Genomic DNA, 288,358 nt, shown 5'->3' with positions numbered 1-288,358 from the left:
TCTCTAGTTTTAAGTGTAGTGTTGGAGGACTGTTGCCTTTTTTGGCAATGGTTTTGGTTTGTCTTTATCGGCTTATTAGTTTTAACAGCATTTTCTTCCCTTTACAATCATATCGTAAGTTTGTTGATTCGAACATGACTGGCTATTGTTTGTTAATACTTGTAACACTTAAAATAAAAAATACTATTTATAAAACCCACGTTGATTGAACTTCTATTTGGCTATGTGAAATGTATGAATACGTATCCGTTTCAAGTTGATTCGTACCCGAAAGACAAATGTATTGTAAACATATCAACATAAAAACAATACTTATGTTGAAATATATCAAGTAAAAAGGTAGCATCAACTGTAGAATCGACACTGTCATCGATTTATAAACAGAGTGTATACAACAAACATTAATGCAAAATTGTAATGAAGACCTTTATGTGAAGATTTTTTATCATCTTTCATTAAGCATTCACAATAAACGTTGCATCTCTGTAACTTTAAACACTTTGGATTTCAGTAATATAATCTGGCATTAATATTCACCTCTACCAGAAAGTGTGTCGTGTACAAGATAGAAACCCTTTCACTGAAATTCATGGTCAACAATTTAGTTTAATTTAGTCATTTCTTTGGATTTATATAAAAATCGTTTCGACTCTCACACTTTCAAATCCTTGGAGGCAAACAAACTTAACAAGATTACAAACCGCTATTTATAATAGAAGATTTAAAGCCTTCAAGGAAAAAAAAACCTATGTGCATAGGTACCAATATTGATTCAGCGGTTTGACTTTAATATCCCTTGTAGTTTGGGTTGAATGGATGGTGTATCTGCCTTCTTATGTATAAAATTTGTTTAAACCGAAAAAACAATCGATTTTTCTTGTTTATTATAGCTTGGACCGCTGTCAATATTAAAAAAAATAAACTAAAGTTTTCCCATTTATCTCTAAAGGTAGTACCAAAATGTCGGTTCTTGCTATTCTTTTGATGACTATTTCTGTCAATTTCTGGGGGCATATAAACTGTTTTGTAGCAATATTTTCGGTTAACGTTGTGAATTTTTTCTACGCCAGAATGCCGTCCTACCTAGGCCAAATTACACTTTATAAAACCTGCGACTAGTATGTTTTATAGTAGTCTCAGATAAAACACATAAAAAACGGTTAAATTTTTCGTTTTACCTGTGACCATCTTTTCTTGTGCCTTATTTTGTCCTTGTCTTTAAGATGAACAACAAGCTTATTTTCTCCAGGCAGAGTATAATTCAGTCTTCCACCATAGGGGGTAACAACTTTGTCCGGAGGTAACATATTTATCGGAATTTTATATACATCACTGAAATACATAAAAGCATATTGCCAATTTTTAACCATTGATCCCTGGTCGCTTATATTCAGCATACAATTGAAACATAAAGATAAGTAGAAACGGTATGGTGCTAAAGAAGCCAATTATAATATTAGGTCACCATACGACATTAAACAATGAATATATGGTAAGCTATACAACTTGTCACACTTCAACGACCTATTGTATGCTGGCAAGTGAATCGAAAAATTATACATCTTAGTGTGTTTGTGTGTATAAGTGCAATTGTTTGGTTGGTTTTTTTTTACATTTTGGTATTGTCTTAGTTACGTTTATATTGTATTTTGTAGTAATTTCAGTTTACCCAGTTTTAAATGTATAATATTGGTAAATTTTGGTCGTGATTATCTAGATTGAAAATGTTTCTATTATAAATCGAGATAACTTCCAACATAAAAAACTTTCTTACCGAAAAAGTAGAAACACAAACCAAACAGTAAACGTAAACTTTAAAGAAAAAAAGAGAACAACATTAACACAGAATAAGTCATACATGATTTAAAAAAATAAATAAATAATTTACGTTCCAGCTTCAGTGACGATTTCCATTAGCTGTTTCACAAATTCATTTGGCTCACGTTTTCCTTCTATAGTTTCCATAGCATCATCAAACAATATATGAGCTGTTAAAAGATAAAGCAATCATTATTTTTATAGCATAAAATTTACTATTCTAGTATAAGGAACAATAAAGTGGTAGACAATTATTGTCTCCTTTGGCTTTCAGGCAACCACAGTAAGCTTTGCAATGTGTTTTTTTCACTGCTTTTATTTATATTCAGCCAATTTTGTTTGTCGTCCGTATTTTTGCCTTTTAATTTTACCATTTTTTAATTTCTACATGACTATTTTTTTGTTTACATCACAGTCATAAAATGTAAAGTCACGGTTATTTGAACCGGCGAACAGGCAACTATCGCCAAGTTTTTCAGCTGCTGCTTGGTGAGTATAAAATGAGATATTATATTTTTCGATAATGTTAGTATATTTTTTTTTCCTGCGTGTGCATTCTTTAAGTCCATATCCATTTTTAATTATCCTTCGTCCTAATAAAACCACAGATGATGCAAACAACAAAAAATATTGAGATCAGTTGAAAGATTTTCCCACTTTATTATATATAAATATACCAAGCTCTAAAACTTAACTAACGGTTACCTTCAAATTTATAGTAGTCTCTGTTGATAGCATCTTTGTCCAGTTTAGAACCGAACAGACTACGATTAGTTGGCACTTTAACTTCATATTTGGCAATTTCTCGGGCTGCTTGGTCCATATCCAACCTGAAAAAAAAATGAAATAGGATAACAGATTGAGATTAGATGTAAATAAAAGTGCTGGTTAAAACGATATAGCTATATGAAATCTATCTTTAAAATGGGTATCAACATAAGAAATTAGTTAACTGAAAGAAAATAGAAACACAAAATTGCATGACATCAACACGAAATCAATGACGCGTATTCGTCACTGAAAGTTGATACTATACAGATATGAAATGCATTATAGATTATGAAATACAACTTATCTAGATATAGGTTGTCAAAAAATCCAAAAAAAAAAATGTAATGGAACTCGTCAAAGAATCCAAACTTTTCAATTTGGTACGTTAAAAGTGCGTTTCGTTTACAAAAGACTAAACAGGTCAACACTCCAATTAAAAACGTTTTATAAAAAGGTCAAATAAGGTACCCTAGTTAAGGAGCATTAAGGACTCGAAATTCCGTAAATTGTAATGTCCGTCGAATGCATGTGCACAGGAGCACCTGGTATCTTGTGATCCCTTTTTAGACTAAAAGCAATGAGATTATCAACGATTGAATAAATAACTAAATTTAACAACTGCAAAGGAGGGAAATGGGAAGAATGATTATTCGAACAATTATTGATAAAGCGATTGTATATATGCAATCAACATCTAAATAAAAGTTCTTTTTGGATAAATAAGTGTTCATTCAATATAGACAAAACTCTATTCTGGACAAATAGTGAATTATTGCAGCCAACCAAACAGAAAAATAACAGAGCCTTGAAAAGAGTTGAAACCCATTCTCTCATTGCAATATTCAGCCTCACATCAATATTTGTTGTTGATCAAACATTTATTGAAAAATATCCACCAGAGCTTGTTCATTTTAATGGTTTCGTCGGTGTGATACGGAAAACCAAAATACACTATCGCTTGCTATGATCTGAATTAAATCGGATCTTTCATTTTACTCTGTAAGATTTGTTTTACGTTGCTAACACGCCTCACCACGATTAACACATTTAATGGAGCTTATACATAGTACAACATTTGTGCTCGATACATCAAATCCAAATGTCTGGATTTGTTGATTTCTTAAAACTTATCACGATAATCATCTATACTACTTAAGGAAGAGACCGGTATCATTGGGCCGCAATTACTCTGAAACCATACAAAGTGGAGTATTTGTGACCTGATGTATAAGTGTAGTGTTTTGTTCTCCCTAAGTTTGTCTTTAAATCAATCTTTTTTCCACAGAAAACGCCATTTTTTAGAAAATGAACAAATTCAAAGATCGTAATCGCATGCCCTGTCGCCGTACTACCCGCCTGCGAAATTCAACTGAAACAGTTTGTTTCAATACTTGCCCAATTATACCGTGTATTGAATTTAAGGTATTAAAAAAACCAAGTGGTAATGGATTGCACGAGAAAGGGATAGTTGTAAATAAAACGGATAGTGATAGCCTCCTCTCCTCTATATAGGATTAATAAATCTATATAATTTGTTCACAATCTATAATGTTTTGAATTTCAACCAAACAAAAGGGGTTCAAATTCAAGGTGTTGTCCAAAAAAATGGTAAAGAATTAAATGAGAAAGGGATAGTACATGAAACGGATTATGAACCCTTCATCTCGCTCACAAGAAGAATGTAATGGGAGGTACGGTTATGAAAGTAAAGAAATAGTCACCGTCCTATATTTCTCGGGAAAATGGTGGAAAAAAAATTACGGTACAAAATGGCAAACGATCCTTCGAGGTTCCAAAGGTAAAAGTCCAAAATGGTCGAATCGAAATATCGGACAAAACATTCAACTATACATGATGAACATAATCCTAAGCCTACTACGTATGAAAGTTTCCTATCATACGGTCGCAGAAGAGTTGCTGCCACATGGGAGATGGGAGGAAAGACAATCTGATTACTTTATCCCTACCGGCAATTGATCGACAGGACCCTATTAAATGTAAAGAGAAATTTACATACCTGAACAAAGTTTTCATAATTTGCTTCATTTCGGTTCTATTTTCATGCCACATCGTTGCACAAATATAGACCTTCGTCGGTATAGATTCTTCATATTTCTTGGACTCGGTTGTACCAGAAACAATCCTTCTGCTGTGTAATAAAGATATATCGGCTATCGGACTGCAGTAATGGGGTAAGACAAATAATCTGTAATAAGAACAATACATAAAGGTTGAAACACTTAAAAAAAATGTACGTAATAAAACAATAAAACAATTGGCAATTTTTAAAGTGACGGCTTCTGTGTGCATTTTCTTATTCTCATCTCAACATATTTATTACAGATGTAGAGCTGCGAATCTTGTCAAAAAAAATTTACTATAGCTGTCGATCTAGTAGGTTTTACAACCGCAATATATTATTCATGCTTATAATGTGTGACCAATAATATACTGACCGACTTTAGAAACGCAACACTGATTAGTTTTTTGAAATTTTTGAATGAATGTGTCAGCGTCAATAGCGATGACTGCCTGTGACAAACGCCAAAATGATTGTCAGAAAGGTCAACCAATTCTGTTCGACATGTTTTAAGTTCTGTTTTACATTCTCATTTTGCCTTTGTTCAACCCATTAAAAATGGTTTTGGCAATGATGCGGTTGAAACTTAAGAACTTCAAATGTTTTTTCTCAGCTGGTTCTTTGACAGTTTAGTTTATGGGAAACATTTATGGCATAAATCTGTGCGCAATGGCATTCTACAATTTAATAAACAGTTTACGTTGAGGCCGTAAACATGTCTCGCAAATGACGTTGCGTAATCGAATTCTAGTGACACTGCATTGTCACTACATGTTCATCTAGTCATGGATGGTCAGCAACAAATCCCGTCTACCTGTATCATTGTCGGAAGGACAGTAAGACGAGTTTCTGAAGTCAAACTGTATTTTTGCAGCACGTTCACGTTTTTCTGCTGGCAGTATTCTTATAGGCAGATTAGTTTTTGTTCATCAGTCTTGACAATATGGAGATGCAACATTGTTCAACTGATTTTAGTGAGCCCAAGGATTAAAAGAACTGTTTCATGAAGCAAAAAGAACTGAAAAAATATTTTATAGGTTCCAAATTTCGCTTTAAAAAATTCGTGCGGCTTCAAAAATTCGTAGTGTTCAATAAACACAGGTAAGTCAGATGTTGAATTTTTCTCAAGAGAAAGAAGTATGATAAGCATGAATACTAGTTGTATAAAAATCAAAAATGATTTGGCAAAAATATCAACAAAATGAGTGTTACGTTTTTAAAGTCGGTCAGTATATGACCAGGAACCCATCGTTAGAAAGACAACTCAATAGAGAATCCGACAAAAAAGAAATGCTATTGACGCATTATGTCGTTCGTTTATTTTGAATCTACCTCATTTGGTTAACCGGGCCATTTCGAAATTGACCATAATGTACGAATCTTATCTTTATTGCCTCAAGTCAAACACATTTGTGAATAATTTCAACAGACAATAGACCTGCCTTCGACACAAAATTCACCAAATAACAAAATTTTCAGACAAAACGAAAAGCAGTCAGGAACTTACGATGATCCTATCTTATGACATGCGCCTACACTTATTGTTGGGGTGAAAACAATATTATAGTTATTATTATAAAAATTAATCTCTTCATTTTCGCGCTACCTGATCTTTAATCATGTCATATTCTTATAATTGCTACTTCATTAAAATTTACATCGATAAAAATGAACTCACTTGTACTCAAATGTTAGTCTGTTGTGTGGGCTGTACCAAATATGACGGCAAATCCACAACTGCGATAACCATGCTATGACGAAAATGGCGACCATGACGTATAAGTCCATATTATCAACATCTTTAATGAAAGTATTAGATATCCAGTTGTCGGTTACTCGTGATATTACAATTATCCCAACATATACTGGAGCACCTAAAGCTAGTGCCACACAAAAACAAATCCGATCCATGCAAACTTTAGTGGCTAATACTGCCGCATAATACAGCCCCATACACACGAAGAAATGAACAAGGAACGGCGTCATCAGCGAAGGATCAGCATAATGTGTGCACCTAGTACTGTTCAACTGAGATATTGAACATTCAATGTGAAGCTCTGGTTTCATTTCGAAAGCAATTTCTGGTCGATGGATATTTTGCGCAAAATAAGTGGGGAACAGAACGATAATAAGAAGAAGGCGACAGAAGCTAGTAACTAGTGTTGACGCACAGTGTGTCTCAATTCTGTTCTCATAAGCAAATAATGTTTTAAACACTCTTGATGTACTAGAATATTTGAAATAAGTCTCAAACCATCGAACACTCACAAGAACAGAAGAGAATATCATCCAGAATGTTTCTTCCGTTGTTATCTGGTCCTTGAAAGATTTATAAAGTGGGACTGCACATACGGCTGCTGCTTGCAGTAAAATTGAAAGAATATTTAAGATTTGTTTACAAAATCTCTTGGTACATTTCCTTCGGTATGAAATTGTATGAAGAATGGAAGGAACCAATGGCATTCCAGCCAAGAAAGCGCACACTTCAATAGAGTTAAGTTTTGGCATAACCAAGAAAACGATTATTCCTAGACAAAACATGTGTAGGCATTCTTTAACAACCATCTGGAATAAATCATAGACAACACACGTAAACAGCTAGTTGAAAACCTTTTAAACAGGTTATAAAATATGAACGACTGGAAACATTACGTTATACATTTGTTTCAATATATATAAGTCAACAACATCATCATCATCATCTATACGGTTATGGCAGAAGACTATAGAAGTAGGATTTACTTGTGTCTCGTCCCTTTTGTATATTTAAGCAAATGAAATATATTTATTAAACTCATCTATACTGTATTTGTTTTATATACATTTGATGTCAGCTGCTTAATTATTCAGAAAATAACTCATTCATTGTTGTTAGTTGAAATACTCATTCATTATTGATAGTTGAAATCTCACTCATTCATTACTGTTAGTTGAAATACTCACTCATTCATTATTGTTAGTTGAAATACTCACTCATTCATTGTTGTTAGTTGAAATACTAAGAAAATATATAAGTCATTCATTTGTGTTTGTTAAAGTATTAAGAAACTAACTCTTTTATTGGTGTTTGTTTAAATAATTTGAATAGTTTAATCATTTTTTACTCACAACAACCATCTGTGCAATAGTTGGTAACGCACGTTTTCCAAACACAAATCTGAAGAATGATAGCAGTAGCTTAACAGCGTCAGGAATCGTCAAAATAAACAGGAGATAATAAGCGATGGCATCTTTTGCTAAATTTGTCTAAAATGAAAATGTAAAAACGAAATGAGGCAAACATCGTTTTTTTCTTGTAGCCAGTTTTTCAGGACTATTTTGTTTTATTGAATTAATTTACCTTTAATACACTATTTTATTGAGGCCAAACTTTTCTAGATTCAGTGCTATTTAGAACTGGGCATATTGTATGTACGATTGTTTAATGTTGAAGACCTCTAGACTTCATTGATCTTCATTTGTTTTATCTATTTTTAGGTCGCCGTATTAAAGAATACCATCGTCTTTTAACCAAATCGATGACATCGTTTTTTTTCCTCCGTGATCGAGTTTTAAGCCTCATGTTAGTGAAGTTAATCGGTTGTGTCTCTTATTTCGTATTTGTAGAATAGATAATAACCATTCATATACATACAAGTATGACACAAATCTAAATAGAATAAAATCTAACTCACTGAAAATCTTGATTTATTTTCTTTGTTGAATTCATTTGTGAGGATTTGAAGTGAAGCTTTGGTGACGATGGATCCCCCAAATACAAGAAAGAAAAACACTAAGTAGGCTACTACTTTCAAGACCCTTAGTAAAGTATCTGTTGCTCCAGACGCTTTTTCTTTTTCGTTTTCGGAAACATCCTTTCGGAAGATATCCCAGTAATTCATCTTTCCATTTGATAATCCGCTGGAATATAAAATAAATTAAGAAGTATATCATAAGCAGCATGATACGATTGCAATATGTTGGTGGAGAGAAGTTTATTAGATTGTTCAAGCATACTGACGTTGCGGCCGTAAACATGTCTCTAAAAAGGACGTTGTATGCTCAACTTATATAGACATGGCGCAAAAAAACTTTTAAAAAATCATTTAAAAGATTCAAATTTCGCTTTAAGACATTAGTACGACTTCAAAAATCCGGTATGTTCAATAACCTCAGGTAAGTCAGGCACTTACTTTGTTTTCTAAGATAAAGATATGTATGGATAGTAGTTCTATGAGAATCAATCATGTGTTGGTAAAAACATTACAAAAATGTAAGTTGATTTTCTAAAGTCTGTCAGTATAATTTTTATATACATTACGTCTAATGACTATATTCTAAATTCTTACTTAATTCTTTTCCTCCCTTGGTCCTCACTTTCCATTTCGTTTGTGTTGTCGACGAGTAAACAAATATTGTCCCTTTTCTTTACAAGTATTATGAAACCCTTAAATCCTCTGAAATATAGAAAATAATATATTACCGACAGTCATTACAAAAGACAACGTATTCAATTAAATTAATTAAAATGATTACTAGTAACCGACATTTGACATGCTATACTATAATCAACAACGGGGTAGTCTAAGAAATAATGAAAGGCAATACGGGTACTTGTAGACAGCTTTGCATATGTAGCAATAGTCAGTATAATATGATCTAAATATCAGAGTCCTTGATGCCATAAAGCAACGACAAGCTGCAGAAACTCATTATTTAAACGATGAGCAACGATAGGAATCTTATCAAAAGATGACGGTTCACTAAAATCCGATATGAAAACTAATCAATTGTAGAACTGTTGTTTCAAGTTTTACTTTACCCACGTAATAAACAAATATATATTTCGATTAAAATCTTGATTTGTAATGTCTCTCTGGTAGCCATGTCCATTTGTTTTCTCGATAACAATTAAGCAATTGATTACCGTGCTTATGAATTGGGAAACTGAATAATACCAATATATATATAATTCATTAAGTTTCAAAGTTGATTGAATCGCTGAGATTTAATGAATATTAGAGATAAAGGATACTACAGATACAGTTAAGTCGGCCTCATATCTTGACTTATATCTAGAAATTGACAATGAGGGTCAGTTGAAAACGAAACTTTACGACAAAGAGATGATTTCAGCTTTCCAATTGTTAACTTTTCATTTCTAAGTACAACATTCCAGCAGCACCTGCATACGGGGTATATATCTCCCAATTGATACGATATTCCCGTGCTTGCATTTCCTATCATGATTTTCTTGATAGAGGGTTGCTGCTCACAAGGAAGCTATTAAACCAAGAGTTCCAAATGGTAAAGTTGAAATCATCCCTTCGTAAATTTTACGGGACGCCATCACGAGTTGGTTGACCGTTATGGAATTACCGTTTCACAAATGATATCGGATAACTACAATCCCCTTCCCTTTCATGAATGTGACCTACCGAATTAGACTCTTTACCGGATTTTTTATCACATAAGCAACACGACGGGTGCCACATGAGGAGCAGGATCTGCTTATCCTTATGAGCACCTGAGATCACCCCTAGTTTCTGGTGGGGTTCGTGGGGTTTATTCTTTAGTTTTATATGTTGTGTTATTGTACTATTGTTTGTCTGTTTGTCTTTTTCATTTTTAGCCATGGCGTTGTCAGTTTATTTTAGATTTATTAGTTTGACTGTCCCTTTGGTATCTTTCGTCCCTCTTTTAAATGTTAAATGAATTTTATCGGATCCGGTTAATAAATCTAATTTAGTTATTCACAAAACTCATTCATAAAAATTTCATGCATTTTAGTGAAGCTTTAAACAACTTTGTGGAAATAAACATTCCCATTAACACAGTTTCAATCATAACATACAATTTAAATTCGTTATAGATATGAAAATAGAATGAAAATGGGTTTGCGTGCTGAAAATAAATATTAATACACGAGATGTTCTAATGTACTGACCAAACATACTTTTTATACGTTACACAGATAATTATTTTATGATTTATTTACATAAATGTATGCATAGTAACAAACAGTTCTAACAAGAGTTTCAATTTTTTTTTAAAAGATAACTAAAAATGAATTTTCAAAACATTCAGATTTAAAAATCAAATTTCTCCCAATAGTTCGGATAAAAAAGACAAACAAGGGAAATAAAAAAAAAAACATAAGGGAACAGCATCCACCTTTATGCAATTCACAATGAAAAATGATAAAAGTATCATACACATTTTGCCAAACTATTCCTGATGCATTATTTGTTTTAATTTGCTAAACCTAATAACATGAGAAAACTATTGTCAAAAACTCATATAATAGATAACTTACCAATTGCATTTTTCTTTTGGAATATGCAGGAATGAATCCGGAAGTTTATTTCCTTTTAAACGACGCACAATGTACGGACGATCTCAAACTTTTGTAAAAGGAGTAATTCAATTTCATACAAAAGAACACTTGAGAGGTGATCTTTAAGGGATTTTATATATCATAAACATTCTTGACTGATTTTTGCAAGTTATAATAATCATAATTATATTCTTTATATAGTACATAATTATTCTCTGCATAATTAGTCTTAAACAGTTGTCATTATTTGTTCAAACTGACAACACGGGTAGCTTTAAAGATTTAAATAATTCAACCCTCAACAATTTGTTTGGTTATTGACACCTTTTCTTTGCTAAATATTATTTTGTCGCCTGCTTTCTTCACATAATGAAGCTGATGTGCAGTTCCGTGTAGGTGACAGGGAAACAATTAACATCAGTTGAATTGTTACACAATAAACATATAATGTGTCCTTTAGTCGCTTTTTCCATGGAAAATATGTATTGTTTTCTTTAAATAATACAACTTCGCAGTTTATACAGGCTATAGGGAAGTATTGCACTTATAAATAAATTATTGGGCACATATTTGTATAAATGACGAAGGAGTTACTATAAAAATTCACTATATATTGAAAATGATGTTAGGTTATATCTAACATATCTTGACTTACATCTAGAAATTGACAATGAGGGTCGGTTGAAAACAAAACTTTACGACAAAAGAGATGATTTCAGCTTTCCAATTGTGAACTTTCCATTTCTAAGTAGCAACATTCCAGCAGCACCTGCATACGGGTATATATCTCCCAATTGATACGATATTCCCGTGCTTGCATTTCCTATCATGATTTTCTTGATAGAGGTTTGCTGCTCACAAGGAAGCTATTAAACCAAGAGTTCCAAATGGTGAAGTTGAAATCATCCCTTCGTAAATTTTACGGACGCCATCACGAGTTGGTTGACCGTTATGGAATAACCGTTTCACAAATGATATCGGATATGTTCCTTACGTCGTAACTACAATCCCCTTCCCTTTCATGAATATGACCTACCGAATTAGACTATTTACCGGATTTGTAATCACATAAGCAATACGACGGGTGCCACATGTGGAGCAGGATCTGCTTACCCTTCCGGAGCACCTGAGATCACCCCTAGTTTTTGGTGGGGTTCGTGTTGTTTATTCTTTAGTTTTCTATGTTCTGTCGTGTGTACTATTGTTTTTCTGTTTGTCTTTTTCATTTTTAGCCATGGCGTTGTCAGTTTGTTTGGATTTATGAGATTGACTGTCCCTTTGGTATCTTTCGTCCCTCTTTTATATCCCAACGGGAAAGAGAATGCAACCCAAAGACACATATACAAAAAAATATCATATTCGAGTCTTCAACAATGTACAATCTATACAATATGGTAAGCTATAAAAAATCTGTTTAAGCAAAGACACATATACAAAAAAATATCATATTCGAGTCTTCAACAATGTACAATCTATACAATATGGTAAGCTATAAAAAATCTGTTTAAGCAAACAAAATGAAACAATTACAGATCTACCGTTATGGAATATCTATTTTAATTGGCGTTAAAACAACCCTGTCCTCCTTGAATGTGACCTTTCGAATTTGACTTATCGCCGGGTTTGTACTTATATTATCAACACGGCGGAAGTTACATATGGAGCGGTATCTTTCTACCCTTTCGGAGCTCCCAAGATCTGCTCCGGTTATTTTCATCGGTTTCGTGTTGCTCTGTCTTTAGTTTTGTATGATGTGTTTTCGTATACTGATATTTGTCTTTCGGTCGTTTTTCTGGGTGTTTTTTTTTTGCCATGGCATGGTCAATATAAAAAAGAAAATATGATATGATTGCCAATGAGACAACTCTCCACAACTTCAAGAGACCAAAAAGACACAGAAATTAACAACTATAGGTAACTGTACGGTCTTTTACAATGAGCAAAACCCATACCGCTTATCAAGTCAGCTATACGAGGCTTCGAAATGACATATGTAAGACAATTCAGTTTGTTTTCGATAGATAAGTGTGAATTTCCCTATGGAACCCATCGAATTTCTATTACAATCAATTATCATCACCAAATTCTCCAAATAAAAATAAAAAATATTAGGACATGACATAAGGCAACCTCCTACGAGTTTATTAACCTCTGACAGGCACTGGAACATGTGGCAGAGTTGCAATATTTTTTTTTATTTTTTTTTATCTTAAACCTTCCCTTTATTATCACCAGTGGACTGACTATTTCTACGTAAAGGAGCAGGAAGTTTTTGAATCTTAAGTTGTTGATTAGCGAAGCAATCAATTGATCGAACTATGTCTTTTTTCTGCTTTTCATCGACACAACATATTTATGAAAAAGATTTTATGTCAAATAAAACCTCATTACCTATTAATAGGTAAATTCAATCGAAATCTATCAAACGACTGAAATCTCGTAATGAATGTACAAAAAGTATATATAGCCATAAGTTTTTAAACTATCCCAACAAAAAATGTTAATTTTTTCATAATTTGTTGTTTGTGTGACATGCTTTAACGAATATAAAAGAACGCAACTTATAACGAAAATTCAGACCTCTGACACACACTACAACATCATGGTGACAGAGTACCTTAAACCTCCCCCCTTTTTATTATCGCCAGTGGACTGACTATTTCTACGTAATGGAGCAGATAGTTGTAAAATTATAAGTTGTTAATTAGCGAAGCAGACAATTGATGTCTTTCTCTGCTTTTCAGCGACACAACCAAATACTTCATAATTATTTATAAAAATGTTTTAAATTCAAAGCGACATCACCTATAAAATAGGTAAATTCAATCGAAATCTATTAAACGACAAAAAAATCGTAATAATTGCACAATGAAAGTATATATAGCCATAAGATTTTAAACTATCCCAACAAAACAATGTTTATTGTTTCATATTTTTCTTGTTCTTTAGTTTGACACGCTTTAGCGAATTCGTGATGTATTAAATGTAACAATTTGTGCAAATGCGTATATCAGTTTCTGATTTTTGTTTATCCTTTGCAATGAGTACCATTGTACTAAGAAGAACATTGAAAGGTAGTGTTGATGAAAATCCTAGTATTTTACTTCTATATTGAATTTTTCTGTTCTTTACATTTTTGTTGACATTGATTTGAAGGGTAGTAAAAAAAAAACCGCTCCGGTAAATCGTTTTAGTGAAAAAAATGAAATATAAAATAAAACAATTCTTCAACCAAGTCACAATGTATAAAAAAAAAGTTAACAGTATAATAGGCCAAAGTATGGCTTTCATCACCGATCCTTAAGCTTGACTCACACCTAACAGAAAGCTATATAAAAAAAAAAATGACTGGTGTTGAACAATTCAAACAGGAAAACCATTGGTCAATGCTATATATAAACGAGAAACACCTATAAACCACACCAACAATCGAAAACCACTGACCAACAGGCTTCTTACCTTCGTTTGTTCTTTTTTTTCTGTGTTTACTTTTTGGTAAACACTGCTATTATAGCTATATGCATGTTAGATTGTATTCAATATCTTTGTTTTTATTCAAACTACCAACGTTTTGGACAAACTATACACATTTTGATGATCGATTGCTATTTTTTGTTTTTAATTTTGAGACTTAAATTGGGTTACGTAGAGTGTTGGAAATCTACGATAAAATAAAGAATGTATGATGCTTAAACAATCAAGCAAGGAAATTGAAGATTTGTATAATAATACAGTGAGCATTTTTTTAGTGACTTACCGAGTCTGAGCTTATAGAACGATGCTTGAATGAATCAGGAAGTTTATTTTCTAAATCCACAAACGTTTTTAACTGTCACTATATATTATGTATATTAGGAATACAGAATGTAAATAATGTTATTCAATACGGGACAAAACAAATAGTTATGATCTTAAAAGGGAACTAAGTGTATCATTTAAACCCATGGTAAAAATAGTTTTAAGTTATTCAGGTTGATTTTCATATAAAAATATGTATAACATTAATGTCCTTAGTTAGATATGTACTTTAACATTTTGAGAAGCGCCGATCTGCTTATATATATAATTGTTAAACTATACTTTTTCACTTTTTTGGTCTTTTTGAAAATGTTGTTTGTGCTGTAGACCCCCTTCACAACGAAATTTTTTTTACATGCAGACGTATGAAAATTGCGGTTTTGATCCAACGCAATCATAGGTTTGAACGTTGTTTTCAATTAGGACTTGTTTATATTTATTTCGTTTTGGCTTGTTTTAAAATTTCCCTCCGGTTTATATAATTCGAGTATCCTTTTTCGACACTTTAAAATTCAAGAGTCTATCCTAAATCGAGGTATATTATATGGCCTTCCAAATACTATATATTTAATACATTTTCTATTTAAACAGCTGTAACAAAACGTGATTACAATTCTCATTAAGTCTTTTCCAACGGTCGTAAAAATAGTCTGCATGGTCTTTGATGGATAGTTGTCTCATTAAGAGTCATACCACATTTTATCTACATACACATATATGTATACAAAATGTCATAATGTGTTTTGTTAATATGTTTGTCGTGGGGTTGCTGTTACATACACATTTTTTTTTATACATTTAGCTCATTCACAGGATAATAGAAATATGCTAGCAAAATGTTTATATTTTTTTTATTTCAGAAATAAATGGCTATGTGTTAGCTCATATAACACGTATATTACAATTATTGTTTTGATAACATTCAAATCATTAATAAGCCTTTTACAAATTCTTTTGGGAAAAGTTTACACATTTTTCTTACCTGTTTGGTAGTTATGACTGTAAAATCAAACATTTATTATTATTTTAAAGTTTTATAAAGTCCTCATGTAAGGGTCAGTTTAAGGAAGCGGTTCTTAACTTCTCTCAAAAATTAAAACTATGTAAAAACAAACTATACGCTTTCTTCTGAATCAAGTCTGCTCATTTCCTCTCTTACTGGATGCATTTGATTGACATTTTGTTTAATCGTCGGTGTCTCGTCATTTCCCATATTTTGTGCATTCCTATTTCCGTTTTTCTGTTCTGTAGACGAGAAACTTCCCTTTCTCTTTCTCTTTCGTAAATTTGTTGCCGCAATTAGATGCAAAAAAGTTCCATATCGATGACGGATCATACCAAAGAATTGCAAAAATAATAGAAGCGCAAATATTACTATAAAGAGAAGTCCAAGTGGTTCAATAATGATAGTAAACTCCTCAACAGTTTCTATCCTTATATTGAGAACATTTTTCACTTCATTCATTGCCGTCATTATAACAAGCCAAAGACCGTTTACAAAAAAGAATGCAAATGCTACTTTATTTCTGAAGTTTTTCAAACTTTCATCGACAGCTTTTTCTTTTTTTTCATCTGGATTCAATGGTTTAAGATACTTATCAATCAATTCAATCCAGAAATTACATTCCTTTTGGTCTAGCTTTTCCATGGTGCCATGTGCTTTTGCCCAAGAATTTTCATCAGTAGTTTTATCCTTATGGATTAGAAATTTTGTCATTGTCCGTCCCATTGATTTCTGCATAAGTGAACGACCATCTGCTTTAACGATTTCATCATCGGCAACAGTATTTTTAAAAATGCTAACCACGCTTTCTAAAGAACGCAAAATGACGAAGTTATTGATCCACTGAAATATCGACGGAATCAAATCTAAACATGGAGAATCCTGGTTTTTTCTGGACTTAACTTGTTTAAGAATATCCTCAATAACCTCAACTGAAACAATTCCAAATTCCTCTTCTGTCTTTTTCTTTTTATGTGTTCCTTGTGTTTGGCATTCTAAAACAGCCTTCTGTGTTTCTCTTGTTCCCCATGATACATTGTTCAAGTTGCAAATCGCGTAGATAATCAAGAATAGGTAGCCAGCTGGAATGCATATGAAATAAAGAACTCCCCAAAACAAATCAGTTAGTTCATGGGGATGGAAAAGTCCAGCAATGAGAAAAACGCCTACTAAGACATACATGAAAACAGCAGATTGAGTAAAAAACCCTTCTTCTGAAATGTTTTCAATTGTACCAACTACAACCGCCATCATTAACATTGCATATATTGCACTCAATATCATAGCTATTGTTAGCTGTGTCTGTGATTTGAACTTTAAACAAATAAATATAAAAAGTATTGCTGGTCCATAGGTGAGGATATATGCAACTATAGCGGATGTGCTGAAAACGGTTCTGATAGCTGATTGCATTGCCAGTAACACAGTAGATGGGCCTAAGACGGACGACATCAACAGAATTACCTGGTAGATGACATAAAGGTGTGATATACTCTCATTTTTTGTGATTTGCTTGTAGTTCATTAGTATATCTAAATTGTTAGCAATTGTAGATGGCAGCCATCTCCTTCGTTGGTTGAAAAATTCTCGGAAATCCTCTGGTGCGAACGTCAATGCTTCCGCAGCTGCACAGTATTCAATACGATAACCTTGTTGTAACAAGAGTGTGCAGAGCCATCTATCTTCACCTAAAATTTTAGTTAAAGGAATGTCAAGAATTTCTTTAAGAAATTAAGATATTGTTTTATAAATATGAATACAAAGGGTTGTAGCCATGATACAACAACCTTAAAGCACAATACTAATACTGTAAATAATAATAATAAAAAAACTTTATGTCGAACACTTGGTATTACAAACGCTATTTATGCCTTTGATTCCACTTTCATTGTCAGCCCTTAAAATACAATTAACTTCTGGCTTCATATCATTAATAGGGACAGTGAGAGTATGGTAAAGAAAGCATACAATGAAAACTTAAACTTTCCTAATGGTTTTTGTAGTAAATTAAAAGTTTTATTAGGTAAACTTGGTTTTCAGCATGTCTGGGAAAATCAAAATACTATGTCAAAGAAAAAATTACTTTTTTTCATTTCAAAAGAAATTAGAAGAGGAATTCATAAAATACTGGAAACAAGCTCTTTTTTGTGACTCTTTTAATGGTAATAGTCATGGTAATAAACTAAGAACATATCGCAAAGTTAAAAATAATTTTGAATTAGAAAAATATCTTCTACTAGACCTTAACAAAAGTGTTATTTCTAATATGATAAAAATCAGAATTAGTAATAGTAAATTACTAATAGAAGTTGGTAGATATACTAGAACACCTTTAGAACAGAGAATTTGTCCAATTTGTAAGGATGGAATTGAAGATGAGTTCCATTTCCTCATTCAATGTAAAGCGTTAGAACTTAATAGAAATGTACTCTTTTGTAATTTAAGTGATATAGTTCCATCTTTTGTTAATATGTGTGAACAATATAAGTTTAGTTTCATTTTGAAAAGTAATGATACGGACATGAGTACTGTAAGTGAAGCTGGAATAAGCGATATGTATGATTTGAACATTCATTTAAAGCAAACATAATGTTGTTAAGAGCTTTTATAGTATTAAAGCTGATTGTAATGGCTGGAATTAATAATATTGTATGAATAACACCTCCACGCTATGTAAATATAAAATATGTATCTCTTATCATGATCATTGAGAAAATATGTTTGGTTGTTTTTGTTTGTTTGTTTGTTTATTTTTGTGTTTGTATTTTGTAAATGTCGGCTGGTAGCATGTCTGTATAGGAATTTACACCAATAAAATTATTTGATTTGATTTGATTTACTAGTATTTAACCTAACATAGTTTTGTATAAATTCGTATGACTCTTATATGTTTTGCTTTTTAGTGTTATTGATGAAAGGTATTCGGAAAGTAACATTTATTTTTCAGGTATTGTGGAATTCACCTATTTTTGATTTACCGTCAAGTTCAGTAATTTTGTTAATACTTTTTCCTGGATCCATTCTATTTTCTTGGGATAAAATTTACAAAGAACAATTCTCAAACAATCAAAAGAAAAGACAGGAACTAAAACAACAATTTACGATGTTCTTGCTTTTAAACAAGAAAATCTACATTAAAATTGAGAAAGGAAATGGTGAATATGTCAAAGCGACAACCACCCGACCATAGAGCAAACAACAGCCGAAGGCAACCAATGGGTCTTCAATGTAGCGAGAATTCCCGCACCCGTAGGTGTCCTTCAGCTGGCCCCTAAAATATGCATAATAGTACAGTGATAATGGACGTCATACTAAACTCCGAATTATACACAAGAAACTAAAATTTAAAATAGAATGGATTAAAGAAGAAGGGGGAAAATTGCATAGCTACGGAAGACATAGATACAATTAAAACAAAACTTAACACGAGACCGTCAAAATGACAGCAAACCGGAATTCATTGAATGAAATGATATTTGCCAATTTTCACTCAAAAACAGGATCAGGTAAAACTAGAGGCTCTAAAGAGCCTGTGTCGCTCACCTTAGTCTTGTGCATATTTAACAATGGACACGGATAAATTCATGACATAATTGTGTTTTGGTGATAGTGATGTGTTTGTAGATCTTACTTTACTGAACATTCTTGTTGCTACAATTATCTCTATCTATAATGAACTTGGCCCAGTAATTACAGTGGAAAATATTTTCTAAAAATTAACAAAAATTTTTGAAAAATGTTAAAAATTAACTATAAAGGGCAATAACTCCTTCAGGGGTCAACTGACCATTTTGGTCATGCTGACTTATTTGTAAATCTTACTTTGCTAAACATTGTTGCTGTTTACAGTTTATCTATATCTATTATAATATTCAAGATAATAACCAAAAACAGCAAAATTTTCTTAAAATTACCAATTCAGGGGCAGCAACCCAACAACAGGTTGTCCGATTCATCTGAAAATTTCAGGACAGATAGATCTTGACCTGATAAACACTTTTACCGCTGTCAGATTTGCTCTAAATGCTTTGGTTTTTGAGTTATAAGCCAAAACTGCATTTTACCCCTATGTTCTATTTTTAGCCATGGCGGCCATCTTGGTTGGTTGACTGGGTCACGCCACACATTTTTTAAACTAGATATCCCAAAGATGATTGTGGCCAAGTTTGGATTAATTTGGCCCAGTTGTTTCAGAGGAGAAGATTTTTGTAAAAGATTACTAAGATTTAGGAAAAATGGTTAAAAATTGACTATAAAGGTCAATAACTCCTAAAGGGGTCAACTGACCATTTTGGTAATGTTGACTTATTTGTAAATCTTACTTTGCTGAACATTATTGTTGTTTACAGTTTATCTCTATCTATAATAATATTCAAGATAATAGCCAAAAACAGCAAAAATTACCTAAAATTACCAGTTCAGGGGCAGCAACCCAATAACGGGTTGTCGGAATAATCTGAAAATTTGAGGGCAGATAGATCTTGACCTGATAAACAATTTTACCGCGTCAGATTTGCTCTAAATGCTTTGGTTTTTGAGTAATAAGCCAAAAACTGCATTTTACCCCTATGTTCTATTTTTAGCCATGGCGGCCATCTTGGTTGGTTGGTCGCGTCACGCCACACATTTTTTAAACTAGATACCCCAATGATGATTGTGGCCAAGTTTGGTTTAATTTGGCCCAGTAGTTTCAGAGGAGAAGATTTTTGTAAAAGTTAACGATGACGGACGACGGACGACGACGACGGACGCCGGACGCCAAGTGATGGGAAAAGCTCACTTGGCCCTTCGGGCCAGGTGAGCTAAAAAAGGTAAAGGATTTTTTTTTAGAAATAAGCGATTGCAAAGAAAACGCGCTTAGTATAACGTTTCGCTACTTTTAAATGTCTACAAATCAGCAACTATAAAATCTCAGATCGTGATAATCAAATTTGACCTTCGTTAAGTCAAAGGAAACAAGAATGTGTCCCTTGTACACGGATGCCCCATCCGCACTGTAATTTTCTATGTTCAGTATACCGTAAAAATGGGGTAAAAATTCATTGGCATTTAAATTAAAAAGATAATATTAAAGGGAAAATGTGTACTAAGTTGATTGGACTTCAACTTCATCAAAAACTACATCGACCAAAAACTTTAACCTGAAGCGGGACAGACGGACGAACGGACGAACGAACGAACGCACAGACCAGAAAACATTATGTATAAAAATATCTAATTTCGAAATGATTTCGTCAAAGTGTTTTCAAGTTATTCCACGGACACTGTTTGACAGCCGCTTTTGAGCCCGAATGCCCGAACGATATACCCCGCCGTACATCACTAAATTGATTAATAACCAAATGATCAAAGAACAATAATTGAAGGTTTCAACATAAATTTCTAAATTATCGCTGAGGAGTTACTTCCGGTTATTAATTGTTTTATTTCACTTGACTGGGCGGGGTTTAGGTAGCACTCCACAGTTAGAAAATAAAATTAAAAATGAGCCACAAAATGTTTTATCATCTCCTATTCCTGGATTTCTTATACATTAACCTAACTGTTTGTATTGTACATGTGCATATGTATGTAATCAGTATATTCCATAGATTTGATTTTCAAAAGTTAAAAGAGTGAACATTAATTCCTTTTATGTGTATCCATGGCAACATTCTGCATTTATTTACCATAAAATATTGCAAAAAGGGGGGTGGACATGTCACATATCGCCCCAAAATTTGGATCAAACTAGAATTTCAATGCCTTTCAGTGATACCTTTTTATAAACTGTTTTCATAAATCTTCCTAATGATCAAATAAAAAATGGGTGTCTTTCGCCTCATTTTTTCGTAAAATCCAATCACAAAGTTCGTGCGATAAAAAGTTGGAAAAAAACATTACAATAATTGCCGGACCAATGTATGGTAGGGACATGCAAATACGGACTGTCATACAGAAAACAGCCTATATTACATACATTACATAACCTTGATGTTCATATAAACCCAATACAAAGGCTATTTTAATACTCAGCTATCCAAAAATGAATTTTATTGCACACTAGCTCTCATATTTGAAAAATCCACAGGGGCCAAAATGCGAAACTACACACCTAACTGTGGAGTGCTACCTTAAGGTGAAATTTTTCCCCTCCTGCCTCAATTTTTATTATATTTTCTGTTTTCTATTAGCTGTTACGATGAAAATGGTACCTTAGTTTTTAAAATTGGTTCAGTAATAAAGATTTTATGAAGGTTAGCAGTTGATGTTGAAACGCGACAAAAAGTGATTTAAAAATAAATGCTGGATCATAGTGAAAAACTTCAAGTCTGTCTCATTTTTGGAGTAAATTTCTAAAACTTTTCCCATTATCTTATTTAAAATCATAAAATTACCTTTAAAGAGGACAAATTGTACAATTTTTAGGTATTTGAAAGCACTTATAGGTAAATTTTGCTGTAAATAGCATACCTAACCTTGGTTTAGAAGCTCTCAAGCAGGGTATAAATTTCTAGCAGGACTGGCATCATTAAACTTAATTAATGCCAAATTATAATATAAAATCCTGCTAAAAATGTTTATTTGACTTATTTGCATTCAAAAAAATAAAGCGATACATTCCGAGGATATCATATAAGGCGCAATCTTTGGTTACAATGGTGAAGCTAATGGAGTACAAATTTAAGACCGCAACATGTCTAAATGTCAAAATGTGTATATTTGGTTGCTAAGGACAGTAAACAATAAAATAAACATAAATTGCATTCCTAGCAGATTTTTTACCTTCAGAACTAAAACAAGAACATAAAAGACTAAAGATTTGTGGTAAATTTTATCTTAAAAAGTGCATTTCTGTGCTTTCTGATGTGCCATAAGGTGAAATTTTTCCCCTCCTGCCTCAATTTTTATTATATTTTCTGTTTTCTATTAGCTGTTACGATGAAAATGGTACCTTAGTTTTTAAAATTGGTTCAGTAATAAAGATTTTATGAAGGTTAGCAGTTGATGTTGAAACGCGACAAAAAGTGATTTAAAAATAAATGCTGGATCATAGTGAAAAACTTCAAGTCTGTCTCATTTTTGGAGTAAATTTCTAAAACTTTTCCCATTATCTTATTTAAAATCATAAAATTACCTTTAAAGAGGACAAATTGTACAATTTTTAGGTATTTGAAAGCACTTATAGGTAAATTTTGCTGTAAATAGCATACCTAACCTTGGTTTAGAAGCTCTCAAGCAGGGTATAAATTTCTAGCAGGACTGGCATCATTAAACTTAATTAATGCCAAATTATAATATAAAATCCTGCTAAAAATGTTTATTTGACTTATTTGCATTCAAAAAAATAAAGCGATACATTCCGAGGATATCATATAAGGCGCAATCTTTGGTTACAATGGTGAAGCTAATGGAGTACAAATTTAAGACCGCAACATGTCTAAATGTCAAAATGTGTATATTTGGTTGCTAAGGACAGTAAACAATAAAATAAACATAAATTGCATTCCTAGCAGATTTTTTACCTTCAGAACTAAAACAAGAACATAAAAGACTAAAGATTTGTGGTAAATTTTATCTTAAAAAGTGCATTTCTGTGCTTTCTGATGTGCCATAAGGTGAAATTTTTCCCCTCCTGCCTCAATTTTTATTATATTTTCTGTTTTCTATTAGCTGTTACGATGAAAATGGTACCTTAGTTTTTAAAATTGGTTCAGTAATAAAGATTTTATGAAGGTTAGCAGTTGATGTTGAAACGCGACAAAAAGTGATTTAAAAATAAATGCTGGATCATAGTGAAAAACTTCAAGTCTGTCTCATTTTTGGAGTAAATTTCTAAAACTTTTCCCATTATCTTATTTAAAATCATAAAATTACCTTTAAAGAGGACAAATTGTACAATTTTTAGGTATTTGAAAGCACTTATAGGTAAATTTTGCTGTAAATAGCATACCTAACCTTGGTTTAGAAGCTCTCAAGCAGGGTATAAATTTCTAGCAGGACTGGCATCATTAAACTTAATTAATGCCAAATTATAATATAAAATCCTGCTAAAAATGTTTATTTGACTTATTTGCATTCAAAAAAATAAAGCGATACATTCCGAGGATATCATATAAGGCGCAATCTTTGGTTACAATGGTGAAGCTAATGGAGTACAAATTTAAGACCGCAACATGTCTAAATGTCAAAATGTGTATATTTGGTTGCTAAGGACAGTAAACAATAAAATAAACATAAATTGCATTCCTAGCAGATTTTTTACCTTCAGAACTAAAACAAGAACATAAAAGACTAAAGATTTGTGGTAAATTTTATCTTAAAAAGTGCATTTCTGTGCTTTCTGATGTGCCATAAGGTAGCACTCCACAGTTAGAAAATAAAATTAAAAATGAGCCACAAAATGTTTTATCATCTCCTATTCCTGGATTTCTTATACATTAACCTAACTGTTTGTATTGTACATGTGCATATGTATGTAATCAGTATATTCCATAGATTTGATTTTCAAAAGTTAAAAGAGTGAAAATTAATTCCTTTTATGTGTATCCATGGCAACATTCTGCATTTATTTACCATAAAATATTGCAAAAAGGGGGGTGGACATGTCACATATCGCCCCAAAATTTGGATCAAACTAGAATTTCAATGCCTTTCAGTGATACCTTTTTAGAAACTGTTTTCATAAATCTTCCTAATGATCAAATAAAAAATGGGTGTCTTTCGCCTCATTTTTTCGTAAAATCCAATCACAAAGTTCGTGCGATAAAAAGTTGGAAAAAAACATTACAATAATTGCCGGACCAATGTATGGTAGGGACATGCAAATACGGACTGTCATACAGAAAACAGCCTATATTACATACATTACATAACCTTGATGTTCATATAAACCCAATACAAAGGCTATTTTAATACTCAGCTATCCAAAAATGAATTTTATTGCACACTAGCTCTCATATTTGAAAAATCCACAGGGGCCAAAATGCGAAACTACACACCTAACTGTGGAGTGCTAACTTAACCGGTTCGCTTATTTAAGTCCAGTCCATCTATTATAGACATGTGTTTTAGGATGCAATAGTTATTGAAATGCCAGTTATTCCTCACAAAGCATACACTCAGTTCATTTGTATATCGGTTTGGTGATTAGAAATCAACTATAATTCTAACGGCCACCATCCTTGTCACACACATCTTCAAATAGACTGTCCTTATATTGAGTTGACCTCCGATGCCCATATAAGCGATATAAACATATATATAGATATAAATAGATAGCGGAACTCGTACAATTGGAGTTTTACACACATATATATTGATTTTGTTCTTTCCATTAACAATCATTACTCATTTGATCAGATCCCATGAACACTTCGCTCAGAAACAACATCCATGGCCTCCGACGCCAATTTTTAGACTCATACCTCGAATTTGACATACGCAATCATTTCAGTTCCAGAATCTATATCAATTTCCTCCACCTGAGTATCAATATACCAACTTAACCTGCATATGAGATATACACTACCAACATATTCGGTACCCAAGAGCTTGCAGCTGCTACTCCGACTTTGTAAAATGTCACCAGTGTCTGAGTAGAAAGTTGACGAACCAAGGGTATGCAAATGTAAAATCACAAAAATACTGAATTCCGAGCGAAATGCAAAACTGAAAGTCCCTAATCAAATGGTAAAATCAAATGATGAAACACATCAAACGAATGGACAACAACTGTCATACTCCTGACTTGGTACAGGCATTTCAAATGTAGAAAATTGTGAAATGACGTCTCTATTTTTTCTAAAAAAAAATTATCGAAAGGTACCAAGACCTTGTTAATTATTTCCGTATCAACTTCACAAATAATATACGATGGTCATGAAGTATAGATTATGGGTACTGACGTTGTTTATTATATTAATAACTTGATAAAGTATTTGTCATCATGAATATTATATTTACTGCATTGTTTGTTTTTGGTGATATCCATTATATACTTATACATTGTGTTATTGTGTTATTTGTTATGGTAAAATTTAGTATTCTTGTCTCTCATTTTTGCTAATTTGCTTTGTCTGTTTGCCTTTTACATTTGTCGTGGCTTTGTAATTATACATTCCGTCATTGTGTTAATGTGCTACGGTACATTTTTGTATGTTTGTCTTTCTTTTTTGATAATGTGCCTTGTCTATATGCCTATTTGTGTTTCTTTGTTACATATTTATTTGTTTTTATAGTGAAAAAGATTATAGCACAATATTGACTGCTCTACCCCTATTTTTGACATTTTTGCCTATTATGTCTGTTGTTTTGTTTACACACCGTTGTCAATATAATGAAATTGTATGCGACTGTCAATCAAGTGAGAGGTTTCGCTAGCTATAAAGCTAAGTGTAATCCACAATTTTCTACATAAGACAATGCCTGTATCAATTCAGGAATAAGACAGATGCCATTTATCCGTTCGATGCGTTTGAGCTATTGATTTTGTTATTTGAATAAGGACTTTGAGTATTTATCGGATTTCGATATTTTACCTATTAGCCTAACATGACATGATTTTTATCGAGAACAAAAAATGATTCTTAAGGTTGATAAAAATATTCCTTTGTTTTTTTAACATTTTGGAGAAGATGCACAGAGGGTCATCAATTTTTCAAAAAATTAGTTATAATATACGGTAGTATAGTATAAGACTATTGAATATTTGTTTGCCTCTGCCGATTGACTGATAGTCACAGAGGGTATCACCATCCTAGTAGCCAGTACTGGTATGAAGTTACGGATGTTGTGTTATAAATATTTGCTCTTACAAAGTTTTGGTATTATTCAAAATTAAAGAATATATCTCCCTCATGTAAAGCTCTGATTTCTTGCCTGGCTTTGGAATTTTTCGGAATTTTGGATCCTCAATGCTCTTCAACTTTGTACTTGTTTGGCTTTATAAATATTTTGATATGAGCGTCACTGATGATTCTTATGTAGACGAAACGCGCGTCTGGCGTACAAAATTATAATCCTGGTACCTTTGATAACTATTTGGCTATACCTTTTATGTCCTTTTTGGTTGATCCTTTTAATAAGCTTTGGATTTTCAAATTCTTTGGTCACGAGCATCACTGAAGAGACATTGTTTTTGATTGACGAGATCTGAATCCAGTACAGTAAACAAAAAGGTGCCGTCTATGTAATTACTACCACTGGGTCGATGCCTCTGCTGGTGGATTGTTAGTCCCCGAGGGTATCACCATCCCAGTAGACAGTACTTCGGTTCTTGCATAGAAATACGGATTTTGTATTTTCATTATTTTGTGTTACGAAATTTTTGAAATTATATAAAATTTATCTCCATCATGCAAAGCTCTGATTCTTTGCCCGGCTTTGGCTATACTTTTTGTCTTTTTTTGTTTATAGCTTTTCATCCTTTAAATAAGCTTTGGATTTTTAACTATTTGGGCCGCGGACATCTCCATAGAGACATTGATTGTCAAAATGCGTATTTGGTGCAGAAACATTGGTACCAATTATGTTATTTCAAGAAATAAGAATATGCAAATTTACATTTTTTATTCATTACTACTATCTGTATAATATTCCTTCGTGTAATCTTCATAAAAACGCACCAAGTTATCAATAAGAATATTGTTATACTTCTTATGTATATGTCTATAAAGTCAAAATGTAATAGTTATTTTAGCATTAACAGAACGGAACTCTCCTTTATTATGTGTGACATTGACCTAATTCCATGGAAGTCGTTATTAGATTTAAAATACAATTTTCTTGTTTGTTTCACCATAACAATCAAATAGTTGTCACCTTACCTTGATCGTATTGTATATAATGTTTGGGTTCAGTCGGTACATTTGCATATGTTCTCATGATGTTATCATCCATTAAAGCTTTTGCCCGAAACAGACTAAAACATCCGGGACTACAAAGCACGCAACCAAAAACATGCTCTGCTGATTTCTGTAACCAATGTCCTATAGCATATTCAAATTTCTGGTACCACACAACCGGACCTACAATATTGAAATACTGTCACATATAAAACCTGTGAGCTATTACTTACTCGTGATTTATCCCCTATAACTGTTCGGTAGATAAGTAGTTTATGAGTTATTGTGATGAATTGCACCATACTGTATAGCATGCCCATATGACGCTCTGATTGTGTGGGCTTTTAAAACAAAATACGGAAAAAAGAGTAGACCAATAGAAAGAATGACCAATAGACATAAAAGTTATCGGACCTATCACTTTTACTTTAAAAGAGTACACTTTATAATAGTAGTGTACTAGTAAATATGCAATCGATGCATATTTAAGCAAGAATTACAATGTGTTCTAAGTCTGTTGTGAAAAGTTTATCATTGTCCAATGTATTAGGGTTCTTAGTTTCACGAGTGCCTTACCAGATCCTCCTGGTTTAATACGACCACATGTCGCACCAACTAGTGTGTTTTTCTTCATTCTATCTATGAGTAGCTGGAGAGCTTCTGGAGAAAAGTCAACATCACCGTCTAATGCCATAACATATGTGTTCTCCACCTATATGATTAAAAAAGAATTGCTATGAATACATGTCACCATACAGATGCTGATTTTTTGCTTCAACAGATTTATGATGTAGAACAACTTCATATCGATATTGCATTTGTTTTAAGGTCAACATCACAAATTAGTTGATCGATACGATGTGTTGGTGACCCAGCTCACCAGCGGCATCTTTATAGATTTGTATATATTGAGATACCAGTTTACGCCGTATGATCTGAACTTTTGTCGATGTATCTTGTTTCCGATTGTGAAATTTTGACTGAGTTTGGATTGACATGGCGGAGATGCAGGCATGGAAGGAATCACTTTCCAGGGTCGGTGAACATCTTTTAACCTCATGGGATTCCTTTTAGCTTTTGTTTGTTATGTTGATTTGTCTCGTCTCACATTGATCTACTAATTTAATGTATTATTTTTTTATTGAAATTATTGAAAAGATAAAAAAAATTTGACAGATATAATTCAAAAAATAATAAATTATGCCTCAAAAGATACTAAACACTGAAAGTTCCGGCGTATCAAATTGCCGTTATGGAATAACCATTTCACAAATGATATCGGATATGTTCCTTTCGTCGTAACTACAATGCCCTTCCCATTCATGAACAGTCAAAAACTTTATAAAGAAGTTAAATTATGAATCAAGTATACTATAATTGTCGAACAACAGCATCACTACCTCCTTATATATTTATGGTAACATTCCCTATAGAGTTTTATAGTTTTATGATCAGTACTACTCCATGTTTGTTGTACTATAAAATGATTCATAATTGTCTATGGCATTTGTTAGCAAGTACTAAACTATCCCTATAAAAGTTCCCGTAAATTTTGACGTCGTCATAAAAAAAATCTGACGTCACAATGGAAAAGTTAACAACCGATACCGGAAACACCGGAAGTAACTTGCACGAGAGGCACTATTATGGGTTTTGTGCACGAGATGCACCTGATATGGGTTATCAGCCCGGGTGGGTAATTATGACTTGTGTACTTCCGCTCATTACACATATGCAAAAGCTATTATATTAATGCTAAGTATATGATAAATATTATTGACGAAAGATGAACTATTACCTTTTGGTTTAAGCTTCTTGGAAAACTTTTAAAAATGTTGGGAGCACTTCTAAAATCATCTTCTTCTTTCTCAGGTTTCACCTTTTGCAACTCGGTGTTCACTAATTTATACCCAATCAAATAATATAAGTACATAATCTACAATGTAAAAATGCTATTTAATACTACCCAAACATTATGGTATCGTACCGCTAAGAAAAGCTAAACTCTCCTACGAGTCCCTCCTGGTTTTATACAAAAAGAAGTTGGTCGTTAAATAAAATTAAGAAAAGACATTATACGATTGAACAGAAATTAATACGATTTATTCCAGTATAGAAATAATTTAATGATCTGAAGAAACTGATGTTTCTGTCGAGGGAGATATTTGCTTTAGCCACGATAACACATAATTATGCATATCATGTATCCTAGCGACAAGAAGATGAAACGATTATTTATCAGAGAGTTCAGTCGACACAAGATCTTCAGATGAACCAACTAAGAAGAATGGTAAATGGTGTGCTTCTTCAAACAATTGAAGGATGAAGAGTGAGGCAGAGTTGCTGACACCTTATCAAATAGAGTAATCCTTAACTTAAGATTATCCCCGATTGGATTTGTGTAGATGAAATCGCCATCTAGTGGTAAGCGGCTCATTCAGCATATGTAAATACCAACTCAGCACGAATGTCTATAGTTTTATTGATAGAGAAAATATTTCTCTCTTGTATATGTCATTTGATTAAGTACAAGAAACTATGAACAAACAAGAAAAATGCGGAATAGCAAAGATAGACTGACTTTCAGCCTTTATATTAGTATTTCTCTATCCCGAAGAGTTCGACTTATTTAAGTTCAAATTTAAAGGCATTTTCCACTTTTGATAAATGCAAACCAATGGGCCTTTCATCGTCAAATTTACTGTTTATAAAAGTCGCAGACTTTCTCAAATTGCAAGTACAATTCTAGTTAAGTTACCGGTAAAGCGGGCATACAGAACTGTAAATGATTGAAGAAAAGTTTGAACCAAGTTTGTTAGGAACTAGGTGTCACATTAGGGTTGGACAAAAAACAGTTTGACCTATCGAAGTTCTAGTTTTCTTGGCATAGACATATTATGATGGTGATAAAAATACTAGAACAGGCAATGCGGAAACTAATGTTTGATTTTAATAAAAATCAGACACATTACAAGAGCAACAGTCACTCCTTTGTTTGTTATTTTTTTTTGTAAGTAGATCTATCCCGTCAGTCGGGACGTTAAATATGTGTTGCAGCGACCCAATGTGTGTTATTGGGGCATAATTTTAGGGTATCAAAAGTTATTAAAGAAGATATTTCTATGCTGTTAACGCCGGATTACTCCTACGACACGAACATCAGTGTCATTTTAAAAATAAACGAATTTATTGTATACTGGAATCAATCGTATTATCTTAGATACCCTTATTGATAAAACAATCAAAAATGTATAACATACAAAATTGTATTTGCGTAATGTATGGTCGTTGCTTACAATAAATTGTTGGGGCTGCTGAGCAAAAGGTCAAGCCCCTTAATTAAAACATAAATGATATTCTTTATCCTTATTATATATCATACATGTAATCATATATATCTATCTTTAACTCGTGTTTTTTAGCTTTTCAAGTGATGGAATTATCAAATCATAGTAAACGTTTCAAAAGCTTTTGTTCAGCTTCTGTAAACAAACACATTATAGATACCATGACTAGAATTTAAAGCGCATTCATTCTATTAATGACTCACTCGGGTAAGTAATGATCAGTAATGTGCGATATTTTTTTAAACACATGCTTTAATCGTCTAAAATTTATGAGTAATTTGAACATAACTCGGCTCCATTGCTATTTCATTAAGGTCTCTTAACTGAGATTTTGTAAGATTGAAGTATTAAACAATTTAAAAGAACTTATGTATGTAAACGTATTATTAAAATGTGTCTGATTACAGGGCCAGCATCCCATTACTTTTTATTCAAGTATTGTGTTTATAGGAGATCGAACGGGTTTGCGATAACTTCAGAGGCATAACAATACTTTCTGTGCCAAGCAAGGTATTTACAAAAATCATCAACCAAAGAATACTGGAAGAAATAGATGAAGAGCTAAGACAAGAACAAGCTGGCTTCAGAAGAGGGAATAAATAACACGATAAAACAACTCTTCACTTGAAGAAACATCATGGAAAAATGTTTGAACAGAATGCTCCTTTATATATCAACTTTGTAAACTTTAAAAAGGTGTTTGATTCCATCCCTAGGGAAAGCTTATGGTTCATCTTAAAAGCTTATCACATCCAAGACAAACTCAGCACAGTTATAAAACTTTTACGATTGATTTGAGTGTACAGTTATAGACGAAGGAATACAATCAGAATGGTTTAAAGTAAAAAATGGGGTGAAACAATAATGCATGATGTCTGGCTTCTTATTTCTGTTAGCCATTGACTATGTCATTAAGCAAACAATAAGGAACCATGAAACAGGAATAATATGAAAATTTACCACTAAACTTGAAGACGTTGATTTTGCTGATGACCTAGCATTACTATCTTCTAAATTCCAACATTTACAGCTGAAAACAAGTAAACTTCGAGAAAATGCCAGCAAAATAGGACTAAAGATAAACACATTAAAACAAAAGTAATGCAGATAAACACCACAAATAACAACCCAGTGAAGTAAAACGAGAAAGACCCAGAGGAAGTCGATACCTTCACTTATCTATGAGGAATAGTTACAACTAAAAGTGGCTGTGACAATGACATGGACAAAATGTTCAAGAAAGCTAAAGGCCAATTCATCAGATTAAGAAAAATACGGAGATCACCAGTACTGTCATTTAAAACAACGGTCAGATTATTTAACAGCTTAGTTATATTAGTACTACTGTATGGATTTGAAACCTGGAAAACAACTGAACAAAACAAAAAGAAATTAAACACCTTCCAAAATAGATGTCTGAGACATATACTGAAAATAAGATGGCCCAATACTATATCGAACGAAACCCTCCACATAAGAGCTGTAACAAAAGAGCTAAATGACGAATAAATAGAACGGCATTGAAGAAGGATTGGTCATGTACTAAGGATGGATACCAACAGTGTATATGTTCAGTTACACTGACAAAAAAACCAGAAGGGAAAAGGAAAGTTGGACGTCCCAAAACCACATGGTGACAATCTGTAGAGACAGAACGTACATCAATTAGATGGTCACAGCAAGAACAGCAGCTAAAGACCTTGTGAAATGGAAAACTGATAATGCTATTCAAGGATAAAGGGTACGATTTATGTTTTAAGTTAAGGTTTGCCTTCTACATTGAATAAGAGTTGTTATCCATTCGTTTTGAGCTTTTGGTTTTGCCGTTTTGCCGTTTTGTCATTTTGAATTTTCCTCGGAGTTTGGTGATTTTACTTTATGTTACACCATCTAAAATTTTGATGTATGTAAACGTATCATTTAAATCTGTAATCAAGTCGGATTTTCCCGTCGTTTTAGGGCACAGCCTTTATCTTTTTTTTTCATTGGTATTGTTTTGTTCTGGTTCATAATGATAATCATTATTATTATTATAATAACCTGAGACCATCTCTTCTTGTGCCTAATTTTAAGTTTATCTTTTAAATGTACATAAAGTTTATTCTCTCCTCTTAACGTCCATTCTAAACGTCCACCATATGGAGTTACACGCTTCACTAGGGTAGTTAGATTGGTTGTCTCCTGGTAATCGGTCCTGAATGTAAAATTAACATTTTTATTTCCCTTATCTTTTAATTCATTCAAATTAGTCTTGATAAGCTGAACTCAATCCTTCATCTGAATTTCATAAAATACGTTTCAATTTATATAAGAGAAAAAGTTAAGGCATGTTTGCTTCTTCTTATTGATGAAACCAATGTCAATTTGAAAAGATTGGGTTCTAAGTACATAAGCAATACTTGAAATTGAATTATAAGGTTTTGTCTTTAAAAATAAATTAGAAAAAGTTCTTATAACATGGTATCACTGACTTTATGCAATAAGTTTGACACTTACATCATTGCTTCTGAAATAATTTCCATTAACTGTTGCACGAACTCATTAGGTTCCCTTTTCTGTTCTTTGCCATCTTTTCCGCCTGTCGTTTCCATTGCATCATCAAACATAATATGTGCTTATGCAAAAATATTTGGAATACTATTACTGTTCATATACTAGTTCACTATCAGCATATAGCAAAACAAGTGCAAGATGCCCTCTTTGTGAGGTTGACGGTTTTTGCGTAAGATACATATGTAGGGAAAATAATTAGCGTTAGAAGATTTAAGTCTTAAACGCACAAAAAAGGACGACAATCCCTTAAAAATCCCACTATCCTTCGATATGTGTTGAAACATCTTTGTTGTTGTTGTTATCATGCTTTTAAAAGTTTCACCTCGAAACCATTTTTCCTGAGCGCATGTAAAGAATTCATAACGGGGAAGTCAATAAAAACTGACAAAATCAAACGTTATCAATCAATTAATTTAACAAATACGCATTCTGCTTTTTTCATTGTATATAACGATCATATGATCCAAAAGGTACCAAAGTACATAAACTCTAAAAAATTTTAATGATTTAGTGTATAGACGTTATGTTTCTATTTCACTCATGAAAGTCAAGAATGAAAATTTTGAAAAATGCAATATAGAATACACGTAAATAACGTTGAAGTTCATTTCCATAACACACTATTTGTATAAGTTATATATGAATTAAGGAATTTCAATCAGTCAATACGTTATAAATAAGGGTCTTGGTGTCCTTTTAATTCTGTATTCCTTCATGTTTTGGGGCATTTTTTTTCTTTATCTTTAAAATTAATGCTTATTCTGTATTATCATAATAACCATTTAAATATTAGATTTATCTGTTATCACATGTTATCTTTTTCTGTACATAGTTCTTTTCTGTAACCCGCATTTTATTATTTCATAATTTTATAATTTTATTATTTCATTCTTCATTTCTTCACTGTTATTCTTAATCTTTTGATCAAATTATTCTCTATACTTTCTTTTTTGCCCGTTGTTATCGTTTCGTTAACTTTTTTGGTCATTGTTGTCTATTGTTGTAAATCCCATCCAGGCCCTCATGTATGAACCTATTATAGTAGATTGACACTCGGACTTCTTCTTCGGTCAATATAATTTGAACAGACAGAATTTCACAAAAGTTGTCAGAAAAAATATTATTTCTGTTGCGTGCGAAATCATGCAACGAATAAAAGAGGGACGACAGATACCAGAGGGACAGTCAAATTCATAGATCGAAAATAAACTGACTAAGCTATGACTGAAAAGGAGGGTTCTCGCAGGTGCTCCGAAAGGGTAAGCAGATCCTGCTCAACATATATATCGTGTTGCTCATGTTATTACAAACCCGGTATAAAGTACCTTCAAATTCATAACAATCTCTAATAGCAGCTTCTCTGTCACTAGCTGACCCGTTTTTCTTAGTTTCTCGTCTATCAGCTTGGTCCATGTCAAGTCTACCAAATAATAGATATATTACCAGTCAATATTCGTGTTAAAGGAAGTTTTAAATGTGTTTGCTTCTCTGTCTCAATTACGTATTCGTCACTTTTTCTGTATTGTATTGCTCAATCTTTTTATTGCTATTCAGTTGAATAAAAAAGACAGTAAGAATAAGTTCAAATATTTTACCGGTAAAACAACTTTTAAATGGATTATATGACGGCAAATATCAAAGTTTGTGCACATGTTATGAATTGCAGGTGACTGTGTTCATAGGAAAATGTTTAGCTTTTGTTTAAATGTTTGAATAAAATACTTTCTATTTGTCCATGGATAAGAGAGATAACATTATAAAAGGGATGTACAATTCTTCGTAATTTTTTTACTAAAATAGATGTTGAAAGTTTTATTTTATTAATAAAAAAAATTAGAAAAAATAAAAGAGATAAATAAAAATATTGAAAGCCATTATTAGTACGTAGTTTTGAATTGGTACAACATATAATGGATCTTTTTCCTTATCAACTCAAAAGCCGAATTGGTATTGTAACGTGTTTATGTTGTCACACATTTGTTCCGAAGTAGTTTGTGACTGAACGTTATTATAAAACAAGGAAAAACATTTTGATAGATATTTTCAAAATCTGTAGATATTAAGACGGCATGTTTTCTATTTATAATCTTTGTAATAAAATTTGTATAACCATTTCTAAAATTGTCACACTGCATATTTTAAAACCATCACGTGTTAACATTTAATATGATCGTCCTGCAAAACACATTTTGGATACACTCGAAGGATGCAGCAAGTAAATAGACCATAAACAGTACAAAACCAGAATCAAAGTAACACATGATTGTACAAACTAACCGAAGTTTATGAAATAAACACGTCATCATAGTTTATTAGAAATTGAAAATAATGTTAAACGAAATGATGTAGTAGGCAATGTATTAACACGAATAAAAAATTTGTAATAAAACCTGTAAATCTTCACTACCAATTTTTTTTTAACAAAAGTGAAAAACGATCACAATCATTCAAAAATATCAATCAAATGCATCAATCTGCAAGCACTCATGTTAATATCATTGAAGGAATTATTGCCATCACATTTCTGTACGTTTTAATTAAAGTAGGAAAACTAAATACCTTCAAATAGGAACATTAACCAATTTATAACAAATGAAGGGAGTTATGACGAGGTATGATATAATTCCACGAATTAAATCATAACTGAAATGTACATCAAGCATGTAATGGTATTATCGATTTTTTGGCACCGACTCTTTTCAAACATATAAAAAAATATATGCCTTCTAATTTATCTAATATTTGACAAAAAAAGACATATAGCTATATTACGCTATCTTATTTAGAGTAAATCAGTTTATTTACAAAAATCTGATGCATTAATTGTTGCAAGTTTAATAACCTCACTGACTTAATATTTCAGATACTGATAATATAACATTCGGTTAAATCCATCTTTTCTACATAAAGAAATGTCTGTACCAATTCAGGAATCTGACAGTTGTATCCCTCGTTATCTCGTTATGATGAGTGACTTTCCGTTTTAAATTTTCCTTGAAGTTCAGTATTTTTTTCTTTTAAATTTGTTTGATTTTGTGAAATGATTGTAATCAATATTCATTACCTGAATAAGGTTTTGATGAACTGTTTCATTTCCCGTCTGTTTTCGTGCCACATAGTTGCACAAATGTATACATTTGTAACACCAGAATCATCTTCCTGTCTATCATTAGAGTTATGTATACGTTTGTGTCGTCTGCTGTGAAGAAGTGACAGGTCAGCAATAGGACTACAGTAGTGAGGCAGAACAAACAGTCTATAAAATATGAATTCAACAATTATGACTGGCAAATTTTTACCTTATATTGGTCAAATAACATTAAATTTTGAGAACAAACTTAAAATTTCCTCATGATAAAGGGACAAAATAATGACATAAAAACTATGAAGACACGATAAGCAATGCAGTAAAAAAAAAACCTGATGTATGCAGATTTCAATTAAAATGTTCTTTGGTGTTTGTCTTTAAAAAAAGGTTTCACAGTACACTAAAGATGCGTTCAATCTATTTCATGTCTTATCGTTCTAGAAAACGACAAAAGAGAGGATTTCAATATTCCAACTTTGAACTTTCAAATTAACTCTATCACATTCAATCAGCAGCGTCTTTATTTAATGAATCCATATACCAGTTAGAGGTTACCCACATTAACACGATTATAACTCACTATTCGTAACAGCAATCCTGTCTCCTATTCTCGACTGTGAAAGTATCATTCGATACTTTCCTTGCATTAGCAAAATGACTGGAGTCTCGTGTTGGAGGAGGTACAATCGTATTTTCAGATATCGTTATACTAGTAGTGAGAAGGATATTTTTCTTGCTACATAGAAGACCCATTGGTGGCCTTCGGTTGTTGTCTGCTCTATGGTCGGGTTGTTGTCGCTTTGACTGATTCCCCATTTACTTTTTCAATTTTATCATTCTTGAGCACCAGAGATTTCAGTCTTTAGTTTTCTATGTCGTGATTTTTTTTCATTACCTTTTGGGGTTTTTTTTGTCATCACGTTGTCAGTTCCTGTCAGGCTATGAGTTTTGAAGCACCCAACTCTTTTTAACTAAAGTATCTCCTTTATCAAAAAAATAAAATCACAAAAATACTGAACTGCGAGGAAAATTCAAAAATGAGAATCCCAAATCAATTGGCAAAATCAAAAGCTCAGACACATCAAACGAATGGATAACAACTGTCATATTCCTGACTTGGTACAGTTACTCTCATATGTAGAAAATGAGGGATTTTAAAACTTGGTTTTAAAGCTAGCTAAATCTTTCACTTCTGTGACAGTCGCATAAAATTCCATTATATTAAAACCTCGTGTTATCATGAATGATAAATTTTATTGTGCAATGAAGTTGCTTAAGGAATAACGCGAGATTGCAGTGTAGGCAATCAGAGTAACGTACATCTAATGTAATTATTTGACTACAAAATCTGTTATGTTGAAAGATCTTATAATTTTTGTTTCTGAAATTACAAAATGTAATAGAAAAATCAACTTTCTGTTACATACCTGCTAACTAAAGCCATTCTATCATGTGACGAATACCATATATATCTGCAGGTCCATAACTGTGAAGCCCAAGCTATAAAGAACATTACAATCATGATCCAAATTTCTGTAAAATTTACTTCCTTTGACATTAATGTTCTGGAAATCCAGTTTGTTTCATATTTGAATTTTGAAACCACTAATGCGATAAGATATACTGGTGTTCCAATCGCCAAAGTAATACAAAAACAAATTTTGTCCATTCCGAGTCTGGTCGAAATTACTGCTCCATAGAACAATCCAATACTAGTGGAAAAATGAATCAAAAAGGAATTAAGTAGCCAATCGTCACCATGATAACCTGATGATGGTATGTCACATGGACGAATAGTCATGTTGTGTAGTTGAACGGTTGTGCTATTCGATAAATCTAGGCATGGTGCAACCGTTTGACTAGAATTAGATAAGGATCGAGGAGAAAAAGTTTCCCATGGACTTTCAACTCCAGGAGAGTAAAACGTAGAGAAAAGTGCTGATGCCAATGCAAGTCTTACGAAACTTGTCACAAGCGAGGTTACTGCTTTATATTTTTCTCTATTCTCGGTGTCAACTAAAAGTTTCTTATATTTTTCTCTATTCTCGGTGTCAACTAAAAGTTTCTTATAGAATTTTTCTAAATGTTCAAAATGTGTCTCAAACCATCGTACACTAACACAAATAGAACATAATACCATAAAACATGTGTCAGTGTAGGAAATCTGGTTATACATCATTTTGTATATTGGAACTACAAAGACGGCACCCGCTTGTAAAATAATTGACAAGATATTCAACAATTTTTTTATTAAAAGACGTTTTCCACCAACAGATAATCTCCCCTTGCTCTTTGGTAATGATTTGAGAATGGAAGGTACTATTGGTGTTCCCGACAGATATGCACATACCTCTACGGCATTTAATAATGGCAACACCTTGAATACTAGAGTGCCAAGACAGAAGCAATGCACACATTCTTTTATAATGATCTGAAAATACATGTATTAAATTAATAGCTCATAGACGAAACAGAATTAATATATAAAATTGCAAAGGTGAAAGTATGATTGAGCAACTTTTAATTCTTGTATTGAAAAATCATAAAGAATTTTATTTGCTAATTGTAAAGCTACATCCATAAGGCCAACAATAGTATACCGATGATCAATAGTCTTCAATCGATTAAATGAAAACAAATCCGGTTCACAAACTAAAACCGGGGGAAACACATGAACTATAAGAGGAAAAAAACGAAACAACAGAAACTGCTACACAAACAAACGCCAACATAAATGGAAACAGACAATTTGATATCAGAAACCACATACCCGACTTGGTACAGAACATTCAAATAAAAAATGGTGTGTAAAACCAGGTTTGTATTGCTAGTCAAAGCTCCTGCTTTTATGGCTTTGTTTTAAAAAAAACCCGCTAAATTGACAACATTACGTGAATACAATACAAACGCACGCAAGAACACTCAGTACAGAGTAACACATAAATAGACAATTTGATAGTACATTACAACAAGTAAACCACAGAAAAGCAACGGACACTTCGACAAATCGGTTTTAAACACAAATTAAGAACGTTGGCTTTAAATAGCAACTATAAGAATAGTAGAACACCAGACCAGAAAGCAGAATTTTGAATTTTTTGAAATACAAAGGCATAGATTACCTTAGCTGTATTTAGCAACACTTTTAGGAATTTTGGATCTCAATGCTCTTCAACTTTGTACTTAATTTGCCCTTTTTTTTTCTTTTTTTTTTAAACTATTTTGGATTCGAGCGTCACTGATGAGTCTTTTGTAGACGAAACGCTCGTCTGGCATATATACAAAATTTAGTCCTGGTATCTATGATGAGTTTGTTTCCTTTATCGTCATCTGCTATAACCTTGATTATTTGATGACCAGAAGCCTTTCAGCTATTTGTGTCCGTTGTTCATCATAAGAAGACAAAACCACTTTTACATTCGATCTCAAAAAGATATAACTCAGTCGCCAATTCTTTATCCGAAGAAATAACTCTGGCACGAAATCCGACAAGTACAATCTCCGTAATCGCGGTACGTGACAAAAGGTGAATTTAGTTTCCTTCCCTTATATTTACAAAATAGTTAAAGTTTTCTTACTTTGCGATCGACCATAGATATCTATAAAAACAAATGCACAATCAATGTAATAGCGGTTTACCTATGTTCACATCTCATACTTCTATTGATAAGATATATCAAGATAACAAAAAATCTGAGTGAAAAGCTTTAATTGAGTATGAACTCAGATCAGGTACAACAGAAATATGTTAATCTTAGTAAATGTAACTGGTGGTCAATATGTTTATCAACATCATGTGTTTGATTTGATATCAATATTTACTTGCGATGCAAGTTAAGATATAAACCCTGTGCTTTTCAGTTTTATAATTTATTTATATTAACTTAGATCGAAGGTTAAAATGAAAATCTAAAGATTAAGCCAATCAGATTATGTTAAAATTCAAAATACTTACAACTATGAACTGAATCAAAGACGGCGAATCTCTTTTCCCGACTAAAAACTGCAGAAGTGACAAAATAAATTGAACACCATCTGGTATTGATATTAACCCCAAAAGGTAATATGATATGGCATCTTTTTCCAAATTTAACTGAAAACAATGTATTGCCTATCACTAATGTCTTTAAAACTGATACTAAGAAAAACGAAACGTAATGTTATAGTGATGTATAATATTGCCTAAAGAAATAAATGTCATTTTTATATGAACAAAAACTAATGTAAATATTTGGTTTTTTTTAGACAGTATTTCTCCATCTAGTCAAGAAGAAATCAGTTAACACTGATAAAAATTCTTTTAAACATAATTTTGTGACTAATATAAGCTTTCGAACTGAATTTTTTTTTATTGAATACATACAGCATTTGTTTTTTTTTTATATAATTTGCAATAAATTTGTCTTTAATCAATTAAAAGATGTGTTAAGGACCTGCTAATTGAAAAAAGATTAGAACAGATAACCAAACATCACAAGAGAATATTAATATACACAAATTATAAAATACATGTTGAATTCAATTGTTTCGTAACAAATTAGAGATTGTGAAATTACTCCACTTAATTCATACAAAAATATTTGCTTATGAACAGGGCATCATCGTGAAATATAGTCAACCCATTACACGACAGTTGTACTGACATGAGAGTAAAGTCAATGTTATAGTTAATACTTAAGATCAGCTGGCAGTCATTTTGTCTTGATGATGTCCTCTTCATAAACTAGTTTATTCCAAAAAAACAAGAATTTTCTACACAAAGAGGTGTAGCTCTCATTTCATTATGATACAAACAGACTTTATCATGAATAATAATAGGTCATTTTATTAATCTTATAGTGGCTAGGAATATAAAATAACGTGTTATGCTTTTACAAAATAATCTTCAGTGAAGTTTAAGCATTGTTTAATTTCTATATGTATAAATAGTAATCTGTGTGTGCGCTGTATTTTTTTAAAACTTACTGTATAATTTTTTCTGCTTTCCAGATACAATTTATCAGTGAGAATTTGTAATGACGCTCTGGACACTATTGTTCCTCCAAATACTACCAGAAACAATATGATATACAATATTATTTTTAGTCCTTTAAAAATATTATCAGATATGCTGGTATTTCTTTCCAATTTTACTTTTGAAACATCTTTTCTAAAAATATCCCAGTAGTTCCTATTTTGTGACATATCTCTGAAAGAGAAATAAAGTCAATTTATATAAGGCAAGTTGATATGACTGTTTATTTACTCATTACCTGTTTCGAAAATGACATTGCAATGTAATAATTGTTTTGAAAATTCAAAACAATAATAGCAGTAGATACACAACTTTTAAATTAGAGGTGTAATCACTCTTATTTTTTAATGTTATAATTATTTTGTTGATTTCAACATAATATTGCTAGTGCAATTTATCGTGTTTTACATAAACTAGTTTATTCCAAAAAAACAAGAATTTTCTACACAAAGAGGTGTAGCTCTCATTTCATTATGATGCAAACAGACTTTATCATGAATAATAATAGGTTATGCTACTATAACATATATGCTACGTATGTGGAGAGTCTTTGATAAAATTAATAAATTAATGAATCTCGGATCTTATCAATTTTCCTTGTTCAACTCACCTTTCCGCAAAACTTCTTATTGCGTAAGCTTCGGGTGAAACTGAAAAATAAAACAAGAACGAGATAAATTATCTTACACCAAATATATGTACACTCGAAATTAGTACAACGATAAAGATTATGTACGTACGAGATGAAATTATGTCGTACAGATAAAACAATTCGTCCTAGTTATTTTCTGCAGACTTGTTGTAAAATTTAATATATTTTGGTAAAACGCGTTATATGCAATTCGCATGTAATAATTATGAAATTCCAATTAATTCCAGTGTATGTTACACTTATACATATATTTCAAAATGATATGTAATGCCCTTAAATTAAGATTCTTAAGTTTGCCGATTTTGATATCATTCGAAATTTTTCTGAATTATAGGTTCCAGTTCCGTCAGACAAAGACGACCTGAACAAAAACAGGTTACTGCTTTAAAATTCCTTCAGTTCGTAACGTGCAATGTTGGCTTTTCGAGTTTTAGGTGAAGTGAAATAACTTAAAAGTGAAACGCATAGAGCGTAACAAAAAAAATAATTCCAAATTTCATATAATGTTATACATTTATTGTTTAATGAACATGGAAGGGTAAGAAAAAACAAAAATTTCTCAAGAAAAATGGAAAACAACGTGAAAGGATATACAGCTCGAATGAACTATTTGACAACAAAAACAAAAAATATATTAACTGGAAGATGTTGTGTAACAACAGGTATCGTAAATATATTTATTGAATCAAACCAATACTGATGCAGATACAATAGAGCTAGTAAGTTGTTTTGATAACAAAAGATGAAATCAAAAATCAATACCAGAAAGAAGTATAAATACCACCAGGTAGAACCAGTGAAAGTGCATTCTTACTATTCTATAAAAGTAAGTCCGTTTATTCTAATCATGCCAACATTTACTTTTAGTGATTAGTACGCTTCTCCATATTTCTATGTTGTGTATGGCCTTTTCAAACAGCTGTCGTGCAAGTGTAAAGCTAAAATGCAACTTCTCACATCAGATTGGATTCTGATTCGTTTTGCGTATGTTAAAAATTGTATTGGAACTTTATAATGTTCGGACGAACAGAACAAATTCTTAAATTAAAAACAGGCTGTAAAATTGACAGTAAACTAGATTTTCCTGCATGAAATGAATATTGAAAATCTGTAACCCTAAACTTGATGAACTGAAAAGAATAAATTAATTATTTTTGTGTAGGGTCCAGATATGGAAAGGCCAAATTACATTTTTTTACATAAATAAGGCTGTTAGTTTTCTCGTTTGAATTGTTTTACATTGTCTTATCGGGGCCTTTTATAGCTGACTATGCGGTATGGGCTTTGCTCATTGTTGAAAGCCATACATGACCTATAGTTGTTAATTTCTGTGTTATTTTGGTCTTTTGTGGATAGTTGTCTCATTGGCAATCATACCACATCTTCTTTTTTACAAATTCAATCCAAGTATCAATTTTCGCTTCTTAAATGTGCACTTCTCAACAACGATAAAACCTAAAAGCGTAAAAATCGAACTTGACCTTCATTTAATCACAGGAAACAAACTATCTAATTGTAAAATTATTTCGTAACAGTGTTTTTAAGTTATTGCAAGAAAAATATTCTAACACTCACTTTTCCTAATGTAAAGGTGTACAACTGAACAACGATGAAAGTTAAAATCATTAATAACGAATTAACCTTCATTAAGTCACAAGAAACAACACAAAATGTATCTTAATTAAAAATATTCATCAATACGTCTTCAAGTAAACTGCACTGTTTGGCAGTCCCACTATTCTTATTTAGAGTGAAATATTTGCCCGATTTTAATTATTTATCTATTAACCAATGTTCCAAACTCTGAAACAGCCAGATATTGAAATAATTGCAAATAAATTATTTTAATTGATAGTATCAAAGACATTGAATTAATTCCTAATTTACCAAAAACTAAAAACTTTCAGATTTAATCAGTTGCATAAGAGACAAATAACTGAGGTTCATGGTCCATTTCCTTTGCCAACATAGTTTTATACTGCAAATTTGTTCTATCAATGATTTTTACGAACAATAAGGCACCGTCATTCATCTTGGGTTTTTTGTGCTAGTGTTGTTGGTTGACGGTGGATAATTTTAGGACATACAAATAGTTCTTCGTATTTTTTATCTACATTTCAATAGAACTATATACTGACCTACTTCTAATTTTTTTTTTAATTACATCAAATATCAATTATCTATAACCCCCTAAAAATCAAGGGAATAATTTGCATAATGAAGTTGAATGATAAAGAGAGCAACCAACAATCAAAAGATATACGAAAAGCCACAAACAATCTTCACCACAATATATAGATGTCTTACCCTTATTTCAAGCTCTTTATCGACCCGAATTTAAAACAGTTGCAAATAAATAATTTATTAGAAAGTATCTAAGATATGCCATTAATTCTAAATTTACCAAAAACTTAAAAACTTAATATATAATCAGTTGCATACTACACAAATTTTCTGGTTTCGGCGGATAAACACATGGGAATAAAAAAGTATAAACAAAATTTTGCACTAGATGGAAACTTAAAAAACGGTGAAGACCATACAACTGATAAAATCAAGTGTTATCCACTAACGGAGTGGAAAACAACTTGGTCCGAATATTTCGCCAAGATGATATGACGAGATTGAACTATATATGATATACCTATATATCCTTAGTGATTGATATCATCTTGAATACAGTTCATCTTCAGTTATAGGCATAGAAAATTATATAGGCGAGAACCACATATTATATGTTATTTGGGTCTCAGACAGGGTATATACTGTGACATTCTAGGCTTAGAGTTGATACCCTCTGCCCTGAAGGCGAAGGGGATATAAGCCCTCAGCCGGGAATGTCACAGTATATACCCCGTCTGAGAACTGAATTCACATATGTTGCAAATTACCCCTGTCTTAATGATTTTTTTTTCAGTGTAGGTATTTGTTATACTATTACAATGCAGCATTTTTTTTCATCACATGTTACTGTTTCTTTTGATATTTTAAGTTATCCATTTAAGCCTCATTTCATGCACCTTTAAATTATTTTATCTTGACAATATTTTTTTTCGTCAAGAAATGGTTTCAATAAACTGTTTTTTTGTGTTTGTACGTGTGCTTGGTTTCGAGATTTGGAACACATTTATTAAAAACCAAACCTAATAAGACTAGCGGACTATATTTGTATAAGGCCGATACACAATTCAGTATTTTTGAGATTTTACTTTTTAAACAACAGCAATCAAGATGTTTAGATATTACATCTCCGATGATAAAGGTCTTTTATATCCTCCAGGGGATGAACATCTTTATTTTAACTTTATCAAAAGTTGAAGTTTTTCGGTTCTCTTGGAATAGTAAATTCAACTGATTTAAAGGTATGAAAATAAGTCTTGTGAACCAAACGTTGTCAGGTTTTAGAATAATAGAAGAATATCAATGTTTGTTTTTTTTATCTTTAACCTTATAAACCAGAAATTAAGAATAACAAATGTCTGTGATAGCATTTAGTCGGTTGTGTGTATTAATGACCTTAAGTAGGAGTATCTTCACACACGAATCTTAGTAAAGTAGAAATTGTTGTAGACCAGCACAGTGTTTAGCATGATAATTTTGTCTTTGAGCGTCGAACAGATAACAATCAAACCGCCGGTTAAATATATCTCACATTTTATAGAAATCAGATATTACAGGTATATCAACATTTGGCACATGCAAAATAATTGATTGTTTCAGGAAAAAAAGAAGTTACAATAATTTCTTTAATTAACATTAATGGGAGCATTACAGAGATTGTCCACATTCTCAAAATAACTATTTTCTATCTGGCAATTTATTTATTTTATCTTCGAACTGCTTCCAGGCAAAATACATAATTTATTAAAAATATAACACACTGTTTTCCGTTTGAAGGTTAACCTATTTATATCTTTTTTGTCGACCCCTTGCTTTGAGCACAAACCCCGAATTTTGTGATTTATGAATAGACGGTTAGTCTGTTGGTCTCCTTCCTTTTTGCCTATGGCGTTGTGATTTTATTTCCTCTAGTTTTGTTGTTTCTCTTTTGTTTTGGGTGGGGTTTACACTCATAACTTCCTATTCTATTTCCTTAAGTTGTGATCTCCAGTTGTATTGCGAATTTCACAAAGCTGGTGTACAACAAGTAAAAATAAGTCAATATATTTAATTGAAACCTTCCAAAAAGTAAAATAACAAAAACACAGGAAAATTTAAATGGCAAAACAAAAGCTCCAAGGACAGCACATGAATAGATAACAGCTGTCATAGCCCTGAATTGGTTAAACCTGGTTTTATAGTTAGCTAGATTTTTGCAGCTACCTATATTATTTTAGCAATACATATATATATATATGTCCGACTATGGTGAAATAAAATAGCACACCATCTACGCCGCAAGTTTATTGTTTTCTGTTTGTTATTAAATCTTTATAAAGATCCATTTTGTTACATGATCGTTTTGATCGATTTATCTGGCAATCGTTAGTTGTTCGACCTGTTTGTCAAATGCGTTTTGTCAAAATACACTTTTCACTTTTTATGGTCTTTTGGAAAATGTAGTGTGTGCTGTATTTAGGCCTCTCTACGAAATTTGTATTTCATGCATATACGCACGTATAAAAATTGCGTTTTTTATCCAACGCAATCATAAATTTGAGAGAGAGTTAATTATGATAGTACAATAGAATTCGGTCCCTGTTTCAATCTTAAGATAATACTTTAGTAATAAGTATATGCCCCAGTAACGAATTATGATAGCTTAATGCAAATTGGCCTCAATAACCATTCTGATAACATAATAGAAATTGGCCCGATTGACAATTCTGATAGTATTATAGAAGTTGACCCTAGTGACAATTTTGATCATATAATAGAAATTGGTACCTGTAACAATTCTGATAGTATAATAGAAATTGGCCCTTGTGATAATTCTGGTAATATTATAGAAATTGGCACCAGTGAAAACTTGCTGTGGGAATAATGTAATTATATTAATTCCGCAGTATGGTCGTCCCCAAACTCATCCTCTAACTATCTTAGGTGTAATTATGGAATATGGAGATATGGGGTACCTCATGGGAACCGTAATAGGTATTTCAACATGATATAAGTCGAGAAATCAAATTGAAGATGTTCAAGACAATTCGTTATTCACGGTTGTACAATTCCCAATGCCATATTTCACTCAAATGCTCAAACAATTAAGGACAAAGCACTTTTTTGGTATTTTGAAATAAGGTTTACTGTGTAGTCCTTTGAATAAGAATTATATAGTGTGCTTTTTATAACAAATTTCATAGTATAAATTATTGCAAAATTTATCAGTTAATGTTATTCAAATGTTTACACATTATAATATCGTCAATAAAAGTAAATTCAGAAAAATACTGAAATCCGAGGAAAAATCAAAAAGAAAAATCCCTAAATCAAATGGAAAAATCAAAATCTTAAACACATCAAACGAATGGAGATCAACTGTACAAGCACTTTTTGTACAAATTGCACTTTTTTACAAATTGAAAATACGAATTACAATTATTATAATTTTGTTTTGTACAAATTATAATTTGTACACAACATATACACTTCAACGTCCTTGACACGATAATAATAATCCATACCTAAAACTAAGAAAAGCATATACACATGTTCTATTGTAATCTTAAAATGACATTGACATATATAAGAGCAAACGGCTGATAAACGACTTTTATATTTCATTTAATGTCCAATTTGAGTGTTCTCAATTATCGAACTTATTTATCAAATCAATCTGAACATTTGTAGGACGAATGAAAGGAGACATATGGTTTACTTCAGGGTGACTTCAACATCACCACTAAATATTTCTGAACAAAATACTTGATTCTTGATAGACATATACATAAAGTATATAATCTCTCATACATTTTTATGAGACAAACAATTTCGTATGTCCATAATTATTGTTTATATAAATCAGAAGATGTGGTATAAGTGCAACGAATTTAACTCTCCAATCCAAGTAACAACAAAGAAACTGATAAACGAGGATAGGTCAAAGTAGTAATTTGCTTACAGAGAACAGCAAGCTGTAAAGGGCCCTAAAATGACCAGTGTAAAACTTTTCATTTTGAGGGCCGTATGTTCCACTGAGGTATCCGAGGAAAGTGCATCGGTCATAAAAAAATAAAAAAATATTAGTAGTTGGTATTTACCATAATGCATATTGATGCAGCAGACTTTCACCAGATGTTTAATTTATAATCAAAGTGAACAGATACAGATATATTGTTATTCTCGTGGGATTTTGTCTGATGTTTGGTCCGTTTCTGTGTGTGTTACATTGTGGTGTTGTGTCATTGTTCTCCGCTTATATTTATGCGTTTCCCTCGGTTTTGGTTTGTTACCCCGATTTTGTTTTTTGTCCATGGATTTATGAGTTTGAACAGCGGTATACTACTGTTGCCTTTATTCATTATTTCTTCTCCATGATCATTCGTCAACCTCCTCGTTTATTGAGAAATGGCAGTAATATACGCATCTTTTAGCGTTAAGTAAGTGTTGTATCATGAGTTCAATATTCATTTTTCGTATGTGAATCAAATGAAGGCATACGTACAGTAATTTGGAGCCACAAAAATGACAGAATAAACAGAGGAATAGTTAATCACAGTTAACGACCAAAACAAATATTATGTCTTCACTATAAATATTTAAGAAATAGTTCATGGGGGCGTGAATTAAAACTGATTTTACCACAGGTTTGCCCTTTATGCCGCTATGTTACCCCTTGTTTGTGCTCGTGGTACAATATTCAAATAAGGGCTAACCCGTGGTAAAGTTCGTATAAATTCAAGTCCCCATGAATTATTTCTTAAATATTTATTTTTTAGACGTCACGATATTTCTATAATATTTAATTACGTTGACGTTCAACCATATATGATTCCCATGTTCGCATATCAATGTATAATATTGTAGTTTCAAAAGTTTTATAATCGAAAAAATCAAATGGACTGAGATACGTAAGTGTGGTGTCTACCCTAGGTTTTTTTACTCTAACTTTAAACCCGTTTGACATGAACTGATGTAAATAACAAAGGGCATAAACAATAATAATTTTTGTTTAGAAAGCTAACGGACTAATTCTTGTACATTAATGAACGAAAAACAAGTATAGCAACAACGACAACCACTTAATAACAGGCTCCTAATTAAGAAATTGCACATATAGAATCTGGCAGAGTAAACATGTTAGCGGCATCCAACACTCACTCTTCGTATCTACGTATTAAATTTCTTTCGCATTTGTTGTATTACAGCAGATTAAGAATGTGAATGACAAACGTTTAAAAAACCCATCAAGCGTATTTGTTAAATGATTAAAAAAAAATGAAAATACTTGTGAATACTAAAAACAAAAAGACACACAAGTCATTGGTATTTTTCATGTGTTTTTGTTGTTTTATTTTGGAAGCAACAACAATTGGATTTACGTATTTGTTATACATGTACCTATCATATCTATCACTTATTTTATTTTTTGTATTGTGCAGTCATCACATAAAGCAAGAAGAGTTGAAAAGTTGAATGTCAAAGTTGTAAAATTGTTACTTTGTATTTTACTGTTACAAATCACCATAAAGCCGACATGAATGAAATAATTCTTACTCAACAAAGAACATTTGTTCGTATGTTTTTTACAGTGAGTTTTGTTATGGTTTTATAGAGATATAGAGAAATAAATCAAAATCTTACATGTTTAAGGGGTTCTCATTTTGTAATGTTTTAGGAAAAAGTATAAAGTATACGGAATTTTGTTCACAAATCTTTTAATATTCATAATCCTTCATAGATGTTAATATAGATAGAATACATTCAAAACAGTTAAATAGAAAATTGAGAAATCACCTTTTTTTTGGTAAAAATTAGCTCGTGTGACAAATATATGGAAACCTAGCTCTTCATGTAATAACGTCGTTGTGTTTACCTTAAGTTAATTAACAACTACCTCACACAAAAAAAAAACCTTTAGAGGTTGTGGTTGTTCTATTCTGACCATTTTAGATTTTTTTGTGCTCATGTTGAATTCACTATCTAATGGTAGTTATTCCAGGAACATGTACTGTGAGGTCGAAAATGATATCATTTGTATCCTATTCTGATTTAATTCTATAGCCGAATAACACGTCTTTCTATATAATGATTTAACCTTTCATAGTTTTATCAAGGATTTGTAAAGTATGTCACAAATCATTGATTGATTTTTTTATGTCATAGGCTTTATAAAGATTGATTAAAGGTTAACTTTGGTTTGAATAAATACACATTAAGCGTCGAGATTAAAAAGACAAAGAACAGTGTACAGCACCAAATAAGTCATTTCCGCGGGGAAATTAAATGTGTCATTTGTCTCTTGTGGAGAGTTGTCTCATTGTCAATCATATCGCACCTACACTTATCTTTATATTCAACGGGTATCCTTTTTCAAATGTATATTGCTACTTTTGTAAGTTTAATGTACAAATAAACTCATCATAAATAACAGTATTGAAATTTTGCAAACTCGCATTTCGTCTACAAAAGACTTATCAGTGACGCTCGAATAAATAAAACAGTGTTGATAATGTATGTCATCTTGTTTGTTTGGAAAGACGAGTGGTTTATCAAGTTTCAACAGTACTAGTGAAATTAAATATACTTTTTGTCGAAATCCGTGATTATATTATTTATTGTTTTAATGCTTAAAATAAAGTTTCACGTGCTAGTTAGAAAAGTCAGATTAATAGATGTATAATTTTATTTGATACAACTTAGAATTAAAACAAATATATAACATGTATCTGGATTACATATTAATAGTAGGTTTACATATAGCTAGTTTATAGTAAAAAAAAAAGCCATAATCAGTATAATTTCATTATAGATTTAATAAAAGTATCTACTTTAAAAGGAAAATGAAAATGTGTGCATATAATGGATACATCAGCTCGACCTATCGCATTTCTTTGCCGTGTGAAATGTTAAATTCTTCGTTATTATCATAACTTAGCACATATTCTAAGATGTTCACACGTGACACCGCAATTTCATGGTGAACTTTCATAAATTAAAATAATAAACTGATTTTGGAAATTGAGACGGAGAGACAGATTTTCAAACATAATCGTAGTCGGAGTATTAGACATGTTCACCATAAGCCGATACCGAAGTTGAAACCGAAACCGATACCGAAACCAAACATAGTAGTGAGGTAAATGATAAATGTTCATTATGTTAATTGTCTCACCCCTTAAACTTCATTGTATTGTTTGAAATTTGAATACAATAATGAAGTATTACTTCAAAAGTATAAACAATTCAAAATACTAAGGATTTTCAATTCCCAGGTATAGATTATACTTTAATCGTATTTTGCACAACTTTTTTTAATTTGAGTCCTCAATGCTCTTCAACTTTGTACTTGTTTGTCTTTCTTACTATTTTTAATCTGAGCGTCACTGATGAGTCTTATGTAGTCGAAACGGACGTCTGACGTATTAAATCATAAGCCTGGTACCTTTGATAACTATGTACTGTAATTCATTAATTCCCATGAACTTATGAAAAAGGTTTGTTACAGTATGTGCAATATCGTTCTGACTATGTCTATGAAGAGAACCTATTATTTTCATTCGTCTAATGAAATGTTCAAGTTAAACTCTTCTTGCACGAATCTTTTAATTGAAACATTTGCGTTGACCGCAGATGTTTGCATTTTGATTAGGTAGCTGCATGAAAGTATATGATGTTGCAATATGAGGATCAGATAGATATATGGTATCGCCAAGTAAGTCACAATCACGAGGAAACGGAAATATCTCGTGTGAACCGATCACATCCGTCAATGTGTAAGTCATTGCGTCATTGCTTTGACCTAGGAAACAAGGTTTGATGTATCTTATCTTCTTTCCTATGTCTATTATGACTTGCGTATAAATCATTGTATATGTCAATGTCCAATATAGAACAATGCTTTTTTTTGTAAAGCGATTTATCATTTTGGAAGTGCAATAGATTCAAATACCGCTTCCCATTCTGGTCAATCACTTTTCATAGATTCCCAATCGTCAGCTTAAGGCCATGTTATCATTAATCTGAATGTTTGATGAATAAGTTCATGGATAGATTGATGAATAATTTCATTGATAGCTAAATGAATAATTTCATGGATATCTTAATGAATTAAATTTTGCTAACATCAAGCATTTAAGCCATTTGTTAAAATGTAGGGTAACATTTTTACCCAATCAAAACCTTTAAAAGATTACTCTGCTAGCTCATTCGTACCGCTCCTTTGTTCATCCGTCTTATACTCTCATTTATGTATGTTTATTCTTAATTGTATATAACTTGCGTAATTATTTTTAATATTTAATACTCGTTAAATTTCACTTTGGTTTTTTAATAGATTTATGTCAATTGATGAATTGAAGTAATACTCCCTCTAGTGTATTCAAATTTCACACAATATAATAGAGTAACAGAATTGCATTAATTAAAGATTTAAACATTTAACATTTACCTCACTACTATTTTCGCTTTCGGTCTCGGTTTCGGATTCGGTATCGGCCTAGGGTGAACATAAAATAATAAAATCAAAACGTATTCCAGACAAAAGAGTTTGGTCGAAGTTTGAGAATGCATGAATTCACTAAATTTACTTTATGAATGAATCGATATAATGCATAGTCTTTCATTATTGAATAGTTATTAAAGGATTTTGCAAATAATGTGATTTTTATGCTCAGACAATAACTTATCTACATTCAACTCGCCAGTGTGTATTCAGAAAAGAGACGTCAATAGCTTTTATTAAAATGATCTTAATCAGGATCTATAACCTTTCTTCGTTATCTGAAACAATTCTCATTTTGTGTTCTTTGTTGTTACGTGTCATGTGATTTACGTTTCGTCGGAATGTCTTTTTCAAGTCAAAAGGTTTGTTGCCTACATGTGGGCTTGGTCTTTTGATAGACTTTCCAATATTTTTTGCCCTCTTGTGGTGAGCAAAATTTTCATAGATATCGTCTATTTCTTCCGGAGAGACATTTGTTTCGTATGATTTACCACCGGGTTTTCTATTGCTATGAACAACGAAATCTGGTTCTGAAGAATAAGATAGTTCTTTAATTTTTCGAATGACTGATTCTGGATCAGAATCTTTACTCCGTAAATTTGTTGCCGCAAGAAGTTGCAAGAATGTTCCATATCGGTGACGGATCATACCAAAGAATTGCATAAATAATAAAATTGCGAATATGACTAAAAAGAGAAGTCCAAGTGGTTCAATAGTAATTGTACTCCCATCAACTGTTGGTATATTAATATTCAATACTGCTTTAACTTCATTCATTGCCGTCATTATAACAAGCCATAGACCATTTACGAAAAAGAATGCAAAAGCTACTTTATTTCTGAAGTCTTTCAGACTTTCAGCAACTGCCTTTTCTTTCTTTTTATCTTGATTCAATGGTGCAAGATAGTTTACAATCAGTTCATTCCAAAAGTTTATTTCATCTTGTTTAAGGCGTTTAATTGTACCATGTTGGTCTGCCCAAGAATCTTCGTCAACTGCATTATCCTCCTCGGTCGACTCTTTCCTCTTCTTCCGTCTCATTGATTTCTGCATCAAGGGTGCGTTATCATATTCTTCTCCATCAACATTTTTAAATATACTAACCACGCTTTCTAAAGAACGCAGGATTATCAAGTTATTAATCCACTGAAAAATTGACGGTACTAAATCTCGACATGAAACATCTTTGATTTTGCTTGTTTTAACTTGCTTAAGAATATCCTCAATGACCTCACCAGAAACAACTCCAAGTTCATCCTCAGTCGTCTTTTTTTGAGTTTTTTGTACTTGGTTTTCTAAAACAGCTGTTTGTGTTTCCCTTGTTCCCCAAGACACGTTATTTAAGTTGCAAATCGCGTAGATAATCAAGAATAGGTAACCAGCAGGAATGCATATGAAATACAGAACTCCCCAAAACAAATCAGTTAGTTCATGGGGATGGAAAAGTCCGGCTATAAGAAAAACCCCTACTAAGACATACATAAACACAGCAGACGGAGTGAAAAACCCTTCCTCTGAAATGTTTACAATGGTTCCGACTATAACCGCCATCATTAACATTGCATATATTGCACTCAATATCATCGCTATTGTTAGCTGTGTCTGTGATTTGAACTTTAAACAAATGAAAATAAAAAGAATTGTTGGTGCATATGTAACGATGTATGCAACTACTGCCGAGGTGCTGAAAACAGTTCTGACTGCTGATTGCATTGCAAGTAATACAGTAGACGGACCCAAGACGGACGACAGGAACAAAATAACCTGGTAGAAGATATAAAGGTATGATATGTTCGGATTGTTTCTGGTCGTTTGGGTGTAGCTCATAAGTAAGTCTAATATATTTGCCATAGTAGAAGGCATCCATCTTCTTCTTTGGTTGAAGAATTCTCGGAACTCCTCTGGTGCAAACGTCAATGCCTCCGCAGCTGCACAGTATTCAATACGATAACCTTGTTGTAACATGAGCGTGCACAGCCATCTATCTTCACCTGAAAAGTGGGAATAAGGATTTAGCATAGTAAAAAATATGTTCACCAGACATTGCAAATATTTATGATTTATACAATTATAAAGAAACTTCCAAAAATTTATGATACAAAAACGATAAGAAAAATTAAACCAGATAAAAAAATAACAATCATTGGGTGTACTCAGTAGGCAGTGTTATCACCATTATATCGAGACAAGGTATTTTCTATTTGACCCTCAAAAGGATTGATATAGAAAGAAGGAAAAGTTGTATGACTGTTGATGTGAAAATTATCCACCAAAGACCAAAAGACTTTAATATAATCAAATATGGGTTAGAGTACGACCTTTGATAGCTGAAACATGTTTGTAAGCACTCTACTTTTTCCTTTATCCGATCATTGTGTGACAGTTCAGGATAGAATAGGATTGGAATAGACTCCACACTCAGATAAAAATAGCTTTATTCATCAAATTGAAACAAAGCACACAAAAGAAAACGAAACTAAACGGCAAAAGACACAAAGTATCAATCTTAGAGTGCTTGCAGTTACTGAAAGCTAGCTCAATGTCAATTGAAACTTGTGAACAAAGTGTATATAAGATTAATACACATCCCACTGATTACGTCTAAAGACTTCAGAAACAGTTCGATAAAAAGCAAGAATATAATGCAAATGTACATGTATTTTAAGAAAATGTCTTTTTTAATATGATCTAGGTTCCTGATATTGAAGAGGTGGACTTATATGAGAAATAGATAGTACAACAAAACAAAACAAAAACTCCAAGGAAAATTCTAAACCGAAAGTCCTTTATCACAAAAGGCGTGAATAAACTATTAAATGTAGTGGACTTGGTTTTATCTCATCAGTATAATTAAATAATTAAACGAATGTATATGTTCAAGAACGTTTGGTAAACATCAGTTTAAGAAGATAAAGATCAAAAATTTTAAGGAATATGGAATCATAGTAAAGTGATATAATGATTGTTTTAGTTATCAAAGGTACAGGCTTATTATTTGATACCACAGACGCGCGTTTCGTCTGTATTAGACTCATCAGTGACGCTCAGATCAAAATGATTAAAAAGCTAAACAAGTATAAAGTTGAAAAGCATTGAAGACCATAAATTCCAAAAAGTTGAGCCAAATAAGGCTACGGTAATCTATGCCTGGGATAAGAAAATCACTATTTAGGATACCAGATGTACTGAAACATGCTTTCTTATAATTAATAGCTGTGCGTCTTTAAATAAGTATACATAATTACAGTAGTTTATATCAATTAAGTATTTATGGGTTTTTTATTGTATCTATAAATAAGTCCTTTTAAAAATAAAAACGCATTAATTTGTCAATAAAAATATTGGAATACTTTTTATGTATATGCCTATTAAAGCCATAAAAGTCATATTGTAATAAAGCAATAACAGAATATAGATATAAAAAAATGTGATATGAGTGCCAATAAGAAAATACTCCATCAAAGTCACAATTTGTAACAGACAAAAAAAATAAAGGTCAAAGTACAGTCTTCAACACGGAGACTTGGCTCTCAAAGAACAGCAAGCTAGAAAAAGCCTCAAAATGACTAGTGTAAAACCGTTCAAACCAAAAACCAATGTTTTTATTTATATGAAAAAAATGAGGAACAAGAAACACTAATGAATATAAAAAAGAAGATGTGGTTTGATTACCAATGAGACAACTGTCCACAAGAGACCAAAATGAATCACATCAACAAACGGCAACTACTGAACATCAATTTTCTGACTTAGGACAGGTACACACAAAAGCAGCGGGTTTAAACATTTTAATATGTACCAACCTACACCCTTTAGCTGTAACAATAGTAGAACATCACAGCATAAAAATACACACTATAAAATATTAATTGAAATGGCTTAACTCAATCAAAAGCATATTAACACAAGTGAACATACACTAAACGAATAAATTTAATATGTTTTCCTTAGAAGTCATTTTGAAATTTTAAAAACATTTTTTTTACAAGTTCGACCATAAAAACCAAATTGTTGTATTACTCGATTTATTTCACTTGACTGGGCGGAGTTTTACCGGTTCGCTCATAATAAACCAGTCCATATATCGATGGGTGTTTAAGGATTAACTCATCAATGAAGTGTCCAGTATTTTTTTTGTAAATTCCTTCAAATAGACTGTCATTGTGCAAATTAAAACGTAGGCTCCTCCTGATCAGTTGAAAAACACATTGGTAATACCCTTACCTTGATCGTATTGCAAATAATGTTTAGGTTCTGTTGGTAATTTGGCATATGTTCTCATGACGTTATCGTCCATTAAAGCTTTTGCCCGAAACAGACTAAAACATCCGGGACTACAAAGCACACAACCAAAAACATGCTCTGCTGATTTCTGTAACCAATGTCCTATAGCATATTCAAATTTCTGATACCACACAACTGGACCTAAAATTTTGAAAAAAGTAATTAAATTTCAGCGAACAAAATTATTGAAAATATTGAAAATATATTTCACATTATACAATTTCAAAATTTAAAGTCATATGAAACGAGTGACTGGTGAAAAATAATGTTTAATCATTTATTGATCCAATCCATGTATTTATCATAAACTAAGTCTTCTGTGCACTATTTAATCATTTTTTACGCAAACATATCGTACAATCGTCAATTTTTCCTCTCTTTCTGTTATGATGTGAAAATATGTCGGCTAATTATTTGTCGTGTTTTGAAGCCGAAGTATACCGATTGTCACCTTATAGTAAACAATCAACAAAGAAGCATGACTATTGAGCACTTGTATAACATGTACAATCAGATAATAGTTTATTTCAATGAGAGATCCATGCATATTGCGATCACCGGATTTTTACGAGATGGGTCACGCTAAGGTCACTTTTCATACGGAAAATATGTCGGCGAATTGCTTCCTGGAAGCGAGCAATTAACAAAAGGTAAACTTTATCTAAATAAGGACAAATCAAAGAATGTTCTTCAGAAAAAAGTATATGTATATAGGTTTTATAACGAAAACTATCAATTTTTTGTCAACATGATTGAAATAGATTTTTGTTCTAAATAACAGTACATTTAAAAATAATCAAATCTAACGTTTCAATATATTTTAAAAGTTGAAACAATTTTTATCATCATATCCTGGTGTTTGAAGTTTCATAAGTGTCTTACCAGACCCTCCAGGTTTGATACGACCACACGTCGCACCAACTTTCGTATTTTTCTTCATTCTGTCTATGAGTAGCTGTAGTGCTTCTGGAGAAAAGTCAACATCACCATCTAAAGCCATTACATAGGTGTTCTCCGCCTGCATTGTTAAGAAAGAGAAACGACTTGAATCTACTATATCAAACACAACGTCATTATAACTAATTGAAAACAAAAACTGAAGTGGACTTCACACAGAATTACCAATGTTTGTTTATGTAAGGACTCAAAAAAAGAAAATAGAAAGATATATAATCCTTTGTAAAGTACAATTTTGAAAGTTGTATGTACATTGCATCAATCTATAATTTAAAGAAGTCAAAATTAAAAATAGAGAGAAACGAAAGTGAAAATAAATAGATTCGTATTATCTCCAAGTCAGTTGAAGCCGGATTGATGAAGTAAGCATGAATACATTTTTAATTTTGGAGACGCTTTAAGCAAACAACTTTTTGATTGAGTTTAGCCTTCCAATTGATTTTTATCGTGTGTTTTTCTATGTTGTGATGTTATGCTTTTGTTTCAGAAAAAAGGAGAAGGTTTGGTACCATTTAAACGTTTAATCCAGCTGCAAATGTTTACACCTGTCCTAAGTCAGAAATCTGATGTACAATAGTTGTCGTTTGTTTATGTAATGTATACGTGTTTCTCGTTTCTCGTTTTTTATATAGATTAGACCGTTGGTTTACCCGTTTGAATGGTTTTACACTAGTTATTTTGGGCCCTTTATAGCTTGTTGTTCGGTGTGAGCCAAGGCTCCGTGTTGAAGGCCGTACATTGAACTATAATGGTTTACTTTTATAAATTGTAATATGGGTAAGAGTTGTCTCGTTGGCACTCACACCACATCTTCCTATATCCAAATAATTAGACGTAAAAGCGATTGATGATTGAATAGTAATAATAAAAATGAATACACATTTTACTGCAACGAATACGCATTTGAACAATTGTTATCTATTTGGTGATGATTAAGGCCAAAATATTCGAAAACCAATAGCTTAATACAACCTTTAAATATCTGGCCAACTAAAAGTGCATAAAGTATAGCAAATACCGGGGTTAGAGCTTTGTATGAGGAATGCATATCTTCCTTGACTGGAAACGATTTTTAAATCTCAAAGGAGGAACAGACTGTTATCTTATCAAATGGCAAACTCAAAAGCGCGAACACATCAAACGAATGGAATACAACTGTCATGATCCTGACTTGGTACAGACATTTTCTGGTGTAGAAATGGTTAGTTAAACCTGGTATTGATAGATAATCCTCTCACTTGTATGACACACGCATAAAATTCCATTATATTAACACCATTGTGTAAACGAACTTTCTAGGTTAAAATGTCAAAAACGTTTGACAAAAGATGCATTATTACCTGTTGAACTAAATTTGCTGGAAGCCTTTCAAAAATTGACTGCACACTTTCAAAATCTTCCTTTACTTTTTCTTTCATCTGCTGTATCTCGCTGTTTACTAATTTATAGCCAATCAAATAGTACAAGTACATAATCTGCAATCGAGTAATATTTGGTTAAGTCAAGTCAGTACTGTTATATAAGTTTGTATAGATTATTTTGACAGCGGTCAAAGACAAATGTCTAACTCTTAGTTGTATACAGAGTAGTCAAAAAGTTAACTGTTCGTAAAATCTGAAAGGAATTGTTAAATTGTGACAAACGTCAATGGTGGCTGAAAATGAACACGGAGACAAAAACAATATAAAACACATGATATTAAAAAAATAATAATACATACATATAGTTGATATTATAGAAAAGATTAATGTGCAATAGTATTCAGTCTTTAATGGTTGTATGCCATACAAAAAACTTTAATTGGTTGGGATCACACATTTAGTATCGACTGTTTGTTGGACATTATATATTTTCTTGTCTTTTCCTGATCACCAAAATTCATAAAAACATTTTAATGACTAATCGCGTTAGAGATAATAGTTTTAATTCAACCGACTGAAAAAAAACTATATTCAAGTTACTAAACTTTTTATTTGATCTAGAAGCTCTTGTGTCGTTAACCAGGGCATACTTGTATCTCTGTGGCATTGTGGACTACAATATAATTCATGATTATAATTTTCTTTTTATTTGATCTTACATTACTGATGATTTATTATCTTGGTTTGATGATCATTTATACTAAATAATTTTTCTGTTTTTCTAACATTGTAATCAAGATTAGAGGCAAAAAAAAAATTAAAAAAGGGTAAAATTCTTCATTTGCTTTGTCTTGAAATGAAGTTCGTTTACTAAAAACGTAGTTCTATCCATTTCAAAGACATTCTGCAAAATCTAATAATGGATTTTGTTTATTGTTTCAGTATGATTTTTATTCCTATATATACCTGTGACCATCTTTTCTTGTGTCTAATTTTTTCCTTATCTTTGAGATGTACCACAAGTTTATTCTCTCCTGGAAACGTCCATACTAAACGTCCACCATATGGCGTAGCAAGCTTGTCTGGAGGTGCAAGATTGATTGGTACTTGGTAAACGGCCCTAAATATAAAGCATCATAAGTCATAACATTATTCTTTTAACTGTCTATTCATTGTTGAACAGAACCTTTTTTTTGCCGTGGACGCTTAACCTGTCTACAATAATCCTGCTATATTTTTATACAATTGGCAGAGATGAATATGAAATCGTGATGTCCCGCACAATTCCAATGGGAATCATGAAACTTTCTCTTTTCTATCTCAAATTATCGTCACTGTTGATATTTTCATATACGACTAAGTAGGTTACTCTCAAGAAGGAATGGAAGGTCTTGTACCTATAACTATTTTTTTTCTACTTGCATTATAAACATTTACTATCTTTTCTGTCTTTTGATTGATAAATTTTCAAAAATAATCTACTCCTTGGTAAAGACTTTGATCAGCGTTTCGACATTTTTTTGTCACTAGTGATCATCATTAAAATGCGATAAGACGAAGATCGTTGGAAAATGGTGGCGCATGGCACATACTTGTAGTTCCCAATAATAGTCTACAAAATTAATTACAAATCTTAATCATAATTGACAAGAATGATGTTAATATTTCTCATTTGGTTCTAATCAAATTAAATAACTAGGCTGCTAGACGCAATCATTGATACTTTTGATCATATATGATAGATCTTTTTTTGAAGCCGAAACACAAAAAGTTCTGAAACTTGATTGATTACTGGACGACCCTCTACAAACGATCGCTATTGGTTATGGTTGATAGGCATACATAACGGAAATTTTAGCGCTTATGTCTTGTCGAAATTACTTTTCGGAATCACGTTTCCATCTTTTAAAGCTGTGTTTACTTTACCTGGGTTAAACTGACATAAGTGTGATGAGAAAACCATATTTTCCTAAACTGATTGGCTAAAGAACCAAATTGGGTAAGGATCATGTATGTAGAGCTATATTTAATAATCCTGACAGATGTTAAACAAAGTCATCTGGCAAAAGTTATAGTCGTATGATCAATTGAGGAGATTCGCTACTCAGTTTCAAAATAACAAGCTTTTCATAACACTAGTATATATTGATAGAGGATTAATACAGGAACCAAAAAAGCAAATAAAAATATATAGGTCAATCAAAGGTTCCAAGATTATAATGTAATACGCAAGACGCGCGTTTCGTCCACATAAGACTCATCAGTGACGCTCAGATCAAAATAGTTATAAAGGAAAACAAATACAAAGTTGAAGAGTTGACCAATGTGCTTGTTTTCGAGCCATTGATATTTTTGTCGGGAAAATGTTCTCTCTTGATTTTTTCATATCATGGCTTTATCATTGACAAGTTTCAGTTCGCAAAAACTTTTCAAAAATAACCAAGATTTAATAAGACTTTAAAAGATGGCTTATAATTATACATGTAAAAGATTTATAAAAAGTAAAATGGGGGTTAATGGGCAAAACTTTTTAGGCATTCAAACAGATATAACCAGAGGATTACGAAAATCTGACAAAAATCCCCAAACATGACAGGCAAACATCCTTAATGGGTATATTTGCCAAGTCAGTTTCTTTTTATTCATCATCTCTCTCAATCTCTTGATATATATTTCTATTCCAAAACGTTGCATAATTTTACTTTCGTTCATCAATTAGTTACAGATGATATTACAGTAAATTTTAGAATTTGGAAATGATATACAATTTGGTTGTACATCATAGTATCCAAGGAATCACTACATACATGTTACAGGAACATGACTTGTATTTGTGTTTTTCAACTCTGGATCAAACAGCTTCAACAACAGGATCCACACCGATTTAAAAAAAAGTACACAGAATAAAAAAAGAAATCAACTTTAATTGTTAATCAGACAAAACACTGTAATGAAACACGATTTTGCGTACTCTTTGTACTTGTTTGGCTTTATAACTATTTTGATATGAGCGTCACTGAGTCTTATGTAAACGAAACGCAAGTCTGGTGTACTAAATTATAATTCTGGTACCTTTGATAGCAATGATGTCAATTGGAGAAGATTTATAGCAGGTAAAGATAAAGATGAATAATGAGTATTTGATTATTTTTAAATAAGATCATTCGAATCAACGGTTTCATAAACAAACGCGTTTAAATAAAGGCAACAGTAGTATATCTCTTTTCAAATTTCAAAATCGATTAAGAGAAAACTAATCCGGGTTACAAACTAAAACCGAGAAAAAACATTAAATACAAGAGGAAAACACATTACAATACTTACATGCCTGCTTCGGACATTATTTCCATTAATTGTTGAACAAATTCATTTGGTTCTCGTTTCTTCCCTTCTCCTTCTTTTCTTTGTGTTGTTTCCATGGCATCATCAAACATGATATGTGCTAAGGGCAAATTATTTTGTTATGTTTAATTATTAAAACATTACTTCATATCAAAAGCGTTTTCTTTTTTTTTATTAAAAGACCAAAATGAAAATAAGTTTTAAAAGCGAGGCGAACAATACTTAACAACATTCAAACTCATAATTTGAAAATAATAAAGGTCCCTACTATTTCTACATCATGAGATGATTACAGACAATGCATCATTAAACAGATGTTTAAGCTTTGGGACTCTAGAATTTTCTTGTTATGTTCTATATCTTTGTTGGAATAAATCATTTCGAATTCTTTGCTGTGCAATAATTTTTTCAGGATTATATCATACCTCCTTATATATAAGTCATAATCTAATATAATTTCTACCACTACCGAAAGCTTATAAAAAAAGTTCCTTCAGTAAAATTTATACCAAATGCACCATGACTGCATTTTTATTTCGTAAGAATGTAATCTTCATCATCCTAAATCAAGAACTGCTCATTTGGAATATACAGATATCAATAAAAACATATCAACAACATTATATGTGTTAATCGTTTAAAAACTTGTTCAGCATTTGTTGTGTATATAGCTTTAACCTTCACTGAAAGTTCAAGTAGCTTTGCATAGTATTAATCTACCGATGGATAACTATACCTTCAAATTCATAATAGTCTCTCATAACCGCTTTCTTGTCCAGTCCAGATTCAAAAACACTTTCAGTACTGGCTGATAAAGACACCTCATTCTTAGCAATAGATCGTGCAGCTTGGTCCATATCAAGTCTACAAAATAAATTGTATAGTCAAGTTCATTCTGAAGCAAAGTAAACAAAACCGAACCTTCTTCATCAAATTGTTATTCGATTGAAACGTATCTAAAAGATGTAAAACACAAGAACATCTGGTTCAACATGTCTTACATTGATGGACTCGTTTCAAATGTTCTTAAGTTGCATGTTGGCCTTTCGATTTGTTTTTTTATGTTTCCGGGTTGCTCTCTTTGTGACATGTCATCTTCGATTGTACTTTCGTATGTTCAAATAAGTTCTAGTTTTAAATCTTTTAAATTGGTATCAATAGAATAACAATGTATTGAAGAAGGTTTATTTGTTGTTAAATGTTTACAGGAAGAACTTGAATATCATATATTCTAAAAGTCACCAAAAGTCTTCTGTACTGTTTTATGATTTTATTTATTAAATTACTAACCTGAATAAAGTTTTAAGTATCTGTTTCATTTCTATTCTGTTTTCGTGCCACATCGTTGCACATATATATACTTTTGTTTTGACAGAATCGTCTTCTTGGTATCTATCTTCAAAATGTTTTGATTTGTGTCGTCTGCTGTGAAGAAGTGAGAGGTCAGCAACAGGACTACAGTAGTGAGGCAGAACAAACAGTCTGTAAAATATGAATAATATTATCAAATTTAGATTTAAACTTCCAAAGTTACATTTAACGTATAAAAGACATTTATCTTGATATGACAAATGTTTTGCATTCATTTGGTGTGTTTGATCTTTTCATTTTGCCATGTGTAAAAGGAGTTTTCGTTTTGAATTCTTTGATTTTCTGTATTTTTGTTATTTTAGAAACTATTTTCTACTCACTTGTTCAATAACTTGAACTCATTAAATGCTCGTGTTGTTTTGAATTTATACCGCTGACAAGAAACGTTGAACTTCTGAGAGATGGAGACAGCACGAAATAATACATAAGAACGGTATTTCTCAATTAAGTCTTATATATAATTTTTTGTGTGGATCTGATAATGATGTTAAATTTTATATTAACAATGTAATTGTCATGTACACAAAAACACAAATAAAACCGTCTAAATACTTAGAATTCAACTGTATGAAATAAGATAAATTGGTCTGTTGTATTTTATTGTTTGATTTCAACATATAAAAGGTTCAGTGATATATATCTTCATCACTTTACATAAGAAACAAAAGAGTATGCTAAATATCCCTTCAAAGTAACAATTTTAAGTTTTTTAACAGCTATCGCCTGCGTGATGTCATGGTTTTGAAGAATCCATGCGCAAAGTGTTTGTGGTAATTGAGAAAACCAAACTTTCGCATCAGAAAAAGTTTGAATCACTTCTCTCTTTACTTATTTCTATCACACAGTCAAATGACATATTTGGTATGTAAACTTTGATTACGTGTATTAGAAAAACGTACATGAACTTGTCAAAATGTCATACACCAAGTTTTTTTATATAAAAAAAAATTATATTGAGACTTTTTGAAAACGGAAGTTTTTTGGAATAATCTATGAGAAACTGTCCTTAATTTGTCTACTTTACAATTAAATTATCAATTGTAAATTGGTAAGATGAAATGTCATTGCTTCTGCTGTTTTGTAGCATTTTATTATATTGTTGTAATGCATTTATATCATTCACAAAACGTCCTTTGTGGTCTTGAGAAAGAAAAACTCCAACCTTCGTACTTCAAATTTGATTAGAGGTTTGAAGGTTCGATTCATATGTAGCAAAGTTATCCCTACGACAAGTAAGCACTTGGGTAAAGCTGATGACCGTAACTGCATTCACGGTCATCCCAAAATGTCGGAAGAAAAAATAGGTCAGTATCTGTATTGTCTGTTACAGTGTTTCTATTTCATTTTCTTTACAAAGTATACATTATTACGATGTAAATTTATAAAAGATTCACACGGAAATCACAAATTACTTCCGAGAAATGTGCATGAAACAGGAAATTCGATTTAAAAAAATCGCTAAGATGACCGTAACAGAATCAGCAATTCATAACAAGGGTGACCGTAATTGGTTAAAAGATTACCATAATTTGTAAAGGGTGACCGTAATTTCTAATTGATGACCGAAACTTTTAAAGGATGATCGTCAATTCTAAGAAATATCCGTATTTGTATAACTACTTTTTTTTGTATCAAATGGTTAATGGTGTTGATATAAAACGTATTTATATGAGAGTATTATCCTATAGGTAGGGGAAAATAAGACGTGCTTTCAATACAAAGATCACCATATATATCTTTTTTTTACGGTAGAGGGTATAATTTTTAAAATGAACATACAACAAGACATGCACATGAAAAAGTGGGGAAAACATGCAACAAAAGCGCAATTAAATGACACCTTAAGTATAATAAAAAAAAAGTGTGCTGCACAGCCTCCAACTTAAAGCCAAAAGATTTTTTTTAATTTCTGAAAATCCTTGTAATGACATAATAAATGCACTTTTTTAAAAATGCCAATGGATGTACACCCATTGATATTATATCGTCTTTGATTTGTCTTTTATTTTGTCTTCCAAGTAAAATAACAGAACCTGTTTTTAAAATACTACGACCAAGCTAGTGAAGGCGAGCTCCAGCAAAATAGATCCTTAAAATAGTCTTGTGCGTATAGCATATCACAAGGGGCAGGGGCGGATTAAGCCATTTTCAAAAAAAGGGGGTCCCAACCCAGGGTAAAGGGGGTTTCAAACTATGTGTCCCCATTCAAATGCACTGATCGGTAAATAAAAAGAAGGTTCCAACCCCCGGACCCCCCCCCCCTTTTGGATCCACCACTGAGGGGAACCTTGTCAATTTGTATATACAGCAATGTTATTCACATATAAAGACAAACTAAGATTTTAATCTGCTTCCTCTGGAACCATACACACAGGGTCGATTATCGGATATTCATATGTTTGATTCATGGGCATTATGTTTTCTGATCTGTGCGTTCGTTCGTTTGTTCGTCCGTTCGTCTGCTCGTTCGTCCGTCTGTCCCACCTCAGGTTAACGTATTTGGTCGAGGAGGATTTTGATGACGTTGAAGTCCAATCAACTTGAAACTTAGTACACATGTTTTCTATGATATGATCTTTCTAATCATAATGCCAAATTACAGTTTTTTCCCCATTTTAACGGTCCACTGAACATAGGAAATTATAGTGTAGATGAGGCATGTACTAGAAACACCTCAGAGGGACACATTCTTGTTTCTTCAACTTTTCGTCGTATCTCTGTCAAAAAAAGAGGGACGAAAGATACCAAAGGGACAGTCAAACTCATAAATCTAAAACAAACTGACAACGCCATGGCTAAAAATGAAAAAGACAAACAGAAAAACAATAGAACACATGACACAACATAGAAAACTAAAGAATAAATAACACGAACCCCACCAAAAACTAGGGGTGATCTCAGGTCCTCCGGAAGGGTAAGCAGTTCCTGCTCCACATGTGGCACCCGTCGTGTTGCTTATGTGATTACAAATCCGGTAAATAGTCTAATTCGGTAGGTCCCATTCATGAAAGGGAAGGGGATTGTAGTTACGACGTAAGGAACATATCCGATATCATTTGTGAAACGGTTATTCCATAACGGTCAACCAACTCGTGATGGCGTCCGTATGTGATTACAAATCCGGTAAATAGTCTAATTCGGTAGGTCCCATTCATGAAAGGGAAGGGGATTGTAGTTACGACGTAAGGAACATATCCGATATCATTTGTGAAACGGTTATTCCATAACGGTCAACCAACTCGTGATGGCGTCCGTAAAATTTACGAAGGGATGATTTCAACTTCACCATTTAGAACTCTTGGTTTAATAGCTTCCTTGTTAGCAGTAACCCTCTATCAAGAAAATCATGATAGGAAATGCAAGCACGGGAATATCGTATCAATTGGGAGATATATACCCCGTATGCAGGTGCTGCTGGAATGTTGCTACTTAGAAATGGAAAGTTCACAATTGGAAAGCTGAAATCATTTCTTTTGTCGTAAAGTTTTGTTTTCAACCGACCCTCGTTGTCAATTTCTAGATGTAAGTCAAGATATGAAGCCGACTTAACTGTATCTGTAGTATCTCCAATTCGATGGGATAGATGCGTTCCACATAGTCACCAAATTTTGAATTGTTTAGTGAAAGAACGTCATCTATATAGCGGAAAGTACAGTTAAAGGATATTGCTAACTTCTTATCTTTCTTCCTAAGAAGTTCCTGCATGAAGTCAGCCTCATAATAATAAAGAAACAAGTCGGCAAGTAGAGGGGCACAGTTTGTTCCCATTGGGATGCCGACAGTCTGTTGAAAAACACGTCCTCCGAACGTTACAAATATGTTGTCAATCAAGAAATCAAGCATCTTGATAATATCGGTTTCAGAGAATTTTTTTGTTTGAATCAGAGTGATTCTTTACAAAGTATGATTTATCCCTCCCTAAGACAAGATACTTGTATCTACGTTCACCCTTTTTTTATTAAGCAAAGTAATACCAACTCTTTCAATTTGTCTTTTAGTTTGGAATGTGGAATACTTGTGTAAAGAGTAGAAAAGTCAAATGTTTTAATACTGTTACAAGATGAAAGAGAGTTAGATTTTATGTACTCTAATAGATCTTTGGAATTTTTAAGTATCCACATCTGCTTCACGCCACCTCTAGAATAGGCAGTTTTTTAATAACTTTGAAGCCCGTCTTTGATTGCTGATAAATTAGATGTCAATAATTTAGAAAGAGGTTTCGTGGAGCACTTGGAAGACCCAGCAATATGCCGTTGTTTGTAAGGACACTTATGTAGTTTAGGTATCCAATACAGTGATGGAAGATCCAGTTCTTCATCTTTGGTTGAAATACCAAAGGAACAAAGACCTATGATTATCCAGGATTTCCTCTTTGGTAAGTGTCGTGAGGGTATATGTTGAGTTTCCAAGTGAATTGTCTATACCTAATTCGTTTATCAAGCAATTAATGTAGTGACTTTTACAGACAAAAACGATGTTATTTGGGGCTTTGTCTGCGGGACAACAACATATTTATCATGGAGGTCGGATAAGTGTTTAGCAACATTTGGGTCTTTGAAGATTGACGTAGCATCGGCATTGATGAACCTATTCAGTTTCTTAATTCTTTTTTTTATTTGTATTAACGATCTCACTGCCTTAATCCATTCGGATAGAGTGTCTACGTCTTCCTTTTCACGTTTAGCCCATTGCCTGGCATAATCCTCGACTGACTCCATCAAAATTTTAAAGTTGTATTTCCAATTGATGGATTTAGGCTCACGATATTTCGGACCTTTCGATAACACATTTCGTAGAGAAGTGTTATTAACAATGTTAAGGTCACCGGTAATAACGAGGCCAGCAGGATTATATGTGAATTGGGAACTAGCACAAGTGCAATCAGGAGGTTTAGACTTGAAGTCGTCAATATCGTGATTCTGCAAAACGCGTTTGTAATTGAAAATTTTAGATGCAATAGGTTTGGTATAGGTATAAGAAATTATTGGTACCGACTGGTCTTTGAAATAAGGAGATATTTTCGATTGAACTAATTTATGATGAAGGATATTGCCTAGGTTGACGCCATCGAGACCTTTGTTGGCAAAGGAAAGATTTAGAAAAGATCTCTTCTTTTTTTCATCTTTTCCAATGCGAACTGGCTTGAAAAGTCTGTGACTTGCAATATCCGAAATTACAGCTTGAAGTTTGTATTGGTTTGAATGAGGGTTTGTAACAGTGGATTCCAAACATAAATTGAACAGAGAATGAAGTTTTGAATGGGGTAATGAATAAAGTTTCGTGCGAATGTGATGAATACCTAACGGCTTTTGTATGAATGACAGCAAGTCATTAATAGAGACATCATGCAGAGAAGGTGATGTATAATGACGATGACCATGACTGCGTCTACGTCGAGGAGTCGAGTTGAAAATATTCATCACATTCACCGAGTTACACGAAGGACTAGATAGAATACCTATACCATCAATTTTGTCATTGCAGCCATACGGTGTTGCAGTTCCCAATTGTCTAATCCAGTAGTCTTCTTTTTGTCTACGGAGAGTCGTTGAAAGATTAGGATTGTTAGAGCTATGGTATATCTTTTCGATAATGCGAACTGTCATAGAAACGATGGAATGATCGGGCTGATTGAAATGCTGGTATAGAATGTCGTTAGCATTGAAGTTAATGTCTGATCTATGACCCGCACATACGTTTGTTTAGCCTTCCTTTCGTTTCACCGACGTATACCAATCCGCAAAGGTTGCACTCTAATCCGTAGACGACATTTATCGATTTACAATTCAGATCATCGTAACTTCTGGTAAAATATGATTTCTTGGTTAAATTGCTAGTGAATTCAGCATCTGTAATTAAAATAGCACAAGTTTTGCAGCCTTTGGTCTCACATTTTGAAATGCGACAGTGTTGTACTGTGTCATCAAAAACCAAAATGTCTTTACGGAGAACTGAACATGACTGTATATGTGTAATATTGCTATTGTCACTAGGACGATGATCTGAATGAGTCGTGTTTGATGTTATTTGTCATGTCTGGTGATGAGGGGACACCTGCCATATCAGACGACACCGTGTCCATGGTGACGTCTGTTTCGGACCTTTTTATACTGGGCGACGTCCGAGCCAGTTTCCTGTTTGATCTTCGTAAGTTCATGCAATTGTAGTTTTGCTACTGGGCGGATGATGTCCTCGGGGACAAAATGTCCACCAGCAGAGACATCGACCCAGTGGTAATAAAAGAGGGGCGAAAGATACCAAAGGGACAGTCAAACTGATAAATCTAAAACAAACTGACAACGCCATGGCTAAAAATGAAAAAGACAAACAGAAAAACAGTAGAACACATGACACTACATAGAAAACTAAAGAATAAACAACACGAACCCCACCAAAAACTAGGGGTGATCTCAGATGCTCCGGAAGGGTAAGCAGATCCTGCTCCACATGTGGCACCCGTCGTGTTGCTTATGTGATTACAAATCCGGTAAATAATCTAATTCGGTAGTCAATTTGTTTTAAAATTATCAATAAATATTGCGTTGTTTACGAGAAATTTGCAATTTACTTTCATTGTCATGAACTCAAAATACGGCAAATAATTAACAAGAGGCTGTCACAACGACAGCAAACCGGATTTATTAACATTTATTTGTGTCCTGGCTATATCACAAGAACCATTACTGATGAATGGTGAAAGTGAAAATCGTCAATATCAAATTTGACCTCCATTTTGTCATCAGTATCAACATATTAAAATTTGAAAAGCTTAGATTAAATGGTTCCTGAGTAAATGCAACAACCTGAATGGAAACGCCATTTTACGATCTTTCAAGAACCATAACTCCTGAACGGTAAAAGTCAAAATCGTCATTATTGAACTTGACCTCTATTTTGTCATCAGTAACAACATATTAAAATTTAAAAAGCTTTGGTTGAATGGTTCATGAGAAAATGCACGGACACGACGGGAAAAACCATTTTTCAATCTTTCAAGAACCATAACTCCTGAACGGTAAAAGTCAAAATCGTCATTATTGAACTTGACCTCCATTTTGTCATCAGTAACAGCATATTAAAATTTTGGAAGCTTTGGTAAAATAGTTCATGCATAAATGCACGGACACGACTGGAAACTCCATTTTTCAATCTTTCAAGAACCATAACTCCTGAACGGTATAAGTCAAATTCGTCATTATTGAACTTGACCTCCATTCTTTCATTAGTAACAACATATTAAAATTTGGGAAGCTTTGGTAGAACAGTTCATGCGTAAATGCACGGACAACTCCATTTTCCAATCTTTCAAGAACCATAACTCCTGAACGGTAAAAGTCAAAATCGCCATTATTGAACTTGACCTTCGTATAGTTGTTAGTAATAACATATTAAAATTTTAAAAGCTTTGGTTGAACGGTTCATGAGTTAATGCACGGACAACATTTGATTGCCGCCCGCCCGCCCGCCCGCCGTACATCCCCAAATCAATAACCGACATTTTTGTCACAAAAATCCGGTTAAAAATAAATTGATGAAACATGTTTATATCCGCTAACTTAGCCCCTATTGAGACAAACACAACAAAAAGCTATGAATACAAATACGGATATTCTTAGTATTGAGGGTCATCATTTAAAAGTTACGATCATCCTTTATAAATTACAGTCAATCTTCACAAATTACGGTCATCTGTTTACCAATCACGGTCATCCTTGTTTTATGTTACGGTTATCTTGAAAATATTTTGATAATGATTTACGGACATCTTAGCGATTTTTTCAAATCGAATTTCGCGTTTCCTGAACATTTGTCGGTAGTAATTTGTGATTTCCGTGTGAATCTTTTATAAATTTACATCGTATCAATGTATACTTTGTAAAGAAAATGATATAGAAACACTGTAACAGACAATACAGATACTGACCTAATTTTTCATCCGACATCTTGGGATGACCGTGAATGCAGTTACGGTCATCAGCTTTACCCAAATGAAGTAAGAGAAGGTTGTGAATAAGCAAAATGGATAAACTAAACGTACTGATAAATGCGTTTGTTTTAATTCTTGGTCATATCAAATAAAGTGATATTGAAATTTTGTATTGTGACATTTAATGAGTGAGATTATGAAATGAGTATGTGCATGAGATACAACCAGGTGCTCTGCAGGGAGCAGCTTTATACGACCCCAGTGGTTGAACCCTGAACAGTTGGGGCAAATTTGGTCAAAATATTCAAGCTTGATTCTGTCTGAATTTGGATTGTGATCAAATTTTTGACATAATATAGGTTTTTGTCACAAAATTAATGTGGTCAAAGATCTAACAAATCTATTGCACAATACTGTGCTATTGAAGATTTCTTCTTAAAACTTTTCAAAATTCGAAATTTGAAAAATTTTGAAAAAAAAGGAAGCCCTTCAAAAAATGATAAACAAAAAGTCCCCCCCACCAAACTTTTTTAAACCCCCTTGGAGCAATAACCCTTAAACTCAATCCCATGCTTTCCATTGCAGTATTGAACCTTGTAGTACAATTTCAGAGAGATCCATACACTTAAACACAAGTTATAGTCATGATTGTTTGGAAACTAGAAACATGCTTCTTTTTCTTAATTCCTACATATTTTTGGCAATTAACCCAAAATTTAATCCCAGCCTCCCCTTTGTTATATGGTACATTTTCAGAGAGATCCATACAATTACACATAAGTTATTGTCTTGAAACTAGAAAAATGCTTGTTTTGACCGCTGTTTGTCCCTTAATTCCTAAACTTTGGCCCATAGCCCCTAAAATGAATCCAAACCTTCTACTTGTGGTTTTAAACATTGCGGTATGATTTCAGAGCAATTGAAATACTTCTACACAAGTTATTATCCTGAAACTAGAAAAATGCTTGTTTTGGGCCCCTTTTGGGACCCTAATTACTAATCGGTTGGGACCATCATCCCCAAAATCAATCCCAACCTTTCTTTTGTGGTATTGAACCTTCTGAAAAAATTTCATTAAGATCTATTTACTTAAACTAAAGTTATTATCCGGAAACCAATGTGTCTTCGGACGACGACGACGCAGACGACGCAGACGACGACATCATACAATTATACGATCCCAAAATGAAATGAATGACATTGTTTCATTACATAACAATTTATCAGATATTCCAAAGTAGACGACGCTTCAAAGTACATTGATTTTTAATGTTAAAGATAAAGATAACCTCTAAGATACAACTATGTTGATGTCTAATGTAAAAGATAAATATAACCTCTGATTTACCCGTTTGTTTTTGTTTGTGTAGTGACTTATATATCCTAATATTAATTCATGTAGTTGAAAGACATGTTTCGACAAAGGTATATTAGTATCACCTACTAAAATTTCTGCTATATCTTTTTCCTTTATACGGCTACGAGTAGATAGATGGATAATATGTAAAAACTGTTTCTTCTTGAAGATTGGTATACGTGTACATGGCATTTACTTGTATTTATACCTACTGAATGTTTTTCACGATATTTTAAAATATTTGTATCCACGATATCTCTTTCTGTATAAAAAAACGGGGAATAAATTATTTATAATATGTAAACCATCTGTCTTGCGTACTTAACATACCTGCTAACAAAAACCATTCTATCATGTGACGAATACCAGATATGTCTGCAGGTCCAAAGCTGTGACAACCAAGCTATTACGAACACTACTAGCATGGTATACACCCCTGTGTCTGTTACTTCTTTTGACATTAGTGTGTTAGAAATCCAGTTTGGTTCATTTATAATATGTGCAATAAACACTCCTGTTACATATACCGGTGTTCCGAAAGTTAAAGCTATACAAAAACATACTTTGTCCATGCAGAGTCTAGTAGATATTATTGCTCCATAGAACAATCCAATACTCATGAAAAAATGAATCAAAAAGGGATTAAGTAGCCAATCGTCAACAAAAGCTTTAGACGATGGAAGATTACATGGAAGAATTGTTGTGTTTAGTAATTGAATTGTGGTATTCTTTGATATATCTAAGCAAGGCGTAGGGACCACAGTTGAATTTAAGACAGAAAAAGGTCGGGAGGAAAAAGTTTCTACTGGATTTCTGACTCCGGGAGAGAAAAATGTTGGGAAAAGAGCTACAGCTAACACCAGTCGGAATAAACTTGTCACTAATGAGGATGCTGCGTGAGTTTTTTCACGTTCTTCATAAGCAAACAGTTTTTTAAATAATTTTGACTCTCTTGAATATTTAAAGTATGTCTCAAACCATCGGACACTGAAACAAAAAGCACAGAAAATCATGAGGAATGTGTCTGTAGAAGAAATCTGGTCATTGGTCACTTTGTATATTGGAACAGCAAATAAGGCAGCCGCTTGTAAGATGATAGACAAAATGTTTAACATTTGTTTACCAATATGTCTTCCACCTAAAAAACATTTCTTTCTGTATGATATGGAATGAAGAAAGGAAGGCACTAATGGTATTCCTGACAGATAGGCACACACTTCGACGGCATTTAATAATGGCATCAACTTGAAGACTATCGTGCCCAGACAGAAGAAGTGCAGGCATTCTTTTAAAATCACCTGAAAATGTTCAAAATTTCCAAATATATATAAAGTAATTCACTGCATAAATGTAAGCGCATATTCATTTTTCAAGTTGTGTCTTGCACTATTAGTCACTGGTGCTTAAAACTTATCACATTTTCTTTAATATAAAAAAAAGTCAATTGAATATACATATGATAACATTATTTATTTCTTTTATTATCATTTTATTTCTTTATTAAAAATGCACTTGATGTAAGATATAAGCTAGGTATTTCAGTTTTATTATACTGATCCGATTATATCCTATAAATAGATATCTAAGTCCATCATAAAAGTAAACTCGGTCAAACAGGTTCTATGAAAATTAAAAAATACTTACAACAATCAACTGAATACAAGAGGGGGACTGTCTTTTCCCGAATAAAAACTGCATAAGAGATACAATGAACTTAACACCATCTGGTATAGATATGATAAACAGGAGGAAATATGATATTGCATCTTTTTCTAAGTTTACCTGAAATACAAAAATGTGAGGTAAAATAATCATTAATATTCCGCAATACTGCAATATTCCGTATTCAAAATATTTTTTGGGCTGCCGAGGTTGAACTCAACCTTTGGATGGTATACATCTTAAAACTGAAAAAATATGTAGATTGACAATGAGACAACTCTCCAAAGGAGACCATAGAAATTAATAAATACAGGTCACAATAAGGCCTTGAAAAATCAATACCGTATACCCATTCGGTAAAGTCAGCTGTTAAAGGCCACGAAATGACAAATGTACTCAGACAATTCAAACGAGAAAACAAACTATTCTCTACTAAGGAAGATATCGTCGAATAGTATACTCCTCTAAAGAATAAAATGTTTTAAAGTATACTCCATTTAGAAAGTAAATACAAAAAAATGAAATCCACTAAAGAAGATAACGCACTAAAATTTACACCACTAAAGAAGTAATGCCATAAAGTATACTCCACTAAGAAAGTAATGCTCTAAAGTATACTCCGCGAGGAAAGTAATGCTATAAAGTATACTTCGCTAAAGAAGTATTGCTCTAAAGTATACTCCTCTAAGGAAGTAATGCTCTAAAGTATACTCCACTAGGAAAGTAATGCTCTATAGTACTCAACTAAGTAAGTAATGCTTTAAAGTATACTCCACTGATGAAGTACTGTCCTAAAGTATACTCCACTAAGGAAGTAATGATCTAAAGTATACGCCACTAAGGAAGTAATGCCCTAACGTATACCCAACTAAGGAATTAATGCCCCAAAATTTACTCCAACTAGGAAGTAATGCTCTAAAAAAATACTCCACTAAGGAAGTAATAATTTTAAGTATACACCACTAAGGAAGTAATGCTCTAAAGTATACTCCACTAAGGAAGTAATGCTATAAAGTATATTCCACTAAGGAAGTAATGCTCTAAAGTATACTCCACTAAGGAAGTAATGCTATAAAGTATACTCCACTAATGAAGTAATGCCCCAAGGTATACTCCACCTATAAAATAATGCTCTAAAGTATACTCCACGAAGGAAGTAATGATCTAAAGTATACGCCACTAAGGAAGTAATGCCTTAACGTATACTCAACTAAGGAATTAATGCCCCAAAATTTACTCCACCCAGGAAGTAATGCTCTAAAGTATACTCAACTAAGGAAGTCATGCTATAAAGCATACTTCATTCAGAAAGTAATGTTATAATTTATACTCTTCTAAGGCAGTTAATGCTATCAAGTCTACTCCACTTAGTAAGCTGATGTTATGTTATTGTGTGTGCTATTAGTCAATGAAAGTGCTGTCCATGTTACATGAACATCCTATTGTATTACATACCTTTGACTTTTTTTATGGCAGTACTTAATCGGATAGAGTCAGTCTACACTGAAGTTAGTGTCATAATTTGAAGACGTCTATGATACTAGATTTACCACTCATCTAGATATGCAATAAATTTTATTGAATTGATAATGGTTTAAAAGATTTTTTGCACTTCGTGAACTGACTACCGGTAAAAAGAAAGAAACTCAAATATTGGTATAGTTCTGTATGGTGTCAACGTAATGCTTGGATAATGCCTTTGATTAAAATCAATGTAAGCAAATAGGTGATGTGATTTTTTTTTTAAATGTACCTTGCGTTGTGAAATATCATTCGAGGCAAACTATTTTACTACAGATTTGTGCTTGTGAATGCACTTTTCGAATGGTTTACGTTTACGAGTTTGTATTTATTTAGTAAGGTGACGCATATATCGAATATAAACCAGCAACGCCATGGCTAAAACATAAAAGACAAACAGACAAAGAAATGTGCACACAACACAACAGAGAAAACTGAAGACTCATCAATACAAATCCCACTAAAAACTTGAGGTCAGGTGCTCCGGAAGGATGAGCAGACCCTGCTCCACATGTGTCATCAATCTTGATTCTCATGGCAGTACAAACCCGGTGATAGTCTAGTTTGGTGCGTTACCTTCGAGGAGACGGGAACGTGAATAGTTACGACAATTGGATCTTATGTCCTTATGACAGTATATTAGTCCCGATCATTCCCTTTTTGAATCTGATATTATTATATCATCATATGATAACGAATGATCAGACTCTAATTGTGATGCGATTTTTTTTTATATATATTATCAAAGCTCAGTGTATATACATTTATCATAATTTCATAGGGTAAACACATACTGTATAATTTGTTTGGCGTTCCAGATAAAGCTGATCTGTGAGAATCTGTAGTGCTGCCCTGGACACTATTGCACCACCAAATACCAACAGAAACAGTATGACATACACGAATAATTTCAATCCTTTAAAAATCTTATCTGATAAGCTTGATTTTCTTGTCACTCTTTGTGCTGAAACGTCTTTCCTAAAGATGTCCCAGTAGTTAAATTTTCTTTGCTCATCTCTGAAACAAAAAGAAGGCTTGATTGATAGACAAACAAAGCGAGTTGTAATTACTATTTATTTAAAAATCAAATATGAATCAGAAATAGTGCTGGTAGAAATTATTGTTAACAATATTATTTTGTTGGTAAAAATAAAACGCAGTATAAATATAAAAGTCAGTTGCGCACATTGGAAACTAAAACTTCACACACACACACACACGTCTAATTTTGGTGTCAATATTTTTTTTATGAATTTATAGTTTATTTGTTTCATAGTGAATTCAAAAGTATAAAATTTTGAAATGTATCAATTCTTTACTATATTTTAATAATATATTAATATTGTTCAACTCACCGTTGGTCTATTGATTTCTCCATACTGTTGTGTCAGATTACAGAGAATCTGAAAATGAAACAAGAATGAAAGATAATACCTCGTAATCGGTTTATGTAACAAAAAATATCTGGTTGTCATTCAATTTGGTCTACAAAGAATTTATAAGATATTAAACAGGAAAGGGCTGCTTATTAGATAATGCATATAGGGTGCACTTTGTAAATACAGCTGTTTCTCAAACCACGCCTCTTTTGGGGAGATATAGAATATTTTTAGATAATTAATTTTGTTTACGTACTGGTTCCCAGTTATGATCTTTATATATTTTTCTTCTCATAGAGACATTACTTGGGAATGTTACCAGTAAATATACATATGCATATTGTTTATATTGAAGTCTGTGGTAATCTACACCCAAGGTAGGGGTTGTTGAGAAATTTAGTGTTAGTTTGAACTCTAAGAAGTTCGGGGCCTATAAACGTTAAAAATATGCCGCACAGCCCTATATTTTGACCTTTGAAAAAATAAAAGTGCATATGAACTTTCCATTCTAGGATATAGTTTTTTGTCAAAACTTCATTGTTAAAGTGGTACAGTTTTAGACGTAAAAGGAGATCCTATGGGAAATCGCATTGTCGATATAATTCAGAAATGCAACCTATAAGATTTATAACAGTACACTCATCATGGATACCAGGATTAAAATGTTGTATTTGCACCAGACGTGGGTTTCTTCTACAAAATACTCACCAGAAACATTAGGTTATTGAATAACGTTGGGAGAAGGAATATAGGTGAGAGTACATGAAAATAATAAGAAACTGTATCCTTATGGGGGCAGTTATGGTGGTTATACATTTTTAATAAATAAAAAAAAACATGTGCATATCTGACTGAAGGAGAGGAAAGGGTCGATTTTTTTTCTTTCTCACCCTTAAAAACGGAATAGATATCACCAAGTGAAGTGAGACGATAATTTGTTTGAACGATTGTATGCTAATAAAAAAAATATAAATCTTGCGAAACATCGCAATCAAAATGGAGGGCGTACGCCGTCTACCCTCCCCCTCCTTCTTGGATCTGCCACTGTGATCATATGTATTTTTCGAAAATATTACTAGTAATTGTAACTCAAAATAAGAAAAACATTCATTCTGTTTGTTATTGTTTACATCAACATAGACCTTAAGTGATCTTAAGTAGACACAGAATTTGACAGTGGTTTTCCAGATATCTAACTTCTAAGAATTTGGAGAATTGCTGCATTATGACGTCAGTTTTCTCGGTATTTAAGCAAAGGATTAACAATATTTGAAAGTAAATAAAATCAATAACATGAATGATAAAACTATTACAAAAATTCAAGTTCAAGTCCTTTATTCAGAAAAATATTTAAAAACAATATTTATCATATTATTTTGTCAGCAATAAACTTGTGTCAAGATTACTATATGAACAATGATTCAAGATTAAGTAGCTTTTTGAAGTTTTATTACTGATAAGCCACAAATACAATACTTTTTTTTAAAAGAATGTTCATACAGAGATAGTTATTAAAGTTATAAGTAAACAAATAGAACCGTTTTGTATTGCATAGAACAGTCTTGAGATATTGAACAAACACCTTAAGATTAACTGATTATACGTGACATGTCTTTCATTCGAAATTAGATAATATCAAGATATTGGTCAATAACTTTAAAATTGATTTTAAACATGATATTTTATATGTCGTAAATCATGTTACACATTCTCATCCTCTGGGCTTTGAAACAAATCGCGCTTGTGGTGGTCCTTTCAATACAGTGTAAAGCTATGCAGGTTCGACCTGTTATCATCAGCAGTTATCTTCCCCACCATCTTATCAAACAGAATTTACTTGGTCTATTGGAAAATGCGATTGCAAAATATTGCTGTAACTTATACCAGCCTTCTTTCGTAATGAAAAAGATACATAGCTAAACTTACTGGAACTATGATGAGATGATAAAAAACTAAAAATCTTTCTCAACAACATCTATGGTAGTTTCGACAGTGGAGTTTATCGACAGGTTGTATTCAGGGCTGTAGCTAGCCCTTTTTAAAATGGGGCAACATATATTCGCCGAGTTTAAAACAAAAGTACTAGATTAACAAATGAAAATCAACACTTAGACTATAGTCATACAGTTGGACAATAAATGAACAAAAAAAAAGTCAAATCCGGGTACAGATAAGACACATAACTGTATATGTATACTAACAAAAGACCATCAACACTGAAAACATTTTTGATATTCACTTAGGCACAAATCGCGACCATTTCTACTAAGTTTGACCAGAACAAATCAGAGTTGTGTCTGTATCGTTCTGGTCTGTAAAGGTCTGTCTTTAATTAAGTTCCATTAACTTAAAACATTTGATAACAGTAGTCGTTACCTATAGATGATTGACCTGCTTCAAATACACGACAAATCTTAAGTTATGATGTTGATACTTACCCAACGGAACTACATACATTTTGTATCAATATCAATTATAATTTTCATTTTTCTAGATTTGAGTATTTTGATGCTAAAAAAATCTGTACAAAAAATACTACAAAAGATACATTGAGTTTTCCCTGAATGGTCCCTTCATATGTTATTAATATTTCCTAACCAATTAACTCTGTATTGCAATCATTGAATGTTGTCTTTATAGGTTGGAACATTGATTATGTTATTCATAAATTAGAATAATAGTGAATATTTATTGATTTATTGTTATGCATTTGATTACACTTAAGGAAGTTAGGAAGCAACCATTTGATTTTCTTGGGGGGTCTATGGATTTTTTTGGAAAAAAAAGTTTGTTTCAAGATTTTTAACCCTGAGAAAAAAAATTGTTTGTTTCACCCTCAGCTGCCCCTATATGTAATGCTAAAATTGAAAGAAAAAAATTGTTGTCGACTTGTCGCCGAAAAAATAGATTGTTTTTCGCCGAAGGCGAAAAAAAAAGTTTATCCAGAAAAAAAATCCATAGCCCCCCCCCAGAAAATCAAATGGTTGCTGCCTTAGCTTGTCATGTTTTGGGTTTTTGGTCAGATTTTCGGAATCCACTGGTTTTATCCATTTGAATGAGGCCCCTCATGGGGGGGTCCTAGTAATCACATAATCACCATTTTTTTGCCAATATAATCACATAATCATTAAATATTTGCTTATCTTTAGTAATCAAATAATCATAAACTAAAAATACAGTCCTAGGTAATCAAATAATCATGAAATATTTGGCTTAATAATCAAATAATCATTAAAAAAACGGCCAAGTAATCACATAATCAAAAACCCCATGAGAGCCCTCTTGAATGCCTTAAAAAATTGTCCCATTGACCCCCATTTTTCTTTTTATAAATCTTTTACATGTATAATGATAAGCCATCTGTAAAAGTCTTATAAAGTTTTAATTATTTTTAATAGTTTTTCAGAACTTAAACTTATCAATGATAAAGCTATGAAAAGTCAAGAGAGAATATTGTCCCGCCAAAATTTCGATGGCTAATATATCGAAAACAAGCACATTGACCTATATATTTTTTTGCTCTTTTGACTTTTATTAATCCTCTATCAATATAACTAGTGTTTTGAAAAGTTAATTATTTTGAAACTGAGAAGCTTTTTCGATTATTATTATTTGACATTTCACAAGGTCATGTTGTCACACGCTGTTTATGCGTTTTAACAGTAAATCCGTTGAATGGGTACTCACTAATAATTGAGTCTGAAAGCATAACAAATCATTTATGGTTGGGCAATGGCTCTTAACTAGCTTTCATTTAACGCGACCTATGATTTCTGGAATTACTAAAATATTTGAATTATATTATATAATTATACAAGTGTGGACACAGATCAGTGTGGATAGTACGTTTGGATGTTTGACAGTGCTTTATATGACAAAGGGAGTTCTATGTTTTTTCTATATGGTGTTATTAACTGTGTTGCACGAATAAAACCAACCTGAGCATTAGGACTGTTGTTTATTCGATATTTAGTTTTTATGTTCAAGACGGGCATGGAAGAGACACTATTTGCATTAATTATCAAATGATTGTGATAGAATATGTTCCACAGCTTTGATTTTGGATACATTTTGTAGCTAGGAGAGCACCACATAATAGGTTTATTTTTTCGTGTGATTTTTTCAAATGGGAGATGACATCTGAGAACATGATATAAGGAGCCTGTAATTCAGTGGTTATCTTTTGTTTATGTGTTACATTTTTGTTTTTCGTTTATTTTTTGTACATAAATTTGTTCTCGTTTAAATTGTTTTACAGTGTCATTTCGGGGCCTTTTATAGCTGACTTTGCAGTATGGGCTTTGCTCATTGTTGAAGGCCGTACGGTGACCTGTAGTTGTTAATTTCTGCGTCATTTTGGTCTCTTGTGGAGAATTGTATCATTGGCAATCGTACCACATCTTTTTATATGTATTTGCTTACTATTTGTATGGTTCTATTTATATTACTTTGTGGTAGATCGTCAGTATCATTAGTAAAACATTTTGTTAAAATGTCGAACTGTTTCTCAGATAAGAAGACATTTATTGTTTTTAGTAATTATTATGCCTGACATGATGCTTGGGGCTAGATGAGCTAGAAGGTAAATTTCTGTGTAGTTTTTTTTTTTGTTTTTATCAATTCTTTGATAATATCTCCTCCAAAGATGGTCAAAGCAAAACAAAGTTTTGACAAATATGAAAATGATATCACCAATAGAACCTTTGTGAGCATGCTTCAAAGACTCATAACTGCTCCTAAAGTAATCTGATAGAATTTCAATCATGTCAAGTGGATATTATGAACATCTATTTAATATGTCTTTTAATATCTAGTATATAATTATATTATGTTCGCATGAAAAGGTATAAAAGACTTGCATCAAAACTTATTACTTAAGATTTGCGATTTCCAGAAAGTTTAAAAATGAAATTGAAACTTACAAAATATACCCAAAAAATACAAGTCAAATATTCTACCATACATAGCTTGGCTACTATAGAAATTATCCATATAATCAATATACAGTTTGACTGAAGTATTGTACATATCAAGAATGAGGAAGTCAACATAACCGAATTTCAATTGTTTATATCAACAAGGGCATCACACAGAGAAATATCCCATCGCTGTTTAATAGTTATTTTTATAGACAAATTATAAGTTTGCTTTCAAGCCCTGACTTGAACTTCAGTAGTGTTTTGACCTAACATTTGTACAGGTCGTTCTTGTGTTGTACTGTTACACCACTGTTCAATGTTAGGGGAGGAATGGGATTCCGATAACATGTTGAACCCCGCCACATTCTGAATGTGCCTGTCTTCAAGTCAGGACCCTGCAATTCCGTGGTTGTTGTTTGTTGCTATGCTACACATTTGTTTTTCGTTCGTTTTTGTACATTAAATAGGCCGTTAACTGTCAAATTTGAGAATTTTTTTTTACATTTGTGATTTCCGGGCCTTTTATGGTCGCCTATCGATTCAGTATGTGCTTTGTTCATTGTTGAAGGCCATTCGGATGCCCAGAGCTATTCATTTTTGTGTCATTTGGTATCTTGTGAAGAGTTGTCTCATTGATAATCATACCACATCTTCTTTTTTTAAATTAAAATTCAAACTGAAGTTTAATTTACGACTTCATGTTTTTTAGCCGATTCGTAGACCATAGCTTGATTTTTGGCCGCTATTCGTTTCAACCAATAATGATTTGACAAAATTAGTTTCGAAAAAGAGCAGGCTAATGCCGCTACAAAAGCAGCACTCGAACCGCAAAGTGGAAAAGGATTAATATTAGTTGCACAACTTGTTTCCCAATTCACTTTAAATAAATATGTTTAAGCTAATGGGTTTGATAATGATTCACCAAGGGGTTAAGCCTCTATAAGGCTTTATTGGTTATTAACTCTGACGAAGAAAATATGGATTCTGTGTTCGATGTGAGCCAAGGTTGTATCATGCTACACATTGGTGACACTAACTAGTGTCCATACAGACAACAGACGTAATACTTTTGTCGATTAACATTGCTTTCCAAATCTCCCTACTATAAATTTGTAAAAAGAGGATAATAATCTTAAAAAAGGATCCCGTTTGACCTATACAAAAACGTATTAATGAATGGAAAGGGGGGGGGGGGGTATTGTACCTTTGACTTTATTTTTGTTTCCTCTGACAAATTCGATAATTATTTCATGATAAAGATATATTTTCAACGTGAGAAAAACAAATGCTGAATTCGAAAATATAATATCAAAACTTCTTAAAATGCATGAAAGCAATCATAATATTTCAAAGTGTTTTGCATGACATGTGTGCGTTTATATATAAAGCAAACAATAATCAAAACGTGTGATTTTGCTGAAATATGACAAACAAAATATACAAAAACTTACCTTGTATAGAAATTTTATATTAAATCAATATTTTGTACGTGCAAGAAAGAGGAAGTCAAAATTGCTTGTCAAACCCATAGTTCTTTAATTTGTTTCAACAAGGGTAACACTAGGTCGCATTATCTGAATTTGACATACAGTTTGTTTATGCAAAAAAGCACCCTTACCTGTATACATTGATTTTAATTCTACTCATTGGGATCCATTGTAAGATTTATCATGAAGTTTGAACATTTCAGTGAATGCATGATGTTGATAAATTGTTTGAATGGTTCCATTTCACCTCTGTTGTGTGGTAGCTATAGGATTTATTATCTATTTTGTGTAAATGCAGCATAATGAATGATAAAATGATTTATCCTTTTAGTGGTTATTTTCATTTGTTAATGACCGGAACAGCATGTTTACGTTACACTTTTATTCTGAGGTGGTGTAAAGTTAAACTCAATTTAGCAATCGACATTCTCACCAACAGGCACTTGGGGAATAAACCCCCCGACATTTACTATATTTATGTTGGTTTGTGTTTTATTTTTCTCATATACATTAATGTGTCCTATGTTTTATTCAGTCTATTTTCCCGTTTGAATGGTTTTACATTAGTAATTTTTGTGCCCTTTATAGCTTGTTGTTAGGTGTGAGCCAAGGCTCCGTATTAAAGGCCGTATCTTGACCTATGATGATTTACATTTATAAATTGTTATTTGGATGGAGATCTCATTGGCACAGATGCCACATCTTCCTATATGTATTCAACCAATGTAAATGAGTTGAAAATAAGAAAAGAGGAAACCATGTATAAACAACTGTTTTGGCGTTAAGCCGTATGGACAAGAATACAAGATAATTAAATAAAGTGAAAATAAGTTAACACATAAAGGAATAACTATTTGAATATTTAAAATATATAAATATATGCATATAAGAAGGAGGGTTTCTGTCAGGCAAGTGTCTTTAGCCAGCATCTTAAAATTTACAGAAGCTTTATTTTTTTTCCCTTGATATTGACACAAACTGACAAGCTAAAACTTAAATCTGCGGCAAACGTGATGATTTCAACTTTACGTTTCTCAGCAGAAAAATATCCTCTACATCCGTATGGCGATGACTTATCTATTATTATAATGTTACATTATTGTATCTGCATACTTTGATTTTAGGAACTGCATTAAAAGGGATGTGTCCTAGAAATACTGCTCTATCAGTCATGAGGAGGAACGACTGTAATCGACAAAATATAAATTTTACTGACATGAATCGGTTGTGTCTTTTTGTCAACTCAATAGCAATATGTTATCGCTGGCAATCTTAAATCTTTAGATGATACCCGAATAACTAGCGACATGTCATAGCTCGAAATCTTTAGATACCAGAATAAGCATCTGATCTGCAAATTTAATTATTCTGACATTTCAACGGAGTAATAGCAGAAGAGTACACTGTAGACACAACCAGTTTCTCCACTACAACGAGAGCAGCAAATCTACTTCAAAAGATGGCCCTTACACCGATGTCATTTTTATATTAGAGTTCGAATTTCATAATATGTAGCTTTCAGAGGTGTTTGTTGTTCACGCGTGCACGTGTCTCCTGTGTGTGTTATTTTTTGTATATCATTTTTTTAAAGTTTCTCAGTCATGTGCTGTTCTGTAGGGGTTGTGTGCTAACAACAATCCCCTTTATGAGCGTTACGATTATTTACAATTTTTATTGGCACTTGGTCTCTTAAGGAAGTTCGCTGCTCAGTTTCAAAATAAATAACTTTCCATAACACTAGTATATATTGATAGGGGATTAATTGAGGAATCAAAAAAGCCAAAAAAATAAAGGGGCCAATGTGCTTGTTTTCGAGATATTAGCCATTAAAATTTTGGCGGGAAAATGTTCTCTCTTGATTTTTCATAGCTTTATTACTGACCAGTAAAAGTTCTCAAAAACTATTAAAAAATAAAAAAGACTTTTACAAATGACTTATATTTATACATGTAAAAGATTTATAAAAAGAAAAATGGGGGTCCATGGGCAAAATTTTTTAAAGCATTCAAATGGATAAAACCAGAGGATTTGGAAAATCTGACAAAAATTTCAAAACATGACAAGCAAACATCCTTAAGCACGAAACCCAAGAAGAAATCTGGTTCTTAAACTACTCACTTTACTTACATTACATGCACAATTTACCAGGTGACTTTTCAAATGTTTTCTAGACGCATACAGCTTACGTACATATCGTAAAACACCTACGTAATAACTAAATGTACTTAGTTATATAAACGTAGTATAAACGTATCCATCTTAATTGTTTTCCATATATTTTACCAGGCTATGTTTTTTTTTAAATCATTGTTTTGTTTTAATTGTTTCAGCAAAGTTATTTGCAAAAGAAAATAAATTAAAAGAAAAGATAAGATGACTGAACTTAGGTTTATGTGAAATTGTGATGTATGTAATATAATTCTGCTTTGAATTTTATTTAAACAAATACATACATTTACTTTATGGGTGAAGCTCTGACGTAGTACCTTTGAAACTCTATTTACAATAGTCGTATTATTGGATAATTTATTGGTGTTCAAAAAATCAATTCGTTCTATATCATGTCTGCATTAAATTCCTAAAGGGTCAGCGGATTTACACCTACGTTATTTTCAAAGCACCAGGTCTGCATAACTGGCATATTTTTTACTCTTTGCTGATTTGTTTGTGCAACCCAAAATAGTTATTTGTACGAAAGACAAACAAAACAAAAAACAAAAAACAACGTCATTAAAAAAAAATCTTGGTAAAAATTTGCAATTGACCGGAGTCCTTTTGGATGTTAGTGCCATTTGGAGTGAACTGAAGCCTGTTTGCTCACTGAAATATTTTAATTAAAAATGTAATACTCATGTATTTTGAGCTTTTTTTCAGTAACTACAATAATCTTTCATTATGTATATTTTAATCGGAGATGCGTATTAATTTCGTAGCGGCCAGTTTTTATTGGTGGAGGATGCCGGAGTGCCCGGAGAAAACCACAGACCTTCGATAGGAAAACTGACAATCCGAGTCAATTAAGATTGGAGTCGAGTGCATCCGAACGAGCGGGGTTCGAACTTACAACCTCAGTGTTGACTGGCTAGTGATAACAGTAGTAACTACTTAGACCACTCGGCCACCGAGGCCCCGTGAATGGTAAGACCAATATGCTTTGAATAAGAATAAAGCTTGAAGGAATCTTATCTATAGTCAAATTGAAAATATGATGTACACATAGATTATTAGTTTTGACGTACATATTAAACTTTATGAAAAAAATGAGGTAAGTCAATGAATTATACGGAAGCGTATTAGCGCCACAATTTCTTTTTTATTTATTTCTATGTTTACGCTATATGTCTATGTTAATTATATATGAATTATTGCAGCTTTATAGAACTAAATTATGAGATAGGCATAGAAAAGATTAATTGATTCTTATTGATCAGGATCAAAGTACCATGTGCAAGAAAGAAAAAAAATAAGCCTATATATTTGATGTTTAATGTGACCCTGAGATATTCTTTGCCGAAAACTCATTCCCTTGACCGTAAAATAGAGAAAAGCAAGATGGAAGTCCTATGAACTTTTGTGCAGTTATACAGATGCTATTAAGAACGGGTAGTAGTTTTGGTTGTGGGATATGTTGTATTTGTTTATCAACCTGTATCAAGAATTATTATTTATCAAGACAACTGTACAAGTGTAATTTTTTCTCATCTATCATGTCGGAATATAGTTCGTTGATTATCATAACACTCTTTCAAATGAAATTGTTTTTTTTTCTCCATTTTATCTTTATCTTCCTTTGAATTGTTTTACGATTATGATCAAAGCTATAATTATTTCAAAATTGTAACACATTGAAGGTCATTGAAATATGCAGATGGTCGGATATCTTTAAAAATAATGAAAATATGTTTTCTCATAAAGCGTACTTACCACGTTTAAGAAGTGTTTAGATACAATGAAATGTTCTCGGATTTTCTGTACTTAAGACTGTCCATGATATGACGATAACAATCCCTACCCACAGAGTAGTAAATCATACCCCATTTAATATTACAATCTATAATGACATTGACATATATAAAAGCAATAAGCTGATAAAACGAATTTTATCACAAATTGTATTGACAATTTGAGTGTATATTTATTGGACATGTTTATCACATCATTTTGTCTTCAATGACTTGATTTATTTTTTAGTATGAATAAAAGACGTGTGGTGTTCTTCAATAGTTCAGCAACCCAACGACCAAAATATATATATATATGCATGATTTTTGTAAAATACTGTCTCCCAAACTTTGGCTGTGCGTATCATAAAAAAGAAGAAATAGAATTGTAAAGTAACGGACACTTTTATGATATTCTTTATTATCATTATTACTTTCAAAGTGCCAAATTTTGTGAGGCATTGGCTTTATTTAAAAAAAACATATAGGCACACATCTATAGACACGTTTTTTCAATTATCACCCGTAGTAATAATCTTCGCCGCTGGGCGCGCTATAATCACGTCCGCCATTACAGTAATGATAAAAACGTAAACAAAGCATTCAATCGTAACGAGAAATATATAAACAAGTTAGTTCATCCTCATCATGTCTACTGAAGTTAAACATTGTGTTAAAAGTTCAATGCCAGATATTTTCAAAGAAATAAAGGACTGGAATGACGATATGAGAAGTTGGCCAAATTTAATGTACGGTGACATTTATAACTACTTGATAAGATCAAAGGCAGTTGATGGGGAAACAATGAAAAACTTTAAGAGCTTACAGAGTTATAATTATTTTCAAAGTGGAAATGTAGACAAAATATTGCATTTCAATGCAACAGATAACAAAATATTTATGAAGGCGAGTGTACGATCATCCCAGACTGTGAGTAGACTTAATGATGCCTATGTTATGTGCACAGGGGAAGGTGCAGTGGAACAAGCCTGGTGTACGTGCATGGCTGGTTTAGGACTTTCATGCAGTCATGTCGGAGCATTATTGTGGAAGATCGAGTATGCTGTGAGAAATAGCATGACTGGAGTAAGTTGCACAGACGAAACTGCCAAGTGGAATAGAGGAACTACCAGGAACATTGAACCAAAGCCCCTTGTCAGTATTCAGCTGAAAAAACCCAAACTTGGTGAAAATACGATGGGTAATGAAAATGTCCCTGGACTACGAGATACACCATTTTATGTTTCTAAAGAGGAATTTAAAGAAGCCGTCAATGCCTCACCAATGCTACCTTTATTCGAAATAAAAGGAACAATCATGAACAAAAGCTTTAAAAGTAATCCGTCAGTTCGTACTCAAGAAAGTATTGAACAAGTTCATGGTGAACATAATGATTTGTCATCATGTGCTAAATGTGTGCAGTTTCTTTCTAAATATGTGTTCCTGACAGATTCTCAAGTAGTTAGATTACAGACTGAAACAACACTTCAGTCCAAAAGCTTATTATGGAAAGACTGTAGAAAGTTAAGAATAACTGCCAGCAGTGCTCACAAAGTGCCGGTTAAGGAAACAACAGACAGCACGAACTTTATACGTGAACATTTACACCCAAAATTTGTTGGAAATAAATTCACTAAACATGGCCAGCAGGGAGAAATAGATGCAAAAGTGTATCTGAACTCTAATGGACATCAAGTCCAAGAGAAAGGCATTTGTGTGTCACAACAAGAAAACTGGTTGTCCGCAAGTCCAGATGGAATTTTTGATGGACAAACTCTTCTAGAAATAAAGTGTCCAGTGCCTTCTTCTAGTTGGTCAACATTAGATCAACTATTTGAATCTGGAAAATATGATGTCGGAAAAGATGAAAATGGAGATCTTGTTGTAAAGGAAAAAGGGAGCAGAGGAATTTACCTACAAGTTCAGCTCACTATGTATTGTACGGGATTAAAACAGTGCAAGTTGCTTGTATGGCTGGGCGTAGATGAACATAAATATATTGACATTCTGTATAACGAGACTTACGTTAATAACCAAGTCACCAGATTAAAAACTTTTTATGTAAAAAAACTTCTACCATGTTTAGTTAATGAGATCCAGGATGACCGTCTGATGATGAGCAAAGCTTTTGTAAAGTTTATGCATATTTGATAATATATATAAATACATGTACATTTGCTTAATTTGAGCAGTCAGATTTTGAAGGGAATGTATAATTTATAAATAAACACCGATGTATGTGCTGATTTTGTATTGAAAATTATTTTATTTGTTTTAAACTAAAAAAAATCCATTTAAATAATTGTTTCATTTGTTGGTTTATCTGAACATATATACATGTACCTGTATATATATATTATTTGTGAGATGTGGTATGATTGTCAGTGTGTGTATTCTTCAAACAACTTGATTGTTGTGATTTTTCAAAGTTACTCTTGATGCATGTACTTTTATTTTCATTATACTTTTGTATGGTCAGTCTTTCTGCATCTCTTAGGATAATTACACAATTATGTGTCTACATGTAGTTTGGTTCAGATAATGACAGCAGGGAGCCTTTAGTTGTACTTGTTTGTTTACATTGTTCAATCAGAAATATGTCAATTAATTGCCCTACTGTGTTACAGTGTAAGTAATATTTACACAGTAAATACCATGGTGTGTCTTAATTATCTAACACGGATAATCCCCATAGTTGTGTGGTCTGGCTAATCACAAAGAAACCTGTGTTATTTTTAAGGACATTTCAACTGTTTGTCGGTTGTAAGTTACTAACAATTTCATCCCATTACATCAGTTAAAGAGTAAAATATCTTAAAAGGTTAATCATGAAACCATTTATTGATCTAAAAAGGTGTCCAAGTTTAATGTTTTCATTTAAATACCTCCAATGATGTTTTACTCTTTGATTGATGTATTGCGATGAAAGTTTTATTATAAATTATGAATAAGAGGAGATGAGTTGGACAATGTTATACATCAATGCGACAGACAACCAATTACAAAATAAATTTGACCCAAAACTAACAAAAACATGACAAAGGTAAATTCAAACAGGTAGAGTTCATAAAATAACCAAAAGACGTCTAGAGGGAATTATGTCATCCTGAATATGCTTAAACTATTTGCCACTGGACGCTAAACAAACAACATAATACAATCATAATGCAATGAACATATATATATCAATTACATTGTCCAAATGCCTTAAATATACATGTACATGTACAGTGTATATTCCAACTGTTAAAAAATAACAAACTAATTTCACTCATTACTTTCATTAGTATCTCTGATCAGATCTGACCGTAAATTAACCAAAGCAGAACATACAAGCAAAATGTCATCAAACAGTGTTAAGGATGATACAGGCACAGTCCCACTTAGAATTTTGAAGACCTTCAATCGTCGAATTACCCTTTCAACATGTATCCGTACTCTGGCAATCCTTCTTGTGGTTGTCACATCTTCCGCACTTAACTGGGGTTTGTTTTTTGTGAAAGCTGGAATGTTCAGCTTAACACGCAATGGAAACAATAAGTCATCTATTGTAAAGCCTCGATCTGCCATTATCTCATCGCCTGGAAGCAAGTAATTCATGAATCCACTTTTTTCTACAATAAATTTATCACTAGCACGACCACCAAAAGCTTTGGATATGAACATAATTTGTCCATGTGGGGATATCCCTACTAAATATTTAGCTGTATTATGGGACTTGTAATTGCTGTACGTTTCACCCCTACTCCTTAAATTAGTTGGTCTCTGAATAAATGTTTCAGCACAGTCAATGATACAGGTAGTTCTGGGATAATTTTCCCTAAATGATTCGGGACAACAGTCTCTTATTACTTCTCTAGGGAGCCAAACAATCAAGGACTTTAACTTATCTGCCAACACAGGAATCCATGAATTAAATATTTTGCAAGCTAAACCACTTGATATACCAAATCTTCTGCATAGATCGTCAAAAATTAAATTTAACTTAAGTCTCATGAGCACAAGGAGTAATTGATCTGCTACCTCTAATTGAAAACTGAATGTATTGAAAGGAGTAAAACATTTCACCAGCGTGAAAAAGACTTCTTTTGTGACCCCTGTATACAATAAAGCGTCATTGTCCGTTTTTAAGTTTTGAGCAGCAGACATAGTTGCTCCGTCAGATTTACTTTGAACTCCCTTTTCTTCCGTTAAAACTATATTTGTTTGAGAGGATTTAGTCTGAAAATCGGTCCATTCTTTCCCGTACGTGTGATCTTTCTGCGGTAAGAAGTCCGATTCAAGATATTGTGTACTAACAGTAGATGAAGCTTCTATAACATTAAAACTACAAATAGCCTCCGGTAATTTCTCGTACGGCGTACTTGCGCCTGGTTCACTTTCTAAGGTATTGTCCAATTCTGTTATTTCCATATCGGAATCGGAATCACCAGTTTCCAGTTTTCTTTTTTTCACTGACAATTGATGTTTTAAAATTTTTCTTCTACCCGGAGTTGTCTTATTTTCATACCCCATCTTTAACTTAGGAGAAGGATTTCTATCCGTAGGTTTTCCGTCAATAAAATGTTCAGAGCATACATATACATTTTTTGGAAGATCTTTCCGATTTAAAGCTTTAATCCACTCAAGTCGTATCAATTCTTTGGATGGCATTACATGAAGTCTGTAAGGAATTAAACACGGACAATGGTCGTGCATTTCACCATGTAATTCACACATAGATTTCTTCCATAAAGTTATTTTTTTCCGATTATTGGAACAACCATGAACTGAACATGAGTTCCCACCACCCGTTTTGTATTTATTTTCACTCTCCATAACAAAACGAATAAGAAAATAGTGGAAAACAAAATGTAAACAAAAGATCGATATTGTTGTGATTAAAGCACGTGCGTTATCTATCATTAGTGCTATGGCTGCAGCACCACGTGATAGATCAATGGCAGCGCACATGATAATTAGGTCAGATCTTGAAAAATGTGTCTATACTTGACAAAATTTAAACGTTGACAGTGCACTTTTCGACATCGAACCACTTTCTATCGTAATTTGCAAAAAAAATAATAATGGGGCAGGAAAGTACACAAAGGCAAGACTATATAAAGCAAGTACAACATTCGCAAGACTTCATACGATCTGAAAGTCCAACCAGGACAGTTTAAGAACCAAACTGCGAATAAACAACAGCAATGTCAAATATGTCCTACTGTTTTGCTAAAAAACGTGGCGTGCTTAAAAAAATAGATGCATACCATGCTGGCTGCTAAGAAAGATTCATATAATATTCTGGACAAGTACGATCAGAAAAACGAGCCTTTTGAGAAATGCAATGCTTAGAGCATGTCAGCAGAAATAATACAACGAAAATTATGATGGTTTGGTCATGTGCTGAGAATGCCAACTCTATATTTGGACACCACTAAGAAACAAAGGAAACCAAGGAAATTCAAAATCAACTGGATGATTAACTGTAACAGCAGAATGGAAGCAATGGGTTACACTTAGAGTCGAGTCCAGTACATGTCTAAGGACAGAGAGAACAGGAGACAGTTTGGTGAGGCCTTATATCCCACTAGGAATGCAGAGATATGTAAGTAAAGTAGTTTGATTAAAATGAATTACTCGCATATTTCCAATATTGAGATATTCATGATGTACCATTTTATGTTTCATGCTAAATACTTGCAAGGTGCTTAAACTATGTATAAAACTAGAACACACCCGCGAAATCGCGGGTCCGTGTGACTGATTTAAAGTATCTAAGTATGTGCAAGCCTTATTTTAGCCTGAACTTTTAGTATTGGAATTGTCATCTGATAAAGCCATGCTGATTATAAGATGCACAGTTTTCTCTGCTTTCAAAATCTTTCTGTTTGAACCTGTCGACCTTGAACTTATCAATTATTGGTAATATTAATTATTTGGAAAACAAAAGGGTCTGGAATGGAGTCATTTTTAATCAAAAGTATTGTCCTGTATTAGTTATATTTAATTCTTAATCGCTCTCAATGCAGAACACTGTGCCATTAGTTAAGCGTTTATACTTTCCTGACATATTTCCCTCCATATGTTTCTGCAAATCGTCTTGTCCAATTATCAAAATTTGAAGAGCTTGACAAGCAAACACATACAAGTTTCTGACAATATGATCTCTCTTGAACTCAATCTTTGATGTTGTTTTTATTTTGGTTCTGATATGCTACAAACACATGTCTGTTTTCAGATGCAAAAAGCTCAAAATAAGAAGTATTTTATTTGTACCATGTGTTTAAGATTATGTTATTATTATGTACGTATTTACTACAGTTTTAATGAACCATTGTTTGCATGTTTAAGAATGTTCTACCAAAAAATAACACTGAAATCATAATTTCCATCTGGTATTCATATGCCTTGAACACATTTTGAGTTTCTTCATTTTTGTGGCTTTAGTAGCTACATACACTTTATGCAAGACTGATTATACAAGGAAAGAATATTCGTTGCAAAACTATTTTCAAATAGAAAAATTACATATAGTGTTCAAGGATGGGTATTTTTGCATTCACATTAATAATTGAAATATTCTTATTTCAAGTTGTTTTCTCTAAATCTATTCAGAATATAACTCATTATGAAATGAAAATAGATGCATTGGAAAAATCTATGGAAGTAATGGAAAAACGTTTAAACAACTTTACTGAAATTGTGAATCGTAAGTAAAACTAAATAAATATTGGCAAACTTATTTTTTAAGGCTAAAGATGGAATCTGATTTTTATTAGTTCAAAGTGGAATTCTTATGTTCTGTATAACAACATACAATTTATTTATATGTTTAGATGACAATGTTCCTGCTTTCTTATTAGTTCAAAGTGGAATTCTTATGTTTTGTATAACAACATTTAATTTATTTATATGTTTAGATGACAATGTTCCTTCTTATGGTGTTTTGTTTTTGGAATAAGGGTAACTTCGTGTTTTTTTTAATCTGCAGTAATATTTCAATGAGAATGTTTAAATTCCTTATCGTTCCGTTTGTTTTATATTATGTTATTATTAAAGAATTGTCTTGTATATTTTTGTTTTACACAGGCAAATTTCACTTACATCAATTTCATGTGAATTTAAATTCATGTGAATCTCACGTGAAGTTCACATGAGTTTCACCTCAAACGAGCTTATACGTGAAACTCACGTGAAATCAGTTTTTGTGAGTTTCATGTGAATCTCATGTGAAACTCATGTGAATTTCACATAAAAATCACGTACATTTTTTTCATGTGAGATTCACATGAATTTTTAAAATAGAGTATTTGAAATAACATCTAAATTTCCAAATTTAATTAAAATCATGAAAAATATCATTTTTTGTTGTTGTTGTAAATTTCACGTGAAATTCATGTAAAAATTTCACATCAGGTTCATGTGCATTTCAATTCACGTGAAATTCACATGAACATTTTCACGTGAGTTTCATGTATAAGCTCGATTGAGGTGAATCTCACGTGAAATTTTTCATGTGAATTTAATGTGAAATTCATGTGAGCAAATTTTGCCTGTGTAGCGTGTATATCAGTGACCGAATGCCAAGATTGATCTATTTTGTTAAGAAAAAAAAGTTCATACCTACCTTAGAGAAATGGAGTAAACACATCGAAATCTGATACACGAATTTTGATTTGTATTAGAAAAATAGTAGAAACGACATTATACTTACACACATTTCACCATTTGGTGACAAACCTAACTCTATATAAACTATGCGACCATTAATAATATTACAGATTAGAAAATACCATGGTAAATATAAAAAATGTTTTTGATATATTTCAACCCTTAAAGAGTCTAAATTATACAAATAGCTCTTAAATAATGTTTTGACATTTTAGGTCAAGCAAAGGAGAAAACACACCACCTGTTTTATGTCGAATTAGCCTCAACTACAATATTAAATCTCAATTCAATTGTGAAATTTAACGACGAAAAGATTGACGAAGGAGACAATTTTAACACAGGAGATGGAATCTTTGTCGCACCAGTCTCCGGGATTTATCTGTTCTCGTGGACTATGCAAACTTACAGTGGAAAACATGTAAATACTGAATTAAGGGTGCAAAATTCTGTTAAAGGAAAACAACATACAGCTTTATCATCGTCAGCCGGATACTTTGCAACAACACGAAATGTGCTTTGTAGTGCAAGTAAAGGTGATCATGTTTGGATTCAAACTAGCGGGTACTATTCAGAAAACACTTTAGTTGTAGCTAATGGTGGAAGGTGTTCGTTTATGGGAATATTGATTCATGACATTAATTGAAAAAAGGAATTCATAAAAAGAAAATCATTCGCGGTCACTATTGAAGTCATGTTATTTCTTTTATGCAGGTAATAAATAGACTTTCAAAATACATTTAGACTATTTTCAATGCATTTTTTTTATATCTTCCGTTATAAATTATATGAGAAGTTTTTCGTTTGTACACACGGAGATTATACATTTACATACTGCAAGTTTTCACATTAAGGTAGCACAATACAAAGATTTTTTTACTTCCAATCACTAACCTTTGAAATGCTGTAACTTTCTTATGAATGCATAGAAAATAATAAATACATAGATAGATAAAAGATTAATCTTTTAAATGAATGCAATATTTTTATTATGCAATCATTATGTAATCAATTATTATGTAATTAGTGGCAAAATCTGGGTAAGTTCACTTGAATGAATTTAGCTCTATCATATATTTAACCTTACAGAATTTTTTTACGAAATCTTAATCAACACATCATGGGCTTCAAAAGGATGTCTCAGATTGTCTCTATGGTATTCTTTTCTCTCATAAATCTCTAATTAGTGTAAACATCCTAACCACATAAAAGAAGATCATGTTGAATTAGGTGTAAAATTTGTTCTTTACATTCTATCTGAAATCTGAGACACCCTTTTGTAGATAATGGCCATAGGAACAACATATAATAAAATCAACCCTCTAGGGATACCTATGTAGAAGCTAATTTCATTTGAAAGTGGAAATTTGGTGAAAAATATTTTAGACACAGTTAACATTATAATTGGTTACATAATTGTTGCATGATACTAACATTGCATTAATTTGAAAGAGTAATATGTTAGCTATCCAAAACTACCACTTTTATAAATTTTCAAGCATTATTAAGAAAGTTACAGCATTTTAAAACTTGGAAGTTGGAGTTATAAAATCTTTGTATTGTGCTACCTTAAGGAGAGAATCAGTTTGACCCAAAACTTATTTGCTAAATGTGTAGATATAGTGAAGAAATAACACCAAGGACAACCTAAAAGATTGTTTTTGTATTAAAGCAACTAAGGTTTTAATAATTTGTGTATTCTTCAAGTAAATATTGACAGTAATGCAAATTGCAAGTCGCAAAATTGAGTAGACAGCCTAAAATATATAACATTAGTTTTGAAATAACCATAGTTATCAGAGGAAACAAACGCTAGACTTTTGTCTAATTTTATCCATAGTTATCCGACATGCATTATACTAGTTCCTCGACAGTGTGAATATTTACGATAAAACTCAGATTACACTGAATTTTCAGTTCCTCAGGTTTTTGAAACTAATCATCAGGATATTACACCTGACCTATTTTAGTTTTTCACTGACAAAGGTTCCACATGATAATATGCACGTTTAATTCAATTACCAAAAGTCTGGTCCTACTCTTATTTTGTTTTTGATCAATCTTTTTCACAGATGAATAATTATACATTACATGTATGTGCCAGAAGAATCCGTAATTTTGATTGGATAACAACGTTTGTGCGTCATTTTGAATTTGAATTTACACCCATTGACAAATAATTCATCCATATCTAGGATGGAACCACATTAACAATTAATGCAATAGGTAGGTTCGTAACACAATCTCTACACTTAATCGGAATTATCTTCCCATTTAGAACGGGGAAGTCGGGGATGTCGTGTATTTATACGTTCCGCACAATCAAAATGGATGCCCTTATTTAGCAAAGAGTTGACTGTCGGATTGAAAACATGCAAGAGACGACAATAATTATCAAGCGTTAAGCTGTCAACAAAAAAGATAAGAAGAATACCTCAGGTCTGTGTTTTACTCCACTTTAGATATTTCTAATATTTTTCAATGTCCTATGGTTAAAATCATTTTATCACATTTTGTAAGTCATTGTGTTTGTTATTCGTTTCAAATGTACAAGTTGTATTGATACAAATTGTTACTATGGAGAAGATACAAATAAGTAATCTAAAACAAATACTTAGTATTTATCAACTAGTGTCAAAACGGAAATACGACTAAAAAGACCAGCAACAGTCCGTTGTGTTACTAATTACAAGTTAAAACTCGGTGAAAAGTAGTAGTCCGTGATGTCACAATGGACGAAAAGAGATAGCTATTACAAGACTAGTTGGATAACGTTGTCGTCTATGACTCGGATATTTCATATTGGTCATCTAAATCATACCAGTGTCGTACATTTTGCAATGAACGACTCCAACTTTACAGTTCCGGACTCCATGTTCAATATATGAAGCAGACTTAAATGTATTTTGTGGTATCAATTATCACCGATATAGCGTAATGTTAATGTCAGATAGTTTTCATTTATCTAGAGAAGATCTTTTTTGAAATCACGCAAATAACAAATAAACAATTAGGCAAATAGAGAAACAAAATTTGGTTACACATAAGTTGATTGTCTTATGTAAAACATGCACTCCAAACGTAACAAATGTCAGTGAAAAATATATTGTTGATGTTAATTAGGCATCCTATTCATGATCAACGCACGGAACTAAAAATCTTTACATCTGATCAAATTCAGTTTCAGAAGGGCTCATCGACGTTTTTTTTAAAGATTATAAATCTGTATCTAATAAAAAAAAAAGGGGAGACTATATCGTAGTTATAATCTGTTATATTTTTTTTATGCCAAATCACAGTATTTGTCGAATTTTTATAATGTATTGTAGACTGTTGTTGGTCTTTCCGTTATTCATCATGCCAATTTTTTTCAGTCAATTTTTTCCTTATGAATTGCTTATTCTGTCTGTGGTAAGCTTGTCAGTAAGATTACAATATGAAAAGTTTTGAAAAATATTTACAATGATTCATGCCTTTTTGCCTTAATGACCTACTAAAATCGGGCGTCTTGTGTTCTTTTATTTATTCTAACCTTTAAAGTTGTAAAATAAACCAAGAGGGTGAGAAAAAATAGACACACAATGCCATTTTCAACAGATAACGGAAAATAGAAAAAAAAATTAAAAAAAAAAGATACCTAAAGATTTAGCAACACAACTCCCTACAGAAAATAAATGTTACACCAGGTGACCCACTAGGCTAAGAATTGTATGACCAACCGTGATTACCTTTGTTATGCCGCTTAATATTTATTCACGTCCATTCCAAAAACGAAAAAAACTATCATTGATATCTTTGACCTATCTTTGTTCCAACAGAAAAAAATACAACGCCAGGACCAAAACATATAACATAAATTATTTCACATCATAGAGTAAAGCTGTTCCTTTCTGATTTACAATCAATAAAATATTTCTTTCTTCACTAAAACGAATCCCAGTAATTTTGTCTATTCCATTTTCTTTCGTTAATATGGTTCTTGCGTATGTACCGTCAGGGGACAATATAACTACACTATCATTGTTCTGCGAAGCGACATAAACGTTAGCTTCTTTGTCAACAGTAACACCACAAGGACCATCAATGATAAATTTGTCTTTATATTCCCACACCATCTGTCCTGCCATGGTGTAGCATGTGACGGTATTTGCCTCTAGACAAGTATGATATAGTTTATTTTCAAATGTTGTGACGTAATTCCAGAATCCCTTTACATTCTGTTTTACAAGAGAAGATGTGCTTCCCCCGGAAAGTGAGACTGTCTTGATGCCTGTTCCTTGTTCATAGTATACTAATTTATCTTGGTATAACGACACTCCACAACACCAACAGGATACTTGAACCACTTTAACAACTTTTTTTGTTGTAATGTCAGCTATGTCTATTTCATATGGAGACCAATTGTGGGAGACAGCGACGGTTTTATCATCGATACAAGTAACGTCTACAGGACGGTTCGATACGAACATTTCACAGTCTAATGTTCCACTGTCGTTCAGAACTATTACGCGATTATTTTCAAAGTCAATGAATATCATTTTACCTGATGGTGTGATATTGCATCCTGTGACATAATTTGGCTTATTTCCTTTCTGCAGGTTAAGTGTCTTTTTTATCAAAAGGTTGATGTCGTCAATTGATTTAGGTTTCGTAATTTGAACGGACATCAACTGGGCTTCGTTTTCATTTTCAGTCCTAATGATGATAGAAGGGGGCGTCATCTTTGTTGAAATGGCACCAAATGTTGTAATTGTTGATAATATATCAGACAATTTGTCATTCCTTATAAAAAGAAGGTCTGTAAACTCTAAACTTCCATTCTCTGTCAACTCATGCAAGAACTGTTCTTCTTTGATTACATCTTCTTCAATTCTCTTACTTCCAAGAAAGGTCTGAAGATCAGATGCATAACTCTTTATATCGGAAATAGTGTTTTGTAACACGGAAACGGTATCGTTGTGAATAGTAAGATTTGAAAGCAAATGTTCTATTTCTTTGGTAATTTTATCTTCACTAACTTGCAATTCATTGAGAATCTGCTGCTCTAACTTATCAAGATGGCTATTTATTTTTCCGCGAATATCTCTTATCTCTGTTTGAAATTTCTGTCGCTGGTTTTTTATGGTTTTAAGATTCTCTTCCCGATCCTTTGTGATTTTATCTATATTTAATTTCATATTGTCAATATTTTTTTCTATGTGTTCAATTAAAGAGGACTCTTTTGATGATCTAATTATGTCATCGATTGCAAGAACTTCGCATTTTCTATGGACAGTAGATATACAAATAGGACAGCAAAGACTTTCATGTTGAGGGCAGTAGTTTTGGAATTTCTTATCATGGACAGGACAGTGTTGTTTTATACTGGCTATGGAAGGTGGTAATTTGGAATAGTTATCGACGGAAATGACGTCATGGTTTCTTGAGGACTTTGACGCAGTGTGGTACTTTAAACAGGACGAACATAAGCCGTCGTCACATTCAGGGCACCAGTGTTCAGCAACTGTTGTGACGTCCTGAACTTCACAAACGCCACATAAAATATTTCCTTTTGTGGCCATTGTTCCTTAAATAATAAGAAAACATGTTGTATGCGCTGTATTAAGTTAAAATTCAATATTGACATACTATCTGCTAGGCATTGTATATAATTTTCTTCATTTCGAACATTTTAACATGAAATAATGAATATTATCAATTTAGCTCATCAACGTCAAATTTGCTTTAATGAACTAACTGTTTTCCCAGTGATTAAAACTGCAGTATCGTCTTGATACCTACTATATCTTTCCAGATTACGTGGAAGCTTTTTTGATTGTTGTGATTGGTACTTTTTTGCAGTATTTTTGTAAAGGAGGGACGAAAGATACCAGAGGAACAATCAAACTCATAGATTGAAAATAAATTGACAACGCCATGGCTAAAAATAAAAAGACAAACAGACAAATAATAGTACAGAAGACACAACATAGAAAAATAGAGACTTAGCAACACGAACCCCACCAAAACCTGGGGGTGATCTCAGGTGCCCCGGAAGGTTAAGCAGATCCTGCTCCACATGTGGAAACCGTCGTGTTACTTATATTATTACACATCCGGTAAATAGTCTAATTCGGTAGGTCAAACTCGTGAAAAGGGATGGGTATTGTAGCTACGACATAAGAAACATATCCGATATAATCTGTGAAACGGTTATTCCATAACGGTCAGCCGACTGGTGTAAAGTTGAGCGATGTTTATAATCGAGTCAGTATATAAAATCAAAACAATTTTAGGAAATTACAGGCGTAGGGCTGTTATAGACGACTATATGGTATAGGTTTTCTTATTGTTGGAGGCCCCACGGTTGTCTATATATTTTTTTAACATCCACCTCATTTGAACTTAGGTAGATAGGACAGATGGCTGTCTCATATGCAATTATACTACATCTCCTTATATTTTTATATTAGAACATAAGAATTTCCGGATTATTTTTTAAAGTAAGTTGCATTTTACTCAACAATGTTTTTGATAGTTCATAGCAGAAAATACTGACATTTTTAAAGGAAAGGGTTGATTAGTTGATAAAAGGTAATTGAACATATCATATTGAATGCCTTCATTTAAAACAAGAATAAAGAAGCGATAAACAAATTTGAGGTAGCAGAGTGAAGATAAGTTTTAAATCAGTTTTGCGATATGTTCAAAATACAAGAAATATTGTGGAATATTTTCATTTATCATTTCTTTCTCGAGACAGAATTGGTTCTGCTGGACAAAGATATAAAAGTTCCCTTTGAGATTTTGAAACACCTAAAAAGTATAACATGAAACAAATTACACAACACAGTTTCAAAAACTTGAAGGATGCAATGTTCAAACAGTAAGTAAGTAAGTAAATTATTTATCATAGTTTCATATGTTTTTTCACAAAATATTATGTAATACAGTGAAATATAAAAACAACAATTAGAAGACCCGACCCTTTGACATAAGTCACTTTAAACATTTATGACAATGGTACGACGAACAAAAGAAATCAATTTTATCGAAAATTTTCATAAAAAAAACTTTCTGCTAATCCATGTTTTTCTATTTATATTTACATAAAATAAGGACTAGCTAATTGATTTAAAGTTCTAGTAATGGTGTCAATATTCTGCTATAACTCTTTTCATTTAAAAATTCGTCAGGTGTTCCACGTAACTCCTTTTCTCGATTGCGATTTCTGCTGTCAGTGTAAAAGTGTAATGTTGACTTAAAAATGAGTCCATTTAGCATTATAAAATAGAATTTAAAAAGAAAATAACATTTTCATTAGATGCTATTGCAGTATTGAAGATTAGCCAAGTTTTATATAAAAAAAACATGAAGGTTTACTTATTTATCATGTCAAAATGTTTAATCACAAACTTTAAAAGTTTACTGTAAAAAAATAAGTCAGTCTACTGAAAATGAAAAAAAATATATTTTCTAAATTTTCTTTCTCCTATTTATCAAAAATCTTCTGCAAAAGTTTTATATGAAGGTTTGAAAAAGTAATTGATTACAAGCTTGAATCCCAGACTTTTTAAATGTAAAATAAGTTAATTTGTCAGTTAAATTCGTAAGAATGAAAATAAATCTTTTCAAAATTTTATACAGAACATTACTTTTTGGTCAAATTACGTAAAATTCCATGGAGGTTTGACAAAGTAATTGTTGACTGAAAAACTTAAACTTCAACCTGTATCTACTTGTTTACTTTTAAAAAATAACTAAGTCCATTTATCAGCGAAAAAATGTAGAAAATGAAAAAAAAATGTTTCAAAAGTTTAATCTGAATATTATTTTTTGGTCAAAAACAAGCTAACTGCTAGTAGACTGTTGTTATTTATGTATTATTGTCATTTTGTTTATTTTCTTTGGTTACACCTTCTGACATCAGACTCGGACTTCTCTTGAACTGAATTTTAATGCGCGTATTGTTATGCGTTTACTTTTCTACATTGGCTAGAGGTATAAGGGAAGGGTTGAGATCTCATAAACATGTTTAATCCCGCCGCATTTTTGCACCTGTCCCAAGTCAGGAGTCCCTGGCCTTTGTTAGTCTTGTATTATTTTTAATTTTAGTTTCTTGTGTACAATTTGAAGTTTAGTATGGCGTTCAATATCACTGAACTAGTATATATATTGTTTAGTGGTCAGCTGAAGGACGCCTCCGGGTACGGAAATTTTTCGCTGCATTTAAGACCTGTTGGTGACCTTCTGCTGTTGTCGGTTCTTCTATGGTCGGGTTGTTGTCTCTTTGACACATTCCCCATTTCCATTCTCAATTTTATTCTGTCTAAATTTCCTAAAATCCATGAAGGTTATAAGTGGTGTTTGGTTTTGAAACACTGTTTCACAGTACAGTACAGTTAAGGGGTATTGACAGAATGTACAATAAGTGGTTTTATTTTTTATTAATTCCAAGTTATAATTGTTTTTTGTTTGTTAGTTTAGGTTCACATATTGGCAGTTATCAAATAGTCTTATTCTAGGTATGTTGGCGTTTGTTATTGTTGCAGTTCAGTGTTTTTATTGTTCTGTTGTTTTCCTCTTATAGTTGATGTGTTTCCCTAGGTTTTAGTTTGTAAACCGGGTTTGTTTTCGCTTAATCGATTTATGGCTATTGAACAGCGGTATACTACTGTTGCCTTTATTTAGCAAAAAGAGACGAGGATACCAGAGGGATAGTCAAAGTCATAGAATGAAAATAAACTGACAACGCCATGGTTGAAAATAAAAAGACAAATAGACAAACAATAGTATAGAATACACAACACATAAAATAAAGACTAAGCAACACGAACCCCACCTAAAACTGGGGGTGATAGCAATGTTTCCTGTTACTTTGTTTTTATCCTTATTTCAAGAAAATAAAAACAAATCTTTGCATACTAATGTTCAGGTGCACACATTTATGATCATTTATGCAATATATTATATTATGTATATTATCATTTAAATGGGTTCAGTCAGTATATTTCTTAATCTAAGATATCACGAGATGATATACAAGTACCAAGCCAGGAATATGACAGTTGTTATCCTTCGTTTCATGTTTTCGAGCTTTTGATTTTGCCATTTGCTTAATGACTTTCCGTTTATAATGTTCCTCGGAGTTCGGTATTTTAGTTATTTTACTTTTTTTTATACAACCTCAAATGTGCCAGTTTTTCATACATCAACGTAAAAGTCTAAAAAGAATCGTCTATCCACACATAAACACTAAGAATATTATAAGTATTTTAAGGATTTAAAGGATGCGAAGACCTTCTTTGTTAGAGAGTCTAGATTGAAAGGATGTTTGTTTTTAAATACACTAGAAGATGCCCGCGACATCGCCGTTCGATTGGGCAATATAAAAAAGAAGATGTGGTATGATTGCCAATGAAACAACTGTCCACAAGAAACCAAAATGACACAGACATTAACAACTATAGGTCACCGTACGGCCTTCAACAATGGGCAAAGCCCATACCGCAAGTTTGAAACAAAGAGTTTTTTTTAATTTCGCGGGTAGCACGTCGTCAGAGCATGCTCGAAAGCGTATAAGACACGTATCGATAACGGTCTCAAAATTTGGATATTTACTCAGAACTGGCGTTTTATAGACACATTTAGGAAGTACAAAACACTAGATGTATACGTCATATTACAAATATTTCTGATTTTGTATGGTTTCAGAGGAGTTGCGGCTCAATGAAATCGGTCTCTTCCTTTAATAGTATAGATTTCACGAATAGAATTATCAATATGCCTAAATTTTATATTGAATAATTTAACGAAAATTATAAATAAAACAAGAATGTGTCCATGGATGTACACGGATGCCCCAATCGCAGTATCATTTTCTGTGTTCAGTGGACCATGAAATGAGGGGTCAGAACTCTAAGGTTGCATTAAAATTAGAAAGATCATATCATAAGGAACATGTATACTAAGTTTCAAGTTGATTGGACTTCAACTTCATCAAAAACTACCTCGACCAAAAACTTGAACCTGAAGCGGAACAGACGAACGAACGAACGAACAGACTAACGAACGCACAGACATGAAAACATAGTAACCATAAATGGAGCATAAAAAAACTAGAAAGAGTTAACACTTGTTATGTTACTACATCAACATGTAGTCTTAATGGTCATGAAAAGAAATTGAAAAATATGGCCTTGTTTTCACCACAAAATATTCTCTGAGTACAGATAAACTGATGCATCTAGGAAAAGTTTAAGGCATGGCATGACCTAGATATATAAAAGTTATATGTAGTTTATGTTACAGAAAATCAAAAACTGACCTGGATTCTGCTGTACATTTTTTTCCAGTTTGCAGAATAAATAAACTAGTAAATGCGTTTCATTTGATACGGTCCACACAGTTACACAATTTAAATCACCTACTGTTTGCAGGCTACTGTCCTTTTAAATCAATATAACTCACAACATTTATCATATGAGGGGATCTACCCAAACATCTCTCTCAACTTAGTTTATTTTGGCAACTTCTGCAGGAATGAAAAAAAAATGAATAGCAAAATCCAGTGAAGTTTTGAATATTCTGAAAATGCATTTAAATTTATATATTTAGGTACAGTCATGCTCCAAACTTTTTCCAGGCGCACAGGGTTGTCTATACTCAGAGTGAAATATGTGGTGTAAATACGGCCATATTTTCTAAAAGGTTATGTTGAATCTTAATATATTAAATAATGAAATCGGAAACGAGATGTGATATCAAATATTATTTGTTATATATGTATGCAAGACAAAACAATCAACACAAATACACCTAAACGTAAAAAGATTTTCCTCTGAACAAGATCTTAACTTAAGGTTTACAAATGAATCTGCAAGAAACAAGTTTATAAGATGCAAAACAACCTTAATAATGCACCTTCATTTCACTTCTAAAGGTCATAGTAACATGTGTTCTTTATTTAATATCAACTTGATATCAGACTACACAGGAAACCAAACGGCGGCCTTTTGATTATTATACTTGGGTGACCGAACTGTCTAATGACCATTATTTGTGCATAGCATGTTGCTTTTAATGGATAAAACTTACATGACTGATGTTCCAAAAATCCAGCTGACGACATCCGGATGTATAAATGTGATCATGTGACAATACTGTACCGGATAGTTTAGTCACGATATAAATAGATATTGACGAACGTATTTTATTACATAACATAAAACGATAACGGTTTTGCTTATTATATTGTTTGAGTACTGTGTTTTATTTAATTCAATTTCGTTTTGTCATTATTTATGAATAGTCTGATCATTATTTGTTGTGTCTTACAGTTTTGGTCTCAGGAGACATATCTTAAGTTATTTCAATTTGGTTTCATGCTTGAAAATCTGCATCCATCTAGGTTAACGTAAACACCGTTTAAAGTTCATCATAATCTTTTGGCTAATATAATGGCCGTATTTACACCACAAATTTTACTCTGAATACAGACAAACCTATATGCAGCAACTGCAAAAGTTTTAAGGGATGGCAGGAACTAGATATATAAATTCTAAATGCATTTTATGTTTTACAAAATTAAATTCTATATATAACATGTATAAATTTTGGACTATTTTAAATTTCGGGTCTATTTCTGAAATTTATTCTTACATACTTTTGATTTATTAACCCTGTATGCTAACATTGCCTATGTAAATTTTAAAATTGTTTGTAGGCACATTGAACGACAAATCTATGTGACGTATAAAATTTTCTGACGTCATACACACAAGTCAATGAATGTGTTTGTTGAAAGATATTTTTGTTTTCTGTTAAATTGTTCCTTTTAAAATTGTTATACGATGATGTACCCATATTTTGCCTATTTTATTTATTGTGTCTGTTTAGTTAACGCATCAATGTAAATATAACGGAATTTGATGAGACTGTCATCAAAATGAGAGGGTTAACGCTATAAAACCAGGTTTAATCCACCATTTTCTACATTTGAAAATGCCTGTACCAAGTCAGGAATATGACAGTTCTTGTCCATTCGATTTTGATGCGTTTTGTTATTTGATTTTGCCATGTGATTATGGACTTTCCGAATTGATTTTCCTCTAAGTTCAGTATTTTTGTGATTTTACTTTTTATATACTTTACTAGATTTTGCTATCCAGTTTTTTTCAGAAGGTGCCAAAATAAACTAAGTTGGGAAAGAGGTTTGAGAATCTCCCCTCATATAATACATGTTGTGAGTAGTATTGATTTAAATGGACAATAGATGGACAATAGACATCTGCAGACAATAGGTGATTTAAACTGTGTAACTGAGTGGACCGTATCAAATGAAACTCGGCTGTTTGTTTATTTTGCTATCTTCTGCAGACTGGAAAAAACTGGACATCAAAATCAAGGTGTTTTTTATTTTCTGAAACGTAAACTACATATAAATTTTATATATCTAGTTCCTGCCATGTCTTAAAACTTTCCTAGATATACCAATTTGTCTGTACTTATAGTAAATTTCGTGGTGTAAACACGGCCATATTTTCCAATTTCTTATGATGAACCTTAAAATATCAAATCAAAAGTCCAGATTATGGCAATGGTACGAGGCTTGTGCAACTACCTTTTAAGAAAGTATCATTGCATATCTGGTGAATGGTCATGCCGTTTTTAAGACTTTGAGAGTCGATGTTCGCAGTAGGTTGAAAATACTATAAAAAATTGTATGAATATTTGAAAAATATGGTATATCAATTGTTAATAATTTCGTGAGAGTTTTGATACAATTATTTTATAGTACAATTATTTTATATAGAAATTTCAATTTTATTCTTATCTTAGAATTTAGTTCAGATTCACATAGATATAAGTGTAATGAGGATACCATTTGCTAAGAATATATGTATTGTTTAAGGCATGATCTAATTTTTTCTGTAAATTTTCTGTGTGTAAGCTATGTATGTAATTGCTCCTTTTGGCTTTGATTGATCACTTATGCGTTGTATGTCCGACTTAACAAACTTTAATTTTCATCTTACCGGGTGAGGGTTGTTCTCTTCAATCTTGTTTAGTTCTGTATCATACGTTTGTCTTTTAGATAAACTATGTTTTGCGTCACTTATAAATATGAAAGACAGTATAGTTTTGTTCAAACTATCTGCAATATTTATAAGAAATCTTACTTCTTTTAAAGAACGAACTTGATATCATTAGCATTTCTCAATCACAAGTGAAATACAGCCATCAAGAATTCGATGTGCTCTTTATTCTTCTTGTCAGCAAAATAAAAATCAAATGATATACGATGAAGAAACCCAGTTAACATGGAAACAACGATTGTAATGTAAAATATTCATAGTTATGTAAGCTTCAAGCCTATCAATATGTATTGGTTTAATTTTACATTTCTTATTAACCTTAATAATGCATCAACCCTAAAATTACTATACTTGATCTTTCGATAGTTTCCAACTGCACAGATAGAGTGTCTAGCTCCATATTCTTATTTTCATATTAAGAAAAAACATGGACAAAGTACACAGTTTATAATAAATCCATCATTGATACCAGGATTAAATTTTGTACTTACGCCAGATGTGCGTTTCGTTTACAAAAGACTCATCAGTGACGATCGAATCCAAAAAAATTTACAAGGCATAAAAAAGTACGAAGTTGAAGAGCATTGAGGACCAAAATTCCTAAAAGTTTTGCCAAACAGAGCTAAGGTAATCCATTCCTGAGGTAAAAAAGCCTTAGTATTTCAAAAATTCAAAAGTTTTTGAACAGTTAATTTATAAAATTGACCATATCAATGATAATTCATGTAAGTGCCGACTACTGAGCTGGTGATACCCTCTGGGAATTAAAACTCCACCTGCAGTCGCATCGACCTAGTGGTTAAAAAGATCATTATTTAAAAAAGTAATTCCCTAGACAACTCCTGCTTCTGCACAGGTATTTTGCATAATTAAATGTATTTTAGATATAATTATAATGAGATGCTTGCTATATCTATCCATATCATGTAAAGTAACTATATGCGTAATAGACATTTGCGGAAACTCGGTCTATACCTAGGATTACACTTTAGACTTACGATTACAGGTGACAAAAACAAGGGGTCATCTCAAAATACAAAAACAAACCAAAAATACAGATACAAAATAGAAAAAGTTGTCTTCTATATATAACATTAAAAAAAAAGATTTAAGCAACACCTGGGACTATTATACTAGTATTATGTCCCAGGCAACACGTTAAAATTTCATGTGTCTGAAGCGCCGCTTTTCTGGATTTCCCATCAGGACCGCTATAAGCAGAATATTTGAAGACAAGGATTTATAAGGACAGAAGGTGTAAATAGATGTATGATACATATTATAAGCAGAAGCAATAGTTTTTCCCTGCAAAACAGGGTACTTTTAATGCAATGGTTAGTATACGAAAACCAGCGTAAAAAAATCACTGAGAGGATACTCTACAAACTGTTTCATTTGAAATAGTAATGTTGGTGTCGTTTTTGTTATGCACGATTACAACTTTGAATCCGCAACTGTTGCCTTGTCGAAATATATTGTGATTTTTTTTCTTCTCGCCTGCTACCCTATTGCATTTTTTATTCCTAACAATCAATTGAAAAGATTTGCGTATTAACTTTGTGTTGAAATAAACAACGTCGCCTTGAGAGATCACGGATTGTTCCGGGGGTTTAATAGGGCCATATGGTCGCACCCCACTCTTTATCTTGGGTTAGAATCCCCGTTTGAAGATGGCTGGACCGACCCATGCGTCGTCATTGCACTCTTTTTTACAATTCCATGAATTTAGTACTAGTCTTTGAACAGGGGTTGAATCTCATGTTTCGAGCATACCAGTCCCAACCATGTTCATGGTATATAATTATTGACCCTGCGAAAAAAAAACGTCCATACTTAATGATTCTAAAGATCTCTATCATAATAATTGCATGAAAGAAAAACAACTTGGAACTGGTTTGTAATTTTCAGTGGCGGATCCAGAAAGTTACATAAGTGGGGGTCAAATGGCTGTCTAAGAGGGGCCCGCCCCGGGTCCCGTGCGTCCTCCTAAATCGGCTAGGGATTTTTTGTGTGTTAATGTTGAAAACATAGTTGGCCAGTTTTAACTATTTTAGTACACCTATATTCTTACATTTCAACTGAGTCTGACAAACAGTCAAAAATATATTTTCGAAATAGAGAAATTCGTTGATAACTTGGTTTTTTTTTCACGAGGAGTTTTGATTTTTTACCCTATTGAAACCAAAAACGCAGACAAAAGCGTTTGACCTTTTCCGGAAAAACAAAAAGTTTCAAAGTGATTCTGAACGGCAAGTGAAATTTCATGAAGAATAAATAGCTCAAAAACATCCGTCCACTGTATTTCCTCATTCTCTTTAAAACGAAATAAAAGAGAGAAAGGGTGGTTTAGCATATACACGCTTATATGCTCTATGATTGTTTGCACCTTTCCTATAAGTCTTGCTGACTTTTATCAGCAATTGTCACAATCTAGCTACTGCAACGACAAATATTTTGTGTGTCCCATGTTAAATATTTTAAAAATAATAATAGTTCATTATATCATACTTCGTACAATTACATTGTGCATTTTCAACCTGGATAACACCGTATACAATAATTAATATTAACACATTGCTGTAAATATATTAGAAAAAATCGTTGTTCAACTAAAGAAAAACATTACTTTCGTTACATTGTTTTGGATCGACTGTTTTGTTTTACACCTTGAGAAAGCCAAAAATATATATGCTACCTGTAAGTGTAATTGTAATCCTAATCGTAGGTGTATGACAGTTTCCGCAAATGTCTAATGTTAACTAGTTTTCAATTGTAAATGTTCTGTTATGGTTCACAAAATATATCTTCTAAAGCAAATCTCAATGTCATATTAATTTCGAAAATATCATTTAGTGAGATTCTGCATTTATGTAGAAAAAAACTGTTGGTTTTATCAAGCAGTCATTACTTGAGAATATTTTACCCATTTAAACAAAACAAACAACAGATTTAGGAAGGAGATTCCGATTATAATTAATGATACGTTACTATATTTAAATGTTATCTCATTATCTTTTGTTGTTTTCTCCTATTTCCTCTGAATCATTCTCTAATTCGTTCATCCAATCATCTATATCTTCGTTTTCCTTTTTTGTAATTGGTTCGATGTGATTTTCAAGTTCGTTTACGAGTTTCTTAATGTTTGGTAATTCGGCATTCCACTTATTTTCCTCGGCAATTTCAGCTGCTTCTCTCGCATGCATGCGGGCGAGATCAATCTGATTATGTTGTCTATAAAGCTCAGATTTGGCAATCTGAAACAACATCTTTCGTCTTTTCTCCATACCTTCCCAGATATTGGGTTTTTCAATAAAGTCCATAAAGTTTTTTGCTGCTTCTCTATCACTGTCGTCCACTTTAACACTGTTTATTCGTTTCCCAAAAAGTCCGATTCCTAATCTGCAAAACACCATTTTAAGCATAAGCATTCTTTGGTAATCTTTTTGAACATTTTCATCTTCTCCAGAAAACTGAGAAATGGCAAGTTCGGCAGTTTTTAGTATTGATTTTTTAATTTCACTAGAGGGATTTTGTTCGTATTTCTGTGAAAGTAGGTTAACCTCAATATAAAATACCATGCCTGTTTCTTTACACGGAACCACATGTTCAGCGTGATTTTTTGAATACTGCAAGTAACCTAGCCCTACGTCTATAGATTCTAGCATGGAAATAGCTGATCCATATCTACAAAATACGATTACAACTATTGAGTTAACAAAAACTGCTCTCATCAGAAATAGTTCAATCATGTCAATAGTGATAAAAAAATTAAAAAATGAAAAATAAGAAAATACTTTTGAATTCAATATAAACATGTGGTAATGATTATAGTGACTTAGCTGAAATACCCATCCGACAATAGTCTCTTACCAGTTACTGTCAGAAACTCATAAACAAATATCCTTTCATAAGGACTCCGTTATAAAATATCCCGGTAACATAACTATGAACGTTTACTTAAAGTTAAGATAAGCACCATAGTCCCGGGTTTAAAACAAAATATCTTTTATTCGATGGATATCCAATCAACGACAATGTAAATTCCGTTTCTTTTAACGAACAACGAGATTACCCACAATTCTTTGAACAAAAAAAAAAGATTTTGAAAATGATTGTAATCTAGCTGCACGAAATATGCAATATACCATAAAGAGGATTTCTTTGAAAAAGAAATAATGGGTTTTAATTGATTATACCTTGCTAAATATGTCATACTGCTCACTTGCGGGTTTGTTGTATATGGAATCGTTGACTCCATTTCTTTAAAGATAGGATTTTCATACAAAGATACGTCATAATTGACACGTTTAAAACTAGCTTCAGCCTCGAGCGAGGTGAATTTCAGGTCTGCAAGATTCATACGTGCTTTTACGTTCTTTAACCTGTCAAGTTTGTGTTTTGAAAACTTGTCGCCGATTTTCCCTACAAATTTTCTAAATTTATCAACGTCGCCGTCATGGTTAAGACGTTTGAGTCTGTGCGACATCCTTGAGATTCTACGCCTGTTTTCTGTAAAAACATCGATTTTCTTTATTGGCTCATAGATAAAAGCATGCTCTGTAATTGTGTGTTGGTTACTTGATGTGTATGTTTTTGCATTGTTGTCAATATCCGGTTCAGATACCTCTTTTCGTTGATATATCAGTTGTTCTTCTGTTTGCAGGTTTTGATTTTCATTGATGTTAGCTAATGTTTCTTTTATCTTCTCAGAAAGAAAATGATATGTTTTACTGAGCGCATGAATGAAGCTTTTAAACTTGCATTTACTTCCGTTCGACGTAATACGTCGTATGAAGAGTTGGCATAATTTTCCTCTCGATAAATTGAGGTCTAAAAGTTCCTCATAAAGTGATCTGGTGATTTGATCATCTTGGAAGAGATATGGAGTTATATCATTAGGATTTACATTGTGTATCAGATCTATCAAGTTTTTTTGAATGGCTTTCCTTTCCCTTTCATTCATATTATTCAAGACATAGTCAATACTTTAATCTTGAGCTATGTACGGTAGATGTGATGAAATTTGAACTCTTTTAAACCTGTCCATTGAAAACTTCACACACCATCGCAGACAACAATCGACACCTAGAAAGAATTTACACAAAAAGAATGATTATTTTTTCGAAAATTTAAACTTACAACAAAAAAAAAATATATCTAAGAATTTCCATAAACCCTTTGCGCTATGGAGTTTGATTTGTAGGCAAGGGTCCTGAAATTTGAACTGATGTAGAATAAGAAAAAACTGTTAACTATTAGAAGTTACCTGAAGAATGGGAAAGAGGGGATTTCAAAATAGTTTGCTACGCTAATAACTAAAATCCCGAATTCCAAGGGAAATTCACAACGAAAAGCTCGTAATGGACATGTTCACCATAAGCCGAAATCAAAACCGAAACCGATACCGAAACCAAAAATAGTAGGGAAAGGTAAATATTTATAATGTTAATTAGTTCAACCTTTTTACTCCATTATATTGTTTGAAAATTGAATACAAAAGACAGAGTATTACTTCAATTCATCAATTCACATGAATCTATCAAAAAGCAAAGTTAAATTCAACCATTATTTAATTATACCAATGCAAGTAATATACAATTTAAGGTGTTCATTTATTTATGATGTACATAAAGCAGGTTTTGTAGTAGGGCAATAGCTTCACATAGTTCTACAACAGGTGCAATAACGTTCGGGACTATGTCTATAATTATGGAATGTTCTACATAAACTCTTCTGCACGAATCTTTTCATCGACAAATTTGCGTTCATCGTAGATAAATGAATGTTAATTGCGAAGCTGCCTTACAGTATATAGTATTGCAATAGGATGGTCTAGTGGATATATAATATCGTCAAATAAGTAACAATCACGAAAAAACGGTAAAATATAGTGTAGACCGATCGCATCCATCAATCTGCAAGTCATCGCGTCATTGTTATGACCTATAAACCATATTTGATGTAACTCATTTTCTTTCCTGTGTCTCTCATTACATAAGTGTACATGATTATAGTGTATACGACGATGCCCACTATAAAACATGCCTGGCTTTTGGTTGACGATTTATTATATGATAGCTAGGTGCCATCAATAGATCCAACAGTTTCTTCCAATTCTGGCCAATCACCCTTCGTAAATTCTAATTTTTCAGCTGACGGATATGTTATCAATGATCTGAATGCTTGATGAAGAATTGACCAAATTTCATGGATAGCTTTATGAAATAAAGTTTTGCTAACACCAAGAACAAATAGATAATAAGTAATACTTTAAAAATATAAAAGGCTACTGTAAATAGTATGTCCATCACAAATGTGTTAAAGTAAGTTTTTATTTTCTTCATAACAATTTAAACAATGAAATAATTTGCTTAAAAGTCGAGGATGAATATTGAAGTACCTATCACACCAAGAGGGGGTAATCAAACGTGTTCCAGAAAAAAGAAAAGAAAAGGAAAAGGAGAGAGAAAACATGAAAATATATAACATACTGTTGAAATTAAGTTTGCCGAAAGCACCATCAAGCTTTTCGGACCCCCGTCCTTTGATACAGATTAACAGTAGTCATACAATTAAAATAAAATAAAAAAATGTGTGCCTTCATAAGTTTTTGTTTTGTTCACTAAGGCTTTTCTACCTCAGGCATAGAATACCTTAGCTGGATTTGGCAAAACTTTTAGGAATTTTGGTCCTCAAAGCTCTTCAACTTCGTACTTTATTTGGCCTCTTTAACTTATTTGGATTCGAGCGTCACTGATGAGTCTTTTGTAGACGAAATGCGCGTCTGGCGTATATGCAAAATTTAGTCCTGGTTTCTATGATGAGTTTATTTATATATATATTTTCGGAACGATATTGCATATATTGTAGACCTATGTATAGTTCTTTCCCTTAGACGAAACTTGATTCATAATTAATGTACATCATCACTAATAGATTTACATCCAAATCTTAATTGTAGATTACTTACTTAAGTGTATTTAATACTCGTTGAATTTAATTTTGCTTTTTTGATAGATTCATGTTATTTTTTTAATTGAATAAATACTCCATCTAGTGTTTTAAATTTCAAACAATAAAATGGAGTAAAAGGGTTGAGTTAATTAAAAATGATTAACATTTACCATTTACCTTATTACTATTTTTTGTATCGGCTCATGGTGAACACGTCTAATAAAATGGCAAAATCTAACGCTCCAAAAAATCAAAACCAATGGAATCAACTGTCATCTTCCTGACTCAGTACAGGCATTTCCTTATGTAGAAAATAGTGGATTAAAACTGGTTTTATAGCAACTCAACCGTTCACTTGTGTGGAAGTCGAATGTTTTTCCAATATATTGACAACAATATGTCAGAAAAAACAAACAGAAATGATAGGTATAAACGTAAAAAACTGGGATACAGCAGTCAACTTTGCAATATTATCTTAATCACTTATAAAAACAAATAACTGTTTCAATAGTTATCAAAGGTACCAGGATTATAATTTAGTACGCCAGACGCGCGTTTCATCAACATAAGACTTGTCGGTGACGCTCTTCTAAAAAAAGTTATAAAGCCAAACAAGCACAAAGTTGATGAGCATTGAGAATCCATAATGCCATCAACAAATACAAAATGACCTGTAGATAATGGTACATGACAACCCTAATATATGACCTTAACACAATTACACAATGGTGGGATGCATAAGTCTCAATCCACGTCATTAGAAGAAATTTGACATTTTCCCACAACAATATTAAGGATACTTATAGCAGCATTACAATCAAAGATTTAAAAACCATGAAATTTTGAATTTCTAACATTTTCTAGTGGATTTTTTACTCGTTTGACTGTAAAGGTGCCGTTTCTTTGAAAAGTGTAAGGCTAACTCACCACAGTATCTTGTTCATTCAGAAGAAAAAAACATATAAAGCATATTATACATAATCAAATTATATTTAAAATCATGACCTCTATGAAAAGATTTTTCATGGAACGGGGTCCAATTCTTGAACTGTTGTGTTATCTTAATGTAGTACCTAACACTACAGGGAGATAACTCCTTAAAATCAGCTAAACATATATTGTATTTTTAAGGAAATATTGTCAAAGATTCACGACCTTGTTCAAACGTACCCAACGTTACTATTGTTGACGTAACGTTATTGTAACGCAAACTTGTATGGGCGATCTGAATTGTAGAATTGGAAACAACACAACGTCTTTTTATTGCTTACAAAAGCGAAGTACTAACCCTAGCATCATAGCATCTTACATATTGGTACCGTGACCGATGGATAAGCTGAAAGCAGTGAGAGGAGGCCACAGAAGCGCCGTAACCAGACAGATTCACAAAACTGACGAGAAAGTCAACGAAGGAGAGATCACCCGACGGGACATTCATAGTGCCATTGAAAACCTTGAACGGAAACATGAACTTTTGCAGAAACTAGACGCTGAAATATTGGATTCCTTGGATGCAGAAAGTGTGGAACAGGAAATTTTGGATGCAGACGAATTTAATCAGCATATAGACATTAATATTCGCCGCTACAAAGAATGTGATTTGGAGTTGAGATCAAGTACACCCCAGGACTCGGTGAGTCAATTAACCTCAAGTATCGTACAAAATACTAGTACAACGCATTCATCTTCAAATAATTTCAATCATAATACAAATCATCACATGCAAACATCGGCAAGTGCAAACTCACAAGGAGAATATGAGATCAACAGAGATCCGCCATTAAATGAAACTTATAAGTTCTATCACAAACTTCCAAAACTAGATTTGCCGACTTTTTCGGGAGATTTACTTCTATGGCAAACTCTCTGGGAATCATACGAAACTACTGTCCATACAAACCCATCATTGACAAACGTACAACGTTTCACATACTTGAAGGCCCAGCTTCACGGAGAAGCGGAGAGTTGCATATCGGGATTGTCACTTACACACGCAAACTATGAGCAAGCAATTTCATCACTACAAGAGCGATATGGTCAACAAGGAATCATTATTGATGCACATATGCAAAAACTAGTCGATTTGCCAAACCCCACAATGTCATTAAACAGTCTCAGAACATTCTATGACAAAGTTGAAACTAGTATTAGAGGCCTAGAATCGCTAGGACAGTGTCAAACAAATTTTGGAACAGTACTTACACCCATCATCTTTAGAAAACTACCACCGGAATTGAGAACTACATTGACAAGAGAGCATGATACAAGTACATGGACCATAGACTTACTACGGAAGGCTATAGGTAAGGAGCTGCGCGCTCAACAAGCTGGCCACGCTATGAACACAGATAATTTAACCCCTACCGCATCGTTTGTAACAAAGGCTACAATGAAAGGAAATTATAGACAAGTCAATAGAGTACACACAAACTCCACGAACAACACTGAATCGAATAAACCCAAGCCATGCATATTTTGCAACAAATCCCATTCAGCTGTTGATTGTTCAGAGATTAAAGATAATGCCAGTCGTTACGAAATAGTCAAGAAAAAACAACTTTGTTTCAACTGTTTTGGTAAACATAAGATATCAGAATGTAGATCACGATATAAATGTCGTAAATGTGACAAGAGACATCACACTGCTCTATGTAATCAGGAAACTCAAGCACCTGTACCTCCCGCTGATGCCGCCGCCGTCAATACAGTAAATGTTAATGGAGAAGAAAGTAACCCTATGTCAACACCACAAGCACAGGCACATACCGAGATACTTCTTAAGACAGCAGTAGCACCTGTATGGTTCGAGGATCGGAGCGCGATGTCTAACATTTTACTAGATGAAGGGTCTCAGAAATCATTTATTTCAGAAGATTTAGCAGCACAATTACAACTTAAACCTTGTGGAAATTCTACAATTAGTTTATCAACTTTTGGAAACACCAACCAGAACGTAAGACACATGGATAAGGCTCAGATTACTTTAGAAACTGAAATTGGTGGATTTATTCCTATGGATGTACTGATAGTACCGCGCATTGCCGCACCCCTCAGTAATGTTACAAATGTCATCGCTTCTAAACTGCCATATCTCAAAGGATTACGATTAGCTAACCCAGTCACAGAGGATAGGAAATTTGAACTTTCTCTTTTAATTGGAGCGGACTACTATTGGAGTATTGTGCAGGATCACATGATCAGAGGAGATGGGCCAACGGCCGTAAAATCCCGTTTGGGATACTTGTTGTCAGGACCGATGCATACTTTTACAGGAGAACAATCATCAACAGGAATGTTTAATGTACTGATTCAACATCAGCAAGAGGAACGCAGCCTGGAAAAGTTTTGGGATTTAGAATTTATTGGTGTCAAAGCAGACGAATTAGAAACAACCACCATGAAAGACTTCACTGATGAATACGAAACAAAATGCATAACTTACCAAGATAATCGCTATACCGCAAAACTGCCATGGAGAAATGATTTCAATGAGTTACCTACGAACTATAATGTCACTTTACGCAGAACTTGTAATATGATCGATAGACTCAAAAAGGATACCAACATGCTGAAAATGTATGGCGACATAATTAAGGACCAAAAACGCCGAGGGTTCATTGAGCGGGTAACAGAAAATGGAAACCAGTCAAACAGAATTCACTACATTCCTCACCATGCAGTAAAAAAGGACTCATCTACGACTCCTATACGTATAGTCTATGATTGTAGTTGTCACGAATCACCTCACAAGGCTAGTTTAAACGATTGTCTCATGTCAGTTCCGCCAATGTTAAACGATTTGACGGGAATTTTAGCTAGATTCAGATTACACAAGCACGCAGTGACTACCGACATAGAGAAAGCGTTTTTGAATGTCGAACTGGATAAAGAAGATAGGGACGTCACAAGATTTTTTTGGTTGAGTGATCCATCTGACCCAGACAGTCCACTGATAACTTACCGTTTTAGAGTCGTTCTATTTGGAACTACATGCTCACCTTACATCTTGAATGCCACCCTTATGAAGCACTTCAAACTCGATTCTTGTAAAACAGCCGAGATACTGAAAAACGACCTGTATGTTGACAATGTTTTGTCAAGCTTCTGGGATGAGAAAGAAATGCTGAAATTCTACAGAGAATCACGAGATTTATTGGCAAGAGGAGGATTCAATCTGAGATCATGGACGTCAAATAGCACAGAATTACTACGCTTAGCCCAATCTGAAAAATGCATAGAAAGAGATACGAACATCAAAATTCTTGGTCTCCGTTGGAATGTGAACAACGATTAAATCTCGTTTCAAAACAACATAAATACAACAACGGAAAGGATAATAACAAAACGTGAGATCTTAAAACAATCTTCAAACATTTATGATCCGCTAGGTCTGCTTAGCCCCGTCACCGTCAGAACAAAGATGTTAATGCAATTGTTGTGGAAAGAAAAGTTTGCATGGGACTGCCCTTTACCAAAAGAAATCGAATCAACATGGAGTGATTTGACCAAAGATCTACAATTTGCAATGAACATTGAGATTCCTAGATGTTATTTTGAGTGTTCAGGAATAACGGACATTGAAACAGCAGAATTACATATTTTCACAGATTCAAGTCAACTAGCTTATGGAACCTGTGCGTATCTTGTCACAGAAAAGGAGTCTGCATTAGTAATGGCAAAGAATCGAGTTGCCCCATTGAAAAGTGTCACTCTACCTAATCTTGAACTGATGGCTGCCCTTTTAGGGGCTCGACTTGCGAAACATCTTATTCAAAATCTACATATTGGAAACTTACTAATCAACTTCTGGTGTGACAGTCAGATCGTTTTGAAATGGCTTCAATCAACAAAACCACTCAAAAAGTTTGTCGCAAACAGAGTCAAGGAAATTAAGGAGTCAAATGAAAATCAAAAATGGCGTTATTGTCCGACGGATGCAAATCCTGCAGATTTATTAACTAGAGGCATAACAGGAACGAAATTCATAAACAACAGATTATGGTTTCATGGACCCGAGTGGATAACAGACAAAACACAATGGCCAACATGGAGCGGAAACGAAATTGTTGAAAACGAGAATATAATGGAGATTCCCACTAATGAAACCTCAGAAAAACAGCACGTCTTACTCACATCTCAGAAACGTCAAGAATTTGGCATACATAAGATTATGGATATCGAACGTTATAGCAGTTTGAAGACATTAATACGTGTTACAGCCTATGTAATGAGATTTATACAAAACTGTTAGTTAGCACGGAGTGATAGAACATTGTCGGAATTAACCGTTAATGAAATACAGCATGCTACATTGACATGGATACAAACGGTTCAGAAATCAGAATATCATGAAGTGTTTAATTATTTCAACAAATCTGTGACAGTTAAGCCGTCTATTGTAAGACAATTGAACTTGTACTTTGATGAAGAAAATGCACTTCGTTGCCGCGGGAGAATTCAACATGCACCTTTGGAGGAATCAGCTAAACATCCATACTTGTTACCTCCGTTACATAGACTCACTTCACTCATTATTATGGATGCTCATATCAATCATTTACATGAAGGCGTCAACTCTACCGTAACACACTTGCGACAAGTATACTGGATACCTCGAATTCGTCAACGAGTCAAAGTTATTCTTAGAAAATGCGTTAACTGTCGGAAAGTAATAGGGCATGCTTACCAACAACCTAATCCACCGCCACTGCCCAAAGAGAGGTTACACGAGGATATACCGTTTACTGTTACAGGCGTAGACTTTGCTGGTCCTATGTATGTGCGAAATACAGATGATACCAAATCAAAGGTATACTTATGTTTGTTTACATGTGCGTCGACGAGAGCTGTTCATTTAGAACTTGTGAATAACTTATCAGAACCTACATTCATTCATTTCATTTCTATTTATATTTCACTTTCGGCGCCCGGAGTGTCAAAGATTCACGACCTTGTTCAAACGTACCCAACGTTACTATTGTTGACGTAACGTTATTGTAACGCAAACTTGTATGGGCGATCTGAATTGTAGAATTGGAAACAACACAACGTCTTTTTATTGCTTACAAAAGCGAAGTACTAACCCTAGCATCATAGCATCTTACATATTGTAAGCTTCGTAATGATCAAAATTAGTGTTTATCAAACTGCTAGCCAACCATTTTTTTCCGAGAAAGTGATTGGTTCAAGTTTTCTGGAATTTTCATTATTTTTTTCAAAGGGTCAAAGTAAATATTTTGTCAAAATTTACTAAAAAAAATTAAACGAAACAAATGAATTTTAGTCAAGGTGTTCGGTACCACCTTAAAACTGACACCTATTTTAAAGTATTTTTGTTTATTAATCGTACAGTTCAACATTCATACATCCCATACATTCTATAACAATCTGTAAACGTTTAAAAGGGCACATAAGAATTTCGTTACTTTGTCAATAATTTTATGTTTTATACATTATCTATTGACAAAGATATAAATTAGTAAAACTGAACTAGTATATATATTTGTTTATGTGCCAGCTGAAGACGCCTCCGGGTGTGGGAATTTCTCGCTGCATTGAAGACCTGTTGGTGACCTTCTGTTGTTGTCTTCTCTATGGTCGGGTTGTTGTCTCTTTGACATATTCCCCATTTTCACTCTCAATTTTATCTTGTTTTGAACACCATCCTATGTTTACTGTAAGGTTGGACGTTTTATAGGTACCAGATCGAAATATCAAGGCAAAATGTTAGTTTTAGTTCAAACATATTTATTTATAGTCGATTGAGAAACTAGTTATTGCAACTTATATAAATCTCTTTCCACTTTTTGGAGTGCGAGTGTTGTCTTGTTGTGGCATTAGCCTGCTTTTTTAGCTCACCTGGCCCGAAGGTGACAAATACAAAAATCTTCTCCTCTAAAACTACTGGTCCAAATTTAACCATACTTGGCTATAATCATCATTTAGGTATCTAGTTTCAAAAATGTGTGTGGTGACCGTGCTAACCAACCAAGATGGCCGCCATGGCTAAAAATAGAACATAGGGGTAAAATTTAGATTTTGGCTTATAACTCTGAAACCAAAGCATTAAGAGCAATTCAGAGATGGGGTTAAATTGTTTTGCAAGTCAAGATCTATCAGCCCTGAAATTTTCAGATGAATTCAACAACTGGTTGTTGGGTTGCTGCCCCTGAATTGGAAATTATGCTGTTTTTGGTTATTATCTTGAATATTATTATAGATAGAGATAAACTGTACACAGCAATAATGTTCAGCAAAGTAAGATCCACAAATAAGTCAACATGACCAAAAAGGTCAGTTGACCCCTTAAGGAGTTATTGCCCTTTATAGTCAATTTTTAATAATCTTGTAAATTTTGTAAATTTTTGTAAATTTTGTAAATTTTTGTAAATTTTAACAAAATATTTTCCTCTGTAACTAATTGGCCAATTATGAATTGAGATAATGAGATAATTGTACGAAGCAAGAATGTTCAGTAAAGTAAGATCTACAAACACATCACCATCACCAAAACAAAATTTTGTCATGAATCCATCTGTTTCCTTTGTTTAATATGCACATAAACCAAGGTGAGCGACACAGGCTCTTAAGAGCCTCTAGTTTTAAACAATCATGGTGTTATGGTTCGCTATCAATACGGATCCACCATTTATCATCCATTTCCGACGGACTATCATCGTTTCACAAGATCATACTCGCAAATGGTTTAAAGTCAGAGCCGCAAATTGAGTCCTCAAGCCTGGAACCTATGTGTTAATATTCCGATGCCCTAATCACTACACCACGGCTCTTCTTGTTGACGTTATATCGTTATCAACAAATGCTATTCAGTTACATTTTTGAAATTCATCAACGGGTCTTATCAAGGGAAAGTCTTGAAAACGTTTTTTTTCCTGGCAGGGAAGTCAAAATCACAAAAATTAATGTTATTGACGTATGTTTTACAATAATTAAGCTGTTTTGTAGACCATTATCCCAAAATTGAATATTTCAAATAATATGAATATTTTATATTTTTACACCTATTTTATTTGTACCAGATAAACAGATGTACTAAAGGCAACAGTAGTATACTGCTGTTCAAAAGTCATAAATCGATTGAGAGAAAACAAATAAAGGTAACAAACTAAAACCGAGGGAAACACATCAAATATAAGAGGAAAACAACAGAAACACTTAAGTGCAACAATAAACAAAACGACAATGTAACACACACAGAAACGAACTATCCATAGGTAATAGGTGCCTATCAAGTGTGTGGTTTCCAGTTGAAGCAAAATAAAATCGTTACTTTAGGAACAAAGTATACTAAAATCGTTGAGAATACATTTTTTGGGATAATATCCAAATCTTCGCAGCTTCGGTATTTTGTTCTGCGACATTAAACAAATTATCAATCTCTTGTTTTCGTCAAAATTGAATATAAATTAATGTTATGATTTAATATTCTAAATGTATTGTTTTGTACTACATGATGCCTAATTTTGTATTGTATTGAGTTGTATTAAATGACAAGCTATCACAATAATGGTGCTTAGTCATAGTATTCCTCCCCTAATAAGGACAGTCCTCCTTTAAATGTCAGAATTTGATTGAAAAGATTTGGGTCAAAACGATTTATGTTATGGTTCTATTTAGTCAGAAGCAATATGAGAGAAACTATAACCGTAATTGTCAATCTCAACAAAACATGTTGAATCTGTTACCAATGATTTTCCGTCGACTTCTGGTGAGCATATTGGACAGTAATATTATCTTCCTCCATTACCCTATTCATTAAATCCGTGTTTGAATAAACGTTTTATAAAAAACTATCTAAATATACAAGATATGCATAAAAGAGACAAGCTGCATTTTGTTATTCGAGTGAAAATTGTTTGAATTTAACTATATTTTACCTTCATAGCTTCGGTGCAGCAATGTATACTTGATAATGATATATAAAACTATCGATGTTTACAATATGTCTGAATCCCAGTTATTAATAGACATTTACACAATAAGCGTTTGCATGTTAATATTTACATGACGTAGTAATTATATTAAAAATCAATTGTGCTTATCGGTCAGGGTTGGTTGGATAAAAATAGCAAAAAGGCTACGCCTATTTATTACATTATAGTGTGTAATAAGGCTTAGTGAGGGAATTCGATGTTTTCTTTACCACGGTTCATGTAAATTCACATTATTTTAATACAGCTAAACTATAAATCAGAATAAGAAAAAAAATCAGTATTTTCAAATGATGTTGCTAAGTATGTGTGCATTTATTTTTTTTACAAAACAACGGTTATTAAGAAGAAATATTTGTTGTATTTTTAAGCCCAAACTTTATATTGCCGTGAACATGTCAAATGTGAAATCAGAAAATTATATGAATACATGCAGATCGGTTTTATGATTCTAACAATCGGTATAAAAGTGTTTTGTAAAGTGTTGAAAAAAATCACATATTTCCGGTGCTATGGACGAAATCTACATCGTCTTACATTTGAAAGTCACCAATGACTATTGATAGAATACGATTCATCTTCAAAATCCTCGTGAAGATCCAGTCTTAAAATGTCAAAAGTAGAATAAGTAACTTACATATACAGTCATAACAAATGAAAGTTAAAAAGAAAATGACAAAAATACCTAACTCCAAGGAAAATTCAAAACAGAAAGTCCCTTATATCAAATGGCAAAATCTAAAACTTAAACTCATCAAACTGATGAAAAATGGTACAGGTATTTCCTTATATATAATAAGGTTGATTACGTTAAATAGTAATGTTGCCTTTAAAAATTTTTGTTATAAAAGTTGAAAGCAATGCTAACTGTCTAGGTAGTTCACGAGAAAATAGGGAAAAAACTAGAAAAAGCGAAGAAAAGAATTATAACAACAATATATTAATGGATCAGTTCTTTACAGTTTAGTTCTGTCTGAATTTCTAGTCTAAAAAATTATTCAGTCAAAATTCATAAAATTTCAAGTTCTTTTTAGACGTATCATAAGAGTTCAGCACCGTTCGAAGACTTTCAGCATATTTTCAGATTTATTTCTGAATATATAAACATGTAATTTATTTCGCCTTTGTAACTTTTTGGATTCAAGTGTCATTGATAAGTCTTTTGTAGACGAAACGCACGTCTGGCGTAAATAAAAAAAAATAGGGATGTCAACGAGTACTCGAGTATCGGTCGGTAGTACCGAGTATCGATTACCAAAATGATTCTCGACTTATCGGTTTCCTGTTGCTTTCTTAAGTTTAAACAACAAATATGTTTTTATTGCGAGCACCTAACGGGAAATTATATATTATTCAAAATTATTAAGGATTAAAATATAATTCAAATGATTTTGTTTCATTGTCATTTAAAAGTCCTCCAAACACAGGTATATTTAGGATATATGAACAGGAACATTTTTTCAAGGCTGACAATTTTAGCTACTCTAAGTCAAGTGCTATCCCAACTCTGTACCGTCAGAGCATATATTTTCGTCAGCAGGACTGTTAGTTACCGAACAAATTTGAGAAATCGCTACGTCCCAAAGAAAGTTGACAAGTTATGAAAAATTATGTTTAAATAAGAACAAATTCGTTGCACCCTGTATCGACACTCAGAACATTATTAATCGTATCCGAAAGTTCTAATCATCGACCTTTGTTGATAATTAAATGTGTTTTTTCAACGGTTCCCAAATACTGTAGTTTGAGTAATTATTTTATTAATTATAGATATTGTTTAATCACCTGATTAGATAATTACCAGTTAACATGATTATTACATGTAGTAACGTTGTAAGTTTATTTTCGGTCTATGAGTTTGATTGTCCCTCTGGGATCTTTTGCCCCTTTTTTTTATCTGAGGTGTGTCATTAAATAGTTTCTGTAGGAACGAAAAAAAATGACATCATAGTCCAAAATAGAGTGTATCTTTCTGATATCCAAAATAAATTTAATTTTTATATATCAAGTAGATGAAAGGCCTTAAACATTCCAAACTGCACAGGAACTGTACTCAGAAGAGTTTTTGAGGTGAAAATATGACCATATTTGTCCACTTGTTATGATGAACCTTAAGTTAGTAAAACAAACAAATATATTTTATGAGGAACCGTATAAATAAATTAAAATAATAATTACAATTGTAGGATGTAGATGGTTTTAATGAATTTCATCAAATAAATGTATACTGCTTACAACAATATTCGATAAACAACTAGCTCCCTGGTGTTGGGTATTTCCTACTCCATTATTATGAATAACACATTATTTTTCTCACAAATTGTACCACTAGTTTTACTTTTATTAAAGTACTAAAACAAGGACAAAGCGTCATTAACACTAAGTAAAAACAATTCTATAAATTATGTGTACATCAAACTTGACATAGATATCATTGCATTATTTTGAATCAAAAGTATTTGGCTTATTTCAAATTGAGTCTTTGCGATAAATATTAATGGCAAATGAACATTCACGTTTGTATTTCCCGGATTCTATTACTGCATCTTTGAATATCCTGTTTAAATCTACCATCGGAAAGGGGAATTCATTCCCAAACTCCTATTTTGGACTTTTTTATAATTCAAAGCAACTCGTTTGCCAATCAAATAAATGTGGAAATAACGTTTAATATCTTTTAAAAGTTAAGAATACACACATTAACTAACATTTGTTTTTACAACACAAAGTGTTTTAACCATGAACAATGTTTAAATAAATGATCAACAAGTTGTCAGGTCAAAAAATACAACAATAACATTTTTTACTATAATACATAAGATTGAGAAAGGAAACGGATAATGTGTCAAAGAGACAATTCGACCAAAGAGTAGTATTTAAGAGCAGCAATGTGATTATACAGCGTATTACAAATCACACAGGTTTTCTGTAGTAATTATACAGATTGTAGATATTACTTTTAAAAATAATTTTGACAGTTTGCTATCAAAACAATACAGCATACTGGAAACCAACTTATTTTCGCGGATACTTTATTTCGCGTTTTTCCCTCTCTAATCAACTTCGCAGCTATTTAATTTCTCGATTTTCAAAAATACTCGACTGTATTTAAAATGGTAAAATCCAAGCTTTTCATATTCGCGACGATTTATATTGGCGTTATTTTTCTACTCGCGAAAGTCGCGAAAATAAGTTGGTTTACAGTATTAACCAGCAGTTTAAAATAATATTTATAATTGAGATGCGACAAGTTGAAACTCAAAACCGTCTTTGGGTGGTGCAGGCTAACCTTTATTACGTCAATCACCAGACACAGGTTGAGTAATGGCATCAGGTGATGTGTTTGGTGGAATGTTCAAAGTGTGGGATCCAGAGTATCCTCTGTCATATGAGGCACCATAACCAGAAAACTGTTGCGACTGCATGCTATTTTAAAATTAGAAAATAAACCCAACATTAATTCAAAATGACATTATTAGATATATAAATAGAGTTAAAAAAAAATATCATATTTTATAGTTCTCAAAATTATAATTTATAATCTTAGGAAATTACATTATTAGATATATAAATAGAGTTAAAAAAAAATATCATATTTTATAGTTCTCAAAATTATAATTTATAATCTTAGGAAATGACATTTTATCATTAAAAAAGTGCCATTTTGTATACAGATAGCTTATTTACCTAATGTCTGGCATGCTTCTAGCGCGTTGGTTCTGAAAATACTGCTGCGGGAACTGCAAACGTTTTTCAGGTTTGGCTGTTGTTTCCTGACCATGTGCTGATGCAGAGGTATGTGAGTCAAACACAAAAATTGAGGTTATATTCTTCGTAAAGCTGAAATTAGTTTAAATGGGATAAAAACAAACTTTATTTGGTCAATTAATTTTGAAATACATTTAATAAATGAATTCATTGCAAAATTTGGAATATCATATTACTTAGCCACAATGATGCATGGAGATCCACAGTCTAGACAAGAACCAATAGCAGTAGAAAGATACAGCATAATTTTATTTCTTGGGGAATGATACAATAGGAGTGATAGAAGCCGCCGTGATCTCAGCTCAAAACTTTGATGTTGCGTCTGCCCTCTCCTTAATGTGGCTAAAGTATAGGCGGTAGCAGCCTACCTCTTTAGCGCAGTGTTTTCGCATTGTCGTATGAGGAATGAGATGCATGTTCTTTCGAAGTAGTCAATTGAGTTAGTAAAGATGTTTGTTTTTGTCCAACAAGTACCAAATTGATGTCGGACATTTCCTAGTCAAGGCTCGGCTACATGTACAATGTTCTTTCCACATTTGCAATGAAGGATGCAATGTGCGCTGCTTTTGTTTTAATTCAACAGCTTGCAGACACTTCATGGAGGGCTTTTCATGCAGAGTATTGGTAAAATATTGAACTGACGAGCATTTTTATTTGCTTATTGTTGAAAGCCTTAAAAAGTAAAATCACAAAAATCCTGAACTCAGAGGGAAATCTAATCGAAAAGTCCATAATCACATGGCATAATCAAATGACAAAGCACATCAAAAACGAATGGACAAGAACTGTCATATTCCTAACTGGATACAGGCATTTTCAAATGTAGAAAATGGTGGATTAAACCTGGTTTTATAGCGCTAAACCTCTCACTTTCATGACAGTCTCTGAGTAATACGTCATGGAATTCAAGGTACCATAACAGATATCTTCATTTAAAGTATGTATTAAAATTCTTACTTGATGTCCAGCTCATTTGTTTCATAATTAAGTAACACATTCCCTTCAACATGACTTGCTGCTAAAATGTCTGCATACTGACGAGCTTTCTCCTGATCACCATCATTAATGGCTGTCTGCAGCAATTGAGTATAATGTTTCGACTGTTTTTGCTCTTGTCTTGCCTTCATTGTAAGATTTTCAGCACCAACTGGTAAAAGATTGTTATCATCTGCAATGTTTGAATTTACCTTACCAGTGTACTCAAAATCTGTGCCTGGTGTATTGAAACCTTCACTACAGTCAATAGTTTTAGCACCGTTATCCATGTCAATATTTTCAACATTTTCAGTATCTGTGTCTATATCTGTAATTCTCAAAGTTTTCTCCAGGTTTTCATTCTGATCAGACCGAACTTTGAGATTTTGATTGTCAACATTTTCACCATTTTCAGTATCTATGTCTATATCCGTAATTCTTAAAGTCTTCTCCATATTTTCATGCTGATCATACCGAATTTTGACATTTTGATTGTCAACATTTTCATCATTTTCAGTATCTGTGTCTACGTCTGTAATTCTTAATGTTATTTCCAGGTTTTCATGCTGACCCGACCGAACTTTGAAATTGTGTTTGTCCCCTTTCATTGTATCTTTGTCACGAATATCTGATTTGATATCTTTTCCCCAAGCTGGATCATCAACAGTTTGAAGAAAAACTGATTGAGGTGCACAACCATATCTTTCTTTATTGTATTTTTCTTCATGGATCTTTATATCTGATCTGAAATCGACTGTCCAAGCTGGGTCATCGACTGTTTGAAGAAAAACTGATTGAGGTGCAGAACCATTTCTTTTTATGTTGTATTTTTCCTCAGGGGTCTTTAAATCTAATCTGTAATCTACTGTCCAAGCTGGATCATCGAGCGTTTGAAGAAACTCACATGATTGAGGTGCTGATATTGAACCTTGTCTCACTTTGAGGTATTTGTCTTGTCGGGTCTTTACATCTGACTTAACTGATTGTGTACTCTTACTTCTTTCCAGTACTTGGTCTAAGCCAGTCACTCTTGATACATGTGGATGAGGGTTGTATGGTCTGTGCACGAGAGTATCAGCAGAACATGAATTATCACTGCTTCCACTTTCTGTTGAGCTTGTTCCTTTTATTGTCCGAATAAATTCATCGGGTTCTTTATATTTGAATCCTACTAAGATGTATTCTGAAATGAAAAATTTAAATCAATGCATCATGTCAGCAAATGCGTTTTTGATTTTAAAAAGGACCATAAATGGAATTTATTACAAATCAGTTGTTTGAAGCTCTTTTTGAGTAAAATCACAAAGATACTGAACGCCAAAATTCAAAATGGAAAGTCCCTAAACAAATGGTGAAATCGAAAGCATGAACACATCAAATGAATGGATAACAACTGTCATACTCCTGACTTGGTACATGCAATGTATAATATGATGTATATGTTCCAGACCATATGAGTATTTGGAACGTACGCGTACGGTCCGGACCATATACGTATACTCGTACGGTCGGACCGTAATACTGTCCCGTATGAGTATACGCGTATGGTCCAGTACAAGCTGACCATACATGTTATTTAATCTTATGGGTTAAATTTAAACAAACATTTATCACAATCTTTATTTTAATTTTACACATTGTTAATATTACAATTACTAGTAGATGGATAAAATGAAAAAGCGAACAATTTAAATTAAATGTTTGTTTAATTGTATATCTGAATCCTATTTTGGTACTCTCGCCCAAGGTGACACTTGCTACCACATGTAACGTAATATTTTTTACGTTTACATGTTTGCAGTTCATGCATGTTCCTTTGCATTTGCATTTTTTTTTGTAAAGTTGCTAAATATTCTAAAACAATTGTCCTTCCACATTATGTTTACTTACGATATCTTCGATTTCGGTGATCATAATTCAATTAATGTATTCCTGATCGACATGCTGAACACAAGAGATTAACAGAGTTAATTAGCTTGAATTTTTAAAATAGTTGAAATATAAGTTTTTTTATTTCAATTACCATTGGTTTTTTTATAATAATGTGAGAGTTAAGTTATGTTGATCTGTTATATGCATTTGTATCTAATAAACTTGACTAACTTCATTATATCTGTCAGACCGTACCCGTACGGTCCGACCGTATGAGTATTTTGAAAAAGTACGCATATGGTCCAGACCGTACGCGTACGGTCCAAATACTCATACGGTCTGGAACATTTATACATAATTGCTCCCATTTAGTAGATCTTAGTTTAGAAGATATTTGTCATGTTAATAAAGCATAAGTAACTTTTAATAAGTTTAGATAACTCAGATTAAAATGTAGCCGTTGCAGGTGTCCCGAAATTATTTTGCGAGCCATTAAGACATTCATTCCGATTTCACTTTTTAAACTGTACACATTACTGTTAATGCCATCCAAAACAATCACTGTATAGTATGCTCAGGCCAAGTGTCAAACTGCAACATTATCAAAACAGCAAAGATAATGAATAAAAGATATAGGCTATTTTGTACATATAAAAAGTGGAAACTTCTAGCAAAGCATTATTATACCTTGTTTCATTGCATTTGACTATTTTACAAATTAGATAAAAAAGAAGATGTGGTATGATTACCAATGAGACAACTTTCCACAAAAGACCAAAATGACACAGACATTAACAACTATAGGTCACCGTACGGCCTGTCTGTTCATGCATCGTTGTAAAAATAACGGAATGTGATGCGACTGTCATAATCGTGAGAGGTTTAACGCTATAAAACCAGTTTTAATCCACCATTTTCTACATTTGAAAATGCCTGTACCAAGTCAGAAATATGACAGTTGATGTCCATTCGTTTGATGCGTTTTATCCTTTGATTTTGCCATTTGATTAGGGACTTTTCGTTTTGAATTTTCCTTGGAGTTCAGTATTTTTGTGATTTTACTTTTAAATAGAAAAAGGGGATTTCGTGGCAAATAAAACCAAGATTTTTGTAGATAATCCACAGAATTTAATACAAATATTTCTTTATTTGTTATAAAATTTATTTGTCGTTAAATAAAACATAGATTAAAATTGAGAATGGAAATGGGGAATGTGCCAAAGAGACAACAACCCGACCATAGAAAAAAACAACAGAAGAAGTCACCAACAGGTCTTCAATGTAGTGAAAAATTCCCGCACCCGGAGGCGTACTTCAGCTGGCCCCTAAACAAATATATACTAGTTCAGTGATAATGAACGCCATACTAATTTCCAAATTGTACACAAGAAACTAAAATTAAAATAATACAAGACTAACAAAGGCCAGAGACTCCTGACCTCTCCCTATACCTCTAGCCAATGTAGAAAAGTAACTCATTTATTTTCTATGATGTGCTAGCGTTTATTGTTTACAAAAAGTGCTAGACAACCTTTTAATTCTAATTAAAGCCAACCATCTAAATTTATAAACTTGTTTAAGGAAATCATTGCTAGCATTGTTAACATACCTGTCTTTTACCATCCATTTACAATGCATAATGTCTATAGGGACATATACCATAAAGAAATATATCGCTCAAGTCATTTGATTTTTCTATGATGCAAAGATAATAAAAAAAACAAACTGCTAAACAAAATTGACTTGAAAAAAAAGTCAATAACTTGTTTTATGACGAATAGGTGTGTATTGTGTCAAAAGGATACTTGAAAGTAATTGTAAGCATTGTTTCTTCCTCCGTTTATCGATTTGCGAAACGTCTTATTGTTTCAACCTTAAAAGGAAGACAACTCTCATCATAATCAACACCGACGTCCTTTATTCATGAATATCTTAATATAGTTCTGAATAAGAATAGTATTTTGATCTAAGGATATGTGAAAGTGACACAATTGTGTTTTCCCGATAACACATTAAAAAGGTCATGCATCCGTACTCAAATACTGAATCAAAACATAGATTGAAAACATAAAATCCTATCAGGTCAAGGTTGAAAGCATCCATCACCATAAGATTAAAAATCAACTGTTTACAAAACTGTATTTGCAAAGCCTTTGGAACTTTTGGGTACTTAAATAATACTCTTTATCTTCGTTATTAATCTAGTCTTTTCATCTTTTTTAATTCGAGTGTCAATGATAAGACTATTGTAGACGAAACGAGCGCTGGGCGTAGAAAATTTTAAGCCGGGTTTATTTAACAAGTTTTTAGTGCATTTCTGTCTTTTTTTTGTCCTATTTATATATTTATAACAAAAAATTAAATTAATACCAAGCGCAGGACCATTCTCAAAGACTACATTTCACTTGAAGTAATTAAAAAGTTCGGTAAAATAATGACACTGGCGTTTTTGCGTTCTTTATAAAATTTAAAAAAAACAGGGGAAGATGTAGTACTTATGATTCGTAAGGAGATAACTCTACCATAGCGACCAAATAACGCAGAAGGTAGCAACTACAAATGAATATGTTCTCCGTCAATAAGAAAACACGTACCGCATAGCATTTACCTACTTTAAAGATGATGAATTGACACCAATGTATAACCTATGTCACAGTGTCATGGAAATTATCCAATTATCCAATGTTGAAAACTATCTTGTATTCAAATGATCTAAATTTCTGTTGCATGTAGCTATTGTATGATATCATGACTTTTTTCTTAAACACATACTTGTTCAAATCCCCCCTCTATTGTTGAATGACCCATCATTTTCTTCGTATATTTAGAGAGAAATAAACCATTAAGCAGTTACTTTAATAAAGGGCTATTTCAAAAAGAAATGGCCATACATATAAAAAGAAGATGTGGTATGATTGCTAATGAGACAACTATCCACAAGAGACCAAAATGACACAGGCATTATGCCGCATTAACAACTATAGGTCACCGTATGGCCTTCAACAATGAGCAAAGCCGATACCGCATAGTCATGTTCATTATAAATATATATGCTTCTATTCGAAGGGTTTTCAATTAAATAAGTCATGGTTGCTGTGTAAATGATACTTTTAACAAAAAAACTTACTTTTATTCATTTTTGCTTTGCCTTCTCTACAAGCATGTAGAGTATTGATCACATTCTGAAGTTTCGGATAAAACTCGTCAAACTCCGGTCCTTTCTTGAACTGTAATACAAAGGATCTTTTCTTCCCTTGATCATTCAAATGGAACTCTTGCCAAACTTTAGCCTTATTTACGATGTGTTCCAATGATCTGTCTATGAGTCGGTTAAGGTATATGGTCATCAATGGAGTCTGAAATGTTTCACAAATGTGTTAAATACTTTCCCTTATACCGGTATGGTGGTTTTGCTACCACTTATAAAAACACACATGGTTGAAGGAGCCAAAATACGAATCATGAAATGTCAATATTTGGTGAAGAATAAAAAAAAAAATGAATTTATCATTCTTTATTGTTTTAATAAAATCCACCCCACCCCAAAGACGAATAGTCGATGTCTAAAAATAGCTATATTGCCAAATAATTATTTCTTTAACGAATAGAAAACTGGTTATCAACATATTTTGCAACACTGTTTCTAAGATATGATCGTTTGATCCTACAATGCACATTGAAGCCCCTTCTTGTTGTCTGTGAGCAGACCCATTGAATGCCTTCGGCTGTTGTCTGCTGCTATGGTCGGGTTGTTGTCGCTTTGACACATTACCCATTTCCTTTCTCAATTTCATCTTTCAGGTCTATGTATTTTTTTACTTCAGATTTCAGAGACGTTGTGGTGACAAACTATTGCAGTAGTTTAGTTAGACCAAAGTTCAAGATGACTTTACTACCAGAAAAATAAATTGAATCATAATTTCCTGTTGAAATGCACATTTATATAGATTCTACAAGGTTTCATGAAATTCTATTGTGTGGTTTCAGAGTAATTGCGATCTCTAGAACAGGACTGACAGACGGGTCAAAAACATTTAACCCTACGGAACTTGTCCCGTTGGGTATAATAATCATTAAAGCATAAAACTGGGGTTTTAATTTTCGAATCCGAAAATAAATGTGACCCGCAGACGAGCAGACAGTCGAACAGATCAAACCAACAGTAAAAATTATAAGGCTCCTTGTATATAACCATTTATCAATACAATTTTAGTCAGGGGTAAAAATAGGGGTTTAGGGTTCCCGACTCCCTTCATTGACCTATATATATATATATATATGGTTCATTTGCAGATATTAAACAATGGCAACTGAGAGAGAATGATTAAACGGTTATTTATGAGCTTGGGATGCAAATACATTTTTTGCAATATGGTTCAATATTCTTTAATCAGCTGAGCTGTGCCTTACAGAATAAGAATTTTGATTTCAATCTTTTGTTATTGTCCCCCAATACAGTTAATAAAAATTGCAAATAGCTGCTGTTTACCTAGATCATAAGATAACTAATATTTTCCAAGAGAATCGGATAGGAATAGTATGTATAATACTTTGATAATTAGGCAGATATCGAGTTTAATGTTAAATGATGCAAAATGATGTTGAAATTCAAGCTGAATGTTTCTTGCATAGTTGCTGGATTTGCATAAGCTCTATATTAGACACTGATTATACAGTTTATAATAAGATTTAATCAAAACAAAACAGGAACAAAAAAAGGAAACAAAGCATTTGTTCACTTCCCCTTTTGTAACAATAATTTATAGTTTTTGGAAGAAATTAAAAATCAAAACAAAGTTCGCATGTGATCGCTGCTGTCAGTGTAAAATTAACTTATTACTGCTAAAACTAATTCCAGTTATGAGAACTCAAATGCACAATATACGGAAGAATAATAAAATTCATATTTTTGTTCATATTCCTTTTTCGTTCAAAAGTTTCGTAATATTCCATGAAGGTTTATTCACCAAAAAAATCATCCACGGATTGTATGCACATGCCTAAAATTTTTACTACAAAAAGCTAAGTCCATTGTTTAGTAACATAGTGTAAACTGTTAGCAAACTATATTCTCGAATGTTTCTTTGGGTTTTTACTCTCATCGAAATTCGTATGAGTTCTTTGAATGTTTGCAAAGTTAATAAACGCCAGACGGTATCTTTATGTTGAATGCAAAAAAGTAAGTCCATTTGTTACCGGGCCTTTATAATTCAAGGGGAATTATACTCCCTTAATTCAATAATACATAAGATGGGTTAATTTCTGTCAGGTCGGTTATTTCTCTAGTCAAGTAGCTCACACCTGTCGGGATCGCCCCAGGTGACATTTCATACAGTCAAGTTTGCTGCAGGGATCAGGGGCGGATCCAGCCATTTTAAAAAGGGGGTTCCCAACCCAGGACAAAAGGGGGGGTTCCAACTATATGTCCCCATTCAAATGCATTGATCGTCCAAAAAAGGGGGGTTCCAACCCTCGGAACCCTCCCCCTGGATCCCACACTGGGGATTTCCACATCTATGTTATGTGTTTAAAAAATTTAAGGTTAAATTTTTCAATGAATGAGTAACCCCAAGAAAACCAATAATTTAGCATTTTAATTAATAGAAATGTTATTATTTATGTATGTTATGATATTTAATTCAGATAATGATGTCTAGAATTATTATATTATATAATAAAGTCTTTCTTTTAAAATGTCTTGTGTATAAAACACTTATTGTTGTAATTGTTGTAACTTTAGACTGTAACTACTATGTTGCTACGAAACCTACAGAATATAGAATTACTATGTATATCTTTCGTTTCTTTTTTTACTGGCCTGAATAAAACATATTCCCTCCCCGACTAACACAATTAGTAATGGGCAGTGCCTAAACGATCATGATATTTCATTGGACAGGTCGAAAGAATAAACTTAGTCCTCAATGCGTTTACGTCCTTTCGTAAGAAATTATTCATCTATGTCTTTTAACTATAACACAAAAAAAAATGGTAGATCAAAACAAAAACAAAATTTTGACATTTGAATTGGGATTTTCCGGTTTGTATTTTCCTTAGAGTTCGGTATTTTTTTTTTTTTTTTTTTTTTTTAACTTTTTACTGATGATAAGAGCGACTGTTGGAACACCAGAGTTACTTGCTAGAAATATCAAATTAATTGAATATGAAGCAACTTTTCGACTTTATCAAACAGAAGCTTACATGTACATACATTTTCAAATATAACCGTTAAGGAAGTCTTTCTGTGACTTTAATATCCATTTACAGTTTGTTCTTTAATTTTATCTAATTACTTCCACAATGAAGTATAGAGGGTACTCATAAAATACTTTCATATTAAGTTCTTATAAGATCTAATAATATATTAGATATTTTTTCTGCTAGTTTAAAAAATGAGACTGATGTTTTGAAATAAAAGCATAAAAATACGCAAGAATTCATTGAACAATATGGTACAAAGCAATATAACGAACCTTAATGTTTTCAATTCAAGATAAATACTTATTGCAGTATTAAAACTAGTTATAGTAGTGTAAATGCTAGTACTGTATAAAATTCTGATCTACAAAGAGAGTGCCAGTGCGTTCAACTTTCCTTTGTGGGAGGTCAAAATACCTTGGCTAAGAAAGTGTCATACAACCTTTACCAAAAACCTTTTTCCAATCAAGATACTTTTTAAAGCATTATATCTAGACCAGCTATCATTTATAGAAATAATGGGTGGGCTTTTATATTGCCATGTGAGGATCAAAATACCATGGCTAAGAGAACAATATTATAAAATCCTTTCCAACAAATGTTGGTTTATTTAAAGATACTTAATTACTACAACATTATAAATACATGTAGTTAAAGTATTGTAATTGTTATTGTAATATTGTAAATATGAATTCTGACGTATAAGAGGAGGGGTGACTTCCTGAAATGCCTACATTTAATACAATGTATTTTCCTAGAATTCCTACAAAATCAATTGTCAGAATAGATATAGATGTTGTTTTAGTGAATGATACGATGACTCAGGAAACGTGTACATTTCTTCATTCAAGATCTTAATGACACATTATAATCTCGAGATTATAATAACATCGTGTAGCTTTGTATGTAGACTTGCTACATGTCCCTTCCTTGATATGTTTTATTTTTATTTTGCCCCTTTAACAATTTAACTGCTATAACTAGGAGATTACCATTATACTGACATCTGCAGGAAGAAGGATAAAATGTAATTATACTAGTCCCTTTCTCCAAGGGCAATCAGTGTGCTGGCAGTTATCAGTAAACTTATGAAGAAAGAAATAAATAAAAGGGAATTGTAGCAAGTCTACTATGTATGCTCTGGCAATATGAAATTCTGACAGCGAAAGGGGGTTCAAAATACGACGATTATAACATAACATTTTGACATATTAAGATAGGATGTTCAATTTATCATGGTAGGGTGTGCTAAGAAAAGATGTTATACATTGTTTTGGGAACTTAAGGTTTTGAATCTTTTTGAAGCATTATCACTAGTTTTAGTAGTTTAAACGGAAATCCCTCAATATCAAAGAGGTTAAGATCAATGATTTGCTACTCGTCGTATTCATTCAAACGATCTATTTTGAATAGATATCCTATAAGAAGTTGAATAAAAAATACTATGTTTTACCTTTTTACCTATATGGCAATACTGTTCCAATAAGTGTTTGATATCATTAAAACATGTTTAAACAGTTGTTTGTATTCTCTTAATCAGCAATGGTATTTTGATCCCTACCATTGAAAGATGACAACAATGTTCTTGTAGACGTCAGATTTTTGGATTGCCATACGTAGGCAGAATTCGGACTACTGTTGGAAATAAAACATGGTGGAACAAATAAGCCGAGGTATTTTGACTCCCCGAACCATCATAGAAACAAAAAACCCTTTCTTCTTTTTGAGGTGGTTATATTATAAAATATGAAAGAATTTAAACATTTTCATTTCGTCTTTGTATTTGTCCCCTTCCTCCAAAAGAAACCCATAGAAATCCCTTCCCCTTTTATTAAATTATTACATTTCAAACAACTTATAGAGTTATAATGCTCCAATAGGTACGTGTTGTCAATTTTTGTGATTATTACTTAGTCGCTATATTTTGATCCACTGGCTTGCCCACATATCTTAAACTTTCAAATCCTCTAGTTATTCCAACTTCTTGATTTTATCATAATGTTACAAAAATATGTAAAGGTCCCGCAGAACCCAATGTCTCGCATACTTTTGCTGTTAATCGCAGGCTCAACAAAAATGAGTAAAAACATTGATAAAATATTCCTCTCGATACTATATTTTGATTGTAAGAAGCTTCTGTCCAAGTTTGGTAAAAATCCAGGATAGTTTATGAATCTAATAAATGTTTTGAAAACTTTCACTTCAGACCGTATATAATGTCAACTGGAAGAGAAGTCCGTTTATAAGTAAAATACGGATAAACAGGTATGAAATTTCCTTCTAGATACTTGGGTTTTTTTAATCATAAAAAAGCTTCTGTCCAAGTTTGGTACACATCCAGGATAATTAAAAAATGTTTTTAAATTATATAAACTTTAATCACAAAGTGAATGTAATGTTAACTGGCAGAAAATCCGTTTATAAGTAAAATACGGGAAAAAATGATTTTTTTTACAATAGTTATCATAGTTACCAGGATCATAATTTTCTTTTGGATACTATCTCATAAACAAGCTTCACCATCTCTTCAGAGTTCAAATATTTTTTATATATATATAATGTATTGTATGTATGCATGCTTTGTAAATATTCTATTGTTATAAATTGTTATGGGAGAAGACTATATAAGTTTGATTAACTTGTGTCTCATCCCTTTTGCACATTTACGCAAATAAAATATGTTTAAACTATAAACAAGCTTCTGTCCAAGTTAAGTAGAATCCAGGAAAGATTAAGAAAGTGATTAAAAGTAATGTTTCCTGGCGGAAAAATCTAAGTCCATTTATAAGAACAATACGGAAAAACAGGATTTTTTTTTACAAAATTTACTTTTATATTCTATCTTATCCTCATATTCATAAACAAACTTCTGTTCAAGTTTGGTAGAAAAGCCGGATAGTTTAAGAAATATTTTTTACTCAGGGATGGTATTTGAACCCTCTACCTAGTAAAAATCCACCAGAATGTTTAATTGGCAAGGCAATTCAAACTACTTTATGTGTTTTTTTCTCAAATACTCAAATTAATTTTGGTGTAAATAATCGTTATGGAACAGATTGGTGTTTTTTTTTCTTCTAAAATTGAATCCCCCCTTTAAACCGCAGATATTCAAATCAATAAAGCTTGCCAATCTATTTCATATAAGAATAATGCTCCAAGGCCTATTTGTTATGGAGAAAACATGTTCGAAAAGTTGTTTTAACATATTAACGTGGTCATGAAGGTAGGGTTTTTCGTTTATTTGCGGTACATACTTACCCAATTATCTTTCTCTTTTTTTCAAAAAATCTGAATGTGACACGATTATGAATGTTTGTGATCGATGAACCATCCTCAATTACCTGGGACAGTGGATTAAACGTATATCAAGAACAAACTGTAACAAACCAATAGGAAATAGTAAATGGCTAAGCGCAACTGATTGGTCCGAAGCACAAACGTCATCAGACCAAACTGTGGACTTCAGAAAGAAAGAGCTTGAACAAATTTAGACAGTGCACAAAAACACAAAAAAAGTACTAGTAATAGTTACTGAAAGTTAATTCAAATATAATTACAACTTAAACTTCAACTGTACATTTTTATTCAAGTGCAGATGTATATTTTCAGTACATCTGTATGTCTACCATAAAGAACTAAAGATTTCAGGTTAATAAGATAAATAAAATGTGCATTTTGCTTAATTGTATACCTGGTTTTCATCTCCTGAGAAATTAACTATGTCCTCCGGTGCGTCGGATTCCAATAACATGATAGTACATGATCCAAATGGATGCAATGTTAGTTCTGACTTCTTTTTCCTAAACAGATGAACTTTTGATTTCTTCGGTACAGGAACAAACACTTCACAATCATGACATTTTGCAATCTGCGGCACTTCAGAGAAAAAATACACTCTACTTGATCGAGGCCTTGGAATCTTTGTCTTCGAGGAATCGGTCTCTCCGTTCATTTTATTAATCTCACTTTCACAACAGATTATTTCAACTTTTTTTATCACTGTTAAACAAATCAAATATAGAAGATTAAAAAGCTAGCTATTATAAGCAAACCAATAAACAAATGTCACTTATTCCTGTCGTATTTCCTTCCTGTTTTCTTATAAGCTTATGTTCCACAACGCTTCTTCAATTCATTATCAATTTTGTAATTAACAATACTTTTTGTTATGTAAATCGTTATCACATAATCTAAATAATTGTAAACAGCAGTACAAGAAAATATTTGAGGTAAATTATGTTTAAATTCGTCAAATTGTTTTAACAAAATTTCATCAACAAGTTACACATATTTTATATTAACATATGAATTCCTTATCTTCAGTTTAGACAGTCTGTTCAAAATCATACATCTTACTCGCTATCGATATATCAGAAAACGGGAGGGACAATCGAGAGATTTTGATTTTAATCCAAATGACAGTTAACCAGTGTCTTCCTGGAACGCTTACCCTACTTCTAATGAATTTAATATCTATTCATCGAATGTTAATAGAATAATTGAATACATGTTTGTTATAGTGAAAGTGGGTGTGAGAATTTTATTTTATTTGTTTAAAACAGAAAGCAGATTTAAAATAAAAATGATTCAGCACTATGCTGCAGAATCAAAATCATAACTAGTTATCTAAGCATATACATGTACTTCATTCATTTTGGTATATGCTAAATCTTATTTCATTCAGCACATGCCAAATTTTTTATAACATCCTATATATCATTTAGCAAATATATGATTCATTTCAGCAAATGCTAAATTCATTTCAAAATTTGTTTAATTCAATTTAGCATATGCTGTATTATTCGGCATATATATATACAGAAATATTGACGCGAAATCAAGGTCATAAATATTAATTAAGCATACATGCTGAAATTATCTGGCATATATATACGAAATAATTCAGTATATATGCTAAAATCAATAATTATTACATTGATTCCGCGTCGTATCTCACCTTAAAAAGATATGTATTCCTTATTAAGTGAATTTGAATATGATTTCACTGTAACGCCGAAAATGTAGAGAGATTTAAAGTTTTAGAACATTCTTAAAATAAGCAGATTTCTTCGTTTCTTGAGAAACGGCCTTTATAAAAAAAAAAAGAGTGCACACGCTGAAATGTCTCGCCTTCTTTGCTAATCATTGATATTATTTTGATAGTCCTAAATGTAAAGCTTTACGACAACTGTCACATAAACTTAACCAAAAAAACTAAACATCCACCCAAGAACCATGAAAATGAGGTCAAGGTCAGATGAACCATGCCAGGCAGGCATGTACAGCTAACAATTCTTCCATACAACAAATATAGTTGACCTATTGCTTATAGTTTAAGAAAAACAGACCAAAAAACAAAAACTTAACACTGAGCAATGGACCATGAAAATGAGGTCAAGGTCAGATGACACCTACCAGTTGGACATGTATACCTCACAGTCCTTCCATACACCGAATATACAAGACCCATTGCTTATACTATCTCAGATATGGACTTGACCACCAAAACTTAACCTTGTTCACTGATCCATGAAATGAGGTCGAGGTCAAGTGAAAACTGTTTGACGGACATGATGTCTTGCAAGGTACGCGCATACCAAATATAGTTATCCTATTACTTATAATAAGAGAGAATTTAACATTACAAAAAATCTTAACTTTTTTTTCAAGTAGTCACTGAACCATGAAAATGAGGTCAAGGACATTGGACATGTGACTGACGGAAACTTCGTAACATGAGGCATCCATATACAAAGTATGAAGCATCTAGGTCTTACACCTTCTAAAATATAAAGCTTTTAAGAAGTTAGATAACGCCGCCGCATAACTATCCCTATGTCGAGCTTTCTGCGACAAAAGTCGCAGGCTCGACAAAAAACTAGCATTAGCCAATAGCAGTGGCGGATCCAGAAATTTTCGTAAGTGGGGGCCCACTGACTGACCTAAGAGGGGGCCCGCTCCAGTCACGCTTCAGTGATTCCCTATATAAGCAACCAAATTTTTTCCCAAAAAGGGGGGGCCCGGGCCCCCCCCCCCCTAAATCCGCCTATGAATAGACCATGAAAAATATGTTCAAGACCATAGTCACCAGACGGTTATGTACGCCTTACAATCATTTCATTCACCAAACATAGTTGGCGTATTGATTATAGGCGTTATAGTATCTGTCAGATAAACTGACAAAACCATAACAACTAAACATTGTCCATGTGAACTATAAAAATGAAGTAAAAGGATGAAATCTGCTGTTCGGACATGTGCAACTTACAATCACTCAATTCACTAAATAAAGAGGCCCTATTTGTTATTGTTGCATCCGAGAAATAGACCAACAACAAAGACAAAACAATGACGAATGAACCATAAGAATGAGGTTACTTTTAAGATCAGATGAAACCTGTCAATCTGAATTGAACACTAAATGTAGTTGATCTATTGCTTATATTGTCTGAATAACGGACTTGTCCACTGATCAAGAAATGAGGTCAAGGTCAGGTGAAGCCTATCTGACAGACATGTAGATCTTGCAAAGAAGCCTATACCAAATATGTTTCCATGTGTCACTCGTTCTGCCAATTTCGTAAAATCCAAAGAATCACAAGCAATCCGAGAAATGCATGTCCTCTGAATAAAGTATAATGTAAACATCTTTTTATCTCAATATATGTACCTACATAAGCAACTACTGTCCTTATAATATTGGAGTTGTAAGGTCTTTTAAATTCACCAATTTTTCTTTTGGAAAAAAAACTGCCAAGTTTCCTATTCGTGTTTGCTGCATTTGTAATTAGTAAATCGGTCACAAATTGAACATATATGACAGTTATGATACATTAGTAATTAGATTTACATAACACAAAACTTAGTTGATTCCTTTTAAAAATCACCTGTGAAACAATTAGTCTGCCAATAAACGAATGAATTATAAGATTAGTATACCCAGTACTTGAGTTGTGAATATATGCTTCATTGGTTAGTCAATGGATAGGTATGTATATTTATAAATTGAGCGCCCTCGCAGAGACAATCACACTTAACTGATAGTACCTTTCCTTTGACTTACAGTGACTTATATCAATCTCTCCAATACATGTTATAATCACATTGACCCTAGCAAAGCTGTTTTGTAATCTACCGGAATTAGGTTTTCAAACAAGTAAAAATTAAGAGCCACTGCTCATTTATGAGATCCCCATATAAAAAATCTGTAAACATGTAATCGATGACTCATACATCTGTAAATGCATCACACAATAAAGCATGTTCACATGATACTTGATATCAAGTTTAAGGAAGCTTAAATATGTAGTTCCCTAGAAAATGAAAAGAAAATTTCAAGCAAACCATTATGCATTAGAATTTCAAAAATTCAGAAAACAGGAAATTCACGATTGTTGAATCTGAAACATCCCATCATGGTATAGAATGATGGTATGATAACAGATATCAAATTTCAGAAGATCTTATTTGTAGTTTCCAACAAATAAATGAGGAAAATATCATATATGGCCATTGTATGCAAGTACAGACTGAGACAACTATAAGTCACAGAAGTATTATGATAACTGGAAATTGAAAATTGATGAATCTAAAACCCTATCATACTGTATAGAATGACAAGAGTGCACACACTGAAATGTCTCGCCTTCTTTACTAATCATTGATATTATGTTGATAGTCCTAAGTATAAAGCTTTATTATAACAGTCACATAAACTTAACATTAACCAAGATAGCTAAACAAAGACCAATGAACCATGAAAATGAGGTCAAGGTCAGATGAACCATGCCAGGCAGACATATACAGCTAACAAAGCTTCCATAGAACAAATATAGTTGACCTATTACTTATAGTAAAATAGACCAAAACACAAAAACTTAACACTGTGCAATGAACCATGCAATTGAGGTCATGGTCAAATAAAACCTGCGGGACTGACATATAGATCATAATATATTTCCATACACCAAATATAGTTGACCTTTGGCATATAATATTAGATAAAAAGACCAAAACTTAAAAACTTAACTTTGACCACTGAACCATGAAAATGAGGTCAAGGTCAGATGATATCTGCCTGCTAGACATGTACACCTTACAATCATTCCATACAACAAATATAGTAGACCTATTGCATAAAGTATGAGAAAAACAGACCAAAACACAAAAACTTAACTATAACCACTGATTCATGCAAATGAGGTCAAGGTCAGATGACACCTGCCAGTTGGACATGTACACCTTCCAGTCCTTCCATACACCAAATATACTAGCCCTATTGCTTATAGTATCTGAGATATGGACTTGACCACCAAAACTTAACCTTGTTCACTGATCCATGAAATGAGGTCGAGGTCAAGTGAAAACTGTCTGACGGGCATGAGGACCTTGCAAGGTACGCACATACCAAATATAGTTATCCTATTACTTATAATACGAGAGAATTCAACATTACAAAAATTCTGAACTTTTTTTTCAAGTGGTCACTGAACCATGAAAATGAGGTCAAGGACATTGGACATGTAACTGACGGAAACTTCGTAACATGAGGCATCTATATACAAAGTATGAAGCATCCAGGTCTTTCACCTTCTAAAATATAAACCTTTTAAGAAGATAGCTAACGCCGTTGCGGCCGGATCACTATCCCTATGTCGAGCTTTCTGCAACAAAAGTTGCAGGCTCGACAAAAACTGATCACGAATTTCCTGATTTTTAGTTCCCTAGAACTAGAGGCTCTGTGCATCTTCAACAATAGACACTCTCCAAAGATTGTAAACTAGAATATAATTCCTGACTTAAATCACTAATTTGTTGTTAAGTATTACTGATAATATTGTTCTATCTTTGACAATTTTTGCCCAAATCACAAAAAGAGGTACAAAAATACCCATTTATGATTATCCTATTAGAAACAACTGACAATTTCAGTTATGCTGCCCTTTTGAAGATCTTGTAAGTTAATTATTTTTTTTTTTCTTGTAACAACCTTCATTCTGAATTATAAAAGAACTTCATGTATGTGCCTGTCCCAAGTCAGGAGCCTGTAAATCAGTGGTTGTCGTTTGTTTATGTGTTACATATTTTTTTGTGTTCATTTTTGTACATAAATAAGGATGTTAGTTTTCTCGTTTGAATTCTTTTACATTGTCATTTCATGGCCTTTTATAGCCGACTATGTGGTATGGGCTTTGCTCATTGTTGAAGGCCGTACGGTGACCTATAGTTGTTAATTTCTGTGTCATTTAGGTCTATTGTGGAGAGTTGTCTCATTGGCAATCATACCACATCTTCTTTTTTTATATTCACTCTAAAATACTAGTCTCACTTTAGTCTCCCCATGATGACGTATGCCTCTAACACCATGGAAAGAAAATAATATACTGTCAAAGTATAAAGAATACTAAAACTTATAATTAAAATGCAAAGCTTCACTACAACGTTGCTCCTGATGAATCTGGTCTATGAATTGCAATATTATTTGCAAATGGAAAATAAAATAAATCAGCTTAATTTTCATTATTTATTATTAATTTACATACTATTTACAATTTTACAAGTGAATTAAAAAAAGAAAGAAAAAAAACATATATGATAGACAGTGAAAATAAACCATGTAAAAGTAAACTACACAAACATTTCTTTATTTCAAAAGAGATAATTTTAAAATATTTTTTTTAAAGAATATTTCATAATTTTGCCCAATTTAGCACTGAAGCAGCTATAGAAGTTTTGAAATTAAGTTGATTACATCTACTGGTTCAACATTATGCAATAAATACACAATTCAGTAAATGTTGTCCTGTCTCGCTCGTGTATGCAACATGAGATGTAATTTTTTGGTGGCAACCCACTGTGTGTGTGAAAAATTATAAATTGACTCCTGTAGGTATGTAATATTCATATAAAAACACAGCGATAGACCAGAATTTGCAAACATATGTTGAATTAATAAACTACTGTTATCATAATTCATTTATTTAATAAAAAATGAATAGAAGAGGGGGCATTTTTTTTTTAATTTATTAAAAACTATAAATTCGGAAATTGTTCTTTCCACAAGTTAATGGCAAGAGACAGCCAAATATCTGCCAAGGCATAATTAGTTGATAAACTATAAAATAAAAACTAGTCTCTAAAAATGTCGCACATATTAACAGGACAGAATTTTGACAACAGTAATACACATATCATAATTAAAGCTTAAACCTATCTACTTTCATCCCTTTTCCTGTATCAAACTCACTTCCATACTAAGACACAGCTATACACATTCATCAAATATATACATTGCAGTAATGTTTGTAGAAAAATAAAATTTTCAATTAATCATAGCAACCTTATTATTTCATCACGACTAGCAGATCAGTTGAGTATTGCAAATCAAATGCCCAATTCCAGATATTCTGCTATTATATCTAAATCATGGATTCCACATCAATTCTTAAAATAAAATGTATATGCATGTTCACATTCATTCTTTGAGTTGCAGAGGTCCGATGTTTGGCAGTAAGTCTATAGAATTATCTAGAGATATTGAGGGAAGAGGAACATCTTCAAAATCTTCTGGTTCTAATAAATCTTCAAGTCTAAATTCATCTGAACAATCTGAAACAGAAAATTAAAAAGACCATTAAATTTTGTACATTTGCCATTCAACTGATGATTCTTAAATATTTTGTCTACAAGATTTTTTTCTCATTTTACGGTCACACATGCAATGAACCAACCAACACCAACTATCCCCAACTTATCAAATTTAGTTCATCAAACTACTTTTCGATTAGAAAGAACTAATTTTGAGGTAAATATTAAACAGCTATCAATACCAATCATCAACGAACTTATAGATATCAAATAAACAAATGTTGTGATGTTGAAAATGAGACGGCAACAAAAAACTAGAGGCTCTCAAGAGCCTGTATCGCTCACCTGACTCTACTTGTTTTTTTGAAATCATATAATATTTGGCTACAAAGTAACAACACTTGGCCAGCACCTCATAAGGAAAGGACTATTCATGCTATGTTTGATCTCATTCAATTCCATGGTTCTCTAGAAGAAGACTTTTGTATGCACTTCCCATAGGGTCCTATGTTAAACTAAGTCCCCAGCTGGCGGCCATCTTGGATGATGGATCTGCTACAAAGTAACAACACTTGGTCAGCACCTCATAAGGAACATTCATGCAATGTTGGGTTTCATTCCATTCAGTGGTTCTCTAGAAGAAGTCATTTTTTTGCATTTTCCATAAGGTCCTATGTTAAACTAAGTCCCCAGCTGGCGGTTATCTTGGATTATGGATCGGCTACAAAGTAACAACACTTGGTCAGCACCTCATAAGGAACATTCATGCAATGTTTGGTTTCATTCCATTCAATGGTTCTCTAGAAGAAGTCATTTGTATGCATTTCCCATAGGGTCCTATGTTAAACTAAGTCCCCCACTGGCAGCCATCTTGAATGATGGATCAGCTACAAAGTAACAACACTTGGTCAGCACCTCATAAGGAACATTCATGCTATGTTTGGTTTTATTCCATTCAGTGGTTCTCTAAAAGAAGTCATTTGTATGCATTTCCCATAGGGTCCTATGTTAAACTAATTCCCCCGCTGGCGGCCATCTTGGATGATGGATCGGCTACAAAGTAACAACACTTGGTCAGCACCTCATAAGGAACATTCATGCCATGTTTGGTTCCATTCCATTCAGTGGTTCTCTAGAAGAAGTTCAAAATGTAAATTGTTTACGACGACGACAACGGACGACGACGGACGCCAAGTGGTGAGAAAAGCTCACTTGGCCCTTCGGGCCAGGTGAGCTAATAATATGTTGCTTGTATAGGATTTTCATAGTTAAATGCAAATGTAGCAAAAAAAAAGTAGCAATACTTTAAATGTAAATAATAATACTCAACGACAATAAACCATGACTTACAGGAATACAGCTAAAAAATACTGAGGTATATGTGAATCCAAATGTAAATACAAGTAAATACTAAATACAGTGTATTGGGTATTTTTCATGTGATTAAATTTCTCTTTGTTCAGGTTACATTGTAGCTTCAAAAAGTGAACATTTTACCCAGCTGAATCAAAACCTTTAATTTTTAGCATGTCAACCAATTTTGTGTTACATTAATCCTTAACAATGGGGTACAGTAAAATTCAAGTATATCTTCCCTTTCAGTGAAACTTTACCCTGTCCATTTTGTCATGAAATCAACAAAAAAAAAGCAGATACTTAAAAAAAAACAGTATCATTCACTCGTTATGAATGGTTCTCCATCTGACCTAATTACATCTTTTTCTAATTGTTCATTCAATCGATGGAAACAGAAAATATAAATCTGTCTTTTTTACTGTGTAAACATTTTTTTTTTTTTTATTCATGAACCAACACCATATGATAAGCCACATATACATTTTGTAGTTATAAAATAAAAGATGAATAAAAGTGAGACACCTGATTTTTGTGTTGAATATTTCGCCAAAGATGCTACCATCTTTCTTTCCTCTTCCTCCTTCATCCTCTGCCTCTCTAACTTCTCTTCTTCCTCGTCACTAGAGTCAGGCAATTCCCCAAACAAGCAAGGTGGTCTCCAACGTACTAACTTATTAAGGTATGTACTTATTCTGTCAGATTTTGGCCAAATGTCCTCAAAATCATCCTCTAAAAACAAATGTTATAACAATGTAATAATTCAATTTTCATTCTTTCTGTCTTTAATATCATATTGCATGGCTGTACTTCTTAATTTCTTCTGATTAAATCAAAATTAAAGTATTGTCATTGCTGTAATCCAGTCAATATTTGGCTAGTAGTCAAACATTTATTCTGATCTCATTTGTATAGATTTATCTAAATACCAAATTCTGTGTGCATGGTGTGTAGGAAATTTTGATACAAACATAAAAACTGTGAGTTTGATATATATAAGATATTATGTATTTGGACAAAATTTCTATGGAAAAGAGAGAAGATATATACATATTGGCACAATCTATATAAACCAAAAATATATGACATAATTTTCATTATAATATTAATAACTAAACAGGAGTGCACATGCTGAAAAATCTCAACTGCTTTACCTATCTTGATTGAATTTTATTTGATAAAAGTCTGTAAACAAAGTGATCAAGGTACCATGGAAATGAGGTTGAGCACAGATGAACTATGTAAGTAAGACAGACATGTACACATTACAAGCAGTTCATATCAAAATATACATGACCTATATTGCTTATAAAACAAATTTAAGAAACATATGTATATATTTATTTATGTACATATTAAACAAGGAAAACTTAGCATTGACGAATGAACCATGAAAATCAGGTTAAGGTCACATGAAACCTTCTAGTTGAAAATGTACACCTAACAAGAAGTCTACACACCAAATATAGGTAACAGTTACCCAATTACTAATAAGTGAGTTTTTCGTATGAAATTTTTTTTTGTATCAGTCACAGAACCATAAGATTTAACATATGACTGACAGAAACTTCTTTACATAAGGCATCTGCATACAAGGTATGAAGCATCCAATTCTTCTACCTTCTGAAATATTAATCTTTTCTACACCTAATTAGTCACAGGCAAGACTTAATACCAACCTTCTTCTTTAGGAATGTGCATATGTTCTATATCCTCTGCTAGTCTTTTGTGAACAGGCTCTATTTTGACTGTAACTTTATTGGTACTTATCGACTTTTTCCTAAGGTTTTCATTCACGGATGGTTTCTGAAATATATTTCAAGCATTAATATTTTTTCCTCGTGTTTTCATTCACCTAAAGTTTCTGAAATATATTTCAAGCATTTAAAATATCTGTATACATGTATATACATGCAACTATCATTACTACTGCCAGATAAACTACAATGCACTAAATATGCATAAACTAAATTTATTATTCAGTTTGGATTGTTTTGAGAGAAAAACGAAAATAAAGCACAAGACTTCTGTTAATGACTGTTTTTTTTAAAATAACACAACATTTTTATAAGTACTTGGGAGACAAGACAATTATTTTTCACATTTATCAGCATATACACTATGATCATACTACTGTACTATAATATACAGAGACTCTCTTTATAATATATCAGTAACAGCCGTGGATAATAAACTTTGAATGGATAGACTTAGTAAATAGCAAATATACTTAATTTATATAAATGTACAGGAAAACGCTAAAATAATTGAAATTAATAGAACACAAAAAATAACAGACTTTTGAAAAAAGAAAGAGGGCTAAAAAAAAAAAGTTGTCCTGTCTCCAAGTACCTATGACTTTTGATAATTCCTGAAATTCTCCAGTCATAAATGTTTTACACTAGAAAATTCATTCTACAACAGTTTACATACTTTCTTAATGACCTTGATTTTGCAGGTGTGTTCTATCTGTTTTTATTTAGAATACCAGCTGGAAATGATGATAAACTTGACTTAGAAAAAATGTACAAAATTCAAGCATCTCTCACTCGTCAAGTCAGAAAATGGTGAGAGCAGACAGTTTTTTACGAGTCCAGGAACCACCACCTCCTCTTTATAAGAACTCTACATAGCCAATGCACCTTATCCTTATCTACATTCTACAGATCTACCATTACCTGCATTATATTACCAGATCGACCAGTCAGGGGCTGTATGTTAGCTGATTTCATTTGAAGCCCTTTGCTCTGCAGTGGTAGTCCTGAAGGTTTCTGCATAGGTTTAAGACCAGGTCCATTATTCACAGCCTTCAGATCTCTGTTTACATCCCCCAGTGCACGTCTAGGTGTGACAAGACTCTGTTCATTACCTTTATTGAACACCTTCCCTAAAAAATGTTAGAACATTTATGCATTTCATCAGTTAACCCTTTCCTTCATAATGACACCTTTTGACGCCACCCCCTTTACTCCACAATTGACGCTTTTTGACGCCTGTGTAGTGCCTCAGTTGAAAGGTCTTATCTACTAATTTTTCTTATCAAACTTAATAAAATTTGTATCTATTATACATGTAAAAAAGATATTTATGAGAAGATCTGAGTGCAATTTCATTGATGAAATATTCGTTTTCACAATGCATTCAAAATTCTTTAAACCTGATGATTTTTTTTTATTTGAAAAAATCCTATGTGAATCTAGTTTGTAAAAAAATAATTCCATGGAGGAAAGGGTTAATTCATTTATAAATTTTTAAGACTCATATTCATGAACCAAATTAAAGATGTAAGGTACTTTTATTATTCTTACCTAGTCCGCCACCTATCTGTCCTTTATTGGGTCTGACTCCAAATGATCCTGCATTCTCTTTATCAACATACGGTTGGAAAGCAAGGGATGCCATATTATTCTGAAACATATAAATATATTACATTATCATATTTGCAAAATAAACAATAACAACAATTCTGAGGGTATTGTGTGGCAATACACAAAATCATCAGGCAAGAACAAAATTTGAAGTTGATCTGTAACTTGTCAAGATAAAGCAATACAACAAATATCAATATCTTCAAGAAAACTTCAAGATACATATTGCATCAAAACAGAGGAGTGAAGAGAAATTGTATTGTAGGAGAGAAAGTCTCGAAGAGAGATTTAATCAAATAAAATTTATATGTAACCTTAAATACTATGTCTATAATTCCGCTACATTGACAACAACACTTAAGTAAACTGCATCTTTTATTGTCGACATGTTTCGCCGATTAGATCGGCTTCATCAGGACAAAGTATACAAAATTAGAACCCCTGAAGTACAAAAAAATGGTATCATGTATGTGACGTCATAATTGTCCATTGTTGACGTTGCTATGGGATACTCTATATCATTATGTAATGTTGAACAGAAAATGAATCAAACATAGTACAATGCAAATGAAGTTACTAAATTTAGAGTTAATCTATAATTTTTCGATTTGTCTTTAACTTTAAAATGGTTGTAAACTATTGTAATGGTAAGTGTATAAATAAAATGTGTTTTTAAATAGAAATTAAATTTGTGTAACATGAATGTAAGTACAATGTCAGTGTACAGTTTTACAAAGTTTCTTCCTAATTTGGACAACTCAGTCGAAATAGAAATTGAATTTGTGTAACATGAATGTAAGTACAATGTCAGTGTACAGTTTTACAAAGTTTCTTCCTAATTTGGACAACCCAGTCGAAGTGGTAGGGGTGTGCCCTATAAGTGTTGTCCAAATTAGGAAGAAACTTTATAAAACTGTACACTGACATTGTACTTACATTCATGTTACACAAATTCAATTTCTATTTAAAAACACATTTTATTTATATTTTATTTAAGTTCGGGGAAGCCGAAAAACTCTTGAAATTTCCCGGTCCTCTTCAATTTTCCCATATCTGCTTTTTATTTTTATTAAATCACGAGAAAAAACTTTGATAAAAGATCGAAGATTTTGTCGATGTCTATCGGCGCTTTTATTCAAGCACTCGTTTACTAGGTGTAATCAAGCGCAAAAGAGACCACATTCTTCTCCTATCATTCTAAAAGTCGGTCACTGTGTCGGTAAAATCGGAAAATCCGGATTGATAACTGGTGCTTAAATCGGGACATAAACGATTTTTTTTTCTTGTCATCGGAGGAAAATAAACTTATAGTTGCATTTATTATAGCTCTTAATAAATGACATAGTAATAACTATAACATATTTGTCAAATTTAGTAAGAAAGCGTTTTTTTTGCGCCGTCCGCATTGGTTGGCGGATTTAACTTTTAGATGTGGGTAAGTAATTTTTTTATTGATCTTACCCGTGGTAAGTCAAGGTGCCAAAAAAATCCTAGAACACTGTGAGCTTATTTTTCATGGACACTGTCAAATTCAGAACCAATTACCGGTATGGCTGATTTGCAGCAACAACAAAACGATTCGTACGGGTTATGTTAAAGGTTAAAGAGATTTGTAAAGCAAACGTTGACAAATGAAAAGGTTTTTAATGACTTTATCTTGCAAATTGATGCTGTGCAACATGCATCTTTCGAGTCTGAATAGAAACCGGAAACGCAGATGTATCAATTTGATTGTAATATACGAAATGAATTCGGAATTACGATACGATATTTCTTTACAGGAAATATTTAAGTTTTTACTTTTAAACTTTTAAAGTAATTCTAAATTATCGTTACAGCAGTACTCGAGTTATTTGCGATGAAATAATATTTACTGTTTTGCGTCTTGTACTTCTTAAGAAAAGGGGGATGCTGATTGCGTAAGTCAAAATAAAGCACGCGTTTGACTTGTTAAACTGTTTTCTTTTTATTAATTATTAATTTATTTATTTAATCTAAATTATCATAATCATTTGCTGAAACTTAGTTGATTAATTCGACAAATGGAACGTCTATCCTCAGATAGTATTCTCCTGTCTGGTTTGTTGATCTACCTGTATACAAGCTCAGGTACAAGTGATTAGCGATCTTAATCCGGATATCCCTCAGGCGTTAGAACTGTATTGATTATTAACATAAAAAGCCCAAGGGTTATGCAATTACATGCATTTGAGTATAATTGATAAAAAAAATGGCGTCGGCTACAAAAAACGATGAAGTTTTGAACGATGGCGGAAGACAATTTAACGATGGCGCAAGACAATTTAACGATGGCGCAAGTCATTTGACGATGGCGCAAGACATTTGAACGATGGCGGGGCGCCATCGTTAAACAGGCCATGGAGATCCCTGGTAAAGATCTAGAGCTCTAATTGAAAATTATGTTTGAAATTTTTTTAATACAAATAAGCTTACTACTTTAATGTCATTCAGAACTTAACGTAACTATAAAGAGGTCTGAAAAATTGTTGTTACTGGTATGTTTGAAAAAAAATTAACATCAAAATCAATCAATTTTTTTATCTTCTTAGGGAAAGTGTACATTTGATTGTCCTGCACCAAAAATTACAATTTATATCATTTAGCAAATATTTCACAGTTATTGGTCATGAAGACACCCCTATTAACATGATTAAGACACTTATTAAGGATATTTTGGATATGTGCTTTTGTCCTTAGCAGAGGGGTCTCATTGGTCGGTTCTGATCCCAGATCCCAATTACACTATGAACGTAAGCAATTCTCATTTTTATCTGCTATACTTCATTTCCCGTTTTCACAGCACAATAATTTGACTTTCACGTGTTGCGATTACAAAAAAATCGGCAATCCCACGTCACGCTAAAGACCTCAGTGAGACCCACCTTAGACTACAAAGTTTTATATCAGTATTGTTTGATACATTAATGGTAGTCACTATTATGTTTTTTGGTCTACACACTTATGAAGATATTTTTCTGTTAGAGTTATTAACACAAATGTCATTTAACAGTAGCTAACACTGTTTACGGAATACTCTGCTTTTGCCAGATAAAAATTTATTTTTCTTTGAAACAAGTGTGACTGTCAAAAATAAATGTAAATGAAAAAATGGAATTTCTATCAGGAGGATTACAAAATTAATAAATCCTTAGAATTTGATGTTAAATCAAATTTAACTGGTGTACAATCACTGATTTTCCAATTTTCAATTTTTATCCTGCTTACTCTTGTTAGCTTGTTGTTTTTAAAGATGGCGCTGCTAAATATATCAACCAATGAAATGAACGGTTTCGAAACGCAGGTAAAAATAAATTATGTACTGCTAAACTCGAAGTCGGACCCATATCGCGGAATATAAATAAATAAATGGAAATTCATTCCACAGAAGTAGATCTGATTGCGTTTTAACATGTTATTAGAAAAAAAGATCACACAGGCAAAATGGACAATTGTTTTGGTACCTCATTGTAGAAGGTCACGCTTTCATAAAATGTTTATGACGTCTTTACACTTTTAATCAAAGGAACGTATACGGATAAATATTTTTTTGTGTGCACACATGCATATTCAAGATAAAAGGCATGAATTTTACAGACACAATAAATTAAAACTGAGACTACTATAACACTTATAGTCGTCTCAGATTAAAATGACAAAGATATAGCACTAGAAAACATAGTTTATGATTTACACTATTAAAAATTATCATTTTAAAAATAAAATTGTGAATATTGATATTTTGAGTAATTCAAATAGACTAAATTGATAATGAGTGAAATTTAAATTGACTACATACTTATATTTTAGTTGTTATTGGCATTAAAATAACTTTCGGTAGCTTCGAATATTATTAGATCGATATTTTTATCTTTATCGCGTTCACATTGTAAGTTGTGGTGTGCTCTGTATCGGCGATCATTTATATGATTTCAGTCACGGATAATTTGTTCTTATGTTAAATCAGGGACAGTCTTTCAAGTGACTTATTTATAGAAATTCCCTGATTAAATGTTCTCTTATATGAATCACTGTTGTTTTTTTTTGGTGGAGATGACCCCCCACGCCGGAATGATGGCTTTATCCCGCCGCATTCAGTATATGAATGTCCCAAGTCAGGAGTTTTTGTTTAAATGCAGTGCTGTATGACCCTTTGTATCACATTTGCTGTCCGTTTATTGTCATGCCGTTTGTACACAAACCAGGCTGTTGTGTTACCCACACCTCTGTTGTGCTATTTTCAATTATGTACTGAAACGAATTTCCTGTACAGAACCCTCACGGTCCTCTACCAGACTCAAATAGTATACCAGTGATAATTTATATTGTTCAGTGTTATATTGTATAATGTTATATATGTCATTAGGTGTTTTTTTTTTTGTTGACTTAAAATTTGTCTTCTGGACTATGTGTTTGCTTCTTCAAATAAAAAAAAATATGTATATTTGAATATTTGAATAATTACATTGAACTATTGTGTATGCACTTTTTTAATTCTTTTAAAATGCGTGTACTGTATTCGTTGTTAAATAGTGGTTTAAATTATGCCTGCCATCTTGTTTCTAATTGTTTCTTGTTTCTGAAATTTGGTTTGTTGATGAAGTTTATAAGCTTGTCTTTTGTACAACCAAAAATTTTTTTATTTTTTTTTATTTTTTTATCTTAACTGACTTATACAGTTCTGACATACTGTATCTATAGTGTTTAGATTTTAATGCCATTAATATACCCCCACTCCTTTTTATAGTATATCATTTGACAATTTGAAACTATATTCAAAGAGTGTTTTATCTATGATATCATTGAATCAATTTTTTTTTTTTAATTCTTTTTGTTACATGTTTTTGTGTGTTTTTTTTTTATGAGTCGACTTTTTTAACGGAGTTTTAAAATTTGTTCCAATGTGACGATTTTTACACTACTACACTAGGTTAGGAAGGAGTGAGTTTCACAAACATGTTACCCCCGCCGTATTATTTATGTTACTGTTCGAAGCCATGGCGCTTACAAGCAATTATTTACATTTCAAAATTTCTCTAGCTTTCAACACCTTTGCATCCGCGACTCGGCGATGGAAACAAATTCAGGGAAAATGGTGACATCTTGTTATAAAAGAACTCATCTTTTTCCAAAATGAAATTCGATTTTAAACTTTGTTTACGATTGAAAACCCAGTTTATCACTTCTGGATCAGATTACGCGGCGGATACGAGAGCTAGTGACATTACCCTTTGTGGTGACCTGACATTGTTCACGTATTTGTTCTCTTGTCTTTTTGGATTACAGTTGTCTCCTTGGCATCCATACCATATCATCTTATTTTATTTTATATACAATCTTTATATCTAACTTAGGTTTCACCTAGATTTTGAAGAAAATTTAAGCAGCATTGATAATAATATGCCTTATTTAAAGAGAGTGAAACCAATTTTTCGCTGCATTGAAGACCTGTTGGTGACCTTCTGCTGTTGTCTGCTCTATGGTCGGGTTGTTGTCTCTTTGACACATTCCCCATTTCCATTCTCAATTTTATTATAGTGTGTTCTAATCTTACTTGTGGCTCTCATAAAGTTAAGTACAAATTGCTATAGTACACTACACAAATGCTTCATTCAGAGTAAGAATTAACGATGAAAAAATTATATAGACACTTTTTTCTTTTAAAATCAACATGTAATCTTGAATTCGTGAATACTGCACATAATGCGTATTTTGTAATATACAATTGTGGATGTTATTTAGTAACCTTTACTCTTTGTTCCAGGAATAAGAAGGTGTGCTTTTACTAGTAACATTTTAATGGATACTTATAAGATACATATGTTGTTATTTTGCTACTTTCTTTTTGTTGGTTTGTTGAATTTGAAACGTTTAGACGATGAAAACTATTATTACGTGTTTCCATCTTTCATAGGCATACACGGAATTGCAAATAATGTCTTAGTGTGTCCCTATTTCTCGCAATTTCTCGTACACAAACGAGACCAACACGGATGGCGGAAACTTCAAAACAATAGATAAGTTCTAAACAACACAAAAGGTGACTTTATAGTGTAAATGACAAAACACATAAACAAAATTACAAAACATTCCCAGTGAGTCTATGAAATTATCAAACTGTGTACCCTTTAAGATTGTTTAAGTCAAATGAGAACGGGTTCACTTCATAATTTTTTATGAATATCAAAATAAACCGATTTATCATGTTTATAGCGATTTCTAATAACAAACATGTAGTTTAGACATTAGAGATATTTTTTAGGAACGAATAATAGCATGACAATCAAAAAATATAGAAGAACAAAAACCGCTAAACACAAATTATGAAAGTCAATATTCAAAATGTTTCAAATCTTTTGAAGTTGTCTCCCTTTTGATAATTCTCCAGTTTATTATTGTCTGCACATGTACAAATGCAAAACAGAATTTTGTTGATTATTCGCAAGTTATATGTTGAACAATGGTTACTTAATACTAAATATGAGGAATGACAACACATTATTATTTTCAAATTGTTGGGTTGTTCAGTAAGTACATGTAAAACATACATAAACTGATACAGGAGTAAAAAACTGTTTTTTAATTTTATATTATATTTAATGTTATAAATAATTCTGAAATACTGTAAGCTTTATATATGCCAGTTGCTTTTGTATTATGCATACAGTCAACACTATACAATCTATAATTGATACTCTACATGTACAAAAAATGTATATATTCATATTGATTTCTTTAATTCATCCTGTTGTTTTCATGCATGTAACAAGAGAATTTGGGCCTGGCACTGCAAATACCTGTCACAATAACAGGAAAGAATGAAATTGCCATGATGCAATAGGAGAAAATCCTTTATACTCTCTTAACAAATGTAATACTCACAGCAAATTATTCTCAATGTATTACAGTGTTCCAGCTAGGCCGTTTTCAGAGGGCGCCCTGTGCCCTTTTTACAGTTTCCAGGGCGCCCTGCCTTTTTTGAAGATCGATTGCATATTAATCAGGGCTTTCCATTGAAATGGAAGTTGAAGGCTGAATTAAAATTATAGGCGGCTATAACATGCGTTCGGCGAAGCCGGACGCCCACCAAGCTGTAAAAAAAAAAGTTTGTTTCCAGTTTTTGGAGAAAAAAATAATTTGTTTTTGATTCTGAGAAAAAAAAATTGTTTGTTTCACCCTCAGCTGCCACTATATGTAATGCTAAAATTGAAAGAAAAAAATTGTTTTCGACTTGTCGCGAAAAAAATAGATTGTTTTTCGCCGCAGTCGAAAAAAAAAGTTTGTACAGAAAAAAAAACCATAGCCCCCCCCAGAAAATCAAATGGTTGCTGCCTAAGCTTGGTGCCTTACGGCAGGGGGTCTGGGGGCCGCTCAAGGCCCCCAGAAGCTCTGGCATAAATAGAGCAAAATCCTGCATTCTCGCAATCTCCTGGCACCTAGTTTAATCTTTCAAATGACCATTTTTTATGTAGGAAATTAAAGAAAGAAAAAAAAAAAAACTCAAAGAAATTTCATTTTTTTTTTATGTCAGTTTTTTATTTTCATTACCTTATGCTTAAAATTCATTTACTTTTAAAGGAGTTTTATTTAAATAATCATCCGGTTTGTTAGAAATCTTGATCGATTTATTTTGCATAACTACATTGTATGTGCATTTGTAAACAATTAAATGACCCCCCTTTTCTCTCTAAAGACTGTTACGCGTATTTAAATCATACAATTATTTCTCAAGCATTGACAGAAAATTGATATATCCTCTGATTTTCTCTTTTTTTGTAAACTGTTCAATAAGTCGGATACATAAATCATTTGGAAATTTTATTTATTTGAGGTCGAGTCGACAATATTCTACTTTCGTTTTTGACCTTGATTCTCTGAACACCACGTGGGCTTTGAAAAAATGAACTTCAAAAGATACTGTTTTCCAGATTCTGAACAATATGATCTACTACACTTTCTTTAATTTGACTAAATATTATTCCATAGCATAAGATTGTCATCCTATCTGATTGTCTTCACGTTTTAAAAGCCAAAAAAAAGCCAACGAGTTAATGACAATCGGAACGTCTCTATTGTTATCATTCAATGACCACCGGAACGTCTCTCTTGTTATCTTTGAAAAGAAACAATGCATTCTGACTTTAAATAGACAACCAATCAGTGACCTGAATTCATGTGAACTATATTTAGACCAAGGTAAACATTGACTTCTCATCCTTGTTTATCGTGACCGCGACTTTGCGACAATATACGTCTCTCGGCTGCCTGTAAACATTTGAAAAAGATATTTTTTTCTTTTTGAATTTATATTTTTGGCAGTGAAGTAGCCGGCACTTGAAACCACCGTAAGCGGCGGATTTCCGCCGGCTACCGGCTTCAATGGAAAGCCCTGATTAATTTGCGTATTGATATGAGACGCTAATTACTAAATTTTACCTGGGGAAAAGATTATGACTTTGTTTACCACCCCAAGCTAATCAATGGTTACAACTGGTGTCATAATCTGTTGTTATAGGTAATCCGTTTATCGGATGGGTGGGTCATTAATGATCATCAACATTAATTCGTTCAAATAGAATCGGTCAGTCGGCAATTATCTTTGAAGAAATGTGCATACAACAACTTGGGCACAATTTGCGATGTTTACCGTAGTTTCATGGAAGAAACGTAATGACAGAAAGTTGGAAAACCATTATAAACTCGTTGAAGACATTGTTTTACTTGTTTTCTGTACAATAAACAGAAAATTCAGACGTATTTGTCATTGACCATGTTGACTGCCTTCATTTTTGATACGAAAATAACAAAATCGGCCGCCATATTGTGATCATATTTACATCATAATTACGTACTGTTTATAATCCTCCAAAGAAGGAGCACACCCGAATAAAGAAAGATAACTCAATCTGATTTTTTTCCTAGCATTGAGTCAATCTCCCATGCAGAGTTGTCGGTCCTTGCTCTCTCTCAATTGAGAGAGAGCAAGGACCGACAACTCTGCATGGGAGATTGGCATTGAGTAACCCATTTACATATTCTGAAATGTGTCTCCATACTTCTTGCTTAAGAATATATATGTTTAGGTATTTATTTTGAGTTATGGGAAAAGTTAAAGAGGGTCTTAGTAGCAGTGTTGGTAGGGTGCCTTGGTCATCTTTTTCTGTATTCTTTATTTTTGATACTATTTTTCACTGTTGCTTTATATCCTAAAATTGTGAATTTACTGAGCACAGCTGTTTTGTGCTGTATTGCCATCAAGCACAGCAGGGGTAGAAAGGTGAAACTGGTAAAATGTGGTAGACCATAGAAACAGTATGAAACAGATCTCCTTTCAAAACATACTGCATATAAAGTTCAACTGTGCCAAGCAATGATAAAAAAACTTGTGTGACAAGCTGGTTGACAAGTTTTTCAGCCTTAAAAGTAGAAAGATAGAGTTCTATATGGGCTAAAGATGTTGTTCTTGTATAACCTGTGATTCAACGAATAAACACAAATGTTTGATTAACATCTTTTATTAAAATATGCCCTTTTCATATTATCATATCGCGCGTTAAATGCCCTTTTTCACAGGGTTGGCAAAGTATTACCCGCCCGGGAAAACCCAGGCGGGAATTCCCGGGTTTTCCCGGGCTGGGCATACTCCCTCAAATGGGTAGTACTGGGTAATACTGGGCAATATGATTAGTTAAGCTTATTTCAACACAAAATAGTAAAGACTTGTTGTAGTTTCATAGTATTATAGCTAAATATATACATTTTATACAGATAACCATTGAGAGTCATTTCTAGAAGATTAAAAAATTCAATTTCATTCTTTTCTCCACTACTTCTATGTAGACAGAATACAAATTTGAACATTTTAGGATACATGTACCTTGTAAACTTCCATGTATAGTTTCAATAATCAAAACTTTAAAAAAATGAATTTATAGCAGTGTTTATGTGAATTTAAATTTGAATTTCTATGGAATCATATTGCTAAATAAACACCCTACAGGGTCAAGTCATTAACCCTTATAGAAATGAAAAGGCTGGTTATTGTTATGTAAACATATCTATGTCCTAATCTGAATAATTACTTATTAATTAGTGATGTACATATAAATTATGCATAAGTAATTTTTCTTACATTTTCTTGTTTATTCTTAATATAAGATATATACATTTGAAAAATGAATTCTTTGAATTAAACAGTTTGACCAATCTAGATGGGATGGTGATTTAATAGATATTTAGGATAATTATTGAGAAAGGCCTTTTCCATTAATATTTGTTAAATGTGTGTCCACATGTATACTTGTCTCCTAGTTGCTAGAATAGTACTTTTTCAAATCCATTTTATAAACACTTGTATTATCAGACTCTCAAACAAGTAAACTTATTCATAAATCAAAATGTGTTTAAAAATATCTTAAATGTATTGCATTTGAGTTTGATCACTGAATCTTCTTTTGAAATTCAGGCCAGTATTTTATATTACCCATTAAAACCCAGTAAAACCCGGGTTTTCCCAGTATTTCCCACTGGGCTGGGCAATACTCATAAAACCCGGGTTTTTGCCAACCCTGCTTTTTCAGGATTGGCACCCTGCCCTTTTGAAAACCTAGCTGGAACACTGTATTAAATTAATCAACATCTGTGTTACAACTTCAAATCCACAACTGTTTATAGGGAGAGGAAATTGAACATTTTGAAGGAAGTTTTTCAGTTGTACAGTATATGTACATATTACACATGCTAGAAAATAAACAGGGATGCATTTTAAAAATTGTAAATTTATATTTAATGTTATTTGAACTTTTCAAAATTTGTAGATAAATGCATTTTGTCAATTAGTTCCTGAACTTGGTTACATGAATTCTACACATCTGAGGTTTGGCCTGACTTCCATTGTAACTAATTACAATTTTATATTTTAACTGGGGAATTCCTGTGTCTAGATTAACAAATAAAAACTATCCCCATTCATCAATTAGAAAGCTTATTCCTGTGTACATGTGACAATAAACAATCAAATAAACTTAATAGTGTATTAATAGCTTCTGTATCTTTAAATGCACAATTTTACTATCGGTGATGGACAAATAAACCATATTTAGCTGAGTTCCCCAAGCTGCATACATGTACATTGGTCATCAATGACAGAATGTAACTCTTTTCACTGGAAAAAAACCCTTGTATATTTATTTTCCACTAAAATAAATTACTACAAGCTGCTTCTATGGTCAAAATCAATTTCTTATTTAAAAAGCATATCATTTCAGATCGTAAAATTGTCAACATAGCATTAAAGAAAAACTAGGGAACCAAAGACTGGTTAGCGTGACTTCTTTAATTTACACTGATAAACAATTGAACAATTTCTGCTTTCTATAGATGCCCAGCAGGTCAGATGTCCTCTCTCCTTTGACAACACCAGCCATACAGAAACGGTCTGGTATTAGTAATACAGTTGGTAGTTTTGTGTCTCCATCAACTAGCAGACATAAAGGAATGGATAGTCCTGTGACTATGTATATGGAAGAATATGATGCTGGTACTGAGAAGCGTGATCGACGTCGCTCCAGAGCATTAGAATTGAAACAAACTGTTGGGAGTCCTGCTTCACCTGCAGAAAGGTACATTGTTTGTTTTTGTCTGTACATATACATTGTACCTTATCAGGGTATTCCACCTTTTCTATTCATTGTTTGGCATTAATGAATATCCATTTAACTAGTTCTGTTGTTGTTGAGCACTGGGCAGTATTTGGTATTCATACAATACATTTGAATTGTGTATTAATCAGTTTTTCTCGTTTATATTCACAGGCCAAGTTCTGTTTCATCAAGCCATGGATTAACAGCTAATCAACTTTCAGAACATTATACCAACTGTATAAAGCTGTCAGCAGAAAATGTATGTTAATTATTTTTTTATCCTTATCCTTCATCGCTTTCATTTTGGCTTTGTTCCATCTTTCAGCAACAAACAGTTATACATACTTTTTTGCAATATCATATTGAGCTGAATTTTTTAGTATGTAAGTCTTCTATGATGAGTTAAATATTTTGCTAATGTTTGTTTCTGCTCTGCTATTTTTTGTCTAAATTACAGGCTTTAACTTTGAAAATAAGTTACTTTCATTCTCAAATTTCCACTCCTAAAAATGGCTTATAGCTTTTAAAGCCATTGCCATTAGTGTCTTTAGTAGTTTTAATTGTTTTGCAAACTATCTGGTTTTAGAAGTTGGTTGTAATTACATAAAAACACACATACAGGTTTTATTTTTGTGGAAACTTCCTTTAAATTATTTGTGGCAACACTTTTATGTATGAATAAAATGATACTTTGGTAAAACTCAGTTAAACAGCAATCCAACAACACAAACTAAAAAAACATTTAGTAGTAGTCAGACATATTTTGGTATTTATTTATATATTATGTATTAACATTTTCTTTTCCAGAAAATAAATTCCAAGAATGCCTTTGGACTTCATTTAATAGATTATATGTCAGATCTGGTCAAGAAAAAAGAATTAGAAAACTTTCAGGTAACTGAGATAATTTACTGGTTCAGATCTGTTTCTCTAATGGTATTATTAATAATGTAAAACAAAGACCACTCTGTCCTTTTTTTAGGTCACCTGGCCCACAGGGCCCAGTGAGCTTTTCCCATCACTTGCGGTCCTTCGTCAGTGTCTGATAACTTTTCTGAAATCTTCTCCTCTCAAACAACTGGGTCAGTTGGTACCAAACTTTGCCACAATCATCATAAGGGTATCTAGTTAAAATATGTTTCCGATGTACTTGCCTGCTGACTAACATGACTAAAAATAGAACACAGGTGTAAAAATGCAATTTTAGCTATTTATTATCTAGAAACCCTCTAAAAATAGAAACAATCTGACAGGTGTGAAAAGTAATATATATTTAATTATCCATAAAGTTGGCATACATTTGAAAGGTTCAGAATTTTACTACGGTTGCAGTTTCAGGGACCAAATGTTTGTCATTATCATAAACTGGCCTGTTGTTTATATTGTATTTACTTATTTTTGTACAAATGTAGGTTGCCAGTACCACATTAGATGCTAGTGCTAAAATCTATGCAGGGAGAGTGGATGCTATACATGCTGAGACTTATAAAGTATTGTCTGGGTTAGGATCAAGTAAAGACAAATCTAAACAAGATGATGGAGGTTTGTAATGTTAATGAAATTTTTGGAAATGAACTATCGCTTCTCCATAGTATATAAGTAAACAATTTTATTTAAATATTAGGAAACCAACTAAAAATGTCAATTCAGACTTTTTGTGACATTTTTTATATATAAATCAATAGGGTTTGTATCACATCATTAGTATGCAGTTTTCCCTGAAATTAGATTAATCAATTGGTCAAATTTTGCATCGATTAACAATTGTGATAATAAATGCATACAATAATTTCTGAATTCAAGACAGTTTTATTTTAAGCACAGCTAATCTATATATAATGTATGTGATACTAACATCAAATTGCGTCTCAAAAAATAATCTGTTGTCTCTAATTTACTTTATGTCAGCTTAAACTAAAAGTTAATAGTCGTGTTTATCTGACCTGCTCTATCTATACATGTATTTCTCAAAACAAAAAAATGACAATTGATGACACACAGGCCTTAAAAAATGAAGTGTTCTACAACATTTTGTCTGATACAATACAATCTTAACCTTAAAAGATTTATGTCACTTGTTTTGACATAGAAATGATATAAAATCAAATACGATAGAGAACTTGACACAACATAACAGAACATGTTTTTGATGTAAGGGATTTTAATGTTGTACAAGGGGGGGGGGGGGGGGGGGTATGCTTTTGCATTTGCAAAATAAGATCTAAAAGTTACACCAATATCTTAATGCCACTATACTCCTGAGTTTCAGATAAACTGACATTTTATTGATAGCAGTTTTTACTATAACTTAATTTCAATATGACTTTTATTTTAGCCCTATCATACTGTAGTAATTAAATGTCTGGATATTTACACACTTTAAACTGTTTTCTTTTAGAGGAAGGAGCAGATGAAGAAATGGCAGATAATGAAGATACACCAGAAAATGAACAGATTAAGAAAAAGAAAAAAGTAAGAAACACTCTCAGCATATTTTTGTTGAAAACGATTGTATTATTTTTTAGATTTTTTGTGAAAAAACACTTTATTGTCAGTTTAGTAAGAAGCATATAAATAAATAAATAAATATATATTTTATTTGAGTATCGCACATCGATTGATACAGTACATATATACAAGTAAATTAAGTAACATCTTTAAAATTCAATCAATGCCCAGCCAGACAGTTGACTTATGAGACACTTTAAAAGCATACATGTACATATTTACAATAAACTGCATGTTAAATTTGTAAAATATTTCTATAGAGTTAAAAATCTAATAAATTACTTTTTACAAATCGCTTTCAAAAAAAAAAAAAAAAAAAAATATTTGTAAAAATATAAAATGATAGTACTAATTATATGAAAAACACTATAAGAGTTCTTATTAAAAAATTATCAATTGTCTTCTAAAATAGAAATAAATATAATAAAAATATTAATCTCAATAAATAAAAATACCTTATTTTAAAGATTTGAGAAAAACAAATATGCTTAATGTTTAAAACTTAGACAAAAACTAGGCTATCAAAATAAAAATGTACTTCTTCAATCAAATGTAAATAATTTCCTTCTCATAAAACATTTCTGCAAAATTTTACATAGACATTTCTGAATTTGCTCGGATATCATTATAAATATAAACTTATCGTCCATATAGCCAGATGTATGAAATTTTACCATTGACAAAAATAATTTTTGAACAAAGCACTTTAATTTTTTATATGATTTGCATTGTATAGAACAAGCTTAAAACACTTCTTTATCTTAAACTGCCAAAACAGAATGCAATCAGTCATAAGGTGATTGAAATTAGTTAAAAAATTTATGGATTACTTAAAAGGTGAGAATAAAAAAAAAAAAGATGAAAGAACGCCACAGACAGTTTTGAAGTTAGACACTGATTAGAATTCTTTAGATTTTGATTATTATATTTCTTAAATCTTAACATCTTTTTAGGTGCAAATTTGCCTTTTACACTGTTATACTTTTTTTTTATGTGTGCATATACCTCTCACCCTATTGTGTTTGTATCAAAAATGGTAAGCAAGACATATGGGTTTGAACACTGTTAATACAGAACTCATGTGCATTTGTTAAGAAACAGACAAAAATATATAAGATTTGTAAATGTGATTTCTTTAATGCTGCATAAAGATAAATGTTGTGAGAATTAAGAATGCAAATTCTTAATAATGTTATGCTTATCCTTTCCATTTTGAATAATTTCTAAATTTATGATATGTCAACAATATTTTCCATTTTACAATTGATAGCTCTACTTTGATGTATCCTTCACCTTGTTTTAAAAAGGTGTTTCATTCTGCTGCTTGTTATTTTTCGGTTCTGTCTTTGTAATTAGCAGCATATTCCTTTATTAGCATATGTCATTCATATATTCACTCTAAACAATGGACAAGTTTTACTTTGTCCTTTAAAAACCAGTGGAACATGATATTTTTAATTCATCAGCTCTGATAACTTTCCATTGAACCATCAAAATTATTAAAATAATTCAGATTTTTTTACTCATGGAGAATTTGTTTCTTACTAGAACATGTAGAAGTACCGAAACGATCACTTACATAAATTTTACTTTCAGAAAAAACACACAACAGTAGAAACAAATCTAAAGAACATTACAGCTGCTAAAGTAGACTTGGCATTTGAAGTAGATCCAATGTTTCAACTGATGTCAGGGGCTTTTGATGAGGGAGGAACCATGGGATTGCTTCATAATACATTACGGTGCTTCAATGATGACCAAGAACTGGTCTTAGATTCAAGTACTGTAGTAAATGCTGATGATGAAATTCAACCATCACAAAATAAACCTATAGATTTAAGTGATATAAAAGGTTTGTATAAATAAGATTTTGTCTTATTGTATGTAAAGTCTCAATAAAAATGCATAGAGAGTATCAAGTACTATATTAAAGTGATTCAAATTCAACGGTATTATTATACTGGTTAACTCCTGTCTCTCCATCCCATTATATATTCATTTCATCTTTCTCAGGACTACGAATCAGATCTCTGAAAATGTAAGCAAAGTGTATGTGATTGGTTTTTCACTTTCCTTACTCGTCAACTTCTGGTTCACAGAAGATATTGTGCTTACACTTTATGACCATCTTTGAAATTTTCCTCACATTTTTCTCAGGAACAACAAGTTAGGATGTCCAGAAATATGGTTTCAAGCTTTATCTGAGCATGCTATACTGTCACAGTGTGTGAAGCCTTTTTGCATTCATTGCTCATCCACTTTCTGTAAACAGAACATTCTTACATATGATGACTATATATGAATTATTGTTGCATTGTTCTAAGGGATAATTAGACAGAACTCCTTGATATAAGTTTCAAGTTTCAGTAAGCATGCTTAACCTTGTAATGTGTATTTACATGTACATTCATTGCTTTTCAACTTTCTGTTTTTTGAACACTTATAAAAAGGGTTTTATGACTTCTCACAATTTAATGGGTTTATACAGAAAACACCACAATTTTGTTGGATTTATCACACTATATGTGGAATATTACAGAATACCATCGTATATATGTATACATGATAAATCCTTTTTGGGATGAACCATTTAATTTCTCTCTTGTTTTACAGAAATGTTTAGAGGTATAAATTTAGAGTCAAAAGAAGTTTGTCCATCATTTTCAAGTTTTACTTTCATGGATTGGGATGAAAATGCAGAGGTAATGATTCATCTGTTTAAATATTCTCAAGTTTATATATTTTGTATTGAAACTTAAACATTGAGTTGTATAAATTATGTTGCTTAATTGTAAATAAATACATGCTTAATCCTACTGAACTTATTTTTGCAAGAGTTCTACATTTTATATAATCTCTTTTTATAATAAGCCAAAAGTAATGCCATTTGATGTTGTTACAAACTTTTTTAATGTATGAAAACCAAATCACCATGGATTATTTATTATATATCATAATATTTTGAATGATATAACAGACATGAAAAGGATATGGTGTATTAGTTCATGAAACATAATCACTATGCTCAAGTGTATTTCGAAAAGCAAAGGACTACAATTTTTATTTACTGTGAATATAGTGATAAACTGCAAATTTTCTTGATGCAAAGAAATTATTTATCCATGAAACATTTTTTTTTCAGGACACAGTACACTCACAAGACAATGGAGACCATGCGTTTGACATGAATGCTGAACATGAACCCATACCTGAAGCTGACAATGATAATGATGATATGCCTGATATGGTTGGAGATTTTCCTGATAATGATTATGCAGGTAGTGTAGTGTATACTTTTGACAAACATACTGTTTTATTACTTGCAAGGATAAAAATACAATTTAGCAACATGTAAAACTAATCAATTTGTGACTTTTTCAACAAAAAAAACAGATTTTAGAATATAATTAATACCCAAATACCAGGAATTTTTAATGGACATTTTAGCATTGCTGTAGAAAACATTTTTTTAATCAATCAACCTCTGTATTTTGCTGATGTAGAATCAATCATTAATAACCATCACAATGCTTGTAAACCGCCTTGTTTTTTATGCCCATTTATGGGCATTATGTTTTCTGGTCTGTGCGTCTGTTTCGTTCGTCCACCCGTTTGTCTGTCCCGCTTCAGGTTAGAGTTTTTGATGAAGTTGATGTCCAATCTTGAAACTTAGTACATATGTTCCCTATGATATGATCTTTTTAATTTCAATGCCAAATTGGAGATTTTCACCCATATTCACTGTCCACTGAATATAGAAAATGATAGTGCGGATGGGGCATCCATTTACTGGGGACACATTCTTGTTTACAATTCTATGGATAAATATTGTTAGTGGCCTATGCTCCACCAAGGGGCGACATGATTAAGCAATTGATATGGTATAATCATAATCTGGATACTTTAGGTTTTAGTGTCACTGCATTTTTATACATTTTTCAGAATCAGATACCAGTGTACATGATGAGAACCAAAATAATGGAATTACAATAGGTGATGGTAAAGCTGCTGAAATCACAGAAACCATTGAAAGTATCAAGTAAGTACTTAAACCTATTATGCCTGTTTGTTGTGCCCACACATTTTTGTCAATATAATGGAACTTTATGTGACTGTCATACAAGTGAGAGAATACAGTCAGGAATAATACATTTGTTTTCGTTGGTTTGATTTTGCCATGTAATAAAGGACTTTCTGTTTTTAATTTTCCTTTTTACTCATTTGATAGAATGCGTTGCTTTGTACAGTTTTGATGAACACATTAGAAAATGTTTTAACATGTGAAAATTGATTTTTTCCAAATGTTTCACCCAAAAGCAGATTATACTGTAGAGAATTGACAGTTTCTTTGATACAATGTAGGAGGGGAGATAACTCATATGTGAAGTAATAGGATGTACAACAAGAGTGAAGGTTATCTAACATTCACTTGCCCACTAGTTTACTATTTTGAAAAATGTTTTCATAATTTTATTATTCCTCTTATTGCATGTTCATATATGTATTATGTAGTTCGATTTGAAATTATGAACTCTTGTTATTTCCTTTGAAATATATTAGTTTGTGTTACTAGCTAGTGATTGTGTTAATTATTCAATGTCATGTTTATCTAGATATACAAAACATTTGATGGAACATATTTATCTTATTTTGAAATATATTAGTTTGACACATGTCTTTTTGTCCTATGGCTCTAGTACAACTGTCTTCCTTGGAAGTGACAAAAAAGGATTAATATTGTCAAACATTAAACACACAAAATCACAAATTTAAGATCTGGATATTAAATTGTATACGGTTTGCATTCTGGTTATTAGGTTTTTGCGTCTAGATAGGATGAAGTCTTGACATCATGGATTTTCCATGCTTAGCTTGCAAGCGTATTTATCGCGGTACTCTTGATACACATACTCACATTTTCCTCCCCTAGACCTTAGAACCCCTGCATGATTTACACCAACAACAACAATCTGACTTTGAGACTTTAATTAAAATAGAATACAAACGGTTAGATTTGTATGAATATAAAGTTTCTGTAATTTAATTTTACTTGTCTTCAGACAACAAAGTTTTAAATTTCCACTATCACATGACCTAAATCAACTTGCCATAGGTGACGGGAAAGGGAAAATCTAGATCAAGGGTATTACATAATTTATTATTTTTTTCAGACACGGAACAACTGGAACCCTGCTGTCAGTTTTAGCTTCTGCACCTTCTGATTACTCATATTTCAATAATACTCTGATGAGAGCTTGGGCAGGACCCTCACATTGGAAAATAAAACCATTATCAAAAGGTATATATAATCATTATCATGCGCGTAGCTACGTTTACGTCAAAACGCCCTGGCGTACACTAGAATTTTGAAAATAAAACAAATAATCGACATAGAATAAGAAAAACTGGTCAAAAGCACATCAGCCTTGTGCTTCTTCTTTTAATGGATTGTAATTTTGAATAAAAAGGGACTAAATTTACTCAAATAGATCATTTAATATATTTGTTCGAATCTTTTGTAAAAGTCTGAATCCACTATGAATTCTACCTTCTTTTCTTATATTTAAAGCAATTCACTATCTGCTCAGATTCGATATGCTGTTTGTATTTTTGTCGAGCCTGTGATTTATGTCCCAAAAGCGAGACAAAGCGGCGTCAATATTTAGGTCTGAATGTGGATAAATTCTTTTAAATGACTCCGACCGTGAAATTTTACGAAAGTTGTACAGAAACTGTTTTTGATCAAAAGAGTATTCAGAGCAATATAATAATGCAATTATATCTTAAGTTTTCCCACATTTTAAGGATAAAATGTTATTTCTTTCTGCAATTAATCTGAGACTACTATAACACATGTGTTATAGTAGTCTCAGAATTAATAAGTGGTCGCAGTTTGGGCTTACATTTTGTTATTTCTTCTACTTGTCGAACCTTTATCGAAATTTATGAAAATGTCGAAGAAGCTTTTTCTATGACTAATGTCTAAAGCTAAAATTTTAAAAGCATTTGTTTTCGTTCATTTTTCGGTTCTTTTCTGGTAGACAGATAGCCGGACTCTTCTTTACGCAATTACATGCTCAATTTATAAACCTTCATAGATTGTCTGAAATATTCCAGATCAAGAAAAAAATATCAAAAGAAAATTTTATTTTTTTTTTAAATCCCTGTAAAGGAATGATACATTGATTCACTTTTTGTGGAAGAAATCCTAGGTGTTCCAGAATTTTTTTATATTGCACCTCTTAGAAATATTTTTTTTCGTGTTCATTAAAAGGTGCTTTTGTTGATTATATGCTCACTCACGGCACCATTTAAACTTATTTAAAAGTAATATTGGTTTGGACGTTTTCTCTAAAACCAATGACCATTAGGCTAGCTTCCAGTTTAACACGATGAATAAGTTAACATATTACAAAATTTAACCAAAAAAATAAATAAACCATTTAGATTCAAAAGTATGTTGTTATCAATGATTTTTTACTGACAGGAATCATTATGGTATCTCATTCTCAATAGCTTTCGGGGGCTTCGTCCCTTTTAACCCACTACCAACAGGTGCTTTGACATTGAGCGGTTGGCACCCCTCATATCCCTCGCCAAGGTTCGGGCGTACACGTAAAAATGACCCAGCTACGCCACTGATTATTGTATGGTGTTTTTATTTTGATAAAAAATTATGTAAAAAAAACAATGTGCAAATATCAGTAACGTGATAATTCAGGAGTTGATTAGGCCTAAAATAAAATATTTTTTGTTTCCCCAATCCCGACCTACCCTACAAAAATGGTCTGACTCATAAAATGTTATTGTCAAAACTAAGTCAAATATTATTTTATTCATATCTGATTTTCTGGCTTGCCGTATCGACCGATATTGTTCCAGCATTTTGGAAAAAATAAAATTATTTCCCTACCTACCTACACATACCTAGCTTGGCGGGGACTGAATTGGGGAAACAAACAATATATTAATTTAGGCCCAGTACTAAACAGTTCAATTATGAAATAAAAGTGGAAGTAAAAAGTACAACCACTAAGTTCAAAAGGTAAAACAATCCCCCAATATGGAAATTCCTATATATTGAAGGAACACTTTTTTTTCAGATAAAAGATTAGTCAGCCAAACAGAACAAGGGAAGAAGAAATTAAAGAAAGAACCATTTAAAATGGACTATGAACAACAAATAGACTTTGATAGTTACTTCAAATCATCTAGAGCAACAATGTTAACAAAAGCGACAATGATTAAACATAGTAAAAAGAAGAACACACTCCCTAAAGATTTACATTATGATGCTGATAAGTTGTTTAGATTATTCCAGAAAACCAAAGTTATGGTAAGTGTTTTATTTTCCTGCAAAAATAAAGATCATATATATGGGGAAGATGTTAGAAAACAAAATAATTTAAATTTACTAGGAGAACTTGGAACTATTATCTTCCTGTGGCATGAGTATTCCTAAAGCAGAGGTGGCATCTCTTAAATTAAAAAAAAAAGAAGTATTTGAATGTCTCTATTTTCCTCACAAAGATATATTTAATACCCTAAAAGTTTAGTGATAAATAAGTAAAGATTTCCCATTCTTATCACTTCAGTAGGTTATATATTCGAAATTCAAATTTAAAAAAAGGTACATTTTTTTCTCTTTAAATGACCTTTATTCACATAAGAATCCTTTCTGACTGGATCCATCAGATTGTCTTTCTTTACCACTCTAGAATGTCTTGAGCCAAAGTAATATAGAAAAAAACACAGAAAGATTGCATTACTCTGTGTCTACTATGTGTAAAAAAAATTAATCAAAGATATCAGGCTTATAATTTTTGTACCAGACACGTTTCTTTCTTCAAAAGACTCAGCAGAGCTGCTCAAATTAATAGAGTTATAAGTCCAAATAAAATATTATGTAAAAGGTGTAATACCACCAAACCATGGTACCTCACATCCGGTTGTATACGAAAATAGGTCGAAAAAAAAATATTCCCTTGAATTTGACAGTTGTAGGTAATTAATCCTACATTTTATTGCAGTAAAACATTTCTGTGTCATAAACATATGTATTGTGTATTTCAAAGCACAATTATTTTTTTATTTGGGATTTCTATAGAATATTTTGTAAACTTGAGGTTACATGGTTTCTAAACTTTGTATACAGATTAAATAAGGGTAGAAATTTGATCGGTTAATTTCCAGTGATGGCTATTTTCTTATATGCAATGATTTTTTTCTATAGTACTGGACAGGATCAACTTTACTCATGCCAAGTATTTCTTTATTTGAAACAAAGATAAAATCAACACATTTTTTTAAAAGTGCAAATTTAACAAAGACTAATAGGGGAAAATCAATGGTGGTTATAGCTAAAAGGACAAGACGACCTAAAATTCTAAAAAGTTTTGTCAAACACAGCTTAGATGTGCATTTAGGAAGGTGATAGCTGAAAAAGTTATTCTTTAAAAAAACTTATGTGGAAAGTAAAAAAAAAAAAAAAAGAAAGAAACACAATATTTTTAAAGTCAAAATCAAATAAACTCTTGTCTCAGAACTAGATTATTATTATTTTAATTATTTTTTCTCTTTTGTTTCAGATAAAGCGACAGAACAATACAAATGACAATGTTGATGTTGACGGGGAAATAGACAACTACAATTTTGATAATTCAAATGATATGGAAAATTATTGTCCGAGAGGTGACGAGGTAAAGTTCAATAAACTTTTATACTTTTCACATTCCTTAAATTATTGTCATTTTTTAAATCTACTAGATTAGTTATCTTCAGTAAAATATCTGGGGAGAAAACTATAGATGTTTTTTCTACTACTTTATGGTTTTACAGCTATTCTATTAAAATGGGAGGGAAGGAAGGGAAGTTTAAATATGGACTGGGACATGTGTCTTTTTTCAGTATTAATCTATAACCATTATGCAAAATTATAGTTCTTGGTTGTAGGGATATTTTGAAAGTTCCTTCCTACCATGCCTTATACATTTTAATGAAATAACTTTATATAGATATAGGAAGATGTGGTATGAGTGCCAATGAGACAACTCTCCATCTAAGTAACAATTTATAAAAGTAAACCATTGTGAGACTTCAACACAGAGCCTTGGCTCACATGGAACAGCAAGCTATAAAGGACCCCAAAATTACTAGTGTAAAACCATTCAAACGGGAAAACCAACGGTCTAATCTATATAAAAATGAGAAACATGTATGAACTAAATAACCAGACAACAACTACTGTACATCAGATTCCTGACTTAGGATAGGTGCAAACATTTGCAGTGGGATTAAAAGTTTTAATGCTACCAAACCTTCTCCCTTTAATAGATTTCTTTAATAAAATTTTCATGATTAATAAAAGTCAACAAAAAAGGTTAGTACTTAACAAAATGCTGTTGTTAAAAACACTGAAGGAAAGGGAAAGATGAGTCATATTTAAATGAATTGTTGTGATAAAAAAATTCCATAAGGTTACAAGTAGATACCTTATTTTAAACACATGATACACCCTTTATTGTTGTGTATACTGAATTAATTGCTAACGTAAAATGGGATATTGAAAGGCATTTAATCAGAAGGAACTGGCATGACATATCAGAATCTTTTGAAAATCAGACACAGTTCAGCGGTTCCTACAATTATGTAAAGTTTTCAGTTACTGTGGATTCATTTATTTTCGTGGGTATCAATTTTCGTGGATAGAGAAAGACGTTTCGTGGTATACGTAAATTCGTGGATCGCTGATTACAACAACAAAAAAATAGATACGTAATTCGTGGATTTCTTTTTGATTTAGGAGATCATATAACCTCCTTGGTTTGATCAATAATAAAACAAAACAAAAAAGAAGGAATTCATTGAAAAAGTTGTGAATTGTCAAACTCCTCGCTTTGTCATTCTAGGTTAAAGTGTTCATTGATAACTGCGATTACAATAATGTACAGAGACAACTTATTATTTGTTTGTTTTACAATTTATAAATTCTTGTCTGAATTCTATAAGGCATTCAAAACTTTATGATTGAAAGCTCATTTCCCTTATCACGATATAATAAACAGTGATATAAGTATAAGGTGTGAAAATAAATGTTCCTGTCATAAACACTTTTACCTACGGGCAATATCCCTGTACTTAATCCTATTGATTTTTAATCGCTGTTTAACCAAACTATGACACAGTATAAATTAACAACTTGCAGTATTTTCCATAACAGTTTTAATCAATTTTAAAAAGTAAATTATCACTGATATTTGATATATTTATTATAGATTTAATCAAAATACTTGTATCTTCTTTCAATAAAACACATGTGTTATGTTACAATGTTTATCGCTAGTCAACACTATACTAGAACTGCATAACATAACCGGAAATAAACATTCGACTCCATACACATTTCTGGGGATTATTCTTCGTTGAATTCTTAAATTTGTGGTTCGCTGTGACCCACGAAACCCACGAAAATTGGTATACCACTAAAAAAAATGAATCCACAGTATTCAATCAGAATAAACTCAAGCTATGATACAACATGTAGTTATGTAAACGATTTACTTAAATCAGACAAGTCCTGTAATTCTGGAAAGACAATTACAAAAATCTAAAGGTAGTATAGCTTTAACAACCTAAACAATATTGTAAAATTTTGAGGAAATCAATCCAGGCCTGCTGGAGTGCACCTGGATGATAATTGATAAAACTTCACACAGTTGAAGAACACTAATCTAGGATGTGCATTAAGGAATATAATCTGGATCCTCCCTGTTAAATTGAAATAATTGAGCTTAATGACTTCAATATTGCAATATGTGATAACAGTATATCATGCAACTACTCTGTAAACTGAATGTATATTGAGAAACTTCACACGGTTGTAGAACCTACCTAAGTATGAAGTATACATAACAAAACAAACAAAAAATCATCAAAAAATTAGAATCTCCTATATTTTATAAATTTCCTCTTATATATATATATTTCAATTATAAATTTTGTGATTATTAATAGCCATGTGATGACGATGATGACGAGAATGGTGAATTTGGATTCAACTTCACAGCAGATGGGTGCTCTCAAGAAACCAATGATTCCCAGCAAGGAGTGGTAGTCAATGACACTATTTTAGATGGAACAATGTTAAGTGGTGATAAGTTACTGGATGTTCCAAGAAAAGTAAGCTGTATTCTAATTTATATTATTTTTTCTTATTACCAATAAACTCACCCCTTTCTACAGGTACTATAAGTTTAAAGAAAACTGTCAGCAACATTTTGTCATTGGAAAAAATGTAGTGCACTTCTAATGATATATCCCCATTCAAATTACAAAACGGGTTGTTGAAGTAAGTAAGGGCCTTAATAACAAGGTCATTATTTTTAAGATGAAAATGTATAATAAATAAACATTTGAGAAAGTCGAATAGAATAGAACTTTTCAAATGTAATGTTGACATTTACTGCCCTAAGTGGCAAAAAACTGAGTTTTGTGAAATTTAATAAAATCTGCTAGAATTTCATTCAATTGAGGCTTAGATAATATAAAGTACATCATTTGACACTCTGATATGTTGTTTGTCATAACAAGCATATTCAATGTTAAAATATGTCTTTGTTAGGCCATAATAAATAATAGGTTTGTTTGCCCAAACGCTACCTACCCAGAAAAAAGCTGCCTACTCAAATTCTTTTATTGTCTTGATTTGAATAAGTTTTTTTCTAATCAAATAGGCATGCAGACTAATAAACAATTGATACTTCAATTTCTTTTTGCCTACCTACCTACCCACTGTCTCAACCTTTGGGTAGGGTTTGGGCAAACCAAAATATTTTTAAGTGTGGCCTCAATGTATGAACAACATGTATATGCTTCAGGTCCTGACAACCAATTTGTTTAGCCTGTTTTAATATTATTTCTTATTGTTATCTCATAAAAAGAATGTGATCCTTAAACTTAAAAAAACAACCAATATTTTCTATCACAACATTTTTATTTGATTCATCCTGATCATAGGTATTTAATTGTAACTTGAAATTTATACTAGAAAGTGGGGCCATTTTGGGGTCTTATCAAAATTTAACAGTGTCTGGTTTATTTTGGTGGGTTTAATTTTGGAACATCATCATAACAAAAACATTCCAAATAGTGTGTAATTCAATATAATGTCCTAGTGGCTGTATGATAGATCAGAGATTCAAGTTCGTTAAATTACATTGAATATTACAGGTTGCAAAGATTGATATTGGGTACGCAAAAACAGCAAAGAAGTTAGATGTCAAAAGACTGAAGAAAACAATATGGAACATTTTAACAGAAGCAGAAGAAGAAAAGGTAATGATACATTCTCATTGTTGTAACTGGAATAATTCTACTTACCTTCCATTTATCTTTGTCTACTTTCCATCACCTGGAATATATGTCTTTTAATTATTTGAAGTAGGAATTGTATTGTTTAGTTTGTTTTAGATCTTCCATTTGCTCAATTATAGTTGGACAATAATTTATTTTTATACCATTTTTAAAGAGTGGTACATAACACTACAGGGAGATAACTCTGTACAAATCAGCTGAACGTTTTAATCTTGTTTTATTGTTATGAAAATATTAAGCTTCTTAAGGATCAAAATTAGTGTTTGTCAAACTGCTATATATGAAATGAAATTTTTCCAATAAAGTGTGTGGATAAATTTAATTTTTTTTTTTATATATTATTGTCAAAGGGTCAAAGTAAATATCTTGTCAAAATTAAACGAGCCAAATTTATTAAGTCAAGGTGTTTGGTACTACAAATGTATATAAAGCATGACATATTTTTATGATAAGTGGAAATGTACTTTTTATGTCAGTGCATGCAAATGTTTGTTCTTTTATTGTTTCATATGTAACTTATTTTTCCACAAAGTGATAATCTGATTTTTTTCCTTACAGGACAAACCAGGAACAAGTGCAATGCAAACAGATCAGCTAAATAAAACCATGGATAAGACAATATCATTTACCAGCCTGTTAGCAGAACTACCAAAAAGAGTGTCCGGCCAGACAGCAGAGAATCTTAGTGTTCCTATAGCATTTGTCTGTTTATTACATTTAGCTAATGAAAAGGTGATTAAACATTTGTTCTTCATTGTAGAATTATTCAAATAATCTCAAAATCACACAATTGCATTTTTGTCAATTTTATGATTTGGATACATCTGTTACCACCATCCATGAACTTTATGTCAAGTTTGTCTTGGGACAGTCAAATATGTTAATACATAAGGTAACCTATTCATGGGATAGAAAATCATTCAGTTTGAAATACCAAAGAGTTTATTTAGTTTTACAATTAAAAATGTTAGTTGGATGTTACTACTTGTAAATAAAGTCTACCAGACAATCATTATGATAGGTTGATGCCAAGTACAACGTATCTTATATTTTGAATCATTGAAATTAATTTTATATTTATTTTTTGCAGAATTTGAAAATTGAAGATAGTGATATGAAAGACTTGATAATTTCTCAGGATGTATGAAAGTGTTTATTAAAAACAAATTATACAGAAACAATTAATTGTGTACAGAAAATAGTATAACGCTTTGGATTCATCAATTGTAAAGAAAGGCAGCTGACATGGAAAACAAAGTTGCAATTGTTGAATGGATATCACCAGACTAACCAGAAATTATCAGAGATAGAAAAAAAGAAGAATATAAAATATCATGTGATTAGGGGAGATAACTCAGGTTCTTCTGAACAATGCTAATCTAATGTAGAAATATACCTTTTTTTACTGTTTCCAGAAATTATTGTGTAATGATGTTAATGATAAGTAAATAAACCAGAAGATGATTGTATAGAATTAAAGTAATAGTTTGTCATTATTTTACTCTCAGGTGAACCAACAAACAAACCACTATTTAATGTTAAGATATTTTATGAATAATGTTATTACTTTTTAAATGTAGTATGTTTTGTTTTATTTTAAATAATTGAATCATTTTAAATGTATGTCCATTGTATATATAGAATTTTCTTCTTCATAAATTCCTTCTGTTCTAAATAGCGGTATATTTCATATTAAGGTTGGCTTGTATTAGTCATGGATTTAAATGTTACATATTGAATCGGCTATGTTGATGCAACAGCACAGCTAGTAAGAAGATAAATATAATCATTAGCTTATTAATTCAAGTAGTTAAATGGAAATATGCATGTGATATTGATCACCAAATTGATAAGAAGGGGTCTTTAAATCTGTAATTGTGAAATATCCCTCCCCCTTCCTGTCCACCAAAAAAAAGTGAAAATACTCATCTTTAAAAACATTTCACAATTACTTTTTTTAAAGATGGAATGTTTATTTTTTACAACTGAGAAGTGGGGAGTCCCCTCCCTGTCCACCAAAAAAAAGTGAAAATACTCATCTTTAAAAACACTTCACAATTATTTTTTTTAAAAGAGGGAACGTTTATTTTTTACAACTTAGAAGTGGGGAGTCATTAATAAGAGATGTAGCAATTTCCATCATGATGTCAGATACAGAACATATACATTCATATTTTCACGTTTAAGGAGGCTCGCGGGTATAAGATTTTCAGAAAAAAATTAAAAATTAATTTTTCATTACAAATTTTATTGATTACCTTAAGTAGCTGTTACTTTATCATATGGTACAAAAATCATTCCAAAAAATCAATTCGTGTTGGCCCCAGCAGACTTTTAAAATGTAGATGTCATTGAAAAAGCTTCAAATTATCTCCCTTTGGTGCAAAAATGCCATTTTTTGGCATAAAAATTGAAATATCTTTTTTAACTCATCGGTGACCTATATTTTTTATTGTTGTTTTCGAATAAGCTGTACATAGACTAAATAATTGTAAAATTTTAGCGATTTCTGTAATTTAGTTCTTTTTTTATTTCGATATTGCCGCTATTTCTCCTATTAGTTCAACAGAAAAAAAAGGACATTAACAAAAATGTATGCCCCTTTCGATGGTAAATTGTGAGCGTAAATGAACGGTGACCCCATTTTTTTATTTCATTTTTCTATTAAGTATAAGATAAAGTTCATTTATAGAAAAATATAGAGAAATCCTATATTAAATAAAAAAATTCATTTAGACCCGCGAGCCCCCTTAAAAAACTTCTTTTGATCATTTGTTTGTAGCCTAGTATTTCATGGTACTTTTCACTCAAGTTAATAACTGGTCCTTTCTTCTTTAAAAGAGTTAAATTACTCTGATAGTGAAAAATATATTACTTCAGTTCTCAGGTAGATTGTTATAAATTGAAAAATACATGGAATTTTGAGTTTGTTCAATTTTTCAATCTATTCGCAGTTATTTGTGATATCTAATTGCAGTACATATATTTTCTTGTTTGTTATCATCCTGTGCTAACTCATTTATGAGATTTATTTGTAGAACCATGTTTTCTGTTATCTTTCCTTTATCTGTCTGTCATTCACTGGTCTTCCTCTCATCAGCATATATTTTACTGCTCATTTTTATATATTTTAACATTATATTGCTTGTGAATATCTGTATAGATCTAATTTTGGATGTGAATGGAGGTAAAATGAATTCCTGTTATCATAAATAGTTTCCATAATTTTAAAATAGCTACCATTATGGCATAGCATGTCTTCCAAAATGGTCTTATTATTTGTACAGGACCGATAACTGATATTTCAAGTATGATTGTGCTGAGCCTGAAACAGACATATGGTATAGATTTGTCAATTTAAGATAATTCTGTAAAAAAAAAATCTATCTATTTAACCTGACATTTTGCCAGCCACCTTGTTTCCAATTATAAAAGTGAAATAATGAATAAGTAATTTTTAAAAATTTCTCTGATTTGTGTCTAATAGATTTAGTTGAAAAAAGTAGTTAAAAAAGGTTTGGAGTGAAAAATCAATAGAACCACATTGTTTAAACTAGTACACATGTGCCCAGGTGTGATATTTAATTATGCACCAGTATTTAAAAAAAATATTGATATCTTTATCTTACATTCATTGTTAGTATTTTCTTTGGGAAAACGTTGAAAGTTCTATTCAAACTCAATTGTGCTTTGTAAACGTACACAGATTTTACGTATTGTAAAAAATAATACACTCAAATTGCTTTTAAAATCATGATAGAAAAATAAACCAAAATAATAGCAGTACAAGCCTTAATTTATTTGAAAGGTTTTTGTTAAAAAAAGTATATATATATTTTTTTTTTAGTAATTTCCCAAAATTTATTACTTGTTTCCAAAAATTTTATGGGTTTTGGGGGGAAATGTTCTTTTTTCTTCATTTTCAAACACACTTGTTTCCAACTTGTAACTGACTTTCAGAGTTTGGCCAAAATATTGAGAAAAAGCTGCAGTTTTTACTGTTATATCCAGTAATTCGACTTTGAACTCAAACAATCTTTGTTTTAGTCCAGCTTAATTCCTTTACCTTTTACCTTTACCTCATCTTACGTTTTGTTTATTAATCTACTGCTGCTCCGAAAGAAAGATTGTCACATTGAATGTATTTAGTGATATCATTATGTGAAGTTCGACGGAAGTTCAATGTTTATTTATTTTTGTACTTCTGAAGTATGTATAGCAAATTTTGTGTTTTGTTTTATGATTTATAAATTGTCATATGACTTCACAGTATCTGATTGAAAATATTGCATTTAGTGTGTTCATTTGTAAATAAATGCATATAATCATTATGTATTACATTCTTAACTTAAACATAGCTTCATTTGTTTGCTAACTATATATATAAAAAATATATAGTTCTCTGAGACAATTTTATGCATTCACTTAAATTACTTCAAAATAAGATATTCTTAACTGTAAATTTTAACCAACCAGAATACATCATGCTCATTACAAAAATTATGCAATACATTTGTTGTGGTTGTAAATACATCTTAATATATAAATGTAGGAGCAGAAATTAAAAAAAATCTTAAAATAAAGTGACTGAAAAAGGTGAATATCTGTTTTCTGTTATACGCCCACTCTGTTGTATCAACCTTGTCTGTCCTGTATGTTTGTCAGTTCACACTGATAAGGTTTGTTACAAAGTATTCAGATTTGTATTGAAGAATAAATATCTACTTGATTGTAGCTTGAAGTTGTCTAATAATACTTTGGAAACATGATTTTTATGCCTCCTCTAGGGGTATTATGTTTTTTTCGGTTGTGCATCTGTTAGTCTGTTCGTCCAACCCTCTGATTGCTCCAAGTTAAAGTTTTCGATCAAGGTAGTTATTGATTAAGGTGGTACCAAACACCTTGACTGAAATAAATTTGGCTGGTTTAATTTTCATAAAATTTTGACAAAATAGTTACTTTGACCCTTTGGCAAAAAAAATTAAAAAAAACTTGAACCACACTTTTTCGGAAAAAAATCATTGGCTATATAGCTGTTAGACAGACACAAATTAAATATTTCCTTAATAATACAACATGATCAAAACTTTTAGCTGATTTTTACAGATTTATCTCCCTGTAGTGTTAGGTTCATGTACCATCTTAAGTTATTAATTTTTTAACGAAACATGACAACAAATATCAGAGTGCTAATTTAACATAAATTATGAACAGACAAAATGTTATTTCAGTCTCACTAGCCACATTTCATGGAATATGAAACATTGAAATGTTTGTTGAGCTGCTTAGAGTGTAAACCTATTCCCAAATGTGACCTACAGAAATTAGACTTAGTAGCTGGTTTGCGCTACATGAGCACCATAATAGGTACCACATGTGGAACAAGATCTGCCTACCCTTCCGGAGAACCTGAGATCAACCAAGTTTTTGGTGGGGTTCCTGTTTATCTATTTCTATTTAGCCATGGTGTTGTCAGTTTATTTTCAAATTTTGAGTTTGAATGACCCTCTGCTATCTTAAGCCTCTCTTTTGAATAAAGCTTTTATATTTCAAAAGGTAGAAGACCTGGATGATTCATATCATCAATACAGATGCCTCATGTTATTAAGTTTTTGTCTGGCATGGTCACAATCTAATTAAAAACCGATCTCTCATCGCTCCTGTTTCTGATATGTCGCGTGGGAGATCTAACGAAACCCGCTTTGAGGTCACATGTGAGTGACCTAGTAGGTGTGTCTTTTTCGACCAATGAAATTGAGTCTTCCACGATCTTGGAAGTTTAACGTAAGGCAAAGGGATGTAACTCATTTTATTTACGACGAAATTGTAAGTCAAAATAATTCATAAACTTTTTTGATTGGCTTGTTAATAGGTCGTCAACTCATTTGCATATCTTTATAAATTCATAACTTTTAGTTCACTCACATGTGACCTCAAAGCCGGTTTCGTTAGATCTCCCACGCGACATATCAGAAACAGGAGCGATGAGAGATCGGTTTTTAATTAGATTGGCATGGTCATTGCCTTAATTCTCATTTTATTGTTGAGTGACTGCTTAAAACTAAGAGTGCACTTCAAACCGTCTCCCCTGCTTTACAGATTTTAATTAAATTTTTTAAGACAACGATTTAACTGCAAGTATCCCAAATGATAATTCATGTAATTTGTGAAGGACGTCGAAGTCAGATGATCCTTGCCAGACTGAAATATAGTAACCCTATTGTTTACAGTATCTGCATAAATTGCTTCTCGGAGCGCAGCTGGATACGACCTCCGATGTCCAACCGTGAACAGTTTGGGGAAAAATGGACACAATATTTGCACTTGATACAGGTCTGAATTTTGATTGTAATTAAATAATTGACACGTTATGGGTTTCTGACACAGAATTAATGAACTTAGAATTGGATATATGATTTGAATTTAATTTTTGCTTTTGTGCAATACAAAATGTGCTATTGACTATATCAACTATATTTGGTGTGTGGAATGTGATTTTAAGGTAAACATGTCTGTCAGGCAGGTTTCATATGACCTTGATCTTGAAGATTGACAATATAAAATTCAGCAGGCAGTTTAGCCTTTACAATCTGGTCTAATATAGTACTGAGTTACAGACAACTGTGAGCTTTTTCTCAAATGAGTATCTTTTTCTCTACTTGTTGAACTTTAACTTTGAGAGTAACAGGTATTTGGCAAATGACTTAAGCATTCCTGGAATAGTTTGATAAATATCTTTCTAGCTTAACCATTTGGATTTTTGATACCATTTTGATACTCACAAGGAGATCGAAGAATTTGCACTAAAGTCACAATAGTACTGGTCATTACTGGGATGTAAATGTATTATTAGCTAAATGAAACAGTTCATCTGGGGGGGGGGGGGGGGGGCTATGAGCACAGGAAAACAAGAATTAAAAATCTCAAAAACGTTGCTCGGAAAATAAAAATTGTGAAAAACGAAGCACGAGAAATTAAATTGTAAATATTTAGGAAAAAGTACTAGAAGTTATTACTCAGACGTTCTTTGGGATGATGCATTCATTATTAATTGACATGATGATTCTGTGGTCAACTCTTAGCGTCCGCTAGTTGCATCTTAATTGAAAAAAATATGTTCATAGTACTAGTATTCATAGTTATAATTTGAAACCCATTAATATCCTGGGAACACATCATTTAAAAAAAAAGGGGAGCCAAAGGAGCAATGTGAAAATATTTTTGACCCATTTTATGCAGAAAACTATATTTTTCTGACATTTTCCCTGTATGCAATGTACCTTTCAGAATCAACAACTTGTCAGATTTTTGTTACATTTAAAAAAATAAGAGCCTGGAATATATTGAATACAGTTATAAACCGAGTTATTTTAGGTGTGCCGGTAAAGTAAGATTTTTTGTTTACGCTTCATCCTGCTTTATGACTCTTCACAAGCTATTTTTACTTAGTGCGAGCCTAAAATGGAAGGCGTCCTGAAGCTGAGCATTTTTTGTGGTTTATCATACTTTTTTTTGTGTCCCATACCAGACCACACAATCTGCTTTCCATCATTTTTTACTTGTTCCATGTTTTGATGCGCCATAGCACAGAAAACAAACTCACACAACTGCAAAACCTAACTGGAAAGCTAAGGCTAACAGAAGCAATAGTTTTTGTTATATATTTGGATAGAACAACGTGTGTTTGGTTGCTTGCTCTATTGTACAATTTGACCTAATCTCCTTAATAGACGTAAAAGTTTTCCATTTTACTTGTGCAAAGGATTTAGGTACCATTCAATGATATCTAAATATGATAAAACATCACCCTGCAATTGTGATTGGTCACCTTGTTGGTTAAACAAACAACCTGTGCTTTTAAAATAATGCATGATTTTAACCAAAAACAAAATGTTTTCTGTTTTTTTTTTCTCTTTATTTTGCCAACCCGCAAAAGAGCCAACTGTCTACATGCCTCCATGTTATTTACGGCCTTGATCTTCGGACTGACTTTGAATTCAGTCCTGGTTTACTTTCTAATCAATTGTGGACAAGCACGAGAAATTAAGAGTACCAACATGAAACATAAAAAACAAATATGGGTAAACAAGAAGCATGCACGTCGAACCAAACATGAGAAAACAAGAAATAAAACATCAAAACATGAAAACATGTGAAAAAAACGCCCAAAACGTTGCACCAAAAATAACCGTTTACCATCCTCACTGAACTAAGAAAATGAGGTCAAGGTCAAATGACACCTGTCAGTTGGACATGTTCATCTTACAATTTTGTGATACACCAAATATACTAGACATATTGCTTATAGTATCTGAGATATGGACTTGACCACCAAAACTAATCCTTGTTTATTGACCCATGAACTGAGGTCGGGGTCAAGTGGAAAGAAATTAACAGACTTGATGACCTTGCAAGGTACACACATACTAAAGATAGCTATCCTATTTCTCATAATAAGAGACAAACTAACATTACAAAAACTCAACTTTTTTTTCATGTAGTCACTGAACCATGAAAAAGAGGTCAAGGACAATGGACATTGACAGAAGGAAACTTCCTAACATAAGACATTTATATACAAAGTATGAAGCATCCAGGTCTTCCACCTTCTAAAATATAAAGCTTATAATAAGTTAACTAACGCCGCTGCTAGATCACTATCCCTATAATGTTAAGCTTTCTGCGATAGAGGTCACAGGATTTACAAAACCATCAAAAATAGACCTTAAACTGCATTCGATGATCTACCATAGTGTGTTCAATTTCAAAGGGTTGGGTCAAGTTGGACTATAACTATCGTTCAGAAATATATGAAATACCATTTTGAAAAGCAAGCCACAACTCTTGAACAATTATGGCAAAAAAAAAACCTGACTTGACCTGTATTTTTAAGCGCCTTTTAAAACAGTTTAAACCTGCTGCATTTTTTTGCACCTGTCCATAGTCAGGATACTGATGTTCATTGTTTGTTCATGTGATTCATAAGTGTTTCTCATTTCTCGTTAATTATATAGATTAGACCATTTGTTTTTTACTGTTTGAATGGTTTTACATTAGCCGTTTTGGGGGTCTTTATAGTTGCGGTTGAGTGTGAGCCAAGGCTCTATGTTGAAGGCCGTACTGTGACCTATAATGGTTTAGTTTTACAAATTGTGACTTGGATGGAGAGTTGTCTCATTGGAACTTATACCACATCTTCTTATATCTATTTACTATAACTTCTACCCCTAAAACATTTAGGCTTAAACAAATCAAACAATATATATTTTTATGGTCCGCTAAAGTCAAAATAAAAACTAACACATGTTATGATGATGCAGGCCACAGATGTGACAGTTTATGTGTCAAAATCAATCATATCAAAAGATACATGTATAAAATTTGCATACACTACAATTATAAGTTCCAATTGTGAATTTATATATACAATATTTCATTACAGTCTGAACCAATCAGCATATAATGTAATAAGTGAAAAGACAAAAGTCATCAATTATTAAAATTGAAATATTTGAAAAGTCAATCAATTTAGAGTTATCTCCCCCTGACTATAAATTTGTCAATAATATTGTAACATCTCAGCTTTTGGGAGCATATACCGTCTTTTTGTCACCTTTAATTCAACAATGAAAACAACTCTTTTCAAGGTGGAAGAAGGGGGAGGAGGGGGGATTAAAATATTTTATGAAATCGAGTGTCACCAAATTTCTGTACATGTTCTTCCTTCGGCAGCTATTTGAAAAAGAGGCTGCATATTAAAACATGTGCTTGAAGTTAAGTGCCCTCATATTAATTACAAACTTCCAAAGAGTTTCAAGTCAGTTAGGCACATATGTACCGGTACTGTACAAAACTATTATACATATATCTACATATTTCTAAAATTTACAAAACATGATATCACAAGTCAGAATAAGGAATTTTAGAACTTTTTTTTTTAAATACATAAAGACCATTTCCCCTGGTATTCACAATATAAATCAATTTTAAATGTCGGTTGAAAACAAAACTTTACGACAAAAGAGATGATTTCAGCTTTCCAATTGTGAACTTTCCATTTCTAAGTAGCAACATTCCAGCAGCACCTGCATACGGGGTATATATCTCCCAATTGATACGATATTCCCGTGCTTGCATTTCCTATCATGATTTTCTTGATAGAGGTTTGCTGCTCACAAGGAAGCTATTAAACCAAGAGTTCCAAATGGTGAAGTTGAAATCATCCTTTCGTAAATTTTACGAACGCCATCACGAGTTGGTTGACCGTTATGGAATAACCGTTTCACAAATGATATCGGATATGTTCCTTACGTCGTAACTACAATCTCCTTCCCTTTCATGAATATGACCTACCGAATTAGACTATTTACCGGATTTGTAATCACATAAGCAACACGACGGGTGCCACATGTGGAGCAGGATCTGCTTACCCTTCCGGAGCACCTGAGATCACCCCTAGTTTTTGGTGGGGTTCGTGTTGTTTATTCTTTAGTTTTCTATGTTGTGTCGTGTGTACTACTGTTTTTCTGTTTGTCTTTTTCATTTTTAGCCATGGCGTTGTCAGTTTGTTTTAGATTTATGAGTTTGAAAATAACCTATCATAATAGCAATTATTGTTTGTTTACGTCGTGTTCATGAACCCAGAGACATATATGATAAAATTATATGAATGAACAAAATTCCAATAAGATTAAAAATATATATATGCATAGAAAGTCTAACAAAAAAACCTACGTTTGTATTATCTATTCCTAAGTAGTTGGTACTTTTTTATATTACGACTTGTCCAACAGTATTGGACTTCAAATTATTTGTGCTTTTTCGTGTCACTTAGTCTTACTTTTTTCTGTGTTTTTTTTGCCTCGAATTTTTTGCACTGACGTTTGTTTTAATTTCCGGCTTTTTTTTATCCATGACATTGTCAGTTTATTTTCGACTTTTGGGTTTGAAAGTTGATTTCGCCTATCTTTAGTTAAGTTTCAAACACAAAATTAATTAAATTATACATCTCATACCAATCACGTTTATATAGAAGTCTTGATTAACGAACAAAGGTAAGTTTTACACTCGTGATGAGTTAATTATTAATCCATGAAAGTGTTGATCCGTGTATAACCACCGTTCAAATGTCTCTAATCGGTCAACAGTTTGAGACGAAAGACTGTTTGACTGTCTATTTTTTGTTTCAAGTAGTGCACATGAAAACATTCCCTCGGAAGAAAAGGACGTTGATGGTACTACTATAACAAATAGTAAGTTAACCTAAGGAAAACATATTTATGCTGTTAAGGATGTTCTTAGGTGAAGATTTGGAATAAGTGTCAAATGTTCGGACTCCTCGGTGTTTTTTATACGATACAATGTAAAAATATTTTGCCCCATAACACCTATTTATCTTTTAACATAAGACTTTATAATTCATAAAAGGTCATTTTACAAAATTTAAGCAGATTCTTATTTTCTTTCTTTTGATTTGAGACCCAAATAATACCAATGCAAAATTAAGGTTAAAGTCCGAGTCAGCCTTTTCCCGCCATATTTTATAAATCAAATATCTCGAAAAGGAGCTCCATGACCTATCAATATTTTTAGCTTAGTTTGATCCTTTTCCAATACTCTTCCAGCTTAAAGTATCAATTTTGATTTCTTGATTTATTTAATTTTACCTTAGATCACCTAAGTTCATCTTTAATTGTTTTAGTATAACGAAGGGGATATTTCATTGGAACTAAAGTGAGTGGAAATGTGAAGAGAAATATCTCAAGATGTATAACAGCAAACGAGTATCCGAGTACTCGGCCTTTCGAGTACTCGTTGCCATCCCTAGGCTACTAGTTATACTAGCCTGTTGTCAGAAAAAAAAGTAAAATTACAACCTGAATTGTTTTGGTGATACATATTAAAATTTTCCTTGGCTTATAATGAACCCCAATGAAAACTGTTTGAATGAATACTTTATTGCAAAAAACATATGACGCCCGACAAGCAAAAACGACCCTTATGGCAAAAATTATAAATTATCAGATTTTTTATTAATTAAACATACTAATGCCAACTCAATGTAAAAAATTTGAAAACAATCGGTGAAAAACTAGTTGAGAACTTAAATTTTTGGGTTACACATGAAAATGTGTTCTAACAACGTAACGTTGGAATCATTACACTTAATTCATCGTTCTCTGGCGTATACTGTTAAACGATTTTATTGATGGTGATTTTCGGAAGAATTCTGCTACATGAGATACAGTATCACAGTTTGATCGTCAGTATTTGTTTTAGCTTGACAAAATCTACCAAACGTTTAGTATGACCAAAGATTTGGGTTTATTTTTCTAATATCGTACAGTTAGCACAGTCAAAGCAAGATAGTCAGTCATATATATACCGATTTTTTTTCTCTTACAATAACAGAACACTTTCATTTGTTGGATTTCAAATATAAAAGAATTCTTTTTATTTTGGTAGCGATTTCATTTATTTTTCGGTGTTATCTTAAATGTAATTAAAAAAAAGCACTGAAGTGTGAACTCCTGATTCTTCCAGGGCACTATCTGTTTTTCTTGGGGTTCGTGTTGCTCAATTTTCAAATTTCTGTGTTATTTTTTGTTTCACTCGTTTGTTTTTAAGACATGGTCATCTGAGTTTTCTGTTTATGATTTATGATTTCACGCGTGGTGTTTGTATTTATTTGATATTAAGAATCAACTTGACTAATTTTTACTCTTATTCGATCTTTCTCAGGTTCATATTGAATCAATTCATATTGCCAGTTAAAACAGTTGGGCCATTCAAAATCAAATTGACAATAAAATTTGAAATGAAATATAGACTAAAGGAGCTCATTGTGGGAATTTGTTGTGGAAGGTCAGTGTTTTGAACATTAAATCTAAAGGAGTGGAATATATTTTGTCAATAGGGCGTTTTTTTACAGCCTATTTTTTTTAGTGTGAAGGCAAAGGTAATATCTTTAGTTAGCTTGCTTGCTAGCTTAGTCCGAGATTACTCTGACGTCCAACGGCTGTTTTGCCAGACAAGTCCCACGGCCCCAGCTTGTCTGGCAAAACAGCCGTTGGACGTCAGAGTAATCTCGGACTATTGCTAGCTGAACCGTGAAGTCATTATTAGGTCATGTAAACTACCCTCCTTAAAAAGTAGACTCATCAGACAGATAACCAATCTATCTGTCTGTAAGACTAGGCTACATCGAAAGGATGGTATTCTACCTTAGCTAACCAAAGATATTACCTTTGCCTACACACTCAATGGAATCGGATGTAATAAACTTAATTGTTTCATATTTTTCATATCGGGTCTTTTATAGCCGACGATACGGGTTGTTTTGTCTCATTGTTGAAGGCCTATAACTACGACCTGGGACTATACTAATCTAAGAGTCCCAGCTACGACACACATCAGCATACATAGATGCAAATATTATGTGCGGACAACAAGGCGACCAGACATTTGTCCATTATGTTAAGTGGACATATCTAGTTTATAAAGGCTCCGTGTTGAAGACCGTACTTTGACCTATGAGGGTTTACTTTTCTAATTTATGACTTGGATGGAGAGTTTTTGCATTGGCACTCATAACACATCTTTTTATGTCTACATCCAGTTCCATTTGTCTGGAATGCTGATACATATGTGTCAAAACCTGACTGTTTTGATTCACAAGAAGATAACACAATCTGAGGTTCAGATTCATGTCTGTTAGGAGGTACTGTTTGTGGTAAACCATGCATACTAGCATATTTTTTTCAAATATTGTACCATATTTGAAATTCCCTCAAATGAAAATGTATTTTTCGGACGTCTATTTAAATTTTGATATTTTCTTGGTATTTTTATTACTGTTGATGTGTTTAATCAAAACTCTAGAATAATATAGGTAAAAGAAATACACCTCGACAAACTTATCTGTCGTCAAAAGTATATGTAAAATTTGTTCGCTTTCGCTTGCTGTATCTAGAACGGGATTTATCTACGCCTTCTTATATTTATTTACCCACTAAGTACATATTTTGCCTTCTTTGGATAGTTCACACTTAGTGAGTATGTGCCTTATTATTTCATTCTGTTCAAATTGGTTGATACATAAAACAAGACAAAACCCCAAGGGTGACTGGGGTATAGAAATATGGTCACTTGGTCTTCCCCCGAGCGGCAGTAAAACGCTTGCTGAAGTGGGGCGTCCGTTTGGCTGTGCGGGATGTATCAAGTTCGCAGTCACGTCCGTCAGAAGGGGACGTTAAATCCGATGCCTCGTGTAAAGAGAGTGCCACGTTCTTTGCACGTTAAGAACCCTTGCAACAACTCTTTGAGGGGTCCGTAAGTGGCCTGTTGCAAGGCAAAATTTCTGTCCCTATCCAATATACCCTCATTTTCCAGTGGCAGTCCAAATTTCCCCGACCATCATCCTAGATGGCCTCTATTACAACAACCTACCTATTGTATTTATTGTGAACTTGTTCTCGTCCTGAATATGCATGAAATATTTGCCATTGGACGTTAAGCAACCAACAATCAATCAATCAATAAAACAAGACAACGGCAATCTCTAGTTATTTTAGCCATATTCAAATGTTAAAGTTATTTCTACATGTACTATCTTCAATGTTATTGTTAAACGAAAGCTGCAGCTGCTTGTGCAATTTCGTCCGTTTCAGATATATTTCTTGCAATAAATATATACGCATGTAAATGTTTACAAAACAAACTAAAATGCACGTTAAACTAAGTGATTCAAACGAAAAATAACATTAAAAATATATCTTGAGTGCAAAATCTCAATCTGTCCGTGTTCGTCATAAATATCGACTTCTTTTATGTATTACTATAAAAAAAATCGCCTAGAGATCCCTTATCAGAGATATTTGATTCGAAGTTTTTTTTCAGCTTGTGCTGCCTTAATTAGTCCTTGTCACATATTTAAAGATCATTTTATTATATCCAGCATCATCTTTTTCAAAAATTAACGCAACATTGCTAAATTGCTTTTGTTTCTGTCTCTGATTTTACATGGCGTTAAAAAATACCACTGAAAGTTTATTATCGGTCGGGATTGTTAACCTTATCTATCCGTGAATTTAGAGATTTACACGAAGGGTGATACAGTCAGTGACTTCTGACCAATAAGTCACAAACATCAATTAAAAAAATTTGTCGGCTTGTCGTTGTATAACCTTTTGTACTAGAGTTGCATACATGTATTTATTTCAACAAAGTTAACAACGCAATTTCAAGTCAAACAATATCCCGCATCTCATTTTATTCATAATCAAAGAAAAATAATAAAAAAAGAAATTGAAATGTGACCACTAAATAGTATACATGTATTTGACAACATTGTAACAGTGATTTACCAGCTTAAACAATCTCGTGTATGCATTCAAAGTTGTTAATCATTTTTCGAATTAGCTCAAGTCTCTAGCATCTTTTATTTTCTAATGATTACTGATGATTTTTCTTCCTTTCTTTGTTGTTTTGTTTCTTCATGGCCTACCACACCATGTAGGTTTATTATAGTTTTTGTGTCGTATGTGCCGAGTTAATTCCAACCCCTTTTCACTTAAAGATGAGTGACCGGAGCTCTATAGGCGATTTTTGTAGGGGATTTTAGTAAACTTCAAAAGCATGTAAAACAAGTGAAACTGTGAGCTACTGCTTACTGATGATACCCCGCCGAAATATTTCGGTAAACAGGAAGTTGTTGAGATGTGAATCTGAAAACGCATCACACGATATAACTGACTTATATAAACCCTGAAAGCAAATTTCAGAAATCCTTGTAATGTAGTTCCTGTGAAATATGCGACGAAATAGTCATGGGACGAAAGGACGGACTGACGGATGGATGGACTAATGGAAAGACAGAGGTAAACATAATACCCCTACTTTTTTTTAAAGTGAGTGATATAATTATGAACTCACTGATATTTGTTTCATACTTAAAGTTTTAAACACATTGCAAAGCAAACTTTATGATATATTTTCTGATAAAATACTCGTAGATTTTTTTTCATTTGAACAAATTGATTTAATGTTTTATGTACAGTAGTAAATATTGCGGATTAAAGCGTGGCAAAATAAAAGACGAAAACTTTCAGACAGACATTCTTCTCTGTCGTACTTGTTTTCCTAAAAGCCAATTGCTCTCGTGTGATTAAACATGCAAGATTTTCCGCATTTGGTATGCATAATGTTGCGCCAAATATTAAATTATTTTCTTGGGTTCTTACAATAACTTGCCGTACCAAAAGTATAAAAGAAAGCTTACTGCGGAAAATAACTTTTAGTGGTTTTTAGAAAATATTTAAGTGTGTTTTTTTACTCAACATTGGTATTGTTTATATATAGTAGACGGTTAAGACGTGTATTGTATGTTTAAATTGTGAATCGTAAATACGGCATTATTTTACAGAAGTAATATACTATAAGAATATACTTTTCAATTCGAATGGATAACACTATGTTTAGAAAAATATCTCAATTTCAACGTGCAATTTATCGGTTTGTTGTACGTTACATTCTAGCGTTGACTACCGATAACGACGTCAAATGCGATAAGAGTTGTTTGAATAATCTCAACATCTTTACTTCGATTGAAACCCCCTATTTCCGAAGCATAATTAAGAACAGACGCCAACATACTGTCAAATAGATCAAGTTGTTTCTTCTTTGATAAGTGCAAATCTTTCACTGAGTTTAACAATGACGATTGAGCTCGTGAACCCTGTTGGGACACACGTTTCTGGGTCTGTACGAATTTTCCATTAAAATAAAACATCATTCCAAGATATATATACAGGATTTTACTATTTGTAGCTCTTTATTGTCGTAGAAGAATCAGGCACTTACTGGTTGCCATCCATTTCTAAATACTATAACTTGTATGTTCCACTTATGACAGTATTTCAATAATTTATCTAAAAGTTCTTGTAATAATTCTGGTGAGTTTCCAAACAACTCAGTGTCATCCGTAAAAAGAATAAGATATATAAGAATATTATTCACATTAACAGTATCATCCCGCATATCAATATGAATGTCCTCAATCAAGTCAATGACGAAGAATAAAAATAAAAGAGGCGACAAGGGTTACCCTTGTTTGGGAGAAATCCGTTTGCGCCAAAAATGCGTCCTTTTGCGCCACAACTTTTTTCTTCCAATGCTACGTTTGCGCCACCTGCTTTAAAATTACATGGTATCATTTGCGCCAAAAATAAAACATACGATTGCGCCAATTAGAAGAAAAATGACTTCCCACCACCTTTATTCTGACTTAAAACCGGTAGTTTACACGGCAAATGTTTCCTTTTCTGAAACATATCTTCTTTTTACTGTTGCTGCTTGGGTATACTTCCCAAATTATTGTATGTAGTTAGTAGCTTGTAACTTCACTTTATTGTCCAAAAAAAAAAATAATAGAAGGATGAAATGCATAAAACAGTTCAATGTAATTCTTGTGGAATGCTTCTGCTCCATTACTGATACGTTTTGCGGTAGATACATGTAGTTTCAGCCCATACGCATGGTGTCATCAACATATGTGACTAAAACATAATCAGCAAATGCTTCTATGTTCGTCTCTTTTGGCATATCTTGTATTTAATATTCAGCAAAGCAATAAGTTTTCTTCTCCCCCTGTATATGGACTGTCTAATGCATTTTAAGTCATTTCTCTCCAGATGCTCATGAATCTACATGGTGAAATATCTCCGAACATATGATACTTTTTAAGCCAAAAATAAGAATAAATATATATTTATGATAGATATGTGCATGATGTGTACAGGTAAATTGGTGCAAATGAACTCCGAATATTGGCGCAATTGATACATTTGGAAAACAAAATTTGGCGCAAATGATACCATTGAAAAACAGTTATTGGCGCAAAGGGACTGCTGCCATAACTGCCCCTTTCTTTACCCCCATTAAATTTTCGAACGATTTGGATAAAATACCACCTGATCTAACACACATTTTAACAAAAGAATAGACAGATTTCACAATAGTAACAAATTTGGAGCTAATTCCACTTTTAAGGAGTTTATACATAAGTATTCTTCGGTCCAGCTTGTCAAACGCTTTACGGAAATCTACGAATGAACAGCACATATTTTGCTTTTGTTGAAGAGTATTAGTAATAATTCAATGTAATACAAATATTGCAACTATAGTAGATCGTCTGGGTCTGAAGCCAAATTGATTGTTGATGAGTTTTTCTTCTTCCTCTGACCACGACAATAAACGATTGGTTAAAATAGAAGTGTATAGTTTGGATAAAACACTAACTAAAACAATTGGTCTATATATAATAAAGAAGATGTGGTATGATTGCCAATGAGACAACTATCCACAAAAGACCAAAATGACACAGACATTAACAACTATAGGTCACCGTACAGCCTTCAACAATGAGCAAAGCCCATACTGCATAGTCAGCTGTAATAGGCCCCGATAAGACAATGTAAAACAATTCAAACGAGAAAACTAACGGCCTTATTTATGTAAAAAAATGAACGAAAAACAAATATGTAACACATAAACAAACGACAACCACTGAATAACAGGCTCCTGACTTGGGACAGGCACATACATAAATAATGTGGCGGGGTTAAACATGTTAGCGGGATCCCAACCCTCCCCCTAACCTGGGACAGTGTTATAACAGTACAACATATGAACGAACTATAAAAAAAAACAGTTGAAAAAGGCTTTAACTCATCAGATGGACAAAAATACAAGTAGACGTGGCCGGGTACTTATACATCCCGACACAAAAAGACGCAATGAACAGATCTGAGAGTACTCGCAGTTGTCTGACAGCTAGTTCAAAGCCACTAACAACTAATAAAAAAATCACATGCATCTAAGACTAAACTATCAATCCGTACACATCCAACATCCAATGGATTTAGTGTAAAGACGTCATAAACAGCCAAAGAAAAACATGACCTTGTGCAATGCCAAGTTACAGATATCGACAGATTGTAGATCCATGAATATGTATATGTATATAACATACTAGTAATATTTAGTTAGCTTTTAATTTACTGATAACAAAATCAATATTTATACCAATAAAAACAATATTCAATGATCTTATTACAGTGTTAAATAGGTAACCTTTTGGAATAAGTTTATTTAAACAGGTCGGGACCACTACCTTATATGGAAATGCATAAATTAGCATACTTATGTTCTCGCACATGTAATTGTTTATTTACATGTGACGCAATTTATTTTTACCTAGGTTTTTGACCAATCCAATAAATGAGTCACAATGCATGATGGACTACTACGTGTTTACAATCAACCAAGAACACGTGTTATTTACTGAAATACAACACATTTTTTCGTGAAATGCGGGATTCACAATTTCGCTTAGTTTTTCATTTTGTGTATCCTCATTTATAGTTCGTGATATAAAGTATTACTTCCATGCTCAGATTAACGAAGAGTTGTTTCTATGCGAATAAAAAAGGGTTTGAATTACCCGATATATAGCCATTAACATGTTTGATGATGGCACAGAGATTTCATGTATTTGTCCACCAGAAGCAACGAAATAACAGCGAAAAAACACAATTACCCATGAGACAAACTTACTGGTGTAAAGTAAGCCGTCGATAACAGCCGGTGCTGATATTCAAGAGTACAGCAATGTTCGTATAGATAATTAAAGGCAAATGTGGGATCCTTGAATTTTGTGTTCGTAAAAAAGGCGAAGAAATACTTACATACATGGCAGTGTTAACAAAATCTGTAAGTATTTTTGTTGGTCACATTTCAGTATATGGGACTTCCAAACTGTTCCCTTTTTTTTTTAAGGTAGTGAAGTCAGCAACTGTAGTTTCAGTTTGTTCGTTTTTTAACGGGCTCGGACATTTGCCAAACTGAATAAAATCATTACAGCTGATTTCTTAAACCTGCAAAGTAAAACTTTGGTTGACTTGCTTGCTTTGTTTGTATAGTTGTTTATACAAGCTTTGAAAATAAGATTGACATCTTTAAAATAAGATCGGACAACAAGATAACATTTCGCTAATTATGCCATCATTTCCCGCACTCTTTCTTGACTTCATTTTATTTATTGCAGCTTTAATTTCAACCTCAGATATTTCAATGTCTAGGTCATTTATATTCAAATTAAAAAAAAAAAGAATTGTTCATAAGGTTTAAAACTTCGTCACATAAATCTGGTGGGTTTATCTTCAAGGATAGATTCAAAGTGTTTTAACATTAATGCATTGTCTATTTTGCAACCAGTGTTTATTTAATATTTACGAACCTCGGTCCAGAATTTCCTAGGGTCTGTTTTCGCCACGTTACTCAAATTTCGCCTTTTCGCCGCTTGCAATTGAACTTTGCCGTTCGTTTCACCTTATTATAATTATTCCTTTCAGTTCCATACAATTGTCTATTTGTCTCTGTGGGGTGTCTAAAGAAGAAGTTGCGAGCACGATGGAACTGATCACGGGCATATGCACACTTACATCAAACCATTCATTATCCGGTCCATCTGTATTTTACATCAAACCATTCATTATCCGGTCCATCTGTATTTTACATCAAACCATTCATTATCCGGTCTATCTGTATTTTACATCAAACCATTCGTTATACGGTCTATCTGTATTTGTTTTATCTCGTATAAGAATCGAACGACCAAAACTTTTAAAGCATTGTTATAGAAAATGTTTGAAACATCACTAACTGCAATATTCATATCATCCGCGTTCGAAATATTACTCACTAATGATGTTAAACTTTCTGTTTGTTGTTGTATCCTTTCAACAAAATCGTTTGTTTTACTATCGTCTCATATTAAAATATTTTGAGTCTTACGGTATACGTTTTTGGGCTTGCATCTGCTAAAACGAGTTCAAAAAATAACGGTGCATGGTCGGAATGTTCTATGAGTTCTAAAACATTAAAATCCGACAATAGTTTGTAATCGTCTGGTGATAGGAGAAGATAGTCATTTACACTTTCGATATGCAAAATGTAAATTTCCCGTCTTGGGCATTTGAACGCAAACAAGAATTGCCAGTAAGAAATAATTAGATAAAAAATAAAAAAATAAAAACAACGATGAAAAACCTGTGCAGAGACAGAAAACCAACGTAATTAGAAATTGGGATATTGTTTTTTGTTTGCATTTATATAAAATTTGCCCTTATGAATTTTACCAAGCTTTCTTGCAATATCAAGCTTACTGTTTGTCATATATGGGCATATGTTTGTATCAGAATCTTCCATAGATTTTATATCCAGTATATAAAATGGTAAAATATAATTTCTTTTTGGTGTATCCATGGCAACAATCTGCATTTATTTGTTATAAAATATTGCAAAAAGGGGGGGGGGGGAAGATGTCACATATTTCCCCAAAATTTGGCTGAAAGTAGAATTTCAATCGCTTGAAGTAATACCTTTTCTGAAACTGTGTACATATATCATTCAGCAAATCCAATGAAAATCATATGGCTTTCATCTCATTTTTTGTAAAATTGCGTCAAAAACTTCGTGTAGAAAAAGAGTGTTGGTAAACAATACATTAATTTCTGGACCGATGGCCGGTCTAGCTATGAAAATACGGATTGTCAAACAGAAAACAGCCCATAAAACATGTAATAAATCATCTTGATGCACTTATAAATCATCTTTGACGGCTAAATTAGCACTCATCTGTCTAAAAATGAATTTTATTACACAATAACTTTCCTAATTGAAAAATCCATAGGGGCCAAAATGCGAAACTAAACTCCTAACTGTGTATTGCTACCTTATGCCCTTTTTCCATCTTGAAAAAAACATAATTGAGAACGGAAATGGGACAACCATCCAATAAAGAGTAGAAAACAGCCCAAGGTCACCAATGAGTCTTCAACACAAGGAGAAAATCCCGCACCCGGAGTCGGGCTGTAGCTGGCCCTAAATTTGCAATTTTCAGACCTGTGTTTCACAACACAAAGTTAAAGATCGGGTGCACAAACATAAATGAGCACGAAGACTGACTTTGTCACTTACGGGCACCTACGATGTGAAAACAAAAATTATATATTTCATAAAATTATCAATTACAAATTGAGAACAAGTTGTGCATCTTGTAGTACCCGAAAAATACCCACCAAGAAAAGCGTTGCATACATTTCAGTGTGAAAAATCATGCTAATTAAAAGAAAGTAAAAGAGGATTTTCCCTGGGTTTGGAGTTCGGTGCAAACAAAGGGTGGTGTGGTGAAGGGTATTGGTATGGAGAATACACACAGTGAATTTTCAGTTCAAAAGAATGCATGAAGCTGTTAGCAAATTGATGAGTTGGACGTTCAGTCAATCAATGTACAACAAAATGCAATTACAAACGTTTAAGCATGTAGACAGACTTGTGAACATGTTGACAGACTGATGGACATGTAGACAGTCACACAGCTTGGTAAACAAATAGATCGACTGATAGCCGTGTCGACAGACTGTTGGACCTGAAGACACAGCTTGTTAGACATATAGACCGACTGATAGCCATGTCGACAGACTGTTGGACATGTAGACACAGCTTGGTAGACATATAAACCGACTGATAGTAATGTCGACGGACTGTTGGACATGTAGACACAGCTCGGTAGACATATAGATCAACTGACAGTCGATTCGACAAACTGTTGGACATGAAGACACAGCTTGTTAGATATATAGACCGATATAGCCATGTCGACAGACTGTTGGGCATGAAGACAGACTAGTGGACACATAGACAGACCGATGGATCATGCAAATGTAGACGCACTAGTGAACAAAGACAGACTTGCGGAAACATATCCAGACTGTTGAGAATGTAGTCAGACTATTATAAAGGACTGGTGAAAATAAAGACAAACTTGTAGACGCATAGACAGAATGATGAACATGTATAGACAAAAATGTGTTAATGTAAATTGACAAACAAATTATAGGGATGTCAAAATATCTGAATTTTAATACTCGAATACTCTGTCATGATACTCGAGTACTCGGATGAGTCTTAAACGTCTATTGAAAAGTTGAGACTTTAGGTGGAATGCAGTGTTTTTGTTATTACCTTTCATAAACATATTAAGACAAATTTATTACAAACCGCATGATAGCTTAATTGCTCTTATGTTTTTTTTGTGTCAATTAAACAATGAATTATTATCGACCGCTGTTTCTACAAATAACCTATCATAATATCAGTTATTGTTTGTTTACGTGTTCATGAACCCAAAGACATATATTACAATAATATGAATGAACAAAATTCCAATAAAATTAAAATTATTTGCATACAAAGTCCGACAAAGAAGACTACATTTTTATCATCTGTTACTGAGGAGTCGGTATTTTTTATATAAAGACTTGTCCATTAATTTGTAAACAAAAGTATTGAACTTCAAATTATTTGTGTTTTTCGTGTCGCTCAGTCTTACTTTTTTCTGTGTTTTTTTTACACAGAGTAATTAAATTATACATCTCATACCAATCACGTTTATATAGAAGTCTTGATTAACGAACAACGGTAAGTTTTACACTCGTGATGAGTTAATTATTAATCCATGAAAGTGTTGATCCGTGTATAACCACCGTTCAAATGTCTCTAATCAGTTGCGTAGGGTTCACCGTTTCTTATTAAGAAATATGATCTGGTCAACAGTTTCAGACGAAAGACTGTTTGACTTTCTAGTTTTTGTTTCAAGTAGTGCACATGAAAACATTCACTCGGAAAAGAACGTTGATGGTACTTCTATAACAAATAGTAACCTAAGGAAAACATATTTATGTTGTTAAGTATGTACTTAGGTGAGGTTTTGGAATAAATGTCAAATGTTCGGACTCCTCGGTGTTTTTCATACGATACAATGTAAAATATTTTGCCCCATAACACCTATTTATCTTTTAACATAAGACTTAATAATTCATAAAATGTCATTTAACGAAATTTAAGCAGATTCTTGATTTTCTTTCTTTTGATTTGAGACCCAAATAATACCAATGCAAAATTTAGGTAAAAGTCCGAGTCAGCCTTTTCCCGCCATATTTTATAAATCAAATATCTCGAAAAGAAGCTCCATGACCTATCAATATTTTTAGCTTAGTTTGATCCTTTTCCAATACTCTTCCAGTATATAACACGGGTAGTTCAGTGGTTGTCGTTGGTTTGTGCCTGTCATGTTTGTTTTGCGGAATTGTTTTGTTATAAATAAGTCCGTTTGTTTGCAAGTATGAATTATTTACATTTTACATGTAGTTGCCTTTCATAGCCGATTGTACAGAAGGCTTTGAATATTTCCAAAAACTATATAGAATTATGTATGATAAAACGTAGATTTTGGTATCATTTCAAAATAGAAAGTAAGTTTCCTGGATGCAATTTTTCTAGAATGAAGGAATAGCCCATTGAGACTCTTTCCTATATTTCTTGATCAAATTAAGAACTATATAGCCAGTGAATAGTTTTAAAACTTTAAAAAAATGTTTTATTAAATTATGAACTTAGTCCCACTTTAAAGCTGAAATCAAATTCTCCTGCTGCATGTACGTACTTTTTGTCACTGGCATATCTGTTCGTGTTTCGGCCTAAGCCAATAGTTCAAGGATTATTTTATTTAAGAATTGAATGCTTCTTTCTGTAAATTTATAGGGTTGACCGAAATACATCTTGTATGAAGTGCGATCAACGCTTATACATGTACAACCCTACGAAATTACTTAAGAAGCATTCAAAACTATACTTAAACCTATTGATCTGAACATTTACTAAATGATACTGAAGGGACGTCCATGTGAATATTTGTTAGCGAAAAGTCTCTGCTAGGTACATAATTAATATATCACCCGAGACAGAGATGATATAAGAAAATTATTGTTCATGTGTGACACGTTTCCAGTCAACTTGTTTTAAAATTACCCGATGCCAGTGTGATAAAATCCACTAATATACCAGGCATAACATATGAATATATAAACTGTAATAATATTAAAAAATGATTGTTTTTTCAATAAACTCAAACTTGATCATTAAAAACTGTTTTTTTTTTTCAAATGATCGCATTATACATTTCATTTCTAAAAGTACTAATAAAAAAGGGTGGAGACTTTAGTGATGACAATGCAATTCATTTGCAGGTATGTTTTCTGTTAAGGCCTTTGAGTATGTCTAATGTCACCTTTTCTTTTTTTTTCCAGCAGGGCGCGACGCAGATTGAAGATTCGAAGGTATGTTTTCTGTTAAGACCTTTGTGTATGTCTAATGGTTTCTTTTTTTTTCCTTTAGGTCGTGTGGCCTTTTTTTTTTTTGCAGGGCGCGATGCAGATTGAGGATTCCCAGGTATGTTTTCTGTTAAGACCTTTGTGTATGTCTAATTGCGCCTTTTCTTTTTTTCTAGCAGGGCACGACGCAGATTGAGGATTCCCAGGTATGTTTTCTGTTAAGACCTTTGTGTATGTCTAATTGCGCCTTTTCTTTTTTTCTAGCAGGGCGCGACGCAGATTGAGGATTCCCAGGTATGTTTTCTGTTAAGACCTTTGTGTATGTCTAATTGCGCCTTTTCTTTTTTCTAGCAGGGCGCGACGCAGATTGAGGATTCCCAGGTATGTTTTCTGTTAAGACCTTTGTGTATGTCTAATTGCGCTTTTTATTTTTTTCTAGCAGGGCGCGACGCAGATTGAGGATTCCCAGGTATGTTTTCTGTTAAGACCTTTGTGTATGTCTAATTGCGCCTTTTCTTTTTATCTAGCAGGGCGCGACGCAGATTGAGGATTCCCAGGTATGTTTTCTGTTAAGACCTTTGTGTATGTCTAATGGTTTCTTTTTTTTTCCTTTAGGTCGTGTGGCCTTTTTTTTTTTGCAGGGCGCGACGCAGATTGAGGATTCCCAGGTATGTTTTCTGTTAAGACCTTTGTGTATGTCTAATTGCGCCTTTTCTTTTTTTCTAGCAGGGCGCGACGCAGATTGAGGATTCCCAGGTATGTTTTCTGTTAAGACCTTTGTGTATGTCTAATTGCGCCTTTTCTTTTTTTCTAGCAGGGCGCGACGCAGATTGAGGATTCCCAGGTATGTTTTCTGTTAAGACCTTTGTGTATGTCTAATTGCGCCTTTTCTTTTTTCTAGCAGGGCGCGACGCAGATTGAGGATTCCCAGGTATGTTTTCTGTTAAGACCTTTGTGTATGTCTAATTGCGCTTTTTATTTTTTTCTAGCAGGGCGCGACGCAGATTGAGGATTCCCAGGTATGTTTTCTGTTAAGACCTTTGTGTATGTCTAATTGCGCCTTTTCTTTTTATCTAGCAGGGCGCGACGCAGATTGAGGATTCCCAGGTATGTTTTCTGTTAAGACCTTTGTGTATGTCTAATGGTTTCTTTTTTTTTCCTTTAGGTCGTGTGGCCTTTTTTTTTTTGCAGGGCGCGACGCAGATTGAGGATTCCCAGGTATGTTTTCTGTTAAGACCTTTGTGTATGTCTAATTGCGCCTTTTCTTTTTTTCTAGCAGGGCGCGACGCAGATTGAGGATTCCCAGGTATGTTTTCTGTTAAGACCTTTGTGTATGTCTAATTGCGCTTTTTCTTTTTTTCTAGCAGGGCGCGATGCAGATTGAGGATTCCCAGGTATGTTTTCTGTTAAGACCTTTGTGTATGTCCAATTGCGCCTTTTCTTTTTTTCTAGCAGGGCGCGACGCAGATTGAGGATTCCCAGGTATGTTTTCTGTTAAGACCTTTGTGTATGTCTAATTGCGCTTTTTCTTTTTTTCTAGCAGGGCGCGACGCAGATTGAGGATTCCCAGGTATGTTTTCTGTTAAGACCTTTGTGTATGTCTAATGGTTTCTTTTTTTTTCCTTTAGGTCGTGTGGCCTTTTTTTTTTTTGCAGGGCACGACGCAGATTGAGGATTCCCAGGTATGTTTTCTGTTAAGACCTTTGTGTATGTCTAATTGCGCCTTTTCTTTTTTTCTAGCAGGGCGCGACACAGATTGAGGATTCCCAGGTATGTTTTCTGTTAAGACCTTTGTGTATGTCTAATTGCGCTTTTTATTTTTTTCTAGCAGGGCGCGACGCAGATTGAGGATTTCCAGGTATGTTTTCTGTTAAGACCTTTGTGTATGTCTAATTGTGCCTTTTCTTTTTTTCTAGCAGGGCGCGACGCAGATTGAGGATTCCCAGGTATGTTTTCTGTTAAGACCTTTGTGTATGTCTAATTGCGCTTTTTATTTTTTTCTAGCAGGGCGCGACGCAGATTGAGGATTCCCAGGTATGTTTTCTGTTAAGACCTTTGTGTATGTCTAATTGCGCTTTTTCTTTTTTTCTAGCAGGGCGCGACGCAGATTGAGGATTCCCAGGTATGTTTTCTGTTAAGACCTTTGTGTATGTCTAATTGCGCCTTTTCTTTTTTTCTAGCAGGGCGCGACGCAGATTGAGGATTCCCAGGTATGTTTTCTGTTAAGACCTTTGTGTATGTCTAATTGTGCTTTTCTTTTTTCTAGCAGGGCGCGACGCAGATTGAGGATTCCCAGGTATGTTTTCTGCTAAGACCTTTGTGTATGTCTAATTGCGCCTTTTCTTTTTTCTAGCAGGGCGCGACGCAGATTGAGGATTCCCAGGTATGTTTTCTGTTAAGACCTTTGTGTATGTCTAATTGCGCCTTTTCTTTTTTTCTAGCAGGGCACGACGCAGATTGAGGATTCCCAGGTATGTTTTCTGTTAAGACCTTTGTGTATGTCTAATTGCGCTTTTTTCTTTTTTTCTAGCAGGGCGCGATGCAGATTGAGGATTCCCAGGTATGTTTTCTGTTAACACCTTTGTGTATGTCTAATTGCGCCTTTTCTTTTTTTCTAGCAGGGCGCGACGCAGATTGAGGATTCCCAGGTATGTTTTCTGTTAAGACCTTTGTGTATGTCTAATGGTTTCTTTTTTTTTCCTTTAGGTCGTGTGGCCTTTTTTTTTTTGCAGGGCGCGACGCAGATTGAGGATTCCCAGGTATGTTTTCTGTTAAGACCTTTGTGTATGTCTAATTGCGCCTTTTCTTTTTTTCTAGCAGGGCGCATTGCAGATTGAGGATTCCCAGGTATGTTTTCTGTTAAGACCTTTGTGTATGTCTAATTGCGCCTTTTCTTTTTTCTAGCAGGGCGCGACGCAGATTGAGGATTCCCAGGTATGTTTTCTGTTAAGACCTTTGTGTATGTCTAATTGCGCTTTTTCTTTTTTTCTAGCAGGGCGCGACGCAGATTGAGGATTCCCAGGTATGTTTTCTGTTAAGACCTTTGTGTATGTCTAATTGCGCCTTTTCTTTTTTTCTAGCAGGGCGCGACGCAGATTGAGGATTCCCAGGTATGTTTTCTGTTAAGACCTTTGTGTATGTCTAATGGTTTCCTTTTTTTTCCTTTAGGTCGTGTGGCCTTTTTTTTTTTGCAGGGCGCGACGCAGATTGAGGATTCCCAGGTATGTTTTCTGTTAAGACCTTTGTGTATGTCTAATTGCGCCTTTTCTTTTTTTCTAGCAGGGCGCGACGCAGATTGAGGATTCCCAGGTATGTTTTCTGTTAAGACCTTTGTGTATGTCTAATTGCGCCTTTTCTTTTTTTCTAGCAGGGCGCGACGCAGATTGAGGATTCCCAGGTATGTGTTCTGTTAAGACCTTTGTGTATGTCTAATTGCGCTTTTTCTTTTTTTCTAGCAGGGCGCGACGCAGATTGAGGATTCCCAGGTATGTTTTCTGTTAAGACCTTTGTGTATGTCTAATTGCGCCTTTTCTTTTTTTCTAGCAGGGCGCGACGCAGATTGAGGATTCCCAGGTATGTTTTCTGTTAAGACCTTTGTGTATGTCTAATTGCGCTTTTTATTTTTTTTTTGCAGGGCGCGACGCAGATTGAGGATTTCCAGGTATGTTTTCTGTTAAGACCTTTGTGTATGTCTAATTGCGCCTTTTCTTTTTTTCTAGCAGGGCGCGTTGCAGATTGAGGATTCCCAGGTATGTTTTCTGTTAAGACCTTTGTGTATGTCTAATTGCGCCTTTTCTTTTTTCTAGCAGGGCGCGACGCAGATTGAGGATTCCCAGGTATGTTTTCTGTTAAGACCTTTGTGTATGTCTAATTGCGCTTTTTCTTTTTTTCTAGCAGGGCGCGACGCAGATTGAGGATTCCCAGGTATGTTTTCTGTTAAGACCTTTGTGTATGTCTAATTGCGCCTTTTCTCTTTTTCTAGCAGGGCGCGACGCAGATTGAGGATTCCCAGGTATGTTTTCTGTTAAGACCTTTGTGTATGTCTAATGGTTTCTTTTTTTTCCTTTAGGTCGTGTGGCCTTTTTTTTTTTGCAGGGCGCGACGCAGATTGAGGATTCCCAGGTATGTTTTCTGTTAAGACCTTTGTGTATGTCTAATTGCGCCTTTTCTCTTTTTCTAGCAGGGCGCGACGCTGATTGAGGATTCCCAGGTATGTTTTCTGTTAAGACCTTTGTGTATGTCTAATGGTTTCTTTTTTTTCCTTTAGGTCGTGTGGCCTTTTTTTTTTTGCAGGGCGCGACGCAGATTGAGGATTCCCAGGTATGTTTTCTGTTAAGACCTTTGTGTATGTCTAATTGCGCCTTTTCTTTTTTTCTAGCAGGGCGCGACGCAGATTGAGGATTCCCAGGTATGTTTTCTGTTAAGACCTTTGTGTATGTCTAATTGCGCCTTTTCTTTTTTTCTAGCAGGGCGCGACGCAGATTGAGGATTCCCAGGTATGTTTTCTGTTAAGACCTTTGTGTATGTCTAATTGCGCTTTTTCTTTTTTTCTAGCAGGGCGCGACGCAGATTGAGGATTCCCAGGTATGTTTTCTGTTAAGACCTTTGTGTATGTCTAATTGCGCCTTTTCTTTTTTTCTAGCAGGGCGCAACGCAGATTGAGGATTCCCAGGTATGTTTTCTGTTAAGACCTTTGTGTATGTCTAATTGCGCTTTTTATTTTTTTCTGGCAGGGCGCGACGCAGATTGAGGATTCCCAGGTATGTTTTCTGTTAAGACCTTTGTGTATGTCTAATTGCGCTTTTTCTTTTTTTCTAGCAGGGCGCGACGCAGATTGAGGATTCCCAGGTATGTTTTCTGTTAAGACCTTTGTGTATGTCTAATTGCGCCTTTTCTTTTTTTCTAGCAGGGCGGGACGCAGATTGAGGATTCCCAGGTATGTTTTCTGTTAAGACCTTTGTGTATGTCTAATTGCGCTTTTTATTTTTTTCTAGCAGGGCGCGACGCAGATTGAGGATTCCCAGGTATGTTTTCTGTTAAGACCTTTGTGTATGTCTAATTGCGCCTTTTCTTTTTTTCTAGCAGGGCGCGACGCAGATTGAGGATTCCCAGGTATGTTTTCTGTTAAGACCTTTGAGTATGTCTAATTGCGCTTTTTCTTTTTTTCTAGCAGGGCGCGACGCAGATTGAGGATTCCCAGGTATGTTTTCTGTTAAGACCTTTGTGTATGTCTAATTGCGCTTTTTTTTTTTTTTGCAGGGCGCGACGCAGATTGAGGATTTCCAGGTATGTTTTCTGTTAAGACCTTTGTGTATGTCTAATTGCGCCTTTTCTTTTTTTCTAGCAGGGCGCGTTGCAGATTGAGGATTCCCAGGTATGTTTTCTGTTAAGACCTTTGTGTATGTCTAATTGCGCCTTTTCTTTTTTCTAGCAGGGCGCGACGCAGATTGAGGATTCCCAGGTATGTTTTCTGTTAAGACCTTTGTGTATGTCTAATTGCGCTTTTTCTTTTTTTCTAGCAGGGCCCGACGCAGATTGAGGATTCCCAGGTATGTTTTCTGTTAAGACCTTTGTGTATGTCTAATTGCGCCTTTTCTTTTTTTCTAGCAGGGCGCGACGCAGATTGAGGATTCCCAGGTATGTTTTCTGTTAAGACCTTTGTGTATGTCTAATTGCGCCTTTTCTTTTTTTCTAGCAGGGCGCGACGCAGATTGAGGATTCCCAGGTATGTTTTCTGTTAAGACCTTTGTGTATGTCTAATGGTTTCTTTTTTTTTCCTTTAGGTCGTGTGGCCTTTTTTTTTTTTGCAGGGCGCGACGCAGATTGAGGATTCCCAGGTATGTTGTCTGTTAAGACCTTTGTGTATGTCTAATTGCGCCTTTTCTTTTTTTCTAGCAGGGCGCGACGCAGATTGAGGATTCCCAGGTATGTTTTCTGTTAAGACCTTTGTGTATGTCTAATTGCGCCTTTTCTTTTTTTCTAGCAGGGCGCGACGCAGATTGAGGATTCCCAGGTATGTTTTCTGTTAAGACCTTTGTGTATGTCTAATTGCGCTTTTTATTTCTTTTTGCAGGGCGCGACGCAGATTGAGGATTTCCAGGTATGTTTTCTGTTAAGACCTTTGTGTATGTCTAATTGCGCCTTTTCTTTTTTTCTAGCAGGGCGCGTTGCAGATTGAGGATTCCCAGGTATGTTTTCTGTTAAGACCTTTGTGTATGTCTAATTGCGCCTTTTCTTTTTTCTAGCAGGGCGCGACGCAGATTGAGGATTCCCAGGTATGTTTTCTGTTAAGACCTTTGTGTATGTCTAATTGCGCCTTTTCTTTTTTCTAGCAGGGCGCGACGCAGATTGAGGATTCCCAGGTATGTTTTCTGTTAAGACCTTTGTGTATGTCTAATTGCGCTTTTTCTTTTTTTCTAGCAGGGCCCGACGCAGATTGAGGATTCCCAGGTATGTTTTCTGTTAAGACCTTTGTGTATGTCTAATTGCGCCTTTTCTTTTTTTCTAGCAGGGCGCGACGCAGATTGAGGATTCCCAGGTATGTTTTCTGTTAAGACCTTTGTGTATGTCTAATTGCGCCTTTTCTTTTTTTCTAGCAGGGCGCGACGCAGATTGAGGATTCCCAGGTATGTTTTCTGTTAAGACCTTTGTGTATGTCTAATGGTTTCTTTTTTTTTCCTTTAGGTCGTGTGGCCTTTTTTTTTTTTGCAGGGCGCGACGCAGATTGAGGATTCCCAGGTATGTTGTCTGTTAAGACCTTTGTGTATGTCTAATTGCGCCTTTTCTTTTTTTCTAGCAGGGCGCGACGCAGATTGAGGATTCCCAGGTATGTTTTCTGTTAAGACCTTTGTGTATGTCTAATTGCGCCTTTTCTTTTTTTCTAGCAGGGCGCGACGCAGATTGAGGATTCCCAGGTATGTTTTCTGTTAAGACCTTTGTGTATGTCTAATTGCGCTTTTTATTTTTTTTTGCAGGGCGCGACGCAGATTGAGGATTTCCAGGTATGTTTTCTGTTAAGACCTTTGTGTATGTCTAATTGCGCCTTTTCTTTTTTTCTAGCAGGGCGCGTTGCAGATTGAGGATTCCCAGGTATGTTTTCTGTTAAGACCTTTGTGTATGTCTAATTGCGCCTTTTCTTTTTTCTAGCAGGGCGCGACGCAGATTGAGGATTCCCAGGTATGTTTTCTGTTAAGACCTTTGTGTATGTCTAATTGCGCTTTTTCTTTTTTTCTAGCAGGGCGCGACGCAGATTGAGGATTCCCAGGTATGTTTTCTGTTAAGACCTTTGTGTATGTCTAATTGCGCCTTTTCTCTTTTTCTAGCAGGGCGCGACGCAGATTGAGGATTCCCAGGTATGTTTTCTGTTAAGACCTTTGTGTATGTCTAATGGTTTCTTTTTTTTCCTTTAGGTCGTGTGGCCTTTTTTTTTTTGCAGGGCGCGACGCAGATTGAGGATTCCCAGGTATGTTTTCTGTTAAGACCTTTGTGTATGTCTAATTGCGCCTTTTCTTTTTTTCTAGCAGGGCGCGACGCAGATTGAGGATTCCCAGGTATGTTTTCTGTTAAGACCTTTGTGTATGTCTAATTGCGCCTTTTCTTTTTTTCTAGCAGGGCGCGACGCAGATTGAGGATTCCCAGGTATGTTTTCTGTTAAGACCTTTGTGTATGTCTAATTGCGCTTTTTCTTTTTTTCTAGCAGGGCGCGACGCAGATTGAGGATTCCCAGGTATGTTTTCTGTTAAGACCTTTGTGTATGTCTAATTGCGCCTTTTCTTTTTTTCTAGCAGGGCGCGACGCAGATTGAGGATTCCCAGGTATGTTTTCTGTTAAGACCTTTGTGTATGTCTAATTGCGCTTTTTATTTTTTTCTAGCAGGGCGCGACGCAGATTGAGGATTCCCAGGTATGTTTTCTGTTAAGACCTTTGTGTATGTCTAATTGCGCTTTTTCTTTTTTTCTAGCAGGGCGCGACGCAGATTGAGGATTCCCAGGTATGTTTTCTGTTAAGACCTTTGTGTATGTCTAATTGCGCTTTTTTTTTTTTTTTGCAGGGCGCGACGCAGATTGAGGATTTCCAGGTATGTTTTCTGTTAAGACCTTTGTGTATGTCTAATTGCGCCTTTTCTTTTTTTCTAGCAGGGCGCGTTGCAGATTGAGGATTCCCAGGTATGTTTTCTGTTAAGACCTTTGTGTATGTCTAATTGCACCTTTTCTTTTTTCTAGCAGGGCGCGACGCAGATTGAGGATTCCCAGGTATGTTTTCTGTTAAGACCTTTGTGTATGTCTAATTGCGCTTTTTCTTTTTTTCTAGCAGGGCCCGATGCAGATTGAGGATTCCCAGGTATGTTTTCTGTTAAGACCTTTGTGTATGTCTAATTGCGCCTTTTCTTTTTTTCTAGCAGGGCGCGACGCAGATTGAGGATTCCCAGGTATGTTTTCTGTTAAGACCTTTGTGTATGTCTAATTGCGCCTTTTCTTTTTTTCTAGCAGGGCGCGACGCAGATTGAGGATTCCCAGGTATGTTTTCTGTTAAGACCTTTGTGTATGTCTAATGGTTTCTTTTTTTTTCCTTTAGGTCGTGTGGCCTTTTTTTTTTTGCAGGGCGCGACGCAGATTGAGGATTCCCAGGTATGTTGTCTGTTAAGACCTTTGTGTATGTCTAATTGCGCCTTTTCTTTTTTTCTAGCAGGGCGCGACGCAGATTGAGGATTCCCAGGTATGTTTTCTGTTAAGACCTTTGTGTATGTCTAATTGTGCCTTTTCTTTTTTTCTAGCAGGGCGCGACGCAGATCGAGGATTCCCAGGTATGTTTTCTGTTAAGACCTTTGTGTATGTCTAATGGTTTCTTTTTTTTTCCTTTAGGTCGTGTGGCCTTTTTTTTTTTTGCAGGGCGCGACGCAGATCGAGGATTCCCAGGTATGTTTTCTGTTAAGACCTTTGTGTATGTCTAATGGTTTCTTTTTTTTTCCTTTAGGTCGTGTGGCCTTTTTTTTTTTTGCAGGGCGCGACGCAGATTGAGGATTCCCAGGTATGTTTTTTGTTAAGACCTTTGTGTATGTCTAATTGCGCCTTTTCTTTTTTTCTAGCAGGGCGCGACGCAGATTGAGGATTCCCAGGTATGTTTTCTGTTAAGACCTTCGTGTATGTCTAATTGCGCTTTTTTTTTCCTTTAGGTCGTGTGGCCTTTTTTTTTTTTGCAGGGCGCGACGCAGATTGAGGATTTCCAGGTATCTTTTCTGTTAAGACCTTTGTGTATGTCTAATTGCGCCTTTTCTTTTTTTCTAGCAGGGCGCGTTGCAGATTGAGGATTCCCAGGTATGTTTTCTGTTAAGACCTTTGTGTATGTCTAATTGCGCCTTTTCTTTTTTCTAGCAGGGCGCGACGCAGATTGAGGATTCCCAGGTATGTTTTCTGTTAAGACCTTTGTGTATGTCTAATTGCGCTTTTTCTTTTTTTCTAGCAGGGCCCGACGCAGATTGAGGATTCCCAGGTATGTTTTCTGTTAAGACCTTTGTGTATGTCTAATTGCGCCTTTTCTTTTTTTCTAGCAGGGCGCGACGCAGATTGAGGATTCCCAGGTATGTTTTCTGTTAAGACCTTTGTGTATGTCTAATTGCGCCTTTTATTTTTTTCTAGCAGGGCGCGACGCAGATTGAGGATTCCCAGGTATGTTTTCTGTTAAGACCTTTGTGTATGTCTAATTGCGCCTTTTCTTTTTTTCTAGCAGGGCGCGACGCAGATTGAGGATTCCCAGGTATGTTTTCTGTTAAGACCTTTGGGTATGTCTAATGGTTTCTTTTTTTTTCCTTTAGGTCGTGTGGCCTTTTTTTTTTTGCAGGGCGCGACGCAGATTGAGGATTCCCAGGTATGTTGTCTGTTAAGACCTTTGTGTATGTCTAATTGCGCCTTTTCTTTTTTTCTAGCAGGGCGCGACGCAGATTGAGGATTCCCAGGTATGTTTTCTGTTAAGACCTTTGTGTATGTCTAATGGTTTCTTTTTTTTTCCTTTAGGTCGTGTGGCCTTTTTTTTTTTTGCAGGGCGCGACGCAGATTGAGGATTCCCAGGTATGTTGTCTGTTAAGACCTTTGTGTATGTCTAATTGCGCCTTTTCTTTTTTTCTAGCAGGGCGCGACGCAGATTGAGGATTCCCAGGTATGTTTTCTGTTAAGACCTTTGTGTATGTCTAATTGCGCCTTTTCTTTTTTTCTAGCAGGGCGCGACGCAGATTGAGGATTCCCAGGTATGTTTTCTGTTAAGACCTTTGTGTATGTCTAATTGCGCTTTTTATTTTTTTTTGCAGGGCGCGACGCAGATTGAGGATTTCCAGGTATGTTTTCTGTTAAGACCTTTGTGTATGTCTAATTGCGCCTTTTCTTTTTTTCTAGCAGGGCGCGTTGCAGATTGAGGATTCCCAGGTATGTTTTCTGTTAAGACCTTTGTGTATGTCTAATTGCGCCTTTTCTTTTTTCTAGCAGGGCGCGACGCAGATTGAGGATTCCCAGGTATGTTTTCTGTTAAGACCTTTGTGTATGTCTAATTGCGCTTTTTCTTTTTTTCTAGCAGGGCGCGACGCAGATTGAGGATTCCCAGGTATGTTTTCTGTTAAGACCTTTGTGTATGTCTAATTGCGCCTTTTCTCTTTTTCTAGCAGGGCGCGACGCAGATTGAGGATTCCCAGGTATGTTTTCTGTTAAGACCTTTGTGTATGTCTAATGGTTTCTTTTTTTTCCTTTAGGTCGTGTGGCCTTTTTTTTTTTGCAGGGCGCGACGCAGATTGAGGATTCCCAGGTATGTTTTCTGTTAAGACCTTTGTGTATGTCTAATTGCGCCTTTTCTTTTTTTCTAGCAGGGCGCGACGCAGATTGAGGATTCCCAGGTATGTTTTCTGTTAAGACCTTTGTGTATGTCTAATTGCGCCTTTTCTTTTTTTCTAGCAGGGCGCGACGCAGATTGAGGATTCCCAGGTATGTTTTCTGTTAAGACCTTTGTGTATGTCTAATTGCGCTTTTTCTTTTTTTCTAGCAGGGCGCGACGCAGATTGAGGATTCCCAGGTATGTTTTCTGTTAAGACCTTTGTGTATGTCTAATTGCGCCTTTTCTTTTTTTCTAGCAGGGCGCGACGCAGATTGAGGATTCCCAGGTATGTTTTCTGTTAAGACCTTTGTGTATGTCTAATTGCGCTTTTTATTTTTTTCTAGCAGGGCGCGACGCAGATTGAGGATTCCCAGGTATGTTTTCTGTTAAGACCTTTGTGTATGTCTAATTGCGCTTTTTCTTTTTTTCTAGCAGGGCGCGACGCAGATTGAGGATTCCCAGGTATGTTTTCTGTTAAGACCTTTGTGTATGTCTAATTGCGCTTTTTTTTTTTTTTTGCAGGGCGCGACGCAGATTGAGGATTTCCAGGTATGTTTTCTGTTAAGACCTTTGTGTATGTCTAATTGCGCCTTTTCTTTTTTTCTAGCAGGGCGCGTTGCAGATTGAGGATTCCCAGGTATGTTTTCTGTTAAGACCTTTGTGTATGTCTAATTGCACCTTTTCTTTTTTCTAGCAGGGCGCGACGCAGATTGAGGATTCCCAGGTATGTTTTCTGTTAAGACCTTTGTGTATGTCTAATTGCGCTTTTTCTTTTTTTCTAGCAGGGCCCGATGCAGATTGAGGATTCCCAGGTATGTTTTCTGTTAAGACCTTTGTGTATGTCTAATTGCGCCTTTTCTTTTTTTCTAGCAGGGCGCGACGCAGATTGAGGATTCCCAGGTATGTTTTCTGTTAAGACCTTTGTGTATGTCTAATTGCGCCTTTTCTTTTTTTCTAGCAGGGCGCGACGCAGATTGAGGATTCCCAGGTATGTTTTCTGTTAAGACCTTTGTGTATGTCTAATGGTTTCTTTTTTTTTCCTTTAGGTCGTGTGGCCTTTTTTTTTTTGCAGGGCGCGACGCAGATTGAGGATTCCCAGGTATGTTGTCTGTTAAGACCTTTGTGTATGTCTAATTGCGCCTTTTCTTTTTTTCTAGCAGGGCGCGACGCAGATTGAGGATTCCCAGGTATGTTTTCTGTTAAGACCTTTGTGTATGTCTAATTGTGCCTTTTCTTTTTTTCTAGCAGGGCGCGACGCAGATCGAGGATTCCCAGGTATGTTTTCTGTTAAGACCTTTGTGTATGTCTAATGGTTTCTTTTTTTTTCCTTTAGGTCGTGTGGCCTTTTTTTTTTTTGCAGGGCGCGACGCAGATCGAGGATTCCCAGGTATGTTTTCTGTTAAGACCTTTGTGTATGTCTAATGGTTTCTTTTTTTTTCCTTTAGGTCGTGTGGCCTTTTTTTTTTTTGCAGGGCGCGACGCAGATTGAGGATTCCCAGGTATGTTTTTTGTTAAGACCTTTGTGTATGTCTAATTGCGCCTTTTCTTTTTTTCTAGCAGGGCGCGACGCAGATTGAGGATTCCCAGGTATGTTTTCTGTTAAGACCTTCGTGTATGTCTAATTGCGCTTTTTTTTTCCTTTAGGTCGTGTGGCCTTTTTTTTTTTTGCAGGGCGCGACGCAGATTGAGGATTTCCAGGTATCTTTTCTGTTAAGACCTTTGTGTATGTCTAATTGCGCCTTTTCTTTTTTTCTAGCAGGGCGCGTTGCAGATTGAGGATTCCCAGGTATGTTTTCTGTTAAGACCTTTGTGTATGTCTAATTGCGCCTTTTCTTTTTTCTAGCAGGGCGCGACGCAGATTGAGGATTCCCAGGTATGTTTTCTGTTAAGACCTTTGTGTATGTCTAATTGCGCTTTTTCTTTTTTTCTAGCAGGGCCCGACGCAGATTGAGGATTCCCAGGTATGTTTTCTGTTAAGACCTTTGTGTATGTCTAATTGCGCCTTTTCTTTTTTTCTAGCAGGGCGCGACGCAGATTGAGGATTCCCAGGTATGTTTTCTGTTAAGACCTTTGTGTATGTCTAATTGCGCCTTTTATTTTTTTCTAGCAGGGCGCGACGCAGATTGAGGATTCCCAGGTATGTTTTCTGTTAAGACCTTTGTGTATGTCTAATTGCGCCTTTTCTTTTTTTCTAGCAGGGCGCGACGCAGATTGAGGATTCCCAGGTATGTTTTCTGTTAAGACCTTTGTGTATGTCTAATGGTTTCTTTTTTTTTCCTTTAGGTCGTGTGGCCTTTTTTTTTTTTGCAGGGCGCGACGCAGATTGAGGATTCCCAGGTATGTTGTCTGTTAAGACCTTTGTGTATGTCTAATTGCGCCTTTTCTTTTTTTCTAGCAGGGCGCGACGCAGATTGAGGATTCCCAGGTATGTTTTCTGTTAAGACCTTTGTGTATGTCTAATTGTGCCTTTTCTTTTTTTCTAGCAGGGCGCGACGCAGATCGAGGATTCCCAGGTATGTTTTCTGTTAAGACCTTTGTGTATGTCTAATGGTTTCTTTTTTTTTCCTTTAGGTCGTGTGGCCTTTTTTTTTTTTGCAGGGCGCGACGCAGATTGAGGATTCCCAGGTATGTTTTTTGTTAAGACCTTTGTGTATGTCTAATTGCGCCTTTTCTTTTTTTCTAGCAGGGCGCGACGCAGATTGAGGATTCCCAGGTATGTTTTCTGTTAAGACCTTCGTGTATGTCTAATTGCGCTTTTTTTTTCCTTTAGGTCGTGTGGCCTTTTTTTTTTTGCAGGGCGCGACGCAGATTGAGGATTCCCAGGTATGTTTTCTGTTAAGACCCTTGTGTATGTCTAATTGCGCCTTTTCTTTTTTTCTAGCAGGGCGCGACGCAGATTGAGGATTCCCAGGTATGTTTTCTGTTAAGACCTTTGTGTATGTCTAATTGCGCCTTTTTTTTTTTCTAGCAGCGCGATGCAGATTGAGGATTCCCAGGTATGTTTTCTGTTAAGACCTTTGTGTATGTCTAATTAGGCTTTTTCTTTTTTTCTAGCAGGGCGCGATGCAGATTGAGGATTCCCAGGTATGTTTTCTGTTAAGACTGTTGTGTATGTCTAATTGCGCCTTTTCTTTTTTTCTAGCAGGGCGCGACGCAGATTGAGGATTCCCAGGTATGTTTTCTGTTAAGACCTTTGTGTATGTCTAATTGCGCCTTTTCTTTTTTTCTAGCAGGGCGCGACGCAGATTGAGGATTCCCAGGTATGTTTTCTGTTAAGACCTTTGTGTATGTCTAATTGCGCCTTTACTTTTTTTCTAGCAGGGCGCGACGCAGATTGAGGATTCCCAGGTATGTTTTCTGTTAAGGCCTTTGTGTATGTCAAATGGTTCCTTTTTTTTCCTTTAGGTCGTGTGGCCTATGGGACATTTGCAGGTATGTTTGTTGTTAAGGCCTTTGTGTATGTTTAATGTCGTCTTTTTTTTTCTGGCAGGGCACGTCGCAGATTGAAGATATTTAATTTTTTCATTTTCTTGCTTAAGACATAAAATCTGGCATATGTTTAATTACATTTCCTATAAAGTTATCTCTTAGCTTAGCATTTTTTTTACAGTATAAAATAAAATGGGCTTTATCCTCCATTGTATTACAGGATGTGCACAGTCTTTTTTCTCTAGATAGGTATTTTTAAATGTCTTCCTTTTTCTATCACTAAATTATGATAGCTAATTCTCATTTTTGTTATGTTACTTCTCTTTTCAAAAGATTTACAGTTTAAGTAGTTTTCCATTTTAAAATTTTGCTTTAAACTTTTATATAAATACAATTTACTTTTTTTATCTATTTTTTCAAATTTTTGTTAAAATATATTTGTGTAGAAATTTAATAATTGATGTTTTAAGGTTGTTTTTTTTTTTAATTTCAGTATTTTTTTTCTTTTGTTTCCCTCAAGAATGGATATGTCCATGTTTACCTCTTTCAAAATATTTTTAACATATGTAAACCAGGTATAGCAACCTGAATTATCTAAACTTATAGAAAGTAAAAAGGATTCATATAATAATGGATTAATTTCAGAATTTGGCAATCTTGATATAAAGTAAAGTATACTTTGAGTTTTTATATGCATCTCTAGTGGGTATCTCCCTAGCTCTGTTCTCACAGCTATGTTTGATGAAGATTTTCTTGTTCTGAGGATATACTTACAGACAGACAAATGTATTTTCTACACTTGATTTTTCAGTAAAAATAAGGGGGGTCTATATTTGTTACATTTGGACTATCCTGGAATGTTTTCTTTCTTAATTTTTTTACTATTTGTTTGTATTTAGGCAACAACCATTTTATTATCTGGGGGGGCCTGGGATTTTTTTGAAAAAAATATTTTAATGGCCTAGATGAACAAAAAAAAAATTATGTTTTAAACTGTAGCTGAAAAAAAAATTATGTTTTGCAATGTAGCTGAAAAAAAAATTATGCTGTCACCTGCTTGAAATTTTTTTTTGCACTGCTGAATTTGAGAATAGTGAAAATAACAACAGTTGAGACAGTGAAACAGTGAAACAGCAGATTATAAACATCTGTCCAGTCTACAGATTAAGCTAAGATTTATATTTATACCTTATTACTTTTTGTATTTTCCTGTAAGTGTTTGATCCAGATATATTTAAAAGCATTCCAAATCTCCCGCATGTACATGTATGCTACTAGATTAAGACATACTTAAAACTGCAAATATTATAAACATGATATGCAGGCGCGGATCCAGAGGGGGGTTCCAGGGTTGGAACCCCCCCTTTTTTTTGGCCGATCAATGCATTTGAATGGGAGCATATAGCTGGAACCCCCCCCCCCCCATTACTCTGGGTTGGGAACCCCCCTTTTTAAAATGGCTGGATCCGCCCCTGATATGGTCATTTTATAACAGGGATAGATATGGTATCATATTAAAGCAGTCTTTTAAAGTAGCCCTGATTGCGTATTTTCCTTTGTATCATTCTGTATCATTTTTTATACCTCTTTTTTCAATGGAATATCAATTATCATAGTTGGAAACAGTGGATGTTTATAATTTGGAGCTACTCACTCTTACATATGGCAATGGTGGCCACTTCAATTGCAGTATTAAAATTCAAGGACTGTGGTACCTGTATGACGGACTCAGAGAATATCATTATGTAGAAAGTGGGCTAAAAAAAAACAACAGAGACAACAGCCAATGCCAGGATATAGACAGAGCCATGCAGTTTACATTTTACATCAATTAAAAAATTAAAATGAATTAATATGTAAATTTTATGGTTTTGAGAAAAATAGAATGTATTTCTGTTCCACATTATAGGAAAAAAAATTATCGGAGGAAGCTTAGGTTCCGAATTTTTTTTTTATGAACATAATAAAAATCCCAGGTGAAAGATAAGACTTCAATATTTGTAATTCGTTGTGTCCATGTGTCCAGACACATGCATGTCAACTTTTTGCACCGGAACCTTGCCCTAATCGAAAATAAAGGTGGAATTTCCCCTTCTCGGAAGCTCTCTGGCTTTATCAATACCGGTGTCCTAAAAGTTTGAAAATGAGCAGCGAGAGTTTTCTGAATTTTTGGTATGTTTTGGGATAAAAGTCAAACTTTATGCACACCAAACCTTATCGGAAAAGAGCAGGTGGATTTTTTTTTTAATTGTCATTATGTTTTGATAGACAATTAAGGGAAAATAACTGTGTTCTCCGGCCTTTATAGGACAAATTTATGGACGTTTTGGTCCCCTAATTTGCACCATTTGCTTCAAATTTGAAATGCAAAGGTATTTATTTCATTGTTAATTCATAGTAAATGATTGAAAAATAATTTTTGATGCCTTTTTTACCATATTTTGGGGTTGTTAAGTTTATATGTTGAAACTTTTGCGGCAAATCTCAAATTAGGGGCTCATAATTTTTCTGTTTTGGGCAAATATTTCATTTAAAGGACTTATTCCAAAATATTGAGCAAATTTACAAGAAAAAACTGCCCCTAAGTAATATTAGATTAAATGTTTACTTTATTTAATTGGTGTAAACACCAATTTCACATATCTTTTTGAAGGATTTGGGTGGTCCTTAAAAGGACCTTTGGTTGCATGAGTTGCTGGGTTACTGTCTCATCTATGGTGCTGGTAATAGTTTTCTCTTGCAGTTAGTACTATGGCTAAGAAAGGCAGGTACTGGGTCCAACTGTCCTTTTCTGTAAACATCTTGCTCTTTACTTTTTAGCTTGGCCTCTATGTTCCACTATTTTTTTCCCACTCTGTGTAACAATGTGTAAGACATCTATGTTTAACTTCAGGGTTTTTTCATAGTCTTGCTTGTAGGTAAACTGTTTGTCCATGCTTTGCTGAGTTTCTGGCATGTTGTTTCTGTGAATTCCAGATGCCAATCTGGCCTCCATGCCTCTTGAGAAGGTTACATACATTCTTAGGTAAATTTACACTCAAAGACCTGTGTTGTTGGTGGTGTTGTAAAGCTTCATACTACTAATTGCATCTTCGCTAAGCTTCATTCTCAAGGTCTCTTGTAGTAACAACTTTTCTTTTTCGTCCATTTGTAGGATAGTAATGTTATGACAGCCAAGGATGCAATTCTGAAAACTGTAGGTTGAGTTTTGAACTTTTCATTGATTTTTCTCAAATAATCTGGGTAGGAATTTATGTGATTTGAAATGAATTTAGAAAAGTAACCTTAATTACACAATGATATGTTCTTCTTTTGGAATTTTATTATTGATTTAATTTCATCAATGGTTTTACTTTAACAAACACTTTAGTTTTTTCCAAAAACTTGCATTAATAAAAAAGTTATGAGCATTTAAATATAGAAGGTATTTTGAGGGAAATGAAAATTCCATTCCAGAAAAATGATAAAATTTTGGTGTGAAGGTTGTGCTAATTGTCTGCATTGGTCAAAGGGAATTTTTTTTTAAATTTTACAAAACTGGAAAGAAAACCTGTTGCGACTAATATTTATAACCTTTCCATCATTATTTAAAGCAAATTTGTAATATAATAAATACATAAAAATTGTAAACACATATATCATGTTATGGGGGTATTTGCGAAAAAATATTAGTTATAACTTGAGGGACTGTTAAATTTTCCGAGCCGCTAGACAAGGGTATTTGGTCTCGAGGTATTTTTAAGGTGTCATTAACTGTTAACAAAACTTGGAACTTTTGAAAAACTAAGTCTTTCTTCCTCAGGAATAGATTACCTTAGCTGTATTTGGCAAAACTTGAAGGAATTTTTGGTTCTCAATGCTCTTAAACTTTGTCCTCTATTTGGCCTTATAAACATTGTTTGATTCGAGCGTAACTGATGAATCTTTTTTAGACGAAACATGCTCTTGTATAAATATAATATTTTGAACCTGGTATCTATGATGAGTTTATTATATTTGAAATACCATTTAGCAATACATCAAATTGATGGCCAATCCAACAGAAATCTGATTGCCATACTTTTAATAGGGATCATACTTTAGTTGAAGTAGTTTCTCATGAGTCCATAAGAGTCCAAAATAATTTGAATGCTTTCATTATTACAGGGATTCCTTTTAAGACTTCCAACAGTTTTCAAGAATTGCAAACAATTAGAATTATTAAACCAAGTAGTTTTAAATTTAAGTTTAAATTTTGTTTAGTTTTGACTGTTATCCTTTTAAGGAACCTGGGGATTTCAAGAGTTAGTTGATGATGATCTTACACTAAATAACTCAAAATGTGGTGATTAAGTTGAAAGCATCTATCCCATTGAACTAGAGATAAAGGATACAACAGATACAATTACGTCTGCCTCATATCTTGACTTACATCTAGAAATTGACAAAGAGGGTTGGTTGAAAACAAAACTTTACGACAAAAGCATGAAAAGAGATGATTTCAGCTTCCCAATTGTGAACTTTCCATTTCTATGTAGCAACATTCCAGCAGTGCCTGCATACAGAGTACATCTTCCAATTGATGCCATATTCCCTGGCTTGTATTTCCTATCATGATTGCCTTGATAGAGGGCTGGTGCTCACAAGGAAGCTATCAAATAAGAGTTCCAAATAATGAAGTTGAGATCATCCCTTCATAAATTTTCTGGATGCCATCACAATTTGGTTCACCTTTTTTTATGGAATAACCGTTTTACAGATGATATCGGAAATGTTCCTTATGTCATCACTACAATCCCCTTCCCTTTTTACATATATCGAATTAAACTATTACCAGGTTTAAATGAACAACACGACCTTCTGCTTATCCTTTCAGAGCACCGTTATTACTGCTGGTTTTTGACTGTCCCACTGGTATCTTTCGCCCCTCTTTTGAGACTTCTGAAGGATCACGTTAAGAATATTTTAAAGACGAAACGCACGTCTGGCGTACTAAATTATAATCCTAGTACCTTTGATAACTATTTGAGGAATCATGGTTAAATGCTTTCCAATTTTACCCTTATGTTAGCCGAAAAGGACCATTTGACGTCTAACGGCAAAAGGCATTACTACCCTCATTACTAGACTGAACTTGTCGACCTGGAACTTAATTCATAACACTCAAGTAATATTAATCATTTCAAAATGAAAGGGTCCAGAATTGAGTATTTTTTAATCAACGGCATTGTCCTATGTTAGTTATAAATAAAGCTGAATTCTTTGATTCACAGTTTTTACGAAATATTTTAAAAGCTAAGAAAACTGTATCTTATAATCAGCATGACTTTATCAGATGACAATACCAAAAAAATACTAAAAGTTCAGGCTAAAATAAGGCTATACATAGTTATATACTGAAATTCAGTCACAAACCCATGATATCGCAGGGGTGTTCTAGTACATCTTAATAAAAGTGTAAGGGGTGGTAGAAATTGTGGGGTACTACACTTTTTGTTAAATTTTGAAAGTTTAAAATCATATATGGTATTTTTGTCTGAATTAAATAAATTATTTGTATTTTACTACTCCAGTTGCCATGGTTGGATAAAAAAGATATTGGGAGATAGTTTGGGATATTCTGGTGACTGAAAAACAGTAATTGGCACAAAAGGACTGCTGCCCTGGTTTTGTACCAACAAAGACTGGTAGTTTAAAAGATATGTTAACATGTCAACTTAAAGCAAAGTAAAGAAATGTTATATACTGTACATCATTATTGTAATGCTCAGTTAATTATTCTTTTGCATTAAATATTGTTTCAATTATTTTTCTCAAATAGTTTTTCCATATCGCAGCCAGCAGAGCATTATTCCATGGAAGATGTTAAAGAAATCTTCAACCAAGTCAGAAATTCTGCAGCTTTACCAAGAAAATAAGAAAGGCAAGTTTATTTAAGCCTAACAATTTCTATACATTTTCTAGTAATATTTGATAAAAATTAAGAAACTTCTTATTCTTCTTCCGAATACAGGAGCAGTGGCGGATCCAGAACTTTTCCTAAGGGGGGCCCGCTGACTGACCTAAGGGGGGGGGGGGGGGGGGCGCTCCAGTCGTGCTTCAATGATTCCCTATATAATCAACCAAATTTTTCCCACGAAAGGGGGGGCCCGGGCCCCCCAGGGCCCCACTGGATCCGCCTATGGGGAGAAGACTCCTAGTTAGGAGTGTAAAACTTACCGGGAAACTTTATTTTCTACATGCAAAACACTGAATTATTTTACCTGTTAAATATTTAAAGATACGTGTACCAGGTATATCAACAAGATTTACTATTAAAATTATAAAAAGTAAGCCTACAGATTGAAATATTACTTCCAAGGGGAGACAATTTCAACCAAGATTTGTTTATTCAGTAAGAGATAACTCAGTAAATTATTGAGATTTTTGTGCAGTTGAAATCAAGTCATTATTCTTTTACTTCTTTTTTGTATTACATCTTTATAGGAATTTTACAAACTTAAGTGTTGATATAATACTAATCTGATTTATGTAGTAAGAAATCAAAACAATATTTAGTAAATGTTATCTTGACAAGTGAAATGGATTTGTAAAATATTTAATGTATCCATTTTATTTTATTTTTAGGTTCTTTCAGTGAGATGTTTTCATGGTGTTGGCAATAAACTTGGTTGTCTTATACAGCTTATACAAAGGTATGTACCAGTCTGTTATTTTGTTAAAAAAAATATATCAATTTTTTTATAGAATTTCTTTATTGCTCTAGGAATATAAGAGTTGGTCAGAAGTCTACTCTCATTTATCAGTACCACTACATGAGTAAATTAAAGGATATTTGTTAATTGCATAAGTAATTGCTGTGTTGCTGGATAGCTGTCTAATCCATATATTCTCAACATGTATTACCTTTATATACTATAAACCAATTTTTGATGATGAAGCATTTTATATTTTAGGTTAGCATCACAGCTTGTCCATAAGGATAGAGGCTGGCAATAGCCACTGGAGCTGACCTTTATGGTGAGAATCAGGAGACAGATTTATGAACTATTTATCTAATAGCATGTCAATGTTGATTTTTACCACTATGATAAAATTAAGAGATGCAGTGTGATTGCCAATGCAATGAGTCAATTGACACATATGACAAAGATTTTAGCAACTCATATCACTTTACCACCTTCAACAATGAGAAAAAACCTATACTGTATTGTTAACTATAAAAGTCCACAACATGAAAAAATGAGAAGCGTAATGGCCTGATGCAGATTTCTTGAAATTTACACGGGGAATGAAACATAAACGCTAGAAAAGTTGATATCACAACCTTTTTACATCCTTAGTCTAGTATGTATTAATTTGGAAGAAAAAAAACAACACACATTTCTTTTTAAATAGATTTTATTTGTCTCACATAATTAATAGGTTTAAAGGTTTAAATGTTTCAGCTGCCATCGTTCACTTCTGTTTCTTAGTTTGTGTCCAAACGGACGTTGATTAGAGAAGCTCAAGATTGGACGTCGATTAGAGAATGCCAAAAAAAAGGACGTCGATTAGATAGACATAAAATTGGCCGTCGATTTGGAATGTTATTTCATTGTGTCGTCAGATTTGGACGTCGATTTGAGGAACGGACGTCTATTAGAGACCGGACGTCGATCTGAGTCTTACATATATATTATTCTTATTGTTATGTCCAGATAATTATTCTCTTGCATTAAATAGTGTTTCATTTGTATAGTTATGACTGAGATATGTTTAAGAATCTATATTTCTTTTTCAGGTAACTTCTACTGTGGCTGCATAAAAGGTTTGTGGTGGATAACTATAACAAAAATACAATGTAATTCAGACAATTTTTGTGTATGCACAACAACAACAGACCATGGAGAAAATGGCAACTCTGACCTAAAGCCACAGCAGAACCAATAGCCAAATGGATTCCACCGGTAGAAGCTAGCACTAAACAGGAAATAACTCCAAAATTTAGAATCGTAGCAGCACCATCTAAATAACCAGCCTAAACTCTGGTTAACACATAAAAGACACCAGAAAAATCAACCATAGATGTACTGACAGAGAATACTTACACCTCAGCAATCCTGAAGATTAAGATGACGATGTAATATGTGTTGAAACGGCAGGATTGCAGAAATACAGTACAAACCACCACTGCTATTTAGTGGAAGAAGAACATACATACCAGACTACCAGTAGTTATAAAAAAATACCAGTAATAATTGAAGGATAATTGAATGACACAAGTAACAGTACGAGGAATATATAACATCTTCACCAGTGGAAAACAGTGGACAATGATATTTTAATTTCTAAATTGTATTATTTTGAAAACTTTGCAACTTTATTAACATATTCTTTTAACTCAATACATTCAACACATAAGTAACGCATACTAAGAGAGACAACAGATAGAACATTATGATGTAAAAAACTTTAACCAAATTAGTGACATACAAAGAGTTGAATAAAACTCAAGTTGATTACTATATTAGGTGGTACCTAACACTACAGGGAGATAACTCTGTAAAATCAACTAAACATTTAAATTACGTTGTGTTGTTAAGGGAATATTAAGCTGCTCGATTATCAAAATAAGTGCTTGTCAAACTGCTATATAACCAGTGTAATTTTTCTGATAAGACGGTTGGTTCAAATTTTTTGAAATTTTTATATTTTTGTCAAAGGGTCAAAGTTAATACTTTGCCAAATTTTATGAAATTAAACGAGCCAACTTATATATTTCTTTTATAGATAGATCACCTTTTGAAAAGGTTCATTTATCATTCTGTAAATATATACATGTATTGGGTGTTAGAAAATGCTCAACAAATTTGGCAACTCAGCTTGAAGTTGGAAGGTTACCAATAGAAAATTTTATTTAAGTCCAGTCTCTACTTTATTTGGCTAGGCTACACACTAAAGATACTAATCCTCTTTTTAAAGAATCATTTGAAATTTGTAAGATGTTAGAAAAATGTTATCAAAAGAGGAATTTCAAATAAATATAAAAGCCTCTATAAAACTAATATTGAAAATTTATGTGAACATAATAAACTTTTTCTCTACAAAGATCTCAAAACAGATACTGAGACAGAAATTTACTTGTTACATTCAAACTTTGAATTTCGTAAACTTATTACGATCCTAGTCTGTAACTTGAATTAGGTAGACATAAAAAAGTACCACGAAATCTTAGATAATGTAATTTTTGCCCTATTAAAGATAATTGATGATAAATTTCACTTTTTCTTTCATTGCGTAACAAATAAAAATTTAAGAAATAATTACTTAACTGAAAATGCTTCTCAAAATCCCAACTTTATGAGTTGCACTAATAAAAAAAGCTACAATATATACTTAATCCATCAAATTTTCAACATGTACAAAGTTTAGGTACCTTTTTAAAACAGTCAATGGAACTGAGGTCAGGGGACTCCTAATATACCAGGGTTAAAAGTTTTGTGTTATATTATTATGTTGTAATTGGTATATTTTATACTTGCAACAATTGATATATATATACATTTGTACTAGTATATATACATATGCATGAGTGTATGTTAGTTTTTTTGTTTTAGTTTGTCACAAACGTGTTTCATTTGTTTATATGGCAATAAAGATTGTTTATTATATTGTTTGATTTGTTTAAGCCTAAATATTTTAGGGGTAGAAGTTATAGTAACTAGATATAAGAAGATGTGGTATGAGTGCCAATGAGACAACTCTCCATCCAAGTCACAATTTGTAAAAGTAAACTATTATTATAGCTCAAAGTACAGCCTTCCACATAGAGCCTTGGCTGCTGAAATACCATTCAAACAGGAAAACCAACTGTCTAATTTATATAAAAAACGAGAAATGAGAAACACTTATGAAACACATCAACAAACAATGAACATCAGGTTCCTGACTATGGACAGGTGCAAACAAATGCAGCAACGCTATAATAGGCGCTTAAAAATTCTGGTCAAGTCAGTTTTTTTTACAATAATTGTTTAAGAGTTGTGGCTTGCCTTTGAAAATGGTATTTCACATATTTCTGGGCGATAGTTTTAGTCCCACTTGTGGTTTTTGTGATTTTACTTTTGACCCAATCCTTTGAAATTGTATACACTATTGTGGATCATCGAATGCAGTTTAAGGTCTATTTTTTATGGTTTTTGTATACTTCTGTCGCAGAAAGCTCGACATAGGGATAGTGATCTGGGTAGCGTTAGTTAAATTATTAATAGCTTTATATTTTAGAAGGTGGAAGACCTAGATGCTTCATACTTTGTATATAGATATCTTATGTTCCCTCTTTTACATGTCCATTGTCCTTGACCTCTTTTTCATGGTTCAGTGACTACTTGAAAAAAAAGTTGAGTTTTTGTAATGTTAGTTTGTCTTTTATTATGAGATATAGGATAACAATATTTGGTATGTGTGTACCTAGCAAGGTCATCATGCCTGTCAAACTTTTTTCACTTGACCCTGACCTCAGTTCATGGGTCAGTGAAATAGGTTTAGTTTTGGTGGTCAAGTCCATATCTCAGATACTATAACCAATAGGTCTAGTATATTTGGTGTATGAATGGATTGTAAGGTGTACATGTCAAACTGGCAGGTGTCATCTGAAAATTTTCTTGGTTCAGTGGTTATAGTTAAATTTTTGTGTTATGGTCGGTTTTTCTTATACTTTATGCAATTATTATAGTGACTAAGTTCTATCATATTTGGTGCATGGAATGATTGCAAGGTGTATATGTCTAGCTGGCTGACAGGTGTCATTTGACCTTGACCTCATTTTCATGTTTCAGTGGTCAAAAGGTAGGTCTGGTAAGTGCTGATTTTGGCCTCAATTTCAGGTTCATCTGACATAGATTTTGCACATTTTTTTAAACACTTTAAAAGAAACCATTTCAATTGATTCAATTAGTTTAAGTGAAAGATCTCAACTGATTTTTAAAATCATTAAAAGCGCTCTGATTCTAGCTGAAATATGAAACATCTATAAAAATTATCACTTTTCAGATGTTTTTTGTCAAACCCCGCCACATTATTTATGTATGTGCCTGTCCCAAGTCGGGAGCCTGTAATTCAGTGGTTGTCGTATGTTTATGTGTTACATATTTGTTTTTCGTTCATATTTTTACATAAATAAGGTCGTTAGTTTTCTCGTTTGAATTGTTTTACATTATCTTATCGGGGCCTATTATAGCTGACTATGCGGTATGGGCTTTGCTCATTGTTGAAGGCCGTACGGTGACCTATAGTTGTTAATGTCTGTGTCATTTTTGGTCTTTTGTGGATACTTGTCTCATTGGCAATCATACCACATCTTCTTTTTTATAGCATCCGTGCTCATCCTCAACCTTTATACATGTTATGTATTATCATCAAATACAACTTACATTTCAATATTAAGAATGAACACAAATGTGGCCACTATCATTTAAGACAGAAACCGTCTAAAATTCAACTAAAATACTAAAACTGAAAATTTCAGTAATTTAACATGACTCAATGATGCTAGTACACAAGAAATGTGCATTGAATTGTCAAAAATAGCCCATATTTATATAGCAGAAGCATTCTACTTTCCAATAAATAACTAACAGGTTTCATTTTAATGATGTTGTAAAACTGCTATAATTTTGGACCTACTCCTTAAAGTTTTTGAGTTTTTGACTTTTTTCTTATACTACTACTGTATATGCAATAGGTCAACTATATTTGGTCACTTTGGTGTATGGAAATATTTTATGATGTACATGTCAGTATCACAGGTTTTATTTGACCTTGACCTCATTTTTATGGCTCATTGCTCAGTGTATAGTTTTTGTGCTTTGGTCTATTATATATATTTGTTGCAAAGAAGGAATGTAAGCTGTACATGTCTGCCTGGCATGGTTCATCTGACCTTGACCTCATTTTCATGGTTCATTGGTCAATTTTCTCGTTTTTTAGAAACTATAGGTTGCAATTCTGTAAATATAGACAATGCAATTTGCCATAGGAACTTGGATCTTTGCAGCTAAAACTGTAACACTTTTACTAGGAAGTTTCTTGAAAAATAACATCCCAGAAAGGAAAGTGTATATGCACTTCTACAGACATGTGACAGAGTTGTCAAGCCACAACAGTTTGGGTCTCATAACTGGGGATTTTTTATCAATTTTTTTTGGCGTACCCAATGTTTTTTGTGTGTTGAAACTGCATATCTTCCTTTTTTTTGTAAAAAGAACTGATTCCATACCTGCAGACACCTGCCATTTTGACTTGATAATAATAGAAGATAAGGGGTTTTCAAATTTTTATTCATCATATAAATTTTAAGATTTGTAATAACAAGTTACAATAACAGAACAATATAAAATTTCAAACAATAGTCCCTATGTTGAATGTTTCTTATAATGTTTATACTAAAGCACTAAATCAATAAGTTATTTTACACAACAGTTAAAGCACACTTGTTTAAATGTCACAAGAGAACATGATTTTAAATAAACATATAAAGCACAGTTTTTACAAGAGCAAGAGCACTAATCATTGTTAAACATTAATTAGTTCAACCACAATTTAAGAAATTGACTGTTTGTATAAGGCACAAGCTGCTTTGCAGCTTTGACTAGTTCTAGTAGTACTATTTTATCAAAGGTCAAAATATAGCAGTGTGTGGCATATTTTCAACATCAATACGTCCTGAACATCTAAAATTTTAAACTAACACTAAAATTCTATCTTTACCTTCATTTTTGGACCTTATTCGGTGAAATATTTTTGATCAACAATATGAAAAGAAATTAAATTCCAAAAATTAATATATACTTACTTAAAAGATCTTAATCTTTTAGTGTGTTTTTTTTTCGTTTTCAAAAGAGAACTTACTCGTACTGCCGAGCCGGCTTCAGCTGGTTGAAATGGGCAACCAAAGTTTGAAATTTTGCCATTCACAGTTTCCATAGATCTGTTTTATTGAATTTTAAAATTTTTGTCTTTTCATTTCTTAATCTTGATTATTAGTATTTAAGAACCAAACAAAAATCTAGAATCTTTGCGGAATATAAATTTGAAACAGGAAAAACAAAGGTCATATACACTATTAATAATGTATCGTGTGTTTTCTTAAAATATTGTCGAGAGCTTTGATTACGAATACACTCACGATAAAATCTGAAGAGTTCCTAGTAATGTCATTTGACCTTTGCCCATTGGTGTTTGTTGGCAATTGATATTTCTTAAAAAACAGAATTTAAACAATTTTTCAAGATACTTTAGATGTCATAGTTTCCAAAGATAACATATAATCACATATATTTAATTCTTCCAGTAATTTACAAATACAAATCGTCATTAGTAAATAAAATAGAAACTAAGATGCCAGAATAAAACTTTCTACGACTATAAATAATATGCAGTAAATAATTGGAAGAAACATGACTTTAGAAACATTTGAAACATGACTTTGGAAACATTTGTCCACTTAAATATCTAACTCTGATGGAGGTTCATGGTTTTCTGCATTGTGGAGAGTTGTCATGGTAGCAATGTAGTAAAAATGATCATCACAATTTTCAAAAATAGGGCCATCACTCTCGGTGAATAAATACTGAAAGACATTGGTGTATCACAGGATAATTGAAAGACTGGTTTATTAAACCTTCTGTTTGCCTGTCTTGGTAGCTGCACAGGTGACACTAAAGTTTTGCCATGTACCCGATATTGAGTTTTTGGATATGTATCAGTTGGTGTTGCATCACTATCAGTTGATGAGTTATCTCCCTTTCTGTTATTTTGTTCATTTTCCATGATGCTCAATTGAGGATAATTTGTTGCATCAAGGCTTGTATCCAGGTCCAGTCTATTATCTACAAATATATAGACGTAAAGTACATATTGTATGCCTTAACAAGAAAATCTTCTAGTTTGCTATTGACCAAAATTCACATAGTAAAAGAAAATCTTTAAGACTGAAAGACTATAGCACATGATATAAACTATTTTTTTTGAAAAGGGAATTCTAGCAATCATATCTGCTTAAGAAAAGTTTACAATAACGAAAATATATTCAGTCTATAGATTATTCACTAAATATTTAAAAAAAAAAAGGTTGTTTACATAAAGGTTTTCATGTTTCCTGAAATTAATATCTTATAATTACAGTAAATACAAACTTTTATGACTATATGGAATGTCATAAAATAAGCTGATTCTATTCTCAACTTAAAGCAAGAGCTTGATATATTGTAGATATCTGTCTATTCTTGAAACAATAGCTTTCATAGAAGCATACACATTTTTCCCTGTTTTTACATTTAAAAGTAGATCATTTTAACTTATCATAGTTTATACATTTATAAGACCTTGGTGGTCATTTATACATGTATATGCCTTGGTGGCAATAGACCTAGGTGGTCATTTATATATGCCTTGGTGGCAATAAACCTAGGTGGTCATTTTTATATGCCTTGGTGGCAATAGACCTAGGTAGTCATTTCTATGATTTTTTACATTTGCCTGGATGGCAACAATGAATTAAAAATACTAGCCTTGGGGCGTCAAGACCTTGGTGGTCATTTATATTCGCCTTGGAGGCTTCTTGATAGAACTAGATGGTAATGTTTGACCTGGTGGCAAAATGTTTTGGGATTTAGACCTTTGGTAGTTATTTACAATATCAACCCAGGTGGTCAGATATTTGTTATGCCGTGCGCCGGTTAAACGCAGGGCAAAGTGCTATCGCTATATAAAATATATCTGGCCATTTTTGAAAACTGTAGTTGAAAAGAGAATAATAAAATTGTTTATAGGGTAAATAGTTTCTTTTGTTACTTTTGAGTGTTGTGGACTTTTCATTTATTATTACATCGTACATACTGATAGAAATGCTCTTTAAAGACTTTGTTAGAAAAGAATAGAATTATTGAGAAAGTGGAATAATTTAGTGTGACATGTCACTTGATATTCATGTTTTTTTATCGAAGTGATGTGTATTGAATTTTAAGGTGTCTTCGTCGAGATCCGCGTTCAGCGGTCTGTTTGATTGTACATATAATTGAATAGAATGTTTTTGTTTTCAGATGGTGTTACCTACAGCTTTGACAGGCTGACGAATGAAGGAGAAGTAATATGACATTGCACGATGATTCATGTCAATGAGTTCGAACAACCTTTTAAAAAGAAAAACAAATTGCAATTGAAGCAATGTTTTGATTTCTGAAAATAAGAAAATAATGAATGGGAAAAATATTGATACTACACTAAATTATGTATGTCTGTGTTGAGAAAGTCACTAAAAAAAAATCTGTGATGGAAGCAGCTTTATGTTCAAATGAACATATTTAAAAGTAATGCTAATAATTTTTCCGTAATTTCATGATGTTTTCTGTTGGATGTGTATTTAATTTCATTGATGTGTTGAAATATGTCACAAAAATCTTTTTGTCAAGGGAGATTAAATAATGCATGGTTGCAATATTTTTGTTTTGTTTTATTTTATCTAATGAATATAATGTTGAATGATTTTGTATTTGTATACTTAAATTTTATGTATGGCTAAATTTTTTAATTTAAATTTCTTTGTCTACAGTTCGAGGGACACTGATTCCCTAGTGGTTTTCCACGTGGATTGTAGGCAAAGGGATTTTTCCTTTTCAAAGTGTGACTAATGCTGTCTTTAATACAAATAAACAAGTTGTTATTTGCTAATATATTTTCAGCAGACATGTGAAGAATCGAGTGGAAATACAATTGTCAATGTTCCTGATTATGAAGTAAAGAGTGTGTTTGTTTCAACAACAGTAAAGAAAGAGACAAGCCAGCATAGTTTACACTTGGAGGTTAAGTCCTTTTGCTTACAAGTTTTCCACATGCTGAAGATGTTATTAAAATAATGACAATGTTCATCTTGATATGAGTTCATTGCCTTAACTCAACTTTTAAAAGTCCGTATGTGGTCAAATTCATGAGAATTAATTGAATTATGAACATTTATAAAGAACTGTGTACATGTATCTTTAAATGTTTAGAAGTGTTTTAAAGTAATTTTAAAAGGAATAATATTTAATAAAAGTGTTGAATTTGTTTTGAGTATTGGGAATACTATTCCTTAAGGGAAAGCCTTGCTAGTGGTGTATTTTGAGATTGGCCTGCAAATATGCTGTATGGACTATAGGGTTTTCTATGCCCATAACTTAACATGAACTGGATGCAAGATTATATCAATCACTGAGGATATGTGTATAACCTCATTGGTTGATATCTTTGGCGGAAGTACATGTGATACATCCTCATTCTTTCAATATCCAAGTGGTGGTTGGTTTAAGGGCTATGTTTGGTCAGGCAATACATATTGCCTGTTATTGCCTGTTTGGGATGATGAGGTTCTTGATAAGTTCCCCCCTCTCCCACCCATAAGTACCAAAATGTGGATTTGTTTTTATATTCATATTTTAATACATTGCTTTGGTATTACATGTATGCATTTTGGGTTGATGAGCACGAGACAACATTAGAAAAACATAAGCATTACCATGGGATCATGTTGACAAAACAAACCTTTGCTTTATCGATTTTCAAGGGAAAGGTCAATTAGGGCAAGTGCTGTATCGGTATGTTTGTGTTTGCTTTTTCATTACAATGGTAAAAATAAGATTATATATCTTGGAAGACAATAATGTTGATTATAATGCTTCATTTTATGAGCTCCAGAGTAGTTTTATAACTGAAAAACAACTGTGCACTATGTCCAGTGAGCTCTTCTGCATTGCATTGTGCATAGTAGTCCACATTTTGGTTTCTGAAACGTTAAGATATTATTTTGTATTCGGTTATTTCCTCTAGAGTTTTCTATGCCCATAACTTAACATGAACTGGATGCAAGATTATATCAATCACTGAGGATATGTGTAATTCCACATACAATTTACATGTATTTTCTTCTAAGTATATAATACTGTATATCATTTGCAAGTCATCCATTACTAAAATTATAAAACATATACATTTGTGTACAGAAACTAACTTTGAACCTTGTTTTTAATCAAACCATAATCCATTCTAATGCAACAACATTGTAACATTCATTTTGATTGGATAACTTCAACAATTTTCATGGTGTGAATTGGCCCTTTGAAAAATTACGCACAAGCGCAGACGACGTATGACAGATTTAAAATGTATGATTTAACATTATTTTCTGTCAGTTTCATCAGAATGGAGATAACAATATTGTATTTTAAGCTCTGACAGCATCAACTGGTGTTTTGATGGTCGCAAATACCCGTTTACTGGCTTCACTAAAGCGTCACCATTAAACTCAATTTGAAACCATCAAATCACTAATTGATGCTGTTGCAGCTTAAACATACAATACAGTTATCTCCTAATTGATGATACTGTAGATTCATTATTATTCCTAGGTAGTGGAATACTAATTTTCAGAGATTTCCTGGATATAGGTGAACAATAATTTAAATATTCAATGAAATAAAATTTCAATAGGCTTATAAGCAAACTTCTGCAAAATCTCTATATCAGAAAACCAAGAAAATAGTTTTTCTTCAAACCACAAAAATTGGTACACATGAAAATAAATAAACCCACAGTACCCCCACTCATAATTTAAAGTTTGGTATGGGCAAACAGACAAACAAGATGGATGGCATATAGTCCCACTTTTGGTATATAAAAAATACTAATAAATCACTGGATCCCCTTTAATGACAATCACTGAATTGTGCCAATTTATTAGAATTATAAATGACAAACTGGATTCTCTCTGATGTTAACCTGTCGGCTGTTCTGCTCCTGATAAGGTTGTAATATAACGTATGTGTGTTTCCTCAGTCAACAAATGTACAACACAATGTAATGTAAATTAATATGTTTTTCTGTATACCTTTAATTGTTCAACTACAGTGATACCAAAATAATATGATATATATATACTACAACAAAAGACTCTCAGTGGCAATATTGTCATAGCTCAAATAGGTTTAATAGCAACTTTAGTAATAGCTTGATATTATAAACTTTAGAGCTAACAAAATGCAAGATGGAAAGAAAATGTTGAGGTTATGAATGTTTCATGATAGTTTGTAATGACATGCTTTACAAGTATTTTCCCCCCTAATTTCTATTGGCTTTTAAAATAAACTGGTAGATGGATTTTAATAAACTGGTAGATGAAGAGTAAAGATACTCACCAAGGAACCAGTCAACTTCCTTGCCTCACTATTTGTAGTTTCACACAAGTCAAAACATAAAATGTTATTTGCATACAAGTGAAGAATGTTATTCATCAACTACAAAATAAATATTAATCCATACATGTTTTATAGCAAAAGTATTTGATGGAGATTTAAAAAAAAAAGAGAAGAAAAATGATTGTTAAAAGTATTTAGTCAACCTATTTTAGGACAACAATTTGCTATCAATAAATATTATAATTGAAAATTGAAAATAAATAACTAGCGAAGTTCATATCATTTAAGATAAAAAAAATCTTCATCAAATACCAAACATTTATCTTTTAATATATCTTCTTTTGTGTTTTAAGACACCATTTATGTTTTGTGCAGGGAAAGGTTTATTTTATGAACCAACAAATATTCATACTCAAAGTCATTTTTTTGTTGTTGTTATACAGGAATAAGACCTTCTTTTTTTTCTAACTCATTGCTGTATTTATTTACCCCTCTCCCCAACATTTTACATTTTGTACTATTGAAACTGACCTTTTATTCACTTTCCTTCTGGAATAATTATCTTTTTACTAGAAATTTTGAACCAAATCATTTTTAATTTTAAAGAAAATTTGACCATCCTTCCCTCCCTATCCCCAAACAAAAAAAAAAGATGAATGGTTGGCACCTAAACTATTCATACATACAGTTAACTCTCGTTGTCTCGAACTCGGTTGACTCGAAATTTCGGATGAGTCGAAGTTTTCACGTGGTCCCGAACTTTATTCCATACAAAAGTATGTAATTCGACTCCTGATGAGTCGAAATTGGATGAGTCGAAATTTCGGTTGAGTCGAACTAAATTTACGGTCCCAAGGTTAACAAAAGCCTTCAAAATTCATTTTTTATCTCAAACTAATACACATTTGTCAAAACATGACCTCCGGGATTTAAATGGATTGAAGAGTTAATCTGACAATACACGTGTAATTAAATTTCCGGTCACTGACCACTGTATTGATTTATGACATGTTATTTCCATGAGTGTTTACCTAAGATTATCTTTTATAGAATTTTTATAAATAATTAGTGCTACATTGTTAATGTTTATGAAAAAGTATTTCAAATGTTTACAAAACAATTTATTTGTGATTAAAGCTAATGAGCTTGGGTGTGTATAAAGTGAGGATTATGGCTTCAGTTGATGATTACCTAAAAACTACTCTAACGGCGTCTTTAATCTTGTTTTTTTTCTTTTGAAAAGAAAGAGTGAGATAAAACAAAATGAATAGAAATCAAAATTTTCTTAAATCTCTTGTATCCGAGAATAAACAATTTTGTCAGCTATAACCGACCTGAATAACGGAACTATCTATTGGAAATTACTCTCTTGGAAAGGCCATAGAATTTTTTTTTAATTGAAACAATTGAACAAGTAAAAATAATGTCATTATAATAATTAAAGACTGTGACATACAAATACATCGATCTGATACTAGAATATCGACCCCTTGCCATATTCACCCGGATTTATTTTAGCTTTACCAAGCTAAGCAAGAGTTGTGTCCCTTAGATTGTCGAACTTCCGGTGTTCGTTTGAGTCGAACTTCGTGTATCTCGAAATATTTCTCTGGTCCGGCTGACTTCGACATAACGAGAGTCAACTGTATCTATATGTATCACTGTACCTTCATTTTTGTTTCATGTAATTTCCACACACTCTGCACAAATGACTGACATAATGTTTGACTGAATTCCACTAGTCTTTGTAAAATGACAAATATATCCAGAACTGAACACAGGTAGTACACTGTACAGCTGTTTTCTTCACCTTTGAACTTGCATTGCTACAGAGGAGATTGACCTTACAGCCAGTTATGCTTTAAGTTTATGGGCAATTGGCTTAATAAGTTTTGGACTGGCAGTTTTTATGTTCCCAACATTTTCACTTTGATCTGAATCTGAATATGGTACAGTTTTAATAGGTCGTGGTTCCTCATGTACGACATTTTTTTATCACAGTTTTGACAGGATCTTGGTAAAGACTAGGTTGGTCATCAGTTTGAGCAATTTCAGACAATGGAGGGAAGCTGAATTCATCTGAATGATCCGAATGATCTGAATCTGTATGATCCATTTCAACATCATCTTCATTGATGTCATTTTCAACGTCATCTGCTTTCTCTCTCTTTTCATCATTGTGTATTTTTATCATTTACATCACTTTCATTGTCATTAATTTTAACCTCATCTATTCCATAATCCTTTTCGACACATCCTATTTTTGTAACATCATCTATTTTGACGGTTGTTTCAAAGTTGTCTATTTTATTTTCATGTTCAACACTCTCTATCTACCATCACGAGTCTTTTGAAATCATTTTCAAAATTGTCTGTTTTGACATACTGTTCAACACTCGCAACTGTTTTATCAGTAACTGCTTTATCACCATTTTCCATACTGCTTGATCTGTCAAGAATTTCAATATCATGTCCTTTTTTAATTTGTTTAATATCTTTCTCTCTCTTTTATCTTTTTATCCAATATAATAGTAATTTCTTTTTCTTCACTGTCATGTTCCCGTCTAAAATCCTCCATAGGAGATATCTCATACATTATCTTTTCAGCCAAAGTTCTACTTCTCTCTTCATTCTCATCAGACTGTCTATTCTGATTGGTGTCAATTTGACGTGAAAGACTGAGCACTTTTCAAGGAACGTTCAGATAATGATCGTAACTTTTACTGAGGTTATCTGGAAGTGAACTACATGACCTAAGTGAACTAAATGTCACAGCCTCTGCTTCTTCTATCAAATGACCTTCAGTGTCCTCTGTTCCGTCAAGTGATCTTGTCTCTGGGTTAGATCTATGATTGAAAGAGCTGGTTGTCTTTATTGATTCAGAAGTTTTTGGTTTGAAAGCTGAGGTTTGTACATTTGATTGGGATAGTCGTCACCAGGATGGCTCCACTGAAGTAAAACATATAACACAGGTAACATAGAACACTTATATTTGAGGAAAAAGAAATATGTATGAGTATTAAACATCTATAACTTTTATCTAAAATTGTAGGTCATACAATTAATGTTAATTTTTTTTCAAATTGTGTCTTTCTAAAATAAAAAGCAAATAAAAAAACAATTTTCGTAGATCTTTTTAAATCTATCGTTCTTGATAAAACGTCTGCGAACACGAAGGCAGTAGCAGTCATATGTCATTTTGCTTGTTTACCTTGTCTACTGATTGCGTAAAAAAAGAATCAGAACCAATTTTAATTACGCAAAATGCACATGCTATATTAGGTCAGGTGATAACCGTCCGTCTCTACCTTAATGATGATAAGGATCCTACCTTCTCTGGAGGACTGAACTGTCTATATGTATGAGTCGGCACTTGCTGAGAATGAGAATTTGGTCCATTACCATTTGTAAGAGTATTTAGGGAACCAGTGGAGCTTGTACGAGATCCAAGACTTGCATTGCCTTTTTCTCCATTTGGCTTCAAAAGTTTCAAGCTTCCTTCTTGCTTGCTGTAACTGTCTTGTCAAATCCTTAAAGTAAAAGATGCAATGTTTAATGAATAGAATAAAGTTAAGGCAAAATGCATTCATCTTTTTCATTCAGTATGAATTCCACAGTATCTCAGCTGTGGTGCACCTGGTAATCTGTTAAAAAATCATTTCAGTAAATAATATAAGGGGAAAAAATATATGAAGTATATTGTATAAAATAAAGACATCTCTTACAGTAACAGGGGCGGATGCAGGAATTTTCGAAAGGGGGGGTGCTAACCCAGGGCAAAGGGGAGTGCAGGGGGGGTGAAAAAAATATGTCCCGATACAAATGCATTGATCGGCAAAAATAAAGGGGGGGTGCGCACCCCCGGAACCCCCCCCCCCCTGGATCCGCCACTGAGTAAAGCTTGGTTTATACATAGCTCTTACTGTAAATCATGGTATATACTGGTTTGGTTGATTCTTAATGATAATCTGACAAGATTTTTATTATCATAGACGTCTCAATGTGCACTAGATAGCATTTCAAAGGCAACAGAATTGAGTTTATGTATTCACTTCAAGAATTCAACACTATTCCTTACATGTTGGTCTGTTTTAAACAAATTACAAAAAAGACAAATGTGAAGGATCACTACCTTCATGCTGTTCACATGCTTTCTCTTTAAGGTTTTAATCTCATCTCTTTCATCATCAATTCTTGTTGACAGTTCATCAAATGAAACAAACAAGTGAAACTGCGAGCTACTGCTCACTGATGATACCCCCGCCGCAAGTGGATAATATTAATAGTGTAAAAATATGCAAGTGTTAGGTAAACAGGAGGTTGTTGAGTGATGAACCTGAAAACGCATCACACGGTATAGCTGACTTATATAAACCCTGAAACCAATTTTCAGAAATCCTTGTATTGTGGTTTCTGAGAAAAATGTGACAAAAATTTTCAACTTGGCTATCATGTGTAAAATCATACAAGTGTTCGGTCAACAGGAAGTTGTCGAGTGATAAATCTGAAAATGCATCACACGGTATAGCTGACTTATATAAGAGGTAAAACAGTATTACCCCCCCCCCCCCTTTTCCAAAGCGGGGGTATAATAATGATACATATTTAGTCACAAACATCTACATCAAGACATACAAGAAGATTATAAAGACAAACATCAGTATTACAAATTGAACATATACAGCTGAGGAGAAAATTGAGACTGACTGACCTAAAGGGGGGCTCCAGTCATGCTTCAGTGATACCCTATCAGTATTACAAATTGAACATTTACAGCTGAGGAGAAAATTGAGACTGACTGACCTAAAGGGGGGCTCCAGTCATGCTTCAGTGATTCCCTATCAGTATTACAAATTGAACGTGTACAGCTGAGGAGTAAATTGAGAGGGGAGGTTGGAACTTTATTTGCCAAGTCATACAATTGTTAAAAGTCTTTACCGACTTCACCCTCCCCTTACAGAAAACACTTTCAGAATATGATGTTGAATCATCCCTGTCCCTCTTATCTACATTAATTTTGAACTTTAAATTTCCCTTAATCAGAATGTTGTTTTACTTTAATAGACATGCATCAAAGTTATCATCAAAAGAAGCACAAAATTGTGCTTTCCAATTATCCCCCTTCAATGATTAAAACTGAAAAAGGTTAAAATTGATTTTTACTTAATGTGAAGATAACAGTTTAAAGTTTCTGTTCAAGTAATCTATAAGTTGTTTAATACTTATCACAAAATAAACACACATACAGAGTTTGTTGGGTAAAACTTTCTTTGTTTTAAATAACAATGAAAATCATAAAATGTGTGGAAATTATTTAATCATAATATTTTCCTTTTCTTGAGCCTATATGGCCATTAGATTTTACAGAATCAACAAATAGATGTAGAATTTGATTGGTATAAAATTTCATGGTCTTTATAAACAAAGATAATCATGATATTTTGCAATATATACATGAAAATTTTCTTGCATAAATATTTATAAATTTCCTTTTCTTGAGACTATATATATAAATGACCATCGAAATATGAAATAAAAAAGGGATGAATTAGTACCAGTTTCTATAATAAAATAGCAAAACGGAGCAAACTAAATCAACTAAAATCAAAAATACAATGTTCTGAGAATATTTTTCATTTTACCTTTCTTAGACTTTTCATTGAATTTGTCAGCTGTTTGATTTCTTGTTGACTTTTAGTTGTAATATCTGATAATCTGTGAGACTGAAATAGAAACAACTCTTTGAAAGCTAAGACTAATAAATGATTGACTGTTGACTCAACAATGAATGGCAAACATTTCATGCATAAGGCAACCATCATATAAAACTTGTTCAAATGAGAAGGGATGCAATTGGTAGGGTCTGCAGATTTAACATTTTTAAGCATAATATATTACAAATAGCATTAATTTTTCCACCTCAATGAAAGTGTGGCTTAATATAAACACAACCCAGCAAACATAGGAAGAGTGAGCGCTCATATTATCTATTACTGGTGACGTTTTGGGAAGCTTGTGGATTGATGTTTGTCGATTAGCCATCAGAACTTACGACAAAGCTCAATTTTATATAAATATTAAATCTCATGCTGAATAAGTTAAAGTGAATCCTTTGTTAATAGTTATTTTGCTATTTAAGGGGGCTTGCGGGTATAAATCAATATTTTTTTTTAATATAGGATTTCGCTATATTTTTCTATAAATGAACTTTATCATATACTTAATAGATAAATGAAAGGGAAATAAAAAAGATGGAGTCACTGTTCATTTAAGCTCACAATCTGCTTCTGAAAGTAGCATAAATTTTTGTTAATGTCCTTTTTTTCTGTTGAACTAACAGGAGAAATAGAGGTAATATCGAAATAAAAAAAGAAATAAATTACAGAAATCTCTTAAAACTTATAATTATTTAGTTTATGTACAGCTTATTTGAAAACAATAATAAACAAGAATGTGTCCTCAGTACATGAATGCCCCACTCGCACTATCATTTTCTATGTTCAGTGGACCGTGAAATTGGGGTAAAATCTCTAATTTGGCATTAAAATTAAAAAGATCATATCATAGGGAACATGTGTACCAAGTTTGAAGTTGATTGGACTTCAACTTCATCAAAAACTACCTCGACCAAAAACTTTAACCTGAAGCGGGACAGACGGATGGACGAACGAACAGACGAACGAACGGACGCACAGTCCAGAAAACATAATGCCCCTCTACTATCGTAGGTGGGGCATAAAAATATAGGTCACCGATGAGTTAAAAAGATATTTCAATCTTATTGACAAAAGGGAGAGAATTTGGAGCTGTTTCAATGATATCAACATTTTTAAAGTCATCTGGGGCCCAACCGAATCGATATTTTTGATTGATTTTTGTACCAGATCATAAAGCATAAAGTGTAATAAATAAAATGTGTAATGAAAAAACAAATCTTTAATTTTTTGCTGAAATTTTTGTACCCGCAAGCCTCTTAACTCCTCTATTACTTCAAAAATAGATGTGCTGGATTACATTGACTTCTTTTTTACATTACAATCCACAATGCCACAATGTGACATTGTGGATTCGTAAATTTTTCGTGGCTATCAATTTTCACTGTTAAGGTAAAATTATATTTTCATCAGTATATCATTTCTTGGTATTACAACAGTCTGTATATCCTCATATAAAAACATTGTACTTTGTTAAACATATAAACTTGTGGTTTTGTGTGCTAACCAAATTCCAATAAAATTGCTATCCCACTAATATTATATCTGCAATGAAGTAATTTAGTTATCAATAATTTCTGAATTTTTTTGAACAGATAATCTTAGTCACCTACCAGTTCATCCAAGTTGCTTTCTTTGGACTGGAGACCCATCTTTTGACTTTGTACTTCAACTGATAAAGCCATCATCTATCAAATAAAACGATATCTAGTTACCATAGTGTCATAAATTATGCTGAGGAACAAATTTATAGAACCTTGCAAATAGCAAAATGTGGCAGTTGAATCTAAAACAGGATTGACTCTGACAAATATGTGTTAAACTAAAAGTAAAACATGACATTGGGGTTAATAATTATGTGAATTAGCTCAAACCACTATTTCTTCAACACATTAATTTGGATCAAGTTTATCTGCATTATCTCAAGTGTGACTGCAAAGATATATAGTTTCTAGTAGCACTGCATGATTTTCTAACATTATGCAGGCAAACATATTCCTTCTTTTCGAATGATCTGCAAAAAGATGTGTTCTTTCTATGTGACGTCATCAGACATGGTCAGCTTTTTTCATGCCATCACAATAGGAAATTGTGAGGAAAGCAAGAAAAATCTACGTCATAATCGGATTTTAACCAATGAAGTACTGAGATCAAATGAACCACACATTGATTAATTTTTTTTTATACAATAGGTGCAGAAAGGGATAAATTGACGAAGAATTAGAGAAACAGTGTACGTCACAGGGCCATAACTAGGGTTCGAATTCCTGGGGTTTTTTTTCTCAGTAAAATGGCTAAAAATTACCTGTTTTCCTTCAATTTACTTACTAACGGATTTCCGATATCATAAAAGATTCACAATACAAAGGGATCTTCCTCTGCTTAATTAAGTCTCTAAATAAACGTGCATAGTTAAGTTTCATATGTGTTCTCGTAGGAATACTGAATAACAGACGGACGGCCACACGAAAACACTAGAGGCTCTCAACAGCCAGTGTCGCTCACCTTGGTCTATGTGCATATTAAACAATGGACACAGATAAATTCATGACAAAATTGTGTTTTGGTGATCATGATGTGTTTGTAGATCTTACTTTACTGAACATTCTTGTTGCTACAATTATCTCTATCTATAATGAAGTTGGCCCAGTAATTAAAGTGGAAAATATTTTCTAAAAATTTACAATTATTTACAAAAATTTATGAAAATTAATTGTTAAACAAGAATGTGTCCAAAGTACACGGATGCCCCACTCGCACTATCCTTTTCCATGTTCCATGGACCGTGAAATTGGGTAATAATCTAATTTGGTATTAAAATTAGAAAGATTATACTATAGGGAACATATGTACTAAGTTTCAAGTTGATTGGACTTCAATTTTATCAAAAACTACCTTGACCAAAAACTTTAACCTGAACGGACGGACGCACGAACAGAGCCACAGACCAGAAAACATAATGCCCCTCTACTATCGTAGGTGTGGCATAAAAATAACTATAAAGGGCAATAACTCCTTAAGGGGTAAACTAAAAACTTTGGTCATGTCAACTTATTTGTAGATCTTTCATTGCTGTTTACAGTTTATCTCTATCTATAATAATATTCAAGATAATAACCAAAAACTGCAAAATGTCCTTAAAATTACTAATTCTGGGGCAGCAACCCAACAACAGGTTGTCTGTTTTGTCTGAAATTTTTAGAGCATTTAGAAATTGACCTGATAAACAAACTAACTTGGTCAGATTTGCTCTAAATGCTTTGGTTTCAGAGATACAAGCCAAAATCTACATTTCACCCCTATGTACTATTTTTAGCCATGGCACCAATCTTGGTTGGTTCGCAGGGTCACGCCACATAATTTTAAAACTAGATACCTGCATGATGATTGTAGCCAAGTTTGGTTTAATTTGGCCCAGTAGTTTCAGAGGAGAAGATTTTTTAAAAGAATACTAAAATTTTAGAAAAAATGGTTAAAAATTGTCTATAAAAGGGCAATAACTCCTTAATGGGTCAACTGACAATTTTGGTCATGTTGACTTATTTGTAGATCTTACTTTGCTACACATTATTGCACTTTACAGTTTATCTCTATCTATAATAATATTCAAGATAATAACAAAAAACGGCAAAATTTCCTTAAAATTACTAATTCAAGGGCAGCAACCCAACAATGAATTGTCCGACTTGTCTGAAAATTTCAGGGCAGATAGATCTTGACCTAATAGACAATTTTAACACATGTCAGATTTGATCTAAATGCTTTGGTTTCAGAGATACAAGCCAAAATCTACACTTCGCCCCTATGTACTATTTTTAGCCATGGCGGCCATCTTGGTTGGTTTGCAGGGTCACGCCACATAATTTTAAAACTATATACCCAAATGATGATTATGGCCAATTTTGGTTAAATTTGGTCCAGTAGTTTCAGAGGAGAAGATTTTTGTAAAAGTTTACAGACGACAGACGCCAAGTGATGAGAAAAGCTCACTTGACCTTTCAGGTCAGGTGAGCTAAAAAATTAAACCAAATACTGAAACAGTTCACTACTATCAATAAAAAAAAATCTGGAAAATGACAGATATATCACTTATCATGATAACAATCTTAAAACTGTAAACTTGTGTTGTTTATAATATAAATTCAAGTTCTTCGTGTACATATATATTGTCAATATTTCCATTTCATTACTTCAAAAACAAATTTGGTGTAAAAAATTCAGGGGAGGCAGTTGCCTCCCCTGCCTCATAGATAGTTACAGCCCTGCATCAAGTTAAATCTTATAATAACCAACTACATTTTCTATTGTTCTTACCTTATCATTCAGAGCAGAGTTTTCTGATTGAAGTTCAGCATTTTTAGTGGCAAGTTTCTCCGTTAATTCTAATTTCTCAGATTCTCTCCTTTGACACCCTTCCATTTCTATGCTTAAATCTTTATTGCTAATTTTGAGTTTTGCATCCAATGAAGCTATTGTATTTTGTGCTCTGAATAAAAAGAGAAATTTTGTTTAATATCATCTACAAAAGATTTTCTGGTTTCCAAAATAAAGAGAATTATTTATTGCCTAAAAAATATTGTCTTGTTTAAAAACAAAACCTGGAAAACCTTTAAATTTTCTCAGTATATAAATTAAGTTTTGTGGAAATTGTATGACTGGCATTGTACCTTAGAGACACCTTTTAAATATTTTTCCTGGTTATTTTTTATGATGTGATAATAGGTGCAGATCTACATTTAAAATGAGTGCATCAAAAGAAGCACCTGGTAGAAACTTAACTGATCTTTTCCCTACATTTACCCAAAGTAACCATATTTTGGTGTCATTTTGGTCTCTTGGGGACAGTTGTCTCATTGGCAATCATACCACATCTTCTTTTTTATATATTATATATACCTTTTGAAATCTGATTGTAATTCATGTGTTCAGTTTTATCTTGAACTGTTTTATTTTCAATTTTCTGTTTCTGTAACATATGTTTATAAATTTATTCAAAGTTTCTTCATCTGTTTTGTGTTCCTCTTTCAAGCAAATGGTTTTATTTTGGTATGTATGAAGTTCTGAAAGTGTCTCACGATGTTTCATTCTTAACTGTTCAAGTTCCTTCATGGCTGTTGTATATGGAAGCAAGTAATTTTGAACCCTGTCATTTCGTACCCGAATCTGCCATTTTGTACCAAACATTTACCATTTCATACCCACGATAATATCCATTTCATACCCAATGGGCCAAATGCATCTACCATTTCGTACCTCATGGACTTAATACATGTAAGCTATTTTTGTATAGTTTTTCATGATTTTAATGGGTTTTTTTATAAAATAAAACATGTTAAATAAAATTGTGCATCTAGACGTAACAATTTTATAAAGACCGATGAATAGTTTGATTAAGCAGCATTTGGAAACTTCAATAGTTATAATTACAATTTGTTTGTTTGCAGGATTTGTTCCAACCTTGTTGTTCTTGAAACAATATTTACTTGTATACTTGTAAGTTTTCTGATGTATAAGTGCCATTGAGGATGAGTTCTAGAGGTTCTTTCTACCAGACAAAGCAGACTAGTAGCATTTCGTTAATTTGATTGTTGGGACAGACAAGACCAACCACTTGTATACAGATAAACAGAATTACCATATAAGCTTATGTTGTCAACACTATCAGAGAAGAGTTCCCATAGTCGAATGTGGTACAAGAAGGCTTCCAATAATGTACAAGTGATATGTCTGACTCAAACAGTTAGTAAACGGACTTAACAGTGACCTATAGACATAGACCGCTAATTGTTCTTGATTTTTGAAACTGCATGCACATATACGTTTTTGAGAGAGATTATTTATCTTGTGTCTGATGAAAACTAAATGCCTGCATGGTTATATCTTGCCATACGTTCGTGTTGGTTTGGTGAGTGTTCTCTCAAAATAGTAATTCAAAAATTGTTTTAGTGAGATGTAGATTTACACCAATACCGAATTTCGTCTATATATTTCACAAGTATATACCACGGAGAAGCTCTGAAGGTATTTTAACTACTTTCATTTTGTTTGGGTGTTAAACATCGATGTTTGCAGCAATATTTAATGAATAAAATGATGATGGTAGAAACAAATATGAGCGTCATATGGCAAATATTACATGATCTCAGACCATGAGTTGTCAATCTGTATTCCAATACAACCATATTGAGTTGCTAGTAATTTACAGGGTTCTTATGTCGTTTGACTCCGACACACATCTTTTACTTTAAGATGTATGAAAGGTTCTCTCTCTCTCTATATATATGATATGTAACAATAATCAAACTGTATGAAGATTTTTTTAAACAGTTTACACAATCATTAATAAAGAATCACAGCAACACTTTGATATAACAAATGGAAAACTTAATTATTTTTAAGTTATAACCATGCTATGCAGACAGCAAGTAAGTGCACGTGAACATCAATTAGGAACACGATGTGTGATTTTGTATAACTAAAATTATCAAAGCGAGCAATAACTTTGTCATGCAAACATTTCTTTCCCAATGTGCCTCTCTTTTTATCTCCCCTCCTTTGCAATAACTATTTCCCTTTTTCGTCGATCATTTATAATTAGGGATGGCAACAAGTACTCAAGTACTCGGGTACTCGGTTGGAAGGTCGAGTACTCGAGTACAGTTTTAGTACTCGGGTACTCGTTTGCCTGTTATACATCTTGAGATATTTCTCTTCACATTTCCACTGTCTTTAGTTCCGTTGAAATAGTTGAAATATCCCCCTCGTTATACTAAATAAAATCAATTAACAACATAATTATGTTTATCTGAGGCTACTATTTGTTATAGTAGTGTCAGTAACGTCCCTTCCTACCAAGGGAATGTTTACAAGTGCACAACTTGAAACAAAAAATAAAGTCAAACAGTCTTACGTCTGAAATTGTTGACCAGATCACATATCTAAACAAGAACAAAATCAAAGTGACCTGCGGTGAACCCTACGCAACTGATTAGAGACATTTTTAACGGTGTTTGTACACGGATCAACACTTTCATGGATTAATTATCAATGCATCACATGCTGTAAAAACTTACCTCTGTTTGTTAATCAAGACTTCTATGTAAATGTGATTGGTATAAGATGTACAATTAAATTAATTTAATTACTCTGTATTTGAAACTATAATTGTTTAATTTATAATTTAAAGATAGGCGAAAGTACGACAGCGACATTCAAACCCTAAATAAACTGACAACGTCATTGCTAAAAAATAAGAAACTCAGAAAGACGATAGTGCAAAAAACACACAGAAAAAGTAAGACTGAGAAAAATGCACAAGTAATTTGAAGTCCAATATTGTTGCTGACAAATTAATGGAGAAGTCGTATTATAAAAAATACCAACTCCTCAGGAACAGATGGTACTTATATTGTCTACTTTGTCGGACTTTATTGCAATTTGGTTCATAAACACGTACACAAACAATAATTGCTATTATGATAGGTTATTTGTAGAAACGGCAGTCGGTAATTCATTGTTTAATTGACACAAAAAACAGAGAACCAACCTATGTTTGTAGTACGTTTGACTTTCGTTTATATGTTTATGAAAGGTAATAACAAAAACACTGCATCAAACCTAAAATATTAACTTTTGATTGAATAGACGTTTAAGATTCATCCGAGTACTCGAGTATCTTGACCGAGTATCCGAGTATTAGATTTCGGATCTTTTGACATCCCTATTTATAATAGATAAAAAAAAATGAAGAAACTATACTAATTCAAGAAATCCACTTCAAGGATTATTTTTTTTTAAGAATGATAAATAACGACATTTGTATTATTATATGTACATGTAATAGATGAATACATAATGAAGGTGTTAATGGGTGTACATTCATGACGAATAATGGTTAGTTAGTAATTAGTAATTTGAGACCTCTGACAAATCACGGTAAAATTTAAATCAATTTGATGCTAACGGTAACTGAAAATGACCGCTTGTCGCCTGACAGTAAAGGATATTATTACCCTCAATAATGCTACATGTAATTGTTTTGTCTTTCTTTGTACCATGCATGCATGAAAAGGGTTTATTTTCACTTGTTCATAATTTTGTCATTTTTTTCAGCGTCAGCGACCAAATGGTTCAATATATTGGTGGTGCTCTGGACGTTCAAACAAATCTAGATGTCCAGCAACAGTTATCCAGTCTGGTTCAAATTTCAGACCAGGTTCTCATCAACACAACCATGACTCAGCTCCTGGAGCAATTATCAAACTGAAGATAGTTTCACAGGTATTTACCTATTAATTTTTATAACATACCTATGTAAATATCATTACCGAGGAACATAATTTAAAATAACAGTTTACATTTCCATGTTATCAACATTTAGAATTATTTGAAAGATGTACAAAAAAGGCGATGTGGTATGATTTCAAAGTAGACAACTATCAACCAGAGTTCAACTGACATAGATAGAAAGAAACTATTTATATAAATTAATATTTGTTCCAGTAAATTTTACTAAATTGATCTTGTGTCATATGAAATCAAACTTAACATATTTTTCCATTCACAGTCTAAGCAAGAAGCCACAACCAATGCCTTCAAGCCAGCAGCACACATAGTCAATGATGCCATGGTTAGTCATTCCGACCATACAGCCCCAGCAGGTAGCAGACCTTATGTATACAACCTTCAGACGTCCACTAACCGTCTACGTGAGAAAAGCAGACCAAAAGATCCAACAGATTTAAACTTTGAGGTATGATTTGAACTAGTTGAATGGTTTCTTCCAGTATTATCAGAATATTTACAATAATTATATGATATGTAATTCATTATCCGAAAATATAAACAAAATTGATATATGATATAAGATGTGGTATGAGTGCCAATGAGACATAATTGAAGTGTAAAAACACAGCTCAGCAACATGAAGATTAGTGCGTCCTTCAACAATGTGCAATTATTTATCCGAAAATATAATAAAATTGATATAAGAAGATGTGGTATGAGTGCCAATGAGACATAATTGAAGTGTAAAAACAACATTGTGCAAAACCCAACCTCACAGCAAATATAAAACATTTTATAGCATTATACATTGTACTAATTTGTTTATTACAATAAATTTACATTGTACTAATTTGTTTATTACAATAAATATACATTGTAATATAATAGTATTTATTCCCTATTTTAGATCAACTATGACTTTCTACCAGAGAACTTTTTCAAGAAAGATGTTGTTGTTGACAGCAATCGACACCTTGTTTTTGCCACTGATAGCCAGTTAGACACCTTATCCTCAGCCAAAGTGTGGTACATGAATGCAACTTTCAAGATCATCAGTAAACCCGATGATTTTCTACCAGATGTTTTCGATACACCCATTCATTCGTACTGGTGAAGATAACTAACAATTATGTCATAGGAAAGATTTTGAAGTTGAAGCAAAGGAAAAAAAAAATATGAAACAAGTATAACATTTTAAACTTAATAAAAATAAATTAAATAGTCCTGAGTCTGAATCCGAGACAGGTTTTTTTTTATCACTTTCCTATTTTCTTGTGTTAAGATGACTAATTGGTAAATTTTAAAAAGCTCAAACAGGTGCAATATTTTAAGCACGTAAACACTAAATTAATTACAATGCTTCATAGATAAGACATTTACATATGTAGTGCAGAAGATCTCATGTTTTTATCTCATGTTTTATCTCATGTTTTTGTGCTCTTTGCCATTTGGGCATTATGATTGTTTTTAGTAGTGCTTTCTGTTTATATTGTTTTGTATATGCATACCAACAGTACAATAAAATATTTATTAAGTCTGTTTTTTTTTTTTAATTATTCATGATTGAGTAATTGTTTATTATGCACATGTGGACTAAGCGTCTTTGAAACAGTCTCACCAAGACACACAACACATAAAAATGAAATGCCATACATAATAATCTTCCATGAGGTACAAAAAGCATACATAGCAGGCGCGTAGCTACGTTTACGTCAAAACGCCCGGTGTCATATGGTATTTTGAACCCCCTAAAAAATGAACCCGGGGTCAAAATACCATGCGGTAAAATGACCCCGGGGTCATTATACCGCATGGTATTTTGACCCCGGGGTCATTTTTCACATATGGTATTTTGAACCCCCCTGCGGTATATTGAACCCCCCTGTTTTTGATAAATAGTATTGCAGATAATCTAATTTACAATTTATTGGCTATCATTTTTTTTAATTTGTGGTTTTAAGTAGGGGGTTCAATATACTGCAGGGGGGTCAAAATACCATGGCTAAGCAAAATTTTCAAAATATCTTTTCCAGCATGTTTAACACATACAAACCACTTATTGGAGTATTATAACTATGTTAAGGAGTTAGAATAGCTTGAATTTTTGAAATTCAAGGTCTATAGTAGGGGGTTCAATATACCGCAGGGGGGTCAAAATACCATGGCTAAGTAAAATTTTCAAAATATCTTTTCCAGTATATTAAATACATACAAACTACTTATTGGAGTAATATAACTATGTTAAGGATTTAGAATAGCTTGAATTTTTGAAATTCAAGGTTTATAGTAGGGGGTTCAATATACCGCAGGGGGGTCAAAATACCATGGCTAAGTAAAATTTTCAAAATATCTTTTCCAGTATATTAAATACATACAAACTACTTATTGGAGTATTATAACTATGTTAAGGAGTTGAATAGCTTGAATTTTTGAAATTCAAGGTCTATAGTAGGGGGTTCAATATACCGCAGGGGGGTCAAAATACCATGGCTAAGTAAAATTTTCAAACTATCTTTTCCAGTTTATTAAATACATACAAACTACTTATTGGAGTATTATAACTATGTTAAGGAGTTGAATAGCTTGAATTTTTATAGTAGGGGGTTCAATATACCGCAGGGGGGTCAAAATACCATGGCTAAGTAAAATTTTCAAACTATCTTTTCCAGTTTATTAAATACATACAAATTACTTATTGAAGTATTATAACTATGTTAAGGAGTTGGAATAGCTTGAATTTTTGAAATTCAATGTCTATAGTAGGGGGTTCAATATACCGCAGGGGGGTCAAAATACCATGGCTAAGTAAAATTTTCAAAATATATTTTCCAATATATTAAATACATACAAACTACTTATTGGAGTATTATAACTATGTTACGGAGTTAGAATAGCTTGAATTTTTGAAATTCAAGGTCTATAATAGGGGGTTCAATATACCGCAGGGGGGTCAAAATACCATGGCTAAGTAAAATTTTCAAAATATCTTTTCCAGTATATAAAATACATACAAACTACTTATTGGAGTAATATAACTATATTGAGGATTTAGAACAGCTTGAATTTTTGAAATTCAAAGTCTACAGTAGGGGTTTCAATATACCGCAGGGGGGTCAAAATACCATGGCTAAGTAGAATTTTCAAAATATCTTTTCCAGTATATTAAATACATACAAACTACTTATTGGAGTATTATAACTATGTTAAGGAGTTAGAATAGCTTGAATTTTTGAAATTCAAGGTCTATAGTAGGGGGTTCAATATACCGCAGGGGGGTCAAAATACCATGGCTAAGTAAAATTTTCAAAATATCTTTTCCAGTATATTAAATACATACAAACTACTTATTGGAGTATTATAACTATGTTCAGGAGTTAGAATAGCTTGAATTTTTGAAATTCAAGGTCTATAGTAGGGGGTTCAATATACCGCAGGGGGGTCAAAATACCATGGCTAAGTAAAATTTTCAAAATATCTTTTCCAGTATATTAAATACATACAAACTACTTATTGGAGTAATATAACTATGTTAAGGATTTAGAACAGCTTGAATTTTTGAAATTCAAGGTCTATAGTAGGGGGTTCAATATACCGCAGGGGGGTCAAAATACCATGGCTAAGTAAAATTTTCAAAATATCTTTTCCAGTATATTAAATACATACAAACTATTATTGGAGTATTATAACTATGTTAAGGAGTTAGAATAGCTTGAATTTTTGAAATTCAAGGTCTATAGTAGGGGGTTCAATATACCGCAGGGGGGTCAAAATACCATGGCTAAGTAAAATTTTCAAAATATCTTTTCCAGTATATTAAATACATACAAACTACTTATTGGAGTAATATAACTATGTTAAGGATTTAGAACAGCTTGAATTTTTGAAATTCAAAGTCTACAGTAGGGGGTTCAATATACCGCAGGGGGGTCAAAATACCATGGCTAAGTAAAATTCAAAACATCTTTTCCAGTATATCAAATATATACAAACTACTTATTGGAGTATTATAACTATGTTAAGGAGTTAGAATAGCTTGAATTTTTGAAATTCAAGGTCTATAGTAGGGGGTTCAATATACCGCAGGGGGGTCAAAATACCATGGCTAAGTAAAATTTTCAAAATATCTTTTCCAGTATATTAAAATACATACAAACTACTTATTGGAGTATTATAACTATGTTAAGGATTTAGAACAGCTTGAATTTTTGAAATTCAAAGTCTACAGTAGGGGGTTCAATATACCGCAGGGGGGTCAAAATACCATGGCTAAGTAAAATTTTCAAAACATCTTTTCCAGTATATCAAATATATACAAACTACTTATTGGAGTATTATAACTATGTTAAGGAGTAAGAATAGCTTGAATTTTTGAAATTCAAGGTCTATAGTAGGGGGTTCAATATACCGCAGGGGGGTCAAAATACCATGGCTAAGTAAAATTTTCAAAATATCTTTTTTAGTTTATTAAATACATACAAACTACTTATTGAAGTATTATAACTATGTTAAGGAGTTGGAACAGCGGGAATTTTTGAAATTCAAGGTCTATAGTAGGGGGTTCAATATACCGCAGGGGGGTCAAAATACCATGGCTAAGTAAAATTTTCAAAATATATTTTCCAGTATATTAAATACATACAAACTATTATTGGAGTATTATAACTATGTTAAGGAGTTAGAATAGCTTGAATTTTTGAAATTCAAGGTCTATAGTAGGGGGTTCAATATACCGCAGGGGGGTCAAAATACCATGGCTAAGTAAAATTTTCAAAATATCTTTTCCAGTATATTAAATACATACAAACTACTTATTGGAGTAATATAACTATGTTAAGGATTTAGAACAGCTTGAATTTTTGAAATTCAAAGTCTACAGTAGGGGGTTCAATATACCGCAGGGGGGTCAAAATACCATGGCTAAGTAAAATTCAAAACATCTTTTCCAGTATATCAAATATATACAAACTACTTATTGGAGTATTATAACTATGTTAAGGAGTTAGAATAGCTTGAATTTTTGAAATTCAAGGTCTATAGTAGGGGGTTCAATATACCGCAGGGGGGTCAAAATACCATGGCTAAGTAAAATTTTCAAAATATCTTTTCCAGTATATTAAAATACATACAAACTACTTATTGGAGTATTATAACTATGTTAAGGATTTAGAACAGCTTGAATTTTTGAAATTCAAAGTCTACAGTAGGGGGTTCAATATACCGCAGGGGGGTCAAAATACCATGGCTAAGTAAAATTTTCAAAACATCTTTTCCAGTATATCAAATATATACAAACTACTTATTGGAGTATTATAACTATGTTAAGGAGTAAGAATAGCTTGAATTTTTGAAATTCAAGGTCTATAGTAGGGGGTTCAATATACCGCAGGGGGGTCAAAATACCATGGCTAAGTAAAATTTTCAAAATATCTTTTTTAGTTTATTAAATACATACAAACTACTTATTGAAGTATTATAACTATGTTAAGGAGTTGGAACAGCTTGAATTTTTGAAATTCAAGGTCTATAGTAGGGGGTTCAATATACCGCAGGGGGGTCAAAATACCATGGCTAAGTAAAATTTTCAAAATATATTTTCCAGTATATTAAATACATACAAACTACTTATTGGAGTATTATAACTATGTTAAGGAGTTAGAATAGCTTGAATTTTTGAAATTCAAGGTCTATAGTAGGGGGTTCAATATACCGCAGGGGGGTCAAAATACCATGGCTAAGTAAAATTTTCAAAATATCTTTTCCAGTATATTAAATACATACAAACTACTTATTGGAGTAATATAACTATGTTAAGGATTTAGAACAGCTTGAATTTTTGAAATTCAAAGTCTACAGTAGGGGGTTAAATATACCGCATGGGGGTCAAAATACCATGGCTAAGTAGAATTTTCAAAATATCTTTTCCAGTATATTAAATACATACAAACTACTTATTGGAGTATTATAACTATGTTAAGGAGTTAGAATAGCTTGAATTTTTGAAATTCAAGGTCTATAGTAGGGGGTTCAATATACCGCAGGGGGGTCAAAATACCATGGCTAAGTAAAATTTTCAAAATATCTTTTCCAGTATATTAAATACATACAAACTACTTATTGGAGTATTATAACTATGTTAAGGAGTTAGAATAGCTTGAATTTTTGAAATTCAAGGTCTATAGTAGGGGGTTCAATATACCGCAGGGGGGTCAAAATACCATGGCTAAGTAGAATTTTCAAAATATCTTTTCCAGTATATTAAATACATACAAACTACTTATTGGAGTATTATAACTATGTTAAGGAGTTAGAATAGCTTGAATTTTTGAAATTCAAGGTCTATAGTAGGGGGTTCAATATACCGCAGGGGGTCAAAATACCATGGCTAAGTAAAATTTTCAAAATATCTTTTCCAGTATATTAAATACATACAAACTACTTATTGGAGTATTATAACTATGTTAAGGAGTTAGAATAGCTTGAATTTTTGAAATTCAAGGTCTATAGTAGGGGGTTCAATATACCGCATGGGGGTCAAAATACCATGGCTAAGTAAAATTTTCAAAATATCTTTTCCAGTATATTAAATACATACAAACTACTTATTGGAGTAATATAACTATGTTAAGGATTTAGAACAGCTTGAATTTTTGAAATTCAAAGTCTACAGTAGGGGTTCAATATACTGCAGGGGGTCAAAATACCATGGCTAAGTAAAATTTTCAAAACATCTTTTCCAGTATATCAAATATATACAAACTACTTATTGGAGTATTATAACTATGTTAAGGAGTTAGAATAGCTTGAATTTTTGAAATTCAAGGTCTATAGTAGGGGGTTCAATATACCGCAGGGGGTCAAAATACCATGGCTAAGTAAAATTTTCAAAATATCTTTTCCAGTATATTAAATACATACAAACTACTTATTGGAGTATTATAACTATGTTAAGGAGTTAGAATAGCTTGAATTTTTGAAATTCAAGGTCTATAGTAGGGGGTTCAATATACCGCAGGGGGGTCAAAATAGCATGGCTAAGTAGAATTTTCAAAATATCTTTTCCAGTATATTAAATACATACAAACTACTTATTGGAGTATTATAACTATGTTAAGGAGTTAGAATAGCTTGAATTTTTGAAATTCAAGGTCTATAGTAGGGGGTTTAATATACCGCAGGGGGGTCAAAATACCATGGCTAAGTAAAATTTTCAAAATATCTTTTCCAGTTTATTAAATACATACAAACTAATTATTGAAGTATTATAACTATGTTAAGGAGTTGGAACAGCTTGAATTTTTGAAATTCAAGGTCTATAGTAGGAGGTTCAATATACCGCAGGTGGGTCAAAATACCATGGGTAAGTAAAATGTTCAAAACATCTTTTCCATCATGTTCAATACATACAAACTACTTATTGGAGTATTATTACTATATGTTAAGGAGTTAAAATAGCTTGAATTTTTGAAATACAAGGTCGATAGTAGGGGGTTCAATATACCAAAGGAAGGTCAAAATACCATGGCGAGGTATGTATTAAACTTGTTGGAAAAGATATTTGAAAATTTTACTTTTCCATGGTATTTTGACCCCCCTGCAGTATATTGAACCCGTTACTCTAGACCTTTAATTCAAAAAATTTTGACAATTCTAACTTTTTTTATGTAGTTAGAATACACCAATAAGCAGTTTGTATGTATTAAACTTGCTGGAAAAGATATTTTGAAAATTTTACTATGCCATGGTATTTTGACCCCCCTGCATATATTGAACCCCCTACTCTTGGCCTTTAATTTCAGAAATTCTGGCAATTTAAACTCTTTTATGTAGTAAGAATACACCAATAAGTAGTTTGTATGTATTAAACTTGCTGGAAAAGATATTTTGAAAATTTTACTTTGCCATGGTATTTTGACCCCCCTGCGGTATATTGAACCCCCTACTCTAGGCCTTTAATTTCAGAAATTCTGGCAATTTAAACTCTTTTATGTAGTAAGAATACACCAATAAGTAGTTTGTATGTATTAAACTTGCTGGAAAAGATATTTTGAAAATTTTACTTTGCCATGGTATTTTGACCCCCCTGCGGTATATTGAACCCCCTACTCTAGGCCTTTAATTTCAGAAATTCTGGCAATTTGAACTCTTTTATGTAGTAAGAATACACCAATAAGTAGTTTGTATGTATTAAACTTGCTGGAAAAGATATTTTGAAAATTTTACTTTGCCATGGTATTTTGACCCCCCTGCGGTATATTGAACCCCCTACTCTAGGCCTTTAATTTCAGAAATTCTGGCAATTTGAACTCTTTTATGTAGTAAGAATACACCAATAAGTAGTTTGTATGTATTTAACTTGCTGGAAAAGATATTTTGAAAATTTTACTTTGCCATAGTATTTTGACCCACTGCGATATATTGAACCCCTTACTCTAGACAATTCAAAAAATTCTGGCAATTTTAACTCTTATATGTAGTTAATATACACCAACAAGTAGTTTGTATGTATTAAACTTGATGGAAAAGATATTTTGAAAATTTTACTTTGCCATGGTAGTTTGACCCCAGTCTGCGGTATATTGAACCCCTTACTCTAGACCTTTAATTAAAAAAATTCTGGCAATTCTAACTTTTTAGCTCACCTGTCCCGAAGGGACAAGTGAGCTTATGCCATCACTTGGCGTCCGTCGTCGTCCGTCGTCGTAAACTATTTCAACAATCTTCTCCTCTGAAACTACTGGGCCAAATACTTTCAAACTTTAACTGAATGTTCCTTAGGGTATCTAATTTATAAATTGTATCCGAAGTTTTGATCTATCAACAAACATGGTCGCCATTGCTAAAAATAGAACATAGGGGTCAAATGCAGTTTTTGGCTTATAACTCAAAAACCAAAGCATTTAGAGCAAATCTTACAGGGGTAATATTGTTTATCAGGTCAAGATCTATCTGCCCTGAAATTTTCAGATGAATCAGACAACCCGTTGTTGGGTTGCTGCCCCTGAATTGGTAATTTTAAGGAAATTTTGCTGTTTTTGGTTATTATCTTGAATATTATTATAGATAGAGATAAACTGTAAACAGGAATAATGTTCATCAAAGTAAGATTTACAAATAAGTCAACATGACGGAAATGGTCAGTTGACCCCTTTAGGAGTTATTGCCCTTTATAGTCAACACTTGAATTTTGATTAAAAAAAAAAAAAATCAATCTAAAGAAAATAAAAAGAACTTGTTAGACACACATCAGTTTTATAATTCTTTCTTCATTTGCTTGTAATTGGGGATCAAATAGATGAAATTTACTTTTCAGCCAAATGGTATCATATATATTATCTATTTGTTCATTTTCTGTCAAGTCTGAATCTATACTGTGAGTTCTATACTCACTTCTCATTTGTTTAAAGCAATTCATTATCTGCTGAGATTCGTTTTGTGGTTTACAGTTTAGTGGCCCCGGACGGTGACATATTATTTATGACTCAAAATCATGACATGGCGATCCTAGATTTCGTTGGCGGCGTCAATATTTAGGTTCAGTATCTTGTTCAACTGGTTTTTTTTAAATAACAATAACTTTACCAAACCTTTGTGAAATTTAACGATAGTTGAACAGAAACTGCTTATGGCCAAAAGAGTAAACTGACTGAGAGCATAGTATTGAAATTATATGGAGTTAATTTTCCAGTGTTTTACAGACAAAAATTAACAGGTACTAATAGATAATAGTCTGCATGGGGCTTACATTTTTTACACAATTTCTTTGTCAACATTTCATCGAATTAAATGAAACTTTAGCAGAATCCAAGCATTTTTTACATTTTTTGTTTAAAGCAAAGTTTTGAAAGTAAAATTTAGAATGCAAATAGGGAATTTGTTAAAGAGACAACAACCCGACCAAAGAGTAGACAACAACCAAAGGCCACCAATGGCAATGGGTCTTCAATGCAGCAAGTGTTTGACATGGACCCGTTTGGGGTCCGCCGACCCCTCACCAAGGTTCGGGCGTACACATGAAAATGACCTAGCTACGCCACTGCATAGTTATCTTCCATGCGGTACGAAATGGTATTACATATAAATATTCGATGAGGTACGAAATGGCATACATATTAATCTTCCATGAGGTACGAATTGTTATTACATGTTAATATTTGAAATGGTCAAGATACGAAATGGTCAGGGTATGAAATGGTTTTTGCAAAGTACGAAATGTGGGGTACGAAATGACTGTAATTCTTGTATATATCTGTAAACAAATAAAAATAAATATATTGGTTATTAAAAGTTTTATTAAATTTCTGCAAGCTACATCAAATTTTAATGAATTGGTACAGCACGGCTGATACCAATAAATAATTTTTTCAACAGTCTAAATATTTGGTTAATTGGTTATATTCTGAATGGCATATGCAATGGTAACCTTTAAAATTTATGTGCTCTTTTGTGGTTTTTTTATGATTTATAATACATGTCAATTCCAATGCACTGACTCCTGAGCTGATGATACTCTCGGAGACTAGGAGTCCACAAGCAGTGGCAGTATCTCTTCAGGGCTAGAAAATGAAAATCATATTTTATAAATTTGGTGTATTAGAGGGGCTTCTCAGATTCACCTTTGTCAGGAATATTCAATGTAAATTAAGACAGACAATAAACATTTATCTACCTCTTCTTTGTCTTTATTTTCTGTCTTCTGAAGTAAAAGTTCAGTCTGTTTTTCTTCACTTGTTGATTCGGACTGTTGGATTTTATCTCCTCAGATTCCTATAATAAAACACACAGTTATTTTGCAATTACAATAATGAATTTCAGCAACCTTATTTAAACTTTTTCTGAACACTTAAATATGTGAGTATTTACATTATCAAGGGCAAAATACATTACAGCTATTTTTATACAACCACAAAACAATTTTTGGAATCATATAATGGTATGATGTCGTAGTCGTCTGCGTCCTTTGAAGACACATTGGTTTCCGGACAATAACTTTAGTTTACATGAATGGATATTTGAAATTTTATAACAATGTATAAGAAGCCTCAATACCACGAAAAGAAGGTTGGGATTGATTTTCAGGATGATGGTTCCAACTGTTTATAACTGGAATAAGGGCCCCAAAAGAGGTCCTAAACAAGCATTTTTCTACTTTCAGGATAATAACTTGTGTATAAGTATTTCAATTGCTCTGAAATTATTCCACAATGTTTAATACCACAAGTAGAAGGTATGGTTTCAATTTGGGGGTTATGGTGCCAACAGTTTTGGAATTAAGGGCCAAAAACACATTTTTGTAGTTTCTGGACAATAGTTTGTATGTAAGAGTATGGATCTATCTGACATTGTACCACAAGGTTTCATATCACAAAAGGAAGGCTTGGATTGAGTTTGGGGGTTGATACCCCATTCATGCAGGAATTGGATCCAAAAACTAGAGGCTCTAAAGAGCCTGTGTCGCTCACCTTGGTCTATGTGAATATTAAACAATGGACAGATGGATTCATGACAAAATTGTGTTTTGGTGATGGTGATGTGTTTGTAGATCTTACTTTACTAAACATTCTTGCTGCTAACAATTATCTCTATCTATAACAGTACTTTCTGTGGAAAATGTTATTGAAAATCTTCAAATTTTAAGAAAATTGTTAAAAATTGACTATGAAGGGCAATAACTCCTTAGGGGGTCAATTGACTATTTTGGTCATACTGACTTATTTTTAGTTCTTACTTTGCTGTACATTATTGATGTCTACAGTTTACCTCTATCTATAATAATATTCAAGATAATAACAAAAAAACAACAAAATTTCCACAAAATTACCAATTCAGGGGCAGCAACCTAACAACCGATTATCCGATTCATCTGAAAATTCCAGGGCAGATAGATCGTGACCTGTTCAATAATTTTGCTTCCTGTCAGATTTGCTCTTAATGCTTTGGTTTTTGAGTTATACTGCATTTTACCCCCATGTTCAATTTTTAGCCATGGCGGCCATCTTGGTTTGTTGGCCGAGTTACTGGACACATTTTTTAACTAGATACCCCAATGATGATAATGGCTAAGTTTGGTTAAATTTGGCCCAGTAGTTTCAGAGGAGAAGATTTTTCTAAAAGATTACTAAGATTTACGAAAAATGGTTAAAAATTGACTATAAAGGGCAATAACTCCTAAAGTGGTCAACTGACCATTTTGGTCATATTGACTTATTTGTAGATCTTACTTTGCTGAACATTTTGCTGTTTACAGTTTATCTCTATCTATAATAATATTCAAGATAATAACCAAAAACAGCAATATTTCCTTAAAATTACCATTTCAGGGGCAGCAACCCAACAACAGAATGTCCGATTCATCTGAAAATTTCAAGGCAGATAGATCTTGAACTGATGAACAATTTACCTCTATCAGATTTGCTCTAAATGCTTTGGTTTTTGAGTTATGAGCCAAAAACTGCATTTTAGCCCTATGTTCTATTTTTACCCATGTCGGCCATCTTGGTTGGTTGGGCGGGGCACCGGACACATTTTTTAAACTAGATACCCCAATGATGATTATGACCAAGTTTGGTTAAATTTGGCCCAGTAGTTTCAGAGGAGAAGATTTTTCTAAAAGATTACTAAGATTTACGAAAAATGGTTAAAAATTTATTATAAAGGGCAATAACTCTTAAAGTGGTCAACTGACCATTTTGGTCATGTTAACAAATTTGTAGATCTTACTTTGCTGAACATTATTGCTGTTTACAGTTTATCTCTATCTATAATAATATTCAAGATAATAACCAAAAACAGCAAAATTTCCTTAAAATTACCAATTCAGGGGCAGCAACCCAACAACGGAATGTTCGATTCATCTGAAAATTGCAAGGCAGATAGATCTTGACCTGATGAACAATTTTACCCCATGTCAGGGTTGCTCTAAATGCTTTGGTTTTTAAGTTGTAAACCAAAAACTGCATTTTACTCCTATGTTCTATTTTTAGCCATGGCGGCCATCTTGGTTGGTTGGCAGGGTCACCGGACACAATTTTTAAACTAAATACCCGAATGATGATTGTGGCCAAGTTTGATTTAATTTGGTCCAGTAGTTTCAGAGGAGAAGATTTTTGTAAAAGATAACTAAGATTTAAGAACTAGAGGCTCTAAAGAGCCTGTGTCGCTCACCTTGGTCTATGTGAATATTCAACAAAGGACACAGATGGATTCATGACAAAATTGTGTTTTGGTGATGGCGATGTGTTTGTAGATCTTACTTTACTGAATATTCTTGCTGCTTACAATTATCTCTTTCTATAATGATTGGCCCAGTAGTTTCAGTGGAAAATGTTAGTAAAATTTACAAAGTTTATGAAAATTGTTTTAAAAAAATTGACTATAAAGGACAATAACTCCTTAGGGGTCAATTGACCATTTCAATCATATTGACTTATTTGTAAATCTTACTTTGCTGAACATTATTGCTGTTTACAGTTTATCTCTATCTATAATAATATTCAAGATAACCAAAAACAGCAAAATTTCCTTAAAATTACCAATTCAGGGGCAGCATGCCAGCAACTCAACAATGGGTTGTCAAATTCATCTTCAAATTTCAGGGCAGAAAGATCTTGACCTGATTAACAATTTTACCCTATGTCAGATTTGCTCTAAATGCTTTGGTTCTTGAGTTATAGGCCAAAATCTTCGTTCATTTTACCCCTATGTTCTATTTTTAGCCATGGCAGCCATCTTGGTTGGATGGCCAGGTCACCGGACACATTTTTTAAACTAGATACCCCACAGATGATTGTGGCCAAGTTTGGATTAATTTGGCCCAGTAGTTTCAGAGGATAAGATTTTTGTAAAAGATTACTAAGATTTACGAAAAATGTTTAAAAATTTACTATAAAAGGAAATAACTCCTAAATAGGTCAACTGACCATTTTGGTCATGTTAACTTATTTGTAAATCTTACTTTGCTGAACATTATTGCTGTTTACAATTTATCTCTATCTATAATAATATTCAAGATAATAAACAACTAGAGGCTCTAAAGAGCCTGTGTCGCTCACCTTGGTCTATGTGAATACTAAACAAAGGACACAGATGGATTCAAGACAAAATTGTGGTTTGGTGATGGTGATGTGTTTGTAGATATTACTTTACTGAACATTCTTGCTGCTTACAATTATCTCTATCTATAATGAACTTGACCCAGTAGTTACAGTGGAAAATGTTAGTAAAATTTTACAAATTTTGTGAAAATTGTTAAAAAAAAATGACTATATAAAGGGCAATAACTCCTTAGGGGTCAATTGACCATTTTGGTCATGTTGACTTCTTTTTAGGTCTTACTTTGCTGTACATTATTGCTGTTTACAGTTTATCTCTATCAATAATAATATTCAAGATAATAACCAAAAACAGCAAAATTTCCTTAAAATTACCATTTCAGGGGCAGCAACCCAACAACGAAATGTCCGATTCATCTGAAAATTTCAGGGCAGATAGATCTTGACGTGATGAACAATATTACCCCTGTTAGATTTGCTCTAAATGCTTTGGTTTTTGAGTTATAAACCAAAAACTGCATTTTACCCCTATGTTCTAATTTTAGGTGTGGCGGCCATCTTGGTTAGTTGGCCGGGTCACCGGACACATTTTTTAAACTAGAAACCCCAATGATGATTGTGGCCAAGTCTGGATTAATTTGGCCCAGTAGTTTCAGAGGAGAAGATTTTTGTAAAAGATTACTAAGATTTACGAAAAATGGTTAAAAATTGACTATAAAGAGCAATAACTCCTAAATTGGTCAACTGACCATTTTAGTCATGTTGACTTTTTTGTAAATCTTACTTTGCTGAACATTATTGCTGTTTACAGTTTATCTCTATCTATAATAATATTCAAGATAATAACCAAAAACAGTAAAATTTCCTAAAAATTACCAATTCAGGGGCAGCAACCCAACAACAGGTTGTCCGATTCATCTGAAAATTTCAGGGCAGATAGATTTTGACCGGATGAACAATTTTATTCCATGTCAGATTTGCTCTAAATGCTTTGGTTTTTGAGTTATAAGCGAAAAACTGCATTTTACCCCCATGTTCTATTTTTAGCCATGGCGGCCATTTTGGTTGGTTGACCGGGTCACCAGACACATTTTTAAAACTAGATACCCCAATGATGATTGTGGCCATGTTTGGTTTAATTTGGCCCAGTAGTTTCAGAGGAGAAGATTTTTCTAAAAGATGACTAAGATTTACGAAAAATGGTTAAAAATTGACTATAAAGGGCAATAACTCCTAAAGTGGTCAACTGACCATTTTGATCATGTTGACTTATTTGTAGATCTTACTTTGCTGAACATTATTGCTGTTTACAGTTTATCTCTATCTATAATAATATTCAAGATAATAACCAAAAACAGCAAAATTTTCTTAAAATTACCATTTCAGGGGCAGCAACCCAACAACGAAATGTCCGATTCAACTGAAAATTTCAGGGCAGATAGATCTTGACGTGATGAACAATATTACCCCTGTTAGATTTGCTCTAAATGCTTTGGTTTTTGAGTTATAAGCCAAAAACTGCATTTTACCCCTATGTTCTAATTTTAGGTGTGGCGGCCATCTTGGTTAGTTGGCCGGGTCACCGGACACATTTTTTAAACTAGAAACCCCAATGATGATTGTGGCCAAGTCTGGATTAATTTGGCCCAGTAGTTTCAGAGGAGAAGATTTTTGTAAAAGATTACTAAGATTTACGAAAAATGGTTAAAAATTGACTATAAAGAGCAATAACTCCTAAATTGGTCAACTGACCATTTTAGTCATGTTGACTTTTTTGTAAATCTTACTTTGCTGAACATTATTGCTGTTTACAGTTTATCTCTATCTATAATAATATTCAAGATAATAACCAAAAACAGTAAAATTTCCTAAAAATTACCAATTCAGGGGCAGCAACCCAACAACAGGTTGTCCGATTCATCTGAAAATTTCAGGGCAGATAGATTTTGACCGGATGAACAATTTTATTCCATGTCAGATTTGCTCTAAATGCTTTGGTTTTTGAGTTATAAGCGAAAAACTGCATTTTACCCCCATGTTCTATTTTTAGCCATGGCGGCCATTTTGGTTGGTTGACCGGGTCACCAGACACATTTTTAAAACTAGATACCCCAATGATGATTGTGGCCATGTTTGGTTTAATTTGGCCCAGTAGTTTCAGAGGAGAAGATTTTTCTAAAAGATGACTAAGATTTACGAAAAATGGTTAAAAATTGACTATAAAGGGCAATAACTCCTAAAGTGGTCAACTGACCATTTTGATCATGTTGACTTATTTGTAGATCTTACTTTGCTGAACATTATTGCTGTTTACAGTTTATCTCTATCTATAATAATATTCAAGATAATAACCAAAAACAGCAAAATTTTCTTAAAATTACCATTTCAGGGGCAGCAACCCAACAACGAAATGTCCGATTCAACTGAAAATTTCAGGGCAGATAGATCTTGACCTGTTGAACAATATTACCCCCATGTCAGATTTGCTCTAAATGCTTTGGTTTTTGAGTTATAAGCCAAAAACTGCATTTTACCCCTATGTTCTATTTATAGCCATGGCGGCCATCTTGGTTGGTTGGCCGGGTCACCGGACACATTTTTTAAACTAGATACCCCAATGATGATTGTGGCCAAGTTTGGTTAAATTTGGCCCAGTAGTTTCAGAGGAGAAGATTTTTGTAAAAGTTAACACAGGACGACGACGGACGACGCCGGACGACAAGTGATGAGAAAAGCTCACTTGGCCCTTTGGGCCAGGTGAGCTAAAAACAGTAAAATTTCCATAAAATTACCTATTCAGGGGCAGCAACCCAACAACGGGTTGTCCGATTCATCTGAAAATTTCAGGGCAGATAGATCTTGACCTGATAAACAATTTTACCCCATGTCAGATTTGCTCTAAATGCTTTGGTTTTTGAGTTATAAGCCAAAAACTGCATTTTACTCCGTTGTTCTATTTTTAGCCATGGCGGCCATCTTGGTTGGTTTGGCTGGTCACCGGACACAATTTTTAAACTAGATACCCTAATAATGATTTTGGCCATGTTTGGTTAAATTTGGCCCAGCAGTTTCAGAGGAGAAGATTTTTGTAAAAGTTAACGACGACGGACGCCGGATGACGACAAGTGATGAGAAAAGCTCACTTGGCCCTTCGGGCCAGGTGAGCTAAAAACAAGAATGTGTCTCTAGTACACAGATGCCCCATCCACACTTTCATTTTATTTGTTCAGTGGACCGTGAGAATGGGGTAAAACTCTAATTTGGCATTAAAATTAGAAAGATCATATCAGAGGGAAAATGTGTACTAAGTTTCATGTTGATTGGACTTCAACTTCATCAAAAACTACCTCGACTGAACACTTTAATCTGAAGCGGGACAGACGGACGAACGAAGGAACAGACGCAGACCAGAAAACATAATGCCCATAAATGGGACATAAAAATTAATCTTAATTTCCTGTCAGTATGCACATCTACATAATATTTTTTTATTATCTACAAAGTTTCATGAAATTCTATTGTGTAGTTTCAGAGGAGTTGTAGTACATTAATGTAAATAAGTTCAAAGGGATGTAACTCCAAGTAAAAAAATTGAATCCTAATTTCCTGTCGATATGCACAACTACATTGTATGTCCTTATTATCTAAAAAGGTTTTGTGAATCCTGTTGTGTGGTTTGAGAGGAGTTGTGATGACAAGAAACAGGATGGACGGACGGAGAGGGCAAAAACCCTCCGCAACTTCAATGCATAGGGTTTAATAATGCTTCTTTGTGCCCTTTTTTATGCTCTTAATTCGTTAACTATTGGGACCATAATCCTCAACCTTCCTTTTATGGTTTCAAACTTTGCGTTAAAATTACAGGAAACTAAATATCTTCAGACGTCGCTGACGACAACAACATGATACCAATATACCACCTCAAATTTTGTTTACGGTTGTATAAAAAGTAAATACATGTGTAGATTACACAAAGTATCACAAGAATTCAATTGTGGTTAAAATCAAACTAAGTTTGAGTTGGAATCCTTTGAACCTTTATGTGGACCAATTTAAAAAAGCAAACAAAAAATCTTTAAAATTAAGAAATAATTGATGCCAGCTATACTTTATTGTAGTTTTAACATGGGTAGGCATTATATTCGTGATTATTTTTGCCAGAGCTATAGCGAGGGCTAAAATAACATGACTATAATGCCTACCCATGTTAAAACTAAAATAAAGTATAGCTGGCATCAATTATTTCGATTCTGATTAGGACAATTACGGTAATTTCTATGTTAGCTGTGTACAAGGGTACAATATTTGTGTAGGCTCTTCCATCAACCTCCCTGTCGATTTTTATCCAACTAGTTTAAACCAGTTTAATTTCACAAAGTTGTGTATTTCTAAAATTTAAAATTGAAACAGAAATTAACAAATTTATTAACTTAAACAATATTTGTGTCACAAAATAACAGAAAAGTTATAATACAACGTCTTTTTCTTTGAGGTCAATTTCTGACACGCACATTTTCAAGTCAGTTGTCAATGGCGGTGGACGCACAAGGAGAATCGAGTAGGTCGATCTTTATTTACTAAATTAATTTTGTAAATGTAGCATTGGTAAATATGTTCATATCTGATAGAGGATTCCTTGATAAAGTTGTGCAGCTAGCTGGCATTCGAGACTTGGCAGGAGGGGCCATTTGACAGAGATTCATTTATACTTGAGGTAGTCCAAATAATTACGACGTTGCGGTAGCTACACCCTGTAAAGTTGATAAAAGGGCACGTACGCCTTTGTCATCTGACAATTTCAAATGCTGTATTACATGATGCTTAAAATTAATACTGAGAGACAATCTTGTTGCATTTGTAAAATGTATTGGAAACCTTGGTGGTATATTGGTAATTACGCCTATTTTTTTTATAGGAGAATGGGGTTCGATTCCCTGCTAGGGTCAATCCATTTTATCATAAATATGAAACAATTTTGTCATTTCAGTACAACAGTTATTATTAACCTATACTTTATTTTATATTTTATCGTCAGATCATATGTTTCAATGAAATTATTATATACATGCCTTTTAACAAGATAGATGAAACGTGTTTTTCAGTGGGAGGGGTTTTGAAGTTAGAACAGCCAACATGAACGTTGCGGTATCTAGGTCAAATATGTCAATTTCGAATTGTAACACATTGTTGTCATTGTAAAAGTATTAGTAACAATATGTGTATCATATTTTAGTGTTTGAAAGTGTCCCAAGTTAATGAAATACATTAAATGCGTATACCAATTTAATAAAATTCATTTTTCTGCCGTAGTCAATATACGCATGTGTAAACTAATTTTATTGGATAATAAAGTATGGTTTCTTTACAAAGCTAAAGAAGCATGTCATATTAGAATTTAGATTATTTTTTTCAATTAAGCACATCTAGGTCCCCTAGAAATAATTTTTTGTTGAGGTCAAATAAAGTTTAATTTTGGACCTTTTAGACATAAACAGTGACCCTATTTGAAAATTAGGCACAAAAGGTATTGACAAGCTTATACAGAGATATTTCTTGCATTATGAAATTTTGACATGGTTAAATGAATATTTTGAAATTAAAAGTGCAATATTTTGAACATGTTTACAACATATAACAAATATCAAGTCAAAATCTTCAGTCATGACGAAAAAAATCTGGGAAACTGATCAAACTGATTATGCAAGTGAATTTTTTGAAGTTCAATAATAATTCTGCACAAAATTATCAGATCAGAACAAAAATCAAAATTGATCTGTAACTTGTCATGATAAAACAATATACCAAATATCAAATCAATATCTTCAAGCATGCAGGAAAAAGTGTGGAAAACTGATTTGCCGTACTGACAGAATGGACATGCAGATCGAGGGTCCGAGGAAACAGTTATTTCGTGGTGCATTTCCTCAAGACAATAAATGGAAATAAAAAAATCCCACCTGCAGTTTCTCAATAAAATTCTTACAGTGTGTTGTTCTACTTTTGGGACAAATTATATCAAAATTATAGAAAACTTTATCGGCTCTAACTCACAATACGGACACATGTACACTAGGGAACATAATTGTGGACAACAAATATTCAAGGGACAATAACTGTGTACTCAGCCCAGAGTGCAAACCTTAAGTTCACTTCGCCTTCAACAGTAGGGGACTAATAAATTGTTTGCAAACTAGAGAATCCTTGTATTTTGGCCATTAAAGTTAGGACAGTTAAGGTTTTCATTTTACCTGTGTGTTACAGCTTGCAGCATCTTCTTCCTGATATTCATCATTTTTGTTCTGTTGGAAATCACAGGAAATATTGTCTGGGCTTGCTTTCTGTATCATAATAAAAGAAATAGATTGTATACATCAAATGAACTTAGGGCAATATTATATATATATGAATTTACAATATTCACATACATGTAATATTGACCTCATGTGACTTATTTTGTAATTTACACAAAGCTTATTTATAGCTAAAACAAATATAAAGGGATGTAAAAATTGGTCAAATACTTGAAATTGGTTAACAGATTTATCTTTTGCAAAATCCTGTTTATATTTTCATCAGAAAATATTACTTTCCTAATTATGCTAATGCGTGTTACAAATTTTTTTCTCAATATTTTAAATCTTGCTATTTTTTTCTGGAGTTCAGAAGAAAAATGAAGAAGCTAAGTATTGGAGGCTTTTCTTAAATAGCTTTAAAGGAAGGATCATCTTCATCAACATGTTACATGCATGATGATGCATATTATTGGCAGTTTAGTGTATTTGCATGTTAGTCATTTACGAACCAATAATTTGTTGCAATGTTAGAAAAATATGCAATTTTGATAATGTCAGTACATACATGTAACTGCTCCATTCTCCTGTTTTACTTGGAGAAAAAAACTAGAGGCTCTAAAGAGCCTGTGTCGCTCACCTTGGTCTATGTGAATATTAAACAAAGGAAGCAGATGGATTCATGACAAAATTGTGTTTTGGTGATGGTGATGTGTTTGTACATCTAACTTTACTAAACAGTCTTGCTGCTTACAATTATCTCTATCTATAATGAACTTGGCCCAGTAGTTTCAGTGGAAAATATTCATAAAAATTTACAAATTTTATGAAAATTGTTAAAAATTTACTATAAAGGACAATAACTGCTTAGGGGGTCAATTGACCATTTCGGTCATGTTGACTTATTTGTAATTCTTACTTTGCTGAACATTATTGCTGTTTACAGTTTATCTCTATCTATAATAATATTCAAGATAATAACCCAAAACAGCAAAATTTCCTTAAAATTACCATTTCAGGGGCAGCAACCCAACAACGAAATGTACGATTCATCTGAAAATTTCAGGGCAGATAGATCTTGACCTGATGAACAATTTTACCCCCGTGTCAGATTTGCTCTAAATGCTTTGGTTTTTAAGTTATAAGCCAAAAACAGCATTTTACCCCTATGTTCTATTTTTAGCCATGGCTGCCATCTTGGTTGGTTGGCCGGGTCACGCCACACATTTTTAAACTAGATACCCAATGATGATTATGGCCAAGTTTGGTTTAATTTGGCCCAGTAGTTTCAGAGGAGAAGATTTTTGTAAAAGTTAACGACGACGGACGACGACGCCAGGTGAGCTAAAAAGTTGTTTTGATACTTTTTTTATAAATCAATAGCATCTTACAATTACAGTTTCTAAGAAATATCGTAGCTACTTTGTACTACTTATTTTAAAACACAATTTGTGCTGTCTGTCTACCGTACGAAAATTTCAACAGGAGTTCAACTGGACTTCAGCTGGACTTGAGACGTATTCCAGTCTGACTTTGAAAAGTCCAGTCTGACATGAGCCGTACACGTACTTTTTCTTATACTTCAGTTATTTGCCAGCCGGTATTTTCTTAAAAGTCCAACCGCACTTTTTTTAATTCTGACAAGAAAATAAACACGGCTGGACTTTTGAGGGAAATTATTCTTTCTGTAGAATGATCAGCAGGATTTTTGTCTTAGAAAATTTTACAGTCATTTATGAGCAGGAATTAAGACTTAGAAAATATTCATCAGCCAAATCTGCCCTTACAGAAATAAAAAGTTTGTCACTAGGATTCTGTTCTTTGAAAGGAACAATTTCTTTCAAAATGGAAAAGAGTTATAAATGAAAATTTGCAAGTTATAATATTAAATGATATCATACTTTTTTACAATATACTTTAAGATCAAACTATAAGATGTGAATTATATCCCAGTTAATGTTTTCAACAATTATTTAACATTTTTACTTTTTCATGAAATAAAACCCCTAGCAAAATTACATCTACTAATTGGTTAAATTTATACATTTTCTAGTATATTTATATTTAATAAGATGAATGCATAAAATAAATAATTATCATCATTCTTTAATATCAATTAGAAACTTGAGCCATAACAGTGATTTTTATAGCAGTAGTCTTGTAGAGAGTGCCATCTCTTTTCAATTTACCTCAGTCTGGACAGGTCACAGGAAGTAGCATCTACACAGAGGTTGATCATGAGGCCATTTGAAGGATAACACATTTCTAAATACATATATCTGCAATAACTATCACTTTTATTAAACATTTCATAATTGAACAAATTAATAATTGATTTTCTTTTTTTTTAATATATCACATATTCAAAATTAAGACATATGCAAGAAGTCATAAGAAGAAAAATTTTCACAACTCCTCAAACAACCTCATGTATTGCAATACAACAAAATTTGAATTTGGAATAAACAGGAAAATGTGTCTTCTTTCTTAAACAAAATGAGAAATTTACATTGGATTAAAGCATATGTTTGGAAGTAGTTCTTTTCACATTTTATTATAGAAGATGGATCCTTCTGACTGGCATCAATTTCAATTTAGGAAGATTGCTGTTTGCATGTTTTTTGGATTGCATATTCTGGTAAGTACAATCTGATATGCTCTTTTTTCTTCAACATATTGATGAAATGATTACAACATTAAAAATAGCTTAATTTGTATTTTTGAAGAGTAAAAAGAATTAAAAAAACTACATTAAATACTTAATTATGCAAAATATTTCAGTTTGAGTGATTTTCAAAGCTTTACTTTTATTTTATGCACTTTAAATTTATTTAGTCTTAATATGTATAAATCATGATAATTATAACCTCACATTTTTAGGAGTTACAAGCATTTAGCTTCTCTATTCCCCGTTTCTTGATTTTGATAGTAAGACAGTAGAAAAAGAAAAAGAAATAAGCAGTATATGCATAATGCCATCTGTTTTTTTTTTTTTTATTTTCAGATTGTAACAAGGGATGCATATCAAATCAGAAGAATCCACCATCTGAAGAAAAACTAAGCAGCAGTAATCGAGAGGGAGGGTTCTGCAGGGGTGGACCCCCCCTCATTTTTTGTGGATCAACCCCTGCTGAGGTCATCTTTAAAGGTCAAACAGAACTTTTTAAAGTCCAGCTGAACTTTTATGAGTTCAGCTGGACTTCTTAAAGTTCAGCCAGACTTTTTAAATTCAGCTGAACCTTATAGAGGCCCTATTTTTGCCAGAAATGCCGGCAGACTACGCGAATGAATTTTATTTTTACAGGACATTCGGTCTGGTAAGCATCCTAGATTTACCAGACCAAATGAAATTTTACCAGACCAATTTTTTTTTACATCTAATTGTATATTATCCGACAAAAAACAACAAACATATGACTTTGTTGTGCCCTACTCCTCCTCGAAATGCAAAAATGAAAACAAAACGATGTAACAAGAGGGGATTTTGTTATGAAAGTTGTGCACAATTGCTTGAATGCATTTCAGTGAAGAGTAATGTCCCATTTTATTGGATTTTGACAATGTTTGTGAACTAAACATAATTTAGAGTTTCTGTATAAAATATTATTTCCTGTTTCTTCTTTCTTTTTCATATATCTTTTGGTTTTCAATTCTTGTGGTTATATTTCATAGCTAAATTTTGTGATCTGCTTGGATTTTTATTCATTTATTGTATTTAAATCGGCAAACCCGGAATTATCCTTATCTGTTCCCAGAATCTGATCCGGTTTTACATTTCCGGTTGTGCCAATGATGGCATCCATTGTTGTTTTTGACAGTCAGATATGTTTTTACCCGGATTTACACATTACTGGTTGTCGATGTTCGGCATAAAGCTAGCGGTTGAACAAAATAAACATCGCTGTGGTGAATAATAAAGATGAAAATGAATTTGAGATCGTTAAACAATTTTGCTAGAATGTTCCATGAAAAAAAAACACCGGACATTCGGACCGGAATTCAACAAAATTTTACCAGACCGATCCATTATTCACCGGATTTGTCCGACGGTCCGACGTATTTCGTATAGTCTGTGCCGGCTGCATTTTTTCAGACGTACTTTTATGAAAATTCAGCTGGACTTTCTGAACCGGAATCCTGCTAATTTAAATATTTCTAGCCGGTTTACGGCTAATTTCGCTGAAAGTCCAGCCGGGTTATCTATTAAAAGACATTCAAAGAAAAGTCCAAATGATTATTATAAGTACGGTTCTCAGTACGGCTACTGTCCAGCTGGAGTACGTGTCATGTTTTTCATACGGGTGTACTTCCCAAAAGTAAATTCTTACATTAGGCCACACCAATTTGATTCCTTGTTCGACGGACCCCCACGCACCTATTTTTTCAAAACAGATTTTTTTATTTTTTTTTATATTCCCGCTTCCCGCATCCGGAAATGTAATCATATCCATTTCCCGCACAGTTTTTTTTTTGGTAAATATTATAAAAAGATATCAACATTTGTTTTTAAAATCACAGTCTTATAACCTGTATATACCATTTTAAACATAAAAGCACCCCACCACACTGTGTAAATATGTGTGAGAATTTTTGTTTCAGCATGAAACCTATCTATCTAAAGTGGGAGTGCTCAGAAATAAATTTATAACAGCGGAAATACCTATAAAGAACAAAATATTGGTTTCTTTCCCCCTTAGGCCACCCTTAACAAATTGTTTGTTTGGCATTGCCGACTCACACCATCAGCAGGTGGGTAGGTAGGTAGGGATTTTTTTTTTTTTTTTTTTTACATCATTAAAAACTATATATCACAACCATGATGACTCTAGATCACAGCCAAAAGCAGTGCAGCATTGTTGTGTGTACAAACTTATGGTTTCTTTGTTAGGGGTTAATGTCACATTCTACAACACATGGATAATTTCATGTCAAACATTCAGTTTTTTTGGAGGAGTAAACCAAAGTACCCAGCAGAAACATATCTGTGGTAGGGAACTGACATTAACCATGTAACATGTTAGACATGAAAATTGATTCTTAATTGTGGGACTGTCCATTGAATAGAGGCTTAATGTCACATCTTGAAATTGCCTTCAGTTTGGTAAACTTATCATATTTTAATCAGTTCGACCACTACAGTTCCTTGTACAAATAGATGATTTAAAGCTTTGATTGTTTGCTTGTTTGATGGGATTAAAAGTAACTTTCTACACCATATGGGCAAGTTCATTACAGTCAGTTTTATTGGTGGACGAAAGCGTAGTGCACAGAGGAACCTTATTATAAATGTCATGACAATCTAACCTTAATTTTGTGAATGCATACATGCACTTATCCCTAGAGGTGATAAGACTAGCATTGATACATGCAAATTTTGCGGAACTACCAAATGGTCAAAGCCACTACAGCCCCTGATCAGCTTTGAGAATAGCAAAATATTACAAATTTAGAAGGTTGGCACAAGAACAGTCATGAATGCCTCACCCTGGCAGGGTGTTTATACTGCATTTGTAATAACCGCAGTAAAAGTATGATAATTTCAAAATATAAATATGCTGTAGGACAGACAATTTTTACAGATAATTCAAAATAAATTTTAAGGTTGTTATGATTGTTTGATTCACAGGGTTCTGGACATGCATGACATAAATACCGTTGAATTCATGAGCCCTTGGTTTGCTTAAAACAATGGAACACTACCAGTAGATACATTTATAAATATGTTGCCGTCAGATATCTTTTCTGTTTTAAGAATTATCTTGTTCATGTTAAGAAGAAAGAGAGGGGTTGGGTTCATAAATTCTTGACACACAAAAGAGGCTAGTCTTTGAAATATGTATGTTTTGTACCAGGCTAACCTCTACTGGTACAAAACTACTATAAACCTGTAAATCTGGGACCATATTGGTCTTTTAGCTTTGGTGCTGTCATGCAGGTACACCTTTCAGCCATCAAGCCAATGCATCATCATCTTGAATAGATATAAGAAGATGTGGTATGAGTGTCAACGAGACAACTCTCCATCCAAGTCACAACTTGTAAAAGTAAACAATTATAGGTCAAAGAATACATGTACATTGTTTTGGAATTAACATGGCAACATGCTTTGTTATCTGGTTCAAGGAAAATTTGTCAATGATAGATTTCACATATTTAAGAGATCTTTCAGAGGTTAAAGCCACAGATGTTTGTTCTGTCATGTCTGGGTGAAAAACTTATATTTCCTGATGTGAGGATGCAAAGCAGACACCAACAAATTACAGTGTCACTGTCTGCTTTACCAAAGACGACATTTGAGTTCTCTAAAAGGCCTTTCAGAACATCAACCCATGTTCCATCTAAAGAATAGGTGAACATCTTATTTTTAATAAAATGTTCCTCTCCCTTGACTAAAGCATAAGTGGATGCTATCCACTGCCTGTCTTTTTGACATTTTTTGCAGACTTTTATCGAATCTATGTCATTCAAACGCTTGCTCTGAATACAGTGTACAACAAGCACTTTAAAGATCATGATTTGAAATAAGTAAAGCCCGGAAACAAACTCCGCGGATATGATCAAAATTCCGGCGGTTTTCCGATTTTTTTAATACAAAAAAAATACAAATTTTGAAACACCAATAAAATTATTCGGGCGGCAAGTTTTTCAGTGGGTCGGGCGGCAATGCCAAACAAATGAAATTTTATTTTAGGCCTTACTTATATTTCCTATCAAAAACTTTTGAAGGATTTGCCTTCAACTGCAATTATATTGTATGCTGGCGAAACAAAACTATCCATACCTGCTGCATGTTTATGCACCTGTCCTGATTGATTCAGGGGCCTGTCGTTCAGCAGTTATCGTTTGTTGATGTTGTTCATTGGTATTTTCCCGTGTGGATATATAAATTAGATCGTTGGTTTTCCTGTTCGAATTGTGTATGCTAATAATTTTGGGGACCTTTATAGCTTGCTGTTTGGTCTGTATCAAAGCCCTGTGTAAAAGGCCGTACTTTGACATGTGTGTTTCTTAATATCAGGTTGAAAACAACCCTCCCTCAGACAAAGGGTCATTTTACTGATGTAGAAAAGAAAATAGAAATACCAAGGATTTGTATAGTTTTTCTATACAAAACCTTTGAAAACATAGAATTTTGTACTCAAAAAGAGGAGAGTTACATCATATTTTAAACAACTTTTTCTAAAAGAGGGGTCCACTTATTTTGAATAATATTAAAGGTGTCAGACCACCAATTAATAATCCCTATCTGTTCAACCAAATTTTGCAATTTTATGCCAATTTTCACCATACCTTTAAAGCCTTCTAACAAAATAACTGACCATCAAACAGAGGTACTCCAAAACAAAAACCTAGTTTTCTGGAAATCTAAAATTAGGGAGCTACCATTTGATTTTTAAGGGGGGGCTAGGATGAAATTTGAATAAATTGGCAGGACAGGAGTTTTGAGTAAAAAAAAAAGGCAGGATGTGACACTTGCAAAAAAAAAAGTCAGGACAACAATTTAGGTAAAAAAAAGTCAGGATAAACTTTAAAAAAAAAAGGCAGGACCGATTAAAGTGAAAAATAAAAAGGCAGGACAGAGATTACAGCTAAAAAAAAATGCAGGACAAAATTTTTCATCCTAGCCCCCCCCCTAAAAATCAAATGGTAGCTCCCTTAGTATACTATGGAGCGCATTAATCCTCAATTTTTAATGCAAACTCATAGACAAGTAAATTTTGGCTCAAAATGATCTAGATATATTTCACTTTCACCAAAAGTTTCATTTCTGCAAATTTGTTGGTTAGTTTAAGTAAACAAGGACATCAAAAGCACTATTTTGTGTCAGAGTAGGGCTACTTTTACATACGTTCTAAATTGGAGGGAGTAATTAGTGGTCTGACACCTAAAGAGCAAAAAAAGTTCATCAGAAATCTTTTGTTTTGTTTATTTTTAATCCTTAGTCAATTTGAAGTTAAAAACATCCTTTCTGAGCATAATGCGACTCATATAACAAATTTCACAGCTCAATTTAAACTGACTGTAATGTAAGCCTTTGATAGAAAATACTTGAAAATCTCATTTTGGACTAGAGAAACATAAACTTTCAATATCAAGATCAGCTTTTGTTGATTTTTCCTTGTTTGTTCTACTGCTTTAAAGACTTTCCACAATTTTTACAATGAGTTTAATAAAAAATCCAAGGTATTGAAGAGTCAAGGAATATTGACCCCCCTTTTTTACACCTGGTGTCAGTTATGGGACTATTAACTGATCAAAAGTGCAGTCATGGTCATTTAACTGTTTTATTTACTATCAGTCAATAAAATTTAAAGTATAAAACTTTCATTTGGGATAATAAATGAGATTTTTGTGAGTTTATGCAGTCTTTATATCAGGCTATGTTAACTGCCATATACATGGTATGCCGCAATGATATAAGGGGTAAAAATCAAATAATTTCATCAAATCTTCATGACAACAATTTTTTTGGGGTAGCAATCAACATATGTTTAAATGATTAACACCACAGAAACAACTTACTGTGCATTTATAACAATTTATAACATTTTTTATATGAAAGCATATTGTCAGGGTGGGAAAATCTAAAAATAGCACACATTCAGGTTTAAGGCTCTAAATTTGCAATATGTGACTTTTTGCTCCAAAAAAGATTAAAATGTGGCTACTATTATTTCAAATGGTCAGTTAAGACCAAATAAAGGGCTGCGCTTTAGCGCATGATACGCCCGTTGCTCTTTTAACTCGTCTTTTATGCTTTAAATGAATTTATATGATCAACTAGAAATATATATACAAATCAAAAGGGATGTTACATTAATATATTCACCAAAGTTTTATAAAATCCCCTTTTTTTAAGTAAAAAAATGTATTACTTAAGAAAATGTAAAATCTAAAATTTATAAAAATGGAAAGGGAGCTTATGTCAATAGATATAAACAATTTATCAAAGTTGCATAAAATTTTGTGAAAGTGTTCGTTATTGTCCCAAAATTGGAAAATCCCCCCTTTTTTGGGCATAAAAATTCATAACACGGAAATGTAAAATCTGAAATTTATAAAAATTGAAAGGGAGCTTACATCAATAGATATAAACAATTCACCAAAGTTTCATGGACATTGGTGAAAGCCTTTTTGAGTTATTGTCCGAAGTGTTGAAAATCCCCCTTTTTTTTATGAATAAAGCCCCATAAATCCAAAACTTAAAATCTGAAATTTATAAAAATTGAAAGGGAGCTTACATCAATAGATATAAACAATTCACCAAAGTTCATGGACATTGGTGAAAGCCTTTTTGAGTTATTGTCCGAAGTGTTAAAAATCCCCCTTTTTTTTATGAATAAAGCCCCATAAATCCAAAACTTAAAATCTGAAATTTATAAAAATTAAAAGGGAGCTTACATCAATAGATATAAACAATTCACCAAAGTTTCATGGACATTGGTGAAAGCCTTTTTGAGTTATTGTCCGAAGTGTTGAAAATCCCCCCTTTTTTATGAATAAAGCCCCATAAATCCAAAACTTAAAATCTGAAATTAAAAAAAAACGAAAGGGAGCTAACATCAATAGATATAAACAATTCACTCACGTTTCATGGAAATTGGTGAAAGTGTTTTTGAGTTATTGTCCGAAGTGTGGACAACAGATGGACGGACAGAGGGACAGACGGACAACGGTATACCATAATACGTCCCGTCTAAAAGACGACGGGCGTATAAAAATCAATTGTTTGCGGAATTTTGGGTTTCACCGCATTTCTCTTAAAGGTGTCAGACCACCAATTAAAAATCCCTATCTGTTCAACCAAATTTTGCAATTTTCACAGCTTTCTAAATATTTTTACCTTAAGTTTAACTTCATAGAAACCAGGTATATCCTTAATTGTACATGTATCAGCTTTCTACATGCCAATTTTCACCATACCTTTAAAGCCTCCTAACAAAATAACTGACCATCAAACAGAGGTACTCCAAAACAAAAACCTGGTTTTCTGGAAATCTAAAATTAGTATACTATGGAGCGCATTAATCCTCAATTTTTAATGCAAACTCATAGACAAGTAAATTTTGGCTCAAAATGATCTAGATATATTTCTCTTTCACCAAAAGTTTCATTTCTGCAAATTTGTTGGTTAGTTTAAGTAAACAAGGACATCAAAAGCACTCTTTTGAGTCAGAGTAGGGCTACTTTTACATACGTTCTAAATCATGTAAATTGGAGGGAGTAATTGGTGGTCTGACACCTTAAACTGTTAAAGTGAATGTGTTAACATGGTTCAAGTCCAGGAATATTACAAAATTCTTGGACATGTTTTGACCATTTAATACCAGATAGATATATAGTTCTTTGAGAAAATATGATCTCTTTTGTACAAACAAATATATTATAACTTATATTGATCCCTCATAAAACATGTAAAAGGGATATTTATAACATTAAGGGGTTGCCCCCAAACTGATTATGACTTGGATGGAGAATTGTCTCATTGTCAGTCACACATACATAGACCAGATTTAAGTATTTCTTGGTGAACAGGGAAAAAATACTTCAGAAATTGAAGAAATGTCAAAGTACAAGTGATAAATCAAGTTTTAATATTGTCAAAACCTACTATTTTATGTTTACAAACAAAAATTATAATAGTTCGCCTTTACTTTTCAAGCTTCGCCTAAAAAATTTGCAAATTAAATATTTTTTTATTAAAATTTTCAAATCGCTCGCTTGCCCCAAATTTTGGAGTCCAAAAATCCGTAGAACAAGAAATAATTGGTGTGGCCTTATATATCATATATATTTTCACCCTAACAAACATCTCACAGTAATATTTCAATCATATCTGTTATCATGGTTATTGTATAGAATTCCTACCTCCTCTGAGACAGTAGTAATGGTGGTACATGTATCTTCAGAATTTGCATTTACAGGTGCATATATATAGGCTTTCTGTAGGATTATCTTTGTCCAGGATGGCATGCACCATGTCACTTCTACATTTTCGACAGACTTCTGTGATGACAAACAAAAAATACAATTTTATCACCAGATTATAGACATTTTTAATATAATGTACATATATATATTAATTGGAGAAAAGAATGAGCTACATGTACTCAAGTATTGATACAATGGTCTTCCTCTAGATTATATAAATATAGGAATGACTGTAACCATACATTAATTCATCCTGCAACAAACCAACTATTCAACTATTGTACAAATTGCAGGGGTACACAAATACATGCATTGACAGGTATAATTAAAGCTCCACCTTTTTTGCAGTACTACTATTATGTGAAATTGATCTTGTACTGCGTGCATGCCCTCCTTTATCAAGGTTAATGTTGCAAAGGTTTTATTATGTCTATATATATATATATATATATATATATGACTAAAAATAACATGTACAGATAATAACACAACTGTAAAATAAAGTACAAAATTCCAACATTTCAGTTCTTATGATTTGAGTTTGCTTTTCAACTGACAATGCAACAAGAATGTGTCCCTGGTACATGGATGCCCCATTGCAATTGGCACTATCATTTTCTATGTTCAATGGACCGTGAAAATTGGGGAAAATCACTAATTTGGCATTAAAATTAGAAAGATCATATGAAAAGGAACATGTGTACTCCATCAAAAACTACCTTGACCAAAAACTTTAACCTGAAGCAGGACAGACGGAGGGACGAACAGACGAATGAACGTACGATGGACGGACGCACAGACCAGAAAACATAATGCTCATAAATGGGGCATACAAATCTTTCAAGGGCCTTAAATGCCGACCGGCATGAAGAGAATAGGTGAGGTGAGGTGACAAATCTTTCCATGACGGTTGAAAATAAAATAACAAGAGTGCACACGCTGAAATGTCTCTCCTTCTTTACTAATCATTGATATTATGTTGATACCGGTAGTCCTAAATATTAAGCTTAATTACAATTTAAACATAATTTGATAAACTTAACACTGAGCAATGAACCATGAAAATGAGGTCAAGGTCAAATTCAATCTGAGCGACCGACATATAGTCATCAAATATTTCCATACACCAATATAGTTGACTTATTGCATATAGTATTGGATAAAAAGACCAAACTCAAAAACTTAACTATAACCCCTGAACCATGAAAATGAGGTCAAGGTCAATTGACACCTACCAGTTGGACATGTACACCTTACAGTCCTTCCATACACTGATTACAGTAGACATATTGCTTATAGTACATGTACATGAATCTGAGATATGGACTTGACCACCAAAACTTAACCTTGTTCACTGATCCATGAAATGAGGTTGAGGTCAAGTGAAAAATGTATGATCTATATGAGGACCTTGCAAGGTATGCACATACCAAAATATATAGTATCCTGTTACTTACAATAAGAGAGTATTTCATATTACAAAAAATCTTAACTTTTTTCAAGTAGTCACTGAACCATGAAAATGAGGTCAAGGAAATTGGACATGTGACTGACAGAAACTTGGTAACATGAGGCATCTATATACAATTAAAGTATGAAGCATCCAGGTCTTCCACCTTCTAAAATATAAAGCTTTTAAGAAGTTAGCTAGCACCGCCGCCGGAACACTATCCCTACATGTATGTCCAGCTTTCTGCAACAAAAGTTGCAGGCTCAACAAAAATGATAGTCAAATATTATACACTAGGAAAAAACATGCTTATACATGTAAATAACAAAAAAAAGAAATAATTGTTTACAAAAGCTTACAAAACTGGTCTACATGTACATTGTATGCACGTTAGCATAACTTGTTGCATTCCTTAATACCAGTAAACTGAGTTACATGCATGTTTCAAATAAGACTTTTTTAAGTAACACAAATGTCATGTACACCGTATGTTGAGTTGATTTTTTTCTAAATCAAGAAGTGGGAGATACAAAGTTAAATAATCATGGCTTAAGTCAGGGTATTTGTAATTTACATGTAACATGTAAAAAATGTTCAATGATCATATTAAGTTGAAGAATTTAATGTTATCTTATATATACATGTACAATTGTACATGTTGTATATTTACCTTAACTTTGGGACCAGGGCCAGGGGACTGATTCTGTGAGTCTGAGTGTGAGTTCTTGGAATGGGTGTAGAGAACTGCAGTCTCTTTCTGTTGCCATTAGGACTCTCTGGGTGGGCTGAATTTCTTTCCTTTTGGTGTTAGAAGGGGTTAAACAGTCCCTGTTTCGCCTTACACTACGTACATATTCTAACTTGATGGTGAGATTCTTAAAGTTATAAGAAACTTTTTTTTTTAGAGTGTCAGTCAACTGTTTGCATTGTTTCTGGCTGTTGTATATTGTTTTACAGCTTTTACATTAATGCTAGCAAGACAAATCTTTGTTTGGCTTGCTTGCTTTGTTTGTATCAATGTTTGCTCAAGCATGGCAATTAAGATAGGCGGGGCTTAAGCTTGTATACATCATACTTTAATTGTATTGGACGTTATGTAGGAGGTTAAGGACACTCAATTTTAAAACATCACAGGATGACAAATATAAAGCGCAATCGTAGAAATGGAAGCCAAAAAAAGATTTTTTTTTCTCGAAGATATGCATTTTCAACATCCAACTTAAAATACTGTCGTCAAGTACTTTTAGTAAAACAAAATAGCTATTCGAACACGCCTACTTTGATTTTGTAATTCATTACATAGGTATTTCATTTGACCCTACAACCTGTAGCTTTGCTATATAAATTAAAATGATAGAATCTGAAGCGAGATGATGTATCAAATGTTCTTGCTTTGTACGTTTTCAAGACAAAATATTCATCTCAAACACACACTAACATAAGAAGGTGCACTCGATTTTCTCTTTTTCATACAATTGTTACCAATTTTTTGATTTTTTTTCTTGAGTCACATAATCGGAAGGGCAGACACGGAAATAACTGAACTTATAAATTGAAATGTTCTCCGTCCGTGGTAATTTTTAAAAAATCGGAGGTTATGCATTTTCTTCATCCAACTTGATAGATAACCATGACTTCGACTCGATATCTAATTGTTCTGCTTAACTATGTAATAGATAAATTGAAAACTTATGCAAATGTTACTATAGTAAACATTACAGAAAGCATTTATCGCCTTCTCTATAAACAAAGAATAATCAGTTTGAAAGTTTACAAGCAAAAATTAATCCAAAGTGCGCAATATTCAATAACAATGGACATAATAAATAAACGGGATGAATTAAGTCATTTCCCCCCTACTTAATTTATCCCTTTTATTAGAAAAGCGAGTGCACCTTCTTATGTTAAGGTGTGTTTGAGATGAATATTTTGTCTTGAAAACGTACAAAGCAAGAATATTTGATACATCATCTCGCTTCAGATTCTATCATTTTTATATAGCAAAGTTGACTTTATAACATATCAAAATCACAGTACTAAAAGATGAAATATATGGGTCAAATGAAATACCTATGTAATGAATCGCAAAATCAGAGTAGGTGTGTTCAAATAGCTATTTTGTTTTACTAAAAGTACATGACGACAGTCCTTTAAGTTGGATGATGAAAATGCATATCTTCGAAAAAAAAATACATTTTTTTTTACTTCCATTTCTACGATTGCGCTTTATATTTGTCATCCTGTGATGTTTTAAAATTTAGTGTCCTTAACCTCCTACATAACGTCCAATAAAATTTAAATATGCTGTATACAAGCTGAAGCCCCGCCTATCTTAATTGCCATGCTTGAGCAAACATTGATACAAGCAAAGCAAGCAAGCCAAACAAAGATTTGTCTTGCTAGCATTAATGTAAAAGCTGTAAGAGATTTAAAACATGCATCACATACAAGAGGGTCTTCATTTTCTTCAACATATACTTTCTCAACAGATTTTCCTCCAACTGGTAGCAATTTGCAGTAGTTTCAATTAGATCAACATCACTATGTTTCATAAGTTGTTTACGCCTTCGCTCCGTTTTTAAATTGTTCACATCAAAAATACAAAATAATGTTGACCAAGGATTTGTAAGACTAATTAATACAAATCCTTGTGTTGACAATGCAAACACGTGTTGTCAAATTCCATTGTTATTAATGTGTTTACTTTTAATCATGCTCCGCCTTCTTTTCCAAGTATTTGCGAACAGGTAAATAGGTAATATAACCTAAGGAGTTTACTGTAATCGTATCATCTGTTTATGCTCCGCCTTTTTCTCCCGCCAAATCTGTAATTGTAAACAATTGCCCATAATTCACCGCGTGAATCAATTTCCGCTTCCAAATGACGCGTTCTAACTGTGTATTCAGTATTATATAGTGTCTATAGTTTATACGGCAATAAATATTTGAATTGAAAGAATAAGAATATTTTATTATTCCAATCAAGGGCCCTTGATGGGCAGCATAACATGTACACATAGAACAATACATCATGATTTGTAACAGAAAAACATTTTTATATAATAAAATGAAACATTAAAAAAAAGTTCAGACAAGTGTTATTATCTTCATTCTATAAAAATCAAATACATTTAGTTCCAGGCAGGATCAGAACCTTAAAATCATTACATTATCATGTAATGATTTTAAGGTTCTGAATATTTTCAAAAGTCAAACACACCTAGGTGCGATCGATAATTTTACATTGGAATGTGATCTTTTGTTCTAACAACCAATCAAATTGAAGTAACTGTCTAGACAAACAAAACTTTGTTTTTTTTTTAATATTCAATAAAGTGTTATTGTGTAAACAATATTTGTAGAATAATTGTCTTTGTTGTTTTTATAATACATGTATGTGTATTCAATGTACTTTTTAATTGTGTATTTGAATAGACGAAGTGCATCTATTTCAGTGAGTATGGTAAAGAAAGCATACAATGAAAACTTAAACTTTCTTAATGGTTTTTGTAATATCTGCATGTTTGGGAAAATCAAAATACTATGTCAAAGACAAAATTACTTTTTTTCATTTCAAAAGAAATTAGAAGAGGAATTCATAAAATCCTGGATACGATATAAAAAAGAAGATGTGGTATGATTGCCAATGAGACAACTGTCCACAAGAGACCAAAATGACACAGACATTAACAACTATAGGTCACCGTACGGCCTTCAACAATGAGCAAAGCCCATACCGCATAGTAAGCTATAAAAGGCCCCGATAAGACACTGTAAAACGAGAAAACTAATACAAGCTCTTTTTGTGACTCTAATAAAGATAGTCATGGTAATAAACTAAGAACATATCACAAAGTTAAAAAAAAATGAATTAGAAAAACATCTTCTACTGGACGTTCACAAAGGTGTTGTTTCTAAAATGGTAATAGCAAATTACTAATAGAAGTTGGTAGATATACTAGAACACCTTCAGAACAGAGAATTTGTTCAATTTGCAAGGATGGAATTGAAGATGATTTCCATTTCTTCATTGAATGTAAAGCGTTAAAATTTAATAGAAATGCACTCTTTTGTAATTTAAGGGATATAGTTCCACTTTTTGTTAATATGTCTGAACAAGATAAGTTTAGTTTCATTTTGAAAAGTAATGATACGGACATTAGTACTGTTTGTGTAGCTGAATAAGCAATATGTATGATTTGACTGAACATTCATTTAAATCAAACATAATGTTGCTAAGAACTTTTATAGTATTAAAGCTTAT

The 288,358-nt window shown here is 32.9% G+C and overlaps 9 protein-coding genes and 2 long non-coding RNA genes across 15 annotated transcripts in view; 4 read left to right on the top strand and 7 right to left on the bottom strand.

Annotated features, from left to right (window-relative positions):
* LOC143071057 (chitin synthase chs-2-like) overlaps positions 1 to 11,114 on the bottom strand; it is an 11,855-nt gene extending 741 nt beyond the window's left edge. The window contains exons 1-9 of the mRNA XM_076245134.1: positions 10,965 to 11,114; positions 8,998 to 9,105; positions 8,344 to 8,569; positions 7,778 to 7,915; positions 6,348 to 7,234; positions 4,607 to 4,795; positions 2,524 to 2,648; positions 1,889 to 1,988; positions 1,179 to 1,332 (exon numbers count right to left, since the gene is read on the bottom strand). Coding sequence (XP_076101249.1) covers positions 1,179 to 1,332; positions 1,889 to 1,988; positions 2,524 to 2,648; positions 4,607 to 4,795; positions 6,348 to 7,234; positions 7,778 to 7,915; positions 8,344 to 8,569; positions 8,998 to 9,032 — 1,854 coding nt within the window. The 5' untranslated portion in view covers positions 9,033 to 9,105; positions 10,965 to 11,114. The remainder of the gene's footprint in view (positions 1 to 1,178; positions 1,333 to 1,888; positions 1,989 to 2,523; positions 2,649 to 4,606; positions 4,796 to 6,347; positions 7,235 to 7,777; positions 7,916 to 8,343; positions 8,570 to 8,997; positions 9,106 to 10,964) is intronic.
* A 4,503-nt stretch (positions 11,115 to 15,617) lies between these two features.
* On the bottom strand, positions 15,618 to 38,909 carry LOC143072587 (chitin synthase chs-2-like). The gene is made up of 9 exons (XM_076247596.1): positions 38,027 to 38,909; positions 36,576 to 36,767; positions 34,837 to 34,931; positions 33,455 to 33,572; positions 32,999 to 33,152; positions 29,410 to 29,547; positions 28,188 to 28,323; positions 27,594 to 27,794; positions 15,618 to 17,474 (listed from the first exon to the last, which is right to left on the bottom strand). Exons 1-9 carry the CDS (start codon positions 38,776 to 38,778, stop codon positions 15,898 to 15,900), a joined length of 3,363 nt encoding a protein of 1,120 aa, XP_076103711.1. The 5' UTR covers positions 38,779 to 38,909; the 3' UTR covers positions 15,618 to 15,897.
* Positions 38,910 to 51,032: 12,123 nt separating this feature from the next.
* Positions 51,033 to 88,491, bottom strand: LOC143072586 (chitin synthase chs-2-like). Its single transcript, XM_076247595.1, has 13 exons — positions 88,360 to 88,491; positions 78,006 to 78,053; positions 77,445 to 77,667; positions 75,112 to 75,249; positions 73,798 to 74,765; positions 64,103 to 64,294; positions 63,549 to 63,676; positions 62,795 to 62,912; positions 60,437 to 60,590; positions 59,450 to 59,584; positions 58,035 to 58,170; positions 57,093 to 57,293; positions 51,033 to 54,859 (listed from the first exon to the last, which is right to left on the bottom strand). The coding sequence occupies exons 2-13, from the start codon at positions 78,026 to 78,028 to the stop codon at positions 53,127 to 53,129; spliced, it is 4,149 nt and encodes a 1,382-aa protein (XP_076103710.1). The 5' UTR covers positions 78,029 to 78,053; positions 88,360 to 88,491; the 3' UTR covers positions 51,033 to 53,126.
* Positions 88,492 to 88,878: 387 nt separating this feature from the next.
* On the top strand, positions 88,879 to 90,709 carry LOC143072585 (uncharacterized). Its single transcript, XM_076247594.1, has one exon. It carries the CDS (start codon positions 89,025 to 89,027, stop codon positions 90,525 to 90,527), a length of 1,503 nt encoding a protein of 500 aa, XP_076103709.1. The 5' UTR covers positions 88,879 to 89,024; the 3' UTR covers positions 90,528 to 90,709.
* A 21,146-nt stretch (positions 90,710 to 111,855) lies between these two features.
* Positions 111,856 to 125,065, bottom strand: LOC143072581 (uncharacterized). Of its 2 annotated transcripts, XM_076247588.1 has the most exons (4): positions 124,957 to 125,054; positions 122,918 to 123,064; positions 113,302 to 114,190; positions 111,856 to 112,789 (listed from the first exon to the last, which is right to left on the bottom strand). In XM_076247588.1, exons 3-4 carry the CDS (start codon positions 114,066 to 114,068, stop codon positions 112,114 to 112,116), a joined length of 1,443 nt encoding a protein of 480 aa, XP_076103703.1. In that variant the 5' UTR covers positions 114,069 to 114,190; positions 122,918 to 123,064; positions 124,957 to 125,054; the 3' UTR covers positions 111,856 to 112,113. The 2 variants fall into 2 exon arrangements, with proteins under 2 accessions (XP_076103703.1, XP_076103702.1); XM_076247587.1 differs by lacking the exon at positions 122,918 to 123,064 and having other exon boundaries at positions 124,957 to 125,065.
* Positions 125,066 to 127,201: 2,136 nt separating this feature from the next.
* Positions 127,202 to 142,206, bottom strand: LOC143072578 (uncharacterized). Its single transcript, XM_076247586.1, has 5 exons — positions 141,515 to 142,206; positions 134,753 to 134,981; positions 129,736 to 130,936; positions 128,698 to 128,850; positions 127,202 to 128,436 (listed from the first exon to the last, which is right to left on the bottom strand). The coding sequence occupies exons 1-5, from the start codon at positions 141,773 to 141,775 to the stop codon at positions 128,310 to 128,312; spliced, it is 1,971 nt and encodes a 656-aa protein (XP_076103701.1). The 5' UTR covers positions 141,776 to 142,206; the 3' UTR covers positions 127,202 to 128,309.
* A 5,126-nt stretch (positions 142,207 to 147,332) lies between these two features.
* LOC143072583 (uncharacterized) lies at positions 147,333 to 227,195 on the bottom strand. 2 transcript variants are annotated; one of them, XM_076247593.1, is made up of 6 exons: positions 227,192 to 227,195; positions 153,072 to 153,171; positions 152,442 to 152,650; positions 151,443 to 151,569; positions 150,289 to 150,495; positions 147,333 to 148,431 (listed from the first exon to the last, which is right to left on the bottom strand). In XM_076247593.1, the coding sequence occupies exons 2-6, from the start codon at positions 153,163 to 153,165 to the stop codon at positions 148,298 to 148,300; spliced, it is 771 nt and encodes a 256-aa protein (XP_076103708.1). In that variant the 5' UTR covers positions 153,166 to 153,171; positions 227,192 to 227,195; the 3' UTR covers positions 147,333 to 148,297. The 2 variants fall into 2 exon arrangements, with proteins under 2 accessions (XP_076103708.1, XP_076103707.1); XM_076247592.1 differs by lacking the exon at positions 227,192 to 227,195 and adding an exon at positions 156,378 to 156,443.
* LOC143072582 (condensin complex subunit 2-like) lies at positions 159,062 to 184,272 on the top strand. Of its 2 annotated transcripts, none has more exons than XM_076247589.1 (17): positions 159,062 to 159,189; positions 164,529 to 164,770; positions 164,963 to 165,050; positions 165,599 to 165,685; positions 166,204 to 166,333; positions 167,190 to 167,263; positions 168,896 to 169,151; positions 169,913 to 170,001; positions 170,442 to 170,577; positions 171,242 to 171,338; positions 172,471 to 172,598; positions 174,403 to 174,635; positions 175,888 to 175,998; positions 178,313 to 178,477; positions 179,528 to 179,632; positions 180,230 to 180,403; positions 180,762 to 184,272. In XM_076247589.1, the coding sequence occupies exons 2-17, from the start codon at positions 164,529 to 164,531 to the stop codon at positions 180,816 to 180,818; spliced, it is 2,172 nt and encodes a 723-aa protein (XP_076103704.1). In that variant the 5' UTR covers positions 159,062 to 159,189; the 3' UTR covers positions 180,819 to 184,272. The 2 variants fall into 2 exon arrangements, with proteins under 2 accessions (XP_076103704.1, XP_076103706.1); XM_076247591.1 differs by lacking the exon at positions 159,062 to 159,189 and adding an exon at positions 159,526 to 159,676.
* On the top strand, positions 225,791 to 227,892 carry LOC143072584 (uncharacterized). Its single transcript, XR_012977244.1, has 3 exons — positions 225,791 to 225,860; positions 226,122 to 226,185; positions 226,949 to 227,892. It is a non-coding gene; the product is annotated as an uncharacterized LOC143072584 (long non-coding RNA).
* A 4,575-nt stretch (positions 227,893 to 232,467) lies between these two features.
* On the bottom strand, positions 232,468 to 285,037 carry LOC143072575 (uncharacterized). Its single transcript, XM_076247584.1, has 11 exons — positions 284,765 to 285,037; positions 282,582 to 282,719; positions 271,671 to 271,760; positions 262,041 to 262,138; positions 247,403 to 247,574; positions 244,702 to 244,776; positions 243,017 to 243,097; positions 240,706 to 240,904; positions 239,042 to 240,323; positions 237,375 to 237,473; positions 232,468 to 233,036 (listed from the first exon to the last, which is right to left on the bottom strand). Exons 2-8 carry the CDS (start codon positions 282,684 to 282,686, stop codon positions 240,773 to 240,775), a joined length of 753 nt encoding a protein of 250 aa, XP_076103699.1. The 5' UTR covers positions 282,687 to 282,719; positions 284,765 to 285,037; the 3' UTR covers positions 232,468 to 233,036; positions 237,375 to 237,473; positions 239,042 to 240,323; positions 240,706 to 240,772.
* On the top strand, positions 250,764 to 252,911 carry LOC143072577 (uncharacterized). 2 transcript variants are annotated; one of them, XR_012977243.1, is made up of 3 exons: positions 250,764 to 251,368; positions 251,655 to 251,840; positions 252,282 to 252,911. It is a non-coding gene; the product is annotated as an uncharacterized LOC143072577 (long non-coding RNA). The 2 variants fall into 2 exon arrangements; XR_012977242.1 differs by having other exon boundaries at positions 250,767 to 251,368; positions 251,661 to 251,840.
* Positions 285,038 to 288,358: the final 3,321 nt, after the last annotated feature.

The sequence above is a fragment of the Mytilus galloprovincialis genome, chromosome 4 (assembly GCF_965363235.1).
Source record: "Mytilus galloprovincialis chromosome 4, xbMytGall1.hap1.1, whole genome shotgun sequence".
Classification (NCBI taxonomy): domain Eukaryota; kingdom Metazoa; phylum Mollusca; class Bivalvia; order Mytilida; family Mytilidae; genus Mytilus; species Mytilus galloprovincialis.
The sequence above is the reverse complement of the archived record's forward strand: the minus strand, read 5'-3'. Positions and strand labels throughout refer to the sequence as shown.

What these genes read in the sequence shown, in the direction of transcription:
- LOC143072578 (XM_076247586.1), bottom strand. Translation starts at nt 141,775, where the DNA reads ATGAACGGAGAGACCGATTCCTCGAAGACAAAGATTCCAAGGCCTCGA. An exon ending in ACAAATGAGCTGGACATCAA is followed by an intron (nt 128,851 to 129,735) that starts GTAAGAATTTTA and finishes AACTAATTTCAG; the next exon opens with CTTTACGAAGAATATAACCT. An exon ending in AGAAGCATGCCAGACATTAG is followed by an intron (nt 128,437 to 128,697) that starts GTAAATAAGCTA and finishes ATTTTAAAATAG; the next exon opens with CATGCAGTCGCAACAGTTTT.
- LOC143072585 (XM_076247594.1), top strand. Translation starts at nt 89,025, where the DNA reads ATGTCTACTGAAGTTAAACATTGTGTTAAAAGTTCAATGCCAGATATT.
- LOC143072582 (XM_076247589.1), top strand. Translation starts at nt 164,529, where the DNA reads ATGCCCAGCAGGTCAGATGTCCTCTCTCCTTTGACAACACCAGCCATA. An exon ending in ATTGTCCGAGAGGTGACGAG is followed by an intron (nt 175,999 to 178,312) that starts GTAAAGTTCAAT and finishes GATTATTAATAG; the next exon opens with CCATGTGATGACGATGATGA. An exon ending in TACTGGATGTTCCAAGAAAA is followed by an intron (nt 178,478 to 179,527) that starts GTAAGCTGTATT and finishes TGAATATTACAG; the next exon opens with GTTGCAAAGATTGATATTGG.
- LOC143072586 (XM_076247595.1), bottom strand. Translation starts at nt 78,028, where the DNA reads ATGGAGAAATCAATAGACCAACG. An exon ending in AGAATGGTTTTTGTTAGCAG is followed by an intron (nt 64,295 to 73,797) that starts GTATGTTAAGTA and finishes CATATTTTACAG; the next exon opens with ACTGTTTGTTCTGCCTCACT. An exon ending in TTATTTGCAATACGATCAAG is followed by an intron (nt 54,860 to 57,092) that starts GTAAGGGTATTA and finishes CCCACTTTTCAG; the next exon opens with GTGAAGATAGATGGCTGTGC.
- LOC143072581 (XM_076247587.1), bottom strand. Translation starts at nt 114,068, where the DNA reads ATGAATGAAAGGGAAAGGAAAGCCATTCAAAAAAACTTGATAGATCTG. An exon ending in AGTATGACATATTTAGCAAG is followed by an intron (nt 112,790 to 113,301) that starts GTATAATCAATT and finishes CGTATTTTGTAG; the next exon opens with ATATGGATCAGCTATTTCCA.
- LOC143072583 (XM_076247593.1), bottom strand. Translation starts at nt 153,165, where the DNA reads ATGGCATCCCTTGCTTTCCAACCGTATGTTGATAAAGAGAATGCAGGA. An exon ending in GCACATTCCTAAAGAAGAAG is followed by an intron (nt 150,496 to 151,442) that starts GTTGGTATTAAG and finishes ATTTGTTTTTAG; the next exon opens with AGGATGATTTTGAGGACATT. An exon ending in ATATTCAACACAAAAATCAG is followed by an intron (nt 148,432 to 150,288) that starts GTGTCTCACTTT and finishes TTTCTGTTTCAG; the next exon opens with ATTGTTCAGATGAATTTAGA.
- LOC143072575 (XM_076247584.1), bottom strand. Translation starts at nt 282,686, where the DNA reads ATGCCATCCTGGACAAAGATAATCCTACAGAAAGCCTATATATATGCA. An exon ending in AAAATAAAGACAAAGAAGAG is followed by an intron (nt 247,575 to 262,040) that starts GTAGATAAATGT and finishes CTTTTTATTCAG; the next exon opens with AGCACAAAATACAATAGCTT. An exon ending in ACTCTGCTCTGAATGATAAG is followed by an intron (nt 244,777 to 247,402) that starts GTAAGAACAATA and finishes TTTATTTGATAG; the next exon opens with ATGATGGCTTTATCAGTTGA.
- LOC143072587 (XM_076247596.1), bottom strand. Translation starts at nt 38,778, where the DNA reads ATGATGTATAACCAGATTTCCTACACTGACACATGTTTTATGGTATTA. An exon ending in AGAATGGCTTTAGTTAGCAG is followed by an intron (nt 36,768 to 38,026) that starts GTATGTAACAGA and finishes CATATTTTATAG; the next exon opens with ACTGTTTGTTCTGCCTCACT. An exon ending in ACAAGAAGAGATGGTCTCAG is followed by an intron (nt 29,548 to 32,998) that starts GTTATTATAATA and finishes TTTACATTGTAG; the next exon opens with ATTATGTACTTATATTATTT.